The sequence below is a fragment of the Mastigoproctus giganteus genome, chromosome 8 (genome assembly GCF_048544385.1).
Source record: "Mastigoproctus giganteus isolate SK-2022 chromosome 8, ASM4854438v1, whole genome shotgun sequence".
Classification (NCBI taxonomy): domain Eukaryota; kingdom Metazoa; phylum Arthropoda; class Arachnida; order Uropygi; family Thelyphonidae; genus Mastigoproctus; species Mastigoproctus giganteus.
Genome location: NC_143582.1, coordinates 141256512 through 141544869, shown reverse-complemented (window position 1 = coordinate 141544869; position 288358 = coordinate 141256512). Strand labels below are relative to the sequence as shown.

Genomic DNA, 288358 nt, shown 5'->3' with positions numbered 1-288358 from the left:
TGCTCATTGTTAGGTGTGTTGCCCTGGTTGCAACATACTATTCGGTCATCTGGTCCTCAGCTCCTGAAACGTACGTTAAAACCATCTTAAAAATAGAATATTGGATACTTAGGTGGCTAAACAAGCTTTTCCGATTTCAGGAAGGAAATTACGACTGCTTAAGATGCTACATGGCCTCTGTTAACTGGGTAGATATCTCACAGAGAGCGAATATAATTGAACTATGGTATACCTTTAAAACATTGATCACAGAAGCCTTGATTGCTTATATACCATTAAAAAATACTCCACGAGGAGAATTCTAAGTTGGATGAATAATGAAGTTGCCAAATTACTTTAGCCGAAAAGGTGGCATGGAAAAGTTACAGAGCAATAAAAAGTACTGAAGTCTATAACAGCTACAAATTGATATGTAATAGTACCACAGAAAAGGTCAGGATTTTGAAGGCAGATATATAAATGCAAAGAAGAGAAGGACAAACCAGACCTCACCCTTATGTAATGGACGTGGGATAGTATTAGATACCCCAGCTGCAGTTGAACTCAACAGTTACTTTGCATCGATATTTACAGAAGAAAAACCTTTCACGTCAATGAGAAATTCTGGGCGCGAAGTTGGAAAAAATGTAATTATTGATGTTGAAATTTCGCCTGTTTATTTAATAAAAAAACATTCGACCCTACAGGCCAGTAAGGCTCCTGGAGTTGATAGAATATACCCTATAATCTTAAGGGAGGCTGCAAGTGAGTGCATTGAACTATTGAGGCTAATTATGAGAGCATCATTGGACTCTGGAGTGATTCCGTTGGATTGGAAAAGTGCCAGTGTATCTCTCATACATAAGGGCGGTTCTAAGAGTGAAGTGGGAAATTACCAGCCAGTTAGTCTAACTTCAACAGCGGGTAAAATCATGGAGACAATGATCAAGGATGGAATTCAGGATCATTTAGATAGAAATGGAATTCTGTAGGATACTCAGCATGGTTTTGTAAAAGGAAAATCATGTTTAACTAATCTGGTTAGCTATTTTGACATGGTCACTCAAGAGCTGGAATTAGGGAATAATTTCGTCGTTGTTTATTTGGATTTCAGCGAAGCATTTGACTCAGACCCATATGAACGGTTACTTTATAAGCTGGAACAGGTTGGAATCACATGGAAAATCCTTAGATGGATAGCTGTATGGCTTCAGGGCAGGAGGCAGATGGTTGTGATAAATGGTTATTTCTCAGATTGGGTTGATGTAAGAAGTGGGGTTCCCCAAGGACCAGTATTAGAACCACTGTTGTTTTTGATTTTCATAAATGACATCGAACAATGAAGCACCTCCAAGCAGAGCTTCTGCAGCATGACCTTGACAGACTTCAGCGATGGTCAGAAAAATGGCAACTATGCTTTAATCCATAAGGAAAGACTTCAAATATGTGGGTTGCAGAGCCTGGAAACAAACATCTTAGAGGAGACTTGATTGAGATGTTTGAAGCTCTGAGAGGAGTAAGCAGAATGAATGAGAACGAAATTTTCACCGTTATAAATGATTCTAGAACTAGGGTCCATAATTTCAAGCTACTGGGAGGAGATGTTTAGACTGGATTGCAGGAAATTTTATTTTAGCCAGCGAGTTATAAATTACTGGAATAAATTGCCTACATGGGTGATAGAGACTGACAGTTTGAGGAAATTCCAAGGTCAGCTGGATAACTGACAGTTGTCTGTTCTCTGCGTGGTAGCACAGTGGTATCGTCACCGTCCTCCGCACACCTGGTTCGAATCCCGTCGATGACGCGAGGAACTTTAATGGGCTTGCTTTTTTCGCTCCATGGCTGAGTTAGTCGATCTCAGACGTAGATAGCAAGGTTTCCCCCCAGAAATTGGGGGGTTTTCGTCCAGCAAAAAGGCAAATCGATCAGAGAACACACGCAATTTACAGACAAATAAATATATGGGTAGATGTAAGAAATTGCGGGGGACCCTAATATAATAATTTGAATTTGACAGTTGTCTGTTTCCTTTACTTATAAGTTGTCTATTTTCTCTTCTTTTCTTTTATTTTATTATTTTATTTTATTATTTTATTATCTTTTATTTTCTTTCTTTGGAAAATTACTAAAATATTCTGGGTAAAAGATCAGACACTGGTAGCTTCTTTATTATTGAATTGTAAGTTTTCTCTAGCCTTATTCTAAGTATACGTTGCCTTTATATTTATCATAACATTATGGAGGAGGGCCACTGTCTCTGATGTCTGACAAATGTACATCTGTAAAGCGTAATTCTAATACCACAGCTATAAAAAAGATCAAAATTTTCTTCTTATTATTATTATTTTATATTATTTTGTTTTATTAATATTATTATTTGATTGGCTGGTGCAGCATAAGCCACAGGCTTCTTTGCACCATGTGGCCATTACTAATACTAATTCCCTTACACTATCTCCGGAGGCATTTTGTATGCAAATATGGAGCGGACACCTTGGATGTTTATTGTCATTTGGACAAATATTCATATCCTGGCCAAGCTATTGACAGGAAGATACGATGCCCCAGTACTTACAGGCATCATCTGGCACCAATGAAGTCTGAGACAAATCATGCAGTCTGCAAATTAGGCCACTTCGCACCAATCTAATCTCCTCGAAAGGTTTAATCAGGATGTTCTCAGTTGAAGCATCTAGGATTTGGTAGTCGAATGCATATACGAAAACCATATCTTTAAAATATTTTCTGAAAATTTTCGATTTACACTTTTCTTACACGTGTGTTAGCGAAAAAGAATATCGTGAACCTAATGAAGCCATGCATCCAAACTGTCGCTCATGCGTCATAAAAACCAATCAGTCAATCAATGCGTATGTGTCGTGTCCACCACTCAAGCGACTAGAGGTACGGTTGCATCATGATATGGGGTACGTACTGGGTTCGTTCATACCGTTAAGATCGTCTTATCTCCAATGATTATCTTTCTGTCATATGGGACCATCTCCACCCCCTGCAGTACTTCGTTTTTACGCTAATTGCGATTGATCCTTTCAAGACGACAATTCAACTATCCATTGTGTAAAATTTGTATCTAAATTGTGGTGCGATGAACATTCCTAAGAATTCCATCTACCATAGCCAGATAATTCTCCAATTCCTGAATCGAATTGAGAATATCTAGGATATGTTGGAAAGGACAGTTCAGCTTCACAGTTCTCTACCGAACACAATGAACAATCCTGGTGGAAGAATGACTGAATATGGAGTAAGATTATAGCCCAGACACCTAATGTGGCTCTAGGTGTCAGTGGTGTAGAAGGTGGCCCTACTAGATAATGAATAAAAATCTTTTTTTGGCCGGTGATTATATGTGCATTATATTTATGGGGCGATAATTTTCAAAGATTCATTTATTAATAGAATATTTAATAACTTGTCGGTTCGTCTTTGTCCTTAGTTAGACACCGTGTCCACATCAACAGATTTAGATAAAGTCTATGTGTGTAATTCAGAACAAAGATTATTTATGTTTCAAAAAAACCAGTGATCTGTTCCCACCTTCAGCAGAGCGGTAAATTCTATATTTGATTGCGAGAGTGATTGCTGACCCAAGCTGACGTTCCAGTTCATCCCAAATGCTTTCGAAGAATTTAATGTATGTCAGTGAAACTTCTACACGCCTATATTGGCAACCGAAATCTCTGCAGACTATACAATACGACAGGGTGCACTGTCATGCTGAAAAAGGAAAAACCCCTCTTCCCCTAATGCTGTAGGAAGAGCAGAATTTTCCTGAATATCAATGTGATGTACCGCATTGCATTCATTGTTACACCAGAAAATATCAATGCTCCAAGCTCAAGCCTCGAGAAGCAACCCCAGAAGGTGACAGGACATCTTCCAAATAACATTCTCCAAGTACGCGCCAATTGCAAACACCGACATCAGATCGGCTCTGATTCTTAATTCCATAACACAGCTGTCCAACGTTGCAGGGACTGAAGAGGTTGCTGTTATGTAATATACTGTATTTGGTTTATGCGCACGACCTCTTCGGTAAAATCCGATGTTATGCAACTACTTACCATCATTGTGTACTAATATTTCCGGGTAACCGTCTATTTCTGGGGTTACCCGGAAAGTCAGCTGGCTCAATTACACCACGATGTCTTCGTTTGGGAATTACGTCAGCCCTTGGGCTAAGGTGCTGCAGATTTATTGCTAATAAGGCATCTCATGATGATGGAAATACGTCCTAAAGATCACCAAAGAAATAATTCAATTCTTAAATATATTAAAGAAGAAATTAGGTTCGATAAACGTAATATTTCCAATGCGCCATCTCAATGAAGGTTAGCACAAGCTCCATTGTTCTCCACGTTTAAAGAAATTAAAGCAGATTCCATTAGTTGTAATAAGAGCATTGTCTTGTTGATTGTATTGAGTCTGTGGGGAAAAAATCTTAGTTATTATACACTGAATATTAATATTAACAATACTTATTAAATTTTACTTCTTGTAGCTTGCATATTAGCTGCGTCTCTCAAATCAATCGATAATTTCCAAGCATAATTGTATTGTAAATAACAATCCGTTGAGGAACACGTTTATTACTGATATTTTATAGTTTATTTTAATGAACCATTGAAATATAACGGGGTCCATTAATTCATGCAGAATTAAAAGTATTTAAGACCAATTAGCTTTTACGAAAGTGGAAGTGATGATTTCGTTCCTTAGCCTCGATGATGTGAATAATCAGATATAAAAGATACGTTTTGAGATTTGCCAGGATTAACTCGATAATAACCGAAGGAATTGGCAGGTCATTATTAAAGAGATCACGCGAGTAGAGGTTTTTGCTAGTTGTAGAGGAACAATATTGAGTTGATATTCTGCCCAATTCATTATATTCAGGGATCTTCGTGAAGAAAAGATTCTTTTACTTTAGGGTTAAAGTCTGATAATTAGTATGTTTTTTTTTCCTGGATGGATGGCTAATTAACACTAATCTCTATTGTTATGTTCATCATGTATAGTATAATGATAGACAACCATTCTTTTAAGGACCTATTGCTTGAGTGGAATTTACCACATGTGCGTAAACAGAACTTTCAATACCTAAGTGGGTGACACCTTGTAATTCCGTTTATATTTATATAATCCTGGATAATTATTCATTAACAAGCTCTTGAAGTGAGACTGAGATTACATACTAACTTCGGTCTGAAACAAAATGAATGCTTCATATATGAATTTTAGTATTAACATTAAAATTAATAAAGGACGCAATCTCCCACAGCAAATTTTCGGAAGCGATATTGGTGTTAAATCCACATCGGAAAAAAGTGGTTTTCTTTGGTATCGTTTGAGACTTACGTTTCTTCAGAAAATTACTAAAATATTCTGGGTAAAAGATTAGACACTGGTAGCTTCTTTATTATTGAATTGTAAGTTTTCTCTAGCCTTATTCTAAGCATACGTTGCCTTTATATTTATCATAACATTATGGAGGGAGGGCCACTGTCTCTGCTGTCTGACAAATGTACATCTGTAAAGCGTAATTCTAATACCGCAGCTATAAAAAAGATCAAAGTTATTTTATTCGCTTTTTCACTCCGCAGCCTTCATTCGCATCATTATCGAGGAGATCGAAAATGATGATTTTGCTTTCGTCAAACTCTAATTGGATGAAATTAAAAACGAATCAGTGGGACGCAATCTACCTCTGTGCTACCTTGGAATATAAATACGAATCTACCTTGGAATATAAATACAAATGATTTTTTTAGAGGTTACCATAGTAACAATAAAGATGAGACACGTCAGCAACTGGTTATTTTAAAATAACGAATGTGTTGCAATTGATGATTGGTTCTTTGAAATAAGAACTGTAGCCATGCAGTGTTGCAGGGATGGACAAGACAAAAATCTTACAATTAGCATTCCAACCTTGTATGACATCCCATTTTCCCATTGTCTAAAGCATACCGCCTTGATATGCTTCTTGGGTAGTTTTTGATGACCACTAACTACATCCGCAACTGCTGCTCATTTGTGTATGCGACTCTTTAAACAACATATGCAAACACAACGAATGAATAACAGTTAAGTACATTCAGTGATCGCTGAATTATGAACCCTCATCTGTAATGGACTATGCCGCATAGCTCGCGGTATAAAATGCCTCAGCTTCGTACGCTGGAGCAGTGGCAATTTGCATCTAGTCATGCAAGTTGATAGTGATAAAGTAGCAGCTTTGGGACGTAGTAAAGATATCACGGAATTTCAACAGGGCATGATTGTGGGTGCTCGTGCTTCGGGTGCTTCCATATCGGAAACGGCATGTCTTGTTGATTTCTCACGGCTCACTGTGGTTAAGGTGTACAAAGAATGGTGTTGAACGAGTCAAACCACTTCCCAGCTACACAACTGTAAAGGATTACACAAAGTGGTGAGCAAGGGGTACGGCACATGTACGAGCTAAACGACAGGTCATTGTGCGACAGTTGACATCGCAATATATGGAGAATGCAAGAAAAATATCCCAAATGACGATGTGTCGCACACACAGATGTATAGTGTTCCACAGCAAATGACCCAAGTAACACCTTCTCCTCACAGTTGATCAACATCGACAGTGAATCCTGCGGTGTCAAAAGCACACGCTGGTTGGACATTTGAGGACTGAAAAACGAGTGTGTTGGTCTGATGACTCCAAATACCTGGTTCAACACGCCGACGGACGCCTTCATGTGTGACGCCTGCAACACGAGTCCTTTGGGCTTAACGTGCATGGTGGGCTATCCAGACGGGTAGCGATGGTTGCTTAATATGAGGCATGTCTTGCTGGTAGGATCTCTGGTGCGTATGAATCAAGGTTTCACTGCTGAGGTATACCGTCAGCTCTTAAACGACCATGTGCACCCTGCCATGTTTTTTTTTTTTCACAGACGGAAAGGGAACTTGGAAGACGATAACGCGTCGTGTCATTGGGCCCACTTTGCGCACGAGTGATTTGAGGAACACAGTAAAGATATAATCCATCTTATTTTCCAAATTCACCTGATCTCAATCCAATTGAACACTTTCGGGATGATTTGAAACGGGAAGTGAGGTGTATGGACACGCAACTGTCATCTATTCCAACACTGTGGAAAGCCTTGTAGGCAACATGGCTGCAAATTCCTGCTGACGTCTTCATGCATCTAGTGCATATAATGCCTAGGCGAATGGTGATCTGTGCAAATGGTAACCCAAGACGGCATTATGTAGTTGCTCATAATTCAATGATCAATCAGTGCACATCATGTCTGTAGTCTACCCACTAATCCCACACGAAGCTGAGAATTGCGCTTCAGCTTCTCACACAACAACAAAACTCATTTCACAAGAGAATTCTTGTTTTTCAAATGGGCTGTTAAGAATTTTGAGCTCCCCCCTCAACTCCGAACAAACTTTGGCTCACATTCTCTCCTTACAAGACTACCAGAATTTATTCAGGTTAATAAGCTTGCCATCAGTGTTAAGCTCCTCACCGGTCATATTTCTTCACCATCATTTTGGGATTCCTGCAGTCAGAGGATCATATCTGCTGCTCTCAGAGACGAATATACTCATGTGTTTGTGTGTATATATTCGTCTTGCGATTGCACGTTGTATTGGATGGTTAGCTGGGTTACTGTGCTGAGTCGGCGCTGTGTTACGAGACAAGACACACGACGCTCAACCTCAGGGCCGACCACATAGCTGTCAGATATGTCACCTGACTGGCTGTTCGATCGTTGTTGAGCCAGTTATGATAGACTCGTGGCAAAGAACAGGAGCACTTGACCACATTGGCTGTTATCGTGGTACTGGCACATGGTTTTTTCTGCCGGAAACTCCAGTCTTTCTTGCAGCACACAGTAAATCGACACACGCAATTTACAGGCATGTTATATATGGTGCAATAAGGCCGAAGTTGCTTAATTGCCTAAAACCTTACAACAGCAACTAACCTACACAAGGGAAGGTTGCTAATGCAATACCAACTCAATGTATATATTAAGTCCGTAAATTATGCATGTTGAATGGGCGATTTTCCTGTCTGATGGACGAAAAACCAGACTTTTGGTGATCAAAATCCATGTCATCCTTACCTGTATCATAATTTCATGATTTTTAAACCTGGAACCTTATTCATTGTTCGTATTGAAATGGTGCCATTTGCTCGGTTCAACCGCTGCTTTATATTTATCTATGCAAACAGAAATTAAAAATAAATCATTTTCTTTAGAACGTTCATAATGATTTCATCATTAGTAGAATAAAATCTGTAACCTCTGTGATCTCTTTATGGCACAAAATAAGCATCCTATTCTTTATCTGTCCATTTTACTCTTTGTCTTTTCTCTCAAAGCAGTCCATTTCAAATGAGTCTGGTTTTTGTGTATTGGTTCTTGAGCTTTCTCATAATGTACAATGTACTAATTACTAAGATAAGAACTTTATGGATCACATAATAAAACTATAGTTCTGCTTTCTCTAAACTTAGCCATTCAGTTTAATTACAACTGTATAGTATTTATTACTCTTCTCTCATATAGTTTATTCTTTAATTCTTTTCTCTCTATATATAGGTCCCCGGGTGCCATAAAAAATTTTAGTAAGAGAACGATACAAAGAGATTTATAGAGCTTTCCATTAAATATATCTTGCCGTTTATTAAGTGGCGTTTTACTTTCTTCCGAAAAGCATTTTTTATCCTACATGCAAGGAAAGGAACTGAACCTTACTTTTTATTTTTAAGAATTTATTGATTCCACTAATATAATAGCCGCTTAGCCAACCCAGTGGCAACGCTCCAGCCTCCATGTAGCGGGTCCAAAAAACTTGGCAGAAAAGTCCTCTCGACATCAGCCAAAAGGAAAACACATGAATTATACCAACAATCCACCTTATGGATCCTCGAATCCTTCTCACTTGACTAGACAACAGAATGATCAGAACCCTTCTTTTTTTAATAGCTAACCGTAAACCAGGAAAAGATAATTCGATTCCTAACAACTATAGACCAATTTTCGACCCAGCTGCTTAAATAAAACTATAAAAAAATATTTCGCCGTCGACTCAACTGATACTTTGAGTCCCGAAACGCAATCAGTGATGATCAGTTTAGCCGATTTGCAACCTTTCTCCATTTATAATCCAGAAATGCACGGGAAATATGTTAGGAACCGTGTTCTTTGAATTGTTTGTCTCAATTTCATATTAGCAATGATTTCAAAAACTTGAAGCTGAGAAATCCAAACTAAACTTTAAAGCTACCCGTCCTTTACCCTCTGACCAACCACTCACACTATCTGAATTGAAAGAATCCATAAATACTTCTAGAAACTGCCCCGCTGGTCCTGCCGGAATTTACTATGTAATGCTTAAACATCTAGACAAGAAATATTTATCCTCACTGCTGAACTTTTACAATCGGATCCTTTCCGAACATAGGTTCCCCAATTCCTGGGAACATTCCTACATTATAGCCATCCCTAAATCAGGATAAGATCATTCCATTCCTAACAACTATAGACCAATTTCTCTAAGCGGCTGCTTGAGTAAAAGTTTGGAAAAAATTGCACACCATCGACTCATCTGGTACCGTGAGCCCCGAAACGTAATCAGTTTGGCTTTCGGAAGGATAGATCTTTCTTAGATCTCATGGTAAAGGTCGAATGAAATATAAGAAATGCATTAATCAGAAATCAACATTTTGTCGTGGTATGTCTTGATATCGAGAAAGCTTTTGATACCTCATGGCACTTTGGCATCCTAAGGGATCCATCCTATGGCATCCTAACTCCAAAATGGCGTTTAAACATTGAAAACATATTCCAGAGCAATACAATTATAAGTCCACCATAGCAAACTTTTATATCAAATTGTGATAGTTATTTTCAGCAGTTGGGGGGAAAATATCTTGGAAAGTTTTACCTTAAACAGGTTCATGCATATAATACTCAGATGCCTCCAAAACAGATACTCTAGTGGATGCAGCAGTTTTCTTTCCATACATTACGAGTCCTCTCTCCCTATCACTCCCAGATGAACACAGAAGCTGCTCAGCTGAATTATATGACATATTAATAGCGTTGTTTTTATAAGAAATCCCTTTTAAGAAACATCTTGTATTTATTGACACACTTAATGTAATACATGCCCTTCAACGAAAGCACACGTCCATGCATTTGATATTAGGTAAACTTCAAGCTGAGATAACGAGACTGAAAGACAAAAATAAGTTAAATTCTTTGGATCCAAAGGCTTTCATGTGTCCTAGAAAATGAAACCGCTGATCGAGAAGCAAAACATCCAACTAGATCACATCTTCTACCTTATAAAATTCCATATACTGAACGTAAATTTATCATCAAACAGAGTTCCCAACAGGAGTACCGTAACTGTACAGAGAAGAGATTATCTAACCCAATGTACACTGGTGTGCAAAATTTAAGGACCACTCAAGTTTTCACCTGTAGCTTCTCATAGCAGTGGCCACCTGGATATGGGAAAAGCATACCAAAGGAACCTCGTGAAGAACAGAAATGATGAAGGAAACAACACCTACACAACAACTGAAACAAAACGGTACAGAGGGACTTGATTCAAAACTGGCAACATAGCACTGGCTGCCATGATACAGATGCATCACTGCCAAAGATGGAACAAAGGGAAGAGGTGGTCCTCAGTAGGAGATATGGCCACCCCTAATGTCGATGCGGGTTTTGCACTGCCTGTCCATACTTAGAACAATGTTGATTGATAAGTTCTTGCGGTAACATCGTCCATTCCTGTGTCAGCGCCATTTTCAGCTGGTGAACATTTTCTTGTGGGTGTGCACGTGCCGCTAGGCGTCTTTCCAGAGCGTCTCATATGTGTTTGATAGGATTTAGATCGGTGGAACGGGCGGGCCAATCCATACGAACAATGTCCTCACTTTCCAAAAGCATATCAATAGCTGCAGTGCGATTGGGTGCCGCGTTATCATCCATAAACACGAACTCGGGGCCAATGGCACCTCGGAACAGACGCACATGGGGAATAATTACCTCAATACAGTAGCATGCACCAGTTACAATACCGCCTTCCAGTATCTGGAGTTGTGTACGTCCATCCAAGATAACGCCTCCCCAGAAGAGAACACCTCGACCACCATATCCATCCCTTTCAGCGATATTTGTGCGGTGATACCGTGTGCCAACCTCTCGTCAGATCAGCTGACGTCCAGAATCGCTGCCGAGACTGAATCTACTCTCATCAGTAAAGAGTACCTTAAGTAAAGAGTTTGTGGTTGTAACCTTTATAAATAGCATTAGTCCTTAAGTTTTGCACACCCGTGTACGACTTTTCACGTTAACCCAATTTCTTTTGCATGTACAACAACGCCACTGCACATAGAGCTCACGTAGTTTGGGAATATCTTGAAACTGAAAGTCTCCTACAATTTCCGAGATTGAACATATGAGGGATACACTTGGGCGTTGCACTGCACACCAACAAGGTCTGAGCTGGTGGAAGAATGAGATTCGTTGCCACAAAATCTTATAAACACCTTTATATCGAATATAGTTCACCGCTGTCAAACCTGTTTAGCCGTTAAAGGGGATCATACGCTGTACTGATCTCGTGACCATATTTTTGAGTGCCTTGTATCGACTTCCGTAAGGTGACCTTTTTAGTAATTCTTATACAACCGCTATAAATGTCCGTTATACCGTCCGAAGTTTCTCGCCGTCTCTTCATTTCATCGTTATTCTGTCGTGCACCACCGTACCAAATTTTGTCTCGATTCATCGCAAGCTGCACGAATTACACTACGTTTTCTTCGTGTTCTCCGGCGCCTCCGTAGCCAGGTGGGAAGGAGCAGCAGTGCGTACCACACGCTTCTTGATTAGACCGGGGTTCGAGCCCGTCACCACCAAATACGGAGGATGCGGAAAGGTCAAGGAATGACCACCGCATATCCCCGGAGCAATATGGCCTTAGTTGCTAATGCTCCTAAAAACTAATTAACTAACTAACTAACTCTTCGTGTTCTGTTAATTTTGTCGAGCAGTGTACTAATGTCGTTGATGTTAAATTTGATATTATATTTCTGAAGTTTTCAGTTCCCATTTTTTTTAGTTTGTTAGCATTTTTTTCTCCTTTGATGAATAAATTAAGTTTCATAATTTTTAAAAAGACTATTTCCGTAAATATTTAAGTACTTCGAAACCTTTCAGAAATAAGAGAGAAATAATTGTCTTGTTTATGTTTTTATCTTTGCTTTGGATAGTGGTAATATACTACTGGCGTTTTTCTATCAATAGAAAAATATGCAAGTTTTGTTCAACTACATTCTTGACAGTTTACAAAAAAAAAAAAAAGACTTAAAAACCGCGTGGCCATACTTCAGAACACAACGATAGCAAATATCGAAGCTTAGGATAACCTAATGTCGTGCATCGGCACAGAAAGTTAGCCCATAGGGAATTCTGAGAGAGCTTCTGAGGGAACTTTTTATCCTCTCGCCGAATGACGTAGTAAACGTGTTGATTCCAAGTGTTCTTCCTGTTGCTTCTTCAGGGATAACAGGAAACATCGTACACACCTTTGGGATGGTGCTATAGACAGTTTAAAACTCCGTCACTTTTTTCATTTAGGTTTACAGCAGTTCCTGTCGGTTAGATTTTAGTTTCGAATCAGCTCTTTTGATATCTTTGGTCGCCGAAGCATAAAGAGACAGCAGGAGAGCTTATCTTCCGAAAAGTCCTTGTAGTACTTCCTCAAAAGAATCCCATAGGCAGTGTTCCCATTTCTATTATGCAAAAAAAAAAAAAGCAAAAACATTTAACAGCCACTGCTTCAAGTAGAATTTATTCTTAACAAATAAGTTGTTTATATTCGTATAACTCAGAACAGACAGTACTCTAAAACAGAAATGAATAATTTCTGTTTTAGATTGTAAAAAAAAATATATATATATATATATATATGTATATATATATGTATGTATGTAAATTTTTACTCTTTTTACACATATAAGTATATTGTCGCATATCGAACAATCCCAGCGTCTCCTCAAGTGTCAACCACCAGAATTGCACGTAAACGCGACAATGTAGTGTCCACTGTTTCTAACAAAAAGAACATGCCATAGCAAACTAAAATTAATAAGAGGAAATAAGGAAAGAGTAAATTTAAAGGAGAAAAAAAATCAAGATATGAGTAAAATGATGGGTATAAGGGAGGATTTATAAAGCATGCATGAAATTTACGTTTGACACGACAGAGGAACTAAAAATATATACATATAAACAGAAAATGCACAGACAGCTAAAGAACTAATTCAGTTTTTAGCGGATAACCACTAGGTGTCATCCAGCTTTACTCAAGTCACGGCACTTTTCTCCTGGTCAGTATTTTTATTTTAGATAGGCGACGTTCCTCAAAAACTTCCAGCACATATTCAGTCAGGACTTTGTAGTGATCTTTCTGTGTGACAAAAAGGTGCTCACGGCTCCAGGTAAGTAACTTATTTTAGAAATGAGGCGACATCTGTAGTCTTCGTAAATGGGGCAGTCATAAAAGCCGTGCTCTAATATTTCAATGTTACCATATGTACAGGTGGGGGTCGTCTCTGGCACCGAGATTAGTTAACTTGTCATTGAAAGAGCCATGGCCTGTAATGACAAATTTAGCGTACAGACGCGAGAAGAAGCATGGTGGCGCTTTTGGTCAGGTAAACGACACATCAGAAAAGAAATTAACCTAAAGGTTACAGCCCTTTTCGTGATTTGTTCCCGAGGTGCCTAATCTAGATATTCAGTTGCAATGGTCTTAAACGGTAGAGCAGTTCCCAGTGAATCACCATCAGGTCAAGCGTCGAAGTTCCAACCAACATCTGAAGAGCAGGCGTGCTCACCATGTGTCAGCCTCTTGTGATTTTTAGCATTATTATCCACTGAACTGTGTCCAGCTTGTCCTTACTCCAGACGCCAGCATCATAACAAATTACTACGAGGAATACATTCTTATTTCAATTACGAGGAAGAGTCTCGTGATGACTGTAGTACATTTCAAACCACGTGGTTTTTGTCTCTTTTCAAATATTGCTATTTTATGGACAATTGACCACAAACCTTGACCTTTGTAGAAGACAGTGTAGCTTTGCTCACTGTCTCGAGGCTAGCTCGGGTATTTGCTTTGACAGTAAGTGTAAGGTTACCTACAAATTCTACACTTCCAGAGAATCGATATCCATGGAAAGAAATTCGTCACAAACTATAGGCCAAAAGAATGGCTAAAGAAGAGAGTCCTAGGGTCTTTTCTGAAAACCTGACAGGAGAATTCCTGAAAGCGCGTCCTAACCATCACGACTCTGATATTCCGTGAGGGCCTGATCATCACATGGAAAAGTAGCTTTGTGGAGAAATTAATTTCCTCAACGAAGCTCTTTTCGTATCTCTAATAAGTTTGGTATAGGCATTTCTGAGGTTTATATATCTTAGAGCCTCCACCTCTGCCTGTAGCGAAAAGTGGAAGCAAATTGGAAATTTTTCTTTTCGGGCCCTATGGGCCTTTTTCTGAAGGCTTCTGGTTCCGCAATCTCAGGGAACAGAGTTTGTTGGGTGATATTTTCTTCATTGAAGCATTACAATTTCCTTTAATCGCATTGATGACATATTTAGCCGGGTTGTCTGAGTTGAGCTCCTCGGGCTAGACCCTCGAAGTTGGCAATTAATGCCTCAGGAAATGCCTCACACTTTAGCTCATGGTAGCATAACGGGTGACCCTCAGTATATATAAGGGACTGAGTCCCCTTGACGCAGGGAGAGTAAATGATAGCCCTGTAATCACAGGCGGTCCATGCCCCATTAGCAGTCTAGCTGGTAAACTCGGGCGCTATGCAACGAGTGGCCAGGTCACATCGATCGCGTTTTCAAACATAATTGAACTATAGATGAGTGAGTTATTAGCTTTGTTTAGAAACAAAAATGAAGGCATTACAATGTAGTCTTCCAGACTTCCCCATTATGAGTACCCAGCAACGTAGCTCTGCCAGAGCTGGGATATACAGTCCTCTATCACAAGTATTTTACCTGATACTGTCAGTTCGGTGACAGATTGTAGATATTGGTCATAACGAGCGGGCTATTTCCTGTCGCTGCCTACAAGACAATGAAATAACATGTAGTGACTCCTAAATCACTGAAAAAATAAGTGCACATATAAAATAAATGCAGTACATAGCGCATATACTTTAGTTATAGCGAGGATGGGATTACTCACTGTGATAGTTCTCCTGGACGTATCTGAAAAAGACTTTACAACTCGGTAGGATACAGGATAGCCTTGCACTCCTTCTCACATGAGTATAAAAGCTCTTGGAGAAGAATAACGTTTATGCCTTCAGCTTTGAGCCTGAGCTAGTCCGGCACAGCTTGAGCCCGTTGCGCATTTATCTGAAAACATTTAAGAACTGGGCTCTCATTCTGGTTATAAGGTTTGGCCATAACTGGTTCTCGTTTGCCTTTAAACTCACGCAGCACACTTCGGATCTGTTATGATTATATTCCAAGCGGACTAACTAATTCCAGCGCAGAGTGCGGGTGTGTATAATTGCGCTCCCGGAATATAAGCATTTATTCAGTGATTACAAAGTTAATAATAATGACTACGTGATATCAAAAGATTTCTTAAGACGAGTGCTATCGACTGATACTAAATGCATGCTTATATTGTCATCAGGTATATATATATATATATATATATATATCTTTCATAATTGACTATCCAGCAGGCTCTAAAATCTGTGAATGCGAAAAATGGCCGGCGTCCAAGATCAACGCGAGCTTTATTTAGTTGCCGTTTCCCACGTCCTCACTCCACATGGGAATTGATGTAGTTTGTTGATCGGAAACGGACGATATCCCCAGAGATTACCTTGCGCTTTTGAAAGTAGCGGCCTTATTGCAGATAGTGGCATTAACAGCAAACACGAAAACTGAATGTGAGAGGGCTCTAAAATATTTTACTTAATCTTGTTTCACTACGCACTTCGTTCGGCTGATGTTTATTCGGAAATAAGGTCACCGTCGTCTTCAAGTAACCTTCAAAAAGGATTTTACCCGGCAGAAAACCTTTTTACATCCGATCTCTTTCCTATTGCACCCCACCCCCATAGTGCTGCGTCCAGTTCTCGGATTCTCCTCGATGTATTTTCGTGATTTTGCTTGTCTCGAAGATCAGATTTTTGGACGTACATATATTTATCTGAATTGTGAACTTTCTGAATTTATTTGAATTGAATCGAGCTTTTTGCCCCAACATCGCTATAGTGCTGTTTGCTACTTTAACCAATGTCTGAAGAGGATATTGTTAACCAGAAGGTTATGCTTCGTTCACATTAACAGACTTGCCAGTTAACAGGCGACGAAGACTCAGAGGGGGATCTCACTTCTGTCTGATGCTGCATAAGCTCTTGCTTATGCAGCATCAGACAGAAGTGATAAAAAAATAAAAAAATCACACCATTCCCTCCAAATGCCTGTCCAGTTCCTCCTTAAATTTATTGAACCTATCAACTTCCACAACGACAGATGGAAGTTTGTTCCGGCAATTAACCACCCGCTGGCTAAAGGCAAATTTCCGCACATCTATTCTACATCTGTCTTTTCTTAATTTGAATTTATGCCCCCTTAGTTTCGTAATCTGAACAAGTGGAAGAATCTCATCAGAATTCAGCGTGCTCAACCCATTCAAGGCCTTATATACCTCAATAAGATCACCGCGCAAGTGCCTTGTCTCCAGCCACTGCAATTTGCAGAACTTAAGCCTCTCTTGGTAAGAGGATCCCTTCATACCCCTCACCAATCTTGTTGCCCTTCTCTGTACACGCTCAAGCAAATCTACATCGTTCCTAAAATGATACCTCCAGACCTGTGCGCAGTACTCAAGGCGTGGCCTGACCATTGCCTTATACAGAGGGACAATCACCACCTTTTCTCTGCTAGCAAAATTCCTATATATCATTGACAAAACCCCATGACCTACCCTGGAAGCCTATTCTGCAAAGAGTACTTTGCATTTGTCAAGGTTAAACTTCAGTTGCCACTTCTGTTTTGTTGGACGAAAAACCCAAGTTTCCAGAAGAAAAAACCAAGCTACCCTAGCCTGAAACGGACGAACTAATCCATCTTGTGGAAAAGACCCATAAAATTCCTCATGTCATCGACAGCACTCGAACTCGAACTTTCTCCACCAAATTACGTGTCAAATGTAATCTTATTTCGTTGGATATTTGGGTAAGAATTGTTTTTTTCCCCCAACATTTAAGGCGATCTCTTGGAGATTCCTTTCCGAAACCACCCCTACAAATTCTTCTTTTGTTAAAGTTCCGTCCCGATCATAGACCATGATCAGAGAGCTCTCAATCTTCAGGCCAAGGCTTAATATTCCTTTTCTATTTGGGCCGAAAACCCGAATAAAATAGCATCCACATATGCGTTAGATGCACTTTCGATTATGACGTTTGGGGATCTTTTGGATACTTTTCATCTTTAGAGATCCTCAGATCGGTCTTGAGATTCTTCGTAACAACATGCATCACAGCTTCGCTGGAAAGTATGAAGGATCATATCAAAATCCCTCTTCAATTGGTTTTATGTGATTAAAATTTACTGCTGAACTTTTTTCTTGAGTTATTTAGTCTAGGTTATTTCTATTCTTAGTCCTCGTTGGGATGAACATTTTTTCCAGTTGAATGATGTAATTAGTTTTTCACAATCAAGGAAAGTTGAGATTATTTGTATTTAAGTCAACGATCACGCCTTTGTCGTTTTTTGGCGTTAGAACCCTGCTTCCTGGCTTTTGCGTGTTTATCGCGATAACCAGAAAGCAGGAAAGGAAGCTACTAGATACCCGTCTAACGATGGATATCCAGCAGATTGTAGACCGGCCAATCAACGGCCGTCCTGCTACAACAACAGCAGCACCAAAGAAGAAGACAATATGCATGCTATGATTACTGGTGATGCCATTTCGAATAACCTTAAAATTCGGTAACTCGGAAAACAACCACCACACGCCAAATTTATTTCCAAAACGTTCCACTTCTAAATTCTCATGGAAAATAATTTCCATGAGAATTTAGAAACATTTGGAAATCGATGACTGCTGATTTTTGACCTATTTCCTGGAACTGTCTGTGGTCAGTTGACGTTGAGGTGGTCCCACATTCCAACATAAAATCGTCCATGTCGATAAACATACAGATTTTTGAAACATCACCGACAACACGTTCAATTGCCTTAAAAGAAAGAGGGTGGTTATTAAAACAATTGTAGATTTTTTTCAGTAATTTATTACAAACATAACCTAAAAGATAACGACACTGAATTCTTAAATTTCGCATGTGCAACTAAGAATATGAAAAAAAAAAAAAACAAACAAACACTGTCAAGAGACAGAAATATAAGAAAATTAAGTAAAAATATCTTAAATAATACAGCTTCAACATTTATTCAACCCTCAGACCCCAGCCACAATTTCACAGGTTATTAACAACCCCCCTCAAAACGATTATGGTGTTCTAAGGTTTAAAATATATAAACCGTTATCGTTGAAATAATTACATTTTAGATCTTTTGTGTTTCCGGGAATTCCATCATCCCTCAAAATTTCAGAAATTACACATTTGGAATCAAGGGAATATATTAGAATTAGTGAAAAATAAGAGGGTTTTTCAAATAAAAAAGCGTTTTTTTTTCTTATTTACAATCAAAAGTTGAAAATTTGCATGTGCGTGACATATAGACAAATAACTTTGCTGATTTTTACATAGCAAAATAGTAAAAAGATGATATTTTTAATAATAAAAAAACTTTCCAAAGTACTCCGAACATTTGAAATGTTGACAATTTTTGTATCTGTTGTTGCAGCAGAAACATGAAAATACACACGCACACCACTCTGAAAAATTAACAATGACAACGGAAACTATCCTTTTAGGAATCTATCTGAATAACAACTGAAGAATTTTCATATGTACACACACACAATCACACAAAAGATGAGCAACGGTAATTTGAGACAAAAACCTTGAGATTTAACAAAGCTAGACAAAAACAACATACTAGATGATGGTAAAACACCATACATCTCTTGAAACAATTCTAAACTGCCCTATTTAAAGTACGTGTTACAATAAGAAAAACCAGCAGTGTGTTACAATAGGAAAATTCACCACATAATATTCCAGAAACACACGTAATTTTGAATCTCAAAGCAAACAAGAGTTCTGAAACCATGGTAATAGCAGTAATAACCACCGCTGTTACAATCATTTCCTTATTGGCGTTGAGCTATTTGTGGTCCGGGTTTGTTGTAGTCCCACAGTGATCAGGGTTAAATGAAAATATAAAATATAAAGGGGTTCTAAAACACAAACACTTTGTAAAAGAAACCAGCGTTATAGCAAACACATAACATTCAACCTTCTGCGGTCATAATAAATGCAAAAGTGCGTTCTATCATCCACAGGAAACAAGATTCAGTAATAGACTGGTTGCGTAATCGACGAATATGCCAATGGGATAATGAAATTTCCATTAGTGAAGTTCTGCTGACCATTCAAAGAGAACAGTCGAATTTGAGAGGAAAATATTTTCGTGGTAAGACTATTGATGCACGTGCCGCTATAATACTTTGAAGCGAAACAGTGCATTAGAGACAATTAGACAGAAAGAGAACATTGGCTTGTAAATAGTAATTTTCCGTATGGAGATGAACATACCATTGCAAACTGAAATCAATGGCTGAATATAGACCATTATACACTTACGAATGGTGGAGAGCTTCGAGGCATTTCATTAATTTAACCAAATGCGTCTTTATTATTTATACGCTATTATCTTTGCCCTTAAGGAATAATAGCGAATAAATGAAGTACTTTGTCTGTTATAGGAAGAGGAACGCACTTCTGATACTATGAACCTGGTGTCACATTACTAATGGCATCCGAAAGGGGTGCAGCAGGCTCTAACGTAACTTCAGTCTTCTGTAAGTTAAGTGCATTTGTTGCACAATGCCTGCTATGTTGACACAAATGAATCTGTGACAAGACAGCAAGAAGTGCATATTGCAATGCCATTGTCGGCTGTGGTGCTGGATTATATGCGCCATAAGCTGCTATAAAAATTCGAACTAAAAGCCTTGGATTTGATGCACAAATCGAGAAAATTTCATTTCTGCGCATGTCCATTTATTTCTTCGATCAGTAAACTGTAACGTAATATCCAGTGCATCTCCTACAACAAACGATATATGAATAGCATGTGTGCTGTCGTGAAAAATAATAATAGAAATTGATGGATTTCTATTGGTCCAATTTTTTAAAAAAATATATTTGGAGAGCTTAATAAATCTTTCTAAAAAAACTAATGATAACCCATCATTGGAATTCAGGTTATTACATGTGGACGGATGGACGGACATGGTGAACACAGGAGGTGATTTATGCTTATATGTTAACGCGCGCTTAAAAATATATAGACAAAAAAATTAGCCATCTGTTTAATTTTTCAATAAATAATATGTACTCTTTTCCCCTTTAGCGCGATTCACGTCGTGCTCGAATCTATCAGCTGGATCCTCTGCATAGTTTTTATTAATATTAGGCTATTCTGAAAACAACTGAGCCCGCAACTCATTCCTGGTTGCTGTTGTGTTTTCACTTTCTGTCCAAGAGAGTCCCATGCGTTTTACAGAGAAATTATATCTGGTACTCCTACTATTCTCTCGTGTTTCTCGTGGCAATTTAAAAACCGCGGTGAACCTGTGAATTGTTGATATCCTGGAATGTACCAGTATTAATATCATGTGTTGTTCAGCAGAAAGCAGAGCCTGATCATCCAGAATATTGGTATAGACAGCCTGATTCATTCTGGTTTGTATTTCGAGTAGCAGTTCCATATACTTTTCAAAACGATCCCAAACATCGATGACCCCATCACCAACACTACGGCACATTTCACATAGTTTGGATGAAGTGCCTCATTGCTTCTTCTGTGAACTCGGTGCATGCCTTTACTTAGAGTATAGGCAACATTTGAATTCGTCAAACTACGTCAGAGTTTTCCAGTCATTAACACTCCGGTTTTATGCATTTTAGCCCAGATTAACCGTGTTTATTTTACGAGCAGCTCTGAACATTGGTCTTCTTCTGATGATCCTACTCCAGATATAGATTTTATGCAAATTTCTTTGTAATTTTCTCTCAGAGATTACTGATGAGATTCTTGGTTATCTGTTCGCAGCAGATCTTGTCTTCATTTAAGTCGTTTTTATTTTTGTTTTCTAAGACGCGATAATCATAGACAATTGCAATTATTAACACGAACTTTATACGACAGTTCTGCTGATGTTTTCTAGTTGATTTACTTTTCTGGTATTAAGAAAACTGCAAATCTTATGTGCTGTTCGCCGAATGCTATAATTAAGCTATTCCAAGTGTGGATGGAAAGTGGACACAGCAGAAGTCACTGGGCCAAAGAGGAGGGCTCAAGCCTCATCCCGCCTTGTGCGAGCGGATAAACAGAAAACGGTAGAACAGCCCACAATGGACTTTAACCAGGGGACAACCAGCTAAGACCACGATGCAACCGAAACCCTGTTCCGTGTTGGACTTCTGAGGGGTCCTCAGTCAAGGTACCCATAGTTACTATCATCTATCACCAACGGCGCCTTAAGTTCGCATTTGAGCAACGTAACTGCACTATTGACGACTAAAATAAAATAAAAAATTCATTTTCCTGTGAATGGTGGATGGCGGATGCAGCTACAAACTGCCGGAAGGAATCATATCGATGTTCTGATAGAACAGGTAAGTGCTTGAGCATATTGAGCTCTCGTGGTTGGTTGTAGCACAGTTGGTAGAATCGCCGTCCTCCGCACACCGGGTGGAAAAGACACACGTTCGTGACTTGAGGTTTTTTATTATTTTTTTTTTTTTTTACAACATGGCTGAGTTAGTCAGTTTCAGGCAAGTTTAGCATGATAGAGTTTTTCGTCCAGAAAACAGAATACTGACCAAAGAATACACTCAGTGGCTTCTGTAATTCCAGCTCTTTCTTCCAAACAGTCCGAACACGTGCCAAAACTAGTCAACGTCCTTTTACTCTCCAACTTCAAACTCATTGAAACAACTTTTCTTCTTTTCATTTATTCACTCAACTTTCGTTTTCAGATCCAACCTTCCATCATGCGTATTTCCTGAAAATTACACTCTACACAAGTCTAATGTCAACGGTTTTCTTTTGGCATCTTCCCAATCTTAAACCCACGCACGGTACTAAATACTATAGGTTCTAATACCTTCCGTTTTTGGGGTTTTCTTAAAGAAAAAGAAAACTGCCGCTGTTCCTCTAAACGCGTTTATTACAATGACCACCACAATATTTTGTCTATAACAAGCCGTTGAATATAACTGTTGGCTGATCTGTTTCCATTATCCAATGCCGTTCCGTCTGGAAAGGCACTAGATATTGCTAAAACAACACATATTTTTAATATATGGACAGGTGTCACCGAGCATTACCACAAGTTTTCTTCCAATTAGTAGTTCTCTAAAATACTTGAGCGTGTTCATGTGACTGCTGATTTTGAAAAGGCTTTCAAGAATTCCAAGCAGTTGATAAAGCGTCCATCATATGCTACGTTGATGTCCAGCAAGAGTATATAGTCGTATGTCCTCTGTTGTTCATGGACATTTGGATTCAACGTTCTATACAGAAGGTCTAAAGGAGGTTTGATTGTGGATCTGTTCTTTATAATAATAATAATTATTATTATTATTAGTGATAGTTACAAACGATGCAAGAAATGAAGCTTATACAGCATAGCCAAGAAAACACTTACTGCATTACCTGTCTATTCCCACAGTTAACTCTTCCTTGAATTTATTCAGACTACCCACTTCCACAACCTCAGATGGAGATTTCTTCCAGTAATAAACTACTCGCTGGCTAAATTCAAATTTTCGCGCGTCTACCCTGAAAACCCTTCCCCATTTTGAATTAATATCCCGCCATGCATGTATTCTTATCGAGGAAGGATTCCATTGGCTTAATTATTCCATTCAGATCCTCGAATACTTCAGTCAGGTCTTCTCGCAGATGCGTGGTCTCTAGACCAGTCACCAACGTTTTGTAGAATTGAAGCTTTTCCTTATATGAGCAATTCTTTTTTTTTTTTCACTTCCTAATCTCGCTGCTCTTCTCTACATCCGTTCTAAGAGATCCAAATCCTTCATAAAATGACGCTTCCAGACCTGTATTCCGAACTCAAGATATAGTCCTGACCATTGCCTTATATAACGGGATAATCACGCCCTTGCTCTTTAAAACTACAACAATCTTGGTGATAAATTCCTATAATATAATTGAGAAATAACTGACGTGGTTCCTGTCCATAAGGTAAAATTTATACTATTTATATTAATATACACTGCCCTACCATTAATATCCGGACACCTGCCTTTAGACAAAAAAGATATTTTATTGTGTCATTTAATATTTTGTGTTGAAACCTTTTGCTTTTATGACGGCCTTCAACCGGCATACTCTCAACCAGCTTTTTATAAATGTCAGGTGATATATTCCTCCACTCGGCCTTTAACGTAGCCACCAGTTCAGCCTTGTTCTTTGGGCGATCTTGACGTGCCCGTAACCGACGATCTAATACATCCCAAAGATGCTCGATAGGGTCCAGATCAGTTTCCACACCCATATCCTCAAACTACTCTGTTTCAATCCGAGCAGTATGGCATGGTGCGTTGTCTTGCTGATAGAGCCTTCCCTGAAGTATTGCCATAATGTTGGAAGTGCATAATTGTCCAGAATGTCTTGGTATTGCACAGCATTCATGATTTTGTCAATAACGACTAATGGGACCAAGCCACACTGAAAATCAGCATCCATACCATGACATTGCCTCCACTAAATTTCATTGTTGGGAGGATACAATCAGGAATCGCCACACCTCGGAACGGCCATCAGACTGGTAGAGTGCGAACCTCGACTTGTCTGTCCATAGGACTGTTTCCCACTGCTCTACAGTCCAAGATTGGCTCTCCTTACACCATTCTAATCGGCGTCTAGCATTTGTTCAGGTGATCAATTCTGTTGAACTGATCACTTCAACAGAATTGAGGTAATTCTGTTGAATGCGTCATCTTGCATACCCACTTTTGCAATTGTCTATTCGAAGCCCAGTGTGCATATTTATTGCACGTTCTGTGAGGTGTTGCATGCATAGGACCTGTTTCCCCATCCATGGAGGGGTGTTCCGATGTTAATGGTAGGGCAGTGAGTACATATATATGAATGTGTGTATGTATATATATATATATATATATATATATATATATATATATAATAAAATAACATTATTATACCACACGAAAATTCTTAACAAGTAGGTTTTATTCAGCTCATGTGCTGACCATAATACAGTCTCGGCACTACACTAATTTGTTAGCAGGTGACGTTTCAGGATTCCTGCCGAATCCTTTTCAGACCACAAATGCTACATACACTTTGTGGTTGCGTAACTTCCGTACCAACTTATAATATAATTGGAAAGGGACGTTATGTGGTTTCTATCAGTACGGTAAAATTTCCAAAATGTGTGTAGCATTTGTGGGCTGAAGATAGGGTTCTGCAACAATTCTGAAACGTCGCCTGTTAACAAATTAGTATATTGAGCTTGTATTATATGTGAGTTGAATAACCCTATTTTCACGTGGTATATTTGTTTTATTTCTTATCTCTTTGTCCAGTTACCGGCAGGTCTTTTATCATTCTTCCCTACCCTGAGAGGTGATACCTCACAATTGGTACCATACTCAGGGTAGGGTCTGGGACTGCTCCTCCCCATATAATGTACCTTGCATTTGTCAATGTCATATATTTAACTTGCTGCTTCTCAGCCAATCTGCTTAATTTTTCTAGCTTTTGTTTTAGGATCTTACCCTGATTACTGTCATTAACCACCCTACGAACAGATCAACCAACATCATCTGCAAACTTAGACATTAAGCCTGATATGCTGCATGATTGTCATTCATAAACATAAAACAACAATGAGCCCTGGGAGACTCCAATAAAAACATTTGTCCAAGAAGAGTAGGCCCCACTGATAACAATTCTTTGTCTTCTACTGAACCATTCCTTTATCCATAGCAGTAACTTTCCCATAATGCCACACTGCTGCCCATGAAGTATAAATAGACCTGCATAACTTCTTTAACCAGCATGTTTTTTTTCCCCTGGAACAAAATTCGAGATAAACAAGTCTCTAATTATTCATATAACCCATTGATCATTATGCGTATGAACTGGGGATACATTCGCTCATCTTCAGCCCATAAGGACCTCTTCTGAATCCAAGGATGCTAACATAATTATGTTAAATGTTTGCTCACCTGCTTTGCTCCCTTCCTTAATATAATTGGATAGATCGTATTCACATGAGGTTCTTTGTTTTTACGCTTATCTTGATAATTTCTCTTCCACGAATCGGATTCATCACAAAATCATTCAGCTCCCTGTTAGAAGTTGATAAACTTCTGGCATCCCCTTCCCTAAAGAAATACCTCAAGTGTGAATACAGATGCAAAATGCCTCTTCACTTTTGTCAGTAACCTGAATAGGATCATGAACAATTAAACCATTTATATCTAGTGAACCAATGCGATTCAATGCGAATGTAAATATGTCTTTGCTGCCTTTATTTGCATTCTTTGCCAGAAATTTATTGTATTCAGCTTTAGCTTGTCTAACCTCCTTTGTTACTGCAGGCTAATTAAGCTATCATCTAGGCTTCTCTATCGCCTGATAATTTATGTGAATAACATTCATTTTATTTCTTCTCTGCCACGAATCTTATCAGTTCATTTGACATGACATTCATTTAGGCCTAAACCTTTAACAGTATCTTTTAGTTGGTAAGTTGAAAAGCTACAATACATCTCAGAATGCTTCCCATTTAGAATTTGCTGATAGCAATATCATCGGTTAGTCCCACTGCACAGAAATTAAAAAAAAAAATGTCTGAGACCGTTGTATTCGCCTTCATGAGAGCAAAACGCCTTCCCTTTACCCTTGAGAGAGTAGTTATATCTTTAATTAAGACCCACATCGGTATACTATGAACGCTACCACCCAGTGGGTCTTTTACTTGCAGATTCTTAATGCATGAATAATCGCTGTTGAAAATCAGATCAAGACTATTGCGTTCTCTTGTTGCCTCTCTAACATGCTGGTCCAGAAAGCGGTCATCCATTAAATCCATCTTTCCAATGTGTGAGGACCAGCCCACAAGGTCTAGTCAATATTTCGATAACTGAAGACCGTAATTATAAGACATTCTGATTCCTGGCCTATTTTATATCTGAAAACAACTGAAACTAGCTCTGGCCTAGTAAAACTGTTTGTTTTTCTGAAATTCTATTAATCAGCGTATATATCTGTGTATATATTTTATATTTCTCTGCATGATACTGCATTTGGAATAAATAGCAATAATAATTCTGGAGAGGCAACGAAATCATAATTGAAATGATCAACGCTAGTTCACAAAGATTATTTGTCATTTCCGAAATTTTAAATTATACAAACCAGTATTAAAACAGCAAAATAAAAGCTGGTCTTCCAGCTTTTTATCAGATACAAATTGATAAAGAGTTTTCTATCAAACGTCGCTAACAGATGGCAGCACATCTCAAAACGGTTTTAAACGTGTAACCTTTCTTTAAGAGAACAATTAAATGCTTAAAAAATCCAAACGAAATATGCCTTTGGTTGTTAGAGGATTTTAGGCGCATCAGAAACTTACTCCATATTGCGCCGTATATTATATGTCTGAAAATTGTGTCCTGTGGTCAGTTTGCTATTTGCAATAGGAATAAACCACACTGTCCTCGCCCGAGACAGTCTGCCTCAGCCACGTTATGAAAACGACCCACAAAAATTCCTCGCGTCTTTGACGAGATTTGAAATCAGCTTCCAACTAATCCAGGTGCCTACGAAGCCGAGTGGTCAAGAGTGGGAGTGCAGTAGCGCACGCTCTTTGAGTTGACTGCTAAATACGGTCCATCTGCCAACCTGCACTGGACCAGCATGGCAGATTATGGTCCCTTGCCCTCAACATGAATCGTTGAGGAGGCTTCCATCCTGCAGTGGATCGATAATGGCCAACTAATCCAACTGCACTACACACGAGGGCACAATATGCTGTTACTTCGTCAAAAATAAGAGCCAGCGTACCAGTCCATCTAACCCGTATTGGCCATTGGAATAAGTTACCACCATAAGTAGTAGTTGAAACTGATAGCTTCGGGAAATTTAAAGATTATTCGGATAAAAACACCTACGTGAGGAGGAATAAACGCAAAGGGGAAATTAAATAAAAACAAAAGGTGTTTCTTCTTTTTTTTTTCACATTTTGCTATTATTTCAATTTTGTATTTTATTATTTATAACTGCATTTTTGTTATTTTTTATTTATTGATTATTATTCTTCTTTTGGCTAGTGCAACAGAAACTTAGCTTCTGTTCACTAGCCAAAAGAAAAGTTTTGTTTGTAGCTTCTTTACATTATATGGCTAATTCTGTATCGATAAATATGCAGTCAACGATCACTGAATTATAACTACCCCATCCATAATGGACTGTGCCGCATAGCTCGCAGTATAAAAAGCCTCACAGCTTCATACGCTAGATCAGTGGTTTCCATCTGGTCGTGCAAGTTAAAGTGAAAAAGTAGCATTTATGGAGCGTAGTAAAGATATCACGAAGTTCCAACAGTGCATGATTGTGGGTGGTCCTTCGTCTGGTGCTTCCATTTCGGAAACGGCACGTCTTGTCGGTTGCTGACAGCCCACTGTGGTGAAGGTGTGCAAAGAATGGTGTCGAACGGGCGAAACCACATCCCAACGACAGAAGTGTAGAGGATTACGCAAGGTGGATGTTGGTGGTGAGCAAGGGGTATGGCGCGATTTACTGGCTCAACGGCAGGTAACTGTGGAACAGCTGACATCGCAATGCAATATTGGGAATGCGAGAACAATATCCCAATTGATGATGCGCTGCACACTCAGACATACGGGATTCCATAACAACAAAAAAAAAAAAAAAAATCAATGAGACACCCTCTCCCTTACCGCTGATCATCGGCGAATAGTGTAGTGTCAACGGTATGCTGGTTGTACACTGGAGGACTGGAAACGAGTGTGCTGGTAAGTTGAATCCAAATGCTTCGTGCAACCCTACGACGGAAGCCTTCAAGTGTGGCGCAAGTAACGCGAGTCCTGAATCATTGTTCATGATGCGCACTATCCAGGAACGTGACAGGGGTTGCTTAATATGAGACATGTTTTGCTGGTAAGAACTAAGATCCCTGGTGCATATGGACCAACGTTTCACTGCTGACATCTACTGGCAGCTCTTAAAAGGCCATGCCATTTTGCATTTTTCCTGGACAGAAATGATATCTTCCAAGAGAATAATTCACCGTGGCATTGGGTCCGCTCTGTGCACGAGTGGTTCGAAGAACACAGTGAATATATCACCCATCTCGATTACCACCAAAATGTCTGACCTCAGTCCAATCGAATACCTGTGAGATGCTTTGTAATGGGAAATAAAGCGTGTAGTCATCTATTCCTACACTTTGGGAAGTCAGCCATTTAGTGGAGTCATTTCCAGTGGAACCCCACGCCATGGGGACCTGTACGTGATGAGGCGACCTCCCAATGATGGGCCTCCCGATTAGCATCACTGGGATCCATCGCCCACAGTTCAGGTTCCAGACTAGCATCAATGGAATCCAGCGTGTTCGCTGTGCGCTGTGAGTTGTGGAAATTCGGAAAGGGAAACTCTGGTGATTGAGGAGCCCAACTTCAATACAACACTTTGACCCCCGCTTCGACAAGACGGATGGTTCTGGATGGCCAGGCTAGGATCAATCGGCTAGTGGGTTCGCCTGCAAGGGTCAACCGTGTCAATGCCATGCTCCTACCCTCATGTTTCGAGGTTCAGGATTCAGGCTGGCGGCGATGCGGGTATGGTGTCTGAGTAGCCCTGGCGTCCCACTCCCCAGCGCATTTATTGCATGCCGGGTTGTAGGCGCCCATTTGGGCTCCGTGGTAGATGGGGAGCATGGGCACAGAAACACTTGAAATCTACTATGAATCCTGATAAACTTAATTCTTCAGGGGGCCGGAACCCGATCCCTATCTGCAAATTAAAGTGAAGAAAGAGAAACCACTATTGCGGAAAAACGACAACGTACTGAAATACCATCAGGGCCTGTTCCAAGATTCTTAATCATTCACTGGAACAGTGAAAAACCGATTGGAAAAACGTCAGCCATTTTTATACAGAAAAGGTTAAAGGGTTTACAGGTTCCCCCAAATCAGTTAAGAGGATCCATTCTGAGGACCTCTTAATTGAAACAAAAAATGACAAGCAGTCCGAGCAGCTACTCCGAGCAACATCAGTCGGAGGAATACCCATAACAGTGGCACCACATGGAACTCTCAATTCATCGAGAGGTGTCATTTCAGAGTGGAACCTTCTCAAGGTTACCGAGGAGGAAATCTGCTTTAAACTAAAACATGGGGTAATTGCCGTTAAGAGAATACAGTAATGTTCGTAGGGATGGGAAATTTGTTCCCACTAGAAACATAATCCTAACCTTTAGCTCACCGATGACTCCTAATGAGATTAAATCTGGCTACATCAACTGTCCAGTGCATCCATATGTTCCAAATCCTTCATGATGTTTTAGGTGCCAGAAATATGGGCATTCTCAAATGGCCGGCCGTGGAGTCCTTCATGCGCTCCAGGGCGCCTCCGTAACCAGGTGGAAAGGAGCAGCAGTGCGTAACACACGCTTCTTGATTAGACCGGGGTTCGAGCCCGTCACCACCAAATACGGAGGATGTGGAAAGGCCAGGGAATGACCACCGCATATTCCGGAGCAATATGGCCTTAGTTGCTAATGCTCCTAAAAACCAAATAACAAACAAACAAACAGCATGCGCTCTCCATGTGGTGCCAAGGACCACGAAACGACATCATGTTCAGCCACAAAACCCACCTGCACTAACTGCCAGGGAGAACACCCAGCTTACTCACCAGCATGCTAGAGGTGGAAAGAAGCAAAAGAAATCCAACGGCCGAAGGCAGAGCTGAACATATAAACAGCAGGCAAGGAAAACGGTTAAACCTATAAATATCAACAAACCCGCCTACGCCCAGAAGGTAGCAGGGAGATATTCCATCCGAACTCAGACGGGCATGACCATTCCTCCAAAAGAGTCATTCCCTCCCATTGCACGTTACCTCTTAAGCTCACAAAAACATGCACATAAAGATCAATCAGCTGCTACTCCCATATCGGTACCTCCTAATGCTCCACAAGTAACAAAACAATTGCCAAACAAAGGACCAAGAAAATTGAAGTACCCCTATTACCCAAGAACATGTGGATGTTGAGGAGAAGGAGGTACCATATGACTCAGTCCTAGAACTCTTTGCGGAGGAGGAAATGGACACGGTACAGCGTCCATACTTCCCCAAGAAAAGATAAATCAAGACTGAGGAAAGTAAGCGCTCAACACCTCAGAAGCCGCCTAATGGACTCACTGAGTCAAAATAATGGCTAAATTCCTATAGTGGAATTGCGGTGGATTCCGGCGAAATATTGACAACATCAAGGCACTCCTTCAAAATCATGAGCCAATTTGCTTCTGCTTGCAGGAAACATATTTAAAGGCAAATGAAACCCATCATTTAATAATATTACCATCATACGTAAGGACAGAACTGGGGATGGACCTGTCCATGGAGGAGTTGCAATCCTGGTGGGCAACCAGACCCCATTCCAACATGTGCAGCTTTCCACTAACTTAGAAGCGGTAGCAAGTCGCCTTACGGTTGGGTTTTTATTAATAGTCTGTTCAATTTGTTTTCCACCTGGAGTTGACATCTCTCAGAGAGACCGTGATGATCTCATTGAGCAGCAGCCTTTCCTTGTCCTAATTCTTGGGGACTTCAATGGACATAACACCCTGTGGGGTAGTGCTAGCATTAGTGGAAGATGCTAGCACTACCCCGATGGACGAGTCGGACAATGACCTCTCTCTTCTGAATGTGGAAACTAACACCTTCTTTCACATGCATGCCCGTACGTTTTCTGCCATTGATCTTTCTATCTGCTCCCCTTCTCTCCTCCCTTCACCACTTACCTGGGACGTAGAAGAAAACCCGTATGGAAGTGATCACCTCCCCGTGATAGGTCTTCTCTTTAGGTTTCTGCGGTGGAAGATTGATCAGGCGGACTGGAATGCCGTTCAAGATCTGGCAAATTTTGACATCACTACAGTCATTCTAATAATGATGCAGTCACGTACATTGCAGAAAGTACTGTGATGTGTTATTCCTCAGATAAAGTTCACCCAGTTATAAATGAAATTAGAAGATTATTACTGCGGATTGAACAACGCGATCAGCGGGGCACATTCTGATATTTTGGGCAATGAACTGGCCGATAAAGCGGCAAAAAATCCATCCACCCTTGATTTAATCAATATCCGTGTTCCAGCATCAGACTATACTTTGATCATTAATGCTGCGTGCCTATCAGAATAGACAGCCCTCTGGCACTCTCAGACTAATATTAAACTCTTTCAGTTCAAACAGGATCCAAAATTTTGGCGTTCCAGTGTCTGTACATCGAGACGAGAAGAAATGGTCCTTTCAAGGGTTGACTTTGCGCATTATAGCCTTAGACGTTAATGCGCCGTAAAATCCTTAACAACCAACCAACCAGGGCAAGAATAGGTCACACCCACCTACATTTGCTCACTGGATATGATCCACCACAGTATCCACATTGTTTATAACTGTGACTGTGAAACATATTCTCATTGACTGCCCCTGCTATAAACAAGACAGAGCCTTAGTTGGTTTACGAAGATTGATCTCACTGGTCAATCTTCGTAAACCAATAACTTTTGAAAATCTCATTGGTGATAAGGCAAATATTTCTGAATTTTTTAACTTTCCTCAGGAAAACCGGGCTTTTTAATAAGTTCTGATTTCAGAATGTCTTTTGACTTGATGGAAATTTCTCATCTTTTTATATAATAAATTAATAGGCAGCTTATGTGCCATTAAACCTCCATAATAACAACAACAACAATATGCCATCCAACTTGCATTAAGTGAAATAAGTCAACAATCATCACTTTCTGTTCCTAATATAGGGTGTTTAAAATGGCGGGAACACTTTCAGGGATTTATTGCACAAAGACTAGGACAGATATCAGTGTCATATACATACCTATTGAAAAAAAAAATGTCAAAGTTTTTTTTTTTTACATCACATCACTTCACAACGATTCCATGTGCGAACCACGTGTGACACGGCAGATGTCCACACGGTAATCCAACTCTTGGTATACCGTGTCCAGCATATCCTGTGTGACCGTGGTGGTAGCTTCTTGTGGAGCTGCATAAACACGATCCTTTATGTAGCCCCACAAGAAGAAATCACATGGAGTTAAATCCGGTGATCTCGTGGCCATTTCAAGAAACATTCGTCCCTTTCTCCAACATGTCCGATCCAGCGCTTGTGTAGCTCGGTGTTAAGGTTTGCCCGAACGTCATTATGGAAGTGGGGAGGGGCCCCGTCTTGCTGGTAAATGAAGTCATCATTTACATCGATGAACTTGAGGCATTAACCATTGAAGCATATAAAGGTAGGATTAACTGGTAACGTCAACTGGCGGTGAATGATGAAACTACACGCCTCGTGTAGTTTCATCATTAAATAAGTAAATGGTATCTCTCTCTCTTACTCCATGTGCAATAAATTATTGAAAGTGTTACCACTCGCACAGTGCTATATCAGCCGTACAGGATAAACATCATTTTTGTCATCCTGTCCTACTAGAAATTGACTCTCTAATCAACCTCTGTCAAAAAAAAAAAAAAAAAACACTCTAAAATAACTCTCTGCTGGATCCCAGGACACTCTCGAATAAAAGGCAATGAAAAAGCAGATAATGCAGCAAAGTCAGCTTCTGAACTGCCAAACAATACAAAGATAGTTCCATACTCTGATTTTAGACTAATGATTATTAGAGCATCTGAAGATGAATGGGCCCAGATATGGAGAAATCAAATCAACAATTAACTGCAGAAAATAAAACCAAATCCACAAACATGGGACTCAAGCATCAGGAAAAGTCGCGGAGAAGAAGTAAAAATGTTTGTCAGACTAAGAATTGGCCACACCCATCTTACACATTATCATTTACTAGCTAATAAAAATCCCCCTCTCTGTTTTCAATGCCAAGTTCAGCTTACAGTAAAACACATCCTTTTGTTATGCCCACGCTTCAGAAATTCCAGATTCCTTTGCTTCAAGAGTTTATACAATAATCAGAATCCACTTACCCTTCAACAGATATTAGCCAACTCTGCAAATCTTGAGGAACTGTTTAATTTTATTTGGCAAATCCAATTTGATAAACAAATCTGAAAAAAAAAATTGATTTACATTTAGAAAAAAAAAAAAAAAAAAAAACCTTGGAAAACACATCTTGGCCTTTGATGCCCTTGTGTCTTAAAACCCTTAAACAACAACAACAACTATTGTAATAATTGTCGTCTCGTTCCAATACGTACTTCACGTGGTAAGGTGTGTTTGGTAAACCTATTCCAGAATGCTGTTCTTGTTGAAAGACAGATCTGTATTAAAATTAATTCACTTTCAGGTACGCGATTTGCTTAGTTTAGATGTCCTGGTATAATATGTACCTCTGATTAAGAACCGGGATCTAGATGATGCGTTTCTCTTTCTTGTTTCAAAAAGCAAGCGATTTCTGAACTGTCGATAAAATATTTTAATATATCTTGGAAGTTGAAACCTTCTTTTCGATTTGCGTCTAAATGAAATTCTGTCAGCTTTCTATTTATGACCTTAATGAGAACATCTTCCTGTTTTAAATATTTTTCAACGAACTATATCGAAAGACGAACTATATATCTTTCATTTAGTTTTTCAACTTGACTATCTACTAATTTTGTATTTAATCCAGACATTTTGTATTTAAACCTCATTTTGACAATAAAATTAGTAGTTGCTCCATCTGTCGTCCGTCCCTTTGAACTTATCAGATAGGAAAACAATATAAATACCTAAAACTAGGTTTTTAAATATAAATACTCCTTAAATAGTTATTGAGTTCTCATAATAATATTTTGAGTACTGACCCCATTTTCGTTGTATTTGGCGCATTATAGCCTCAGTTGCTGATGCGCCAATAAAACCCAAACAAACAAACAAACCATTTTCGTTTCTACTTTCAAATTACTGTTATACAAATTTTCTTAAATTCAATTAATTTCCGATCCATCATACTAAATTTTTCTAAATACTCTCATAAAAAAAGACGTGTATTGTTAAATCTGGAGGGTATAATACGAGATTATCTTTATTTTATTTATTAATTATAATTTTTCAAAAATTTCTTCATATTTTTTATTTTATTTATTTATTATTATTATTTTTGGCTGGTGTAGCATAAGCCATAGGTTTCCTTGCACCATGCGGCCATTACTAATACTAATACAGCGTTTAAATTTGTAAACATTAAAAGTAAACACTCGCTGTTAAAATAATACTTTTACGATCTGTGATGAATACTGTATTTTATTATTTATTTTATTTTATTGTTTTCGTAAGAATGGGAAAAATTACATTTTCTTTAATAAAATGATGCTGCAATATAATTCTAGTTCACAGAGTGAGGTGAGTAGGAAGCAAAACACTAAATATAAATAAAATTAAATAAAATATATTAATATTGAAATTTCAGATTCATCGAGTATTCTGAAACGATACAGGGAAATAAATCGCGTATAGCTTTTACTTACAGCTCTTTATCAGAGATATTAATTTTAATTTAATTATTTTGGTAAAATTCATGTTTAAATTATAAAAAAATTATAGTATATTTAAAAATAAAACAAATTTAAATTATAATCGAATTTCCTAGTTAGAAAAAACAGTTCCATTAGTAATTAGTATCTTTCTTAATAGATGGCAGCACATATCGAAACGCCTTGACGACGTACTATGTAAAGTTATACAATAAATACAAACTTGAAAAAGCTTACGAAATTAATAGGACATTTTATTTACATAAATTTAGTATAATAAAATTATAATGTAGTTCAAAAATAAAATAAACGAGTTTTGCTCTTTTATGTTTTTCTTATATTTGCATACGAATTTTGTAACTAGGGACTTTCTTAATAGATGGCAGCACCATCTAAAATAGAATAAACTCCAGTATTTCATAAGGTACTTGGTGTTATTCATAGAATCAATATAGCACGTTGTCTTACCTCATAATCCCATCAGTAGCATTATTTATTTTTATTTAATCTGAACTTTAGATATATTACAGATTATGTACAATGCACGATTAACAAAGCTAGGAACTGCAATGGGCGGCCACTCAATTGTATGTACATATATAACTAAATCCAAATAGTTGATTTCTGTTAGATTTTGGCGAATATCATGGTAGAAAGCTCTTGGTAATGTCATAAAATAAATGAAATATTAAAATTAAACGAATGAAAATTCCCATAATCCTGGTAAATTAACAACATAAAAATATGATGTGAAAAGAGATGTTATAATGTGAACCCCACTAACACATTTCATTTTCCCGAGGTAAGGCCCCCGTGTCTCAAACTGAATAAAACGGTCCCTGAGGTTATTTGACATAGACATTCTCTGAGGTAGGACAAACTAGGACTTGCTACCTGGGAGTTTAAAACGCTGATATTCAAGTGAATATCAGTTCCATCAGCGTGTTCAACTGATATTCCACTTGTGAGTCAAGTGGATCAAATTTCTGTGAAGCCCAGTGGTTGTACGCCAAACAAATCCTCTGCTTGTACCTTACCAGTGGCGGGGCTATTAGTAAATCTGGGTATAACCCTGGTGTGGAACTCCTGAAATACTGCACCTAGTATATAACAGGTGACCAGCGAAGTATGAAACAACATAAGCAGGGATCGAGGTGTGGGTCTTCACCACACAGAAGAGTGCCGCAGGAATGTACCGCGTAAAACTGTGTGGTAGATGACTCTCATCAACCGGTGCAATACTACCACTCTGCTTATTCGAGGACCGAAGTTATGTTGAGCATCAAGGTAAGATCCTATTTTCCTTACATTTCGAGGATATAGCTCTCAAACAGTGTTGCAAGCCGGTCACTAGATAGCTCACCGCCAAACCTATTGGTAACTTACCAGGAGTAATCTATATCAACTAGTGTATAATTTCATTGCCTGTACTCTACCAGGCAATGAGTGGAGAGAGAGAGAGTCCGAGTAGTGTGTATGCTGGGGCATTGTCGAGGTCACGTTATATCAAGGAACTGGGTATATTCTTGCTCTGTGCACGCCATATCCAAAAATTTCATTACATCATATGACATGGCCTCCCCATCTTTTCTTTCCACTGAATACTTTATGAATAGTCAAACTAATAGAACAAACTTAACTATAAAAAGATATGAATCTCCCAAAAACTTTCTCATTCATTTCACAAATATTGATTGCTTCAATCACTAGACATCTCAGTCGTTGTATTCATTTCCTGTATGACTCCTTTTGCTTCAAAGGTGCTACTTGTGCATATGTTCGCTCTGATATTCTCTGTCAGAGACTTAGTAATTTGTAATCTCTTTTCAAACTTCTCTGACTTAAAATCTCTCTAGTTCATTCTATCAAATTCATCTATTGCTTCTATATGGCTCTCCCAAGTCCACTAATCACTTGAAACTCTTTGACTTCCTTTCTTTGAAACTCGAATTTCTCCAGTCAAAATTTCCTACCGGTGAGGTAATTTTCCTTTGCGGTTTTAACGTTCACTGGCTTCCTCTTTCCAGTTACACGGATCCAGCTGGTCTAGATGCCGAAGCTTTTGTAGTTACTAATCACTACGCACAGATTGTTCATGTACCTACTAGAATACCACACACCAACCCGCTTGATCTTTTTCTCAAGAACAAACCTTCAAAGTACAGGTTTAAGTTGTGGCCCTCTAGGCAGTGAGATCACAGCTTGGTGATAGTCTCTTCTCCATTGTAGCCTTTCTCTCGTGGCTATTTTCAGCCTTGTGTTGTTTGGCATTATATGAATGCAAAATGGGATAATCTGCGAGATTTCTATTATCATTTTCATTGGTTGGATTACTGTTTTAAATCTTCTGAAGTCGTTCAGGTCATGTCACTGAAATTATTCATGCAAGGATGAAATCCTTTATTTCTTTTTTTACTCCACCTAAAAATCTTATTCTTTATCTAAACCTTGGTTTTCTAATAAGTGTGCTAGAGCTGTTCAAGATAAGAATGTTGCATATCACAGTTGGCTTAAATTCAAATCTCCAGGTTCGTTTTCTGCCTACACTAAAGCTCGAAACGATCGCAAAAACAGTTATCAATCAGTCCGAATTTGATTTTGAAAAATCTAAAAGTAGAAATTTGCTTCTTGTCCAAATGGTATTCGACCATTCAGTTCTCTTGCCAAAGATATTGGCCGCAACTTTTGCCCACCTATATTCCTACCTCTGTTAAAACCTGGTGGTTCTATTGCTACCTCAGCTAAAGATAAAGCTGACTTAGTAGCATCTTACTTTTCTTCTAACCCTTGTATTGACGATCTTGGGAAGCCACCTCCTACCATTCCCAGGATGTCAGAAAATTTTTGAACAATCTTGATGCCAAGAAAGCTCCAGATCCTGATTGTATCCCCCATTGTTCTCAAAACATGTGCACCAGAGCTTACTCCTGTGTCACCTTTTTACACATTCTTATTCCATCGTTGTGTTTCCTTCTGCTTGGAAATTTACTCGTATCCAGCCACTTCCTAAAAAGGGCGGGGGCTGCTGTTTCCAAAGTAATGTAGAAATGCATTAATAGTAACTCCTAAACTATCTCGAAACTTTCCATCTGATCAATAATTGCCAGTATGGATTCTGTCAATTTCGATCCACTCGCAATATTTTCGCTTACGTTAGCCATCTGTGGACAAATTCAATGGAAAATTTTGATAAAACTCAAACACTTACTCTTGACATTTTTAAAGATTTGTTCGTGTTTGACATAAGATCTTAACAAGCTACCATCTTATGGATTACTAACTGTGGTTTGTAAATTGGTATCCAATTTTCCCTCTGACTGCTCTCAGCGACTTATGGTAGATGGCTCTCTGTCTTCTAATTTCTCCCCTAATACTTGCGTTCCCCAAGGTTCAGTTCTTTCTCCCACTCTTTTCCACTTCTATATTAATGACCTTTTCCCACTTGACTGGAAATCCTAACCATAGTTTTCTGATGATAGCATATTGAATTTCACCTTCCAGTTTTAAAATCCTTGTCATGCGCAAACATCTTCAACCTTTCGAATATCCACAACCAATTCTTTGAATGCTGATCCCCTGGTAATTCTCTAATGGGGCAAAGGTAACTTAGTTAATTTAAATCCTTCTCAAATTCATTTCTGTTCGCAAAAATGATTCTTCTGCTTCTTTAACGACACTGGAATTTCTAGAAAAGATCGCATATCTCTATTAGGGATTACCCTGACTTCTAATCTCTCTCTCTCTCTCTCTCTCTCTCTCTCTCTCTCTCTCTCTCTCTCTCTCTCTCTCTCTCTCTCTCTCTCTTTTAGAATTACATCACACATATTGCTGTGCTGGATTTTCTGTTTCGCTGTCGGTGTTACTTTTCTTTTTAACTCTGTGCAAATATCAAATCCACCCTACATTGGAATACTGTTCACACACTTGGAGTGGTACCCAAAACCTCTCTCTGGCTTCTAGGCTCCACTCAGCAGAGGGCAGTCAGATTAAATAATGATCCATCTCTTACAAGTTTCTGCACTCTTTGTCTTATACACGTTCTGTTTCTTCTGCATGCCTTTTCTATAGATACTTCCATTGGCAGTTCTTCTGAGTGGCTTCTGTGGCTCTTCCAAACCACTCCGAACACGTGCCACAACAATTCACCATCCATTTAATGTCCAACTTTAAATTAACAGGATCAACTTTTCTTCTTCCTCATTTATTCATTCAACTTCCGTTTTCTGGAACAATCATTTCCTCAAGGTATCTCCTTCTCTCTTCCTATCCTTCAACTTACGCCGGTACTTAGTATTATAGGTTATAACACCTTTGGGATTTCATTAAAAAATAAGATAAAACCGAATAAAATAAAATAAAGCATTGTTTTAATCTTGGCTTTAATACTTAGCATAAATAAATTTCATTTAATTAATTAAATAATCGTATAATTTTACGTAAAATAAATTAATGTTATATAAAGTGATACATTCCTCAGCTGTATTCTTGCTCATGGTATTCAGTCGCATCTTTTGCGTGGTGTTTTAAGGGAGATAAAATGGCGCAAGAAGTCAAATCTATGTAAAACTACCCTTAAAATAAAAAGGGTAGTGTTACATAGATTTAAAAACATAGAAATAGAAACTCGTTTACCTGTAACATTTAATTTACTATTCGTAATCTGCGAGGGCTGTTTGAAAAGTAAGGTTTAAAGTAAGACATCCTGCTGCATTACCTTTCGACATTGTAATCCATCACTTTCCATCGTGTCAAGGGAAAATCCAGGTTTTAGCGCACCGTTTAAATTTATCATCAAGGACGGCCTCTGTAGTCCGAGTGGGCAGGAGCGGGAGTGCAGTAGCACACGATCTTTGAGTAGACCATCCAGAAATGATCTCCAATCTGAAGAAAATTCTCTACCGTTTTGTCCTCTTGAAGTCTATATTTTCATCCATGATAGGCAACTGAGGAAATGCAGAGCTGTACATCTTGTAGAGAGAATATCAGACTCCTATTCTTTCAAATGTTCTTCTCATAAAGAGCCAGAGATAGAGAATTTTCTTCTGAATGTGAATATTTCTCGAATGGACTTTTCCGACAGTCTCCAAACTTGTCATATTATGTAATATTGACTTATCGATAATATGATCAATACTGATCGTGTATGAGCTATCCTGAAAGGGCAATTTCGAAACATCAATTACCTTCAAGGGTCTTTGGATGACTTTACGAACTGTCATCGTGGAAGAGTGCATTTCTGTACCACCTGGATTCTTACACAATCTCATTAATAGCGGAAGATCTCATTATGAGTATTACCTAGCTGTGGGGGGGATAATCATGATCCTTATTAAAATTTGTAACCTATTTTCTTGGATACTCATTTTCAGATAAGCATGAGATAATTATGCGCATATTTCAGAAATGATATGCTTTTCATAACAATATTTTTGTATCATAACAGGAGGTTTTAGATCAACCCAATAATCGGGGTTTCATTCCCTTTTTTGAAGATTCCCTTTGGTGAATACTTAGTCACAGCTCAACAATATTGCATTTTCTTTGTTTCGTCTCCCTTTCGGCTAGCGCCCTGCGTGACATTATGCTGTTTTCGCCAACTGTCACCCGTTTGGAGAAGTCTGGGTTTGAGTGTGGAGAAATTTCTAAAGGCCTCTTCAATCGAGGCTGTAGTTAATAGACCTCAGGCGGAGACAGTAAAGTTCCCCGTGAGTTAATTCTGGTTTTTAATCTTCACAACATGCAAATCGGCCCACGAACACACACTTCATCCTCATCATCAGCCATTTTCAATCCACTGCAGGATAAAGGCCTCTCCAGAAACTTTCCAGTTTCCTCTGTTCTTGTACAGACATAATACACAATGGTGCAGTATCATAAAAGTGTCGATCAGCCTAAAACTCAATAACAATTGATTAATAGTCACTCTTGAGATAGCGAGGCGAATTATAATTGCTTTTTGTTCTTTTATCGGGCGGAAAACGCCTGGATTCGAAACGAGGATTCCTTATTGGCTTATTTGTACAGTAGGCGTGTTAGAGGGGAGGAAGAAAGGGCATAAATATTAAATATATATATATATATATAAATGATTGTTATTCCTATAATTCGGGTTTTACATCTCATAAACAGGTAAATCTGCCATATAATACACGAAAATGTAGTTTCTAATCTAAATTTAGATTGTGCGCAGAGACTGTATAATTTTTATTATGCACAATTTTAAAATGATACTACTTTGCGTTATGTTTTCCTGTCGTGACTGTGCGGGGACTCTGTAGTCCATCCAGTAATAACGAGAGCAGGGACGACAGCGGGGTCTGCCGTAGTCCCTCTAGTGACAATGGCAGTGACAGTAGGGACTGCAATGTCCCCAGACAATCACGACAGGAAACACAACGCAGAGTTGCGCATCATTTTCTGAAACTATTTCACTTACCTGCGTAGAAAGAGTGCCCTACTTCCTTATTAAATCGTTGATTATCAGTAGTTCATTTCTGTTTATCTCATTGGCCTGCAAAGTTGTTCTGCCAGCGATTAGTGTAATTTTTTATTCTTGTTTGAAGATAATAAAGCACTCAAAACCGGATTGGAAATATGTACTTAATGGAGTAAAACGTTTCGTGGTATTTTCTTATCACTTCTTCAGTAGCAGCTGTCTTTGCAATATCACCGTCACAAAATATTTCTTCTTCACTTTTCACCACGGGTTACACTCCCATCAAATTAAAATCATGCCTTCTGTCTGCTACGCTCCCCTGACTATTCCATCAGACATATATCCCGTACCAGCAGTCTCAACTCTTTCATAAGTCGATTCAACCGTACTTAAACTTCCCAGAAGATTCTTCGCAACTCGCAGATCTTCTGCTTACTCTTTTGCACTTTATTTTTCCTCCCCCACCTCATACTCTCTTCTAGGGACATCCGCACTGTACACTAGACACTCTTACCGTCCTTCTTTTCGCCTTGGGAGTGCCTTCTCTCTGCTTCTTTCCTATACTGTAACTTCCTTCCCCGTCTTCATGTTTTCTGTAAAACTCTCCTTTCAGCTGGCCGCCTTCACTCTCGCTATTGCAAGAGTTCGGAGATCCCGACAGGCGTCCATCTACTGTCCCTGACCTGGTTCCCTGTGCCGATGGACGGATGCTGGGAGACTCGTTTCTTTGGTGATCGGACCTCTCAGTAACTAAGTGGTCAATTGAACAACAACACACTGTACGCGATGCCCAACACAACTCACACACCCATCTAGCCCTGGAAGCGATAGTTTACCACAGAAACACTAAACGCGGTTTTATGGGAAACCACAGATTACAATACAACACAGTTCCCCGTCATCAGTGTCTACACTTTTATCTTCAGTCTCATTTTAACTGAAGAAATCGAAATCCTTGTGAATGTCCATATATATATATTTCCCATTAGCATGCGTTCTATTCCAGAATGTTTCAAAATGAACAATCTTCTTCTTGAATTAAAATCTAAAGACCAGAATTAGATAGTTTCATCACAAGTACGGCCTCTAAAGATACTTCTTTGGTGTGGTCATGTCGATAAAAATTCCATTCAATAATCCTTTCATAGTTTTTTTTTTGTCTATCCTAAGATTGATTTGCAAACCTCTCGCTATATATTCTCTCCTTTAAAACCTAGGCAAAATTACAGATACTTTCATATTAATCTTCAGTTCAGTAACATTTGACTTCGTATCGTAATTTGGTGTTCAGTTCATTCATTCCAGCATAGAAACAATACAACTCTTTTTCTCCTTCAGAGGCATCACCTATGTGTGCGTAATAGTCTACAATCTAAATTAATTTATGTGACATAGGGGCAAAGGAGCGAGGCGAGTTAAAAGAATAAAAATTGTATCAGCAAACTTCGAAGTTACCGGAAGCAGAATACTCATCTTTCTCTTGAATTATTTTTGGCTCTTTTCTGTCATATAACAATCATTTATTATAGTACGTTTAAATTAATAATATATTTGTAATATGTCGTGCATTATAACACCGTTTATGTTAAGTTCTAAGGGCTCTTAGAAGTGATATTATAAACCAGTTGGAATACTAATTATACTTCTCAGAACCTGGAAAATACTAGTTCCACTATTCTTAGAATTGTCGGTGGGAGGGAAATTTCAGGATAAGAATATCCCGAGTATAAACTTCCACTACCGATAAATACAGTACTTAGTTCCTATAATTTACGAGCTGGACTTTGAACTACTAGTCGAATTCAAAATAGATGTGTGACTCTGCGATTCAAAAAAAATGTGCAATCATTTTTAAAAGTAGTACATCAGAAATTTACTAAAACTAAACTGAAAAACAGTTCTCACGTAGCAACCGAACAACAACAGAAAAGCGGTCACTCACTCCAGTTAGAGCATGCGCACTTTCTTTTCTTAACAACACGGATATATTTAACGCTATTCTAGTGTTTCTATTCGCAGAATAGCCTTAAAATTTCGTAGAATTTCTGTTTATTCCTACCAGAAAAAAAAAGGGAAAAAAAGACGCATTATTCAGCGTTCAAAAATAGCGCAAATTAAAAAGATAGGATTTATCGCTATTTTAGTTTAATTTATTAATTAGCAATTCGCTCTAAAATATTTTAAATTAAATAAAATGGTCTCAGTTTATATGCCTGCAGATATATGAACAGATAACAATAAAGCATTAAAAAAAAAGTGTTGCAGCCTAAGTTTCCCCAGTTTCTACTAGTTGGATTATTCTTCAACTAGTAGAAATCTATATAATATAGAGATACATAATAAGCCATTATAAATTCACCAAACATGCAGAATGTCTTGTCGTTTTACGTTGAGGGTAGTCACAGTTAACTCACTGTAATTATTAATTCACTGCCTCTTTGGAACTCCAGGATGCTCCTAGATGGCGTTAGTATATCTGGAAAAGGAATCGTACTTGGTAATTGCATTTCTCAGCCCCCCCCCATTTCTCTCACTCTCTGATTCAGACGATTTTACTTAATACGTTTTAATAGTAGGTAGTTATAAATTGAATTCTGTATTTTAAAATGATTTTCTTCAGTCATGTGACCACAGTCTTCTGTTCTTCGTTTTTCAACGCATTAATTCCTATCCTTCAGCGTATCTGATGGACATTACCCGTTGACAATGAATCAAACAACGTGCAAACGATTTCCGTTGGTCATTTGAGCAGTGGGATGAAAAACCCTTTTGCAGACAATGCATGCAAACTGCTTTCGGGTTTTGTAACTTTGCATAAGCAAAACAATGATGTCACGACTTTTAAAATGACCTTCCGTATTCGAACAGCATTTCTGTGCGGGTTTCTCTGTATTTCAAATGTCGACCGCGCGCACAATAAACGAAGTTCTCCTGCCGAGAAAGTGCTTCAGTACCCTAACGTGAGGTGTTGTTTAATGCATCTGTATAATATAGAGATATAGTTCTATACAGAAATATTGGAGAGAACGATAGTCAGGGGGAAGTAATATATTCCACTTGTAAACTCGTGCTTCTGTCTTCCCTACTGGGACACCATTTCCCATCCTGCATAAAACATCGTTATATGTCTATTGTGGCACTTTGAAAAAACAGTTTACTGGATAGTGGCCGAGCACTTTCTTCTGTATAAAGAGGGTTGTTTTCAGAAAGTAGACGCTATTTGGCCGAATGGCCAAAGAAAGTTTCTATTATTTTTGAATTTTTGGTCAGTGAAGAAGGTATAGATTTACAATCCACCAGGGCTTAGTGAGAGGCGAATAATGTAAACAAATATCTATCACTCTCTTGAACTTTAAAAGATTGCAGAAGACAGAAAGAATAGTTTCTTCGGAACAAAAATTTATGAAACTGTCAACGAGAGTAACATCAGTTTTATATCGTCTGCTTCTTTCAAAGAATTCTTGCGTGGAATTGAAGCATCATCGTAGAAGCTTAAAGCCTTATGTTTCCTTAGCACGAAATTCTCAAAAGAATCTCTAAATGTAACGGATAATAAAAAATAGTGATTTGTGGACAGTAAGAGATACGTATATATACGTATTTAAAATGTCTTTTCCATTTAAATTTTCATCTGTTAATTTTTTGACCATCGCAGTTGACAGCTTTGTATTTGTAAATCGATGATTTCATTACCTTATATATGGTATCTATGAAATCATAAATTTATGAATTCTTTTAAATATTCTTCTGATTTATCTTTAAAATTTTACAGTATTCGTCTCGAGAGAAAGCTTCTTAAATTCGTATGAAAAAGTCGGCCTTTTGTTACTATCTCAAAGTCGGTTGCTTTTGCTGATAGAAGTAATCAGCAGCCAGAATATTGTTGACGCATCTTGTAATGTTTGTCGAATGTCAGAGAAGCTGTAAATTATGACTCCTGGCAGATATTAACGTTGGAAACAAAAATAGATAACAGGGTGCCTCGCTACTAAACAGATAAATAAATTCCTCAAAGAATAACCGTTTAGTCGACTAAGGAATTGACATCCAATTTTAGAGCATTTTGAAGTCCACGAGAAGTGAAGTTGGTTTAAAAGACAATGGCTTAGACACCGGATAAGACTTTAAAACTAACGACACGTTGCACATTTCTTACTTATTGTAAACTTATTATGAAAAATCCATCAAATATCCTTCATTACAGTCTGCGCGGGTAGAACAGTAGTTATAATCACAGTCCTCCCCAACCCGGGTGAAAAAGACCAGGGTCCGAATCCTGTCAATGATGCGAGGAACTCTTATGGGTTTTTTTTCACCCCGTTACATATATTGTTCTCAGGCGTGGATGACAAAGTCTCCCTCCACGAAAATTAGGTTTTTCATCCAGCAAAACAAGCAAATTGATCAGAAGCACACGCAGTTATATAGGCAGATGAGATCTTTCTTGGGTGGCCTAATGTGACTTTTTTTTTTTTTTTCTTCATCACACCAGTCTTATTTGTGTTATTTGTATAAAAGCGTTAATAGTCTTATGAAGAAATCGCAGCTTTCTAGAATTAGAAATAATTTTTGATTCGTTTAGAGCCTTTAAGTTGTTTTTAAGAAATTCAAATTCTTTTTTTCTTTCATAAGGTGATGCTAAGGATTGTAATCAATCTCAAGTTATTATCACTGGATAATCCGGATTTCCCTGTCCAAACTAAAGATCAAAACCTTGATTCACCCGTAATTTTATATAAAAAGAAATAAATACCCTTTTATTGGATCAGTACTCCAATAAATTCGAGGCTGTGCAACCATCCAGATTCAAATCGTTATTTTCTGCTGGATTTATCAGCAAATGATTTCATTCAAGTTATTTTTCTGCGTGCATAGTATGGTACAAAAGGGGCTCTTTCATTTCTTTTATATTTGTGCAGAAGACTTAGGGAAGAAGCAACACCCTTAAGGGGGTTCTTGTTCCATAATTCGTATAAATTTATAAATCGTATGGAAGCAGCCCCCTTAAGGGGGTTTCCTTGTTCCATAACTCATATAAATTTATAAATCGTATAAAGCAGCCCCCTTAAGGGGTTTTGCTTCTTCCATTCCATTCGATACGAAGAAAAACTGTCATTAATCTAACACTTTACGTGCAGTGCTACGCCTACTGCTGTGTGCTTTGAGATTGCCACCTAAACGTAGTTCGTAATTGATGTAAAACCGCACAGCGAACAGACAGAAAGCTGACCTAAACACCGGACGCCTAACGTTGTGTGGAGCCGTTGACTGACATGTCTACTTGAAAAGCTGATTTAAAATTCGCACTAAAAACTGGCAGAGGAAATGAGGATCGTTCGACACTTTGTGAAAACATCTGCTTCTCGCACATGACCTCGTAACCTTTCTCCGTCAGTCAAGTAAATCTTTTAATTATAGAGACCTCTTCTAATGAACTTAATTAGGAGGTGCCACTAATGATAAGGAATCGTCTCCCACCTACCTAATCACTATCATTATTGTTCGATAACAAGTGCAGCACTTTTGCGAAATGTACGCTCGTCCTCGACTTCCTCGCCGGCTCCACCTTTCCGGGGCAGAGCGTGCCGCATGTCCGATTATCTCAGAGAGTGATTTTATTATTTCACCTGCTTCTGTTAATCCTTTCTTGCAATTCCGTATCTACTTGTGTCATCTAAGTGAAAGGTGACAGACGAGCATGTCAACACTTAGAGAGAAGTTTCCATCAAAATTACTCCATTGCCGCAGAAACGGACCAATTTACCTGGGGCAGATCGTAAAGTTGGTGGTGCTATTTTAATTTAAATCTTGATACGTTATCTCTCTCGCAGCGAGTTAAATAAAATATTATTCCCTCTGTCATGGCTATCTCGTGCGTTTGAAAAATCTCCAACTAATGCCCATCAAAAGAGAGAGGAATTATTTCTTAAAGAGTTACGGAAGGGGGAGGGGGGAAGAAGTCGATCGAAACGAAATGATCAAGGCATAAATTTAAACCGTGCATATTCAATATGGTAATGGAGATTTCAAGCGTTTGACATGGACAGGAACTAAATCAGATGTCTGTCTGTCTGTTAAAATATCTGCATTCATATAGTGTGTGGTCATTTTTGTTGGTTTTTTTTATCGTTTAATTAATAGGAATGCATTTCCCAACAGCAAAGTACCTCTGATACCTAGTTTTATTGATTTATGCATACTTCTTCAGATTCTGTAACTCTCGGACAGATCAGTTGGAAACTAAAATGAAAAACTAAACAAGATCAGTTCTACAGTTTAAGAAACTTTAAACTATACAAATGGCTTTAAAGTCACCACCGTTTTCAAAAAGATGTTCTCAGAGAACTAAAAAACATAACATATTTAACTACGCAGTTTTATCCAGGAACTCTTTAAAAGTATTCAAATTTCAACGCGAAAGAAATTCAGCAAGAAACATTACCAGTCACTAGACAGTTTCCTCCTTCATCAACAGTTCTTAGCTCTTTCTTCTAAAGTTCTTTATTTACAAGGATCCATCCCTTAAAACCCATCGCGCTCAAATAATGGCTCCTTACAGGCCAATCTGTTAATCCACATCTGCCAATTTATGTATTATAGAAATTTTCAAGTCGGTTTTTCACAGAAATGTTGAACTCTAATGGAATGAATTCGTGTCTTGTAAAATGCATTGGCTGTGGCGCGTCTCTGCTCTTTTCTAGACATCCTGTTGTCTCCGTAAAGGTTATTGTGTCTGTTGATAAAAGCTCCACCTTGAAAAATTACAAAAATCTAATATTCTTTGAGAGACCTTTTCCGGTCCTCTAGCAGTCCAAACATGATTTCGATTAACTCTATTCTTCAACCACAATCCTCAAGAACACTATGTGGCTTCCATGTTTTACAGTTTAATCCTGTTTTCAAAATTTTTTGCACAGACGGGTAAGCTAGCTCTGTCAGCCACAGACCTCTTTCTCGTTACTTTCTAGGGTAACCTTTAATGGGTTTAGGATGTTCTGTGTTTCATTCCTTCCTCATTGAATCCTCTTCCATCACTGAACAACTGTTACTTACTACCATGTTCCATATCTGATTGCAGTCTGTTTGGTCGCAGATAGGTCTTTGATGTCTTAGTTTCTCAGGCATTACATATGAAAAAAAGCAGTGAAAGATATTCATGGGTATCCAATTTTCTAATCAACAATTTAAATAAACGTACAAAGTGATTTTGCCTTCCGACTGCAGCATTTTTTTTAAAATTAGCAGCGACTTTCCAATTACCCTATAGTTAGGAAGCTTAATGAATCAATAAAAATGCAAGTAAATAATTAAAATAATATAAAATACTTGTGCTAAGATAAATAACCCAGGCACTATTTAATTTTATAAACTTACAAATTTTATAAAACTTTCAATGGAATAAAATCGAAAAAATTAAAGCTGTTTTACTAATTCGTAAATTAGTAAAACAGTTAAAAAATGGTTAATAAAATTAATGCATATTTATTACTAGTTTATTTATTAAAGAATACAAAATTTTATGCCAATAGCTTAATAAGGGCTTTCTTTGATTAAAAGGAACGGGACGCTTGCTTGATTTCATATCAGTTTCTGTCTGCATCATTATCATTGGAAAAATAGTATCACATCTAAACAAAAGAGCCTCTTGAAGGGGACATAGTATCTTATTATGACGTGTGCAGAAACGGTGCTCAGTCCGAATATATCACACAAAACACTGTCCATAATTTCAGCTGATGATGGATGTCTTTCTTTTGAGCAGAGGTTCTTTAACAGAAAGCTAAAAATGTACACCATTATGATCATTACTAATCCATTAAAGTTGTTCATATCATATTTCTTTTGGATTATATACCCCTTGGGCAGAATCAAAATCTTGTATAAAAATGTCTTTAAACAAAATCTATCAACCGTTATTCATTTATTGGAATCAATGTGAATAAATTAATAATTACTGCGGCATGGACATTGAGCCAACCAGCATGTTTATAGGCAAAACCAACTAACCGGTTGTATTTTCCGTTGAGGGATAGACTGGAGTACCCAGAGGCCATTTTGTTTTTATTGAAGATTCATAGTGCAGTGGATACATGCGGCAAACATTGCTCAAAATTCGATACCCAACTCAGCCTTCTCGTTGCTTATGAAGAAAAATCATCAGTTAAATGATATTATTTGTTATCAATAAATTGGCTAGCCAAATTACTTTGCTTAAAAATTAAATAATCATTTGAAAACGTACGGATGCAAAGTGGTAACGTACTATTTACCACTTTTCGAATACTACGAAAAAAAAGCACTACCAATAAAAGAAGATAATCAACAAAGAGTTCTACTAAAGAAATTGCACTCCAAGCATCTGAATATTTCGATATGGTTGGCAGCCTATAATTCGTCACTTACTTGGTGTCATCTCTCTTAGATTGTATTTGAGGCTGTCACTCTGAGTTACGATGAGAATCCATTCTACTTTAGTCATTGTTTAAGGTGCAATTTCCATAGATAAGAGCTGCATTACAAAGAAATGTCAGCCATCTCGTTACAAAAGTCAACTAATATTGCTGTTTGAAATTCAAAGGGAATTTCGCGAATTTAAAACAGATAAATGAAATGAAAAATATTTTATTTTCGCTAAAAAACAATTCCAGTCAGAGCAGTGCGTGCATTATTCAGCAATTTCAAATTTACATGTGTTCGTGAGTTGATCAGTAATTCCTTTGCGAAATTTCATTATCTTTCATTGCATCTCAGGAGGAATGAAGCTCCTCAGCCGGAATGTTTCTTTGCTTCCATGATTGTATCTTAACGAAAAAGAAGATAACGATTAATATAGTGGAGAACGTAACTAAAAAAGGATTTAAGATGAAGTCAAGAGCTGCTACATTTTCTTCTTGGGCGGTAGTGTTTATGATTGCTATAATTTCACATTGTGAGAAAGGTCTGAGTTCTTTGAATGAGTTCATTCAAAGAACTTGTATGAAGTAAACCCACAGAACTCCGGTTCTGTGAGGGATTTTTTCATACAGTGACCGAATCAGTCAATTTTATACAAGTTTTGCACATCCCCCACCGAAAACTCTGAAAAACAGTTTCCGGCGGGGAAGGAACTTTCTTCAAAAATAGGCAAAGCGACCTTAAAATCCACGCAGTGTAGAGAACAGTCGCAACACATGGCGTCCCATAATTTTAATTTCTTTGTCGCAGAACAGCATCTCCTAATGATAATTAGGAGATACTGTTCCTCTGCAGCCATCAGCAATTATGAAATTGCTGATGGCTGCAGAGGATTTTGCTATTATAATATTAATTAGTATTAATATTATAATAGCAAAATGATGGATAAGAGAATGGCTGTAACAATAATGTAGAGGATGATCACAAAATGGACATTCTTCAAGGTAGACTGGTAGGGTATTCTGCATATTCCAAAAAAATTAAAAATTGTCTTTCATAACTTCATTTTCATACCTTCATACTCATACTTATTTTATACCTTCATATTGTCTACGAAAAGTGGCTATCGAAATGTGTTTCATGAGATCCAGCCTCCTGTTACTTCCCAAAATTATATAATTATGGCCCTCTTGTTCATCTCATTTCTACAAATGAAAACATGCCTTCCTTCTTCATTTTACTTATTCCCTTCAGAGCCTAATGAATTTCTGCCCTCTAAGATATGTAGTTGCCAAGCTTTCCATTCTCGCTAAAAAATCGATGCCAATATGAAGACATCTAGAAGGTCTTCATATTGGCATCGATTTTTCAGTATGGCTGCCCTTCTCTCGACCCATGCTCGAAGTTCTAAGTTCATATTCTAAATGTGGTCTCACCATCGTCTTATATAAAAGGATAATGAGATCCTTTTCCTACCTGTAAATCCTGCATATCATAGGCAATACACTATGTCCCTTTCTAGTCACTTATTTATGCTGCATGGGAAATTTCTTATCTGATTGTATCACGCTTCCCAACTCCTTTTTCACCTCAACCAATTTCAACTTCCCTTCTTCCAGTTTATAAGCAAACAACACCTGGATTTCTCTTTCCTCAGGTGTAAAACCTTACATTTAGGTGCATTAAACTTTAGTTGTCACATTTTTAAATATCCTAGAAAATCACCTGTCAAGGTCATTTTTAAGCAAGATGACATGATTCTCGTTAACCCTTCCTACTTTCAAATCAGAAAACTTTGACAACTACTGTGCTCCTTCATCGATTTCATTAAAGGCATTGATGGAGCACAGTAATGTCATTAAAAAACATTAGAAACAGGAATAACGCTAGAGCTCATCCCTGAAAGACCCTACCAGTCTACCATGAAGAATGTCCATTTTGTGATCACCTCTACATTATTGTTACAGCCATTCTCTTATCCAACAAAGAATGTTACTAGTAGCTTTAATTTGCTCCAATTTCTATAACAACCTTTCATAGAAAATCTTATTAAAATCTTTAATGAAGTCTACTTAAATAATATAGAAGTGCTCACTGTTCAAAAACTTAGAAATTTTATTTAATATCTAGTGGGGGCCAACTTTTCCTGAATTACAGCCTCTGCACATTTGGCATGGATTTCACTAGGTATCTGAGGGAGTCTAGCGTCAGATTTGACCATTCGTTTTTCATGATATTTGTCATTAGCTGCTATATTGTGGTTGGTAGCATGGTGCAAAGCCGAACTACACTTTCCAACGTATCTCAGACATTCTCGGGGTAGATGTGAAAGTCTTGGGAATTTTTCTCGATGGGCAGATGTGAAGGCCTTGGGAATGTTTCTGAAGGGCAGATGTTTCTGCATGAATCGAATGATTCATGCAGAAACTACATCTGAATAGTTAGATAGTTGCATTGTCGTCTTGAAAGAATCCATCGTAATTACAACTCAGGTAAAAATGAAGCATTGAAGCTGAAGTTGTTCCGATACGACAGAAGACTAATCATTTGGAGGTAACACGACTTTCTGGTAGTATGAGCAAACGCTGTGCATGCCAACAAGAACATACCTCATACCATCTCCAGCTGCTTGAGGAGTGGACACGAGACAGTCTTGAATGCATGAGGTTCACGCTATGCTTCAATCAGACCGCATGATTTTTTCCACTAATCCGCAGTCCAATCTTGGCATTGGCGACTCCTGGTAAACGTACTCCAACAATAGCACCTTTCTGAATGTTATTGTATATATAATATTTCATGTTAATTAGGGAATGATTTTGATTATTTCTGTGATTTATTTCAAAGTTTTTAGGACCTGTTATTTTATGTCCATACTATATTTTTCATTTTTGTCGTGTTGTTAAGTTGGCCTTCTTATTATCATTTTAATTTTAATATAAAGTTAAAATTTACAATATTAACTTAATAGCAAAGTCCCACACTTCGCGCATTCATTTTCGTTCAAATGCATCCAATATTTATTTTAACTTTCAAATGTTCGGTGTTTGAACAGAGTTAAATGAAACAGAACTGGAGAAAAGGGAGACACAAATTGAATGAAAGAATGAAGAAGAACCCGATTTGCAAATTTTGTGCATCACTACTCTAGCAGCCGACCGGGCTAGCCAGGTGGGTAAAGTGCCTGCCTGGCAACCCAAAGGTCGCGGGTTCGATTCCCGCCTCGGGCTTGGATCAAAGTACTGCAAAAACCTTGGGAGGTGCACTATGGCCACAGAAGCCGATGCGCCAACAACTACCAAACCAAAAAAAAAAAAAAAAAAAAAAAACTACTCTAGCGCGTCTAGTTTATGTTCTATTATATTCGGTTGTGCTTTTTACGCAGTAGCTAGGGTTCTATCAGAGTAACTGATATTTGTGCATTATTACAAAAAGGATAAAAGTGTTATTCCTGTATAGCTGCGTAGAAATTAACGGGACCAGCAGCACCACAGATAAACTCCCACTCGACACGAAAATTTTAATAGGAAGGTAGCGAAGTAATGCAGTCGTTAAATTTCAAGTGTCCTTACTCCAGAAAGACGCCTGCTAGACGGAACTGTTAACCCCATCTCATTAACTAGACTCCATCTGGTTTTATAACTTCGATGAGAGCCTTAGACGCGTTTTATTACCTTTCACTACAGTTCATGCTGAACTGCACCCAGGGCTTCATCTGCGAGACATTTGCAGTCCCTTTCTGTACGATCTAATGCATCCCAAAATAGGATTTCGATAGATATACGGGTTGCTGTGCTATATACCGGTGAACTGTTTTCATTTATATATAAAATGAGGGACTGCAGTAGGGGGTTTTGATTCGACAGCATATTATGTTCATTTTGTTGTCATTATTATGGTGATCAGATAGGTCTACTATGTGTTCTTAATTGATCATTATTTATAAATGATTAAATACTTATAATGGATAACAGTGATGTACCAGATGAATTATTTTTGTTAAGTAAATAGGCTGCTGATAAAGGAAGAACTCTAAGAGCGATCTCTTGGTATCTCGCTCTCCACCCCTTATGCTCCACACAATAATAATGTTTGCATTCGAAACCGTGGAGATCAGACTCTCATCTATCAGACTCTCAAAAGAACTGATACGACCTGCAGTTTTTTTTTTGTCTGCTTTTGCTAGATGAAGACGTCACGTGTGGGAGGAACGCCCTATGCCTCATCATTATTTGGGATGGACTAGTCGGCTGGAAAACACGGGTACGTCTGCAGGCAATTAGGGGGTCTTTTAGAGAACTGACCTGGTACAAATGCAGATGGTTGGCCCTTATTTAATGAGCCGATGTCATCCCCGACCATAATCAATACGCATTACTGCCAGGTTATTGATTATTCAATATCATTACACTCTGCATGCCATTCAACCAACTACTAGTGATGTCACCCTTCTCGATCAATAAGCGACAGTTTTTTTACAGCCATTTGGCTTCCCCTCGCTGTTGCTACACACAGCCACAAGACCGACGTTCACACTACGACACCTCCCTCCATTAGGGTCGCTTTCGGGTGTCACAGATCTCTGACTTGTTTGTTCCATCTCAGTGAAATTCTCCCAAGCATCTGTCAGACTCTCAAGCTGCCCGAAAAACGGCCCACTTTAGGCATATAGGTAAGGGCAGATGCGCGTGGCTTGTCACATGCAAATAAAATGGCACCATCATGTGTGTGTGAGGTTTCCACAGTACCGCAGAAATGCTGACGGATACTTAAAGTAAAATTAAGCAACACGAGAAGTCGTTTTTAAAAGTTCGCCCGCCTTCCCTCATCCAAACATTCGAAATTGAAAAAGTTCTTTTCTTCATCGCTAAGTTTCAAATATTGCACCAGTGGGACTCTCCCTCCCCGAAGTATTAAGTAGATTTTACTGGAAATGAATGAAAACAGCCGTTATTTTCATTATCTGTTCCAAAAGCAGTTAACTATTGCTATTCTCTGCACACAATGATCATAATGGAGGTTAAAATCATTGATATTCGTATTATCCTCATTCAAAGATCACACAAAGGAAGATAGCGTCTATGCAAAATTGTTATGAAAAGTATATCAACCAAATAACAGCTTGAAATCAAGCATAGAGTTCATATTTGAATGTATGTTCACTCTTGCAGTACTGGATGTACTATACTGATTGGACAATTCATTAGAAACACCATTCTCCAAGCAAGGAGATCGAATTTATGGCTGTTTGAAATGTGTTCTCCAAGCAATCAAGGCTAATGCGTCAGTGTATTCCTTTACTTTTCGAATTTAATCAAGTTCTTCGAAATGCAATTCAAATGTCATCGTTTTCAATTACTAGTTAAAATACGTTAAGTTAAAGTTCATGCTCCAAATCTATCCATGCCTTTCCCAGACAAAAAAAGAAAGGATATTCTCCAGTAACTTATTCACACCAATTTATCTGCAAAAATTAGTTTGAAAAAAGAAACAGAAATTGATGGAATGATAGTTTTTCTTATTAGAAACTTATGGTTAAGGAAAAATGTCTAAAAGTAAAATATGCATTTTTAATGAGTGGTTATTAAAAACGCATATTTTAATTCAGTATTTTTATAGCTTTATCAGGTCCTTGCCTTTTATATTGTAGATGATGGCTCTCCTTTGTTTTGTTTTCTTTTAATACGACATACACCTTACCACAGCCAAAGCAGTTGGCTATTCTGGCAAGCTGCAGCCCCATTTATTTCTATATTTCGACCACAATTCCATCTTATCCATCTATTCTTACGTATTAGTGCGTAACAGACAGCGTTTATGCAGGTCTTCAGATGCCTGATAGCCCATTTGTCTCTCCAGTTCAGACTGGTCACGCCTATAAGACGTCAGTAATTTAGTTGCCACTTTCTGTATGTGTGGTGTTACATATATATATTTTTTTCACGATAGAAATGATAATAAACTATTTATGTGTATCTGGAATCTTTCTTGTAAAGTTACTAGATTGTGAAAAACAGAGACAGCTCACTGTTGGAAGCAGCGTTGGATATGCCTCAAGTTGCATATATAAGTACACTCTGTCTTGATTGTCAATTAGGTATTTTTCATTTCCTTGGGAAAAGCGAATTGTGAAAGATAAATACTGCTTGATATCGTGATAATTTGGCAGTCAAACAGAATATAATTCCAGTTTTCCACAGCGCCGGTGGAACAGTTAGAGGTACTAGGGAGATTAAACTGAAATTGGTGGGCATTAATGGACCAATAGCAAGTATGAATTATACTCGTACAGTCCCAAATAAAACTATCGTTGAGTTATCTTAGTGGTATTAAAGTTTATAAGCAGTTTATAAGCATCCAGTAGTGGTCCCTCTTGCAATATTGGATCATATGGCCTGCCGCTCTTTAAGTTCAGACCAACATTTAGATTTTTCTGTCTTGGGATTTACAGATTGTCATAAATGATGCCATAAAAGCTAAGAGGATGGCCTTTTCTGATATGGTGTGAACATTTTTGATAAGTTATAAGCAGGTGACCAGCAAGAACCTGAAGAGAGTAAAGGTGGAGAAAGTTCTGCACGTTCTTAATAGGGCAAGCAAAAAGAATCGTTGTACACTATCAAGTTTGAATGGTAAGAAGTTTTATTCTATAAAACCGGATATTGGCAGCTTGTTACTATAAGCAGTACTGGCCGTTTTCATCAATGATGATCCCTAGATGATGCTTAAAAAAAAACCAACTAAACTATTTTTAGGCCACCTGAATAATTAAATTCATCTGCCGTGCTGTGTCTCTTATGTCTGTTAATTGCGTGTGTTCTATTGTCGTTTTGTCTGTTGGTGGACGAAACACCCTAGTTTCTGGGGGGGGGGGGGACCTTGCTATCTACGCCTGAGACCGACTAACTCAGCCAGGGAGTGAAAAAAAGCACATTAAAGTTCCTCGCATCATCGATGGGATTCGAATCTGGGCCTTTTCCACCCGGTGTTGGGTGGGGACGGTGACGATACCACTCTGCTACCCGCGCAGACAGATAATGCTTAAAAGCAACAGCAAACGATATATTTGCCTTCGTGTTGAATTACTTGTGGTCTTTTGTAGTTCAATTTCCCATGGAAAATCATCATCACGGAATTTATATCTAAAATTTTGTTTTAGCTTTCCATTCAGAAAGTCTAGTAAGGATTAAATTGGCATGTTGCTCTAAAGCCTTGCTGGAATCCGTGCACTAAATAACAAATCATCGACATATGCAACCATTCGTATGTTGGCTAAATTGAAGTTGGAAAGCAACCATTCGTCAAAAATTAAGTTCCACACCAGAGGTGTAAGAATATACCCCCGAAGGTAACCTCTATAAACACTCCTAGAGACTAACTGATGACATGGTTAGAGAGTTACAGATCTATCTGCAAAATGACTTTTAAAAAGATGAAAAACGTTATAGGGACAGTGAATCCCTTTCGTAAAATAATAACTTAAAATGTAACTTTAAAACGATACATTAAAAGTAAAATAAAATAACTTATAAAAGCTGAGATATATGCACATAAACCTTTCGTAGACATTAAGGAACCCTTGGACATCATAGGTTGTCAAAGGCCTCTTAAAAGTCCGTAAACAACATCAAACAGTATTAAATGTTCATCCTCGTACCCTTAGTAGCCACATTTTAAGACTTTGAGGTGTTCAGGCACCTTTCCAAGCTGTCACAACATTGAAATCGGTCAAAAGGAGTTTGGATCTTTGAGAGGTTTGTCCAATTTTGGTATTAATATTAAGAGTGTGCTTTTTTTCCAAATTTGTGGAAAAAGCCTGACTCAAAACACTTGACTGTTGGAAAGTATTTTTAATAAAAATGCTTTCCAACAGTCAAACCCAGGGCATTTATTATTCTTAAGAGATGAAACAACTCTCTCTGCAAGTCCCCCATAATAAACGACGCTCTGCAATTCCTCCACAACGGTTGTAAAAATAAGAAAAGAATGGAATAACTGTACTGGTCATTTGGCAGGCTAATATTTAGATGGAAGAAAGAACCTTAATTATTATCGTCTTCAGGGAACAGCCTACTAAGATTTTATTTGCTGTATTAGCCTAATTGAAAGATTCCTCGTTGTTTGTAATTACCAAATTAAATATGGGGAGGGTAATAATGGAAACACATGTAATAAAAGTTAATAATGTGGTGCTGGGCCACCCTTTGCTTTTAAAACAACTTATATTCTACGTGGTATAGATTCAAATAAATCTTGACCTATCTTAAGAGGAATAGTGGCCCATTCTTCAAGGAGGAACGTTTCAAGACCCTGGAGTTATGAAGGTGGAGGAAATGTGCATCTCACTATCCTCTCCAAATACGCTCACAATGGCTCAATAATGTTTAAGTCTAGTAACTGTGCAGGTCGTGAGAGATGCTCAACCTCAGTTTCATGCTACTCAAACTTAGATTGGACACATCTGGTTGTGTGCATTGGAACATTATCTTCTTGAAATATGGCATCGTTTATGAGAAACGATGCCATGGAATGAACCTGATCACTTAGAATATCAAAGTAATCAGTGACAGTAATTTTACCCTTCAGGGTAATGATAGGAAAATAATACCAGATACTGCTGCCCAAAGAATTATTGATCCTCATTCATGTTCGAATGGTAGTACAGGACAGTTAGTATAATGCGCTTCCTTGGGCGTTCTCCGAATGTAAACTCAGACTGATGTTGTTAAAAGTGTCAATTGTGATTCGTGTGAAAATATGAAATGTTTCCATTCATCAAGTGGCCACTTTTTATGCCCCTTACACCATTGCCTCCTCCTTCTACCATTCCATCAGTAACGAAACGAGTGGCTTGACAGTAGCGGCTCTGCCATAAATTTCAGCTTTATGAAGTTCTTGAAGAATTGTTTTGCTATAAATTATATTGCGGAGACTCACATTAAGTTCTGTAACTATTTTGGGGCAGTAGTTTTATATTTTTTAGTCTACCATCCTTTTCAGTGCCCTCTCGGCTGTCTCTTCCAGTCAGCTTCGTCTATCGCATTTTTTTCCCCATAGTTGGTGAATGCAAACATCAATTTCGATACGGAGGATACAGCTAGAGGGCCAGTCTCGTTTCGATACAGTTGCTCTGGATACATAAAACAAATCAACAGTTTCAGTCGTGATATCTTTTCTAAACGTGCACCAACAGTTTGACTTCTTTGAAATTCAAACAGGACAATCATTTTCTTTAACGTAACTTTTGATTTCACCTTTAAATGAACATCAACTTTTATCATCTTTCCTTCAAAATACAAGAAACAAAAAAAAATCATCACTGCATAGTCATAATTAACTCATACATCCATTACAAGAACCACTACTTTCGTATTAGGTGTTCAATTATTTCTCCCACCCTCTTCATGTCTCCAGGAAAGAGCTTCTTCCTATTCTCATTTTATAAATTAAACCCCATGGATTGTCATTCTCTGCTGCTCAAACAAAATGTTTTCAGTATTTAAGCTTACTACTGTAGATTAGCTTAACGAATGTTCTTTTCATATTTTTATCTTCCTAATACTTTTAGTTATTGCGGTGTGGATGATATTTTGAATTCCTGTGATCAGTTGGCTTTCGTTGAGTGGTCTTAGCAAGTGCTTTCGTCCTAAGGAAAATCAGTATCACCGATGGGTCAAAGTTGTTCCATAAAATATTCTTAAATGACTACATAACTAATTCGCTTGGGGGAGAGTCCATGGTTCCAGTGAAATATATATTAAAAGAGATGGTTAAACAAAGAGAAAATAAATCATATTAGAGAAACCTGAGAAAGAACTCAACTGCCCATGTGTAATATGTCCATAAAGTTTTCTCTGGTTGATTTTGCTTGTTTGCTGTACGAAAAATCAGTTTCCGAAGGGAAAAAAAGAATTCACGCCCTACTTTGACTAACTCAGCCACGGAGTGAAAAGAGCCCATATTTTGTATCCCCTTCTTCCCATCCCTGATACATTCGAACGAGTTGTGAGGATGGTGGTTATAACCACTGTGATATTCGCACAGATAAAAACGAAAAGAGCAGCCCTTTCACACGTCAACTTCCATCCACTCCATCTGATGTGTAATAAGTTACACAGCTGAGTGGCGCTACCCGCAGTGAGCCCCGAAAGTTTCCTATACAACGTAAGTGGGATGGCAAGGCGGATACATTAATCCTGCGAATGAGCTATAGTCCTCTTGCAAGTCATTCCAAAGATATTAACTTGGGCCTCGGTTCCAGCCTCTGACTACAGTAACATCATACAAACAGCATGTCTCGCGCAGTGGAAAGAGCTAGAGCACACCCAAATCAATAATAAACTCTACCAGTTGAAACACGATCCAAAGTGTTGACACTCTAGCACCAAAACATTGAGAAGAGAAGAGGTGGTACTTGTACTGATAGGACATACATATCTGACTCACCTCCATCTACTCACAGGCGAAGATCCTCCTCAGTGTCCATGTTCAGAAAATTTAACAGTCAAACATATTGTGATTGACTGCCCTCACTATGATCAGGACAGAATATCCATCCTGTTTTCGTTTTTAGCATTTTCCTGTGAATAGGCGCATTATAGCCACAGCAGCTTATGCGCCGTTAAACCCCCATAACACGCACGCACGCACACACACTTGGGCCTCGATTAGATCTCCATGTTGGCAATTTCCAATGTTATTCTCTTCAAACTACAGGTGCAAACTCCTTTTTAAAAAAAAACTTTTAAGGATTGTAGCAAGATTCCAGTTTCCGTATATTAACAACTTGTATAAACATGTTTTAAACGTGCGATTCATTCATTCCTTAGTAACTTATGTAGAACTCTGGAATACTATACAATTTCCTTTTGTATCCCCTTCAGACATATTAAGTAATGTCTTGAAAGACGTTGAATGAGCTCGTGATACTAGCATCGATCTTAGCTGAAAATATCTTTAGATAATTATCTGTTGTTTCTGAAGAAGTGGTAACTTAGCAGTCCTTTGTGCAATGTGTATGTCCATCCTCTTTGTTTTAATTTTTGGCAATGAGGTTTCTATTTGAAATATAGATATTAGAGAGACAGAAGACATTCTTTCTTCTCAAACATGAATTATATATATATATATATATATATATATATATAAGTTTTTATGTAAAGAAAACGAAGAAAGGAAAATAGAAAAGATGTTTATGGACAAAGCCAGAGACAAACAAAATAACCAACTACCATAATGAATATGTGATAATAAAAAAATAAATAAATAAGACACCAAAGTGGTCAAGAGAATAGCGATCTGTATTCGTGTTCAAGCATCCTTCATAATTCATTCACAGGTACAAGCTTTCCACGCTGGACATGTTCACAAACACAGATTACATGTTCGGCAGCTGAAATAACTCATGGGGGAGGGGGATCCTTACGCCTGAGATTGGTAACTACAGCGTCGAATGAGGAGGATTTCATAAATTCCTCCAGAAGATTTCAGGCCTCCCCAAACGAGTGTGGCAGATGGCAATGTACCTGCCTGCCGAATCAGCTGCCAATTCAAGTAACTTCAGAACTCAAAATTTGGTCCGAAGATGGAATTCAATATGGAATTAGGAAACGTAACATCATACTGCATTTATCTCTTTGGGTGCTGTAGTACTGAAAATTAAAATGGCGATCTTTACAGGTGCTGGAAAGTCTCAATGGTCCTAATTTCGGAAACCTAAAATGTGTTTTTTTAAGAAACAAAATGTGCAACTGAAGTGCGGTGTAAATTTAGTCCATATTACGCTAAGGATCTTCCCACATGGTCTTGAGTGGCGCAAAATCTCTGTTGCGATAAGCTGATGTTCTACTAAAACAAAGATATGTGGCAAACTCAACGTTAATAATTAAGGCGTTCAAACTGTGATCGTGACATTTGTCCATCCTTAGGTCGAATGCTGTCAGTTCAGTTGATATCAGCTTTGTGATATTCATTGACTTAAAAGTGTAATGATTTGTCATTGGTCTGTTATTTTCCAGAAAGTTATGGTGGTCACTGTAAACTTTTAGCTAGTAATATAGTGTATTTGGGATCTACAAATGGAAAGAGATTTTTGATAATTACAATACTGCAGTTAGAAATAGCCGCTATGGCTGCCTATGATTAGTGGTGGGAAAACGCATAGTTCAACCTTCTTCTGAAATCAGTTTAAATATGAGAGCGTAACTATTTTAAATCTGTTGATTGGTGGACTAAATAAAAGAAAGAGTCTTTTAAAGAGTGGTTCTTTGACTGGATCACAAATAATTTGCTTTTTACATATATTTAATTAAAATTCAAGGTAAACTCATTAGACAATTTGCGAATTGATTCTCAGCCATGGAGGTTGCTCTGCGGTGTCACCTCATTGAATTCACACATAAATGTGTTCATTAAATGATCAGGACCTCTAGATCCTGAGTTGCTATAGAAATATACGTTTATAATTGATCGGTGTATGACATACACAGCAGGATATTAAGCACATAATTCAAGACAAATTGGGACATACACTGCTAGATAAAATTAACTGCAAGACAAAGTTTGGTATGATGGTGTACCATACAATAAATATGAAATGAGGAGACCGCAAGAAACTTCGGACAGGTATAAGGGACGTTTATAAGGGTTGTATAAGAATTACCAAAAAGGTCATTACAGAAGTCGATACAAGATACTCGAATATATGGTTTTTTTTTTTTTTTTTTTTGATAGTTGTTGGCGCATCGGCTTCTGTGGCCATATTGCACCTCCCAAGGTTTTTGCAGTACTTTGATCCAAGCCCGAGGCGGGAATCGAACCCGCGACCTTTGGGTTGCCGGGCAGGTACTTTACCCACTCGGCTAGCCCGGTCGGCCAAGAATATATGGTAATGTGACATTAGTACGGAGTATGATCCCCTCCAAAGGATAAACAGGTCTGACAGTGGGAACTATATTCGATATAAGGGTGTAGATTCTGTGGCAACAAATCTCATTCTTCCACCAGCGCAGACCTTAGCTCACCAAGTGACCGAGGAGTTGGCTGTCGAGTGCAATGCGACGTCCGAGGGCGTCCCACACATGTTCGATCGGATTTAAGTTTGCTGATCGTGCTGGCCACGGCAGTCTTAGATACCTTCAATTGCAAGATGTTCCTCCACCACTTGAGCTCTGTGTTCAGTGTCATCGTTGTGCATGGAAAGAAAATCTAGGCCATCGCACCCTTAAAGTGGCACATAGGGTTCGAGGATCTGTTGCTGTTTGTGGTTTTGTGACGAAAAAGCTGCTTTGGATGTATTGCGCCTGTTCAAATTTTGTTATTATTGGTTATGTTGTTACTGATGTTGGCTTATTAGATGCAGTTGGTAAGATTTATTAGACTGAAGTAGATAAAGAGTTGGCACGTCTGATTGGTCTCCCATAATAAGTTGAAGGGTTAATAGTTCATTTGCGTGTGATTTTAAATCTAATTGGCGGGCAGTTTAGAAACGTGGATAACTTATGGGGACGTTCTTTTCTGTTAGTATGGTCAGACACTGAGGGCATTGTTGAAGATAGTCTTTAATTAGGAGATGATGTTGTTGTTATTGTGGTTTTTAGGAGCATTAGCAACTAAGGCCATATTGCTCCGGGATATGTACACTGTACGTAAATATTTTGTGTTCTAAGAAATTTAATTCGTTCAAATAACGTCTTAAAACGATCAAGTGGGAGTGTAGACATCTCTGCGAAAGTAAAACGATTCCTCCGTCAAGAGCAGCATGTTTTTATCAGGTAGATACTGTAGTCTATTGGTTTCAGATCTTCTTCATGGCTATTGTGTGCATTTATACACACAATAAATGTATGGTAACCAGGAATTTGGCCAAAATACACACCCAATATTGTAGTAAAATTAATTTGATATGTGGAGTTATTAGTTACAATTACAAGTGTATCCCTAATACCGATGCTCCTGCGAATTGGCAAGGCAAAAATCCTTTTTTCACTCTGTCCTGAAAACAAGCGACAACTGTAATTTGTCAAAAATAAGACTAATAATGGCAGAATGTCTTATAAATGCAATATTCGAGTACTAAAAATCAATGTGCAGAGATCTAGTTTTGCGGCTGGAAGGTTAAAATCTGTGTACAAGGGAGATTATTGACGTAGTCTGTCTCGAAGGGCTGTATGCACATAATGGACGTGTGATAGGGGTATCATATAAACCGCTATTGTAGTAAGGTTTTAGGAATGTCAGAGACAAATACCATATTGCTATATGTATACTGTCTGTAAATTGCGTGTGTTCTATGGTCGATTTTCTGTTTGCTGAACGAAAAACTCGCGTTTCGGGGTTTTTAGTTCATGCTCCCCTCGCTTGAGACGGACTAACTCAGCGACGTTGTGAAAAAGTCCCATAAAACTTTGACTCGAGTCTTTTCTACCCGGTGTGGGGAGGACAGCGATCGTACAAACTGTGCTACCCACGAGGGCTCAGGGTAGTGGAGGATGAAAAATACCTGGGGGTAATTTTGCAGTCAGACATGAAATTCTATGAGCAACGTAGACCTGCTGTCAGAACAGCTCATTTGGGTTGTTGTTTATATACAAAAACCTTAGATTCGGTTGATGAGATTTATTAGACTGAAATAAGTGAAGGTAGAAGGAATCTGTTTTGCAAAGAAGGGATACCTTTTTAACAAAGGTTGTGCAAGAGTTTTTGCCAGTATTATTGAAGATACCTTAAAGGGGAGACAAGAGTTATATGATAGCATACCAAAGGAACCTCGTGAGGTACAGAAATGATGAAGGAAACAACACCAACACAACAACGGAAACAAAACGGTACAGACGGACTTTATTCAAAGATGGCAACATAGCACTGACTCCCATGATACAGATGCACCACTGCCAAAGATGGAACAAAGCGAAGAGGTGATCTTAAGTATGTCGATGCAGGCTTTGCAATGCCTGTTCATACTTAGAACAATTTTGTTGATAGGTTCTTGCGTTAACTTTGTCCATTCCTCTGTCAGCGCCATCTTCAGCTGGTGAACATTTTCTGGTGGGTGTGGACGTCCGCTAGACGTCTCCCCAGAGCTTCCCATATGTGTTCGATAGGATTTAGATCCATGGAACGGGCAGGCCAATCCATACGAACAATGTCCTCACTTTCCAAAAGCATATCAACAGCTGCAGTACAATGGGGTGTTGCGTTATCATCCATAAACACGAACTCGGGACCAATGGCACCTCGGAACAGACGCACATGGGGAAGGATTACCTCAGTACAGTAGCGTGCACCGGTTACAGTACCGCCTTCCAGTATCTGGAGTTGTGTACGTCCATTCAAGATAACGCCTTCCCAGACGAGAACACCTCGACCGCCATATCGATCCCTTTCAGTGATGTTTGCGGGGTGATACTGTGTGCCAACCTATCGCCAGATTAGCTGATGTCCAGAATCGCTGCTGAGACTGAATCTACTCTCATCAGGAAAGAACACCTTAAGTAAAGATTTTGTAGTTGTAACCTTTAGAAATAGTGTTTTGTTTCTTAAGTTTTGCACACCAATGTATTTAGGAAGGATAGGACAGAGAGGAGGAGTGATGGGAGTCATGCGTCTTATCAAAAGAAGCTTCAGCGCGACGATACTTTTCCGGATTCAGACGTTTCGCATGCTGTTATAGAATCTGTATGGTGTGAGATTGTTGGAAGCAAACGTATAATGAGAGTGTGAGCAATCTACAGGCCAGGTGATTGTGAAGATTATGATGAGAGTCTCTACATGCAAATGGAATGGCCATGTAAGCGTGAATGTCTTATTATGGGTGATTTTGATTGGAGCAAATAGGAAGGAAACTGCACATAGGGACAACATTTTAAAATCAACTACATGATTGTTATTTGTATCAACATGTCAGAGAAAAGAATACTCTAGACCTCATCATCACCCATGAACCAGATGACATAATAGAGCTGACAGTAGAGGAACCAGTAGCAAGAAGCGATCATGGAGTTCTACGGTGGATGATGAAGATAGAGGTAGTTAAAGGCAAACGAATAGGTTTTAATTTCAGAAAAGGAAATTACGACCGCTTAAGATGCTACATAGCCTCTATTAACTGGATAGATATCTTACAGAGAACGAATACAATTCAACTATGGTATAATTTTAAAACATTAATCACAGAAGCCTTGAATGCTTATATATCATTAAAAAAAAATACTCCACGAGGAGCATTCCAAGTTGGATGAATAATGAAGTTGCCAGATTACTTGAGTAGAAAAAGACGGCATGGAAACATTACAGAGCAATAAAAAGTACTGAAGTCTATAACAGCTATAAATTGATCTGTAATAATGCCAGTGAAAAGATTAGGCTGGGAAAAGTAGATTATGAGAAATCGTTGGCAAATATGGGGGGTGGAATAAGGAATCCTTCATATATATAAATGCAAAGAAGAGAAGGACAAACCAAATTGGACCCTTATGTAATGGACTGGAGTAATAATAGATACCCCCAGCTAAAGTTGCAGATGAATTCAACAGTTACTTTGTATTGATATTTACAAAAGAAAAACCCTTCACGTCAACGAGAAATTGTGAGAGTGAAGTTGAAAAAAATGTAATTAATGATATTGAAATTTTACACGTTTATTTAATGAAAAAACTTTCGAGCCTACAGGCCAGTAAGGCTCCTAGGGTTCATAGCATTTACCCTAGAATCTTAAGGGAGGCGGCAACTAAGTGCATTGAAAAACTGGGGCTAATTATGAGGGCATCATTAGACTCTCAGGAGTAATTCCGTTGGATTGTAAAAGTTGGATTGGGTATCTCCAATACACAAGGGCGATTCAAAGGTGAAGAAGTGGGAAATTACCGGCCTGTCAGTCTAACTTCAGTAGTAGGGAAAACCATGGAGACAATGATCAAGGGTGTAATTCGAGATCATTTAGATAAAAATGGAATTCTGAAGGATAATCAGCATAGTTTTATAAAGGAAAATCGTATTTACCTAATCTGGTCAGCTATTTTGACAGGGTCACTCAGATAATAATTTCGACATATTTTTTTTTGGATTTGGATTCAGACCCACATGAGCGGTTACTTTATAAGATGGAACAGGTTGTAATCACGGAAAATTCTTAGCCGGATAGCTGGATGGCTTCAGGGCAGGAGGCAGAGGGTTCTGATAAATGGTTATTCCTCAGATTGGGTTGATGTAAAGAAGTGAGGTTCCTCAAGGATCAGTATTAGGGCCATTGTTGGTTTTGATTTTCATATATGATATCGATGAAGGGATAGATGGCGTGATGTCTAAATTTGCAGATGATGTAAAGATTGGTAGAGTAATTAATGAATGCCGCCAAGCAGAGTTTCTTCAGAGTGAACTAGATAGACTTCAGAGATGGTCAAAAAAAATGGCAGCTATGCTTTAACACAGCAAGTTTAAGGTATTACACCTGGGGAACAGTCACCCCAAAATAACTTATACACTTGGTGGAGCTGAACTAAGGCCAGTAGTGGAGGATAGGGACTTGGGTATTACGATACGGTCAGCCATGAAGTTCTCCGAGCATTGCAGACTGGTTGCAAGGAAGACCCATGGTGTCCTATGAATGATTTATCGAACAATTGCGAGTAGAGATAAGGACATTATAGTTCCATTATATAAGGTCATACTTGGAATTCTGTGTTGTTGAAAAGGTCCAAAGACGGGTAACTCGCCTGGTGAGATCAGCAAAAGGGCGTCCATACGAGGAAAGACTTCGAATATGTGGGTTGCAGATTTTGGCAACTAGGGACCTTAGAGTAGACTTGATTGAGGTGTTTAAGGCTCTGAGAGGAATAAACAAAATGAATGAGGACGAAATTTTCACCGTTATAAATGCTTTTAGAACTAGGGGCCATAATTTCAAGTTACGGGGGTGATGTTTAGACTGGATTACTGGAAGTTTTATTTTAACCAGCGAGTTATAAATTACTGGACTGTTACCTACATGGGTGGTAGAGGCAGACAGTTTGGCGGAAATGCAATGGTCAGTTAGATAATTACCTACGGGAGGAGAGAAACGCATAAGTTACCTATATCCTTTTTTTTATTCGTTTCTTATTCTTATTATTTATTTTTATTATTATATATTTTTTTATTTTATTTATTTATTATTATTTGGCTGTTGCGACATAAGCCATAGGCTTCCTTGAACCTTGTGGCCATTGCTAATACTAATGCTTTGCTAGCACTGATAAGAAGGCGAATATTCATTTGTTAGGCCATATCCCATTTGAATATCCCATAGTTAGACCATATCTTGTGTACTATACAGGTCTGGAGATCTCATTTTAAGAAGGATGTAGAACTGCATGTAGACCAGACTGGTGAGGGAACAAAAGGGTTCTCCTTCCTAGGAATGGCTTGAGTTTTGCAAATATCAAAGTGTGGAAACTATGCACCTGATTGAGGTGTTTAGAGCCTTGAACGGATTGAGTAAGCTGAACGCTAATGACTTTCTTCCCTTTGCTAAGACTACACACATGAGCTGGTATAAATTCAAGTTGAGGAAGAATCGTTGCAGGCTAGATGTGCGGAAGGTTGCATTCAACCAACGGGTGGTTGATTGTCGGAACAGGTTGTTGTGGTACTGGAAAGCTTGAATAAATTCAAGAAAAAACTAGAAAAAATCTTGGAGGGTACAGATGGGTGAACTGTGAGGGGTTTTTTGACTGATGCTATATAAGCTTGCTTTCCTCATTTCCATTTGCTTTTGCTACTTCATTTGCCATTACTATTACTGCTATAGTCTTACGGGTTTTCCTTCATCACGCAAACAGTGTGATCAACAACCTTCGTTTATTTTTTCCAAAGTCTGTGGTCATTATGGACCGTATCGATGCCTCATTCACATTTAATTCACTTTTTTTTTTTTTTTTTTTTTTTTATGAAAACCCCAAACACAAAAGGTATCAAAACCTATAGTACTTAGTACCGTGCATGGGTTGAAGGAGAAGTATGGGGGGAGGGGGATGCCGGAAACTTTGCTCTAGAGACTAAACATGGGTTTCACCACTTCAAGCCTCCAATAAGCAAAGTGGTGGTATTTCACCGGTTGATGAAAGTCATTTTTTGCTAGAATTCTCAGTGTTAAATGGGCTGCAAGTCGTTTTCGGTTGTTGAGAATCGTCCACTTCGAGAATCGTCTGTTACACATCTCTGCTTTCTTTAAAACATTTAAACCATCAAAATGTTCGTTCTCGGGACAGATGTACGTCATGTGTAGAGAACATCTTTGGTAAACCCATTACTTCTTTTGGACTTCATTGAATTAGGTCAGCTAACGTGGATTCTTCTTTCTTGTGGCACCTTAGAAGCTTCTGCTCACTGAGAATATTGGAATAAAGAAAAGAGTACGATTGAAAGTGTTTATCTGGGTGGGGTGCTCTGGAATATGCGACAATAGAATCTGGCGCTCAGAATGGAGGTTTAAAAGAGAGGGTGTCCGACCTGGGAAAAGAGGGTCGCGTTCTATCAAGAACAAATAAATGATTCGCGGAAAATGACAGTAAATGTTTGATGTGGGCAAATTGGTTTGTGTACAGGACATAATTTATATATCGATATGGTAAAGAAGGCAGAGACAAACGTAGTTAGGGAAAATGAGCACGATGATAAGACAAGCAGGAAGGCATACACTGCAGAGGGTCATACCATTTGTAATTAGAGCTAATGATGATTCTTACCATGGTGCCGTTGGTAAGGAGATGAAAGGAAAGTTGAAATCAGTTATAGTTAGGCAGGTTCGACAAATAATGGAGAAAGGAATTGCTATGGAGGTAGAGAGGGAGGAGGATATTGATCACATAAAAAACGAACGACAGAATAAGATGTTTGAGTGTCTCATTCTCCAAGCTTACGAGACTGGGACCAAAGGTGATCATTTTCGACGTCAGGGAGGAGGTCTGCACGGATGAATTTATGGTGAGTTATACGACGGTGAGGTCTTCTTGCGTTTCGGGACTGTAAATAAGGCAAAAACTGGTATAAATTAAATAATGGAAGTATTGAGCAGTATTTACAGATATCTTATGGGTCAAGGTCGCATTTTTGTAGAAATGACTGAATTCATTCCATCTTGTGACCATCTGTTACAATTGCCAGACTTACTGACATACCTCGAAAAGTTGTAGGCGCCACGAGCCAATCTGTAGTCACTGTACTGGGAGACGTCGCACATATCGCAGTTGTCAACATACACATAAACCTGCGATATGTGCCCATTGAAGTCAAGGGGAAACAGATCTAACCATTCGGTAAGAGACAGGAAATGTCCGGAGTATGAACGTGCGCGGAAACTAATTATTTAACAGACTAATTACTTTTCAACCTGCAATGAAACACTGCAGTAGGTTCCGTAATATGCATCAGAACTGAACATAATGAAAGGATAGGTTATAATCAAAATTCTTTAAATATAGTCCAATTAAATCTTCAAGGATTGTGGCAGATGAAATCCGGATTTTGTGTAATCGTACATAGATCTTCCATGTATCCAAGAACTATATTGAAGTGGATGGTAAAGAGGTAGGATTATGGGATAATCCTTCTCTACTCGGATGGTTTCCAGTCAAGATCGTAATCTGCGAGTAGCTATTCTTATCTTTAAACACAGCATTACTGTTACTCTTTTATGTCCCTTCTGCACTTCGCATACTGTATGCATATCAATCGCTTCATTTAACCATACCTAAATTACTTGTACAATTAGCTAAGAACACGACACGTAAATATGCCCTGGAAGTCTTCATGGACTTTAGTGGCACATATGATTCAATTTGGTGGGGTAGCGTGTTGTTCAGATTGCATCTTGATGTTTCTAACAAGGCTTATCAGATTATTAGGAATTATTTTGAGAAAATATCTGCAACAGTGATGACAGAATTCGGCTCTATAACTCATATCGTCCTTAAAAGATGCCCTCTGTGAACGCTGTTTGGTACGATTGGTTACAAAGGCTGTATGAAAACGTTGAGATGGTAGCATATGTCAATGATTTATCTCTTCTCGTTACGGGTGAGAGAGCTTCGGAGGTAGTTATATTTGATCTTGTAAGATCTAGGTTATATCGCTTGATTGTCTCTAACACTAAAATGAAGACGGTGATTATCAAAAGAAGTTTGACTGATGTGGCGCTTTAATGCAATAATGGCTCTTAATGCAATATAAGCGTGTTTACGTGCTTTTTTTATTATAGGATGACCGGTTGACCTTTAATAGGCGAAAATATAGAGAAATTCCTTGCGATGATAATCAGGATAACTTGAGCTGAGTGAGGTTGAATAGAAGAGCCTTAGGTCTGTTATATAACTATATATCTGTGCTCATGGTATCCTACAGAGAGAGAGAGATAATCTTTATTGCCCTTCACGGCCATAAAGCCAGGGGTTTACAGCCTCCCGAAACCTCCAGGAAAATCGAACAATTATTTACAAAAAAAGAATTCTACAATTTATTTAATTACAAAAAAAGGTAATTTTACAAACTAAAACATATTTTAATACAAAGGAGAGAACTCCTTACGAGAGTTAAGTCTGATTGAGCTGACTTAACATCGAGATAAGAGCATCAGCTCAATCAGACAGGAACAGATGCAAGGTACACATCAGTCATTGCTGATTAGTCCTACTCGTCATAATTTTTTTCCGGTAAGTCCGGTCAACAGCGAATTTGTTCAGATCGGCGTCAAATGCCTGGGTTTGCTTGAGCATTCGCTGAGGGAGGAACCTGTCCGAGAGATGGAGTTGTGCTGAATGCGAGTAGAGCTCGGAATTGGCCCTAAGGGCAGCAGGGGGGGATCCTCCAGCCACAGGTATCCCAGAATGAAGGTGTTGCCATTATGCCTGTTATCATCTTGACTGTTGCTAGCAGGCGTTGGTCGTCGACTAAGGTGGGAAGCCGTAGAATCCCGAGAGAGTCGGCAAGCTGCGTGGCGCGAATCAGAGCTGGTAGGTTGTGCTGCCTGTTGGCCCACTTTACGAGCCAGAATTCTGTGGCAAAGAGTGGTTTCTTTATTGACGGTGCCGCTGACGCCCAAATTTCAGCAGCATAGAGTAAAGGTGGAAAGATAACTGTTCTTATGTACCTCACGGTTGTCTTTTTATCTGTGATATGATGGAGATGCTGTTTTGCTATCCACCGGTGTCTTGAAGCACGTGTGAGTCTCGAAGCATCCTTTGCTTCAGGTGCTTAGTATGAATGTCTAAAATTGGTGATGATGCTGTGCTATTTGCTACTACCAAGTCTTGTGATATAGCTTCCCACACCAGTATTTCTAGTTCTGGCAGGAAAGATTCCTGTCGACCTTCAGTATACCTTGAACTGACTTCCCGGCTTTGTCTTAGTTTGGCTGGTAGTTTCTTGAATATATTCTGCTATTGGTCTTCGCTGAACATGAAGTAGGAGACAATGTGCATTTCATGTATATTATTTCACAAACAAGAACGGTGGGATGGCACCAGCAAAGGTACGATTATTGAAGTGTGAATAAGTACTTTGCAACGATCATTACAATTGAAAGACCTCCGATTAATGAGAAATTAGTGATAATGAGTCATACTGTTCTAAATCAAATGAAATATCAATCTCGAAGAAGATTATATAGGAGAAAATACTGAAGCTGAACGAAGATAAAGCTCTAAGAATGAATGATACAACTTTACAAAAAAAAGTCTGCATGTGAGTGCCTTAGCTCCTTAAGTATGTTTAATGAAATTAAATCATCGTTACACTCCGGAACTGGACTAGATAAGCGTTATTGTTTCACTCCACAAAAGAAGTGCGAAAGATAACCAATGAATTTGACAAAATCATGGAGTCTCCGATTGAGGACAGAACATAGAACTATCTCGATAGGGATAGTATCCTCAATGGATCACAGTATTGGTTCTTGTAGGGGGAAGTCTTGCCTGACTTGTTAATTATTATGACGGAGTCATATATCAGTTAGATCCAGAAACTACTTTGACATATTTACTTCAACTTCAGTAAAGTTTTTGATACACTTCCTCACTAAAGGCTATTATCTAAACTGGAGAAAATTCTGGAAAATCGGGAAGACAGGTAATCTTCCCGATTTCCAGATAGGTTGGAGCAGGTTTAGCGGGAGCCATAATAGAGAAATCAAAACAAAGGGAATCACTGGTATGTCAAAGCAACCGTCTGAAAACCGTCCAATGAGATGAAAGGAGAATACGGCTCTCAAAGGAAGAAATACGTCAAAGAGTCTGTACTCCAAGAACAACACCGTAAGAATAGAAAGTTCAGTTAGCAGTGAATGACTGAAAAATTCAATTTCGATTTTCAATCGAATTATGCGGCGGGAATTAAACAATTTGTAGTCGTATGCTTATACGAAAGCCATTTCTTTCTTTTAAAAAATCAAAAGATTCGACTGAAAATTGCCGCCAACGCCAAGACTGGATTGACCAAGATTGTGTAGTCTGAAGAGTCCTAAGAGACGCTTATTTTGCACCAATGTTAGGTTGAAAGAGTACAGTGAACCTCATGAATCTATGCATCCAGACTGTTTTGTATCCACCCCTCAAGTGGCTAGAGGTGCTATTATGGAATGGATATGTGCTCTCTTGATACGAAGTCGGTCTACTGGTACCGTTAGAAGAAAAACTTCTTCACCCTGTAATGCTTAATGCAGTTTGCAATGTAAAGACGAGTACGCGTATTAATCTTTCTCCTGGTCAGTTATTCTCATTCAGATCCTAGTCGTCGAGCGCTGCACCGATTATCACGCGCAACAATTTATTAGTGCTATTTGTATAAATACATATTATTTTTAATTTTAGCGAATCAAGATGTGAAGGAAAAGAAAAATTGATTCCGAATGTCGTGTCTTCAACGAACTTTGATCGATTAATTATTTTTTATAAGGGACAATAACCGATGTGCCTGCCTTATATGTAAGGAAGCAGTTTCTGTGTTGAAAGAATATAATTTGAAACGGCATTATACGACAAAACATGCCTCAACTCAAGATTAACTTCAAGGAGAGTTGCGAAACAAGAAATTACAAGAGCTGAGCGCTGATTTCAAGAGGCAACAACAACAACAGATGAAACGTTTCACTAATCAGAATTTAAATTTAATTAGAGATAGTTTGCGAGCATCTTAAATCATTGCCGAAGAAGGAAGAGCTTTTACTGATGGCGAGTTTGTGAAAAGAGTGTGCCTATCAATTGCAGAAGAAATATGCCCTGGTCAAGCTAAGCGCTTCGCTGCTATAAGTTTATCAGCGTCAACTTTAGCGAGAAGAATCGAAGACTTGTCTGCTAATGTTAAAGATCAGCTGAAACAAAAAGTTACAGATTTTATAAATTTTTCGATCGCAATTGAGGAAAGTGAAGATATTTTACCAACACGGCACAGTTACTCATTTACATACGCGGTATAAATCAAAATTTTGAAGTAGTAGTAGTGGTGGCATGTGATGCAAGAAAGCAAGTGTTATAAGCTTATGCAGCATCAGCTAAAAAAAAAATCGCACCATTTCCTCCAAATGCCTGTCCAGTTCCTCCTTAAATTTATTTAACCTATCAACTTCCACAACGACAGATGGAAGTTTGTTCCAGCAATTAACCACCCGCTGGCTAAAGGCAAATTTCCGCACATCGATTCTATATCTGTCTTTTCTTAATTTTAATTTATGCCCCCTTAGGTTCGTAATCTGAACAAGTGGAAGGATCCCATCAGAATTCAGCGTGCTCAATCCATTCAAGGCCTTATACACCTCAATCAGATCACCGCGCAGGTGCCTAATCTCCAGCCACTGCAATTTGCAGAACTTAAGCCTCTCTTGATAAGAGGATCCGTTCATTCCCCTCACTAACCTTGTTGCCCTTCTCTGTACACGCTCAAGTAAATCTACATCCTTCCTAAAAGTCACAGAAGCATTTGAAAGCTTGAAGAATAGAACCTCTGGTGAAAACATATTTTATAACGTATCAAAAGTGTTTGAAGACCCGCAACTTAATTGGGAATTGTTGACAGCAATTACGACCGATGGTGCAAAGAATATGGCTGGAAAAAATATTGGTTTCATCGGCCATGTTAATAAATATTTTGATTCCAAAAACATCGAAAGACCTATGCAATTTCATTGTGTTATTCACCAGCAATCGTTGTGCGGTAAATTTTTGTCTTCGAACTCAATCGTGTCGACTATAATTTTGAATTTTATACGCAAAATTGGCCTGAACAATCATCAGTTTAAAATTTTCTTGGAGGAAATCGAAAGCGAATATGACGATTTGTTGTTATATTATCTCTCATATAAACAAGAAATTCGGTGGTTATGTGACAAAAATAAAATACTACTTCTCTTAGGTCTTCGCAAAAAGAAGAGATCGATTGAGGGCTGGAATATGGGTCTCTCCTTTAACTGCGCTTATAAAGGCAGACCAATAAATGATTAGCAGCAGAATTGATGGATTTTCAATTTTCCTCCCTTTTGCAAATATTTATTTCATTCTGTTCAGCCTATATTTTCAATCGACCGGATTATTCGGATCTCTGAAAAGAAATTGAAATTCCTATGTGAACGTAATCAAAGTTTGTTCCTTTAAAATAGTTTGATAGCGATGCAAGAGAAAGGCGTCGGCGAATTGTTGATATTCTATAGTTTCTTAAATCCCATTGAATTTCTTTGCAAGACTGACAACAATGCAGAGCAAATTTAATTTCTTCGAGAAAATCTCTCAAGAAATTAAAATAACCATTTTATGCATAGCCGAACGAAACCCACAGTGGAGAAGACTGTCTTGACTTCGACGCTTTTCACCCAGCAGCACCGGAGTCTTGAATGCACCGTGCAGAATAATAGCCATTCTCGTGTTGCCTATTCACACCTCCCTTTCATATAGAAAATGGTGAATGCAAATATATTTCGCAGACTTCCCGGTTTGCCACACTTTTCCCTCGTCAGCAATACTACTCAAGATTAAATAAAACATCTTTCTCACTACTTGAATCCATTGTTTTCAAGAAGGATGTAGGATGCTGTGCAGGGCGCGCAGTTATCCCGCTATCCAAGGAGCATTTCATCCTTGAGCCGTTTTGTGTGTGCCGCTGAGAAAGCGCCACTGCACAGACCCACTGCTGCTCCTGTTGCCCGTTATTTATGTAAAAACCTACGGTTTTATCCTAAATTAAACTGGAAATCTCCTTGAAGCCCTAGATTTGCGTACTGGGCAATATATTCATCGCACGAGGCCGGGCACAGCGACAAACCCAATACCTATACAGCAAATAGGAAACGCTCTCCCAATCTGGAGGCTTAAGTGACTGCGGTGGCGAGCTTTGCCGTGCCAACCATGAAGCCTGGGGCGGGCATTTCCTCATTCGTAGCGGCTCAAACGAAGGCCTGGGCTTTAGAAGTGCACCAGCTTCAAGGAAAGCCTCTTTCGTCTATTTAAAGTACCACACGTCCCGCCGCTAGTGACAAGGAGAACATATGCTATAAAAGCATCGGGAGGTACATCTCTCCGACACAACACACTCCCTCGCGTGTAGATCTAAAGAGCTACAACATTCTTTTGTACTCCATCTCATTTTTCTGTAGTACACCTGTTTTCCGTAAAGCGTTTGCTCTTTTCGCTGACAACCCGTAGCTTAAATATATATATGAACTGAGCAGGCAGTTTGCTGCTTCGTATTAAAGGGTTGTCGTCATCAACGCTCCTGCATGCGGCTATCTGCGTCTTCACTTTCCGTTTAGTCTTTCTTCGAAGCGCTGCCGACTCACAACAGTTTTGTTGAACTCTCAATAGCCGTGGTGTGTGGTAAAGGCCAAGTTGAAATGACTCTTTCCAGTTCCCTGTAAAGCCATTCCTGTTGGACTGCTTCACTACGTTTTTTTGCTCGTTTCCTTTAATTTTTTTTAAGGAACAAACGGACTTCGTTCGTCAATTTACTGTGCGCTTAAGAAGAATCATGTTGGGTAAGTGGATTCATGAAATTTCTGCGTTTTTGGATGCTGTTTTTTTTATTTGGTCTTAGCTTTTAGAATTTCTCTGTGGATTTAACGAAGCCTAACATTAAGAGTAATTAAGGACATTCGGTTATTAATGAAGTGTTTAATATCGGGACTGTTGTAATTGTCAGTTTGCAAAGTTCGGACTGCGATTAAACTGCAATTATTCATTGGTGGAATGGTGTTTTGCGCGCGATTGATTGGCGAAGGAATTTTTCGTTTGTCGTTAACTGTTTATACCTAGGGGTGGACTCGAAGCAATCGTACATTATGCTGTCGTACGATTTTTTCCCTTATATGAAAAAACATTAACGTTTTGGGCTTTTTTTTTTCTTATTAATACACGATTGCGTGTTGTTCAAGAGTTGTTTTGATGTGAATATTTTACAAATAGATTGAAGTTGTGGCGAATCTTTCGTGACGGTTATTTGGCGAAAGAGCACACGCTTGTGTATACGGATGCACACCGCTGGCAGCGGATTTGTTCCCTCGAGAGTCTAGATCAATGGCAGGAATGTCAGAGGGTTCGATAAATTTTATCGAACATTCGGAAGGCGGTGCTGCAAACAGCCTAGGTTGCAGATTATGACTGCTTATTTTCACTTCTGAAAAAAGTGAAGCCTACTTTGATTAAGAATGAAATAAATGGACATAAATTCTTGCACAGAGCATACTCTATTCACCTCTAATTTGCCTTCGAGGACTTCGAAAGTGGATGAGAGAGAGATGACACCACACACGCAATTTTTGTTTTTTTATTAAGCCAATAATAAATGTTAACGACTGAAAAGTGTGGCAGCGTGCATAAAGAATCATTTCTCCATCTTGTGTACGCACAACCTGCAGAAATAATTGTTCCAAAGAGGTAATTTTATGTCTATAATGCGCCATCGATTTTTAGTAATCAGATCAATGCGTGTCAGAATGATGTTTCAGACTTACGCAGACTGTACATCATCGGGTGTGTACAATACGTCACTTCAAGAGCAATATTAATAACTCTGCCTGTGTTGTTGATGGTGTTGGATAAGTGTATTTGTTCTCGGCCTCCCTCCACCCCCATCCGAAACTTATTTGAAGTAGAAAATCGCCGAGCAACAATAGCGAGATGTGATAAAGAAACCTCACCGCATTCGCTAATGTCACAGGGTCCAAACCTCGTGGGAGATGTCACGGTTCAATTAGAAGTTGTCGAGGCAGTCACCGATTGTTCCTTAGGTTATTTGGTCCCAACCGCCCGTGTAACCATTCATCACCTCCCAACTAGCATGTCAGCAAGGAAAGATGATACCTTCTACATAATGGGACACATCTGCTTTTGCTGTTTGGGCCATGATTGAAGTTCGCTTATCTGCACCCCTAATCTGTGTTCCTGTCTAACTGAACCCAGTCGCTGGCGGATGAGCCCGAGGAGGAAGGCAACGTCAATTTGTTTTCTCTTCCCCAAGCTGATAAATCACAGTGGCGACAAAGCAGTTAGTTTTTGTATTGTTCTGCAATCGGGATAGATTGTTTTATGGCATTTAAAGTATAATAGAACAAAAACCAAGACTGCCTTCTGGCCGGTACCTTGACCCTTCTTTCTGTTATTCTTTACTTCAAGATTTCAGTAAAATAAGTGATGGAAAATAATAAAAAAAACAGCGGTGTCTTAATAAGTAGTGACCTTTTCCGAAAAGGTCAATCATTTATTTTTCAAACTATTAGGAAGTATTCAGGAGTTTCGCGCAAGAGTATGATTTAATACCCGATATGTAAAGTTCGCTTAAATGAGTGGTTGGAAGTGAAACTGGATCGTTAATTCAAAATTGCTTTTTGTAGGTTATTTTCTTACATTGGTAAAGGACAATTCACTTTACACTCAAACTGTTCACTCGCTGAAATTAGCGTGATTCGTCATTCAAGCTTTACCAATGCTATACACTCAGGAGAATACGATCATCTTTCTTATCATTGGTCATCCTGTTGAGTTCAATTCCACAAGTGCGCCTGTTATTGTTGAAAATATTTGATTTGGAAATATTTGGTAAGATGGATGCAGTAACACGGTTTCAGATGACTGCACTTCAGAATAAATATAGGGTTTGATCTTTAAGATAATGGAGGTTTCTGCTACTGGCAGATATCCCAAATACTGGACCCTTCTAGATTGGTTTTTGACGTAAAGAAGAAGCGGGGCCTCAAATTTTAATGGTATAGAAAATTGCGTAATCTCTTGTGGAGATATTCTATACAATCGTTTAATCTCAGCTTCTGATCAAAATAGACTTCGTGATCTATAGGGTGTTAAGAACTAGGACGGGACTTACACGTATTGAAGGTTGCATCACTGTTGGTAGCTGCTTGAGTGAATATGTATATTATTGTTTGCAGATTTATTTGGTTATAAGGTTTAACCCAGAGCGCTATACCTGTGTGACAGCTGCAGTCACCTTGTCACTAATTGTAGACGCTGTTATCGTTGGATTTCATTTAGCTGGGATTAAAGTTAATAACTTTATCTGCATATATTATTGCGCCATTACGCCGGCATAAATTGGAATAAGTATGGCTGAGAATAGGAGGCCAGTAAAAACTGTCCATTATTGATACTCTAGTGATTTTCACAATATAATGGAATTTCTGAACAGCGTTATCACCAGTTATCCTGAAGGACTCTTGTGTTCAGACTCTCAAAAGCAGTTCAACATCAGCATATACAATAACTAATTCAGATTTAGCTTCAAAGTTTCAATAATGCATGTTGGTTCCGCCAAGAGGTTTGTTTTGGTTGATCTGTCTGGAACTGCTCAGGTTTCCGAGACACTAGACGTTGGTTTAATATTGGAAGAGTAACTCCTAGAAGCGTTTCTGAGAGGGGAAGGGGGATTGAAAACAGCAGAAATAGCTCTGACGTCTGTCGGTGGGATCATATCAGAAATTACAGACCTATTTAATGCGACGTCATACTTATATGGAGAGGAATGAATTGGATATGGTGGATAGTCATCTAGGATATAAGTACTTATGGTACTTAATGATATAAGGAAGTATAAAGTCCTTTCCTGCAGCGTTAGATTAAAGGGAAATTATTGCATTTGTAAACTGCCCGATGTTGGTATGCAATCTGGCAATGTGGTCTACCCAGTTATTCGAAGGAAAAGTAAATTGTGACTGGTAGAACACAGTAATTTTCCTGCATATAAAGCACTTCAGCTTAGCTCTTTATTACTGTTGTATTGCATTGGTTTGAGATGCAATATCATTGCGATGTTGAAGAGAAAATTCAATATCAATATATCCCTTGGAGAGTGAAGCAATTGTTTTTATATTCATAGACATTATTTTCTTATTTATTTGCAACACGTTAAGTATTTGACCTAAAATTTTAGAAAGGGATATTCGAAGACAAAAAGGAAGAATTATAATATGTGATTGGGATATTAAGTGAAGAAATACGATTTATGATTGTGTTTTGAATTCCTGGATTTCAAAACAAATGGTAATAAAGACGGAATGCGATTACTATCCGGGGATCCACCTTGCATTCAATAACAAGAGCTTGGCGAACAGCTTTGATTAAAACTCAGATACCCTAGAGAATTATGCCATTAAGTATTTAAGAATAGAGAAATAAAGAGCTAAGGGTGAAATTAAGAGATGGAAAAATGCCGAAGTACGTATAAATCATAGGCCTCCGTAGCCGAGTGGTCAAGGGCGGAGTGCAGTAGCGCACGCTCTTTGAGTAGACCGGGGTTCAAGCCCCTGATTGCTAAATACGGTCGATCTACCAACCACGCACTGGACCAGCGTGGCAGATTATGGTCCAGTTCCCTCAATATGAATTGTTGAGGAGGCTTCCATCCTACAGTGGGTTGATAATAGCTGCAGTTTACCTTTTTTTTTACCTTTACATATAAATGTATTCCTAATGTGTATTTTATTAATAATAAAGCTGAAGAACATAATATGTGGCATACTTTGTTATGGATCGGGAACTATAAAAGTCAAATTAAAAATTTAAGAGTTAGGGCTGTCTGATAATGAGTTTTGTCAATGTCCTACATGGCCTCATATATTGGTTGACACAATACATCGCCATCTTCCATCCACGAAGAGGTCAGTCAAGGTTCGATTCCCATATAACTGAATTCATAAAGTTCTCCTCATACATCTGATATCAGTGGAGGGAGTAAGATCCCCGTGAATTATTTCGAGTTTTTCAGACCGTGAACGCACACTTATAAATATACTACAAATGCATATAAGTTAGGGGTGCCAAAACAATTAATTTGATTGTTTTTATGTTTGCAATGTGGTAAGAGTGAGAGGGGTGTACCTACTCTGTGGTGTTATTAGTATCAGTTAATGTTAATAAATACTAATATATTAACGTTTTAATTTAAATCTTGTCATTGAAAAGTACTTCTGCATTTTCCTACAACAACCTATATCGTTTACAGATTTTTTAACGAAAAAAAGGTTGTTGGGAAGGGAACATTTTAGTTTAAAATTAGTACTTAAGTCAGAATTATTTTATCTTGAATTAGGTTAATAACTCACCTGAACTGTAAAAAAAAATCTGCAACTCATCATTTTATAAGTATAATTTAAGACAGAACGATTCATCTTTATATTATATCGTCATATATGAATTGTTTTATATATTTTGGAAAATAAAGGCGGCTGATTAAGACATTAACAGTTGCATCTTTGTGTATTGCATCACGTGAAACCTCTTCACTCTTTTGCGTGCGATTAGATGGGTCGAAAATTTGAAGAGCGTAGTAAATCTACTGAGCAATCTGAACGAATGAATTCTCGTTGGTACAGCAAGACGATTCTTGAGCTGACTCTCCCTTACAAGCTAATATGAGAACTCTGAATGAACCCTACCAGTCTTCTGATTCTACCACATTTTATATTTATTTAATGAACTTAAAATTACCGTGGCTGCCCTGATAAAAGATAAATGCTTTGAGCTTGACTTATTCGAATGCACTTTTACCAAAAACTTTCAATTCTATTTAAAATGATTGGAGGATCATGTCTAAGCATTTTATGTGCTCCCCTAATCGTCAACTTACCCCGACATCAGTCCCATCGAACATTTATGGGATGCAGTGAAACACAACATTCGCCAGCCCACGCCAGTGCCTCTATTCGTTACCGAACTCCTGGACTTCCTTCTGTCCATCCGGTCCAGGATACCTTCCACGGTCTCGTGAAGTCGATACTAAGCTGGATGCAAGTGATTATCACGAGAAAACAATGGCCCAACACGCTCTTACATAGGTGGTCATAATGTTGGCTCATGAGTGTATTTATAATATGATTTATGAACAGTAGTTCTTTAACCATTTCATTTAGATACAGCCAATAATGTGTATAATATCAATAATAATGAGTAACTATTAGTTTATTATAAGTTATAAGTAATTAATAGCTTAATGAGGTTAACTAGTTTCTTTATATTTGTGTAAAGTTCCTGGAAAACATGACGAATAAACAGATATGAAACAAGCTGAGCGTCTTTATCTGCTTGCCATCCCTCTGAAATATCTTCTTTCGAGCAGAAATGTAGTTTCTGAAAGAAAAAAAGAAAGAGCTTAAAATAGTTCTAAGGGATCATAAGAGGTGAAGTATAGAATTTGTGTTATTAACTTTGTATCCGTTTCGGAGTAGATTATATCATGACCGTTTGAGATGCTCCGTTAATAGGATTCAGTGCAAAGAATGGTTCTGTAATCATTTTTCAACATTTTTGAACCTTCTCCATACTTTCTGGTTTTAAAGCTCGTATGTCCGAGGGAGAATTTACCGCCTTTAATGTAGCTTCGCATAACGAATATCTATATTTAGGCAGTTGATAAATCGGAGAACAAGCTAAAATAACGAAGTGCATGTATCACATTTACTGAAGTCGAAAAATGTCAAAATGCTTTGATCTACGTGTCTGTCATTTTCGAGATGCCCAGCTGAGTCTAAAGCAGAAGCGCCTCCAGACATTTCCATCGGTGTTTGAGGAAGGGATCGATAACATTTAAAATTTGTTTATTGGTTGGCAAACACATCGTGCTTATGGAAATTTAAAATAAGAACAATTATATATGAAAACACTGACGACAAATTTAGCACTTCAGATTGCATTAAAAAATCCTGATTACTGCGCCAAACAAAATTAACAGTGGCAATCAATAAACGGAATAGAATTATTAATAATTAAAATTAACAATAAAAAAGATTATTAAAAATCGTTGTAAATTTAGTAGCGATATCTGGTGAACGTGAATCAGTTGCTACTATTAACTGTGGTTAGCAGATGATAATAATAAAAATATACATTTAATTAGATGTTAAGAATTAAGAGTAAAAACTTAAAACTAATAGCATTAATAGTTCGCCGCAATTTCCCCTTAATATTTACTAATATCACTGTGTTGAGGGAAAGAATTTGTAAGCCAAGCTAAGCAGCAAACTAAGAATCAGTGGGAACCATCCAAACAGTCACAACGCAACGCCAATAGCTCTAAGGGTCGAACAATCTATCCCTTCGTGGCTCGTAGTCCATCCCTCATCAAGAGTAGTATAAATGCTAGAAAGCTTAAAGTGATTCAAATAAAGCAATACAATTACAGAATTAAATTCGTGTCATCAGCTAACTCGATAATTTAATGTTATTGTTCAGCAGGAAATTATTGCGAGATCTAAATTTGTGGGGGGGGGGGGATCATAAAGAAAAGAATATTAAATCGCTGTATATCTCTTGTACAAGAATCTGCAATTCTTGTATTGAAATAAACTTAACTAAATTTTCGAAAGCGAAACGGTCCCTTTATGTTTATGATTGTAAGAAGAAGAAGAAACCAGTAAATTCCTCCAAAAATCAATCAAAGGAATCTAAGATTCTAGATCCACAAACTGAATCCCCAAACTCAAACACACGCAAATGACCGCAGGTTAGAAATAGCTTCCAGAATGGATGAAATGGTCTGGTCGACAATCTGGAATTTATCTCGTCTCTATCCATTAGAAAATAAGTATTCATACTCTAGATAAAGGCTCCCGAAGGAGAAAATAATGATGGTCTCCCAATAGCTAGTAGAGAAAACGACAACTTAAGGCCCCCCCCTCGCCGAAAAACTTTCAGCGGCATTATAAAACATCGTGAAGACTGTGAAATAAAATCTAGCTTTGTTGGTCAAAAGCCAAATACCTAAGACCCAAAATACAGAAAGTTCTTAAGAGCTGTTCATACTCATGTAGTTTGTCATGTATTAGAATCTACCAGGACACACGCTGAGACTGTAAAACTGCCATTACAAACAACTTGATAACTGTCAAGATTCAGATGCAATCGCAATAGAGAGCAACAGGCAGCACGTGGTAAAATTTCTGTACCCATGTGCAGCATTCAGTTCCAAGAAATTATGTCAATCGGCAAGTGAAGACGTATAGGCTGCCCTACGAGCTCAACCAGGGCGGAGCGGGGAGGGAGGCTTAATCGCAACAATTCAAACTTGCAATTAAGAGTTAATTCGTCCCAGTTAAGGTGCGCATACCATGAAGCAATTAAATCACCTTGTTGGTTGGTCGGTCGGTCAAAGACTTCAAACAACATAAAAATGTTTCGATATATGTTAACTATTGCCATATTGTTTCGATATATCGCAACAACCAATGAGGTTATTTCACTCCAAGTATAAAAATGGTAGTGTGAAAATATCAGACAGGGTCTGATAACTTCATGCTTCCATTTTTCACAACTTGCAGTAATATTTTATTACCAGTCCTTAAAACAACACTAGCACAAAACACCAGAAAAACTTTTGCAGATTTATTGGAACATGCCGCTGAAGAAAACAGCAGAATGTTCGAGATGCAATCAGAGGGAGTAATAGTCTTGATCTTGAGGAGAAACTGTTGAAGGTGGACATAAAAAAGATATCTGGAGTGGATGGGATCAATCCAATTATATTAAGGGAGGCAGCAAAGGAGGTAAGCAAACCTTAGCCATAATTATTAGAGCATTCTTGGATCCATGGGAGATCCGTATGGACTGGAGATGTGCGAATGTATCCCCAAATCATAAAGGAGAATCAAAAGGCGATGTGAGTAATTACAGACCTGTTAGATTTTAATGAATCTTCTAGGGAAAAGAAAATAATGGAATCGCTGGTTAAAAAAAGTAATGCAGGACCATTTGGACAAGCATTCAATTTTATTGCAATCACAGTATGGATTTGTTAAGGGGAAGTCTTGTCTGACAAATTTGATTGGTTACTATGATGTGGCTACAAGGGAATTGGATGCAAAAAATAATTTTGACATCATATATTATGATTTCAGGAAGGCTTTTGATACTGTTGCACATAAAAGACTGCTGTACAAATTGGAGCAGTATGTTATTAAGGGCAAGTTACTGCAATGGATAAAGGGATGATTAAGTGGAAGAAGACAGAGAGTGGTTATCAATGGACACTTCTCTTCATGGATTAATATTATTAGTGGATTTCCCCAGGGTTCTGTGCTCGGCTCATTGCTGTTTTCAATATTTATTAATGATATTGATGAAGGTATGTCAGGTTTAATATCTAAGTTTGTAGATTATACAAAGGTTGGCAGGGTGGTTAACGACAGTCGTCAGGGTGAGCTACTGCAAGAAGATCTAGAAAAATTGGGTGAATGGGCTGACAAATGGCAGTTAAGGTTTAACATTGAAAAATGCAAGGCGACGTGAATAATTACAGACCTGTTAGGTTAATATCTCTTCCAGAAAAAAGAAAATAATGGAATCGCTGGTAAAAAAAGTAATGCAGGACCATATGGGTAGCAGTAACCCCAGAGTAACTTATGAACTGCGTGGTATTACACTTAGGGTAGTGGAGAATGAAAAATACTTGGTGGTATTTGTGCAGACTGATATGAAATTCTCTGAGTAGCGCAGACATGCTGCCAGGACGACAGTTCAATGGGTTTTTCAATAATACACAGAATCTTTGCTAGCAGGGATAGGAAGGTGATTATCCTCTTTAATCTAGAAAAGTGCAAGGTATTACACTTGGTAAACAGTAACCCCAAAATAATTTATACATTTGGTGGAGTTGAACTAAAATCAGTAGTGGAAGAAAGGGACTTGATAGTGACGATACGGTCAGGCATGAAGTTCTCAAAGCATTGTAGGCAGGTTGAAAAGAAGGCCCATGATGTCCTATCGATGATTTATCGAACATTTGCTAGTAGAGATAAGGAGGACGTCATAATCCCATTATACAAGGCCACACAGACCACACTTGGAATACTGTGTTCAAGTGTGGAGACCGCACCTAAAAAAGACATCGAGCTTCTTGAAGTGGTCCAGATAACTCGCCTGGTGAGATCGGCAAAAGGACGTTCTTATAAGGAAATACTTCGAATATGTGGGTTGCGTAGCTTGTAAACTAGGCATCTTAGAGGCGACTTGATTGAGGCATTTAAGGCTCTGAGAGGTAATAGTAATTAAATAGAATATTAATGATTCTAGAACTAGTGGCCATAAATTCAAGTTACGAGGTGGGGGGAGATGTTTAGACTTCCACAAGTTTTATTTAGCCAACGAGTTATAAATTACTGGAATAAGTTACCTACACAGGTGGTACAGGCTGACAGTTTAGGGAAATTCAAAGGTCAGCTGGATAGTTACCTACGGGAGGAGGGAAATGCATAGACTATCTGTTTCCTTCTCTCTTATTATTATTTATTTATTTTATTTTATTATTTGTCTAGAAAGGTTTCAGTTTTGCAAATTGAGGCATCTCGAGACTAGGCAGGTTTAGATGGGATTTGGAAGGACGATTTCTTTTAAACAGCGATTTGTTAATTACGGGAAGTATGTTGCCTCCATGGGTGGTTGAGGCCGCCAGCTTGTGGATATTCAGAAGTCAGTTGGATAGTCTTACGTGAGGAGGGACTCAAATAGCCAATTTATATACATTTATTTATTCATTATTATTTTTAATCAATTTATTTATTTTTTTGTCAGGTGTAGAAAAAGCCTTGGACTTCTTTGTACCGTTTAACTAATGCTAATTACCATCGGTGGAGGAATAAGACTAATTAATTGTGATAAAATCCAATAACATTTTCTCTCATTGAGTCAAGATTCGAACCTAGGTCTTTTCCACGCTGTGTGGAAGGAAAGAATGTGCTACAGCTTTTTTTTTTTTTTTATTAACAAAACAACAAGCGGCCCCTAGCCAGAAACTGGCAAATCCGCTATGTACATACATAGATATATATACAATGATACATATAATGATACAATATATAATGATACATACATATAATCGTGTTAATTACAATGTTATAAGTGTAATGAAAATGTAACATGTTCACACAGCAAACCACATCACGCAACTAATCAGAAGTATTACTTGTGGTCCAGGAACCACAAGACAGCAGTTTTTTTCTGTCCTAGGAAGAACGAAAACCGCACCCACTGAAGGTAGTGCTATACCAGTGGGTGTTAGCTAATCCTGTATCCACAGCTGCCCAAACTGGGGTACCAGCTTAAAAAAAGTAGATGGCAGGCGATATCAGTTTTAAGAAATATCGATAGACATTGCAGGTGTTGGGTTGGTTCCTTGTTCTTGATATGTTGATAAACTTGAGAAGAGTTGCTTTCTTTTGGTGAAAACAGCAGAGCAGAATTGTTGTAGAGCTGAGAACGATTGAGAATTTTCAGTCAGTGCCACTTCATTTCCTTCAGAGAAGTTGCTGACAGCAGCTTGTAGTGTAGATCTGTCATCGTGGTACAGACTGCAGCGATACAGAATGTGCGTTCAGGTTTCCTCAGCACCACACAAGCAGAGACTGGTGTCAGACAAGCCAAATTGACATAGTTTGGAGTTGATGGAGCCGTGCCCAGTAAGTATATACGATGTTGTTAGGCTGGGAGAAAACCATTGGCGGACGTTCTTGTTGAGAGGGAAGGTAACTGCAGGAACAAAAGAGCGGGTGACTTGACCAGTAATACTGGATTCCCATCGTGATTGCCACACACTGATAAGTTCATTCCAGATTCTCCGTTTCTCGTCTTTGATGTTAGCAGTTAAGTTGCATGAGATGCCGAGAATCTCGCCGGGAACTCCCTGCTTTAGACGATAGCATAGTCCTTTGAAGATGACATGCAGGTCTAGTTGTAAGACTCCAGCAAGGACGTGCAGAGCAGCAGAGGACACTGTCCTGCAGGCCCGGAGTATGGCAAGCAGCATAATCCGTTGAATAGAGATGAGCTTGGAACGGAGTTTAACATTGACGGCTCTATGAAACCAGACTCCCGAAGCACATGTTGTTATTGGTACGAATACTGCTGTATAATATAGTAAGAGAGTCTTCCTGTTTAGTCCCCAGTCCGATTTGGAAATTCGGATAACTGCTGCAGTGAACTTCTTAATCTTCGAGGCGAGGTGATTAATATGAGAGGAGAAGGTTAACCTGTCATCTAAAATTACGCCAAGATGTTTTAATTCAGGAACAAAAGGGATTTGCTTTCCGTCTATTTTTATATTTGGAGGTCTTCTGTAATCTAACTTGCCCTTAAAAACCATCAGTTTTGTTTTTGTGGCAGATATTCGCAGTTTATGTATGCTTGACCACTTGATTAGCTCAGAAAGAGTTATATTGGCTGATTGTTCTAGTTGAAGACGCGATCGACCTGGAATTAGAAGAACCAAATCGTAGGCAAAGGCAGAGGTATTGTCAGGTGTTTGCGTGAGGCAGCTGTCCAAAACTGTTCCAGAAGAGGGGTCCCAGAACTGATCCCTGGGGACATCCTCTTGAGATGGTCCTTGAGAGAGACTGCTGTTTCGAGATTACTTGGATGAGTTCTATTTTGGAAGTAGCTTCTAATAACTTAGAATAGTTTCTGAGAGCACTTGGCTTTGGTAAGACGATTGAGAGCGCTCTCCAACTAGAGGGAATCGAAAGCTCCCTCGAAGTCAACGAATATGGCCATTTAATATTTAATGCATAAATATTTCAACATTTCATATTTAGCCGTCGAAGCTGATATATGTCTTCACAGGATTTTCCCTTCTTGAAGCCAAATTGGGATGGAGACATTAAGTTTTTACCTTCAATTAAATCTGCTACTCTGGGCGCTAACAATCTTTCAAATAGTTTGCCAAAAGAGAGATGGGTCTGTATGCTTTGGGATCTGATTTATTTTTCTCCGGCTTGTGAATAATTTTGATCAGAGCTACCTTCCAGAGATTAGGAAATATCCCCTCAGTAAGACATTTGTTGTACGTAGAAGTATTTCTGGAAAGATTTCGGCAAATTTGATAATTACAGCATTTTCCACAATATCTAAACCCGGATATTTATGGATATTTATTTTGCTTAGGGCCAGCTTTAGCTCGGGAAGAGTTAAGAGATCCGTTTCATATGAGGAGTGGTAGGTTGAGTTGCTGTTCCTGATAGATATTTGTTCTGGAGTTTCTGTGGTGAGATCGTCCAGGGGAAGCAAGCGATCCAGGATGGCGTTAACTGAGTCATTCCAGTTAGTGGTTTCTGTGTTTTTGTTCACTACAGTGTTGTACACTTCATGAAAGTGATACTTGTTTTTACTAATTTTATATAATAGACCACAGGGATCAGAATTTCCTGTGGAGTGAACTAAGTGTTACCAGGAGGCAAGTTTTTGTTTTGCAATTCTATTTATGTATTCGTTCCGCTGGCCTTTATAGATATTTTTTAGTCTGGTGACTTCTGGTTCAGGCCAGTAGTATGGCCTGAACCAGAAGTAGCATGGAAACTGTAGTATGGAAACTATAGTATGCTTGCTAATTTTCTTCTTAGCGGAGCGTTCTGTAGCACGAAGTAAGGCAGCCTGTACATAGAATGCATATTCTGAGGCATTGAACTGGTTCAAAGACCGGCGAGTGTCAACGTTAAAATCCTGGTGAATTGAAGACATAAATAAAGGCCAATTGATGGTTTTGATAGAAAATCTTCTAACATCTTTTGGAGGAGGAGAAGGAGGTGGGGGGGGACCTGTAGTATTTGGAAGGAGAGATACCTTAAAAGTGATTGCTCGGTGGTCACTGTTATGGTCCAATCAGAGATCCTCGAGGACATGGCGGACGTTGAAATGGTTAAATCAATGTTTGATTCTCCGTGGACGTTTGAGAAGGTGTGCGGTTGGTTGGGTAAGTTGTGCAGATTTAAATTGTAGGTGAATAAAAATTCCTCGAAAATCCTACCTCTGTTGTCCAAGACACTGCTGAACCATAAGAAAGATTTTGCGGTTGAATCAGTTGTAATTATTAAATATGTGGGATTTAAAATAGCAAACACCTGTTCTAGATATCTTTGTGATAAATTAATATCTGCTGATAGTGGACAATATAGTGACAGTAAGTAGAACGAGAAAGTTGATGTAGAGACTAAAATACAGGTAGAATTTTGATTACACAAGCCAGAGATAACAGTGATGTCCAGCTTGTTGTTGAATATGACGATGGCAGATTTAGGATCTGTTGCAGAGGATGTGCTGCAGCTTGTGAGTCTAATAAATTACGAATAACCAATCTGTGTCTCCGAGCCATCAAACTGGCGTAGATGTGACTGATGTCCTTCCACACACCGCAGCTGATGACACGATAGCTCAGTTGATTTTTTCGGCAGAGAATTGCTGGGTTTTCATCTGGTAAGGAGGATCGATTCCTAAAATAAACTTTATTTTAGGAATCGAGTTTAATTTTATTTGGTTTTAAACGAGAACACGCTCCGCATAAAAGTGAAAAAGTAATATTTAGAGATTGTGCTATGAATTCCAGCAACAGCTGTTATCAAAGTTTTTAAACCTGTTGATAGACAAGAGTCTATCAACAGGTTTAAAAATAGACAACGATCTGTCATTGAGAAATCAATCCCTTTAAGCGCGGATTTCTTCTTTTAAAGCGATACGATAAACCAGATGTTATATATATATTTTTATATCTACTTGTGATATCATAGTAGACTGAATTCGTTTATCATGCGCTTGAAGTGTCTTAAAACTGTGTTATATGCATACGTGTGAGGTGCATTATAGCCAAAGTAGCTTATGCGCCATGAAACCCCCACAACAACAACAACAGCAGCATACGTGTGAAAATAAAACGTGTAGTTATTGGATTTATACCAGTTAATACCAACTGGTGGCAACAAATGTTTGTTTGTTTCAGCCTAAATCCCTTGTGGTCCACAATGCGGCCAAATCGCCTAACTACTAACTTCTTTACGTTCGCTGGAATAAACTTTAATGTGGCCATCATGTAACTGGAACCTGTAAAGAAACAGCCAAAATCATTGGTAGGTCGGCTTCCTGGGACATTAAATTGGACGAGATATATGTCCTCCGTGAAACACAGTATATACAACCACGGGTTTCACATTCTCTGTTTCATAAACATCAAAGTAAAATAATTTGGAGATAGAAACAGTGACTGCAAAGGTACCAAACTAAAATGACTAATCGGAGGCCACTTGGAATCTACACAGAAGGAATATGGACATTTTCAGCAGCGGTATAATTAAAAAAAAATTCTAAACTTAATTGTTATCTACACTGTAAGTAATTAAATTGAATCATTTCATGTTCATTTATTTGGTCCACAGAAAACGAGTTCCTTTCGAATTTATTGTTTATGAATTCTAGAATTGTGCGCACGCATTGGATTTCTTATTAAACTGATATTAAGTTCATTAAACTGGGAATTAGGTTTTGGTGAGATACATTAGTTCCGCTTTATCGACCTCAAACCGCATTTAAAATCGCGCTCTGGATTATGGTGCCGTTTATATCCTGTGCTTTCGACACTTCGATTCCTTTATCGCGCTGAGAAAAAGCTAAAACTAAATCTTTATCGCGTTCAAGAGTCCTTGAATTTTCCCGATTCGGCGATTCAAAAGGAATGTATTTTTGCCTTTTCCGCATTACACGTCAAATTGACGCCAAGACAGCCCCATCACATCGAAGATTATAACGCTCATCGCATGCAGTATCGTTCATTGACTCCTATTTGGTCCCTCCAATTTGCAAGACTACTTCATTTGGAAACATATACGCACTACTTTGAGTAAGACACGAGCTTATGACAACGCGAAAAGCTGTTCAACAGGTCCCCGATGTCCTATCCAGTGGCAGAGTGAGGTCTCGTCTACACACTCACTAGAAGCAAATCACAAGATCGCTGAGCTAAATGAAGCTGGTGATATACGCGAATATACGAAACTGTGTGGATGACAGAAGCCGCTGAGGAAAGACGAATAATTCGACAGTTGGACTAAAAACATTATGTGGCTCTCGATTGTCATTTAAAGTTAAGTACGAACACGCATTTTCTTGAAATAGTGGAATATGAATTGCGATATTATCGCCATCTTATTCTCATGTTTTGTTTTTATAAGGATATTGTGATACTAGAAACTGCAGTCAGCAAATTAAAAATAATTGTGATGATTATAAATGCTTAAGGAGATGCATGCTTGGTACAGCGATATCGCAGCTGTTCTCAGCGTCTGGAATAATTTACTTCAATTCTTGCATTTGTGGTTTACATCATTTTGATTTTGATGCTAGCGAATGCAGAAAATGTCTGCCAATAGCTGGGAACAAACTTAAAGTAATACGTGACATCTGCTATCCACAAAGTAGCCAATTGTTAATCAGTTAGTTCATGTTTAGGTGGAAAAATTGAAGAACACAATACGATTGCAGTGGGATATTTCAACGAGTGTTTCAAATCAAACAGCATTCATAGGCTTTACTGCGTTCAATTTTAGATCATGGGGAACTTTCATTCATTTTATTATTATTAATAAAAATAATAAAATAACACATTTCTTCCATTAATCGTTGCCGAGAACTGAGATTTTATTCTTCCTAAGGTTTTTTAATTGTATGGCATCACCTAAAAAGGTGAATCTGATGAATCGGGCTACCCGTCAGCTGATGAGAAGTCAGTAACATCGAAGCTGCTGCCCTGATGATGTCTGAGGTTTTCAAATGTGCACGTATAATATTTTCAGGTGGTGAAGTACAATTTAAAATTATATTACCAACTTAAGCAAAGCCGTGGATAATGGTATTTGTCCAAGTTGAACAACATAAGCCCAAGTACTCGCCCTTAACAGGTAGCAGAATTATCCCCAAGCACAATGAGAATTTGCGATTGAAAATCGAGCATATTTAGTCGAAGGATTATACAGGTTATCCAATTAAAATGCATTGCATCTTGCAATAATCAAAATGAATCATTCGCCCTTTTTAGTGTGGTTGAAGCAAATCTAAGAAAAATATTTCATCAATGGTGCGAGTGAAGTAAATGAATCTAGAGTATACAATATAATAATCTAGAGTATATACTTTGAATCTAGAGTTGATAGAGCGAGCAGAAACGTTGTACTGCAGAAGCAATCTCTAGCATGTAATATTTCAGATGTTTTCACAACACACCTCTCAGTGTGCTCGGTCTGTTGAGGAAATGCTGATTGGACCTTTGGCTCAATGGAACATATTATTGGCTTGTGATCCCGTGGGTTTCAAAAACAGGATGAACTTTATCTCGTCATTCGAGCGGACCTGCCTGGCCTCCTTGCTAGAACGTGCGCATGAATTTTTGGATCTCCAGACTCTCACCGTATTCTTGAGATTTCGCAACCTGTGATTTCTTCTTGTTCTCAACACTAAAATTTGCGCTAAAATTCCTGAGAGTTCATGGTATTTCGAAGATTCAGGAAAAATCGAACGAGTACTGAAAGAATAAAAAAATCAGAAAAAAAATATTTTAATAGTGGAAGAATCGCAGTATCAATATCATGGAAAAAATGTGTGGTTGAGAGCTTGAGTAAAGTATAATACCAAGATATTTGGTTGTAGTAACAAATGGAATTTTCTTACGGTTCATATGGATTAAAAATCATAATTTTAGTTTTGCTTGAAGAAATTTTTAGCTTATTAGTTCAGGCCCAAGTAGTTAATTTATTTAGGATTATTTCACCTCTTTCCTCCAAGACCTTTCGGAATATTCCAGAAATTCAGATAACTGAGTCGTCTGCGTAAGCAGTGTTCAAACTACCTGGAAAACCATTGGTCCAAGACAATCGATATTCCAGAAGTGAGGCCTGACAAACCGCTGAAGACCTCCTATGGAAACACAATTACTATATGAATTACGTTGAGCAATTACTCTAACTGAACGTTAGAAAGCTCTGACGTTCTGAAAGTAATTTCTTATGGCTTTATACAGTTGTTCATTACATATTTTTCCTGAAGTAGAGACCTGTGGGCGCTCTCCCACCAAAGTCAGTCGAAAGCGCCCTCAAAATCAATAAAGGCGACAAGCTCGTACACTGCGGAGGAATTTTGAAACCAAATTGGTTATTTTTGAGCATAAACTCAGCGTCGGAAATAGGTCCAGTACGCGAAATGAAATAATCACTCAAAGAGTTTGCCAAAAGAGATATTTATCGATATATTCTGGGATCAGTTAATGGCTTACCGGGTTTGTGCAGTATTCTGAGTAAAGCTGTTTCCCAGAAAGTTGGGAAGATACCCTCTATACGACATTTACTATTCATAAGGAGAAGAATCTGAAGGAAAAATTCATGAAATTTGACTATGACGGCATTTTCCACAAGATCAATTCCAGGAATTTTTTTTAGAATTGTTTGGAGACATCCATTTGAAGTTCTGTAGGGGTAAAAAGATCTGTGGCTGTCTGAGCAATGTAGGTCTCGTTTGCTGATCTGATTTGTGCTTGAGCTGGTGTATCAAGTAGTGGATTGTCTTCAGGAAAAAGTGTTGAACTATCTTAGAGACCATGGAGTTCCAATCTTTAATTTCAAGATCATTTTTTTTTAAATTTATATTTTCAGTTTATTGCAAGTTACGGCGTGCAAGCCAGAGGGGCTTGTACGCCGTCCATTTGATTCAACCGTGTTATACATGCCATGGCTTTTTAATTTTTTTCTGGAAATTTTGAAAACAAGACCCCCCCCATGGGTCTTCATTCATTCCATTTGTGATACTAATTTTTGTCAGAATTGTAAGTTATGATCAGTGATCATCTTATGATATTATCTGTGAATGTTCTTATAGGTGCTTTTTAATATCTCAACTTCATTTTCGGGCTACGAACGATGCCTTTTGAAAGTTTTTTCTGGCGGTATTAACTTCACTTTGTAGATTAGTTAGTTCCAAAACATTGGTCGCTCATTTGGTTTTCCTTCTACTCTAGCTGCATATTTAATAGCTCTAAAAAGAAAGAATATCCAGAAGAATTGAGAGAATTCAAATTAACAGTAGACTCAGTTGTAAAGTCCAAGTTTAAGGATTCCCTGAATGTAATCAACTTTATGTTTTTGATTGAATCTACTTAGATCCACTGGAGGAGTATCATTGTCTGATGGTGATGAAAATAAAATCTTTACTGATCTTTACTTGACAGATTTTATTAATAAGGAAAAGCGGTTTCGCTTTTCACTATTAATGTGAAAAGCGAAATAAGAGGAATAAGAGAAATTTACTTCAATATAGTACGTAGAACACTATGTTGTATTGAAATACAACGTAGAACGTATTCAGCATTGTCTTATACAATCAAATTCTTCTAGTAGACGACCTCTAGCGTCTGCGTATTTACTGTGCCATAATACATATTTTGAATTAGCATCTGTTGTGACAAGGAAGTTTAAAGAACTTAGGACTTTAAAAACAGTTTCAAAGTAGTTAAGTGAGTTGTTTAGTTGTTATGTTTAGATCGTCCAATGGAGAACAGTATAATGATATCAAGTAAAATGAAAGAGATAGCATAGAGACTAATATTCATGTAGACGAAGGAGCACAAAATCTGGATATAACTGTGATTTTAAAGATTATTATTAAAAATAACAATAGCTGATTTTTATTTTATTATTATTTTTTTAAGAAGAGTGAATAACTCGCATTTAATGGATAATCCATGACTTCAGACTTTGAAACTCCAACCGGATTCGAATACTAAGTTTCCTGGAGGCATATGATGTCGCATCGTTGTTCCTCGGCTGCAGTTCGAGCTTCATCTGCTACCAGACGAGAATGTTGAGCGTTAAGTTGAATTACTTTTTTCTTTGGAAGATCTGGGGAACTAGGAACACGGTTGGAAGGATCAAAAGAGATGTCACTAATCACGAATATCTTCATTCTAGCGAATTCCACAGCACAAATTTATTCGGGGCAGTTCGAATCCCTTACGGAATGACACTGGTCTCTGCTCCTACGTTACAATTAATTCATTTTGCAGGTTCTTTGAATTGACAGTCTGCATATGAGTGCCCACTATTTTCACAATGGCCACAAGACAGTTTTGTGCGAAATCACATTCAGCCACACAGCGACTAGGGTTTTTTTGGTGAAGTTCCCTCCTATTGAACCCAAATGTTGCATAATTGGAGTAAGCGAACCACATCGATTGCACACAGATGTAAATATTGATTCTGTTGAGCGTCGAATTGAAGTGAGAAACAATAAGCTCATTTTGCCCATTACACCAAATTAAACATTTGGTCTGTTTCTGATAGCAGCTTATTTCCGATTTCGATAGTTGCTGCTTTCAACGTTGATGACGACTTTTCCTTTGCCCACTGATTTAGGTTTTGTCCGTTAATAGTTTCATCCTGGTTAACCAAAATGGTCTTGGCTTCGTCAGTCCATAAAACTTCCGAAAGAAAATCGGTTTTTCGAATAGGTCGTCCAAAAAATTCAGTTTGTGAAATGTATCTGGGAATAGTGATGAAGATGGAAGATATTCAGATCAGCTGTGTAATACACGCAACTCAGTTGGCTGACATCTTGTGATAACGGGATAAGCAATAACATACGCTAAAATATCAAATTCATCGGTTCTTGGTTTTCTTCGTTGAAACTAAGCTACAAACTAGCAATTTCACTTAGACGTCATACGTATTATCAATCAATGTCAATTTATGTATTGTTGTTATAGTAGAGTGGCCGATTTTCTGTTTGCTGGACGATAAATCAGAGTTTCAGGAGAAAAAAACCATACTACCCTCGTCTGGGACGACTAACCCAGCCACGTTGTGAAAAAGACCCATAAAATCTCTTTCATCAGCGATGACTCGAACCCAGGTCATTTCCACCCCGTATGGAGAGGACGGCGATTTTACCAACTGTGCTACCCTCGAGGGCAATTATGTATTATGTACGAGTATGTAACTACCTAATACATAATTGTATGGCATTGGTTGATTTCCCGCGTCTTATTATTGAACATACAAGCGTGCTGTTGCCATGGCATTTCTGTTGCACCCGTGTGTATAAGATCAGCATTTCCACACACCAATACGCGGCCACGTTATTTTGCTTAGAAATGCCAATGGCGGTTCTTTGGTTAAATACTGTTTTACGAGTATGTTTTCCCTGTAAAAGAAACAGTTTATCACATGACAATAAATAGCCAATAACACGTTATCCGAAAATCATTTAAGGAGCTCACTGATACTCTCCAGACATTTATACTCATCACTTCTATGATCAGCTATTGGATCTTCCAGATCTAATAGCCAATCGTCCGTTATTTTTCGCTAAATTGTGCTTTTCATCCACCGATTCATTCGTTTCCACTTGTGCATGGGTTTTCGGAACGATCATTGCTCTCCTTGACTTTCGTACCACCTTAAAACGACCAAACCACTCAAAAACTAGCACGCGGGTCGCTGTTTCATCTCTAAATGTTGTTAGCTGAATCATTGTCAAGTTTTGGTCTCCGTTGTTTCCCTTTTTGTGCAAAATTTAAGGCACAGGCTTTGTTCTCCATTCTCAGGCACGGTTCAACATCACTCATCGCAATTTCAAAAGCTCACTACAAACGAGAATAACCAATGGTTAGAAGTCTGCGTTAAGCGCCAAAGCAAATAAGGCTATGAGGCAACAGTACAGTTCAGTACAGTATATTTTAACTGTATTTGAGTGCATCTTAGGTCGAACGAAGGATCCAAGCTTCTGGAAGATGAAAATATGCAACTCTCGCCTGAGACAGACCAATCAGCCACGTTGTGTGAAATGCTCATAAAAATTCCTAACATCACAATAATACAAATATGCACCCAGCAATAAAAAAGTAATAATAATGTAAATAAGTAACGCGAACTTCACATTTTGCTGGCAAAAATTATAGTTTATTTGTTCCTAAGTAAATTGCATTACAAAACTCTCATCCCAGTTGTCGTTATTATACAAGGAAGGACCATCTTGCGATGTGTGATGTCAAATCTCTCATCAAATTAAACTGTTGTACTTATATCACGTGATTTTCTTAATCTCGCCTTCGAATGATGCACCTACGTCATTAGCTGCCAGAGTTGTCAAGCAGTCATCGAAGTCAGGTTTTATAATCGATCCCAAAGAGAGTTCAACAAATCATCTTAAATAGATGGACATTAATCAATTGTTAGTCGGTTTAATAGTGTAATATACTTGCAAACATTAAACTCGAAAAAGTTTTGTCTGCTACCGAAAGAGGTCTGAGCTTCGATTCCTATCGCTGACTGGAAGATTTCGCTATAAAAGCATTTCTTATTTCAGGCTGTAGTTAGTCGATCTGAGGCAGAAATGTGGAATTCTCCTTCCACGTAGTTGTAGACATGCTTAGAACATATGTTGGTCAATGATTTGTATGGTAGAATAAGCTGGGTGATCCAAAGTGAGGGTGATCAAACGTGTTTCAGTTGACTGTCGTTCTAGGAACCATCTATATACGATATTGTTTGTCTATTTTGCACAACTCCTTTGACCCTATTTGGCAAGCAATTCGTATGAACTTGCCAAAGCGACTAGATCACAGCAATTGATCAGAAATTATGAGCTGTGTGTAGTAATTTAGTAATATCTAAGGGAGATAAATTAGAAGTTTTCCATGTGTCTTTTGATCGACTTAAAGTCAGTTCGTGTACACTACCCTCCAAAAACGTATCCGGACATGCGTCGCTTTCACACAAATATCCCTACGACTCATTTGAAATACGTGCGGACGGGTTGGTGTGGCCCCTAACCGGCATCCCAGTTCATTCCATAAGTATGCCGTAGGATTAAAATCTGCACTCTGCGCCGGCCATTCCAACTTGTATACATTCATTTCCATGAACCATTCTCGAAGTGCACCGGCGGCATTGCATGGGACATTATTCGGTTGAAAGAATCACGAATCTGTTTTAAAGAAGTGCATCGTCGTAAGGAGCATGGAATTGTCTAAAATGTTAAAGTATGCATCAAGGTTCGTGGTTTCCTGCACAACCACCAAAGTTCTAAGGCCACACTAAACAGAAACTGCTCCACACCATAAAACCCAAATCCTCCGAAGTTCATTGTTGGCACATTCGCTGCAGGAGTAATGGTGGACTGACTCGCTACAGTTTGTGGCATCCTCATACCAGTGTCGACCCTTCTGATCAGAGTAGAGTGTAACGAGATTCGTCATTCCACACAACCTATTTCCACTGCTCTAGGAACCAATTAGAATGCTTGTTGCATTATGCAATGCGAGACCGTTGGTTGCGGTTGGTGATGGTTGACTTATACCTCGCCGTTCTCCCATGAAAACCAGTCTGTACTAACACACCTGTACGTAGTATGTTCCTACAGACTTCAACCACTTAACGCTTAAAAGTCTTGTTAGATGCTTTGCAGGGATGTTTAACGAGATTGGCATATCATCCATCCTTCAGAGAGTACATTTTGAATCACATGGAATGAACTTTCGTGGCTTTCCTGTACGTTGCTAGACGGTGATGGTACTGCCACGTTTCCGTTTATTTTTATTAACATTAACTCGGGAAGAAGTGTAGACCGAGACAGCAGAGTGTACCATGAGAGTAAACAAGTTAGACACAAGTATTTGAGGGGATAATTTACAACAGTGATAATAACATTTAGTAATATGATTACAGTAGTAAGTTATTGATCGCTTATTGGATAGCATGAAAAAAAAATAAAGGTTATTTAAAACATATGAGTCTGCATCTGGAATTCCCCATGGGTTGAGAGCTAAAGCACACCACTTTAATGTTGAGTTTGGTTTGAAGTGGATATCTGTTAATTCACATTATGCTGTCTGAACATGAGGAGGTGGATTGAAGAATTGTTTTCCGGTAAGCTTTTCCCACAAATATCCTTTCGAAGTCAACACGTATTTGTTTGAAGGAGTCTAGCATATTGTATGAAAACAGCTTCTGGAGGGACGCCACTCGGGTTTCAAATAGGAAGGATCGTGAATCTTTGCTCCATAGGGATCTGCTCAGAGTAGATAGTCGTGTGAGCATTTACACTATGGAGTCTACCTCCATCTTGTGTGTGAAAGTTTCGCTAGAATGAGGATATTGGTCTTAATAAGTAGAATTTGCCAAGGGATACATCCTATGGAAGTGTATACCATGCTTTTGAGATGGTGAATGGCATTTCTATGGAGCGGTTTAGCCAACGGATGATCCATCCAGTAGGTGTCGAGTCCTTATAGGAGGTATTTAAGCTGAGCCGTAACAGAACAGAAGTCCATGTCACAGAGCCATATAGGGCTTCTGGGATCACACACCTCACACGTACTAGGTGATGAGTGAAGAATGAAAGATTCCCGTAAGCTCCTATTTGGCTCTCCATATGCTGTCTCTTGGTATATGGAGAGATAAACTTGCCAATGCCAAGAAATAAACTTGCGGTGCAAAGGTCAACTGTTCATCCCAAACGATGCCCCTCTAGTGAGACCGTGATTTTGTTCTTCAACCTTTTCTTTGTGAATGTGATTTGTGCTGCCTTTGTTGGGTTAAGGACCGATCCAATTGTTTTGAGGAATTGGACCAGTGTACAGATCTGCATGATGAGTTCTTAGAGAGATTACGTACACTTGCAGAGTCCAAGTTCACGTAATGATAAACATCTCTAAAATAAACATTTGGAGGTCATCTGCATAGGATATAAGTATATTCTATATAAGATATAGGATATACAGGGACATGAAGGGATGGGATTAAATGCTGCAGCGAAGTGAAAGGAGGATAGTAGTCCACTCTGGGGAATACCCATGTTTATGGTAATTCTGTACGAGGTCTTGCCATCTGTAACCCTAATTTGCCTGTTGGTCAGTAATATCCTAAGGGCACGATAAGTGGGGAAGTTAGGTGGTAATAATTTTGGAGGATTTTGAGAAAGCCATTGGCAGAGCTTATATCATATACAGCCTGGATGTCAGGAAGGACGAAGTCCAACTGTTTTCTACATGTCCCAAAATCTCGAGCAGGCTAGTGATGGTTGATCTCCCTTTTAGAGCTGAATGAAGGTAACAGTGGGTGAGAAGATAATCAAGTATAGCTTTCTCAGAGAGCTTTAACAGATGACACCAATGGAGATAGGACTTATGATAACTTCACCGATTGTCGAATTTAAAAGCATAGGTTGTCAGCCATTACACGAATCGAGAAGACAGCAGTATGAGATCTAACAATAACACTCCTTTCGAAACAGTCAGCTCGGCTCTACGTGCCATGAAGAGACCAATTAACTTGTGGTAGCATATATGTACGTAGTTTTAATAGCTCTGTTAGTGTTTCCTTGAAACTCTTATTACAGAATAACAAGGCAAAATCGGTATAAATAGTTTATTACTGTTTTCATTTAGGTGTGGAAATGCATATCGGAAATTTTCTCTACCGTGCTGTGTCATCAGGCAATGGCAGTCTCATTGTAGTTCTGTACTGATGTGGTTGTAGTTGCACAATTAGTTGTTTTACAGACGGTGCTGATTCAACATCTCTTGGATCAAAGTTGGATCACTGGTGAAAAAAAGTGAGGGAATGAATAAGATAGATTTTAAAATAATTGAGAGAAGGCAATTAAATTTGATGTGGCAGTACGTTATGTTATATTACGTTTCAGGACACTGAACATGCCCTTATGCCATTTCTGAAATATTAGATTAGTTTATGCTTATCCGAAAGTGAGTATCCAACAGAGGAAGAGGTGAATTCTATTATGGGATATGATTATCCAAAATAGAAAAGCGGCACACCAATTAGTAAAGGTATTCAAGAGTCCTAGTGGTTTCGAAACGTACTCAGTTTTCAACTCATATGAGGTTCTGGTGGGGAGGGGGCTGACGACGCCTTTTTCTTCTCTGTATCGCCATCATACATGCTCAATGGAATTCAGGTAAAGAGGTGTACTGCACACCCTATAACCTCTGACATATGATCCAAGGATTTCATCCCTATAACTCCCAGCAGTCCTAGTTCATCTCTCAATATGGGACTACATATGTGAGTTGGAAATGTGAATATACAGGGATGAAATCAGCGAACCCTGCCAGACATTAGACACGTAACTCCTTATAATGATTTATAACATTTTTTCTTGGTAGAGAGCCACTAGTGGAGGACATGCTTCAGAGTTTTTTAAAATTTCCTAAATGGAGAGCCATCGAAGCCTCAATCACACAGAGTATGTATGAAAGCTCAAGAGAGATAAATTTGGAGAGTTCGTTTGTCCTGGATAACTTAACTTTGGTTTCGAACTTCTTGGGTTGACTTCCATACCACCACGCCTCTTAAAGGCTCTCTTCAAGTCCGTTGTGGGTATTTTTGGATGTTGGGGATCAGATAAGTATGAACTAATATACATATTTAAGGAACAGAATATTTTACCCAGAAGTTCATACGAAATACTGTTGTGGCACAACATGATGTGTATACATTACAAATTTAATTGTTTTCTGTCATTTTATCCAGAATTCCTGTGCCATACCTTACTGTTGTCTGTCACTACAGTTATGAATTGGAAAAAATTGGCATTTCTAGACAACGTATTGTCTCGTGGCGTTAATTCTTTTGTGAAGAATAAAGGCTATCGATGATAGAATGGTACATTCATTCATGATCGATTCCAAAAACGAAATATGTAAATAAATCAAGGTGATCTTGAAGGTCAGGTATATCAATTCTCACATCACGGTTTGTGTTCAGAGATCACCTTGTGCTTCACTTATGTGATTGTGTCTGTGAGGTAAGAGGTAGGTATACTGTTATACCCGAAAAATGACTCCACCTGTCTTAATCCATCATTATAGTGTTGTTCCGCAATGATTACGTTACGATGTACAATTCTTCTTCTTCGTGTGATGAGGCAATGAAGTATTCACCCAACGGGAAAGTATTTACACGTGCCATTTTTCCTCTTACTTATTTTTACAAGATTATGATTTTGTTCCCATCACTGAAGCAGATCGAACTGGATCGATTCAATGGATTAGTTGTAGTAATTTACTGTATACATCCAGGAACATTCTGAAATGGTTTTCGTATATAGCACGCAATTTACAGATACAAGGTGCTGACACTACATACAGGAGTCGTAGAATGTTCCTGGGTTTACACAATAAATCCCATGGATGTTTGTGTGGGATATTTTTCACACTATGGCTCAATTAGGCAGTCTATGAGAAGGTCTCACATCTCCTCTTCCCCCGCCAGAAACGTGAGATATTCATCCAGCAAACCAACAATAGAATATAGGCAGTTTATGCAAACCTCCACTGACGCCCCACAACTTAGTTGCTTTGGGGAAGAGCGATAGCATTAGCACATAAATCAATTCATTGAGTCGAACTTCCATCCATAACGGACGGTGGAAAAAAAATTGACCAAGTTTTAAAATGGGTTTCATATTTCACATTTTTAATTTATTATTGACGACTGGTGGATTTGATGCGAAGAAGAAGAGTCCTATGCCTACAAGAGACTAGGTGGAGGGGAAATAAAGCAAAAGAGCTCGGTGAAGCGTATAAGTTGTTCTTTAGAGCAGCGGATGAGGGAGGAAGAAATGGAGCATTATGCCGACCCCATATGAACGTGGGAAGAAGGCGAGGACAAAGAAGAAGAAGAATTTATTATTGACGACTGGTGGATATCTGATAACCTCAAGGAAATTTGCAGTGTTCAAACAAGCACCAAAATTTGACGAATACTTCTTGCCACTTGAAAGCTGGTGGCCAAAATTTCCCATGGATATTTTACGAGCTGTCTACATTCCTACTTTTTATCTATGTTAGCTGGAAAGTCTCTCAACCTTTTCAAAGGTAGATGAACTGGGATCAAGATGGCTGCCTTCTAGCAAAATACCAGCCCGCCTTTAACCGACATTAACAGTGCTCTCATATTTTGTTGCCCAAGCCTTAAATTTTGTTGCCCAAGCCTTAAATAGTACGAATATTAGATTTATTGTTGATATGGATTGGTAGTTTTTCTAATAAGCAAAAATGGGAATGTTAAAATTTAACTTTGAAATCAGATACAGGCTTTAAATTAATGGAAATGGCTCTCTAGAGAAGAGGTATGAAACTTATTTCGGCATCCAGGCCAAATTCTCAATACTCGAACTATGGCAGGGGTCGGAAAAGATAAAGATAAAACGAAAAAGTGCGGTCATTATTTATTTTATTTGAACAATAGTCGAAAAATGTAGATATACTCTAATGCAATTTTCAAAATTCTATTATAATATAAATAATGTAAAGTACCCGAAATACGAATGTAAAACATTATAAATAATTAATTTGCGATTTGCCCCGGAAACGTGTTTTTCCCTCAACCAATCTATGAGTATTTGGTACCAATTATTCTTTTTTATAGTATTATTGTATAGTATACTACTTTTTTGACGGCCTTCGTAGCCGAGTGGTCAGAGCGGAAGCGCAGGAGCACTCTTTGAGTAGACTGGGGTTCAAGCCCCTGAGTGCTAAATACGGTCGATCTACCAACCCGCGCTGGACCAGCGTGGCAGATTATGGTCCATTTCCCTCAGCATGAATTGTTGAGGAGGCTTCCATCCTGCAGTGGGTTGATAATGGCTGCACTTTACCTTTTATGGTATTTATACTTTAATTTTAAAACTATACGAGTATTTTTACAATCTTGAATCTTATGCGGGCCAGATTTATTGATTACACAAGTCGGATCCTACCCGATCCGGCTTGTCTAAGATCTAACCTAAACATCTTAGAGGAATTGGTAAAATTAGGTAGCTATTATGAATTGGATCCTATTTGCCAAAATAGGATCCTATTTTGTTCTTCAAACTCAAAGGGACAAACTCCTGTGAAATTTAGAAACCAATTATCTAATCGAAAAACCCAGTGAATTTCAGGATAACCTGCCTCCTTCTTCGTACAAGAAGGAGGCAGGTTATCTGTTTGTTTTTTTACGTACTTATTTAAACAGAATTAATTTTGTATTTAAATTATTGCTTTGGGAATATTGTCTTGTTTTTTTTTTTTTTTTTTTTTTTTTTTTTTTTTTTTTTGGCAAACTCTGTACACTACGTCACTTATTTCTCAAATGAAATGTATATTCGTTTCATTTTTAAGTAATTATTGATTAGATTATTTTAATTTATACTTGTGTGGGAATTTAATTATAGATTAATCGCATTGCATCTTAAACCTCGACTGAATCACTTAAGTTAATTTTGAATCTGAAATGTATAAGATTACATTTTATACATTTCGGATTCAAAATTAGCTGTCTTCATTTCTTTTATTTATATTATTTATGCAGATGGTATTTCATTAACACTGATCATCTTTTAAGAGGAAACCTTTAAAATATCTTTCTCTGTTCGACATGGCTTTTTCATCACTTACTGATCAAAACTCTAGGTATGAGTTAACCTTTGCAGTTTCTGTAGGACTATTTGTATCTTGAATTTAACTGTGATGCTATGACGAGCACACGTGCTCTAAATAAAACACGTGTTTAGTTTACAACTAACGAAGTACACTGAGTGGATAGAAATTATGGCATACCAACCTAGTAACGGGTAAGCCCACCTTTCTCCCGGATAAGGGCAGTCACACGGCGAGGCATCGAGTCCAACTAGTTCACGAAAGCGTTCCACAGGTATTTCCATCCATGCTTGCTGCACCACTGTACATAATTTCGTCGCATTCCTGGGTGGAGGACCGAAAGCTCTAACAGACCTTTCCACGGCATTCCAACGATGCTCCACATGATTCATCTCCGGTGAACGGGGGAGGCCATTCCATGGTGGTAAAACCTGCAGAATGCTCTTCGAACCATGTTCTAGTCACCACGGCTCTATGGGGAGGCGCATTTTCCTGCTGGAGGAGTCCACTGCCTTGTGGGGGCATGATGACTATAAAGGGATGCAGATGGTCAGCAAGGATGGACACATAATCTGGACCGTTCAGAGATGCGTCTGGAAGTACCAAGGTCCCAATGTGCCAGTTGAACACGCCCGAGACCATTACTGACAGTTTACCTGCATGAACAATTCCTTGTTGACATGACGGGTGCATAGCTTCGTACGGTTTCCGTCAGATACGCGCCCTTCCGTCCGCTTGAAATAACCAGAAACGGGACTCATCGGACCAGGAGACCCGTCTGCAATCATCCAAGGTCCATTGCCGATGTTCTTTCTCCCAGCTGAGGCATAGAGTCCTGTGTCGCGGTGTTAGCAATAGGACTCTGGTGGGTCGGCGGCTCCCATAACCTATTGCGGCTAATGATCCCCTGATGGTCTTCGTGGAGACGTTTCTGGCAACTCTCTCGTTAAAGTCGGCGGTGATTTGTGCCACTGTCACTCTCCGGTTGGCTGAAACAATGCAAGACAGATGTCGACGGCCACGTTCATCCACCACCTTTCTCCGCCCACAGCGCTGTCCACGATGACATGTTATTCTGGAAATGGCGTATTCCCGATACACTCTTGATACTATCGAACGGGGATAGTGCAATTTCTGTACCACCTCCGCGATAGAGTGACCCATGCGTGGGGCAACCGCTGTCATCCTTCTTTCAAAGTCGGTTTACTCACGGTGTTTATCCATAATGACATCGAATTACCGTCTACATGAATGTAGTGATGCAGTGATGCGCCACTAGCGAGAGGAGTAACAGCGTCGCGTTGCCCAGGAACAAAGTATCCCATGAATTCTGTCCTTTCAGTGTACGTATCTGTACCGTTTTAACTAAACCGTTTGTTATTATAGAGTTCGTTAGCAATGTTTTGTCAACCCTGTGGCCATGACTTTATTGCATACACAATGGTATTTGAACTTTTCTTGCGATGGCCACGTTCATCATCACTACACCAGTGGAATGCAGATTTTTCTGGTTTTTCTTCTGCGTTCACAAGAAATCGTGCATCCATCTATTTACATCCGAAAACTCTTTAAGCCAACTTAAGGAAAGGAATTTTAAGTAAAAGATATCTTCTATATCCTGGTACGTATTTTAGTTCCTGGTTTGCCCTGACCGAACAGAAAAACATAATTTACAAAATTCGACCCAAGCTTCAAATCTGTGTCAAATAATTCAAGTCCATATGGATTTAATGTTGCATTCTCAAAACCGAACTGAGATTTACGTCAGAGTTGTTACACCATGTGACAGAATGCAAGATTTCGCATGTAGCGAATTGATTTGTCGTTAGTCTCATATACTTCTGAACACTCATCATATTATATATCTTCAATAAGCAGAATTCATTTCATTTTGTAATTATTATTAATACTGTACGTGGTTTAGTTGTCGCAGAGCTTGGATCTAATTTGGGACTTCGTCAGCCCAGAGCACATTTTTAACGTCTTCCAAGCAGCAACTTTTATCTTAGAAGTTCAGCGAGGTACTTTAGTAGGCTTATTAGATGCACGCGCTTGCACTGTTAGGAGTCCTTGAAAATTATACGATAATTCAGCGTTTAGTAGATCATCTAATAAAGTCCTTTGTCTTAAATAAATCTACTGTGAATTATTATTATTATTTTATTATAAATAGTCTACATCTATGGTTTAATTTTCATCCGCTTATTTCAAGATGTCACCGTCTAGTCTGTAAATAGTGTGTCGGTACAACCGTAGACTAGTGGTCAAACTACGGTACTCTTCTTGTGGTACCGTACAAATTCAAATATTTTGAATTTAGTCATCTGTTTCTTTAAGCAGTTTCATTATTTCAGTACTTTACTTGGAGGTGAACACTTCTTATTTATTCATTATTTATTTTGTATTTATCGTTATCTGAAATGTGGTAGGACTTTGCAGATGATTCTAGAAAGTGGGAGTTTTGTTTCAATATTATAGAATATTTGTAGATTATTCCAGAGTGTTTTGTTATAATATAAATTGAGGTGTGAAAGCTGTAATTTATAAAATCGAACGCCCCTCCATCAGAGAGAGTGTTTGGTGTAAGTTTTGAGTGTTTCATGATAAACATGGCAAAAAATAAGGAAATGAGTGTTGAAAAAAAGGACTGCTATTATAATTCTGTATAAAGTAAGTTATTCTATTAGAAGTATTGGGGCGCCTCCGTAGCCAGGTGGGCAGGAGCAGCAGTGCGTAGCACACGGTTCTTGATTACACCGGGATTCGAGCCCGTGACCACCAAATACGGGGGATGCGGAAAGGTCAGGGAATGACCACCGCATATCCCCGGAGCAATATGGCCTTAGTTGCTAATGCTACTAAAAACCAAATAACAAACAAACATAACAGAAGTATTCGCAAAAAGTAGGTATTTCATTTAAAAGAGTGCAAACTACCATTCGACGATTCAATGGGAATGGCAGTTTAAAGGACAAACCACGATCAGGATGACCACGCGTAACAGTGGAAGCGCAAAATAAGACCATAACACGGATTTCTAAAGGCAATCGACGAATCACTGCATCTCAAATTCGAGCTGAGTTCAGTAGGAAGAGAGAAACTCCAGTGTCTACATCCACTGTGAAACCTCGTCTTAAACAAGGAAGACTTCATAGTCATGTAGCGGTCCGAAAGGCTTGGGCTAAGAACCACTAACATTGGACAATTGAAGAATGAAACAGAGAAATTCAAATTTGAAATTTTTGGATCCTAGAGTAGAGTTTATGTAAGATAGTTAACTGAAGAAAAATTGCTGTCACATTGTTTAGTGCTTACAGGCAAGCATGGTGGTTTGGTGTATCATGATCTGTGGTTGCTTCTGTTTTCTAGGAGTGGGTGACATTGTCAGAATTAAAGGAAGTTTAAGAAAAGAAGAATAATAAAAGAATGTTGCCTGTAGTCAACGGGTGTGTTAGTTCATGCAAAGATCGCTTCTCTGTAGAGTTCACAGGTGTCATGAGTAAACAATTCTACAGGGGATTTGAAAATTAACTTCACCAGCGGTTACGTGCAGAGCACTACAACGTGCCTTTACAATCCAATTCGTATATTTAAATAAAAGTGAAATGCCACACACGAAAAACTGGTAGTCTATTTAAAGGGGAAATAAACTATTAGAACTCACGAATTCAATTCAGTATCCTCCCAGTCTCGCCATTTCTGTTCTATTCTTGGGAGTGGTTGCAAGTTTAGATGGGGATCATGGAATTCATCTTTGTGAACTAATCCATTCTTTATCGAAACATTTCAGTGTTCCTTCTTTTTATCTAAATGTAACAGTGTTGATAAAATACCCCATTTCTTAGAGAGTTGAAGTGGTCGATAAGCTCTGTTAGTTTATATATATTTAATGGAACATATCAAACCTAATGTTTACTATCGTATAACGATATGTGTTTGTTATGCAGTGGTAATATTCTCAATGTATAAATGTATTTTTAATGGCCTTTTAAGGCCAGACTTACATTCATTTCATTATTCTTCATATCATCTCTAGCTTTATCTTGAGTAAATATTTTTTGTGGGTTATGCTAGTTTAATTTTTGTTCTTTATTCCTTGGCCAAAAATAGATACAATACACGGCTGGATGTATGCATGATGAGTCTCTAATCCAAAGCATATGAAAATATCTAAAAATATGTACTCATAGGTTATATTCAAAAGGTAACCTGAGGCTCCCCTTGGATAGCGAGATTCCAAAAAATAGCTTATTTGGACTGTGACTGAATCTGATACAAAAGCAATACCGCTAATGTTATCGTTCGGCCCATTCTTCCTTATTTTATCGAAGGTGTTGGACTCCTTGTTTTGTCCAAAAACAAATTAGACATTTTTTCTTTTGGGAAAAAAAAGGGAATGGGAGTTTGGATAAAGACTGAGTTGAATCACAAATTCAGGCGCGTGTTAAATGGTTAACTGTTCTGCTGCAAGGCATTAAAGGGACATCCTTTACTCTTTTTGAAGGCAGTTCTTCGGGATATTTTACTGGATGAAAAGGACTTTGATCATCTTCGCTTCACGTTTATGAGAAGCATAATGTACTGAAATTGCTTTTGGCTATCATTTTAACAAAAATAACGCTGGAAATATTGTACATAAATTTCTGTGTTAATGGATATACTGCATCAGATGATACAAACACTGCTTGTTCCTTCCAATAATACATTTTCCTGAAACGTTTGTTTACAACGGATATTTTTACAAATCTAATCGTAAAACACATTATCAATATTTTAAATTTGCATATGACATCCTCTTATCCTGACGAGGGCAGCACGTACCTAATCGGGGTGGAAATTGCATAACAAAAATTTCCGCATTCTGAGTTGGTAGGATGAAGCAGCATTTTCCGTTTCCTGTTAATTTTTATTAATCCATCTTCTAAGAACAGCCTCTAATTGACGGAGTAAATGGTGTCCAACTTAAATCCTTCGGAATGCAGAAGCAGTAACAATGGAGTATCGCAAAGAGTGAATTCAGCACACACACTAGCAGCAGTCCTCGAAAGCTGTTCTGCAGCACGTACTTAGTCCTCGGCTGTCTGCAGTAACACCCAACAGTTTGTCTTGGTGTAAACTGGGGAGTGTAATAAGAACATTTCACCTTACAAAGCCAGTCCACCTGTTTACGTCTGTCTGGACTAAACTACCTTTCCGCGTTCCATCATTTCGGCACGGGTACGTGAATTTGTGAATGACGGAACTGGAGAGGAGGGGGGAGAAAAGACTTGGAGGGGTGCAGGTTGATCGATTACTTTGTTACATTTCAACGGCTCATTAAAATGTAAATACGGAGGGGAGGCTTGACAGAGAATAAAATAAGGGCGACGTCTCCGCACCTGCTCTAATCCCACGTTTCGCGTTGATATGTAGGTGGCCTTTCTCCCAACGATAATTTATGGTTCGGAGGAGATTATTACCTTCATCGGTCCGGAGGGGCTTGGGCTACGCAATGGACCCCTGGTAGCTCAGCCGCTAGCGGCAACCAGCGTTCTGCGTGTTGCACGCGGACAAGAACAGTCGGCTGTCGCCTGTTGGAGCATTTCAGGCATACATGAATAAGCAATGAATGTTTAGAGCCCTCTGCTTAGCCCTAAAGAAAGAGAGGGATAGAGTAAGATCTGCAGTATCGTGCCCATCTATCCACCCTTATACAAGAATGCAGGATAGGGAGGAAAAAATAAATGCCGCTGCATTCGATATTTCTACATTGGCATGCAGAGCTTTTAAAGTTTCTCAGATATCTACTTTAGATATCATTTGTCATTCCTGTTGAAAGAAGCCTTGTCGTGTGAGCTGCTCACTTTCGCTGGACCCGGAATTATTCTCAATCTTCCGAGGTAGTTAAGCTGATCCGTTGAAAAATAATGGATGTTAATGGCTTGGTTTTTATTTACTGCGGACAGTCAACTACAATTGATGCTTCATCATTCAAAAGCGCACCAGACAACTCTATGAGAAGGATTTTTTCTATTTTTTTATTATTTCTTCGCGCTACGAAAATTTATAAAGATTTTATTATAAGTACTGAAATAGGGTCAACTGAAAAACGGTGTCTAAAATGTGTTTAAAATATGATAGATCATTTGGCCTTAGCGCCATTATCCAGTGCCAATAGGCATTCCATTACGGACATGATGAATATGTTTTTTTTTTTTTTCAGGTAACCCATTCAAATGTGTAGGTAATTACCAACAATTTTCTTCTCATGAATCACCCGCAGAATTGTGTTTTTAGACCATGGCTACGAAAATTTATTTCGTATTTCTTTTCAGAAATATAAACCTAATATAAATTTAATTCTCGTTTATTTTTTTCAATTAAAAAGTGATATTTTGTTACATGGCACTCTTTCAACTATGATGCAAATATTGACATGTACTTAGCACATGTCGGGACTCTTCTGTATCCGTCTTCACCAATAATTGGCGCACTACGGCCACAGATACCGATGCGCCTAATAAATCCCCAAACTAACAATCAGCAAAAATAAGTATGTGAGTTACTTGTATTTTTGTTTAACATGAAGCATATTAGCTGAAGACTGGTCCTCAGTAAGAGTTGAAGCATACTGAGTGAATGGAAGTAGTTTTCCTGTCAAATAAAACATTGCAGGATAGGATAGTATCGATTCCTCTTCATCTTCATTTCAGTTACAGTCAGAAGCTGCAACTGAGGGGCGAGAGGGGGGACTTCGGGCTACCCTGTGTCTCCTAAATTGGATCACAGCAATTTTTCAAATCCAAATTAGGTCTGTATGCGGTACCCTTACTCTTATAATTACGATATACCCCCAGTAATAATATTATTACCCCCAAGTGTTCAGTTTTTTCTTTGTCTGGTCTGATCCGGCATTTTATTTAAACATACACCTCCTTCTTCATTAATTAGAAATATTATGAAGAATTATTTGCTTACTTACCTCATTATGTTGGATGAATTATTAATAATTTACATTCAGTTTGGAGAAAACGTATGCGGATACACTTGTTCAGCCATTCCAAATTTAAAATCAACACGATGACAAGATCTGTTTCGTTTCTTCTTCTTCTTTATAAGTATTAGGTCTCGGGAGTCTGTCACAGTCTCATTCCATCTCCGCTTAGGTCTCCCGATAGATCTTCTCCCATTTGGTTTATAATGTAGTATCTATTTTGGGACTGCTCATTTATCCATTATCTGTTACATGATCTCTCCATCTTCTTTTAGAACTAGTGTGTTCAATTATTATGTGCATAAGCATATATGCGTGAAGTGCCTATTTGTATCCACGATGTCTGTCCATCAGTCTATTCGTTTGTAATACCTCGACTCCAGTGGGTGGATTTTCATAAAATTTTATATTTGGCTCTTTCATAAAGACTTTAACCAAATTTCATTAATATTGAACCAATAGAAATCCTCCAGTTATTATTTCTTTGCCCGTTCGTCCTCATCTAATAATTTTCGTGATATTACGTTGGGAGATACGTGCAGTAAAATGAAAACAGTTTCGTTTATATTTATTATTTAATCAGTTAGTAATTATTTGGTAGTAAGATAATTGGCTGTTTACTTTTCACTCATATTAATTACAGAAAAATTTAAAGTTGAATTAATTTAAGAAAAAAAATGTAAAGCGCCTGAAAATAAGCACTAGGTACATAAACTAACTTTTTTAGTTTTTCCTTTAATTCCTCCATTATATCTGTTTTCGTTTTTGCTTCGTTTGTCTTGACATTGTAAATAGATATAATTCCAAAGAGAGTTCGCATGAATTAATTGATTTATCTGCTGAAGGTCAAGAACCACAAGAAATTCATAAGGAATGCTTGCTGTGATGATTGCTATTCAAAAATACTGCTGTCGTAGATCATAGAGTGGTCAAGAAAGCAGTGCAATGGAAGCATCCTCGATCTCCCAGGTTGCCACACTAAACGTTATGCTAACCATTTTCTTCGCACACCGTGATGTTTTGCTGTTATACTTTAAAGAACCTCACTATCATTATCAAACTCAAGCGAGCATGAAAACTGACACACAGAATACTTCATCATAAGGTATGCTCCACCTCGTACTCAGTTCAGACCTTCCGTCAAAAGGCTCACTGCTAGACAATCAAACATCCTGCATAAAAAAGATAAACTGCAGCCATTATCAATCCACTACAGGATGGAAGCCTCCTCAACGATTCATACTGAGGGAGATGGACCATAATCTGTCACGCTGGTCCAGTGCGGGTTGACAGAATGGCAGTATTTAGCAGTCAAGGGCTTGAACTACTCAAAGAGCGTGTGCTACTGCACTCCCGCCTCTGACCACTGTGCTACGGAGGCCGCTGCCTAAATTCTGCATACTGGCCACATTTTTCATGTGAATTTCTTGTGTTTGGTCAGTTGAAAACGCTTAAAGTTGCATCGTTTCAATTCGGACGCCGAAATTAAAATAGCCACCGAATAATGATTCCATTGAGACCCGAAAGGATTTATTAAAGAATAAATTTTACATTCCTTCTTCAATTAGCGAAGCAATAATTCACATGTCCAAGTGCTAAAGGTGACTTTAAATATTTTTAAAAGCCTTAAACGTGGCTTAGTTTCAACAACCCTCGCAATATATTTTACGAATACACAACAGCCACATGTGATTCTATTTATTATTGTCAGACTATGGTTGCAGAATTAAAATTAAAACCATTTTTTTGTAGCCCGCGATACCTTTCTCTGAAAAAACTAAATGTTATGAAACTGATTTTATCTTGATCTTACAGTCTTAAGAATAATTTAAAGTCTGAAATAACTTCATTTTGATAACCTTAAAATGAAGGCTTCGAACAGATGCCTCTTTTAACAACACAGTTGAAATTAAATAAGTTTAAAAACTCCACCCAGATAAAATTTTATTATAACTAAAATATAGTACATCAGCATTCAAAAATTCAATTACATTCGTTTATGGTGTATTCTTAATCTCATATTTCAAAGTGATCATAAAATTATATATTCATAATAATTCGAGTAATATGAAGAGTTCTTAATCTTATACATACGTCTTGGCTCTTCTTAAAAAGTTTGCTTCTACCAGTTTTTTTACTAGATATCTTTAGATTTATCATCTAATTCACTCCACGTTCGTTCAGCCAGTATAACCATCGAATATCCAATAATAATCGCTTCAAGAGAGACGACGAAAACTCCATTGCATATTGCTATCTTAGATAGAAAAAAAATCAGCATCTTCGATACTCACACGCGCAACAGATCAGCTAGCGGTGTAGCTATTTTAGTTTCTACACTTCAGGCCTTCCACCATTCCTCTAAGGAGCTGCAGCCATCGCGACAGCGCTCTTGAACTCAAAACTTCAAAATTGAATCAGACTGCTCGTCTGGAAGTTTACAGATAAAATAATTCAACAGAAATAACTTATAAACATATTTAAAAGTGATATATTTTGATTAGTGTCTCCTGATAAGGTTATCTTAGTTGACAAGTTAATGAAAGTCTTTTGATATTGATATGAAAGGTAAAGGTTTTGTTTGAAATTATTATCACCACTTAAATATTTTAATAACCTCGCCCCAAAATGTCTTGGAACATACTGGAGAAGTCAGAAACTGAAAATAAACATAATTCACTATTTTCTGTGGTATTTTACTTTGTTAGACATCGCTCACAAACAACCAGTTACTAAAAAAAATATTTCATTGCCTTTTTATTGATGCAAGTTTGGGCTTTAATACTCTGCTGCGATTGCCAAGATTCCAAAAAAAAAAAAAAAAAACAGGGTTCATTGACACATGTAAGGGACTTGTCGATAATTAATCTCGGCGACTCCAAATTAAAGGTGTGGCCAGTTTCTGAATGCACATTAAAATGCAATAGTGGCTTGCGTAGCCCCGCAGGCTTTCATAATTAACGTTTACAACTGTTGTGTAATTGTAATGATCTTAACGTAATTGGATGCAATATTAGCCGAGGTAATGCGAAATAGAATGCATAATCGACATTCGCTTCGTTGTCATTGAATTAGAGATTTGCCGCATTATGGTTTGTTATTATGGTAAACAGATTTCTTTTGGAATTGCCTTAAGACGAAAGCATTGCAGCAAATAAACGAAAAGGATTCTCATCGAAATGCAATTTATATTGTTTTTTTTAACCCCTAGAGGTTAACCTAGAAACTCGTTTATCTAAATGAAACCGCTTTTCACATTCTGTTTGTGAAAAAGAAAAAAAAACATGAAAGTAAGTTAAAATGCAGTCAGAGAAAAGGATCAGTGTTTGTACTTTTTATAAAGCTGTCCATTTCGGTATTTATTACCATCATAATTAAATCCCATATGATTTGGTTCAGTAAAAAGATCGAAAAGACATTTATGCATAAATAAAATACATTAAAAAATATGTATAAATTCCAGGTTGTTACTTTTTTGTACGTTACAGCAGTTAAGGTCAAGAATGGGAGGTATAGCATTCTGTCTGTCAACTGCGTGTGTCTGGATGAAAAACCTGGACTTCCGTGTGAAAAGAAACAGATATCATTAATATCGGCATAAAAATAACAAAAATGATGGGAGAAGACGTTTGTGCATGAATACTCAAAGCAATAAAACTGCATTTTTAATTCTAAAATGGCATTAAATCATTCTCGCGGACACTGCAATATTTCGCATCTTTTCATTTATTGTCATTGTCTTTAGGGCTTATGCAGCGTCGCAAGCAGCTCCATCAGCTGATATGCCCGTTCCTTATTATAAAGTGAGAAGCATTGTTATAGAGTGGAAGGTAGTGAAGACAGTGCTCGCCTCGAGAGTGAATCCATTTAACCAAACGTGATCCTTATGAAACATCTGTGGCACGAGAGTGAATTCTGCAGAGATTCGCCAGGAAGCTGCGAGTCTTGTGCGTTTCCTTTGCTGTAATTTATCCTTTAATTAGCTTCTGGATGCCGTAGCGCCAATACAATTAAGTCGTTTTATGCGAAGGCATTAGGAAGGCGTTTTCTGAACTGATTACTGGGCTAGGGATTGTACAGCCTTCCCAGCGTTATAGCCGTCCTTCTGTCGTGCACACTTAAATCCCCCAATGGCTTCGAGAGATCTGTAGGCTCCGACAAGCGCTTGCCTTCAGCGAGGACTGCGAACGACCGACTTGGTCCTGTCTCCTAATGCCTTCTGTGGTTATTTGTCACTAGCTGGAAACCCTTTAGGCTTTCGGGGTAATGCGCCGTGCAACTAAACAAAAGGGGCTTCTAAGACGGAATGATAGACGGTCTCTCTGTATGCAGAAGGCTTGAGCCCCGTTAATTATTCGACCTCTTGTTTTCTAGGGTTAGAGATGCGAGTTTGGTCATTTTCTGCGTGTACCGAATGAGGAGAAAAATGAAGTGGTGAGCTGGCAATCTCATATGATATCTTTACGTCGTTCTTTCTATCTCTGTATTGAGTATTTCGGTCTCTCTTAGACTACATTGGTCTTTAAAGAAAAGCAACGATGCTAGACCATTTATGTGGGGGAGGGGGTCAGTGTATTACAAGTGGACATTAAGGTTTTTTTTTTTTTCAAACTGGTTAACTGGATTTCGTATTGTGTGAGATAGCTTTGACCTTCTAAAAAATGGTGCAGGCATGCGAAATTTGCAAAATATATTTTTTTGAGGAACGCAAATATCAATAATTATATTAAATAATTTAAAAATACATTGTCTGTAGTTTCGGCTGAGTTTTATCTTAATTACTCTCCGATTTTAATACTGATTTTTACAATGATAAGTACAAGTTTTTTACTTATCACAATTATTGTTTCTTGCTGAAAGGAAGTTAAAATTTCTTGAAACGGCCTTTAATTGGTGACACTTTCTTTTGCCTGTTCCAAAAGGACAGGCAAAATAAAGGCGATAACTTGTCCTTTTGAATATAAATGAAAGCAACGCAAATAAATCAAGGCGTGTGGATATTTGCCTATTTTAGCTGTCCTTTGTTTTCATTTATTAGTCGATTTTTTTCTGAATATGATATCTTTGTGATTTTGACGACCTGGTCTCAATTCACTGATAACAAACTCCTCTCCCTAAAGATAAATGAGCTTCATAAAAAAAAGGCATATTGCTTTTGTTAGTAAAAGATAAAAATATAAAAAAAAGAAAAGAAATACTTATTGTTACCCTCCTCACGAGGTTAACTATCCAGCTGACAGTTGAATTTCCCCCGGTTAGCGTCCAACACCCACAGGGAGACTCATATCGGTAATTAATAACCTCCTGGCTAAACAAAAACACTCTGAAAGTCTAAATCTCCTCCCTGTAAATTGCCTTTAGGGCTTCTTCATTCGTTTGACTATCCTCTCTCAGCAACTTGTAGATCTTAATGAGTCCCTTCTAAGGTGCAGGCGCCTGGTTGCCCAGCTCTATAGCACACACATTCGAAGATTTCCTTACTCAAACGCAATGCTAGTGTTTCCATATAGATTGGGTATTATTCTGATCACTTTCAATGTGCAAACTTTCTCCATATATAAGAGAGATCTAATGTTTTGTTCATATAAATACAAACCAACGACAACACTTTTGTATTCGTTGGTCAAAATTCTCGATTTCAAAATTCAAAGATGTGGAGATATTGGGGATTTGCGTCCTCTTCACTGATGGTGAGGGCTCATTGGATGTCATTTTATATCGAACTGTCCAGAGAAATCTTTTTATAAATCATTGATTGCCGTTAGATAAGCTGACTGTGGGGGGGAAGAGTTTGTATTATAGAATATGCTGCGGTTGGGTTTTAACGCCTGCATTAATTTCAAGTTTAAAATTTCGAAAGACGCTACACTGTTATTTAAGACATATTCAACTCACGGTTGCATCTGTAATTGGACTTTTGTGCGGGTTTCGCAGTCCCTTACACATTGCACTATTTTATCAGTAGGTGGAGTGATCAAGACTTTTATAAAGCTACTTACGCCAATTGTAAATTGACTTACCTTATGATCGATACTTCTTTCTTTTTGTAAAATCAACGAAAGTCACTTTGCACATTAGTTATGAATTTGTCTTTGAAAATTGGATGAATCAAAATGCTATTTTCCCCTGGAGGAGTTATTTTAATAAGATGCTCCCAGGCGGACGTGAAGTTTCTATTCTAGCGAAATTAAAAAAATCAAGAGTTTGACAACCTTTCGTATTTGAAATTCAGAAATACTTCCTATTAGGACGGAAGAGTTTTTCTGATTAGTCTCTTTCTGAACATACCCTATCAGGAGGGACGGAAAGCAGCGAAGCCAATAATTCCGTCCCAATAATTCCATTGGGAGAAAACTGATATGACTATTCTACCAAGAGAGTTGTTCACTCCCATTGCATGGCTATTTACTGAGCTCTCAATCCTCCCCCTCCCAAAAAAAAAACACAGTGGGAAAGAAAAACCAAAAATACCGAAGAGTCACGCGCAATAAAAAAAACAAATGGAAGTTGAAATCAAGGAAGTATCAAATGACTCAGTCCTTGAACTCTTCGCAGAAGAGGAAGAAAGGAACACAGACCAGCATCCTTTATTTCAAGAAAAGGATAAACCCAGCACTGAAGAGAAAAAAAAAAAAGACCACAGTCCTCTGTAAGCCGATATACAGACCCAACAAATCTAAATTCAAATATTTACAGTGGAATTGCCGTGTATTCCGTCGAAATAGAGAAGGCCCTCATGGTAAGTATGATCACCCTGCGCTTGCTTACAGTAACGTATTTAAAGAGAGCTGGCTATTGACCCACGGAGGACTCATCTGTTGGCATGTCCACTGCTTTTACTTACAAGAGTGGCGACCCTTTTGAGTGCCCTCCTTTTGCTCACAAGAGACGTACATATTTAAAGAGAGCTGGGTACTCAAAAAGGGTCACTGTTCTTGGGGATAATGTATTATACACAGAAGATTGGAGTCACCTGCTCCTTAACTGTGCAATCTATGACGATCTTAGGATGAAGATCCGAACTGACGTTCCAGATCTCTCTCTCTCCAGGGCGGGAGGAAATGCTTCTGCAGAATAAGAATCATCTCTCAGCTCTTCAGAACTTTGCCTCCGAGATGTTTGCTCACAGAAAGAGAATCAACGCCGTAGTAGCGCACCAAAACAATCCACCAAATACACCTGCGTAAGCGGGACAATAGTTTGCTTCTCTGCTATCCTGAATGAAAAAACATGTACTTTCAGGAAACACTCAGATATTTCTGCGCAGTGATGGGCTGCTCATGAATTCAGCATAATTGCATCAAAATTCGATATATTTTCTTCTATGGTTCATGTATACAAGAATTGTCACTGCACTGATCCTAAAGTTCCACATCTGAATTATCCTGGAAACAGAGTACTTATTGAAGACTTCTTTTTTTTTCACCAGCACCAGCATCTTTTCTTTTTTTTAAACTATTTGTTTATTATTATTATTCCTTTTTTTATTTTATTCTTTTTTATTTATTTATTATTATTATTATTATTATTTTATCCCGTGTCTTTTTTTTTCTTTTTTTTATATATATATATATTTTTTTTTTATTTTATTTCAACCAGTAGCACAGGTTGTGTTTTTTTTTTTTTTTCCCTCTCTCGCTCCTTTCTTTTCCTCTGGAATGGGCCCTCCCCCCGGAGGAATATGGCCCACCTTTTGGCAACATAAGGTGGGTCAGAGTCTCTTTTGAGACATTACGTGCTCTACTGGAACTGGCCTACCTTCCCGTGGTGTGGACGAGTACCCAGAATCATCTGTCCAGGTGACTGATGCTTCTGGGTAGCCAAGCAGCCAGAACAGAACACAGAAAAAACACAAAACCTACGTCACACACATATCTAGCCCATTTTCAGTGATTCTGTTCTTCACAGAGACACGAGACGAAGTTCTAGGTGCCGCCATATACATATACACACGTCCACCCACAAGAACAGCAACCCTTTTGATGCTACGCCACTTACTGCCAACTTAGAAGCGGTAGCAGTTCGTCTAACAGTAGGTATTCTCTTAATTGTACTCTCTCTATTTGCCACCTGAGTACCACATCCCCAGGCGGATCTTAATGATCTCATTAAGCAGTTGTCGTCCCCTTTTCTATTACCAGGGAATTCAGTGGACATAGCACTCTGTGGGATAGTGCTTACATCAGTGAAATGGACCGGACTATGGAAGTTATGCTCTAAAATAATGATCTAGACCTTCTTAATGTGGGCTAGGTTATGTAGAAGAAGATTCACCTTCTGCCACATGCCTACACGTAAATCTATTACGATTTATCTCTCTCTATATATATGTATTGGTCCCATTCCTGTGTGTAAATGGGAAGTTGAAGACAATTTCAAGGTAGTGATAGCTTCCCCGTAGTATTCACTCTTTGTAATGGGAAACCATACCACCCATCCAGGATACCACAGTAGAAGGTCAATCACACTGACTGGAATGCCTTCAAAACATCTGGCAACGTTTAATACCACCACATTCGGAAGAGAGCCAATTAATGACGCAGTTAAGTACATCAGACAACATTGTCCAAGCAGTGGCAATTGCAATTCTAAAGACATCGACTCTGTTTCCGCCATTTTCTAAACCATAGTGGAATGCAAGATGCATAGTAGCAAGAAAGAGTCAAAACAAGGCGTAGTGATATTTCGTCGTTATTCCACCACAGATAATTTAAGAACCTTCAAACTTGTACACTTCAAAGAAAAGATAATATTGCTTTAGCGTCAGAAGGAATATCGGATCTTCTTTACATCTTCCATCAACCTGGCAGCGACATATAAGCTCGTCTGGGATAAAGTCCCGAAAATTAAGGGTAGATACATTTCGCATCCTTCAATGTTTCTATATCATAATGGATATGCAATTACAGACCAAACTGTAATTGCGAACACTCTAGGAGAGACATTTTCTAAAGTGTCTGCTGAAACATATTGCTCTTCCCCTCCCTCGAAGTATCTGGCCCTCAGACAAAAAAGCTAAAAAACAGCATTTGAAGTAGTCATCAAATAACTGTAAGGACCACCACAATCAGAATGTGAAATAAAAGCAGTATTATCTCTATCCCAGACGAATGCCGTCGTGCTAGATGACATCCATCATGAAATGTTCAAACACCTTTCATCTGAATCTGTGGATCCATTGCTCTGTCTATACAGCATTAGTTGTATAGACAGAGAAATCGATCAACAAAAGTCGATACAACAGAATCTATCTTGAAGACCAGTTTCCGGACTCCCGTCATAAGGCAGTCGCTTGCTTTCCCCAATCCAGGAAAGGACCCAGAAATTCCGAAACAGTTATTGCCCAATTTCTCTGACAAGTTGTTGTGCAAAATCCTGGAAAGACTGGTCAATGCGCCCTCCTCGTATGGTGTTAGAAGCAAATGACCTACTTTCCAGAAAACAGTGTGGTTTCCAAAGGAACAGATCAACACTCGACCATTTAATAAGACTGGAAACGTGTGTTCGAGATGCTTTCCTCAATCGTGAGCACTAGGTCGATTTTCTTTGATATGGTAAGAAGGGTATGACACGGCTTGGAGAGTTGGAATTTTAAAACATATCTATACTCTTGGTGTTAGTGGTTTTCCGGCTTTTTTATTAAATATTTATTTTGTTAAACCGCTGATTCCACATTCGTATGGAGTTCGTTCTCTCTCGATCTTTTTTCCAAGGACTTTCCAATGGGTCAGTACCGAATAATATCTCACTGAGCGTATGCATTCATTCAAATATTAATTCATAATGACCATGTATCGGATCCGTTTAATTGTTTAAAATTGATAAATTTCTTTAGGTCTATTTAAAATATTCTTTTTAATGCTTATTTATATAACGTTAACGATGTTTTAATCTTATACAGCGTATATTTGCTTTTCTGATGTTTTTCAAATATGAAATCTGAATATCTCGTGATGTTGAACACATTTAACGATTGGATTTGTTGTAAAATTATGAGGCTTACAGAGGTTTTAGTTTGTTTTCTTTCGGCATTTATATTTTTTCCCCGTGCATCTTGGCTAAAGACAACTCTGGGCGAGTTGTCTTTATGCAGGATGAAAAACCCGACTTTTTCCATGTACGAGATGTAAGAGAAGAAAATAAGATTCCTCATCACACCTCTTTAAGTTTCTTTATATTAGCTGTTCTTCCAACATCAGAGGGAATAGGTTCTTTAATCCGTGAGTTGTTATGGGTTGTACAGATGCAACTTACTGGGATCGTACAGTTTAAGATGCCGATGCACTTAACAACAATATCCTTGAAGTTGCCCAAAGGCTTGTCCAGGATTATTTATTAGTGATCAATATTTGCTTAATTTTTAACTTTAAACAACTCGTGTGAATAATTTATTGTTATGAATGTACTGCATTTTCGGTTTTTATGTTATGATTGTTGGGATTGGAATAAATAAGTAGAAATACGTGTTCCATGTCCTTAAATCGATACGAATTACAAAAAATGGTCACAAATTCGAGGCTTCTCGTCATGCTGATCTACATCAAGAGATAAAGTACACATAAAAAGTCAGATTTCTTTTTTTAATACGAAATGATCAGATGAACAAATCTGTTTTTCCCTCTAAATTAAACTTCATTAAAATTACAGGAATCGAAAAAGAATAGTTTAAAACAAGAAGCTAATGAAGCGTCCTGTGTTAAACTTTAGGACTTGGCCTGGAACCTGCTGGTAGAAATTAATGTTTGGTTGTCATGTGTGCCTGCAGTTTCTTTTTATTCTTTATCAAAATCCGTCTTGTCATAACGGACCCTTGTAAGCCGTTGCCACCAAAACAATGAGACCAGGGGGTAAGGAAGAATTCTCCGGCTCGTATGTTTCCATCGCAGTTGTCACAAACATTACTTTTGCTTGTTTTTACTGCATATCCGAGCCACACGAAGAAACGTGGGGCCTAAGCCCGGGTGATTCTCTGCTCCAGCAGACACACCCTACGCCCTTCGTGTCTGCCCTTCTAAGGTGGATGGATGTGTTCTGGCAGCTAGCGGTACACTGGACCTCGACTGACAAAGCAGCTGAGCGCCGTCACTTCGTCCGCAGCTGCACCCGACCTCGCCGGGGGAGCCAGTGGTCAGGACTGACGGACAACTTTTACGGCTGCTGCCGTGATACGGCGTGCCATCTCTTGCTGGCCGCTGGCATACGTCACCAGCGGGCTGGAATCCTCGGGCTTAGCTTAATGCAACGTGAATGATTCAGACTGATGCCGGATTGGAGCGCGGGCGATCGGCCGGCAAAAGTGTGCTCGGCGCCGTTGTCTTCCCACAATGGCAACCCACTTCGTCTCCATCATAACGAGAAGGCCGCGTATGTGTCGTGTGGTGTTGGTTAGATATTTTAGACGTCCGCTAAGCATTTGCCATATTCTCTGCATTCACCTCTTAAGTCCGACCGGGTTCTGTTGGTGGAGCCAGCGATATATTTGAGTCATTTTGCGGACTCGATGCGCTCTCTCACTTCTAAACCCACACTGGAAATCATTCCCGTTTTATAAGACACAACCGCACACCGCGCTACTCTTAGAAAAGAGATTTTGCGTGGACATTGGCTATAATAAAAAGTGCTGGGCATTTTCTTTACTTTTCAAAGAGTGGAAATAAACTTCGAAATTCAGAGCGCCGGACTCTTACAGAAAGTACATCGGAAATCTGGGACTTCTTCTTTTGCTGACTGCGTGTTTCTGGTGGCAGTAACTTTGACGATTTCTGTCGTTATGTTGGAACGCGAATTTTTTGTGTACTTCAATTGAATATTCAGATTAACTGATTGGTGTAAAGTACATGCTGTACGTGAAAGGCATAATTTAGAGAATGTGGATAGCAGAGATGCATTACAAGGTGAACATTAAAAGTCGTTTGAACAGTAGAATTGAGATATATAATTATTTATTTTGGGGAAATTTGTGTGATGTATCAAGTTCTTTTCTCCAGGAGTCAGGGGCTGGAATTACAGAGGAACGAATGTTAACAAAAATAATATGATAAATGATAACTTTATTAATAAAGTAAGGCAGGAGAGAGAGAGAGAGAGAGAGAGAGAGAGAGAGAGAGAGAGAGAGGAATTACCTCTGCTTTTCCAATTTTTGACTACTACCTGATCGCTGCCTTTGTACTTCAAAGCCTGGGTTCGAATTCTGTCTAGGTCGGTTGAATTGTGAAGGCTTTACAGGTGGTTGCCGAGTTAATCTGTCTGTGGCGTGGGTTGCATAACCCTCTTCTGAAACTCTGGTTTTTAAAAACGGATAATCTGACCATAGAATACAAGTAATTTACAGACACAATATACAAAACGCAACAACAACAGTCTATGATTAATTGCAGGTTGTAGTGGAAATAATAGGGTACTTTACATTCCAATTTACTAATCGAGGCACTCAAATGAAATTCACACCCGCTTCTTTCATTTACAAGTATTCTGTAAAGATTTTGTTTTCAGTAATGTTGTCTGAAAGCCGAAGTGTTTTGTTTATCAACATTGGAATGATATAAATGAGTTAATGAAGTAGAGTTTCAACCTATAAACTATAAACAGAGATAACTAGAGTTCTGCTTCATCGATTTATCAAACTTGTCCAATCACTTTGAATCTAGAATTCACCGTTAAAATTTTATGAAAACGTTTTGGACTTAATGGCATCAATATTGTAATTCTCCCGGCCTTGTCGCCGTGGTGAGCAAAACTGGTCATATTTTGTGAACATTTATAAGCACATTTTCAGTAATAAAGAATATTATTTATTTATTTTTGTAAAATTTTCTCGATATATTAATTATTAAATACAGGCAAGCTCCATGATCAGAATTCAGGCACGTTCTGGAATTTCAGAAAATGTATACAAACGTATTATGATATTTATAATTCGAGGGTTACCATTTTATATGCTCTCATTACTATTAGCAGTACTTGTAATGAAATATTTATCACCAAAGAATGCCATTTTCCGTTTATTACAATATAATACATAACATTAATCCTTAAGTAAAATATGACCATCAGTAAATATCGCTCTTTTATTTCTGAAATTATTCCCTATTTATATGTGTATTCAGTATTACTGCAATTATATTTGTGCTAATTTTTTTTTACATTAATTCGAAGATTTCTCTAATTTAAATAGCTTTCTAAAATTTTAAAAACCTGTTGGTTCGATCGTGTAATTTTTATTTATCCGGTTTTTATTTGAATATATAAAGACCTTGAGGTCATCCGCATTGCTAATATTCAAAAGGCTTGAAAGCAGCTCCAAAGAAGAACCCAGAGTGGATTCCTTCTCGAGATAAACTGTAGTTAGTTTTAATGTTAGCCTCCATTACACGGTTGGTTATTAGGAGTTTTGTGGTGCATCAGCATCTAAGGCTATTGTGCGCCAAGTCTAAAGGTATAAAGCATAAAAATACCATTACACGGTGCTCTTCTAGTAATTTCTTTCTTGAGCATCTCCAAATATCTTCCTTGTACATTGAAGTACTTTGAAATTTTTCTAGTTTATTAATATCTGCTTATGCTTATAAAAGTTGATTATCCATATGTGCTTCATGTGAGAATTTAAATATTTGTAACAGTAATTAATTAGTAAGAGAGAGGAGAGGAGAAAGGGACTTCTATTTTGCAGTGTATTTAGAATTGGAATGGAGTTTGATGGCATTTTTGAATCACCCAGTACCACTTCGGAACTGTCCGCCATTTTGGTGCTAAGCTATCGAAGACTCAGAATTAGACCTTTGTTTAGAATTACGGATGGACTTCTTCATTCTCTCTCTGAAGTGTTTGGTTGGATTTCAGAATATTTTTTCTGGTCCCATGCGAACTCGAATATTTCATCGTGAATTAATAAGGATTTAGAAAAGCTAAGCAACCGAAACATATCACTCTTAACTTGTCGAGGAATAAGAAAGTATAAACTGTCAGTACTGTATGTAAGAAGTTAATGCCACTGATATGATTTCATCTGATTTTAAGATAAAAAAAAAAACTCAGTTACACAAAGCGATTCTAAAAAAGAACTGAAACATTCAACGCAAGTTCCTCTCAATACACAATTCCGTGTTTAAAATATAAATAAACAAATGAAGACGATCCTCATCAGTATATTGAAATTGCAGAACCCTAAAATTTAGCTAATTTCTTCTCGATCAAATAAACTAACACAAACCGTTGTCCAATCTGAAAGAACACGTGCGCATTTTTCCCTGAGAATCGACGCATTTGTATTTATGACACTCCAGCACGCGGTGTTTAACGCGAGAAGCTCTCGAGATCCACTAACAACAAGAGAAACGTGACATCAGGTTCACGAGGGCGATTTTCTTATGCCGTTTTATATGTCCAGATGAGAAGCGTGTAAAAAAAGGAACACATATGATAACGAGATCATCCCCTGTTAGTTGCCAGCATCTGTATCGGTACATTCACCTTCCCCCAACCCCCGGTACCCTCTCAGCTTCTTGTTTCTGCGTTTATTCATTTCTCTTCTGTGTCTATGAGCGAGGATAGGAAACGATTAGGGGCAATCATGTAATGCAAACAACCGTGCCAAAGTGTGTTTTCTTTGGCTAACATGTTCGCCGTTGTCTACTAACTCTGCCTAGCACTTCGGCCCCGACAGGTCGCTCTAAAGAACGCATAGCCGCGCATTTCGTGCGCGACGGTGGGCGATTCACGTAATGGCGGTGGGGCTTAACGAGGGATTTCAAGGAGGAGCGAGTCATACGACTTGGATGGCGAACAAACTACAGCCGAGATGAGACTGTGATGCAGCTGCCTCCGAATCGACCGAAGCGTTCCGTGTTGATGAGGGTCGTCAGTTATAGAGGGCGTGGGTTTTTTTAAAGTCTGTCTTTGATACCGTAGAAGTGGCTTGAAAACGGGTGATATCTTGAAAATTCATTTCAGATAGTTAGTGTAGAGCCCAAGCGCTATCTACAAATGGTCATGAATGCTTCTAACTGCTGCCGATGTATTGAAGGCAGATATGATGGAAGTAACACCCTCGAGTCACAACTGGCACGTTAGGAAGTAAGACCTTGGTAGCACGAAGGAGAAAATATGTAATATTCGAAGGTTGCCTTTCGCTCAAATCAAATGGAGCATTCACAGCTAAGCGTTTAGCGTTTTAAAATATAAGAGGAGTAAAAAAGCGAAATTGCCCCCGAGAGACATTTTCTCTAATGGACAGTATAGGAAATGACGTACTATAAATAAACACATACACCTCTTACTAATGGACTAGCGGGCGAATGCGCGCTTCCTCGCTATACAAATTTGCGTGGCATACTGGGAAATACAGGTATAAAATGCAAATCTTTCATTTATCTTTATTTATAAGACGTCTTACATTTTTCCGAGATGATATTTCACTCAATAAATGTCGTAGACACTCAAAAGAAATTATAAATACTATAATCTTTTAATTCAGAAAGATAGAGTGGATAATAAATTACCACAAATGAGCTGTTATGTTTCCGAACAAATATACGCTTTTGTTTATTTTTTTCATTGAATCTTAAGGCTAGCTGTGCGTTTTTATGGATGTGTTAATTTTTATTAAAAGCGTTTTCTAAATTCATTGACTCTTTTATGCGATTTTCCATCGAAAATGCAATACTCATATGTATCAACATTTGGCGAGTTAAACAAAGCAAATATCCAACTACCAAAACTACGCATTATTAGCTGTCAATGCAGTGAAAAGGCTTTGGATGTTATGGTTGTAGAAACAGAAATAAAATACTCCCCACGACACAAACATCTTGCAGTTTAAGATTCATTCATTTCCCTTCCCTTCCCCTCCACTACATTTGGTAAGTAAATATAAAATCTCTGGCAAAGAGAGCAGTTAAGAAGTTCCAAATTAACTACTTTGCATTAAGATAGCAGACGAGATTCAGTTTTCGATTTGTACAGATGTGTTTGCGTCTAGTCGATTAGTCTACTATTTTTTTCCTTCCACCATTACATTTTTTTTTTATCTTCCTCTTGATTAATTTGTTAGCCGCTTGCGAAAGAAAAAAAAAAAAAGAAAGAGTGTTCCCTTTGCGGTATCTCTAGTATACACCCAAGTGTGAATAACGTTCCCTATTTCGGCCATTATTACAACACCATCAACAAAATGGCGCCTCACTACCGTTCACTTTGGACGAGCGGGGATTAAGTGGCTTTCCTCTGGGACCCATCGTGGCAGCCATGAGTGTGTGGTCGTGAGGCATTATTAAGGGGAAAGCGACAGAAATGGTGGCAACCCAAATTTCAAATGTACATGTTTTCGATTAGAGGAAACAATCGCGAGTAGCACTGCGCTGCAGTTACTGAATTATTGAAAAGACAAAATGCGTATATATACTGATTCGTAAAACATTTTATAAAACGTCAAATTAATTAAAAGTTAATTTTTGTTTTTACAGTACTTTTAAAATTGTTTCCAATGGTATTTATAACCAGCGCCATTTTATTCGTTTTGTTTAATTATTGAATCATCAGAAATAATGCTTTCCACCTTTGATTTATTATTTTTTGTAATTAATTTTTAATTTGGTGTACTTTATTTATACCATATATTCGTGAAATTAATAAGATAACAAAGGAAGCTTTATCTGTCTGAGTGTTTATTTAATTTTCCTGATTGTTGTATACAGTGCTAATATAGCAGAACAGTATAAAGAAATTTAATTCCAGTATAATGACAACTAAGAAATCCGCTATGGATGAGGATTTGAAGCAAAATGGAAGCCGTGAGCCCTGAGAAGAAAATAAAACATGTTCATACACAAGTACAATAAAATGTGGCTGGAAAGGGAATCCATTAAAGGGCTGCACCGCAATTACCCCCTATATATGCAGTACATCTTAGCCAGCACCTCGCAGAAGGTGTGTAACTCTAGAGAGGAGGCAAGTTCAGGCTCACGCCCATTAAAACCGCCTCGAGCCGTCTCTGCTAAATGACGCGTATTCACCGTACGACTATTTGTCAAGTCTTCACCTTCCTACTTTCTTTCTCTTATTTTCTGAGGAGATAAATTATTTTTATGACTGTTGGAAAGATCTCGTCAACGCAAGAGGCAACAAGAATTGACAAATGAAGATTTCTTTTAAAAAGCTTTGTGAATTTTGGACGACGAAAACTGGTGAGCATTAAGTGCCGTAATATTTCAACAGAAATTAGCGCCCGACGTGTCATTGTCACCACACTACGATAAACGGTTTCTCTACTGAACGAAATTCGCTTCTTCGATATAACTGCCGAAATTGTAACTGGAATATCTGCGTGACCTCCTCCAAGAGGCTTCGTATTATTTATTCCTGATAAAGTCTCATTGAACGAGGAATCAATGGCCGGTTTCCTCGCTCCAGATCTGATTACAACTTCAATAAACTGATCCGTTATAGCTTCTGAGAGATAGGTTGAAGACTACATTCCCATTTCAAACAGACATTGTTGTCTGATGCATTTTTGTACATCTCCATCTGCTTGAGCTTCTTTTACTGCGATCAGCAACTTTATTATTATGATTTTCTATTAGCCTCTTAACAGATCTCTCACGAGACTCGCACGGGGTTAAAATTCTGAATTTAGAAAAGCGATATTTCCCGAGGCAGAGTCTCCTTGCCTCTAAATTATCGTTGATTGCGTAGTCTCTCATCTTTATGCAATCAATTACAGCTACCGGGTAAAAATAACGCATTTATTTAATCAGCACGTGCTCCTTAACAGTGTCCCCCCCCTCTTTTAGTTAAACAGCCGGCGTGCTTCGTTTCTTCCCGGTTGCGGCCACAGTTACCTTCCGATCTCCGTAATATTCCCAGAGTTGTGTAAGATGCTAAGTGCGTTTACTCCATAATTGAGTTGCTTGCATGCCGTGCCTTTTGCTGTTCTCCCAGAGTAACTAAGCCTTTTAGGTTCCAAAGGATTTAACAGAATATCTTTGACTTTGGTGGCAAATCACGGTAATCCTTTCCTAAGCCGCGGTCTCCTTTTTCCGGCAGAAGGAAGGCTGGAATCCATCGTAAGCCCTTCAAGACTCACGTAAGCTTGATATAATCACGTTAGGCCTACGCATCAGCTTTACTCTAGTTACACGGTAAAGACGGAACAACTACTGCAGATGTCTCTGTCATAATTCAGACCTAAGTGACAGACGACTATGGCGTTCCGGTCACACCTGCCGCAGACAAGTCGCTCGTGCTGCCGAGAACAGCGACCAATCACAATCCGCCTTGCGTCGCAGACACTTGGTACATGCAAAGGGTGTGAGAGAGCGAGGGAAAGAGAAAAAAAGGTAGCTGCACTTCAGGTGAAACGACGATTGCCTTAGGAAGTGGCTGAGTCAAAAAAAAAAAGGTTAAATTTTTGCTGCATTCGTTGTTGTGTTGAAAGCTGGAGTTTTTAATAGCTGGAAATGTGTAATTTCTTGCTAGCGAGTACTGTTTAAGAAGCTGAACGCATCTCTCCAACCACACGCACTTAAACTGTCTCGGTCCCTTGACTGTTAGCAAATTCGTACCGAATTCTTTAAACGATAAGCTTTCCATGGTATTCGATGCCTTGTCGCTTGCGTTTTAAGTTGCAAATGTGGGAGAAAGAACCCACCAGGAGTTAGAGAGAGAGTTGCTAATTCAAGTTTTACGATGGAACAAAAAACGTGAAAAAAAGCTAATCTGCTGCTGCCCTGATCTGCTATCCATTCTGTTGATGGTTTGCCATTAATCTTCCGCGTGGCTGAAGACAAGAAATAAAACCAATAAAGAAAAACTTTGACTCAGAAAAAAAAAAATAGAAAATACGACCATGGAAGGTAGTTGCAGATTTATCAAGAATAAACTGTGTTGCAGCGATAAGATGCTTGGCGCATAATTATTTAAGAAACAAGTTTTAAATTCCAAACCGTCTTCGTATTAAGCCCTCATTGATACTTGTTTTGTTTTAATATTGTCCGATGACTTAATTCCATTTTTAAAAACATGCAGTTCTTAGAATTAGGGGTACTACACGAATCTTTAGTACTCGTATCTCCTGCATCCCCCCTCACATTCTTCATAACTTTACCGAGGTTCTATTCCGCATGCGTTGCCTAAAGCTGTATTGCTTAGGCTTAGTAATATTCAGTTCTGATAAGCTTCTGTGAGTTTGTTTTTTTATGAGCGAGTGCCAGGATAATTTTATCTCGTTCTGCGCGTGTTGTGATGTTCAAAACACTTGGTGGTATTGTGACAGAATGGAATTTTCGACATTAGAAAATTTGGAAAGAATATGCAGGTATGTTTTGAATTATCGTCTCTGATAAAGCCTGTAAAATTGTATCAATATTTGCCCGATTAAAATAATGTTTGAGATGATACTAAGGGTGGTGGTGTGTGAACCGTGGGTGGTAACATAAATGGGGGGGGGAGGAGTTTCGATTTATAAAGTATATAAACTTTTTCAGCCAAAAGGAAACAAAATAATAATGATACACTTCTGTAGATCGTCCCCTTGCCAAACCTTAAATAAATGTAAATGATAGGGCAGTGTATTGCGAGTGGGGGGTTGCTAGTCACTGAGTGAAGCCCCTCAAGTGGGTAGAATGTCTGCTTTTGATTACTTTTTTCTGATTTATAAATTAAAATCAATTTTATTGATGTCATGCAGTTCGGTGTTCAAATTTACATTTTTGCATTTTTCTAATCTCGTGTTCCAAGTTTTAAAAAAAATATTTTAAAATAGATAACTTTGTAGTATATTTTTATACAGAGTGGTTTATAGTGACAGAGCTACAGGGCAACAAAGACGAGCTCGAAGTCAAAGAACTATTATCTGGCCTTAGCAGGCCGCATTAAGAGAGAGCAGCGCGCTTTCATTTAATGCTTGGCCTGAACACTACGAAAAAGACTCCATCCTGTAAGCATTTATATACGATGATCCACCGTTTGTATTCGCTTGACCTCTGACACAAAAGAAAGAGCGTGCGCATTTTCTCACTATGATAAAGGCGTCATTAGACGCTAGCAAGGAGACCCTAGTAAGGAGAAACTGCCGGTTGGCCATAGCTCATCAACTTTCAATAGTTGCAGCAATACTTTCGGAAATGAGAAGCATGGCGCTCGTTTTCGACATACATGACAGCATCTTTTGTTCCATTACATTTTTCATCTATCTGAGTTATTTGTATAGTGAAATGTGCTACACTTATTCTTTCGCAATATAGGAAAACCCAGGAAGAGTTGGTTTAGTGATGTTTAGTTGAAGATACAAAAGATGCACCTGTTCTGTATTCTTCTTAACCATCTGTCTGTCAGATTAGAATTTCCCTAGTTTAAATACTATTCCACAACGGCTTCCTGCAATGACTATTATACCTCTCTTTCAGATCCTGTACTGATTATCAAACTAAAAAAGTTTTCTTTTAAGCTTTTATTTGCTGAAATTCCGATTTCTGAATATGCTTGTGATTTATTTTCTCGAATGATCTAATATTAAGTGATTTTATCTGTAATCGAAGGAATTCTTAGCGTATTATGGTAAGTTCGTTCATTGAGTTTAAAACTGTGGTCGTGGGGTGTTTCCTCATGAAAATCTAGTTATGATTACATTATATTTTTATCAGAACTTAGACCTATCAGTACTCCAAATTGCTGACCGACTCTTACCACAACAGATGCTCCAGAATGTGCAAGGACTCGATGCTGACCTCGTCAAATTTGTCAGTTACTGGGCATACAGAAAGGGTATTCTAGGCCAACGTTTCCCCACCTTAGATCTCCGTTAGCACTGATCCTTCAGCTCACTTGGTTTTCCCTGCAGTTCCCTCTTCTCTGTCAGTGGTAATAAATGAATTGAGCTTGACCAAGCATGCGTAACTCCAAAGGAAAATATCCTTGCCTGTCCATCTAGGAAGTGCGGCGGTGAATAACTTTTTAAAACTAAATAAAGAAATTCTCCCAACTTTTCAAATAGTTTTATAAGAAAATATTATATCAATATTAGGTTCTCCAAAGGTTAACAAAACTAAATTTAAGAAATAAAACAAACTAAAATACAAAAGAGAGATTTTCTGGCTCACGCAGTTTAGAAATTGCTTTTATACACTGCGTTTCTGTACAAACCCACAAATAAGAATCCGACTATAAGCAGTAAGCATAAAACACAAATTTTTAGAAGTAAGACGATTACTGAAAATGTCTCAGCTTTGCCACTCTCTTAGTGGACGTGTGATAGTTGCCTCCACTTTCTCCACCACCACGAAAACGAATAGCAATCTATAATTTTGAACAAAAGGTATTGTTCGATAAACGAACACGTGCTCAAAGACGAAATGTGTCATGGTGGCTTCAAACCATTGTGGATGAGTTTGTGAGGGTAACCTTACACCTACTGTTCTGCAACGACGGTATACACAGTCAACAGCAATGTGATTTCGCACGAATTGAGTTCAAATTAATTAAAAATACTTTTGAACAAAGTGATTTATAAGTTTCCTGGATACTGATTTACGTTATGATACAAGTGGCCGTGAAATAATTCCTCTAATAATTCCACTTTTCTGGTAGCTTTGATTGTATAACTTAAATTTACTGACGGCTGAAGAAATAGGAGTGTTGGTTTTGTCAGAGAACATGTCAGTGTGTGCATTGATATCACTATAACAAGCCCTTGTGGGTATGATTACCGTTTATGTTAATGAACTGATAGACATTGCATTATAATATCAAGTGGAGTCCTTGGTCCGGTTGGGGAAGACTGGGTGCCCCAACTGGACCAAGAGACTCCATTCCCGGATCACGTTAATAGGCCTGAAGACTGGAAAGAGTGAATTCCCTAAATGTAGCCATAAATAGCTTGTTTAGCATTCAGGTGGTTCAATCCTTTTTTTAAATTGTTGCCTGGTGACAGGTTCTTTCCTTTTTTAATAACAACTGGTTGCAGTCTTGAAGAAAAGAAAATATAATTTCAGCTGTCAGAGTTTAATTGGACGAATTTGAAACCACAAGTTTCTGTATGATTTTTCAGCCACCTTATAAATACTTTGAGTTGTTTTTAATTAACCCGAGAAAACACAACAATTAAATTCTCTTTAAGATGTATGTGTTACAACGGTGTCCAGGATATCACCATATTTATTAGCGAACGATCTCTTATCCAGAACTGGTGAAAAACTACTGGACTTTCTTGTACCGCCCAGGTCTCACAAGACAATAGTAAACTCTTCCGATGACCTACAAAACGAACCCTTCTATGTTGACTACTGGGAGCAATTTAACTCGTAATAGACCCTGTGGACGGTACAAAGAATGCTTCATCGTGGCCCCAGACATTTCACTAGAGGAAATGAATCCATTACCGTTTGTTTATCTTACTTAATGTCTCATTTATGGTGGCATAGCAGGTGCACAGTTCTATTTCTCGAATGTGTCCAGCATTTATCGAGATAAGTGTTGCTTGGTCTGTTTTTCCTTCTAAATATCGATGGCCTGTTATTCGTGATCTTGGTCCTCTCTTGGCAGTCTTCTCTTAAACATCGGGATTACATTACGTTCTTGTTATTAATGCCCTCACGGTTAACCCAGTGGTCATAATCGCCGAACTTCTACACCGGGTGGAAAAGGTTCGAATTCGGATATCGTCAATGACGCGAGGAATTTATGGGATTTTTTTTTTTCATAACGTGGGTGGCTTAGTTGATCTTGAAGCGAGTGGATTGCATAGCCATCCCAGAAACTCTGGTTTTTTTGCCCAATACACAAAAAATTGGCTGAAGAATAGACGCAGTGCATACGCTATTGCCTCGTAGCTTTATTATTATTGGCACTTAAAACGCACATCTAACCTAACCGATTGTCTTTAATCATATAAAGTGAAGGTGAACTTAAAAATAACAAAAACGGGATATCTTGTTGTTATTTTGATTAACGACACAAGGGCTACTGAAGCCAAATTTGTTTGGTTGGGCTAGTTTCCTGTTTTTCTAGTTTTCCTGTATACATTAATGGCAGTGAGGCGGGTAGTATTGCTGTATTCTGTGATGGGTTTGCTAGTTTACTGGATGAAAAAATTCTTACACCTTCGCCCGAGACAGAACAAACTCGACCGTCATAAGGCCTTTCATACTGTGAAAAAATATGAGAAAAGGCGTATACATGCATGTTGCCATCAAGAACAAAAATGCCCAATTCTTTTCTTGCGAGGAACAGAATTCAAATCTTTCGACATAAGTGGCGTAACAACTGAACCACCGGGAGGATTCATAGAAGGTGACTGCGAGTTTCGTATCCTTCAAGATTGTGCCGTTGCGTTTACTATTATTATTTTTTAATATGCGCTAAGGCAACCGAGGAACATCATTACGGTGTCTATAAACTGTGGGTCGGTTTACCGCTATAGGGATGATAAACAAGAGCTTCTGGAGTTTTCCCATTGAGTCTTATTACATCGAATCTAGATCTCTTCCACAATATGAAAGAATAGAGGTCGCATTCACTCTGCTAGTCGTGGAGTATCCATCAAGAAAATTCGAAGTGTTGGCTAAATCAGCTACTTTCTGAGAAATAAATTATGGAAGATCACCTGTCCAAATAAGCAATAACGACAATAAAAAAATTGGCCTCTAAATGATGCCATTGATGTCCGTGTTCGACGGAGTTCCCAATGGTTTTCGGCTTAGTTACCACAAGTGCAAAATATGGATTTCTATCTTAAGTGGTCATCACTCCCCGTACACCTTCCAGTGACTTCATGCAATTGGAGACTGTTCGCTATAATGTACACCACAAGCACAAATATGCTTTTAGCATTACCATCGAGTTAATTAAGGATTTTTATCTTCTTTTTGAAACACTCGAAATATTGCAGCGACGAATGTCAGATAAGATATAAACATGAGTGAGCTGGCATGAATTATTTTGGCCAATGCTTTGAAATATAGGTCGTGTCGTTCTTGTAATATAATATTAATAATGAACATAAACTTTTTTTTCTTCAGTTACTCGAAAACGATGTCAGTTCTTGAAGTCCACGATCTCGGCAAAATATCAATTCCATTACGTACATGCATATAAGTCGAAGAAAAAAGTGAAGCGCCGCATAAATGAATTTATGAAACAGGAATAAAAAAAAATAAGATGCTTTATAAATACACGAAGGGTATTTACTCTGATTCCTTACGGAAAAAAAAATCATAAGAACGAAAATCGCGTTTCTTTTGATCACTGCAGGCCTGTCACTGTGACCTAAGAAGCAGATCTTCATCCTTCGTGGGGAAGAACCTCGCCAATTTCTTTTATTCATGATGTACGTCAAAAATTAGCGTTTTTACTGCACCTTACTCTCAGCCATCTAATACCTGCTATTTTAGGAGATCAGTTTTTTTATCAAAAGGACAATTTTATTAAGTGACGAACTAAGATTATGAGCTAACGCCTATTGAGAAACTTAAATTATATGTAAATCTTTCTGCTTCTGAGAGCAGACTTTATTAAAAAACTGTAGCGCGAATTTTTTCATCAAATATAAAATTTCAAGTTTTTCTCTTTATTTTTTTCTTTCCGCTGTATTGAAAAATTATCCGTGACAAACCTCACCTCGGCTCTCCTCTCGCCGTTCACAATGCGCCGTCGTAAATGATAAAAAGCGGCTCCTTAGCCGCCCATGTATCGCAATTACTGATATTCAGATCTGATGCAGATTTATAGCCACTAAAAGCAGGCGCGTCTCTTGTGTTCGTTGTGATGTATTTTGGTGCTCGAAAGCGTGGGTGCATGCAGTGAGAGTAAGCCCCCGTGGCTTCTGTACTTCGCAAGTGGAGCGGAAAAAATGCTGATTAACTTAGTTCCCCGAAAGATAGGTAAAGATGGATAATCATCTAATGAACTTTGTACGATACAGCTTCCTATTTATATTTCTGCGCATATCTCGGCGTTTATGTCGATAACATTTAGAAGCGATCGCAGAAATATGTTCATTTACGAGGTTCATTTTTTTAATGAGAGTTCGTTACCGCTTTCCATTTTGTGATCATTTTTACAAAAACAAATCTTGTATACTTTAAGATGATTTATATTAAGATTAATTACAGTTAACGTTCTTAATGTCTGACAACTGTATTCGAAGTTATTCAGACACCTTTTCGTGGTACCAAGACCACTCATATAACTGTACAACGTTAGATACATAAATATAAAAGAATAGCCTTATCAATGTGAGAAATTTTGTGACAAACGGTTATTTTGGAACACGTGTTTTGGGGTGGAGGGTGTAAATATAATTTCTCTCTCTCTCTGTCTCTGAAAGCTCACTTTAAAAATTTGTTCTTGCGTTGAGTAAATGTTTAAAGTATGAGCATTTTGTGCAGCCTGAGAAATAAATGTTGGTAGAAACTTAATTGCTTCAAAAGTCAATTAGAATAACTTCTTTTTGTACAGCAGCTTTTCTCAAACCATTTTCGGCCCCCAGGCCACTTTGTCTAGCAGAAGACTCCGTGGATTAGCTACCTATTCTGTCCCCCCCCCAAAAAAAAGACAACTCGTCGCTGTTTATCCATAACTTTCATTTTAGACCTCAACACTTCAGAAGCACTGCTTTTGAACAGGAATTTTCAATATTTTGTTACTAGAATGGAGTTTTCATAACTTCCGTTCTATATATAATAAAATCGATCTGTAAAAAGGTTAAGTGAAAGAATTTATTACAGTTTTACATTAATTCTTGGCATTGTTAATTCTCACTATGTCCACCATCATTACGTATACGATTCTGAAGTTCTACAAATACGTTTTACAGGTGATTTTCAGTAATACCTTGAATCACATTAGCTATCCTAGTCTGAAGATCGTCTAAAGAGCGAAGTTTTGTTGAATAAGCAATAGTCTTAACATGTTCCCATAGAAAAAAATCCAACGGGCTCAAATCTGTGGATGTGGTGGCCAAGGGGGATCGGTCCACCTCTTTCAATCCATCTGTTAGGAAATTTTTCATTCAAAAACTGCCTAACACTGAGAGCAAAGTGACAGGGTTCACCATCTTGCTGAAACACTGTATCACCCATAAGTCCTAAACGAGTTAGTTCAGGAATGAAGTAATTCTGCAGCATTTCCGATCTCTTTTGTACTGCGATTACAGACTCTAAATCGGTCAACCACAGCACACAAGTTACTCCCTCTCTCTTTTATTGAAACCATTTGGTCAAGCCTAATTCTGAAAGAAAGAAAATAATAAAAATTTTGCTAAACTACCAATAAAATTAATGAATCACTTAGCGCATACTAAACTTCACTAAATTACATTTCTAACGTTTTTTACAGATTAATTTTATCACGCATAGAACGGAAGTTACGAAAATATAAAACTGCACAATAACTTTATGACCTTGTATATATATATTTTTTTAAATATCAGCAATTATAAATATTCGCTTATTATAAGAAGATCGATAACATAAATAAATACTAACTTTCTCGTTCTATACGTTACGTAGTCTATTTAAACAAACTTACTGAGGTGCCATTTTTAAATAAATAATAAACTCCAGATGTCATCATTTTTAATCTGCGCCACAGTTCTTCGATGGAACACTATTTTTCTCTGCTATGTGCTGTGTAGGACTTTGCTGCGAAAAGTTATTTATTTACAATTGATATTTGAATTCCATCTAACAGTGGTCGACAAACTACGTCTTGTAAGGTCGGCGAACAATTTTATCAGGCCCTTGGCTGAATGGTTATCAATAACATGACTCTTCAAGAATTTCTAAGGTGGTGATTGTCAACATTTCCTTACGAAATATCAACATCTGCGGTGCTTTTCGCCCCTTGCCCATTTCGAAGTCTTTAAATCTATCTCCTCCCCTCGTAAGAACAAATACCCACGCTGATTTACAACCAACCGCGGCTATGAGGCATGCGCGTACTCAACAACGATGACCTTAGTGGAATCGTATTTTATATGATTTATCTTTTTATATATCGCGAGATACATCAATGAATATCTGCTGGATTCTTTAAAAATCCCATGAAAAATTCATTCTCGTGAAAGGGGAAAAATACAAATAAAATTTATTTAATTCCAGGGCAGTCTCGTAATGCCTTCGATTAGATTTTCCATAAACGCCAAGCAAAACCCGAAGAAAATCTAACGATGAAGGAAATAAAATCTACGAAGTATAAAACACAGCGAAGATATTTTGTCGGCGAAATGTTTCGCCCTTAGTACGAAAACAACCCTGCGCTGCTATCCAGTAACCAGTAAGCGTCTGTTGAGACAGGCGAGATTCCCTTCCGCCCGTCTAAGAGACTTAAGACATATTGGACCAACTATTGGCGCACGGTGCACAGCAAATGTCACATCCATCCCCCTCTTCCACTAGGGAAAAGACACGTTCAGGTTGCAGTTGCTGTTCTTTGCCACTTTAGCCGTGACAAACATGTCGCTGTGTGCCCTCTGCCGTTATTACTTTGTTTCTACCAACGGTTCTGCTTGTAAAACTAAACATCTTTTTTCTTCTTCTTCTTCTTTTGCTTTTTTTGTTGCTATTTACTTTTGTTTACCTCAGAATATTTGGCTTCTCCTGAAATATCTTGTATATATATCATTTTATACATTTGTCCTAAATTTTTACCATTATTGAAAAAAAAAATAGAGCTCGGCGCATGTTCATTAATAACGCTTAAATAATTAATATTTACTAACTTTTATTCTGGTTAACTATAAATACCTTCAGTTTATATTATCAGACAGAAGGGCTAAAGACACTAGCATGTTTTAAAATGAAAATTAAATGGAAATTAAAATCGAAAGTGTATCAGAGCTCGAGTGATCCATTCTTCAAGATGGCTCCATTATTTGCATTACAAATAGCGATTTTACTTAACGTGGGATCATGAAATTACTGATGCATAAGAAGCACATAGACGAAGCGCTTGTATGGCACCCTTGGAATCGATGCACACACCTGGTGAGACTGAGACTTCCTCTACTGTCAAATTGATACGGATGCTGTATCGAAGATGCAGCTATTGAAGGAGTTTGATACATTCGTTGTTAGTCTTCTGCGTGGAAAATATGATCATCTGCTTTGAAGATGGCTTTGTGTTTCAATAGGCAACTCCGCCTGTAGCGTAGAAAATTACGTGCCAAAATATGTTACTGTTAGGCTTTTACTCTATGAATTCTTCCAAAAGATTTAATTTATTCTTTGAATGTGAATTCTATATTATATATAACCGTTAGGCCTAACTGTTTTGTTTGCTTAGTTGCGTGGCAATTTCTGGCTTTGGTCTCACTGCTTGTTGAGTGACGTGACAATGTCTTGGTGGATTGTTTTTATTTCAACGTGGCTTCCAGAACTGTTAGAATGCAGGGAAGACAGGAAGAATCTTGCACTGGCAAGATGCTGTTAGGTCTTCACATCAACTTCTAAGACTTTTTATTCGATGGAAAGTCAGCGCTACAAGTACTTAATGTAAGCAGACCTCTCTACACATTTCTTGGAATATGCTTCAATTTTGTGCTTCAGAATCGCATAAATGCAGTTATAGAAAAAATTCAGTCAACTGCAAAATAAATGCTGGGAATAAATGGCGAAATCAGTTTATCTTAAGAGATATAATCTCCTCCTGCTACAAGAATAGAGACATTGCAGATTTAAATTCTTTAGCAGAGCCTTACTCAATCTCCTAATGTCGGTTTATCAAAAGCGCACTTCCAAATTCCAATGAGAGAAACACAACAATGATGTTGTTCAAGATTATTTTTTAAAAGTGGTGACAGTAGATTCGGCCCATTATCGCGAATAGTTACGATAGAAGTTAAAAACAAACACCATGCATTGGACTTTTTATATTGTCATCAGACAAAATTACATTTTCTCCACCTCTAAATATACTTCCGTAGGCCAGTTTTGTAGAAGTCATGTGACTGTCCTTCAAACCACGCCTTAGCTGCAGAAATCACCTCATCATCAGCAACAAAGTGTTTTCTATGAAGAAAGGACTACGGGGCAGGAAAGAGGAACAAATCGGAGGGTGCAAGGTCGAGGTAATAAGCAGGGTGCGGCAATATTTCAGTTTTTCCTCGCACATCGACATTTCTTGTGCACATTGTACCCTTTCCTTCTTCTGGAAAGGAGTTAGAAGTCTAGGAACCATCTAGCAGACACCTTACTCATATGCGACTGTTGATGGATGTTCTCCACAAACCCTTCACTAATTTGGGGCTCTGCACCTTCTTCTTTGACGCTAATACGGCGACCTTCCAGGATTAATGACTCAATTTTTGCAACACTCGCTTCTATCACAGCAGATGCTGGGCGTCCTGGGATTTCTTCACCATGCACTGAGATTTTTCCACATTTGAAATTTTTATACCAATGTGCAATAACACTCTAAATGGGCAGTCTTCTCTATAAACAGCGACTTCGTGGATTGTTTTGGAGGAACCGAATCAGTTGTCTGTAATCCACCTTATCCATTGTGACACTTCACTTCATTCAGAGCGGCCATGAATTGTCAGGTCGAAACCAAAATTTGTATGGTTGCTATAAAGATTTGAACGTATCAAACAAAAAAATCCATCCTTTTTCTATCGCAACAACGTCTTGTTGAATACAATTCGTGTTTTGGCCATTCCTCCCGTATGTACTAGCGGGGTTGTGTATTCCATCTTGTTTCAATTCAGCTTAATGTGTCTATAAAGGTAATTTAGATTCTATATTTTTATTTCACTTAAATATAAAAAGTTTTTTTTAATCAACTGGAATATTAATTTACAGATTTTAATTTTCATACATTTTATATAGGAATTATTCCTTGATTGTTCAAAGTTTGTTAATATTTATTCCTAAAATTTTTCACCAAAGTTTGTTAATAGAAATTGAATTTTTACATTTTCCTTCCTCTCTGGCGACCACATACCTGGATTGGGGTTCTCTGTTAACTTCCTATGAGCAATAAATGATAAACGTTAACAAGATAACTATTGTTTTTATTATTGGTTCAACCTTTAATCTTCAAACGAATAACAAAATGCAATTAAACTGATGGGATCAGATGATGCATTTATGAATAAATGTAATCTTTGGGCTCTAAATCGGAATAATTGATTTTCAATAGAGAGAGAAAGAAGACCGAGTGCGAGCTTAAGTGTATTCGCTTTTCTTTTTGTGAATTCTCTGCACACATAATTTAAATTTTTGACCCAAAACCTAAAAAGGCTATAAAAACACAGTTGAAACCACTTTAAAACTAGCATACAGTGTACTTCATGCATTAAGCGTCACGCAGTGAGATCACTGGAATATCATTGCGATATTTGTAGAAAATCTAATCCTGCAATATATTAAAATCGTGCAGCCGAGTACTTCACCACAATTCCATTGCGTGAGAGTTTAATAATGTAATCCGTTGCAATAAAATTCACTGGATAACAATTTTGGTGGTCTAATTAAAGTTCACGCTGAAATGATTATCCCCTACTATATAACAAATTTATTACAAAAACGCAGAATTTTTTAATACTATAACTTTCATATTTCATCAAAGATGATACTTCAACATCTTCAAGTGTTTTTTGAAGATGTTGATGATACTTCAACATCTTCAAAAAACTTCCTCCCACCCTTAAGAATGATGGGAATAATTATGGGTAGGACTGCATATGCTTGCAGCAAGCAAGGTACCCGGACGTGGAGGTGAGTGAGTATGATGGGTCTAGCAACGCTTTCTAACCCTTCCCACACTGTACAGGAAAAGGCATCCGTTCAAATCCTGTACGATACATGAAATTTACAGACAACAGACTGACCCTTAATGATCTTAATTTCCTTGGCGCGAATTCAAAAATAATCCCATCCAGACTTCATTGCAATAGTAATTAGGTAGTTCACTACCTTCCAGTGTGTTGAAGCATCAAGATTGCTAAACAAACTCACTCCTTAGCTATTACGAGTTCTCTGTTGTGCATGCAGGATCCATTTATTAATGTTGTACCACTGCAGGCATAACATACTGTCCGTATGGCACTTAAACGTAGTGCGATTCAACAGACCAGCAAATCTTTTGCCAATCATCCACCCTCTCACAATGTTCAAGCAGCATGTGAGCAGCTGTTTCCTGTAACGTTAAATCGGGTAAGTGCGTGTCGTTAGGTTCGTCTGTATTTATACCCCTGTTAGAGGATTCTACCCATTATACTGCTGGAAACGAGCAAACGGTAGCGACACATTATTGCGAGGCGAGTTAATCCAAGGCACTCATCTGCTGACGAAATCGTACTTTCCACCCTTCTCATATGCCCTCGCAGTTTGCACAGTGATTACGATTGCCTGTCTACCATGATGTGTGTCAGGTGTTTGCCGCATATCATGGAAGGGTCCTCATCGAGAATGGCGGGATGTTTTAAGGCCACTTTTTCCCCGATTTGATCGAGTTAGTCGTTCTCAGTACAGTTGCTTTGTTTTATCTCCAAAACTCAATATTTTAATAAAAACAATAACCCATCTCTCACCTATGATACCATCTTCCATTTTATACCTTATTGCTTGTCACATTTGCATTTTTTTTTCAATCCTTGGAAAAACGTGAAGAAACAACTTGCTGTCCATGCTGTTTAGATTAAATCCCCCCATAAATAAAAGATCGTGGCTCGTTTCAATTTCGTAAAATCACAGCGATTATCTACAGTTGCCACGTTTACACTAAGAATTTAATAGTTGACAAGCTTGCTAACTATTAAATTCCATCCAAATTGGACATAGCTCCTTATTTACAGAGTATGGGGTGGTCGCATTTTGATCGAGCCTGTACATAGTTATTTCGTTCCGATAAACGCTTTAAAGTCGTCACTCTAACATCGTTAGTCTTGTGTCATGTTATCACTTCATTCAAATGGACAGACAGTAACTGAATTGTCAGCTACAGTTGCTCACTTCACATCGGATCCAATGACATCGCAAAATATGATACTCTGCTTTGTAAAGCCATCTGACCTTGTATGGCTATCTGGAGGTTTATTTGCTTATTCATCAGCATGTCAGAGTGATTCTGAAATTTCTGTCTATGATTTTTTTCCACAATTTTAACGATAACTCTGTTAAACTCACTTTGGATCACATACTGGACTTTGGGTATTGTACAAAACTTTACTCCACTTGCTTATTGGTTTATTTAATCGTAAAATTCTGTTTAACTGTGCAGAACCATAGGTAGTATCTTAGATCATACCACAAACACAGGTTGAAAGTTACTATATTAAACCATTAAATTAATATAATGGGTGTACACCTGTTCTGTTATTTTATAAACTATTTAAAATAGTTTATAATATCATATAATTCGGTCGCTCTTGTAACTGCAATTTTCTTCCACAGAAAGTACGTTTCCAGCCCGGCATTATCAATGCAAAAATAAAACTCTTGGGATGTTCAGCGCCCAAGTTTTCATGGTTCAACATCTAAACCTGCACAAATGAATTAATTGGATACTGTTTGTTTCCTAAATGCCCTCTTTCTTCAAATGTTTTCGAATCAGTTATTTTACTTTAAACATAAGATCCAATTTAACATTAAAATATGAGCATACCAGTATGTTTATCTTATTAGGCCTAATATAAGAGGTTAGCAATCTACTTGCTGATTGGTTTACATCAGTATATTTTGATTTATAGATACATTTAATTTAAAAACAATGTCCTACGCTTATTCTTATTTCGTTTATGCAAAAATGAATAAAAAAATCAATGAGATTAGCAAGCTAATCTTATTCTTATTAAATAATAATATATTAAATTAAAATAGTAAGCAATTTACACTTTTTTATTTATTAGATCTGCTTGGCATTCTTCTCCCATCAGATCATAAATATATTGTAAAATCTGTATTACTGACAATTAAAAAGTCGTTTATTTTCATTTAATCACTTCTTCTTGCTTGGAAAGATGAATTATACACATCGAACAGCAAAAAATCGAAATCTGATATTAAAAAAAATTAATAAATAATTTTATATAAATTTAACTTCTAAGATATACAATTATTGGATATTGTTAATTTCTCTTTCTCTGCCAGGGGTCGCATTGTTGAGCAAATGCTAATTATCGAATTTTATCTTAAAAAATATATAAATAAATGAAAACAGAATTAACTTTCACCAGGAAAACCCAACAGCGTGACTGCCTATTTAAAATACGATATTTAAGTCAGCCATCAGAAAATAAACAATAAAAAAAAATGTGCAGGAGTTCTAAAGATGGCCATTATATTTTCTAATCCGTTTAATTGAAAACCTACCCGTCTTGCAACGAATCTCCTGTTAACAACCCATTAAAAATGCTGAAAAATCCACAGAATCCTTTAAAGGAAAGAAAGTAAAACATTGTCTAATTAACAGCTTAGTGTTTAAGATGCATACAGAGAAAGTTAATCTTGTTATTTATTATTAAATACGAAAGATCTGTCTTTAGTTAAAAGCGAATAAGTAAACCTAATCTACTCGGGAATTACTCACACAGATAAATGTCGCAGATGTATTTGAGAAGACGGAAACGCACGCACGCACTTCCTGCCATTCACAATAGAAACATTTGGGTACTACGCGCTAATGTCACTCTATTTGTGTGATGCGGCAATCGATACTTATAATAAAAATAAGGTGGAAGTAAAAGAGGAACCGTTCATTATGGCGAAACTGCACATTTTCCTGGCAAGCGTGATAACAACGGGAACATGTCGGTCTGTTTATGTAAACACGAACGATATTATGAATGGATGGCCATTTACCTGCTGTTCTTCCATTCCACCGAACATCTTCTATATAAACATACACATATCAGAGACCTCGCGATGGATTTTCAATATGATCATGGCAATCTAGCGACAGCAACCCTGACCATCTTCCCGCGAGGGACGGAGGATACGACGGCAAAGGCCGCCCCCCAGCTGCCATACCTCGTCGCTGATAAGCCGCAGCTCCACTACGCACGGTACGGTGGGATGGTCCGTTGACCACGGAGGCGGGTGACGTCAGAGGATTCACTGGGAAGGTGGAGTCAAGGGAACAAACTGAAGCTCGTTGCCTGCCTAGCTAACGAACTGCAAACTAAAGAGACTGTACAGCCAAATAGGGCTACATCGGAGGATTTAGACAAAGCGCGTGACTGTACAACACACTGCTACAACGTGAGACCGGCCATTGCACGTATGTTATTATCTTTCTCGTGCTTGCCAGCCACGGCAGTGATTGTGACCATAGTTACGGGCGGGAGCGGGCTGAGAAAGCCGAGGACTTGAGACCGATTTTCACAAGCCTCCCTCGCTCCTCAGATCTCTTTTCCCCCTAAGATAGCCGGTCTCAGCCTCCCTAACACCGCGGAACTAACACTGATGTATCCCGGCTGTCTCTGATTCAAATCCCGACTGATCGGCAGGCGAGATTACGTAGAGCGCTCGCCCGTAAGCCCCAGCCGACATCACGGGCTTAGGTGGGAGCCACTCATTCCGACGACTTCTAATCCAACGTAATTGATAGATGGACTCATTAAACGAATCCCTCTGTCTTCAAGACCTGGTAGCCGGGGTCGGCTCACCGCACCACATTACTGTCGATGCCGCTATGACCGTGGCTGCTGCGTCCCACGTCCCGATGGGACCACTTGGGCCAGTACCTGTGTCGGTGCAACCACCTCCTGTACCCCTGCACGGTCCTGTGCACCACACGGGTTTAAATCAGAGGTCAATTGTGGAAACCTCTAATGCAAGTTCGACCGCCATCCAAGGCCTACCCGACCAGAAGAAGAGAGGTAAGTAATTACCATAGCAACGCTTTCTATTTACGCGTTTTGTTACTAGTTGTTATTGGCGTTATTTATACTTGATTTTGTTGTTCGCGATTAGTTCATTTTTTTTTTCTGCCTCGTGCTTGAGATTTAAGCGGTTTAGTGGGATCTGTTTCCCCACTGTGTTCGGCAAAAGCAGAAGGCGGTACACAGTCTGACATTAGCGACGGTGTTTGCTTCATTCTCCCAGTGCATAAATATACACTCAATGGAAGGAAGAAGATTGAGTTCTGTCATTTTTTATCTTCAATTAATGTTTCTATTTCTTTCGCTTTCACGCGAATCTTTAGTAAAGCCAACGCATGTTAAACCCGTGATGACACGAAACTGGGACATTGAAAGCTGTGCCAATGATTATAGCCAAATGTAGTTACTAAAACAACCTGGAGCGTGGTTAAACATAATAACCACTGATGTTTCCCTATTGTTTTTCCAGCAGACATCATAAAGAGTGTTTTTAATCTGTTAATGCGAAAAAAACTTGTCATTTCTTTGGAATGTTTTAAATCACCTACGCCTTCGCAATTATTCGAACCCCTATGTCCACAGATCCGCATATGTGGGTATAGTCCTCATGAATCTACAGCTTGTAGCAAAAGCAGCATTCTTCTGACTTCGTTTGACATATTCTGGATTCAATATAAATTAACCCTCAATGTGCATCCGATGCCAGTTGATTTAAGGCTTCATAAATGGTCGGTGCTTAGTTGTAAGCTATAATGCGTTTATCGTACTGCAATGAATTTTAAGTTGATACGATTAATTGAAAATATTTTCAAAACATTTCCAGTTTCATTGTAAGTGAAACGTATTGAGAATTCTGAGTTTAAAAACTCCTCTTGTACCTAAAACACTTCCCCGATATTTAAGACTAAATTTCTACAGACGCACATAAATATTCAGCGAGATAATAATCTTCTTGGTCCTATAGGCTACAATTATTTTACATTTTATGAAGATACTTTGGAAAAGAAAGTTAGTGAAAACCGAGAAGGGTAATTTCATGTATTATGAAATAGATAGATGATAAGAGTGTATGGCTTTATGTCGCATTACATCGAAGATTTTTTAGAATAAGTAGTACTATCTGTTACCGGAAGGTCAACCATATCGATTATGTCATTAAGACATGAAGGGTATAAGAAAGTCGTAAGGAAATCAATGTCACATAACTGTTTTTGTTTTCGTCCTTCTCTTATGTGTGAATAACTAAGAACGTGGTATGATAACTGCAGTAATGATCCGAGAGAGTTTTAGAAAAATCCGTCACTCATTTATCTTTGAGTGGCGTATTTAGTAGAGATGAAACCCTTGTTCTGGCAACGTCCATGAGATAGGGAAATTTTCAAAAAACGAGAAATCCTCGAAGTCTCCGTGTGCTTAGATCACGATGAAAATATGAAGTGGTTGCATTTGTTGGTACTTTGCCAATGAGTTACATTACAATATTTGTTCTCAATAAAGCGGAAAGTTTCTTGGAAATTGAGAAAGAATAAGAAGGATTACCAGAGCAGTTAGGTTTCAGAAAGAATGGTTAAGATTCAGCAACAGTTTCTGTTGCTACTATTTTAGGATATTTTTGCCTTTAGTTTTTAACTCTTGAATAGATAGAAAGATGGCGTCTTAAACACCTACGTCTTATCCCGCCCCCTTCGCCACCGCCACTACGAACAACATTAAGAGTTTGTAGGCATCTATAAGCATATGCTAATATAAATAATTATTTTATATAGTTCTGCTTAACCACTTCTGCAGGCTCTGATTATATTTAAATTTTTTAGACAAATTACGCTCTTTTGCAAGCTTTCTTTTCTTAAAGAAAATATTTGCTTACCTCTTTGTGATTTAAAATTTTCTAAATTAATTAATCTCTAAACGTGAGCTTTAAATTCGAAAGACGATGTTAATAATAAAACACAAATTCCGATAAATCCAAACACCTCAGTATTATAGTTTGTGAACCCTCATGCAAATATAATATTTTATGGAAATTTTTACCAAATGAATTCCATTAATTGTTCATAAGATGCTTTGTACGTTAACCTAAGGTAGCTTAAGGGAACTTCTTTTCGAAAATATATAATCGTATATTAATGCCAGCCTCCATTTCCCCATAAACTTTACATAGAACTTTATTAGTTAGACATGCACTTCTATCTGCATTGGTCAAACATGTGTATTTAAAAAATAAATAAATATTGCACTTAAACTAAATCAATATGAGTTCTTTTAGTTAGCAAAGTTAGTCCTAATTACTAGTAGTACCACGTTACATCTGTGCATACAATATACATTGCCACATGAATCTTATTTATGTAAATATAATTAGTATATTCAATAAATCACTGATGGGATGTACAGCAGACGAACAATTGAATATTATCGTTCCCTAAATAGTGCATGAGTATCACTATAATTAATTATAGTATTTAGGGGCATAATTCTGATTTATCTTTATTATTACATTATTTTAAAATTATTTCAGTAATTTTACTTTCTTTAAAAGAATAAGATAACTGTATTCTTTCTTAGTTATGAAAGTTCGAATATTATTTAATGAATATGCAAGAAAATAGTCTGACTGTTGTGAAATCTGTTTTTATTCACATTCCCATGCTCAGAATATTCATTTTTGCCTTATCACATGACACCTAATTGCCTATTTTTGTACTTGTACGTGGCTGTCTTGAATATGATAATAAATTAGTGTTGTTAACATTTATATGGCTAATACAGAAGTATTTATTCATGGAATAATAATAAACTGATAGTCCAGGAGATAAGGCAAACTATTTTTTCATAATTATTTTAAAGTATACTTTGAGCAACCAAATTGTGAAGAAGTGCTGAGTTTTTTTGTGAATATTTTGGCCAAACTACTTAGAGCAGATAGTTTTTCAAAATCTGATAATCTATGCGATTATTTTTTTCTTATAATTCTGAGTATTTTTTTTTTCATCAAGCCAAGTGAAATCACAGTTTCGGGTAGGATAGGTTAGCAGTCTTTTAGGATGATTGCTGATTCCTCGCGGAATGTCAACCTTTTAGGATGATTGCTGATTCCTCGCGGAATGTCAACCTTTTAGGATGATTGCTGATTCCTCGCGGAATGTCAACAGTTTCAAAGGATTATCGATTTTCCATATAAGAATCTACGTATAAATTTCACATATCTCACGGATGTGGTCATTCCGGTTGAATTCATAGTTGATGCTGTCAAAAGAGTGTCCACAGTGACGAAACTCTCAATCAGATGGATAGTTTCAGTAGTGAAAATTGACTTTCTAACGCTATGATTAAGTGCTCAGATGGTGAGTTATCTGGATTTTTGTCGACTACTTGAAGGCATCAGTTCTTACACATCAAACCAAAGGCATTACCAAATACAGAAAAGGAGCCAGTTTCCTTCGGAACAGAAGGAAGCAGGAGAAATAGAAAGAAGATATAAGAAGTAAGTTTAATCAAAGTATTACAGAAGGGTACCTTTGACCCAATGTTGGAATAAACACTGTTGTCCGACGGAGTTGAAATCTGGCCATGTTCTTGCTTTATTTGTGCAACTTCGTCTTTTATATAGAATCAGCTTTTGTCTTGATAAAGAGACTCTAATCGATGATCACATGGCCTCATAAACAGCGAAAACCAACAGTAACTTAGTAGATAACATCTCAGGCTTTCGGAGGATCTCTATTTCGAGCCACCATTACGTTACCGAATTTTTCGGTCTCCATACTCAGTCGGTAGAGTTCCATTCCTTTGTAGCCGGTTGTTGTAATCATTCCTTGTAACTCTTTGTTCCAATTACAAAGGGTGTACAACAACAGTAGTTTCTGACCTGTTTTGTTGCTGCATTTAGCTTTCTAAAAGTGGATACATGTCGTTCCTCATGCTTGGTTGAATTTTAAACAAGTACAAGGAAATAATGTTTAAGAAATTTACGAATAAAATTAATACACTCCACTAATGTGTTCTCTTCTTGTCTGAATTTCTATTTTGGTAGTAGCTTAATTCAGTAATCTTTGGTGTCAACATCAGAGGCCATTAATGGCTAACGTTTCTGTACATGACTGCCCATTGTGATGATGCCTCAACTTGGCGCTGTACTAATACGACGAGCGGATTGTGCTCGCCGTATATTATAGCGATGAGATTTTCTACTTCGCCAGTCACTCAGATGTGGGCTACACAAATGTCTTCGTTGTTGATAAAGGAAATTTAGAGGCGGATACACCGGTAGCAGGAATGCCAGGCAGGTATATGAGATGTATAAATCTCTTCTCTGATAATGAGGTAATTGCCAGTGATGTCACAGCCGTCACTGCCACGCAAGATTATAAATTTAACTTACTGTGGCTCTCTGCACGATGCTATAATCTCTGTGACGTCGGATAGTGTGAAGTATTCTTCTCTCCCGCTGGTCTGCAGGTTTCCGGCTGTGATAATAAACTCGAGGAGAGATGTTCCCAGGCCACCTATCATTTTGCACTTCTATTCTTCACCCCAAAGTATTTTGTGGGTGGTGATGTAACCCCTCTTTCTGTCCACACTTTAAACTATACAAATTACCACCATCTCGTGAAATTGAGATGGTAGTAAGACATGTACTAATGAGCCGTTGACGTGCATTTCGATGCGGGAGCGAAATGCGATCCTCGTTAGTGCTGTTTCGCAGTAAACAGGACTCTTTCTCGGCGAGGTTGTTGAGCACGTGTTAGGCGACACGTTCAGTTTAGTTCACACAAACATGAAGTGGCGGCTCAGAGACTAACAGACGTGACCGCGTTCTTAAACTTCAAGAAACGACAGGGTCAGTTAAAATGTTGAATTTGATATATTCTAACACTGTTGTTAGTCTGATCTCACTCGCTTGGAGCGTTTTAACGATCCACTGATCTAAGCTAAAGTTAATTAATATCAATTCGGTTGAGATTTTCTACTTTGGGAGAGGATCTGAGTACAAAAGGCCAAAATCCGAAAATATAGTACGAGGAATGATCAAAAAACATTGAAAAAATTCAAATAACAATATAAAACGAGTTTTTATTGTGTGTCTGATGGTTATTTCTTTTCGGCATAACACCATCCAGTTCAATACACGTGTTACATCCCTCCACCTATTTTCTAAATACTTCAGAGAAGCCTTTATTTGAAGGACAATTTAAGATACCCGGAGTGACGTCTAAGTTAGTGTCTGATGGAAAATGGCGACCTCTCAGCTTTTAGAGGCTTGAGCTTGTAACCTTTTTCTATTTTCTAGGGAGCAAGATCTAAACTATGGGGGAGTGGGGGATTATTTTCATATTTAATATAGTTTCCTAAAGAATGATTGCGTCTATTCTTACATTGCAATGCCAGACAATTTCAAATAAGCTCTTTTCTGGCCCACTTTCGGATTTAATTTCTTTATACCTTCACTGTAATATTATCCAGACACAGCAAACGCTTTACCACAATATCACTGTAAATAATGGCTTTCATATCGAAAAGGGTTATCATAAGCTTGCGAACAGACTTCACTAACCGTGCCTTCTTTGGAGGTGGTGTCTTACTGTTCCACTTTGTTGTTTTGATTCAGAATCATAGTGGCGGAGCGAAGATTCATATCCAGTAATTATTCCCTGAAGTGGTTAAATGTTCTTGAGATGAACACATATGTCTCCTCTAACCGGCCTTTGTTCGTGAGTCAAGAGATTTGACGTAAACAAAGAGTTGCCATTCCTAAATGTTCATTCAAAATGCCCAATACCTTTTGTAAGGTTAATTCGTCTGAATTCATGGACGATGACAGATGCTGTGCCAATAATCACATTAGTTACAGATGTTGATCAATGTCTTGGGATAGGGTAATGATCCGCCCTAGTTCTTCCATCTTTGAACCACTTACTCCATCTAAATAATGGTTTCCGTCTCTGAACATTGTCTTGGAATTGTCTGATAATCAATTGTGATTGGGCAACTCCATTTATTTCCTTTGTGATAATTTCATTCTTCTTTCTCTTGCAAGAAAGTGCCGCCTTGGCATAGTTTCATTTCTAATATCATTACTATTTCTAATATAGTACTTAATATTTATACACTTTCCTTTTCACAAAACAAAGAAACCCTTTAGAACACACTCAGTTTAGAGACGCAACTGACTGATTATGTCCTTAGTTCCTTCACTCTGAAGCAAAATACTTGCCTCATACAGTACAACAGTTCACTTTCAACTTGAGTCCGGTTTTCCATCTACAAATACATCAGTACTCGCTTCCTTGAATTCTAAACTAGCTCGTGTTATTATTAAAAGTTGTTTTTTCGTCATCTTTCAATACGACGTATCTACATGAACTGTTTGAGATTTTGCTCCAAAAATTACTGGTTTAATATTTGAAAAACAATTTGTTAACAGACGAATTTTCAGGTAGAAATAAAGAAATTGGGCGATGTTGAATCTGGTTTAATTGGATGGGTTTGGAACTTAACTGTGGCTGGACCTTAGCTGGTTGATGGATGTGTCTAATCGGTTTTAAGAAATGGCTGGATTATAGACCACTTTTCAGGAGTTGGAGTGAGTTTATGGGGGGGGGGGAGGTGGAAATCACTAGTTAAACTTTTCATATAGCACTAATTAACATTTTTACAAGAAAGTAGTATTAATGTAGACTATCTTAAACATCCTGTCTACCTTAAACATCCTATCTGTATTCGTTTCGATCGTTAATCGAATTAGTTAACACTTCTGTTTTTAACTTCATATTTAACTTTTGCAACTTGAATACAAAATTTTCACGAATCTGATAAACGGACTTTATAGATATATTAGAATATATCCATTATTCCTTAATATTTTCCATTACATACTTAGAATCAAGTACTCATATTTCAACTTTCCTAAGAAGATGCTTGAATTTTCTAATATTAGAAAAATGAGACAGCATAAAACAGAATTATCTCTTTCATCTTTGCAATGAACATGAGAACGAGCGAAAGAGCTGTGATGGATTACTGAATAAATAAATACCAGCCTTGGTTCCTTCCACAAGTATATTTTCTGTGTGTGTGTGTGTGTGTGTGTGTGTGTGTGTGTGTGTGTGTGTGTGTGTGTGTTTGCTGCGTCTTGGCGACACTATGGAAAAATGGTTGATATTCGAATCTTCTTGGTTCTTGTATGCAAGAGACTTTTTATAGATATTGGGGATGGATAAACATAATTCATCCTTGGATTCTCATCTGCAGGATCAGCACGTACGTGCATAACTGTTTCTTTGTTTTGGAACGTTCCGAATGTGCAACGGCTGATGTATTTCCACGCAACTAGGACCCTCGTGACTGCAAGTTCTATAAGAATGCAAATTGAGCTAAGGAACTGATGCCCAAAAACCCATGCGCATTAATTTCGCGTTAAATTATCTCTGAAGACTGCTAAACTGATATAGTTATTCTATAGAATGTAAACTACTTCATTGAGAGGTGCTATTTTCTCGTTCACGGTGAATTATATTTAAGCATGGAGAAAACCAAACATTATTGTGAATGTGGATTAGCTGCTGTTAGATTTTTGCATCAAGTCAACGAAGGACATTCAAGATAGAGTACTATCTTGTAAATTTTCATGTATTCTATAATGGGTTTCCCTAATTGTGGACAGAAAAACCTGACTTTATGGAATAAAAAAAAGAAAAAGGTCCTCCCGTCATTTGAAACGGTATTCGCACTGAGGCCTTTTCTACCCGATGCGGGTGGGTGGTGATTGTAATATAAATATTTTGCAGAACCACTGCTATTCCTTTGAAAATGCTCCGAGTTCTTCGAAAAAAACTTTGAAAAGTAAACATTTCTGAAATTGGACATTTCAAGATTCGTATTAAATATTTATTTATTTCAAATCGCTTAATTTCGGACTACTTCTTTCTACGTGTCCTGTCCCTCTTTTATTAAAAGAAGAAATCAAACATAAGACAGAGCTTAGCTCATCTCTTACATCAAAAATTATCAAGAAACAGGTTTGGAAACTTAAGAACTAATCAGGTAACAAAGTACTTTGGACCAACTTAGTGTATGGTTGGTAGGCACGTATTCTGTAGAAATCTTATATACTGTAGAATGGAATGCACCATTTGAATGTTTGGAAAACAGACTTCCTTGTTGAAAGATAGGTTTCACATTGGAAACCTTAGTCACTACCAACTGGTTTTTGGGGAAAAACTAGAATTTAACATTGCTGTTTGGGGTATTTTCTTTGTGCATCTATTACCCAAATAACGTTGCACGTTTTCTGTAAAACCATACGGCATTTTTTTTATCAGAAATGTTTTAAATTATAAAAAATTAACATTGTATTCATTTCCATGTTTCTGATTAGCATATTCACGATTGATTTGCATTTTGCTGGATGAAAGCCCAGAAACACTTAATGGGGTCCTGCTCCCTTCGCTAGAAATCGGTCAACTGCAGCTCCGATTGAAGAAGTCTTTTTAAGAATTCGGTCACTCATTTCATATCGAGAAATGGTTTCAAAAATGTCTGTCCATGAAACATTTAGTTAAGTTTCAAGGGCATATGTATATACTGTAGTTTTGAAAGGGTCAGCTTGGGAATGTACAGATGGAGGAGGTTATAGCCATTAACATATCACTTCATTGAACTTCGGTTTTAGTTCTGCGTTACATGGAACTTAATGTTTTTCGTGTCCGTAGGTACATTGTTTTATTGGGTCACATATATACTTCTTTACTGATTGTTTCCATCTGCTGGTGGTTGAGCAGAAATGGATCGTGTGATTCTGTTATTAATTAAGGAATTGGAAATACCGGTGAAGTAAAATGGTTGGTGAACCAATGCGAACGTCGTTCTTGGTATTTTCCTGTTTCATATTCAAACTTCATAAATGAAATTATACGTTTCTGGTTATTTTTCAACCTGTGAAGTTGCTTTGGCAGGCCTCTGTTGCTGCGTGTTTTGACGGCAATGTTTGGCATTAAGTGATAGAAATTTATTGCATTGCCTTCGTGAACACGCAATACAGATTTGTCAAGGTTATGATAATCGAGAGTTTTTATTTTTATTCTTTAATTATAAAGCTACGTGCAGTTTTTCTTTCCCTTTATCAGAGGATTAACCGCTTTACAGATTGTTCTCTACTCGATCCTTAACTGCATTAATCACACTGTCTTGGTGATGCTTTATATTTAATTACCTAATCCGTATGATCCATTTTGTTTTCGTTTTGCCTTCAGTTACTTAATCAAATGTCATTTAAGCAGTTGTCTATTCCTTACATAATACTTTATTTCATTCCCATTTCGTCAATGAGATGTAACGCTAGATGCAAACTAATCCCACTCTTCTGCCTTTTTTTTTTATAAGGAAGATGAGAGAGGATCTTTTACATCTTTCTGGTCAAGAAAAGCAAGCAACATCAGTTTATGCCGAATCAGTTGAAAGTGGTCTTGTATTGACACATCCGTAGACTACTTTTTGTATGCTGCTAAAACTGTTCTGGGGATAGTCTGTGCTAGTTGTAGCCATTTAAAGGTGGTTATTAATCCCTGAAAAGTTGAGGAAAACTTTGTCTGACCAACACAATTCAGGAACTTGCGTTTCCATGTGGAGAAAATTTCTGCGCTTTTTATGTTACTTAGTGCTTTATACCAATATAGGGCAGTAGTTTTTCATCCAATAATAATTAGAATATAGAATACTAAAGCTACTACAATCTAATCAATTTTTGTGATGCTAGATGCAGACAGGAGTAAATTATGGGAACCACGAGGATATTTATTTGGCCCATTTATTTGAAACTAGCTGGGTTACCCATCCTTTCTCTGTTTCTTAAATATTTACATAAAATTACATGCCATATCTCCTTAATATAACTAATAAAATTCATTCCAAACATGATTCCTATAGCTGTTGTTATAGGAATCCAGGTTTCCATCATTTGCTCAATAAATGCTTAGTTCTAGTAAAGGAAAAAAAAGATACAAAAGGAGATGAGCTTTTCCATCAACACAAAACGTCTGTACAAACCAATATATTTCTTATTATACTTCCATCGCCAAGAGGTACCGATCCTCTGCCTCTTAAATTTCGCCAGACTCTTAATCATCATAAAAACCCAGATAAGCATTTATTCCAAGAGTGGACAACACGCTGACTAAACATAGCTTTCTGATCTCCAGTCTATTAGCTTTCTCCAATACTTTATGTACTCTGGTTCTTGTTTCTTATTTCAAAGTGAAAATTCCACCATCATTCGTTTATCTTCCCCCCCCCCTCGAAATGCTACTCTATAAGCTCGTATTCTTCCTGATATATCAATGCATATAACAGATACCGAGTTGATTCGAAAAAAACTTAAGTACACAAATTGAAATGCCAGTCCACAATTTCCAGTCAAATGAATGGTAAGTTTATATCCCATAACAAGACACTAAAACTTTCTTGCCCAATCAAATTATATATAGAAACTATTATCATAATCATCGGTATCATTGGTACATAGAACATTATCATTCTCAGTATTCCTTTACTATTAACTATCTTTTACCGCACAAACCTTTTGCTCTCTTGAGACTGTTATGGGTCAGTATACGATGTTACCGCACGCAGACAGCTTTTTATCAGAAGTACAACCCTCCCCTTTCCTTTGTTCCTGATTATCCTTTCTATACACATTGTACGTTCAAAAATGAAACGCATCATCCCGTATATCAGGATAACAGTTAACCCAATTACAATCAGTATCTGATTACCAAAACAGTAGCTCAAATAAATCATCCCCTTCAATGTCAGTACGCCTAATATATTACTAAAACTGAAAACTAAAACTAAAAACTGCCTAAACAATTCAATTAAATCCCCCCCCCGGGCCGAAATAACCCTTGTAATTACATGTTAACCTGACATATTTAGCTTCCCAAACATTCTTTCACATGGCTGGTCATTTGTAGATCCTTTGAGACCAATTCAACCTTGGACTCTGGAAACCTCGAGAAGAGTACAAATGTGACTTTGACCGATGCCAATAACCAATAATGTATCTTCCACCTTGCATTCCTACGAGACGTTTCTCTGTACCCTTATAGACCCTTCATTGACATTGGTAAAGGCCTTAAAACAAGTTAGTATTAGCCGCAAGGTGTCCTGGTGTTGGCTGTACCGGCCAGTCTGATTAAGTATGCGTGTGTTCCTTTATGTCAAATACAATTTGGCAGTCACCCATTAATTATTTATCCAATAATGCTTGTCTACTTAAGAAAATAATGTATTTCGACGACAAATATAAACGTATGTTGCTTCATTATTCCCAACATGCATGACAGCCATTGAACGGGATTCACGATGTCCTTTCCATCTTGTGATCTTGTTGGATGTGAGTAGTTTGAATAAGTTTAAGGAAGAATTAGACAAATCGTTAGAGAGGATAGAAAGATGAGGTGGTGTGTGGTTCCTGTTTTGGCAGACTGGCGAAATAATTCCCCGCGTTATTTATTTTTAAGATACATATAAAACGCAATAGAACAACGAAAAATTCAAATAAATCTTTTGTCTGTAGGTTTATGGGAATTTTAATCCCTTTATGTTATTTCTGGGAACCACAGAAGTCGCCGTGCCAAGTTTGGTGAAAATTCGTCAAATATTCGGAGGATTTATCTGGCAGACAAACATACAACTGATCTTTATTAATCCATACGCGGTCCTTCAGTATAAATAGAAATATAGGGTTTTCACTATTTTCTTCCCAGTTGTATCATCATAGATAATTTACTTACCAAGGATAATTAATAATAGTTACCGTTGTCCGATGGCATATGACCACGAGCTTGGGCCATGAACTTAAAAGAAATAAACAGTTTATTTCTTTTATTTTTTCGAATATATTTCTTTTTCAGATCCATGTAGCTCCACAGATCCCGAATTCAGACCTTGTGCATTTGAATTCCTGTGCTAAGAAATAATATAACTGTGTCCTTGATATCCTATGGAACTTACCACTTCATCTCATTCATAGTTTTGAACTGATTCTTATCATGGTGGCAGTAAATGGCTGTCTTAGTCCACACAGCAAGACTTCAACCCAAAGAAAGCGCCTAAAGGATTAAGTATTACATATCAATCTGTAATGAATATTGTAAGAATTAAGGCTGTAGTTATTAAATTCGTATTAAAATCTTGCTTTCGAAAGCTCTGTATATGAGTATAAGCATTCTGTATTAGCAGAAATTAATCCGCTTTTAAATTTGCTATCAGTTAATAGCGCTAATTAACTATTAATGTTAAAGTCATAACATTAATATAATTAATGTTATGTTGGACCTAAATTCATTAATGAATTTAGGTCCAACCTATTGGAATCGCGAATGCGTCAATAAATGTGGCACAATAGTTTTACACTAACAGAAGCCTTTATCATCATGTCTGATTTGGTGCTAACTCCAAGAATCTTCCATAGTTTGAAATTTAAGAAGTTCTAAAGTTTTGCAACCTCATTTGTATTCATCCACGCTTGTCACTACAGCAACGGTTAAAGAAATATTCGATGACCAGTCTCCTCTCTACAGTTGCCAATCTCGTTTCCATGGCTTTCTCTCGCGTGCTATAAAGCCTATACCAGCTCGTCTCGTACTCTGTCTGAGAAGGATAAACACCCCTTCTGGGACCATTTCTTATCGGTACCCTCTACACCTAAATGGATTTATTTCCTATGAGGTATTTCCCGTCTTTCCCACCCTATGGATTTTTTCTCTCTCTGTTAAGTGCTCCCTGAGCACTACGCTGTCTGTCACCACCTCTCTCACCCCTTCAGACATGTCATCTGTCAACACTACACCATTTCGGGCCTTCCTCCAACAACCTCTTCGAGTTTATCATTTTATTTTATCCATATTTGCTCTATTTTCTCAATTTCTTTACTGGATTGTTCTCTTGTTTACGTTACTTTACCGGATGTGCTTTCTCAAATTGTTTGTAATACGTATGGGAATAGACCTTTCGATTAACAAAAATAGATCCTTCAGTAATATATACATAACTATATATTAATACGAAGCTATTTGTATATTAATAATATATAACAATGCTCCAGCCAGATTAGATGAGATCCCCGGCGTTTCCCATCTAAAACCATTTTACCTTGGTATGTAACTTTTTACCATGGAAAACATTCATCAATTCGCATTAGTAGTTTATGTCAAATCCCATTGTAATTTGGGTAACGAAGAATAGCAGTTTCACTGCCATCTTCTTTGACAAGTAGATGGAAGTGCAACTGGTCAGTGACAGAGTACATATAGCTTATATTTTACGCCTGAGAAGTATTTAACCAAACAGAACAGAATTTAGGAAAATCAAGTAGTGCAAACTGATGAATAATGCGCAAAAATCTCTTTTATGAAACTAAACTTTAAGGATACGTCATTGCTAATTAATCTGCTTTCATTTAATAACCTAATGTATTGTTTTTCTTTAACACATACTTAAAAACGTTATAATCTATACACGTAGTCCTCAACAGTCTTGCTTGGGCCCTTTTATTACAGTGGATTCTGCTTATTACAACCATGGATAATACCATTATTCGGATAACGTTATCAATTTATGAAATCGGGATCAGACGAATTCGTAGGAAAAACTCAGTTTATTGTAATCAGCGCTTCGGTTTATATTGTCACTTTTTTGCTTTATCGTGATATACGCATGTGCATTGGAAATGATTACGTAACATCCTGAATCCTGCTTTAACTGCGATAGATTGTATGGCTAGTTAGTGATTTTTTTTTTCTTCATACAGTTCGTTTGGCTGTTTTACATCACAGCATTAACCCTTTTCTAATTCATGATTATAATATTTTCTTCTTTCTTTTAATAGTTTGCATGGATTTCCAGAAACATTGCGAAAGTTTTAATTTTATTGATTGACCTCTTTCGAAGAAATAGTGTCCAGTCAAATTAAAGTGTTCTACGGTTGATTTCTGTTTTCTTTCTGTCCATTTCCCCTTTTTGGGAACACATTTCCACTCTGCAAAGGAGTTTGAACAGCTGAATTTTAGTTCCATCGGTTATTGTTATCACTTTAGAAAAATTCCTCTTCGTCCAAAGTGCTGACAGCGATATTTTTCACCTTGTCATAAATTTTTGAACCTTAAAATGCAGCAGAGATCCACTTCCGTCCACCCTAAGTAGTCAAAATGGGTTGAGGAGGCAATCCTAGTATGGTGTAATTGTTGTGAACACGTGAAGGAGCTTTCATTAAAATCCTTTCGCCATTAGACTCGGTCAACATTCAGGATGCAAACTATGAACCTCATCTAAAACTTTGTTGGACTCTTGCGCTTAATAAGTCATATATGAAGCAATGAATGGAAATGAGTTTCAAGGGCTCTTGATGCTTTTTCCATGGAAGCAGCTTTTATTGGTCATGAACATTTTCATTTTTAATTCCAAGCGCCAAAAAAAATTGAAAAAGCTGAGCGACTGTTTGCCTTTTCAAGTACTTCAGGTGATGGATTTTGAAGGCTTGTTGGTCCCCGTGGTTCCAATGTTTACGTCGATTACATTGCTTTCCACGGCATCGGTTTCTTGGAAATGAAAATCCGAATACTGCAATTATTCGAGGTTTGGAAATAAATTTCCCGGATAATCTTAAAATAAAAGAAAAACGTAAATTTGAGAAGGAAACAGCGCTCCGCTAATTTATTAATCAAGCAAAGCTCATAAATCTTTATCGTATATATCGTTCTAGTCAGAGCACGAGTTGTGAGTATTTGATTTATATGTATAGAACAACAGATGCCTTTTTCTTTTTCAAAAAATAATAAAAAAAGCATTTATGGTATTTTGCGTGAATATCCGGGCTTCAGTCATTACATTTTAATTTCGAGAAGTTTGTAGAATAACTTGTTAGAATTAAATATAATTAATTTAAAAGAATAAAATTAAAGAGATCAATAGCTCTGTGCAGATAATCTTAAAAAATGCACTAAAATTTCACGAGAAAGACTACATCTCTGGGTGTTATTTAAAATCATTAAAAGGCACACATCTAATGCTGGATAGTTGCGCAGAATATCTGCTGATGAAATGTATATTTTCAAAAAAAACGAAATAAATTCCAGAAAGCGTAAATTTCTCGTATTATTGTAGCTGACTTAAAACCGATAACACAACTGGCATCGTGCGAATCTTCATGGAAGTTGAGGACTGTCTCAGTGAACTCGTATATGCACAAATTCCAACCTGAACTTCTCCCTTTCCTTGGTTCTTACAACTTCCTTCCCTTCTCCTCCTGGGAACTCTTCTTGCGTACGTGCATCTTCTGTGTACGATTGTTATCCTTAGAGACACCACTGTCCAGAAGCAAGTTCTGTGTAGTAAGGTGTTGGAAATGTTAAAAGGTTTTGTCGTCAGTTTTCTTTTCTTTTTTCCCCCTCAAAGGAAATCTGTGCAGCCAGTCAGTTCTGTGGACAAAAACATCTTCTTCCCTAAAGACACTAAAGACGCTGTACTCTTAAACTTCTCATACAAGGAGCTGAGCCAGTTATGAAGCAAGGCGTCTGTAATATCTGCTTACATTAGGAGTATCAGCGTTTAATGGCGGAACCGAGTCTCGTGCTGAGAAATCGTGTATCGGCCAGCTCAACACAATGCCTCAGACACTAGTCTAAGCGGCAGCTGCCAAAAGACTTAATATCAGCACGCAGCGTGTGTTCGCCAACCTTTAGACCTACATATGGCGCGCGGCTGGTAGCATATTCAAATGGAAATTGACACGAGAATGGCTGCACGCCTACCTGGCGGTAAGGGAACGCAGCGAAGCGAGTCTACGAACTTCTTGAATCATGTAGAATAGAGGGAATGGCTGTTTATTTATTTTTTTTTTTTTTTTGCCTCTCTTCTCCTCTTCTTCTTAGCCAGAGAAGGAACGGATCTGTTATTCCCCAGTTACACGATCATAGAGCTTGGTGAAATGCACACAAGATGATAACTCTATATCCGAGGGTATCTGCGTATCCATCTATCCTCTCCTCCCTCTATCTGCCCGCCGTCTTCTGTGTGGCACATAGAAAAGTCAGTGTTGTGTGAGAGAGATAAAAGCGCGTGGATATTAAACTTGGGAAGCAGATGAAAAGAACAATGACTCTTCTTCAGAACTCAACCAGCCACTGTATTAATACTTATTGCTCGTGTAAACTGGCAGCCATTTCTGCCAGGGTGAACATATTCGGATGAATGAGTGAAGTGAGTTAAAATTAAGTGTGGACGGATCTTTTCACTATTTCCTGTTTTATTTATTTATTTATTTTTTTTTTTTTTGGCTGAGGTTAGCTTCACGTCGACTCTGTAGCCAGAGTTCTTAAGCAAGCAAATGCAATAAACCTGGAGGATTTGCTGGAAGATTAGAATCTTATCAATTAGCCAGCAGACTAAAAAACTCGTTGGCAGTGAAATGTTTCCTTCATTTTCGCGCTAATGTTGTTTAAATCGACAAGTCCCTCGATCAATCGCCTAATTAAACACTTACGACTCGTGTCACACCCAAAATATTTTTTTCTGTGGTAAGTCCTACGCAAAGTGATATGTGTACACAACAAAATGGTCATGGCCATTCAGAAAAACATGGATATCGCGAGAAATGGTCCTCTTGTATCGCCGAATTGACAAGCAATATCAAATATAAACACTGTTGCTTATATCAGCAATCCTCCAAATGCTATCTTAAGTGATTATCAATTGATTAATAATAAGTAAATTAAGAGCACAACGTGGTAAGATTGTATCTTCGTCGATTAACCCCAGGGGCTCACATCTGGTGAGTATGGGCTTGGCACACCCAGGGTCCTCAGCTGGATATCATCATTCTTCTCTTTCTTGGTGATTTCCTTCTACTTCTCTCTCTCTCTCTCTCTCTCTCTCTCTCTCTCTCTCTCTCTCTCTCTCTCTCACACACACACAGGGTAACTAAAAATTTTTTTTTGGCTGGTGCAGCATAAGCCTCAGGCTTCCTTGCACAATATGGCTAATAATAATAATAATAATCTTTGGAAATTTCTAACCTCCAAAGCGGGCCATACAGCTCAAGGAAATCTACCAACTTTTTTTTGAACATGTTTTTCAATTTTATTTGAGCGTATAGGTCTGTTTAAGAATCGTAATGTAGTCCATCTTATCTCTGTGCCCAAAAAGACAAGGGTGAGAGAAATTGGGCTGTAACTTCATAAGCACCCAACATATCGCTAAATAAAGATTAGATATAAAAAATATATGACGTTCTTCCCACTTCTGAAGTATTTCTTTTCATATTTTGTTACACGGGGAACTTCTAAATGGGGTGATGAAAAGGGGAGGGGGAATAATAATTCTGATCAAATGTTTGTGTTTATTCCACACTTGAAGAGACGTGAGAATAATGCCCGCTTACTTGCCTGCCTAGATGACAATCGAAACTAATTTTCTCTATTTTGCCAGTTTAATACTTCAAACTTTATGGCTGTGAAACTTTCTCTCTCTCTTTTCTCTTGGAAAGCATCAGTCAGACCTGGCGTGACAAGCAGGAGCACGTGGACCGGAACCGTTACACTCTTGTCAAGTAATTGATGTGCTGATGAACAACCGAAGTTTAAACTTTCTTCGGCACCTGCTCGTAAATATAACAGAGTAATTCGAAGATAAAAGAATACTACTTAGCGAAGCACGTGGTGTTTAAATGTTTGCCTGCTGCATGAACTGAGACAAGCACTTAGTAAACAAGTTGCGGAATTGTTTTCTGCTCTGATCACGGAAAAACATGTTACCATTTGCTGGGGGAAGCGAAAATAATATTCTGAGATGGAACCGATCTCCTGTGAGGTACGCCTTTGGCTAAAAAAGACCCATTTGTCTACGTGGAGGGTGGGTTGGGCCTTTGTGGCTTAGTTGGTAGCGCTTTCGCCTACAATACTGGTCTGGATTCGAATCCCTTGGTGAAACTTTTTCAGGGGATTTTCGTAAAGTGTTAATTTATTCAGTTTAAAGCGGACAAACCGACCTTTTAAATAACGTGCAGTTTATAGACATAATATATCTATGTTCTTTGTGATAGCGAGTTATGCGGACTTATTTTTTTATGGCCGCACGCCGGGGTACTCGTTTTAGTGTCATCCATAAAGAGAAAACGAAGTCATCCTCTCCATCCAGTAGGCACCTTGAGAAAAGATTCACTTCACCCGCTAACGTATCTGTGTTCGTGCAAAGCGTGATAAGCTCTGGTGACACAGCAGCCATCTAATAAAGTGGGTTGAATATTAACTGGACACTGAGAAATCGATTTCGATCCAAAACTCTGCTCCCATCTTGCTTCAATTACTGCGGTTCCTAAAGCGAACCGGGTCATTAAGTATAAAACATCTTAGATTGAGCTCCGTATTGTTGATACTATCTCTAATGGTTCCCCTTTAGCCAGCGCGTTATCCCGAAAGCACAGACCTCGGCAACACCACAACAGTCCTCCTGTGGGCTATACAGACAATGACTGTTTATGTGCGTGTGTTGGGAAGGGACTGTTGAGGCACAACGGCTTATGCTCAGGAACATGAGGGTTCGAGATGCTGATCGAAGACACTTTACCTTAATGTTATGTACGTTCGGGGAGCTTTTATTGCGGTTGTTGGTCAGCATTTCACGGATAACAGCAAATCACAATCGTGGCAAGACACGATGAACATAAAAACAAAAAAGGAAACGCCGGAAAATACAAAAATTCATTTTCACCTGCCTTAGTAGGTTAAAGCTGTAGCTGCAGAAATATTCAATGAATATTAGTGCTGGCCTGAGATGATAAGGATAAAAGGGATAATCGTCCATCTGCAGTTAACACGTTTATTCCCAGTTAAAATAAGCAAGGTTGAAGAAATACTGGCAGATCTTGAAGAATAACAAACTGTTTCTACTCCCATTTTCACTTTCACATAAGGCACCTAATAATGCGCATGAAGGGATAGCACAGACGCAGTATTATATGCGTAGTTCGTGTATATACATACTACACATATAATAATGTGGAAGAGAGACAGAATAGACAATGTAGGTGAGCGAGCTCTGCCTTCATACTAGTGCCTTTTTAAGTTCCACTTAGTGATGAATGGCTCGATTTAAGCTCAGAAAACTAAACGCGTTGATCAAGGAATTGAATAGAATTTTTTGTAATTAGTATTACCTTGCGAGTGTTTTTAGAAGGAACACGAATTAAAGCAAGGATGAATTCAAATTTCAATTTAAAAAACTCAGAGCTCTTAAACACGTAATAATAGCCTCTTGGCTTAATGTAAGAAAAGTATAAACAGCTGACAACTTTCCCCATTGATATTATTCGAAATCTCAATAGGACACTGTTTAAAGAATTGAGAAGAAGAATAATAAAAAAAATGAAATTAGGACAAAATTATTCGTCCTAATTCCATTCTGCTAATCATGTTTGTCTATTCAAAAACACACAGACATAATTAGGTGTTATTTTTCTTTTAATTTATTATGTCTGTGTCTGTTTATTAAATCTAGGTAGTTCCTGGATTTACCCCATATTCGCTGGTGTTTATTGAGTGTTGCATGGAGGAGGGATGTTTCTGCATCATCACTGACGGACTATCTTCAGTCTGACCCTGGCCTAGGAGCGTCCAACCTCTTTTGGCTAAGGTTCAAAGCAAATAAAATGCCAAAGGTCACGGGGCTATTTGGATTCTAGAGAAGAGGGTTGCAAGAACATTCCTTACCACTAATTACGCAGTTTTCGAAATAGAATTTAATTTTCAACCAAATAAATGGTTCAATTAAATAATCTTTTAAATCACGTATAATAGTAGTAGTGCTGCTACTCCAGCATATTACATATTAGGTAATTACTTCCTTTACCATAAGAAAAAAACTATTTAATGAACTAATTAATTAAAGAAAATCTACCTAGGCACTGGGAAGAATTCCATCAGCCCCTCGCTGGTTGGGCGATGCTGCACACAAAAAGACTGAAGAATCCAACCCCAATACAGAAGCAGACTCCACTTAAGAGAAACTGAAAGCATAAAATAAAATAAGAGAGAATAGGAATATCACGAGAATGATTTCTTCGGGGAGCACCCACATCATCGACACCCAAAAGGTTGTATATCCATAGTGATCTATTGAAACATAGCCAAACGTTCACTGGTGCCCCTGTACGGCCTATGGAAAACCAAAAACGAAAGGACTAACTAACCCACAGAAACTCGAACTCATTTACGACTAGTCCTCTTTAAGCTTACTTAAAAACCAAACAAACGAAATACAAGTTTCAGTCGCCTATAGACGAGTTGAAACACTAATAACGTTCTTACTACAATAACATTAATAGCATTATTATTATAATAATGTTAAATGTTGAGGAATACACATAAAACATAAGAAAAAAAAGTGCAAAAAACCCAGAATATCACTAAAAATGGATATTTTCAAAAGTTTTGAAACTATATTTTTGACATGCTAGTTTTAAACGGGAATGGAGGAGGGAGCAATAATACTTATGGCTGTCTACATGGTGGTCATGGACCGTACAATGTTAAGGAGTGGGCTAGGGCAGAGTGTTCAACTGAACACTCTGCCCTAGCCCATGAGAATTTTATGAGAAAGAAGAGGAGCGAAGACTCCCAGGAATCCAATATTTCTGTCCGGTTGAAATATTGAATAGATAGTACATGACCTAGCAGAAATATTGTTGGATTGCAGTCAGGCTAGGGTGAAAGTAAAAGAAGACAATGATTGCTGGTTGTAGTGGGTATGGTAGACTATCAAATAGCGATGGAATGGAGCAGTAAGAAAAAAGGCAGCTGCAGTAGAGATCCCACGCTTCCAAGAAGCTTTTTAAAGCACAACAATACAATAGAGAACAGAAAATGTGTCATTACGACCAATTAAGTCATTTTGTGGTCATTTTGTCAGAGGACAATCGATAGATAGTCCCATGTTAAAAGAAGCAATAGGAAACAGCACGCAACATCTTGGGTTGGAATTTTCTGCTGCTACAGAAAGGAGAGGTCATTATTCAAGATGGTGCATAATCCTTAAAATTCCCAGCACGAAGTCGACTCCGCTTACGATAGAATCCACCTTGTTTGGCAACACTTGGTGCCCGTGCTTCTGAACTTACAACTTTCATCTAAGAAGAACGAAGAGCGAGCTAAACCTATTTGGTGACGATAGTTTGATCATGTGAGTAAGTAGCATCATCGAGGGTTCGGCAGACCTCCATGTTCATGAATTTTTTTAAAATGGTTCGTTGTGTCTGAATGAGGTCCACGAACCTTGCGTTTTTACTTTTGTTGACGCTAATAATGAAACATTTATTTTTGAATACATTAATCCAGCCTCTGACTCTCGCCTAGGAGATGGAAAATCCAGCATCTAGACATCTTAAAAATAAGCACACACGGATATGCCTGCACGACTTCATGTTCATTCCATAGAGCACACCTAACTATATTAGAGCTTCTTAGCAGAATGGCCCCCTCCCTAACTCACACTTCAAGATCACAGGAGATCATAAGCAGGAGTTCGGAATTACAGTCATTATCATTAGAATAATTAATATCCATGTTCTTAATTTCCGAAAAGGTTACACGGAATGTTCCGATTTGAAGAGATAATAATCTTTAAAGATACTTATGGAGTATCTTTAAAGATTGATACAGATGTTTTATTGAAGCTAATTTTCGACCAATTACAATGCACAAAGTTTTTTAATCTACCATTTGGGAAATACTTAAGATTTGAATTCTCCAAGTTTCTTAAGGATGAAAACTGGCGTGGCGTAATAATATAATATAGTAAAATAATAAGCATAATACAATATGGTTTCTATCAGAGTTTTAAGAACATTGTACAATGATTTCTCCCCTCTAATTAATATTTGACCTGTTGCTCCCTCTTGAATTTGCGTGTGTCCAGTGCAATCCATGGTTCGCGTTTCCCCAGATCTACTACCACGTATATAGTGTAAGCAGTGTATACTTTTAGTTTGTTGGGTTGCTCAGGTTAAGCGCCGAGCCAGCTAAGGTCATACCACATTAGTGAATTGTCTGTAAGTTACGTATATTCTGTGGTCGGCTAGCCAATCTGCATGAGGAAAGTCCATTCAACCTCAGCTCGTCACTAACTTAGTTTTACATCATACCATTTACATGCTTTCACATAAGGTGTTCAGAAGACAAGAATTCTTAAGCTGTATACGAAGTTAATCAAAGTCCAAACGTAAGGAACGTGTGAAGGAGGGGGAAGAGAGAAGCAGTAAAACCACCTTTATCACGTTTCTTGTAAGACCTTTTCAGCAGCACTCTTAATACTCAAAGGTAACTCTTTCTGAGCGCTTTACTCTAAACGAAGATACTGAAAAGTCCCGAAGGAGAGTCACAAAATAAGATATTTGTGTTATAGAAGCAATATTACGAGCCACACTCAAAATTATGCAGACATATGTAACTCTTTCAAGATTACTAAAGAATTGCTCAGCATTCCTCGAAGATGTCCACTTAAATGCGTCTCAGTCTGGTTCCATAATTGCTCTCTTTTTTCTGTAGGGTTTTGGTGCATCAGCGACTTACACCATATTGCACTGTGACTCCTGATTACTCAACCATCCATCCAAAGTTTAGCTAAGTACGGGCGATATTTGTATTGCCCATAACCCGCGTGGTGTGGAGCCAACTCTGTACAGCTCGACTTCTTCGAAAATAACTCCTATTGTCTGTGACTCCTCCTGAAAGACGACTGCAAATATAGCATTGCAGTTCTGTACAACTGTCGATCAAGAACTGTTCATCACTGCTGTAATATTTCAAGTTATAAATTATTTCTAAACTGTGTCACTTTGCGCGTGCATTTGTATCGATAAGCTGCATGATTAGATTGTGCTGCTGATCAGGATAATTTCTCTATTTATTTATGGACTGCGTTGCAGATATTTTTGTATATATCTGTCTGTACATGCGTAAATAAGTTTGGTGGATGATTATTAAGGTTCCTCTGTATATCACCATGTACATAATGAATAAACTTTTTGAGGTGTCCCCTACAAATAAAATTTGACGTTTTAGAGGTAGGAGGGGCAATGTAAATGCTGCTTGAAAGTGAATTGAGGTGCTGAAAGTGAATATGATATCTGTGAAAATATAACGATTTCATCACGCACCACTCATTTTGAAAGAGCTCGAATCCAACCTGTTTGGAGTCTAGAGGAATTCTTAAAGGTTCCTGAAGTCAGAGCTGTATTTCTCCGTGAGATGGACAACGTTGATCTGTCCTCCTTCCACTCTCCCATCCTGCCCCGATTGCCAAGACCTACTGCTGCTACATTAAAAGTGAATCTCGGTACACCATCAAGAAAGAAATAATTTTGTCATTATGATTAGATGACTGCAATATGTTATGAATCGAAATTCCGGAAGGACAGTTGAATAACGCCTCATGAGACATTCCCAGTAAACACCCTTTGTTCAGTGCTGCAGTTTTACTTTGAAGAAAACTTGATTTGTACTCTACGCGATCTCAACGAATATTAAGGATATTCTGCATAGTTCTCTCATTAATACTTGTATCGCTATTCAGTGATATAAATTTCTGAGAGTGCCTGATTCAAACCGACAGGACCGAAACACCGAATGTTAAAATGCTGAAATCTTGGATTTCTCACCAACTGAATGTTATTAATACCTCCTTATTTCAATTTCCCGTTAGATCATGAGCAACATGCAAAGGGAGAAGCACTTGAAGTACACCAGCTTAGGAGTATGAGAGGAGAACTCATAAGGGACACCTTATTTCCTTCCTCTGAGATCAGCTGACTGAAGCACCAATTTGATTGATTTAAGAATTCCACTGACTGCATTCGAACCTGGACTCCAAACGATGATGGCATTGTTTCATGCGGTGCTCTGCGTGACAGTATAGCGATTTCGTCATGTGCTCCTCGTTTAGAGAGGTCTAGGTTCGATTTCCATCAATGACTTGAAGAATTTCTAAAGTCCTCTTCACTTGAGGTTGTAGTAGTTAGCTGATCTTGGGTGGGTGGGCGGACGGAAGTATGGTTTTCCACTTGAGTTATTCAGGATTTTTCAGCCCGCACAACGTGCAAATCGGCCCGTGAGCACAATACTTCTACAAACACTTATATGGATATAAGTTATTCTTGGAGTACCTTTAACATAATAATTATTGTTTCATAAGATTATAATGTCAAGATATAGTAGCGGAGAAAGACTTTTACTTTTTTAAAGGCTCGTAAATGTAGAGGTGTATATCCCCTTGGTAAGATTTTGTCTGCGAGCTGCACTATTTGCGATAGGTGTTCTCTGACAGCTTCTCTAAAATAATAAATTAATTTCCGTTTATTCTCGAGATGGTAAGGACAGAAGGTAAAGCTGTTATATTAGGGCCATTCAAGAACTAACTTTTTTTTTCATATTTATTTATTAAAGAAGGCGGTCTTAGCCAGTCTTCCTGGCAACCCCTCTACCAATTACAATATTGTACAGGTGATTTCTAACATAACATATATAACCATTCGTTGGTTATCATTCCTGTCATATGAACATTGCCAGGGATCATCTGCCGGCGTACGGATGATGTCAATATAGCATCAATCGTCTGCCAGCGTATTGATGATATCATATACAGTATCAATACAATACTCCCAATTTGGAGGGTCACTTCATTAGTTCATATTTCAACGAAACAACTATTTCGCACTAAAGCTGGTCTTGGTTAGAGGATACTATGTGATTTACCCATCACATAGCAAGGTTGAAGCCCAAAGAAGAATAGCACTGATCAGGAAGTGGAACGAAATCCATATACAAGTCCATGCAGTAACGGAATGAAGAGAGAATGTAGCATCCTTTCATTAACTACTAAGGAATACGCAGCTCAGAAGCAGACCAGTCCGAATCGTCAAGAAGCAAAGCAACGAATCCTCCACCGGAGCTCCCAGTTTCCCTGACACAAACCCAGACACGACAGGTGTGCTTCAAGTGTGGTAGTCACAAACTCAAGTCGAGTCCAAAAATGGTGCCCTACCTCAAGATCAATTTCGTAGTTTGCTCATTAGTTCATATAGGTCGCATACCACTGTACAAGGTATTCTGTATTGCCACAAGACAGCTTCCACTGATTTGTTCGAATGAAGTGCTGTTCATGTTTTACGCTAACCAGAATATTTTAAATATTCTTTGTGATCTGTATACATTTTGAATTAAGGGCAGCCAGAATTTTTGACGTCACAATTTACAATGTGCCTCGCATTTTCCTTATAAGTTCAGCCACATCCACCTACGGAGTTGACATCTGGACATATCTCTTAAACTCAGTGGGTAAACATACACAGAAATAAACCCAATGAAAACAAACCTGCTGGTATCGGATTGCAAGAGCTAATACAACACTGGAACATCCGTCTTAGAAATATCTCTCAAGCCGTAGACGCAATACAACCATCGTGGTCAATGTTACCTCCTTGCGATAACTGCTTTCGTCAATGGGGAAACATTCCCTATCGATCCACAATCTTAGACATTTATATGCGGCTCACGCCTTGGCCAATGTACACTCTTCGACTCAAAAACTGATATATCCCTGGGAGCAGCAGTAACCCTTCTTACATCTACTGTCTGTCCAGTTGCAGCTTTAATGCAGTGTTTTTTTTACGGCTTGAACATTATGCACTCAAAAGGGCTTCGAATCTCCTTACTGATCTTGAAAATACGAAGGTCAATATACACAGACTCTAAGAGCAGTGATAGTCCTGCAGAACTAATCAAGGTTCCCATCCACTTCTGGCACAAATCAGATCTCGGTTATGGCGCCTCAGTGAAAGTAAACTGAAGTTTTTGCTGGATACCGACCCTCGTTGGAATACAAGGAAACGCGTGTGCAGACCAAGCAACAAAGCACCCCGCTGACTTTGATTCCATCCCAGTTCTTTATTCTGGTTAGAAACCAATCATACGACGGATATACCGAGATGTGGTCTGAAATGTAACATACCCACACAGGTAATAAGCTTCTTGAAATAAGTCTCCAATTTCCGATTTAATAGGGAAGAAGGGGTCGTGCTTGCGAGAGCGTGAATTGGCCATACGCATATAATGCACCTCTTTTTTATGATGCGAATTTATCAGAACTTTTTACTTATCTAAAAATGATTAACGTTTTCACTCACTTCTAGACCTACTCCCTTTCATCTACTGATCAATACTCCCAAGTAACAGGCGCAATTTGCCCATAGTGGCCATTGCGCCATTAAATCCCACGCCAACAACAACAACGTACGGGGGTTAGCGGGGTTGATAGACCTTATCAAAGTGTTCGAGTCTTAAAGTGCACGCGTTTGAGTGGACAGTGGTTCAAGCCCTCGTGATTGGTAAATGCGATGAACAATTCGTTTTTCCATTGTGAAACTCTGTGACCCTGTTAGTACCAGAATATAAACAGAACATTTTATTTCTATTTAAATACACTGAAAACATGGCGGATATCGATAACATTGCAACAACATGGAATGATCTATTAATTGTAATTCAATCTGAGGCCTTTCTTTGGCTTTTCTGGTTAAAAATATTCCGCAACGGATCTTAATAGATTCAATTCGTGTCTCGTATAAACAAAAATTAATAATACATAAAAAGGAACGCTTTTTAACGAATTTAAAGATACATTCCGCTAAACATTAGTTGGAATCAATATTAGTCACAGTCCCCCTGTTTTAAATATCTTGAACCCTTAAAAAGAGATGTGCTCTGCTGAAAATCCACTGCTTAGAACACAGCGCTCCTGTAGCGGTTTCCGCAGCTAATAAGCTCTTTTTTCTCCTTCTTGAAGGAAAATTAATTCCTTCGGTTAAGCATCTGTAATCAGCTAATATTAACAACATGGGAATATAGATCAGTGGGTTGTGTGCAGAATACAAAGCTCCCTAAATCAGTTTGTATTTCGTTAAAGAGAGAGTGTAGCACTCGAGAGAGAAGCGTTAAATTTTAAGAAAACGACTTCCTGAAGACACTCGCCAAAGTATATAATTTTAAAATAGGCTGAAAACTTAAGTGTATTAGATTTCGATTTGAAAAACGTATTCAATTATAATCACGAATGAGAATAATCTTGGGTGATGCAAACTATAAGTGAGTATTCCCAGAGCCCTTGAAATATTTATTTGTTGAATCTAGAATAAACTTTTTTTTTTATTCTAGATTCAACAAATGTTTGAATCTAGAATAAAGTAGTTAAACATTTTCTTGGTGGGAGCAAGGAACTACCCTCTCCCGGGCGGGGGTAGTTCCCGTAGGAGGATCTTGAAAGTTCAACACCCCTTAAAAGGGGCATTGAAATTTCAAGAAACGCGAAGTGTCGTGGTCTGTAACTGCGTGTGTGACCGATTGTCGATTTTAGGTGTGTGAGGGGAAACCGGAGTACCCGGAGGAAACCTCACTCCACGGCCCGAGATCGACTAACTCGGCGCCGAGTGGAAGAAGGCAAGAAAACTTCCTGAATACCTTCTGCTGGATTCGAACCCAGGCCCTTCCACTCGGCGAACAAGCGCGCTACAACTGCGCTACCGTGGACCGTGCGAACAGCGCGTGTGAGTCAACTTATACGCTTTACACTTTCCCCGCAATAGTGAGAGACTCGATTGTTGTTAATTCTTTTACTTTTAGATCGTTTAATTATAAAAATTTATAATAAACGTTGAAAATGTCAAACTTCTTGAATAAATGCCCGGAATCTTTTCATCATATTCGATGATTATTTTTTATAAATTCCGCTTTTGATATTCGCATTTTTATTTATGCGATTGGATGAGTTTAACTTCTGCTATGCATGTGGAGATTCACGAATGCCCTTAATGTCTTTTTTTTTTTTTTTTTTTTTATATGAAATTGTTGCATTATCACAGATTTCTGCAAGATTGCATATCGGACTTCAAACAACGTATGCCGGTTCAGCTGAAATATGCTTTACATATTTCGGCTCATTATGATAAGTAATTGGGGAAAAAAAAAAAGAGACTGAAAATAAAATAACTTCTCAAGCTGAAAAAAATGTCACCACACCTTTTGTGCGGTAGGGGATGTATTCTAAACATGTCCTTGTTAATAAGAAACATTTTCTAAAATACAAAAATTTACTTTCCTTTTCAGGGTGGTGTGAGTAGTGGCAAATGATGCAGGGAAGCTTACACTCATGAGCCAAAATATATTTACCACCTGTTAGGCCATCTTTCCCCGTGATAACAGCTTGCACCGGGCGTGGCGTGACTCCACGAGAACGCAGGTGTTCTCAGCTATTCTGGACCAGCTGGACAGAAGGACTTCCCGAAGTTGGGCAACGGAGCGAGGCACTAGCGAATGCTGCGTTCCACCGCATCCCACGAATGTTCGATTGGATTATGTTGGATGAATTTGGCGGCCAAGGGAGCACACAGAATGCTTGTACGTGAGCCTAGAACCATTCCTGCACAATGCTGGCCTTGTGATACGTTGCCTTGTTTAAAGTGTCCAGTACCATCTACATACACGGTCATCACGTAGGGCGGGACTTGGTCCGAAACAATGCGGAGGTAGAATCGGGAGTTGAAAGTTCTGCAGTGGAGATGGGGGGGGGGGGGTTTCCAGTGATGTCCATGAAAACATTCCTCAAGCCATGATACATCTACGCCGGCCAACTGTGCAGTTTGGTTGCATAGTTGGATGATGTTCAAGTATTATCATTAAAGAAAGCTGTTGACTACATTTCAGAACAGCCTAGCAAGATAACATTCCTGCATGAAAATTAACTGCAAACTCCTGAAAACTTAAACAGTGAAAGATATATAAATAATATTAAATGAAATATTTATAATTCCAAGAGAAAAACTTCAGTAAGTTTTGCCAGTTTTCCTGCAAGGAACAGTCGATGCTTTATCATCAACGGAGAACTACATGTTTAGAAATTTATTTATATATATATATATATATATATACAGTGACTATTACTAATATAAAATAATACTAATAATAGGTAGCAGATGACCCTCATCAACAGGTGCATCAACCACCACTTTGCTTATTGGAGACTTGAAGTGGTGAAACCCATGTTTTGTCTCTAGAGCAAAGGTTCCGGCATCCCCCCCCCCCTTCTCCCTCAACCCATGCACGGTAGCACTAATAATACAACACTATAATATAATACTAATATGTACTAATACTAGGTGGTAGATGGCTCTCATCAACCGGTGCAATGCCACCACTTTGCTTACCTCCTCCCTTCCTCCCCATCTCCTGCAACCCATGCACGGTACTAAGTACTATAGGTTAAGAAACCCCCAAACACCTTTCGTCTTTGGGGGTTTCTTAAAAAAAAAAACACAAGAAGGGACAGAGATCATAACCACCGTGATGTCCTCAAGGATTAGCTGGGGCTTACTTTGGAAGAATAAAACAAATGCGATCAGATTCCACCGAAATTCCCAAAGAAAGTATTTATAATTTTTTCAAACTTTTCCAGAGAGTTTGTCGATAAGTGAGTACTGCATGGCAGATTCCCCAATCACTGAGGAAGACACATCCATATTCGCCTAAAAATTTACATTATATTACACGATGAAAAGAAAAATATGAATTATTAATTGAATTCTTCATAAAATTATGAAAGCGGTATGTCGATAACTAAATTGCAAGCATCTGTTATAATGCTATAACAAGTTGGATTTGGGATACATATAATATCCCAAATTCAACCTAATTATATATAAAATAAGGTTAGATTTGGGAAACTTTCATGCTTCTAGAGAAAAATACCAGTATAATAAGATAACGTGAAAAGGTAACAGAAAGGAAGTAGAGTAGCTGTATAGTGCAGATTTAAGACTCCTAAAATACTACCAAAGAAATTAGATGAGTTTTAGTAAAGGCATCTGTGAATGTTATCTGAATGAGAAGGATAGTTTTGCAAACCGCTACTTATAAAGCGGGGTATTATATGAAATTATTTATTATATTTGCTTCATAAAAACGGCTGCTCAGGAACTGATACGTAGAAAATTTAACAGTTGGCAGTAAATGGTTGATGAACCTACTGTCCAGTTAACTCCTTTCTTCGATTTCGACTGACTGTAGTTCGTATTTTTCATTTTGATGTTGAAATGAATGACCCTGCAACTGACTAACCAATGGCTGCATCTTTCCGATATCATTGTCAATTGGCTTCAGGATGAAGGCCTTCTCAACAAGTTTCCAACTGCGGTCCTGTGCTCTCTGTTGCCATTGTATACCAGCCAATGTCACAATTTCATCGATCCACCTCATATTTGGTCTTTTTCTTGAGCGTTTAGAGTCAAGCGGTATCCATTTAATATGGTCCATCACTTGTCGGTTCTTCTTGATACGTGACCTGGCCATTTCCATTTTAAGCGCTTTCTTCGTTCAATGATGTCACAGACCTTAGTCTGTTGGCAAATTCGTACACATGTTTTTCGGTCAAGTTCAAAATTGGGCGCCCCATACTGCTCTGTGTGACTCTCAGTCTCTGTAAAAGCCTTGGAATTCAATGTCCATGTTTCAAAACCAGACGTTAGGACAGGGAGGATACACTGATCAAAAACTTTTCGTTTGAGATAGCTTGCATGTTTGTCTTGAAGACTATATTAAGCTTACCAAATGCTTGCCATCACAATTTTATGCACCATTCCATTTCCATTTGTTGAAATTGACCAAGATTCTTGTCCATCGGCCATGATTTTTCTTTGTTCTGGTAAATTTATTGGCAGTAACCTGTTTTTTGGTATTCACCTTCAAACCAAACTTCTTGCTTTCATGCTGCAGTCCTTCCAGTTCATTGGAGAAAGAGAACGATATCATCTGCAAACCATGACTCAGGTAATTTCCATTTATCTTTATCCCAATTTAGCTGTAAAAAAATATTTTCTAAACATGTAGAAAATAGTTTTGTGCAGACTGTCTCCTTGTCGCACTGCTTTTTCTACGTTGACCTGAACTTTATCATTGTTAACCCATATTGATGCAATCGGCTTTTCATATATTGATGGGAAAGAATTGACGTAAGCTCAATCTACACCTTGGTTGATTAGGGCGTTTAATTATTGCTTGTTTTGTAACTGAGTCGAATGCTTCTTCATAGTCGATGAAGGCTACATAATGGAAGGTTGTATTCATTGTGCCTCTCTACAACTTGCTGCACTGTTTGGATGTGATCCGTTCTAACGAAGCCGTTCTTTGGTTGTGCTACATCAAGTATTGTGCCTATTCTTCTTGAAAGTATCTTTGTGAACAACTGGCAATAGGCTTATTGGTTACTTGTCACCTTTTTTGTGCAATATTATAGCTTCCACATTTTACCTCGCAAGGACTTTAAGTATAAGGCATTATGAAAATAGTTTGGGTAGAGCTTTACAAACCAGCTTTCAATAGTGACTTTATCGGGTCCTGCTGCTTTGCCATTTTTCATTGATTTTATAGCATCTTTCACTTCTTCCAATATACTACAGATTATTTGTCTGGTTGTTTCACATTTAGACCAAAAAGAAATTAGGGATATGAATCGTCTGTGTATTTGTGCCATGTATTCTGTGCGCAACTTCCTGTTTGCTGGATGAAAACCCCGAGTTTCTTGGCGGGGAAAATCAGGAGCCCCTCGACTAACTCGTCCACTGTGGAAGAAGGAAAAAAAAAGCTCTTGAAATTCCTTCCCTGTTGCCGGGATGGATTCGAACTCAATAATCCCGTTCTGCAAGGTGATCGCTGTCATACCCACTCTGCAATCCGTGAGGGTAAACTGCTGCTATCGGAGCTTAATATAGAGAAGGACTACCTCATGTCACAATAGTTTTATAGTTTCCTAATTCTGTACCTTATTTAGAGTATCACATTGGTGATATTCCAGATAAAGTATAGATATCTTCCTCTGAGAAAGATACCTGCCGTGTTTCCATCAATCTGATAAAGCAATAACACCATGGACAGTGTAAAACTTTATTGAATATTGTCTCCTCTGAGTATCTTTTGTATTCTTCTCTTAAGATGTAATGGCGTTCTTTTTGCGTCACATTTTGGAAAACAAAGATAGAAGCATTTCACGCGGGATTTTGTAACTGTGTTCTTATTTTATTTATTTATTTTTTTGTAAATGACAGCCCAATTTTAGTTTGATCTTGGTTGGGTTGCTTTCCCATGCTAGCACTCCTGTTGTTATCCATTTATGTTACCGACTTCTTCCATCCTACCATTATATCCACTTAGGTTCGAACTCCCTTATGTTAAGCCTCCGTATGTCATTCACAATGCTTGTTCTCCCGACTAATCTTTCCTTCTTTTAGGAACAGAGATAAAACATTAGTCCAAAGGAGAAAAGCGCATGAGAATCTGCTTCAGCGCCCTGAATACAACCATAGTTTTGTAGTCTATGTATTTTTTATTTGATCCTATTATTCGTCTTAGCTGCTCTGTAACTTGGATTCAATATCTGAACGTTCCTTTCACCCCAAAGAAAAGAATTAATATCCGGATATTAACTGACATCACAAAAAAACTTCATAAGTTATAATTCTGACCTTTTGAATCTCTTTATGTTGTTTGTATTTTTTAATCTTTTTGAGCTGCAGTTTGTAAAATTCGCCATTTGATTTCTGTTGGATCGCTTCTCTGACTTCTTTGAATGAGTGTCGATAAAGGGTGTCCCGTGCAATTAAATCGCTTGTGTTCTCTGTAAATAGGTTCAGCATTAGAATTGATACTTTAATTAGATTATAATATAAATGAATTTAATGTTAAGCAAAGCTTTTCTGAGCAACAGTAACTGTAGAGAGGACCATACTTTTATATACTTTTGTCTAAATAAGGATTATTATTAATTAAAAAAAGGGTTCCAAAAATAAAATTAAATAAGTAGACTGTGCTTATTTTAAGGACTCGACCAATAGCAAAGTATTATTTTAAATGAGCATTCTCGGTTGTTTATCGCTCAAAGTTAAACGATTGATGAAATGTGTACTAAATAAAATAGAGCATGACCTTACGTTATGAGGGAGATATTTTTAGACTGGTGGCATAAAGCAGTTTCATTGTGACAGCAGTCGTATTAGTTAGCATTAATTATAGCAGGCAGTTCAAGGTCACGCGCAACGCGTTCTGTTTCACAGCCTTAGGGAGCAGCATGAAGCGAAGTGACTGACCTTGAGCCGCCTGTTGTTGCCTTCTCTACTTTAGTTCAAGGCATTGTGTGTGTGTATTTACTTCTGGAATAGTTCCTTGCTTCCAAATCATTTTTGCAATGCTAAGAACCATTCAGTAATAAATATCCAGATAGGCCTGCACCGAATAAGACCACCAGTTCGTATTCGTGCCACTGATGAGCGTATTAGAAATCTTTATTGCAATATTCTTTGTAGAGTCATGTTCGACACAAATCGAGTTAATGAATGTCTTAACGAACAAAGTGGACACGTCTTTTTTGAAACATTTGGTGGTTCAGTTCACATTTGGAGTTATTCTTTCATTGAACAATATGAGTGAGAGGAGGACTACTTAGGTACCAGCAGGATTTCTACAGATTGCGAGATACCGGACGCCTTGGTAAAATTAGTGGTTGTGGAAAACGCTGGTGCTGCAACAGCTGTAGATTAATCTTATGTACGGTCGTGGTTCCCTCTTGCTGAAACATCGCTGTCCCTCCTTAAAGCTAGAAACGATGGAACGTTTTTTTCGATACGGATCCTGGAGACACTTTTGACTAACGTGGTGGATACAACCGCCTTTATTCAATGACTGTCTCCTTCACGTGAATTTGACGCTACATCAAAGACAAAATAATGTATTTAAACGTATTAACAGTTCAGAAGCACAGTCCATTTCAAAAGCAATATTTCCTTGGTCTACTCTTTAATTCTGTCGATAATTAATGAAAAAGACCCACAAATGCTGTCGATAAGTCAGCGAATAAACGAGTTCGTATTTGACATAACTTTTTTATGAAGTTCTGTTAACTAGTAATAACTACGATAATAAAGGCTTAGACAGTTGCATTCACCCATCTTTCCGTAACTCTTTATAAATGAACTTTACTCCCATTTTCGATCGCACATTATTAAGAAAGAATGAAAAACTTAAGAGGATAAGTATGTCATAAGAATGGTATTATTTATATTAACAGCGATATTGATCTTTAGCATATTTATGTTATCCCTGTTTGGTTCTTGAGTTCATTAAATTTGCATTCTCTGCAGACTCAACCAGTGACAAACAATCGTCGAATGCAGTTGCTGAGAGTCCTGACAACTCCGGTGACGACGACCCAAAAAAGAAGAAACGCCAACGGAGACAGAGAACGCATTTCACGAGCCAGCAATTGCAGGAGCTCGAGGCCACTTTCGCCAGGAACAGGTATCCCGATATGTCAACAAGGGAGGAAATCGCCATGTGGACTAACCTCACGGAAGCACGAGTTCGAGTAAGTTGTTTATCCTGCTTTTCCTCACAAGTAATTCTATGTTTGTCTTTTGTTGCATGTCGCCGATGGAGCACACGGCGAATCCACCTGTTTGGAGTATCGTTCAACCTCTTACCAACAAGTAATTAAATGTTTTTAACTTTTTGACTGAAGCCACTCACCTATAGATACAGTTAGCCAGCCCCATTTAGTGTTGTTCAACTCGTGTAATTTATCGCCATCTTCCTTCATATCACTTGGTGAACAACGTCGCAGAAGTCATATATGCCTGACTTAGATCTGTATTACGGTTTATGCTTACTAACCCATTCTTTCTTTGGAGATATTTCATCTCATTTTAAAGATGTCGCGGTCTGTTGCTGACTTTCATATTTTTGATATTTAAAACCCGTGGGGTAATTAGATGGTATAAATGAACTAAAAATTATAACCTCATTAGCAATGAGATCACTTAAGATAACGGTTGTCCCAGAAATAAATAAAATTTTAATTTTGTACTAAAAAGAGCCAACAGTGTCTCCCCTAAGCGCAATTAATAACAGATCTCACAGGACCCACTCTCTGACGATCAACTAGTTGTACATCCGTTTTCATGAATTTCTTTACCAATCACAAAATAGTGCTTCTTGCATAAGGAACTCGTAGGAATGCTATTCGTAAGATACATTCTGCTCACAATAAGGGCGTGTCGTACAGTGAGCACAATTGCACTGCAGGTCCTGGCAGGGATCTTACCTCTGGACTTGGAAGTTGCTGCGGGCTTGTGTATCATCTATCCAAGGGAACGCCGACAACGATAAATGACTTTATCATCGACATTACCAAAAATCGGAAGAGAGAAAAACAAAGAATAGTTGATCACTTGACACAGGTATGGCAAAACCAGTAAGGGAGTAATAACAAGCAAATTCATCACGTACGTCACCAAACTATACCCAAAGGTCCCAGCGTGGCTATACCCGGGATTAAACACAACCTTCCTACTCATGGGCCATTCAAAGCCAAACTGAACACATCATAGATTCTGGCTGTACTTGCGGAGAATAGGAAACATGGCAGTATATTATGCATGGGTGTGAGCTGTATGAAGACCTTAGAAGCCTCCTAATCACAAGGATCCAATACGTAACGAACATGAGGAACACCACCTATTAGACACTTCACAGCCCTCAGTCGCTATGCACAAGAACTCTTCTCCAGAAGGAAGACAGATAGCGGAGGCATATCCAGCCAAGTGCAACACGAAAACTCAACGACCAAAGATGGGACAAACACCCCACAAGAAACGGACACCGGACTGACACCATAAAGCCATGTTACGAAGGAAGAAGAAAGAGACAAAATCACATTTGGAGGGGACCTAGACCTGTGCGTGTTGTGGTTAGTCGGACCCAACAAGTCAGCAGAAACACTGCCGTCACGTAACAAGAGTTGTCACACCCACTGGACTGAGCTATACTCCAGGAATGAAGCCATCAAGAAAAAGACAACTACACCGGACTAGACAATGCTGCAAAGGCGCCATATGACGACCTGTAGTGCGCCCTAGCGCGGTGCCTTTCCTTCCACACTCCCTGGAAGGAAAGACTTCCCCCCCCTCTCGCCGCCCTCTTTTCCTTCTGGTGGGGCATGCCCCACTGGGGTCGCCTTTCCTATTGACCCCCAGCCTTCAGTCTCTCTCCCTACTCTGTCTTAACAGCGTACGCCCCCACAGAGTTATCAAAATTCATAAGTGCAAATCTAACTGCGTTGATATTAACCTTTCGGCTTTCATCTTATCCAGCGATTGCCCAATTTTTTTATTATTATTTTTTATAGGTCCTAGACACTGAAATCACAGGAAATTAGATGGCAGGACCTGCTAGAATAAATATTTAAAACTACTGGGTACCTGGGCTGCTTCCACGGGGCTGAGTGCGGGCAATGTTGAGCCTCAGCAGGGGTCCAGCAGCGAAATGGCCAGATGAACAACGATACCCAACACTATACTTACAAGATCCACACACTTTTCAATCTCTGACCTTTCCAGTGAACTGGTACAATTACAAAGAAAACAACGCGGAGATGGGGGTAAACCCCCTAGTGCCGTTTGACGCGAACAGGCGTTAACACTTATTCGTAAGATAATCTGTGCTGCACACTTTATCAAGTCGAATGTACCAAGCAAGGGAACAAGTATTCGCCAGATATTTGTCCCCTTACAGTTATTTCTGCAATCCCCCAAAGCACATCGTTCCAGAATTCTTCTGCCGAGAAATGGAAAGTACAATTGTCAGTCTACAACGAATAATAATCTGCGTCTCTGAAGTTCGCTGATGTTTTCAATGGGCAGACTGAATCCAGCTAACTCGTGACTGATCAGAATAAACCCGAAGTAAGTACTCTGTGGATGATAATACCTCTGATTAGCATACTTTCTGTTGTGTACAGCTCACCATCTGTTGCACATACCGCAATAAAAGCGAAAATAGTCGCTACTAGGGAGTGTAAAGACGACCATAATTCAACTCTTTCCTACTCCGTAGGTTATACTACCGCCGAACGAACCACTATCTCAGAATAAATTTGATAACTGCTGATTAGATATTTTCAACTCAAATTTGCCCTCTGGAGTTATTTACCAGGAGAATGTAATAAATAAATTCTATTTATTGTCATACAAGAGTGGGAGTCAGTTATAGTAAAACTGAATGAAGACAAAAAAAAATTTCATATTAAAATATTCGCAGTTCATAATCAGATTTGGGTACACGTGGTAATATTTAATAAACAATAGACTGCGGATTATCCGATCTGATTAAGGAAGTGGTCAATAATACCAGTGACATCAGTTTATTGTAAATTAATTGAAATGTTTTAAAAATTAAACAAACTGAGCATGTGGAACAAATATGGTGAGTTATTCATTCTCACAAGGAATGTGTGAGATGGCGTATGAGAGTTAGAGCAGTTGTCTTCCCAGAGGTGAATTATGGGGGACTCCGGGAAGACCCGCACGTTAAGTGACCTCCCCCGTAATATCTCTGCTGTCTGTACTTTTTTCCCCAAGTGAACCATAACGCGAAGCATAGTCCATCGTGTTGCAGAGATGTTCCTATTCGAGGTATAACTGAGAAGTCGATTTTGGAATCAGTCAGTGATTTAAAATAACAGACTCATTCACTTAATCTGAACAGATGTGTTGAGCGAGTTAATTGTTAAGCAGTCTCCAATACCTCAAATAATGGACGAATACGCTATATTTTATCTCCGTCAGAAGAGTTTAACCATCATATATCAGTGGACTGTTTTAAATGAATTTCAAATCTGTTCTTTTTTTTTTTCTTTTTTTTACAGAACAGCTTGGACTTTTAACACTCTCTAATTCTTGCAATGAGAGTTCGAGTCTTTGACTAGTTATTGCAAAGACCAAGATCTTTGCAATAACTAGTCATGCTCTTTTCTAGGCACGTTAGGATATACGTGCGCAATATCCCTATGGTCCTCACCATGCCCATCTGCATGTAACAACTCTGCTCCCAGTGAGCGGATTTTCATGAAATTTACATTTTGGCCTTCTAAGAAGATTGGTAGAACAATTTCAAATTTAATTGAAATCTACCCAATAGAAATCCGACAATTGTTGTTTTATTTGTCCGGTAGTCCGCTGCAATAACATGACTCCCAGTAGATGTATTTTCATAATTTTTAAAATCGACTCAGCGTACAGTGGAAACCCCACTTTTGCAGTGGGGGTTTCATTTATGCTACGTTGATTTCTCTCTGGTTCAAAGAGAATAATCTTTATCCCATTGCAGGCACTCGAAGCTCTTGAGGGCTTTTTCCCCCTCTTCGCCAATTAATATTTATAGCTTCGTTTGTAAAGAGGTCTCAACAGCTAGATTTCTTCTTCTTTTTTTTGTTTCCAAGAAAGTGTTATTTCTAAACAGTACAATGCCAAAGAGACAAACAACTCGTTAAGGATAACAACCTGATTAATACTTTGGGTTATTGTTACAATTAAAATAAATAAAAAATAAGTAGCAAATGATATATATTTTTTAAAAAAGTAGCAAAGAACCCCATAAGAAAATAAAGGAAACTACCACATTGAGAGGAAAATATAAGCGCGCACAAAACATATAATAATGGGTATTCAAGGTAAATAAATAAGGCACTTTCTCAATAAGAATTTTATCTTTTGAGACTGCCAACTGTTTCCTTATTTTAAAATCAATTTAATCTAATATATTATTAGTAATTTAAAAAGTTGATTCCTTCCTTTTCGTACTGTTTTAAGCGCAACAAATATACAGTTCCATTCACAAACGTTTTTGTCCATCGTTCAGACACTTGAAAACCCAATCTCACGAACTTGGGCCGTACTGTGTCATGGACCACCATCGCAAGCAAACCCACGACTGTTTTAAGACATTTATAACTTTGGGCTTGAGGGACACCTTGAAATTTTAATTGAAAACTTCCTGTCAAACCAGTTCATGTAGGATTGTGTCACGGCCCTTTTACTTAGTACAAAATACCATGGCAGCTCCTCAAAAATCAGTACTAGCTTTTGCGCTTTCTGCTATCAAAGTTTATTCTATTATTAAACACTTCTTCCAGTCATGATCAACATTCTCTTTGTTGATGGCTTCATCACATTTCTGCAGGCATGCAATTTCAACACATCATTGACCATCCTAATTCCTGGGCAGTGGGTAAGTGTTCATGTTTCATCCAACTAAACGCCGACCGGGCTAGCCGAGTGGGTAAAGTACCTGCCCGGCAACCCAAAGGTCGCGGGTTCGATTCCCGCCTCGGGCTTGGATCAAAGTACTGCAAAAAACCTTGGGAGGTGCAATATGGCCACAGAAGCCGATGCGCCAACAACTACCAAATCAAAAATCCAACTAAACTGTTTTTGTACACATTTTTTTTTGGAAGTGGACCCTTCACCATCAGAACTTTTTTTCAGAACTAAAGCTCTGAGAAAACGTCATTCAAAAATCCAGAGACTAAATATTCGATAATATGATGACATTTCTTCAACACATCCGTAAATTCGAAATTTACGGATGTGTTGTGCACGAGCACGAAGGGTCTGAATATTTTAACGATCTCGTCCCCAGTTGCCTAACAACTGATGCTAGATCAATGTTTACTTAAACTTTGCCATGGAATTCTGCGTTCTAAACTAGAGTATGGTCCTAGACGTATGCTTCAGTTGGAAACAGCGTACTCCGATGGCTAGATCCGGTCCACCATCCGTATTGCTACTGAAACATTCTGGACATCTGCCGTTTAGATTTTATACATTGAAGCAGCTGAACTGCCATTGTTGCTTCGACGAAAGCAGATGTTGTTACAGTAAACCTCTAAGCTAAATTCCTTGCCAGACCACTTCCATTTGGGTGATCGTTTCTGAGCCACTGGGAAAATCTCTATAATAGCCATCGGACTGTCAAGCAGATCTTTTGGTATTCAAGCCCAAGAGCTGCTTAGAACTCTTTAATCACTATACACAATGTTGCTCAGTCATGAAGGCAACCCCTTCTACCTGGAAAATCTATCAACCATCATGTAACTTCATTACAACACTATGCTGCCCATCTAGCTAAAAAATTATGCTTTGCCTGTCTTCACTGATGGCTCGAAGTCAGAATCATGTATGAGATCTGCTGCAGTCTTCCCAGATAGCACGGCATTTGAGAAGATTCCCCAAGAATCCATATATACAGCAGCGTCCTATGCTTTTGAGTTAGCTTGGACCGCATTAAAACTTACAAATATAAAAAGGTATATAGCCTTAAGTGTTTTCTAGACTTTAGCTACGATGAGATAATCTTTATCCGTCCTGTCTATGGTCCAGCAGAATTCATATATTCCATTTATGAATCCACTTTCGAAATCATCACTATACATCCCAGAATATACTGTACTACACGCAGGTAATACGTAATAGATTACCCTTCCAGTGGCAGTAATTATGGCATGGGCGTCCGAACACACCCGAAGTACAAAAACTGCGATTGCATTATTCGTTATAAGAAATTTAATTTGCCTCACCTAAGCCATGGCAAGGATTTGGAACAGAGAGGATGGAGTTACAATCCGTTATTTCCGGAAAAATTTATATTTAATTAAGTAAATAACAAATATTGTATTACTTAAAGATGCCTGTAGGGAAAGGTCATTTGCAGGTACACAGTTATGCAAGGAGTTTGAATCCAAGAGATGCTCCAAAAATACAATATTGCTGTGTTCTCTCCACTTGCCTTTCCAGAGTACAAATAGAAAATATATTTTATTTATAACTGCAACAGTTTAAGGATGGGGTTAATGAACCGTTCAGCTGACTACGCCACTTTTTCTCTTACATCACGAAGCCCTTTGCATATTCCTTGTTTAATAACGAAACGTTGAGTAATTACCCATATTTTTTTCTTTCGTTATTGCAAGTTTCTGCTCCTGGATTTCAAACCAGTTGTACATCCACCTCAGATCTTCCTGTTCAGCTGATCAATTATAGTGATAATGACCATGATTATTATTGATCATGACAATTATCATAATTCCCTATATATTATCGTCGAGTAAACTTTTACACCAGAAGTGTCGAAGTGAGAAGAGGCTCATGGGCACACCGCCATTGCTGAAAGAAATTTATTCACTCAGATTCCCTTTGAATAAAACTGCGCGATCTCACGACCAGCAAAATTTATGAAAGCTCGTGTAATTATGAATTTTATTTAAATTTTATATCACAGTATTCGCGTTCAAATGGTTCAATGCTTTTCAACCTGTTAAAAAAGAATCTTTGCGTACCTCTTTTATACTATCACAGCATGTTGTTTTAATTATAAATTAGCGTTTGTAATTAAATTAATGCTTCGTAATCGCTAATGCCATTTTATAGTATTTAGTGCGTACATAAAATAAACATTACAAAATACTCCCAAAGAGTTTGTGTTCTTCTGATCCTCCTCGAAGTGTTAACGCTTGTCCATTATATCAAACACTTCTGACACTTAGTAACTTCAGATAGTCGCAGGATTTGAACTGGCACGACAAAACGATTATGTAGCCATAGCAACTATTACGGATTCTCATATTGCAGTTGGCTTATCTAGTCAGAATGCCAGATTACAGAATAATAGTGATAATCGATATTTTTAAAACTCCACGCCACTAGAAGCCATTGCAGGTTTGAAGGTCAAGGAATCTATTCGTCGTGTTCGTCATATGAGGACAGTGATTTGAGTATTTCACAAGGTGAAAATACACCAGAAATTTTGTTCATTTGCAGCTGTTAAAATAATTACTACTTAATAGTATGTACTAAATTGAAATATTAAGGATTCTTACATAATCTTAAGAAATCTATTCTGGCGTCAATCTGATTGGGTTGTAGAGTTCATTCTAAGCGTTTCAATAAAGAATCTTCTTCGTTTCGCCTGTCATTGATTTCACTCTTAGCTGTGAGATGTCATAATTTTTCTGATGATAATTAGTATGACCAAACGTTGCTATAACTAATGAAAAGATAGTTTATTTCAAAAAATCATCTTTTGCGAGCCATTATAACTTTGTAAATCATAATGGGTTCGATTCCTGTTCATGACTGGAGGTATTTTTAAAATCCTCTTCAATTGAATCTGTAGTTAGCCTCAACTGAAGTGGTTATTTCGGGCGGTGGGAGTTGTGTTTTTCGCATGAAATGGAAAATGCCCACGAACAGACAGATACGAATATGAGCAACAAGCTGCCATTAAAAAAAATGAATTTATTATGAATATATAACGTAAACTATTGTGGAAATTGTAGTGGCTGCCAATTACGCGGACAACCCATAAAATTCGTGATGGGGCACGAAGAATGCCAGCTCTCCAATCAACCAGACTGATGACCGCTGAGACTGAAACAGATGCTCCTGTTAATAGAACAGATTGTGATTTCGGCCTCTGTTCCTTGCATACCATGCCAAAGTGCCACGATCAGCATTAACTTTTCATTTTGCATTTGTCTAAGGGACTGCTTTTCTGATTTAGTAATTGATCTGAAGAATCCAATATAAAAGCAATTTTATGAGAACGAAAATAAACTTCTGCTGTATAACAAATGTAGTTAAGAAGTTCAACCTTGTGTAATTTATTTTTGTTTTGAAACTTGAAAAACCGAATGAGGTCACGAGGAGAGAAAACTTCTCTAGCCTTAACAACCCGGAAACTATAAAAAAAAAAAGGTACAGTGCATTTAACTACCGATTTAATTCCCGGATGAAACCAAATCTGATGTACCTCTGCACTGATCAACGGTGGGGACGGGGGAGGTAACCTTGAGGTGTGGTGGTGTGAATTATCTCCTGATATGAATGTCGCATCTAAACTATACTAACATTTTTAAAAAATCTGTAAGAAAATAGGGTTTTACCTGCTCATTTGCGTCTTCTACTAGAACTTCTTCCAGGAACCTGCCAGGATAAGCTATCTGACGTTAATAAATACGACTGGTTTAATATTGGCATTTCATTTCCAACTTCCTCCGATTTCCCAGTAATAAAGAATATCCAGAATAAAGTTGAATGCATTGAAAAAGATTTAACTGCAAAAAGAAATTTAGATGTTAGTGAACTGAACTGCCGAAGCTGACAAATGTTGTTAACATTGAAATCCCCTTTTTCATTCCAGTTGCAACTCTAAGGCACATCGTTAAACATTTATTTTAAAATCAGGCATTTTAAATGTTGCGCTTGATCCGAGTATACCCGATTCTAAGCAATATTACACTTTAGTTAGAATCAAGAGTGGATTAATGGCTAACACAGAAGGGGATGTAAGAATCCAGAAAATAGGCCCAATTATCACACTTCACGGCTGCCCTTTTTATTTGATGCTCTCGCTCCTGACCTGGTTGTTATCTTTATCAGATTAGAACCCGATGCTAATCTACACGAGTAGTTTGCAACTTACTGAGAATTGTTTGAGTGTATACACCGGAACCTGTACATTGTGGACTTCTGTTCCTACTCGAGTTGAAAATTCCTTCCGGTGTTTCTCTTATATAAAGTTGAATTTCCTTTATTCTTTAAAAATATGTTTTAATTGACGTCAAACAAAACTAATATGCAGGAACACTCACCTGAGTAAACGTGGCCACCCACCTGAATCCCTTCGAAATGGGCACCTGTACATGGTGATGGGACCTCCCAGTGACACTCCTGTCCTGCGGATTAGCATCACTGGGATTCAGTGATGCTATTCCAGCGTTCGATCCCAGTGATGCTAATCTTGAGGCGTGACTGGGATCCAATACCGAAGGAATGCGGCCTATTTAGCGTGCGCTGCGACCTGGAAATTCGGAAAGAGGTTGAGGAACCCAGTTTCGACGCGCACCACTTTTGCCCCTGCTTCGACAAGACGGGTGGGCCCGGATGGCTCGACCAAGATCAATCGGATAGTGTTTTCGCCTGAAAGGGTTAACCGTGTCGATGCCATGGCCCGAGAGACAGGATTCAGTCTGGCGGAGGTGAGGGTATAGTGTCTGGGTAGCCCAGGGGTCCAACTCCCGAGCGCATTTATTTATGCTTGCCGGGTAGCGGGCGCCCCGTTTTTTATTTTATTTTATAAATAATTTAATCTTTATTGTACGTAAAGACATGATACAATGCACTCATCACGGCACACTGCCAGGGGTTTCAAATGTATAGTAAAATAACAAAATTAATAAATGAAAATAGAATCCATGAACAGACCATGTGAACCAGTCCTCCATACATCACGATTATAGGATTTGTGGTTCACCGAATACAGTGGCACAGATATGTTTTTTTCAGAGTTCACTGATAGATTCTTACAGTTGAGATTTCTTCACCCTACTGGGTTGGGAGAAAATCATGTGCTTTCGTTAGGATTCTTCTCCTGTACTGCTGGTCACAGGCAAACCGGTTCAGATCCATGTCCACAGATTGCGTCGTCGTTAACATTTGTGTTGGAAAGAACCTTTCAGACATGTGCAGTCTCGCATGAGTCGAGCACAACTGTGGTTTTGCTCTCAGCACAGGGGGAGAAACTCTCCAGCGGATCACGTCCCAGATGTAAGGGACAGAGATCTTTCTCGTGAGCACCATCACAGTGAAAGTTAAGCGTATCTGTTCCATCTTCGTTGGCAATCGTTCCAGATCGAGAGCCGTGGCCATCGCTGTGGAGTAACCGTGACTTCCATGTGGCCCATTTAAGTAACCAAAACTTATCTGAATATAGTGGCTTTAGTGTATTTTTGGTCGTAGAACCCCAAATTTCTGCTCCATAGAGGCCGCGTTGAAAGATGGCAGTCTGGTGTATCTATTGGCAGTGCCTGAGCTCCGTGATGGATGGAGCGTCTGGGCGCTGAACACAAACAACTATGAATTCTGATACTTTAAATTCTCCTTCTGGGACCCCCAACAAAGTCATTATATCTAACACTGAAAATGCTACCTCAGCTAAAAATCCAGAACGGAACATTCATGACGCCCAACACCTCATTACCTGATTGTACATTCCACAAGTGAAAATCCTTAGGCAAAATGTTGCATTCTTTCATCCAGAAGAGTTTGGAAGGATTAGCAGGCTCACTCGAATTAGTTGAACGGCTTCGTTCTGGCGAAATCTTTGTTGAGACGAAAACCGATAGGCACTCTGAACAGCGCCTTTCAGCAACGTCTCCTGGGGAATACCAATTGTAGTATCCCCACACAAGACATTTAACTCGTCCCGAGGTATTGTAAATCCCTCGGAACGGGATCTGCTCGAAGGGTCAGAAGAGGAAATCTGTTTAGAAGTAAAAAGCCAAGGAACATTGAAATGGTCCATTTTATTCTAGTTGCAACTGTAAGGAATATCATCACACATATTAATTTTAAAATCAAAGCAAATGACAGCAGCAAAGCGAATGTTCGTACGTATAGATGGGAATGTAGTCCCGACTAGAAACATCATCCTTAATTTTAATACGCCAGTATCTCCCAACGAGATTAAAGCTCGATACTTGAACTGCACAGTATGTCCATACGTTCCAAATCTATAAAGGTGCTTCAAGTGGCAGAAATATGGACATTCACAAATGACATGCCGTGGTGCAAAGGACCGCGAGATAACATCAAGTAAAGCTACAAAACCCACCTTCATTACATGCCAATGTATCCTTCCTACTCTGAGCATTGTAAACAGGTTGCAAGGAAGGCCCATGGTGTCCTATCGATGATCTATCGAACTTTTGCAAGTAGAGATAGGGACGTGATAATCCCATTATATAAGGCTTATGTTAGACCACACTTGGAATACTGTGTTCAAGTATGGAGACCGCACCTAAAGAAAGACATCGAGCTTCTTGAAAGGGTGCAAAGAAGGGTAACTCGCCTGGTGAGATCGGCAAAAGGGCGTCCTTATGAAGAAAGACTTCGAATATGTGGGTTGCAGAGTTTGGAAACTAGACACCTTAGAGGAGATTTGATTGAGGTGTTTAAGGCTCTGAGAGGCATCAGTAAAATGAATGAGGACGAAATTTTCAAGATTATAAATTATGCTAGAACTAGGGGACATAAATTCAAGTTACGAAGTGAGATGTTTAGATTGGACTGCAGGAAGTTTTATTTTAGCCAGCGAGTTATAAATTACTGGAATAAGTTGCCTTCATGGGTGGTAGAGGCCGACAGTGTGGGGAAATTCAAAGGTCATCTGGATAGTACTTTCGGGTAAGGGAAGCGCATAGGATGATAGGTTTAATTTCCTTTTTATTTATATTTTATTTTTTGTTTTTATCATTGTTTTGTTCGGATTTTTTTTTTTGGCTGGTGCAGCATAAGCCATAGGCTTTCTTGCACCATGCGGCCGTTACTAATACTCATGAGCATGCCAGAGGTGGAAGGAAGAATAGGAAATGCAGCGAATAAAGGCAGAGCTGAACATCTCGTACCAGGCTAGAAAAGCAGTTAGAGCAATAAGGCAACATATGCTGAAAAGGTTTCGAAGAAATGTTTGATTCGGACCCAAACGGAAATGACTATACCACGGAAAGAGTCATTCACGTCCATCGCCGGCTACTCACTGAGCTTATTAAAACCAGCACAGAAATATGTCAGCTGCCACTCCATTATCGTTATATCCTGGTGTTCCAGCATTATAAAAATCTAGCATTAAAGTAACAGTACGAAAAACACAACCACCAACAGCTCTAAAAGATAAAAATGGATGTCGAAACGAAGTATATGATGACTTAGTCTTGGAACTCTTTGCGAAGAAGAAACTGGACACAAGACAGCGTCCATGCTTCCCCAGAAATGATAAATCCAAGATTGAGAAAGCTGTGCCCTCAGCACTTTGGAAACCGATCGACAGATCCACCAGGCCCGTGTAATAGCCAAATTACTACAGTGGAATTGCCGTGGATTCCGGCGAAATGCAGAAGACATCAAGACACTCCTGCAAAAGCATGAACCGGCCTGCTTTTGCGTACAGGAGACTTTTCTAAAGGCAAATGATTACCCCGCCATGCATAACATCACTATCATTCCTAAGGGTAGCACAGTTGGTAGAAGACTTTGAGTTGGGGTTTATTTTCCTGAAAAACTCGGGTTTTTCGTCCAGCAAACTGAAAATCGACCAAAGAATACATTATGACATGACATATTTGGTTTTTAGGAGCATTAGCAACTAAGGCCGTATTGCTCCGGGGATATGCGGTGGTCATTCCCTGACTTTTCCGCATCCTCCGTATTTGGTGGTCACGGGCTTGAACCCCGGTCTATTCAAGAAGCGTGTGCTACGCACTGCTGCTCCTGCCCACCTGGCTACGGATGCTCCTTCCAAAGAATACACACAATATATATGGAGCAATATGACCTTAGTCGCTGATGCTCCTAAAAACCCTATTACAACTTACTTAACTCCACAACAATGCCCTCTATGTTGATGATTTTACAATATTTTTCCATTCAAGAAATGGAAATATGAGGGTCATTGAAAGGCAACTGCAAAAAAGCCATTGATCACCTTACATCTTGGTCTTTGGCTAATGGGTTCAGATTTTCGTCACAGAAGACAGTTTGTGTACACTTTTGTCGCAAACGTAATCTTCATATATATGAAGAACCCCCGGTGCCGCCAGACAAAAATGCTATATTACTGCAGAGTTGCATGCAATTGAAATAGCCCTTGATCACATCAAAAATAGCAATTATCAAAAACATATATACTGATTCAACAAGCGTATTACAGGCTCTGTTATCAGCAGTGTTGCCATTTTAGCGGTTTTCCCGCTAGATTTAGCGGAATTGCTCAAGGTTTAGCGGATAAAAATATGAAATAGCGGATAGCGGATTTTTTAGCGGGAAGAGTATAAATGTTTAGCATTTTATGTATTTTGGCAATGTAACATTTATATTAAGAAATATTAAATTAATTGTTCAATTAATTAACAATAAAAATAATTCATAATTGAAATAGTAGGGATATCATATTTCATAGTTTTTTTTTTTTTATAAGGCGAAGAATCGGTTTTATATTATTCTGGATTTCCCTGAGGAGAACCCCAACAATTTTACGTAGTTACGCTCGCGGTCAAACGACCTGATCATTGGGTCATGGCTTTAAATTGTTGAATCAAATCTAAAAATGTGGAAAAAAAATTCTAATGACGCCTTTTTTTGAAACAGCGAAGGAATGGCATTGGATAATTTTTCTTCGTCGTATTTGTTTGGCTTCCAAGAAATGCGATCCGAATTACCGACATCTCTTTCAACGTTTCTAATAACCACAGAGCAATAAGTAATAAGAGTAATAAGTAATAATTATTTCTAATAACCACTGTGTAATAATATCTTAGTATAGTCAGTCCACGTATAGCACGATAGTTGTATTCCTAGAAACCCTCGTGCAATGCAAAATCGTGCGTTTAGTAAATCCACCAGCCGACAAAATCAATTCAAATATTTATAGTGCCATAAACGATGGTGCAGATCCGAAAAAGATAGTGCATTCGTGTCAAACAAGGTGGTTATCCATTGAAGTTGCTATAACAAGAATTTTAGAACAGTATATTGAATTAAAAGCCCATTTTGAAATAACTCGTTTGACCGACAAATGTTATACTGCAGAACTTCTTTATTCAATGTTCAAAGATGAAAGTAATTTAGCATATCTTTTATTTTAAAACCTATCCTATCTGAAGTACAAAGAGTAAACAAATCTTTTGAATCAAATACTGCCGATCCTACATTATTACTACATCAAATTGGTCTTGCCTGACCAATTTGATTGGATACTATGATGTAGTCACAAAAGAACTGGATGCAGGGAATAACTTTGATATTATATATTTGGATCTTAGAAAGGCTTTTGATACTGTTGCACATGGAAGACTGCTGCACAAATTGGAGCAGTGTGGCATTGGAGGCAAATTGCTGCTATGGATAAGGGGATGGTTGAGTGACAGAAGACAGAGAGTGGTAATCAATGGACACTGCTCAACGTGGACTAATGTTATTAGTGGAGTTCCTCAAGGTTCAGTGTTGGGTCCGTTGTTGTTTTCGGTGTTTATGAATGATATTGATGATGGGATATCAAGTTTAATGTCCAAGTTTGCAGATGATACAAAGGTTGGCAGGGTCGTTAAGGACAATACTGACGCTATGCTGCTGCAACAGGATCTGGACAGGTTGAACAGATGGGCTGAGAGGTGGCAAATGAGGTTTAACATCGACAAATGTAAAGTGCTGCATATGGGAAACAGTAACCCCAGAGCAACGTATCAACTCTGCGGTACTACACTGACAGTGGTGGAGAATGAAAAGGACCTGGGGGTAATTGTGCAGGCAGATATGAAGTTCTCTGAGCAGTGCAGACGAGCTGCAAGAGTAGCTCATGGTGTCTTATCAATGATATACAGGAATTTTTCTAGCAGGGATAAGGAGGTGATTATTCCCTTGTATAAGGCAATGGTAAGGCCACATCTTGAGTACTGTATACAGGTCTGGAGGCCTCATTTCAAGAAGGATGTAGAGCTGCTGGAACGGGTACAGAGAAGGGCAACAAGATTAGTAAATGGAACAAAGGGTTGCTCTTACGAAGAAAGGCTTAAGTTTTGCAAATTACAGAGTCTGGAGACTAGGCACCGGCGAGGTGATCTGATAGAGGTGTATAAGGCTTTGAATGGTTTGAGCATGCTCAATGCCAATGGGATTCTTCATCTTTCTCAGAATAATCACCTCAGAGGGCATAAATTCAAATTGAGGAAGGACGGATGTCGGATAGATGTGCGGAAATTTGCCTTTGGCCAGCGGGTGGTTGGTTGGTGGAACCGACTTCCATCACTGGTTGTTGAAGTTGATAGCCTAAACAAATTTAAAGCTCAACTGGACAGGTATTTCGAACGAACGGAGGGGTGAAATGGGAGTGGGTTTTTTTTTTTTTTTTGTTTTTTTTGGCTGATGCTGAATAAGCTTGCTTTCTTGCATCATATGCCTCTGCTAATGCTAATGCTAATGCTAATACTACATGATTTAAACATGCTATTGTCGATGATTGCCAATCAAATGTTTTTACCAAATACACATATTGAAAAGATAGAAGAGGACATTAATAATTATTTAGACCCTAAGCCATATTTAGGTTACCAATTTGAAATAAAAATAAATGAATTAATAATGAATAAACTTATCACAACAACAGATGAAATGGCAATAAGAGAGAGATGCCGTAATTTCTTGATTGATTTGTATCAACAATTAAAACAACGCCTTCCGGACAACATAAAAGAATTAGAAAAAATGTCATTAATCTCAGTTAACAATATGTTAAAGCAACAAAAAGAAACACTGATAAATTTATTACAAAATTTAAAATTGTCTGAAGTAGAAATTGAAAAAAAATGAGCAACAGTATATAAACATTACTCTCGTTAAATGGGAAAACATCAACAATACAATGAAGTTTTGGTCAGAAGTTTCGAAATATCGAGATGCAAGCGGTAAAAATCCATTTAAAGAAATTAGCGAATTTGCATTGGGTATTTTAATTTTGCCATTATCCAATGCAGATGTGGAAAGAATATTCAGCAACTTAAATCTAGTAAAAAACAAAACACGCAACAGAATGAGTGTTGGCACGGTTAATGCAATCTTATCAGTACGATACGGGCTCAAAAGAGTTGAAAAGTGTTGTAAAAATTATGTTTTACCTGAAGAAGTGCTTCGCAAAATAGGTACACAAGAAGCATATGATGAGGAGGTATTGAATTTCGAAATTAATTTAGATGTTTAGATATTGATTTTATATTAAAAACAGAAAAATAAATAACTATTTATATATACTATTTGTTTGTTTGTTTTTATTCACTACAAAGTACAAACAAATGAAAATTTAAAAAATTTGGCGGGTCAAGTGCTAAAAATAGCGGATTTTGAGTATGCGGCTAGCGGGAAATATTATTAAGAGTTGGCAACACTGGTTATCAGTGAGGTATAACGCTCATCCAGTCCTGTCTTGGGTTCAGTAGATGCTTTTATGTCTAGCGGAATCAGATTTTGACATCCGCTTCCGCTGGATCCCATTGGGATCAGGGAAAATGAATTAGCAGATACAGCCGCAAAGTTAGCCATTGCCTGTCAGTCCGCTATACAGACTACAGGCAAATAATAAGCACCAAATTATACTACCAATGGCAAAATTCTTGGCATGGATTACAAATGAACTACACCATATTAATCCTGTAATCAAGCAATGGCAGTCTAGTTTATACCGGAGAGAGGGAGTTGTTCTTGCTGGGCTCCGCATAGGTTAGAGTCATCTGATACATTCTGTTTTTGCTGACGGCAGATGACCCACCTATGTGTGCAAATTGCAAAAGTTTATTTTAACCTTTTACCATGTTTTTATTCAATGTCCTGTGTTTAGAAATGCACAACGTTTATGCTTTACCGCTTTTAATAATTTAAACACAAAGATTTAAATTGATACTTTTATATTTTTTCTTTAATTATACTTTTACCATAGTACACTATATCTTAGGATATCATATTTACCTCTTGACGTGGTATCCTGTTTATAGATTACCAAATATAGTAGGTACTCTTTTTTTTAATTTTTTTGCTTGAGGCTTTATGGCCTAAGCTGCGAATGCGATATAAAAAATTAAACCAACCAAGCAACCCACCTGAATCACTAGACATCTATTTGGCCTCCTATACGCAGATAATGACGTAAACACAGGGCAACATGGACCACAAAATAGTACAAAACACATCCCTCACGTGACGGATCATATTTCCGGATGAGTTTTGTAATGATCAGTTCTGCCAGTGATAGAAATCTGGTATAATTCTCTATCACCAGCTCCTGTGGTAGATTCACAGGCCGCAGAACCATTTGATCAGATCCCATATGCTTGAATGGGAGGGGATGGATCTGAGAGTGTGGCTGGGCAGAGAGAAGGAATATCCTCCAAGCTAAATTTTCACCTTATGACTGATGCATTATCCTGTTCAAAGAATATCACTGTTGAGGTGCAACAGGAACATTGAAGAGACATTGCACTGGTACTGCAATTCGACGAGCAATCCATTTTAAGCAATTCTTGACCTCGAACAAATCTTCTTTGCATGCTTCAAGTGGCAACAGAATGTTAATATAATGAATAATTGTTGAAAACAGTCTACTCTTTTTAACATGACATGACATTTACAGAGCTGTCTTGAAAAATCATGGTTCTTAAGTTTCATGGAAGTAATCCCCTTACAGCTGGGAGCAAACATATCACAAAACCTTGGATATTTAGCATCAGCATTCATTGTGATTGTCGTCACAGAGTGAAGCACTCTTCCCGCATCCTTGCTACAAATGCATTCTCGTGGCTTTAAGGGAACTCCACTTTTTTTGCTGTCTGACGTACTGTTTGATATCAGAGCCATGGGGGTTACATTTCTACTCGTCTCAAAAAATAACACAATCCCACTGATTGCCAGTCCAGCTGACATGTTCTTCAGCCTATTTCAACGGAGCAGCAGTAGCTATTATTTTTTTTTTATAAGAATGAAATACAGTGTGAGGGGGGAAAAAAAAAAAAAAAGAAATCACTGAGCAGATGTTCAAATTTTATGGAAAATTGGAAATCAAACTGTAAACAACTTTTTTTTTAAATTAATTTAAAACTTTAAATTTACAAAGCGACGATTTTCTCAGTTCTTTAAATGTGTATCTGATATTGACTTCACGTCTGTGACTATTAAGCTAAACAGAGTTGTCTAACACAATCGTACTATAATGAGAAAAAATTTGTTCATATGCAGTTTATTAATTTATTCTGCTAATTATTCTTTTACCTGCGTATCAATTTAATGACCCTTATGGTAAACTAGATGTGCTCTTTATTATTTTTTTATGTTCATTAACAAATATAGATTGCAAATCTGTGCATACAGGGGGTCTACTCAGCTGTTCAATTGTTATATACACTCGGTGATCATTGAATTATGACTCCCCCATCCTAAATGGACTACGCTACATAGCTTGCAGTATAAAAAACCAAACAGTTTCGTACGCTGGAGCGGTGGTAATTTGCATCTGGCGGTTAAGTCAAAATGATAAAGTATCAACAATTATGGGAAGTAGTAAAGATATCACTGAGTTTCAAAAGGGCGTGATTGTGGGAGATCTTGCTTCGAGTGCTTCCATATCGGAAACGGCAGGTCTTTCTGTTGTTTACGGCCCACTGTGGTTAAGGTGTACAAAGAACGGTGTCGAACGGGTCAAACCACCTCCCGCCTAAAGAACTGTAAAGGATTACGCAAGGTGAATATTCGTCAACTGTGCGACAGCTGGCATCGCAATACAATATGGAGAAGGAAGAACAATGTCCCAAATGACGATACGCCGCACATTCAGACGTATGGCGTTCCACAGCAGACGACCCAAGAGACATCCTCTCCTTACCGCTGATGAATGTCGACGGCTGTGGTGTCAACAACACATTACTTGAACACTGGAGGACTGGAAAAGAGTGTGCTGGTCGGATGAGTCCAAATACCTGGTGTAACACCGACGGACGCCTTCTTGTGTAGCGAAAGCAATTCGAGTCCATGGACCCATAGTGCATGGTGTCCACTATCCAGGCAGGTGGCGATAGTTGCTTAATATGGAGCGTGTCTGGCAAGAACTACGACCCCTGGTGCGTATGGACCAGCGTTTCACTGGTGAGGTCTACCAGCAGCTCTTAAAAAAAACCATGCTCTGATGCATTTTTTCCGGACAGAAAACAGGATCTTCCAAGACAGTAATGCGCCATGTCATCGGACCGCTCGCACTGTGCGCGAGCGGTTCGAGGAACACAGCTTGTCTTCCAAATTTGCTTGACCTCAATTCATTTGAACACCTGTGGGAGGTATTGGAACGTAAAACGAGCCGTATGGACACACAAGCATCATCTGTTCCGACACCGTGGATATCCTTTCAGGCAGCATGGCTACAGACAACTAGTTGAGTCAACGCCTAAGGGAACTGCAGCTGTTATCTGTGCAAACGGTGGCCTAACACGGTATTAGGTAGGTGGTAATAATTCAGTGATCACTGAATGTATATAATCTGTAAGAAAACTATTGTGTGATTGGTTAATACTGCCAAATGAAAAGGTTTGAATAATAACATGAGGATCAATTTTCAACCTACAGAAGGATCTCCGTTACCCACCCAAAAATATGGAGGGAACTCAAGAAATCCCGCCAGAAGGCCCAAATTGACATTCTTCGAAATTTATTTTTGAAAATCCACCATCTCAAATCTGATCGTCTCCAAAATTAAGTTGAAAAATTGTTGGGCATCCCTTTTTTTCAACGCATTTTTGAAATAGCCAGTCTTGTAACAGACGCAATTTGGAGGGATAAACACGGACCAAAAGTACAAAAATTTCGGCGATTATGATCCCAAATGGCAGTGCAAAGCGTTTAACTTAATTCAGAAACAAAGTCGCCAGAATTCCCCTACATTTTTTCTCTCTTTGTATTTGGAAATACCTCGAAAATGTTCCCATCTATTGAAGCGCTTTAAACAAGAATATTCGATTGTAAGTGCGCTTCTCAAACCACACAATTGTTCATTTTACAGAGGACTTTTATCATCTAAATTAAAAGTAGACACTGTCGCCAACAATTTATCGCTTACTCATTTTGTATTCGAATCTCTTTCGGCGTAGTTGATTAATTGTTTTCTTAAACCACCAGCTGTAGACAGATATTTTTTAATTATGAAATAATATGGTTTCATTTTCTCTTTCCGAAATCCCTGTGAAATAATATCTTAATTGAATATTCTCGATTCATTGTTATTTGTACGCAGTAAAAGATGTGTTTAAAAAACTCGGGAACAGATTTTGCGATCAGCTAATTCTAGTCCATTCGTAATTAATTTATTCTTCTGTACCGCCTTTAATTGTTCTTGTCTCAGTTTTTCTGTTTTAATTTGTAACTCCGAAAAAGGTTCCTCGAAAAATGTTCTCCTTTTATCTGCGAGTAATTTGAATTGTTTTTTTCGAGTAGCAATACTCGTGACTAGAATAAATTAAATGTGCCAAGAAAATTAATCTTTTCCTGCCTTTATTTATTTCTCTCTCTCTCATAGTTTTTCTTATGTTCCCTAATTACAAAAAAAAAAAAAGAAATCAAATGAGCAACGGAACATTGAAAATTAACATAAAAACGGGCTTAACTGATTCTGTTGGCAGTTCTAAACCTGCTACCAGGTGTCCCTGTGAACTGTTTTACATTAGAAATATAAACCGCTATTTTTTTTTTTTTTTTTTTTTGAGTCGAAAAATGAACGCGCGTTCATGAATATTTTAAAAAGAATTAACAAAGATATACAGTGGGTTTGCTAATTTCTATCACGCCACTCACAATGTTTTTATCAGCGTGCATTTTGAACAAAATTTTCCTTTCAAATTTAAAATACAAATGTCGAAAAATTCCTAATTAAATCCATACGTTTTGTTTATTAAGTTCCAAAAGCCCGGATGAGAACAAAAACTGAATATCAATACCGTGAGGAGATCGATAATACCAGTTTCTTGCCTTGATTCGCAGTACAATCGTTTTATATGTTTTTCTGGTTACTTTCACATTTATCCGAAACCATTCTTTCATTAAAATACAGATTTAACTACTAGATAGTTTATCTAGTAATTATTAATTTAAACCCTATATCCCGTGGACCAATGAAACTAGACCTCACAAAACGTCGGCTTAGATCTGACCTCATACAACGTGCAAAGAATTATTTCTTTTATAAAAATGAGTTTTACAAAAAAGAGGGTTGGGTCTTCAGAAGAAATGTTGATTTAAGCAGGTTCTTCAAAGAACATTCTTAATTCCCAACGAGGTGTTCCAGATGATAATGCAGTTTTATTTGGAATCAAAGTCGGATAGCAACATCTGAAGAATAAGGGCAAAGAAAGGAATTCGGAATCAGTTCTTCTGCACGTGGCTGACTAGAATGATGGTAACTTACTTACAAACAAAGTATTTATGTCGCATTCCATTTGTCTTGGATAATATCTTGTTGACAGAGCTTCAGTGCAAATGCTGTTGCGTAATTAGCCATTTGGGGCCAATGATGTGGATAAAAAAGAAAAAGAACAACTTAGCATATTCCTGTGAAAACTTCCAGTGTTAAAGACATTTTGAAACATTCATTGCATCTTCAGAAGAAATGTTAGTGAATATGCCGTATAGTCAGTCTGTAGAGCTACACTGCTCTACCATTAATACCCAGACATCTGCATATTAACAGGAAACTAATAACACATGCTAATATCCTTTATTCTAGGCCAAACCATGAAAAACTAAACCATCACACAACCTCCTGAAACTTCATTGTCCGGACGATACACTCTGGCAGGTAGCTTTCTCCGCGCATCCCCCCCCCCACCCATGCACGACCATCAGACTCTTAGTCCATGTACCATGACTCGTCAACTCCAAAGCACAACTTTAAATCGTTCTACGGTCCAAAAACGGAGGTCCTACACCAAACTGGACCAGGTGATTAGTAGCTTATGGACAGCTGCACGACTGTGGTAACCCATATCATGCAGCGTCCTGCAATATAGTGGTTCTAACATGTATCCCAATCGTCCCACTGCGGGCCTGTATGTGCTGCGAAATATGACTTGCATTCCAATCAGATAATTCTCTACAGGGCTTTCCTGTCACGTTCCTTCAGCTATGGAGGCTTTTTGAGTTACTTCCTTTTGTTCTCAGCACCAGTCCTCTTCCAATTACAAACCATCTCACCAATCATCGACCTAGGGATCCACAGTGCCGTTGAAATTTACATAAAAGCTGATTGCTTGTGTGGCGCCCTATTATCATTACCCGCTGGAAGTTGGTTGACTCCCTCGATCGCGTCATGTTGCATTCACACTCGTACTGCTGTCTCCTCGAATGCCTACGAACACCAAGCTAATTCTGAAAACCCTACTAAGAACCCAGAATGTCCATCATCATACAAGACCCATCGCGCTGCTCTCAGTAGTCAGTAAATTATACGAGAGGCTGCTCCACATGCGGATACAGAACCACTACGAAAGGGCAGGCCTGGCAGCTAAAAATCAGTTTGGCTTTAAGCCAGGATCCTCTACAGTGGATGCCCTTGGAGATCTGCTTAGGAAAGCACAAGAGTGCAGGAAAAAATATCTATTGGTCATTTCAGTCGATTTTGCCGGGGCGTTCGACTCACTTTGGTGGCCGAGCATCCTGAACAGACTGAGAGAAGCTTCAGTACCAATCAACTTATACAAAGCAATGGAAGACTACCTTTCAGACAGAAGAGTGGAAATAAATACAAATTATCAAAAAATCACAAGAAACATACATAGGGGATGTCCGTAGGGGTCTGTCTTGGGTCCTCTCATTTGGAACATGGCCTTGGACGATTTCCTGTGCCAGGACTTGGGGCTGGCTGAGGCCCAGGGCTTTGCGGACGATCTCATTGTTACTATTGAGGCAGATTCCAGAGTCCAACTGGAAAACATCGGTAATCAGATCAGGCAATGCAGAAATTACAATACTGGGCCACAAAAAACCAGCTAAAAATTGCACCGACGAAAACCATATCCATCTTGCTGAAAAGAACTCTTCAGGTACAGCGTCCGCCCCAAATAAAAATAAATGGCCTGACCATCAAACTCACCAAGCAAATGAAGTACTTAGGAGTTATCTTAGATAATAACCTATCCTTCATACCTCACCTGAAACACATAAGAATGAAAATAAGAAGATACTCAGCCCTAGTGGCTAGGATTACGAGGAAGGATTGGGGACTGAAAAAACGAACCCTAATGCTATATTATAACTCAACCTTCATCCCAGCAATCGACGCAGCTGCAGTATGGTACACCAAAACATCACAGCAGCAGTATGGTACACCAAAACCAACAAGAAAATCCTGGATATGACACATAGGACCATCCTATTGACAACTACACGAGCTTGCCGCACGGTAAGCACACCTGCATTGCAGGTGCTTGCTGGAGCGCTACCCCTGGATTTAGAAGCTGTGAAAGCAGGCCTGCTCTACCTGCACTCAAAGGGAGTGGCCGCAAATCATCAGGACTTCACAATCAACCCAGCAAGTAGTCAAAAAACGGAAAGAGCACGGCTACAGACATACCTCCTTCAGGAGTGGCAACAAAGATGGATAGAGACGACAAAGGGCGAGATCACTCGTAAATTCTTTCCAGAACTGAACAAAATATACCCAAGGCAACCGGGCTGGTTCTTCCCGGGCTTGCACCTGACCTCGTTACTCACAGGACATGGACCCTTCAACCAGAAACTGTTCAGCTTCTGCCTCGTCGATGACCCAAATTGCACGTGCGGGGAGGTCGAAAGCTGGGACCACCTGCTTTACGACTGCCCACAATACGAAGACCTCAGATGCACCCTCATCACGAAAATCCATTACCTCCCCAAAGGACTTGAACATCATTTCATTGACACGGAAGAGGAGTACTGCGCGCTCTCCCAGTATGCACAGGACCTCTTGACAAGGAGAAGGGTGTTAATTGCCATACACCGAGACTGATAGTACAGTAACATAAATCGCATAAGACAGAGACAACTCCTGGAAAAGAAAACTGTGGAAGAAAAGAAAGGAATAAAGAAAAGAAGAAGAAAAGAGAATCAACGGAAAAAAAAAAAAAAAAAAGGACAGGGATTGCCTCATGAGTGTCCCAATCTGAATCAAGTGGACAAGATAGAGACAACAAACTGCAGCCTAGCTCCCAAAGCCTCACGGCAGCCTGAAGAGGGCACCCTAGCCCCCCCTTCACCTTTAAACCCTACTCCCCCGGGGAGACGATTCTCTCGTCGCCCCCCCCATTTCTACTCTGGTGGGGCATGGGCATGCCACACTGAAACTTGGGGCTGTCTTCCCTATTGGCTCCATACTTCTTTCTCCCCCAGTCTTCAGCCTCCCCCCCTCTCTATCTTAACGCTAGCGAAGTCCCACACACCTAAATTTAAATACATCCAAAATATCTTCACACACGTTCTGGCCCAACTCAAGCGACGTCAACCCCACGATTGACGTTGGCACATGTATGATGTACATATGTGCATGTGTGTGTATATATGTGCTTGTATGCACGCATAATATGCATGCAATAAAAGTACAATATTTTTTTTTTTTTTTTAGGTCCTAGCCACTGAAATCTTAGGAAATTAGGTGGCAGGACCTGCCAGAGTAAGCCTACTGGGTTCCTGGTCTGGCTCCACGGGGCAAAGGTGGGGCAACGTTGGGCCTCAGCAGGGGTCCAGCGGCTAAACGACCAGATGAACAACGGTACACGGCACTACACATATACAATATCCATACACTTTTAAATCTCTGGCATTTCCAGTGAACTGGTACACCCACAATGAAAACTACGCGGAGATGGGGGAAACCCCTGGTGCCGTCTGAATACACCTTACACCTTAAATGCCTACGAACATATTTATAGTTTTTTGGCACGTGGTTGTTAGGTAGGATGTGACCAACTAAAAATGGAGGGGTGTCTCTATATTAGTGGTAGGGCAGTGTATACGTAATCCTAACCTGCAGTTCTAAATAAGTATAGATGTTATTCAGGTGACAGTCATTCTAACATGAATGCATAAGTGAATCTCGCAGAGATAAATGTGTTTTAATGTCGATGTGTTCTCCTTGGCAGGGAATGTAGGGACAAAACCTTAATGTTAAATAAACGGATCATAATAATATTTTTTTTTCTCTCTGATGATGTAGATTTCGCCATGACAGAAACGTGGACCTTATGGGTTGAGACCAAAATATTTGAATATTTGTCCCTGGGCCTTGTTGATGTTTTTAGCAGAATGTTAGCAAACAGACAGCTGGATCCACTTAAATTTCAACTTCAGGTCGGAGGGAATGAACGGAATACACGCATCCTAACTTTATGTATATCCAATCTTCAGTGACATGAGCCCCTTGATACATAATCATGTTCCAGAGTTTTGTTAGTACATATGAAACGTGATGAAAGCATCAACCTTGTACTTCAATTTATGACACAGCACGTCTCATACTTCCAGAGAATAGGGAAATACTGTTGGGTAGTTGACTGCTCCAATGGTGTTTGGTATATTGTCAACAGACATGTAGTTTTGCAGTGCAACACAACTGAGAAAGCTCTTTGTGATATTTGCTAATTTTTTTATGTCTCAGAATATTTTTTTAACAAAGCACTTCTCGTCAGGGAAATGAAGCACTTGGGAGTACAGCTTCTTTCAGTGAAGTCAATTGAAATAGTTCAGTTTTTGTTATTAGATGCATGGTTCCATAAAGTGTGAGCAAGCTTTCAGCAAACTCTCCATCAAACTCCATCAGGTACATGAATTCACAAGTTTGTTGTTAGGCTGAATTGCAGAATCTTCCAAATGTATGAAACTTTGAGCAACCCCGAGAATTCATCGAATTTGGTTCTCCAGGGAGTGACTAAAAATGTTTGGCGAAAGTCAACAGAAATACCCCTTCCATTCTTTTGTTATTGTGTTGAAGGTGTTGCACGGTGCGATCAAGAGCCTCTAAGGCAGCTTTAAGAGATACTACTAACTCCTTCCAGACAGTAAGTTATTCTTTGCTTTGTGTTTTTATAGTGCCGTGCAAACGCCACATTTAAGGCAACTTGAAGATGGTGTGGAGTACTGTTTGTTGTTTGGTTTTTAGGAGCATTAGCAACTAAGGCCATATTGCTCCGGGATATGCGGTGGTCATTCCCTGACCTTTCCGCATCCTCCATATTTGGTGGTGACGGGCTCGAACCCCGGTCTAATCAAGAAGCGTGTGCTATGCACTGCTGCTCCTTCCCACCTGGCTACGGAGGCGCCTAGGTGTGGAGTACTATTCTTCCATTTAACAGTATGGTACCGCTGCTTGATGATGCCACTGCAGGGACAGTCAGTTTTCCATGAACATTGATTTGCAGATTTTTTTTTTTTTCAATTTACCTTAGAATATTTCATTTAGAAATTGCTAGAACTGGTTTTCCCATTCGATTACGTAATGCGAGTAATCAATAGAATTACGGCTTTGTTTAAATTAAAATGTGGCGTATCTTTCATTTATAGTATGGAGTTAACTAACGGCGCAAATCGGTGCAAAGATTTTTCATTTACCTTCTTAAGTTGATCAGGTGACATTCATGACGCCTTCTTTTATATGAGAGCATCTAATTAATACTGGAAATTGATAGTACCGGCAATTACAAATGAAAACTTTAATAATCCATCGAAAGAATTGAATACTTCAAGATCTAACACCGAGGTGCACACAATCGTGGACCTGCATGAAATGTTTCAGGTTTATATCATGGTCTTTGATTATGGCGCTCACACAAACATTCTTTTATTACAGATAACATTAGAAAAAGAAACAAGAAGAAATCCGGGTTTTTGCCAGTTAAATTATTTCGATCGTGCTTTTCTAATAGCACATTTTCTTCTTTGTTTAATGCTAACCTTGTTTTCAATAATACGATTAGTATCATTATGGTTAGCAGTTATTGAAACTTCCTTTGCAGACGTATTTCCATTTATCGCTCGACTTTCATACGTGTTTTTGTTGTACAATAGCGTTAAGTCTGTTTGCCAAAGCCTAATTATGTGATCCTCTATTTTGAGGCCCAATTCCACATTTTGGACATCTTCAAATTCAATTCTTTTATCGATAAGATTTTTATTGTTAGATAATGATCTTTATCAGTATGTGCAGAGTAGTTTTTTAATGCAAGTTCCTTGTAGTTATAAAAGCGCATTGCGTCGTACATCTGAAGATGCCTACGCCTCATAATTTTAATAAATAAATATTAGTTTTGTAGATAATGACTTAAGTCTCGTGAATTAAGGAACAGAATGGCAAATCTTCTGTATTTCGAGATTCGCCTCTTTAATCTGTATAGTTTGAACCATTTTTAATCTGTATTGTTATAATGAAATTGAAATCGAAGTTAATAAGGTTGATCGATTGATTTATTTGTGTTTTATTGCGCGTGGGTGACTAAGGCCATGATACACCAAGTCCAGTTAATAAGGTACCCTTTGGGAATAGTCTGAATAAGAAAGATTGAAGACTCAATGATGCATTGGTGTGATTGGCTCACGTGTCATCGGAAATTTTGACTACTGGCAGGTCAAGATCAAGAACAAGGGAAAGAGGGCTTGACTGAACTGTTTCAAGTGTATAATAATAAAAACTTGCTTGAATTTAGGTTTATTAAGATCTGGGCTTGATTTACTTGTGGAGAATGTGGAATGCACTGCATGTGTTGCAGAGTAATTTCTGTTAAAACTTAAATGGCGATAGTGTGCTCTGGTATCTGTACCCAGTTAGGGCCGATATGCTTCAAACATAGCCACGGCAATATTTATGGCATTGAGTAAACTAAACGATTTCGTTGATAATCTGAATGCTATGGTGACAACTGTTTCGGTAGTTATTCAGAAAGGATTGTTAACAAACCGTGGGGTACAGCGTCCCAATAGGTCTGCCAGATGGGACGGGGAATCATCGTTTCTATTCGCCTGCCGAAATATACTTTCTGCAGCTTCTTGAAATCAGATGATTATGGCAGTGATTATCAATATTGTTGAACACCCTAGTAACTGTTGACTTGACGTAAACTTTATTCCAGGAATTATTATTAACTTAAAGAATTTTGCTGTAACAAAAATCACAACGAAAATGTAGCGATATAAGCTATTAGAAATGAACTTTGCACTCCCATGCCAACGGCAAAAATCTCTCTTCGTCTACAATAACAGAAGTGTTTCTTCTGTTGTCTCCTTGAGACTAATTTTGTCACACGTTATGTGTTCTTCTTCGGGGGCGCAAGTTCGAGAAATGTAGAAATATTCGTCCACCAGGAGCAGACAATTACGAATATCGAGCCTATAAGATGATGCATGCATATGTTTCTAAAATAAACCAATCTAATATTATACCGATATTCACTCTATTGACAGTACAAGTAATTTAACTCAAGGCGCCTACAGTTCGTTACGGATCCATAGTAAAAATCCCTTGTCATCATTGAACACGAGTTGAGATATTATTGCATTGCAAGCTGCATATAGACAAAGTAGTCCTTGACTAGTCGACGTTTGTCATCAATCCACTATAACGGACGTGTCATATTTGTGCCGAATAGTAAAAGTAAAGTCATTTCCACGTAAATTAAGAGTTAAGCTTTAGCAAATACAATCTTAATTTTTTTTTATCTCCTGGATGGTTTTAAAATATTTTTAAAAACCATTCTATGAACGAGGGTGGGGGAAAAGGGTAGAATGGCTGGGGTTATATATGGATGCGTACTACAGTATGCTGGTTAAAACATTTAACTCCTGTTTAATACAATGTAATTTAGCACCCGATATAAGTTCATCAGCAGTCATATATTTCTTGTTAAACTTGGATGGCATTTTCAAATGCCTTTGTTTAACAAGATCCTATCCATCCGTGGAAGGCATCTGCCAGGGCGTTTTGCATACGATCACAGCGTCTTTCTACGCTTACCGTCCATACACTGAACGTATTGGGATGCATCTAAGAAAATAAGGCGTCATGAACTAAATCAAAAGTCGATACGTAACCGCGTTTTAGGCACAAAAGTGCATTTATACACATCTCAGAATTATACCAATGGTTAGCTCTCTTGTTGACTGCTGGAAGAATTTGAACTCTTGTTTTCTTTAACCGGCAAATTCTTCGTGTGAGCGAGAATTACTCTTCTTTCTGTCATCGGCACGTGTGGCTTTAGGGAGACTTTTGTCGCACTCCTTCCCAGCTAATAAACAAGAACACGCACATCGGGGATGGAAGGTCACAGGTTTAATAATAAATCTCTCGTTGGTGTACTAAGACTGTTGTAGCCGCTCAATGACGCGCAAAAAGCGATCATGAAGTACTAGGAGAGGGTGGTAGGAGGAAGTAGCGTAAACCCCTTTGAATACCCTCGATCCTCCTTACCACCTGCTGCGTTCGAAATAGCAGAACTGACCGTAGTAATGGAAACTACCTTCCGGCCATCCCCAAGGGGATTTGGATAAGCGTATTTGTAAATGGGATGGAAGGCTTGCCGCATAAAATATATGCAGCAGAGCTAATCTTGAGTGAAGATGAGTAAGCGGCAATCCTACCGCTTGGGGATTAAACGGAGAGAGCGAAGGAGGAGGAGGAGGAACAGTGGAATAACCACAGGTCAGTCTCGGGCAGGAACAAAAGAAATCTGCATTGGTTGTGTTACTCAGTCCAAACTAATTATGCCTGCTGATAGAACTCCTCTTGTATTTCTTATGTCTTTAGTGAATGATAATACTTTAAAAGTGTTTGAGTTGTGCATATAACAGGCGTAATGGCTTCTGGGTACATTTAAACGTGCGATTTACTAAAGGAATACTCAATGTACATATTGGATACACATTTTCATGGTTCCAGTACGGGTGAAAAGAAGTTTAATTCACTACTTTGAATCAGTCACAGAAGGCTAAGATATCTCGACCTGATGACTTCCAGTGGAAATCTGACTCACCAAAAGATTTTGATTTCACCATCTGGTAATAACGATGACATATTCTGAGAGAACGTAGTTTCTGTCAAATGAAGTTATCCATTAAGTTACTTTGTTAGTTATTCATGATTCCATATAATACATACGTTAGGCATATCAGGTCTATATGTGGTGTGGTTTATAACTGAAGATAATATTCTTAACGCTAATAGCCTTAATGTTTTCAAAATTGTCATTTCCTTTTCTTGTACCATATAATCTAAGGTAGTGGTTATTTTGAACTGTTTCGTCTCAGGAGCAAAGTTAATTCACTCAAATTTCGTGTGCAAGAAGGAAAATCTGAAGTTCTGTTTTCTGCTGTGTTCACTGATCCACGGCTCCAGTAGAGCCTCGATGATGAACATAAAATATGGTGGGAAACATAGTTTATGAGAAACAGTGTTCTAAGAAATAGGACATGACTTATTTGGCATAATGCAAATTATCACATGATTTAAAAAAAGGAACAACGGTTGTAGCATTGCATTTTTTGCTGTTTTTGTTTATCATTGTAACGATTTAATAGAACATTAGATATAAAATCGGAAAAAAATATTGGTTTAACACTCCCTTTATTTGGTATGGAACACCGGTATAATTCAGACAGATAATAGGGATCCGTAGGATCAGGATGAATTATCTTGATCCTTCAGAAAACAGTAGCTTTCGATTGCATGTTTCTGCACTGAAACCAAAGAGCTTGGGGTTTATTAGAAATCAGAACCTGTTTTCCAAGAATTTTTTTGTTTTTATTTGAGACTTAAAATGTATTTAGATTTTGAAAATTGGATGATAGATGAACTATAGGATTGGCATTTATTTAGCACAAACATCGTTGATTTGCAGTTTTAATTGCTATCACAAACTAGACTGGTTCGGATTAACACAAATTTAATGAACACTTGTTTCAAAAAGCCATGAAACGCTTGTGCTTGTAATAAAATAAAAAAAAAGAAAGCGGTTTCCGTCAGCAGAGGTTGACGTTACGAACTCAGTCAACTTCCTGACCGAGGATGTTGGTCACTCGCCTGTGTGCTTTCGTCCTACGCTGTCAAGAAAGGGACGCCATTGGTGCCTTGCAACAGAAGCGCATGAACGCTAAACTACCACCATTTCGTGTTCTCGGTGGCGATGGCTGGCTGCATTAATTACTTCACTCATCTTCCCAGCCGCTGAGGAGCATCGGCTCCGTAATGTTTTCGTACCAGCTGATGAACTAAAACAGTTCGATCGGCGCGAATATATACAGAACGCATCTCCATCCTCTGATCAACTGTTATGATGGAAGACATTAACTTAATACGCGTACGGTGAATTCTGTATTCGATACATATTTCGGCTTAAATTACCCTCCAGATAGGTGGTTTGATAGGCAGTGACGGAAATCATCCCTCAAGATATCCCCCGCTTTGATTCCATATTTAGGGGGCTTATCTAGACTGCAGATGCAATAGAAAACAGACCTTTTTATCCAAATAGAGTCGTATAGGCGCCCATGTGGCTCTGCGAGTAGCCGTTATAGAGGAGACTCTGTCAGTGCGCATCGCAACATATATCTCCATGATATACGGCCTTGTCTTGCTTGTATTCCTCAATTAGGTTCTTCTTATCTGAGATTTATGACTTTATAGCGGTCCGGAGTTTCTACCGTTTCTCAATAGATGACAGCCATAAATCTGCCTACACCTCCCGTGACAACTACAGCAACGTCGCACGAATTTCCGCACACAAAACGCAAGCCATCCCTTGGTCGCCGGACATCAAAACCTGCTCATCGAACCGAACCTCAGGAGGGTTGCGCCGCCACTGCCAAATCCATTATTTCAGCACCGGTGTAATAGGAATCGAAATTTCTCTTAACCTTGCCTACTTCCGATCGGATGTCACCCAGGGGACCGCGGACTTCTAATAGTTCACAAAACTCCGTGATGGCCACCGACAGCTGAATACTACCGAATAAATAAAAACCGGCATCGATACACCTTTCGCCGGCTACGAAGGACGATGACAAATATGCACACCCACCTCGGAGGCGCTCTCGGTGTAGATTGAATGGAGAGGAAAGTATCGGCTGGCGCGGCTCCGTGTGTCTGAGACAGAGTGACATGTCGCCGCAGACAAGGCTCGCCATGTATCATTAGAATAGACCGCTGTCGGGCAGGAAAATGTCCTTCTCTGACGCATTTTCTCGCAATTATTCCCTCCCGCAGACCACACACCCGCTCATCATGCTACCAGTGGAGCATGACCGATGATTGCTCGCTTCACTACGTCCTCCCGCCTATCATCTCTCCATTAGGATGCAGTAATAGGCCGTCACTCTCTGCGGAAATTTTCACAACTCAGCCCGCTTATGATAGCTACCCCCGATCTCCCCCCATAAGCACTAAGTGTCACGAGCGACAAGTACATCCCCTCCAACACATCTTGTCATTCTGCGCATGAAATTGTTGCTTACGGGGAGTTTTGTTTGCAAAGTGCGCGCGATCTTTCTTCTCCTCTGCTAAGGGGCTAATAAGACATTACACAATAGCATTAAACTGTTCGTCACACCCTCCCAAACCATCGGCATTCTTTAGGTTTTCTTCGCCTTCCAAAGAACTCTTAATGATTTACAGCGCGCATCTTTACACTGCGACTGGAAGCTCTTTCATACATCATCTCCGAATAAGCCTTGACTGTGTTAGTCACTTCGTTTTTATGGGGATGGGACTTTCTTCAGGAACAGCACGCAATAATAATTTCTTCTAAATATCAGCACTGAGGCAGATAAGACACTGATTCTTTCAATGCTCTTCCATATTTCACAGAAGTGCCTTTGCTTGACACCTCGTCGGTCTTGGAGAGCAGCAGCTGCGGATCAATATTTAGCAAATAAATCAGTACATTCTGGCCTCATAACGTACGAGATGATGACACCCAAACGCGGAGTAACGGACAGATCTCGAAGGTGATTTAACTCCAATAGATAGCGAGGATGGTCAACGTTAAATGAGCAAATCAATCACCCATATTTGTTCGTCGTTTATATTTAATCTGTTTTTGTCCAGTATTGGTGCTTATATTATTGATATGTCTACAGCTACCAAATTATCTAAAAGGATTGCGAATAAATCAAATGGTAAATTCAATTCGCGCTTAATCAGAAATATGAAGCAACATAATCATTTGAATTAAGGAAGACGACTAGTCAATCCCTTTTGATCTCCCAGAGGATTTCAATTTAAGCACGGCACCAGACTGCTTAGTGCTTGGAACAGTTTTGGTCAAAAAAGAAACATAAAGAGGAAAGAGATGGTGATGATGTCCGTGGGTAAGCGAAGGTAAAAACTCCAGTCTGTGGAAATTCCAAAAAAAATGCTTCGGATTTCTGGAGAAGGGGTGAACTCAGCCATTACGAAACTGATAATGGAAACTTCATAGAAGGCATGTAGGTATACATTCCAATATCCATCTGTAATTGTATAGAAATACACGAGGTGGGACCGAAATGTCTTGATGGAAACAGCGCCATTCAGCACACCTTTTATTGTGAAATTCTTGTCTGTGTTGGGTGTTGCATTGTAGATTTGACTGTGCGAATAACTTGAAAAAATTACACGTGTACAACCTTGAGGACAACCAATTGAGCGTAATAGAAGACTCTTCCCCCCCTTCCCTTTATCTGAAGTAAATAATAATAATCCCTCTGAGAAGGCGTTAAGAGTGAATTCAAATTCGGTTAAGTCCAGTTTAAGATATAATCATGCCCAAGCTGTCCATATTAGGCAAGAGATATCTTTCGATGCTTGACATTTCATTGCTATACAAATTTAAAAAAAAAAAAAGATTTGATTTGTTTCACTGAGTAATTAAATTGAGAAGTATGCTGATTTGCAGTCTTAGAGTGGACGCATCAGGAGACTTATAAATTCATCATTCCAGCGAAATATTTGAGTATATGTTGCTTGAAATGCAATATTACAATTCTGTATTGAAATAAATTACAGGATTTATACTAATTTTTAGTCCAGACGAAACTGCGTAGTACAAATATTCAGTATAAAAACGATGCAAGTTCCTTTGATCTCTCAAGTAATAATATTACCAATCAATGAGTTCCGATAGTTCTAAACTACCAATACCTGATACTTTTTTTACAGAATAAAGCGAGATGAGATTCTGTTTGTTTTCATTATGTACCACAACCTGCGTTCTGTAATTAATGCTACTTAATCTCTGGCTGATCAGGTATCCCATCAATGCCCAACCAGCCCATTGAATACAGATCCCAGAATGAGACCTCATTTGACGATAGAGATCCCAAATAAGAGTTGCCGAAAAGTGTAGAAGCTGTGTATTAAAAATATAAAATATAATCTATTTTATATCATATGTAGCTTCAAGTGCTTTTATTGCCATTTCATGTGTAATGTTATGGATGATGTATAATCGGGAAGATAGACCACTCTGTTCCAAACTATCCAACATCTCCAACAATTATCAGCGTTAATAATGCACTCATCCCCCAAGAAGATTGCCTGGGTGTCTAAAATATACAGAAAAGCAATATCCACGCCACCTATTTGGCTGGAATTATTTTCAGTGGAAATAATACCACAGAAACTTGCAACTTCAGTATAAGCAGTTACTATAAAGGGCAATGTTCTAAAAGCTAGCCAGGTCTAATTGATGAATATCTGTTTGTTGCAAAGCTAACATTTTTAATAAAAATTCAAAGGATCAAAGGATCAAGGGTAGCGTGATAGAAAATAAACGATGTACAGTATAAAAAAAAAAAAAGTAAAGTGCAGCCATTATCAACCCACTGCAGGGTGGAAGCCTCCTCAACAATTCATGCTGAGGGAAATGGACCATAATCTGCCACGCTGGTCCAGTGCGGGTTGGCAGATCGACCGTATTCAGCAGTCAGGGGCTTGAACCCCGGTCTACTCGAAGAGCGTGTGCTACTGCACTCCCGCTCCTGCCCACTCGGCTACGGAGGCAGTATAAAGCGACCTGTCTTTAAAATGCCATATTTTAACTGAGAGTTTGTATATCTTAACATTCACAATCTGACAAGAGCTTGTTAATGTAAGGGAAACTAGTCTGGAAGACCTTCGGGGATTCAATAATTTTATTTGATGTGGGTACACTTCAATTGTTAATACATCTTGTAGTAGATGCGTAACTATTAATGCATATAGTTGAATATACGATAACTTCATCCAGTATACCCTCCATAGTTGCTTGATGATAGAAAGAATTGTAAGTATCGTTCGAAGTATTTGCTGACATACATATAAGGAATCTTCCTACTGTTACTGTATTTTGTTTCTCTCAAGATCATAAGTGTGAGAATGCGCCTAAGAAAAAGCTTCCATGTTTACTGGTGGAAAATATCCGGATCCAGGGATTTGGCGCAAGAATGTATCTTGATGCATAAAAAGGCGTGTGAGATAACCAGTGCTATAAGCGGCCATCAAAGTAAACGAAGCCAGAACCAGCTAAACTCTGGTTCTGGCTTCGTTTAAAAGATTTTAAAAATATATAAAAAAAAGGGGAAAAAATTAAGATTTGTTTGAAATAATAATTACAGTAATTCTTAACTAAATGCCCGCCCACCCTTCCTCTATCTTAAAAACTTTAATCTGAATCAAAGATGGCTTCATTTTGTGAAAATACTCAGTAACCGACTAACATCGAGCAAAATTAAAGTAAGGTTTTGTGCCGGAAAGCAAAGCTGGCTACGCCCGTGATCTCATTTATAGAAACTATGTAGCGTAAGTCTTTATGCAACAGAAGTAGTTGTTGCTGTCATTCAGTCCTTATTTGGTGCGTTCATTACACGATGCAGACACGAACAGAAAGAGAAAATAAAAATGCAAGCTAATGGCATGCCTGGCGAAGACGCTTACAGTGTGTCGTGCAGTGAATGCGAATCTTCAGACGGGACTTAGCAGACTCTTCACTGGTGAAGAGCTTGCGATCCGCCGGGATATGATTTTGCCGTAAAATCTGTGCGTTCCTGCTTTAACCGATTGATTGTAGATTCTGGCCCGTCTTAACACATAACAGTTCCTTGCTTACTGTAAGAGATATTGGTGAATGCCAGTCGAACTTCTAACTACTTTGAGGAGGAAATAGTTTCCGTGTATGTGCCCTCACCGGATCATTCGACGCCGCAGTTCACAAAGAGGGGGGAGCTAGGGGAAGGGGAGGAAGAGCGGTTTGAGAAACACTGTCGAATCCTCATTATCCTGTGGCTTGAAGCGGAACACAGATACTGTTTTGGATTTTCTGCAGGAATACACCTGTCTCTTACCTGACACTTCAAGGAAGTTTTAAGATCCTACTTGACTAAATTTTAGAGGAGTTTCTAAAGTTTAGTGGACTAACTTTCTGCATAAGCAGATGTCCTTCTGTAACTGGCACAGTGTCTTCGAGGAATGACTCTTCCAATCAAGCCACTTAGTGAGTGACAGCTCCGTAATTGTGTAGAATAATGCTTATCTGCATGTGCCAACTTCATGCGCATCTCAGTATTGTATCACGTGGAATATGAACTGCGTGTACACATTTCAAGTAAACTTCTTAGGCCTTTGGAAATTCTTTTCTCGAAGCTCGAAATTTTACTGATGTTTCGAAGTTAATTAAAGCCTCACGAAGTACTTAATGGAGATATTTGTAAAATTATAGGCGGTATTTTCTTTAAATGACTTCGGTGTGTACGATAAAAGGCAACAAAACTCATAATTGGGAGCAGTCCAAATCCTGATTTCCAAGTGTGGTGAATCTCAGTTTTTGAGGCATAACCACTCCTCTGTTCAACGAATCTACCATTTCAGCGTGTAAATAAATTTCAGTCACTTCATTTCGTCCGAAAACACCAATATATAACTACAACGACGTCTTTTTTCATTAGGTATGGTATCCGCCTGATTTACTTGTGGAAAATGTAAACTAGATTGAGTTCCGTTTTAGAGGAATTGCTGTCAAAGCTTAACTGGCGATAATATGTTCTTTATCTGACATTGCGGTTTACCCAGATAGGGGCCCGATATGCTTCGAACATATCAAGAACACGGAAAAGGAATAAAGCTTACCTGTTCCCGATAAGTTTTATTTCTTCACGCTTATTAAAACTTTGAAGGGCATCATCAACAGAGTCCTTTGAACTATGATTTAGAGAACTCTGCTGATGTTTAAAGTCTATCGAGATAAATCACTGGAAATATCCCAACCTCCTTGCAAAGCGCAATATTTTCTAGTCGAAAACACGCACTTCTAAACCAGAATGACCATACATCGATTAAGTTGGATGGATAGATGTTCAGGGGTTGGTTACTTGGGGCATCAAATAGCAGTCGTAGTGCGCTGGACTCGAATTTGTATTATTAAAATCAATTTATCAACGAAATATCCTTATTTAGATAGCGGAATTATAGTTATATTCTGTATACAAAACGATAATAAATACTTATATTTTTTTTATTTGTGGTGCGTGTCGAATACGTCAACATATTCTACATACACCATAATTTCATTTATTCATTTTGTTTTTATATACTATTTTAAATTGTAATTATATACAACCTGCCAAATTCGCTTCATCTGCATCGCTCATGGCACTTTATCTGTGGCTACAATGGTACTAGCAAGAAGTTCCTCGATATTTTACGATTTACAAGCAGCAGCTACCTATAACTGGATCATTAAGTATGTACTGTAGAATGCAAATTACCCGGGACTCCGTTATTCGCGAGATTGGATTAACTGTACTTCCAGATATTATGGATTTTTCAGCAATTATTATAAAGCCATAATTAAGAGTATTACAGACTTTGTGACAACGTGTCATTTTTTGAAAAATATTTATTTCGTTTTTTTAGGTGTTTTGGAATGGGGGCGTGTTCTCCGTTATTTTCTTTTTATATGACAACCCAAATAAAATAATATTATTTGGATTAAACGTGTTTTTCAATTACCTGCGTTCTATCCCCCTCCCCCAATTACCAATACTTGGTGCTCTACCGCATTTCCTAGGATCTGCCTCAGGTGAAACTCAAGAATCAAGTCGGGCAATTGTTTGTAAAATACGGAGTGTATTTTACAAATGTCAAACTCGATTACTTCTTATGAGTATTCTTGACTTCAAAAAAAAAAATAATAATAATAATAATAACTGAGTTGGCGTGTTTCTCTGAAACTACAAATTCTAGAAAGCTGGAATCGACCAGTTTTAGCATCCCTAAATTAAACTTTAATATCGCGTGTAAACTATCAAATTAACTTAGTGCGATACGTAAAAAACAATTTCATTCCTCTGACAGAATGCCAATATCGTTTATCAAGGAGCAGAGTGTCATCAACTTGCAATCATTTTGGTATACAGACATTGTCTGACAGAAGAATTATTTCAGATATAAAATTATCCAACAGAATCTTTGTCAATCACGTACACTGTATTCACCCCAGTTTTTAGATCTAAGAAGATTTGGTATTGTCTCATAAGAAAAACAATGGATCCTGATGCTTTAAGAATCGAGCACATATAGAGTGGTAAACAAACATTACTGAGACAGTTGTACCTTTGCAATATTTCGCGGCTGAGGAGGATTTCTATTTGGACCTTTGGCATCATAAGTTTCTAATTTTTAAAGAAAGAAAATCTCGTGATTAATCTTGTATTTTAACAATGTCCAAAAAGAATATTGTAACCCCGAGATGCTGCAACTTGTGTAGTTTATACATACACAAGCATTCATGGAGAGGGTTATAGGCGGATTGTTATTAGGATATTCCTTCAGAGAATATATCAAGGATTGCAGGAGAGGAGAATTTTTTTAAAGCATTTCGTCCAGAATTTTCTTAATTTGATTTAATTAAAGCAGATAAAGATACGGTAGACTCCCGATTATCCGGTGTAGTCGTGAAATAAATGTTTGCGGATAAATTTTTTAGTAGATCCCAGATAACTTGCAAAATGAAAAGAAAACTCGTAGATGTTCCAAAAGCGTAAATTCCGTTAAAAGCCACAGCCAAGTGGTCAAACCCGAGAGTACAATACGTTTAAGTTTGCCGTGGTTCTACACTGCTCGAAAAAATGAACAGAACAAGTAGTGTAGTTCACGTGGCTACTAAATACGGTGATGTTATTCGTATTCACTCTCTACTAAACCCCTCTGAACATGTGTGGCCTTTCCGAGGTATAATCAAAATTTATTAATTAATTATTCATATTTAAAAAAAAAATAATTAAAGGTATACTAACGAAACTCCGACAAATTCAGTTAATGTGTCCGTATTTTTAACACAACGCGTATAGTTCGTTCATCAGCGTTGTAATGTATTCCAGCATTACGGTTCATACCTTTTTTTGTGTTTATTGATGAGTTTAAGAGAAAGAACAGCTGTTTTTTTTTAACATGGATTTTAATAAAATCTCAAAGAAGAATTTTAAAAATGACCGGAAAAAACTGAAGGATTACTGAAATATCATCAGATTGAGATGACTATTCTGAAATAAATCGAATCATAGCTGGTACTTGTCATGGAACACGAACGAGTAATTAGATTTTGTCGGAGTCCTGAGAAATGATAAGGCAGGTAGAGTAGCCAGAAATCCACGGACTCCCTTTGCTCGTCTGCTTAGTCCTGAACGTGGACTACAAACCCATTACACGGAAAGAATGTGCTGGCCAATATCCAACACCAAACCTCTGGCATTCCAGTTTCTGGTTGCACTGATGAAGTTTCCTTTACGAAGGTACGTGTTGGTGTGTTCACCCATTTCAGATACGTTTGGCAAGTGAGGGCCCACCTTGCACTGCTTTTATTCACTATACTCACTGTGCAACAATCCTCAGACAGAATTCCCCAGTCAGGCTACTCGACTCAATTTTTACATCCCTATTAATACAGCATAATTCACTGGAAGTGAACATTTTCTGGGAATGCAGCTAATCTTGTTTAGTTTTTTAAAGCAAATTCACTTATATGAACAAATCCAATAGTTCTCAAGCTTTGAATTAATGTTAGACACAAATTTGACCCCGGTTGCCTATTCCTTGTGAGAACCTTCAATCCAACCAACCAATTCATGGGAGGGACCACCTCCTCCTGAGATCGGCTATCTGTAGTCCCGAATGAAGATGCCTTTAAGAAATCCTCAATGGCAGCTGGACCCACACCTTTCCAAATGAGTGGCAAATGGAGAACGCCCCCCCCCCCCGTACTGTCCGGAAGCTTCCAGTGAATATAAGGTCAATTTTACAAATAGAAGGAGAATTGGTTATTAAATTAGGTGCTGGATGTTAAAGCGTGATCCTCCTCTCGTACTATAAATGGGTTTTCAAGAAGAAATGAACCATTTGGTCAACTGATTTTGCTTGATAGCCATTCGAAAATATCTCGATAATGAGTTAAAAGGTAAAAATTTGTTTATCATAACTGGATTCATCACAAAACAACGTTTTGTTTTTTCTCAAGTTCACCAAATTTCATAACATCTCCAAAACTAACTTTCTGTTTTATATTTTTCTCTAAATCACCAGTGCTCGGTAGCCGCGTTTTATCTGATGGCAAATGTGTTTTAAATTGTAAAATAAAATGCATATTCGAATAAATTAAGAACGACCACTTTTGAAATATATTTATTTCTTAAAAATAGCTTTATATCGAGAGCATTTATACGTAAGCGTTACGCTCCAAAAAAAGGGGGAATTTTTAAAAATTATAACTTATTTTCTTCAAAAAATGTACAGCGAGAAGTTTCAATGCGCTACTGTAACTTAAAACAATTTCGTTGTTGGAAACAAAATATCATTAGCGTTGAACCTTGATATTTATTTATGGGACGTTTATTAAAGAAGCGCGTTGCAAAATATTCCTGAAATTGTGTTGTTCCAAGACACTTTTCGGCATTTCGAAATTACTGATTCGATCGATAAAGAACTTAAATTCGTTTCGAATTAGTAAAACAAAAGAACTTTTCATCTCTGTGGCGCCCTCTCTCGCACGCGAGGTAAAGTATATAAAGTGCTATGAAAAACATTGTTGAATATTAGTGTATTGGAAAGAACTTTCTCTTGCAGTTAACCCATCTTATTCTTTAAAAATGAATATATCCACAAGCAGAAAGAAGCAGCCAAGCTGACATAATAGCTCTTATATTCTTACAAATTACAGGGCCGATAATTAAACTAACTTTTATAGCATTGTCTGTTTACTTACAAAATAATCTCTTACGCTGTATTTAACATTTCTCTCCTGTCTGTAGTGGATTAATTGTACAAATTTCATCGGTTTTCTTTCCATTATGTGGACGCTGCAATTCAGAAAACAGGAAAGAAGTCTCGGCGAAAAATAAAGTGGTAAACAAAAAGTGCCACATATAACGCACCTAATTATAATTGTGTTGTTATTCCAGATGTTGTTATTCATCTTCTCCACAGTAGTTCCTTCGTGCTTCATTGCACCTAGAAAGGGTTGAACTGAATGTTCAAGAAACGTCTGCTTTCTGTATTCTGAGGTCTGAGAAAACTAAGGTATCTGTAGAGAAAAACTTAATATCCGAAGTCGCTCTGCCCTTCTTTGTACGCTGCTCACCAAGAAGCGAAAGCTGCATCTCGGAAGAATATGGGTCCTTCTACTGTGCGAGAGAACGCTATGCACTTCCTGCCATGGACGGCAGTTGCATCTACTAGAAAGGACGTCTCATGTTTACTCTCCCTGTAACGTCACCATCAGATAATGCGTGATCGCAAACTGCAAGAAGTTAAAATACAGTTCGTTCTGGTTTGTTATGCAAGATCTGGTTCCTTTGTTGGCCACTTGCTGTTCTTTTCTAATTCGACCTGTATGACATTCTACAAGGGTCTAATATGAACGTGTCCTGGATTGTAATGAAGGTACTTTTAACTAATGTTGTGCTTTCTTTCTCCCCTCTTTCTATTGGTTCATCTTTCTTTCTATTAATATTGTGGTCAGTTTAGGCCACTTTCCACCAAAAAAAAAGTGTATCCGGACACCCATGTTTTCATAATCTATCGGACCTTAGCCCGGTATATAAGGATGGAGTTAGGATCCATACATAAGTTGTTCTTGTCATGGCACGTACAGCCCAGCTGACTGTCAGTTGTCACACTGCTGATGGCCTGTAATTGTACCACCAATATCCAGCAATGCACAGTAAGACCACAAAAGCTCACTTGTTATGACCAGAGGGAATGCAAGGGATAGTACAACAACCTCATTAGACAAACCTGGAAAATACCAATGAAGAGTGTTTAAAGCGTGAATATCGGTTTGGGAGTTGAGGTCCCTATGACCACACTTTGTACGAAGCTTCACAACTGATTTTCATGGGATAACGGCAGCCCATAAGCTACACATCACCACCGGCAATCAATAGTTTCCCTTTTCGTTGCGCAAGGCTCAAAAAGCAAATGGAATTCGAGATTCCTTACTGAAGTTTTGAAGTGGATAAAGGTTACCTGATTACTGTCACCCCGAAGTCTCTTCAGGGCGCGAAAAAATTTAGGAGCTACGGCAATCACGCAGGAAGCTTACAATTAACAGCTGCCATAGCTGAGCAGTCAAAAGGCGAGGGACACTTTTGTATGCGTGTTTTAGCTGACAATAATTCAGAACTGCGTGACTGCTAAATCCTTGCATTCTCTCCATCTTCTGAACTCTGAATTTATGGTCATTCAGCAGTATAAAGAGAATTTTTTTTTTTTTTTTTTATTTAATTTTAGCGCAAACCGGCAGTCAGGAAGGCACATGGCGTCCCATCCACCAGTGATTTATCAGACTTTTAACGAATAGAGAGATCAATGTAGTCATTATTTATCTGTACAACCCGATGATGAGTTTGCATTTCGGATATTGTTTCTAGGTCTGGGGGCCGCAGTTAAAAGAAATATTAATAAACTCCTGGGAATGGTTCAGAGGACAACCAGATTGCTGAGGAGTGGTAATTCTAACGGCTTAGAATGTTATGGCCTACAACTAGGCAAATGGCCACACTATTGACGTTTATAAATCTCTGAAGAGAATCAGTTACTTTAACTGATGTGTTTTCTGTGATGAGAGAGAGAATATATAAGAAATCTTAGGCAGTAAAATAGGTTGGATCTCATTAAGATAATTTGTACATTTACATCCCAACGTTGCCGGGCGGAATGTTTGGTACAAAGCCGAACTTTGCGCTTTTTGGCAATGAGGAAAGTACGTGGTTGGGACAGTTTCAAAATTTTGCACCATTTAATCCTTGCACTTGAAATAAACAAAATGCAACTTATACTTCGAAAATGCTAACAGACAAACACTGAATATTTCTCATGTTGTCTACATTATTAGAACAAGAAATGCATCCGCTTTTTCTGGAATCCATGGATACACTTGTCCCTCCCCTCCACACACATTATTACAGTTCTGGCCATGCAAACTGGACTCGTCATCTGTCAGTTTCTAAGATGTGGTCTTTGAGGGTGTCCATTCATATCAAAATCACAGAAACTGTTTTGCGCCAGAGTTCATTGACATTTTCTATGTTTAATGAAAGATATCTGGTTGCGTTTCTTACTCACTTCTGCCATCTGAAGGCCCATATAAAATGTCTTGGTTTGGTGATATTGCTATATGAAATGCACAGCTATCAAAAGGACATACTGAAGTCTTATTGCACGATTTCTGCGTTAAGAATAGTTCTACCTAGAACACTTATGTACACTACAGGTTTCTCGTCTTAGTATAGAAGTTTATTAAAGCAGTTTTAACTGTTCTAAATATGCTTTTATCTGTCTGTCTTGTGAATTCTTCTGACTTCATGTGTCCGCCCCGGAGTATCAAAAGAAAATTTATTTTCGGCTCGATATAATCGAGTGGTCAACGCGAGAGAGTAGTAATGCCGTCCGTTTCAGTGGGCCATTGTTCAAGTTCACGTGACTGCTAATTATGATTAACGATTATATTCAATTGCTGAAAAAAAATTAATTGTAAACTCCTCTGATTTCATGGTTATGAAGGCGTATAAAGAAACAAGTTCCCTTCGAAATTGATTAAAGGACCATCTTAAATAAATCTCTGTGGAAGTCCTCATTTTAATTCCATAAAAACTTCGCTTAGTTGAAACAAAATTCATGTAACTGTACCGCAATCTTGAATGAATGGGTTTTCCTTTAACGACTCTTTCCTGAAAAGAGAAAACTTTGTTTTCTCTTCTTCATTTGTCCCTCACCAGATCTTAAAGACCGCGCTTTGTTTTGCGGTGTGAAAATAAAATATTTATACTCTGAACACATGATCAAAAAAGTTCACAAGGTAGAGAGGTACAAGAACGATACCGTATTTAATAGTCATGTAGGCTTGAACCATGGTCACTCAAAGCGATTAAGCACATGACTAATTTGCGGCTACTTAGTCAATCTCAGGAAGAAGATTTATGGGTCCGACCCCCGTGAATTATTCCGGAATAATTCACTCGGAATAATCAATCCGAGGTGGTTGATTTTGAGGAAATGCCATTATCAGTTCATTATGAGATTGGACTGTGGGGCCTCTATCACAGAAAATTAACTTAAAAGGAGAGCACATAATCGCTAATTTATATAACCTGAGTGAGAATCATTGTCAGGAGAGCTGTTAAAGTTGGAGGTGTATTGCATCTGATGTTGAACGGCTCGCTCCTCATCTACAGCTCAACTGCACAAGCACAATTCCGCCGTTAGTTTGTTCAGCGTGCGTGTGTATTGTTTAGAGTTGTTTCTGGCCTGCTTGCAACTTGAAAGGCTGATTCCCAGTAGCCATCCCTGCCTGTGAGGAGACGAGCAGAAACTGTGTGGATAGGATGAATAAGCTCCTATGGTCAAATAGATGGGAGGAGCTCCCTGAGGCACGGGATTGTTGGTAGTCACAGATCTTGTTCCGCCTATCCATTACCAAGTAGACAGGATGAATAAAGTCCCAAACTCACAAGAAAGTGTAGACTAAATCTGTGAGTGCCAGATCCCGTAACTAAGGAGGTTACAAAAATCCCACCTCGAAGGGGCCAGCATTATCAGGAAGAGTCTTCACTGAGAAGGCAAGGAAATACCTCTTAGTTGAGAGAGAGAGGGCATCTCCAATGAGCAAATTCTTGCAGAAACTGAAAATAATCTCTGTAACTCAGGAAGTCCACTCAGTTCCAGGGAGAGAGAGAGGACAAGAAATAGATCTATGTATAGTACAGAATGCCTTGCCAGTCTTTTGGGGAACTGCAAGTGACGATTCAACAAGGTTGATTAGTACCCATCCGTTGTTGCAGGAAAATCTGTTATCTCTATTCGTCTTTTACTGATTTATCTCTGCGTTAGCACCCATCCCTTGTATTTCTTTTTAATACGTAGCACATGAATGACACCTCAAAGTGCCCTGTCTTATGTATTTTTCAAGTGTAAGTATATGTGGTATTCTAATCTTCTCACATCTGCATCAGAAGCACTGTCTCAGTGTCCCTTCAAATATTCTATCAACTTAAACTTCCGTAAAGAGATAGAATACTTGAATATTTACATAACGCATTACAGAATTTCGGTAGAAATCTGTAATGAGTTAGGTAAATAAATAAATACAAGGATTCTTAAAGGTTGCTTCAATTAGTAGAACAATACAACCTTCATCTTTTTAACCGTTACGAGATGTTTAAGCATTTGGCACTGAGAAACCCTGTGTACTTCTTGGAATTCAGTAAACCAAGTTGACCGAACCCGGCGAACAGCTGGGTAAAATTTAAAGTGCTCCCTTGTATATATGTTTTTTTTTTAAATAAAGATTACTAAACTTATAACTGTGGCAGTAACTCCTAGCATTCACCAGCACACATTTTAAAAAATAAAGTTCCAATTTAATGTTCAGTGGTTACTTCATTTGATCGCTGAATTTCCAGTGGCATTCTTCTTATTTATATCGTTTCATTCAAATTATATGTCAATAGGTTCAAAGTAAAATTAGAGGGTGGGGGGGTGGAAGAAACGTGTACGTCCTTATGTCATCACGTATACCGGGAGTAGAGAAAACACGCATGAAATCTGTTTTTTCAAGATATACAATACTCGAAAAAATTAACAGAACAAAATGTTTTCATGAACGTTGGATATAATACGCATGCAAATTCCGATTATCTAATAGAAATCGATCTAAAACCTTTCAGAGCCGCAAATTATTCATACCTATAAAAATACAGATTGCGGCAACATCACTACATTCAAGTTTTTTGGCATGCTCAGTGGGATAGCCAAATCTCCAGGATGGCAAGTCGTCGTCGTTTTGATAATTCTTTGAGATGGCGACTGTTGAACGACTTGAAGCGGAGCAGTCCAAGAGATGGCGGCACGTTGGCTTTCTGTCACACAGTGTCGTCTCAGCACTATGGGGGCTGAGACAGGAACAGTGTTGCCAACTCTTAATAATATTTCCCGCTAGCCGCATACTCAAAATCCGCTATTTTTAGCACTTGACCCGCCAAATTTTTTAAATTTTCATTTGTTTGTACTTTGTAGTGAATAAAAACAAACAAACAAATAGTATATATAAATAGTTATTTATTTTTCTGTTTTTAATATAAAATCAATATCTAAAAATCTAAATTTCGAAATTCAAACAGCCTCATCATATGCTTCTTGTGGACCTATTTTGCGAAGCACTTCTTCAGGTAAAACATAATTTTTACAACACTTTTCAACTCTTTTGAGCCCGTATCGTACTGATAAGATTGCATTAACCGTGCCAACACTCATTCTGTTGCGTGTTTTGTTTTTTACTAGATTTAAGTTGCTGAATATTCTTTCCACATCTGCATTGGATAATGGCAAAATTAAAATACCCAATGCAAATTCGCTAATTTCTTTAAATGGATTTTTACCGCTTGCATCTCGATATTTCGAAACTTCTGACCAAAACTTCATTGTATTGTTGATGTTTTCCCATTTAACGAGAGTAATGTTTATATACTGTTGCTCATTTTTTTTCAATTTCTACTTCAGACAATTTTAAATTTTGTAATAAATTTATCAGTGTTTCTTTTTGTTGCTTTAACATATTGTTAACTGAGATTAATGACATTTTTTCTAATTCTTTTATGTTGTCCGGAAGGCGTTGTTTTAATTGTTGATACAAATCAATCAAGAAATTACGGCATCTCTCTCTTATTGCCATTTCATCTGTTGTTGTGATAAGTTTATTCATTATTAATTCATTTATTTTTATTTCAAATTGGTAACCTAAATATGGCTTAGGGTCTAAATAATTATTAATGTCCTCTTCTATCTTTTCAATATGTGTATTTGGTAAAAACATTTGATTGGCAATCATCGACAATAGCATGTTTAAATCATGTAGTATTAGCATTAGCATTAGCATTAGCAGAGGCATATGATGCAAGAAAGCAAGCTTATTCAGCATCAGCCAAAAAAAACAAAAAAAAAAAAAAAACCCACTCCCATTTCACCCCTCCGTTCGTTCGAAATACCTGTCCAGTTGAGCTTTAAATTTGTTTAGGCTATCAACTTCAACAACCAGTGATGGAAGTCGGTTCCACCAACCAACCACCCGCTGGCCAAAGGCAAATTTCCGCACATCTATCCGACATCCGTCCTTCCTCAATTTGAATTTATGCCCTCTGAGGTGATTATTCTGAGAAAGATGAAGAATCCCATTGGCATTGAGCATGCTCAAACCATTCAAAGCCTTATACACCTCTATCAGATCACCTCGCCGGTGCCTAGTCTCCAGACTCTGTAATTTGCAAAACTTAAGCCTTTCTTCGTAAGAGCAACCCTTTGTTCCATTTACTAATCTTGTTGCCCTTCTCTGTACCCGTTCCAGCAGCTCTACATCCTTCTTGAAATGAGGCCTCCAGACCTGTATACAGTACTCAAGATGTGGCCTTACCATTGCCTTATACAAGGGAATAATCACCTCCTTATCCCTGCTAGAAAAATTCCTGTATATCATTGATAAGACACCATGAGCTACTCTTGCAGCTCGTCTGCACTGCTCAGAGAACTTCATATCTGCCTGCACAATTACCCCCAGGTCCTTTTCATTCTCCACCACTGTCAGTGTAGTACCGCAGAGTTGATACGTTGCTCTGGGGTTACTGTTTCCCATATGCAGCACTTTACATTTGTCGATGTTAAACCTCATTTGCCACCTCTCAGCCCATCTGTTCAACCTGTCCAGATCCTGTTGCAGCAGCATAGCGTCAGTATTGTCCTTAACGACCCTGCCAACCTTTGTATCATCTGCAAACTTGGACATTAAACTTGATATCCCATCATCAATATCATTCATAAACACCGAAAACAACAACGGACCCAACACTGAACCTTGAGGAACTCCACTAATAACATTAGTCCACGTTGAGCAGTGTCCATTGATTACCACTCTCTGTCTTCTGTCACTCAACCATCCCCTTATCCATAGCAGCAATTTGCCTCCAATGCCACACTGCTCCAATTTGTGCAGCAGTCTTCCATGTGCAACAGTATCAAAAGCCTTTCTAAGATCCAAATATATAATATCAAAGTTATTCCCTGCATCCAGTTCTTTTGTGACTACATCATAGTATCCAATCAAATTGGTCAGGCAAGACCAATTTGATGTAGTAATAATGTAGGATCGGCAGTATTTGATTCAAAAGATTTGTTTACTCTTTGTACTTCAGATAGGATAGGTTTTAAAATAAAAGATATGCTAAATTACTTTCATCTTTGAACATTGAATAAAGAAGTTCTGCAGTATAACATTTGTCGGTCAAACGAGTTATTTCAAAATGGGCTTTTAATTCAATATACTGTTCTAAAATTCTTGTTATAGCAACTTCAATGGATAACCACCTTGTTTGACACGAATGCACTATCTTTTTCGGATCTGCACCATCGTTTATGGCACTATAAATATTTGAATTGATTTTGTCGGCTGGTGGATTTACTAAACGCACGATTTTGCATTGCACGAGGGTTTCTAGGAATACAACTATCGTGCTATACGTGGACTGACTATACTAAGATATTATTACACAGTGGTTATTAGAAATAATTATTACTTATTACTCTTATTACTTATTGCTCTGTGGTTATTAGAAACGTTGAAAGAGATGTCGGTAATTCGGATCGCATTTCTTGGAAGCCAAACAAATACGACGAAGAAAAATTATCCAATGCCATTCCTTCGCTGTTTCAAAAAAAGGCGTCATTAGAATTTTTTTTCCACATTTTTAGATTTGATTCAACAATTTAAAGCCATGACCCAATGATCAGGTCGTTTGACCGCGAGCGTAACTACGTAAAATTGTTGGGGTTCTCCTCAGGGAAATCCAGAATAATATAAAACCGATTCTTCGCCTTATAAAAAAAAAAAAACTATGAAATATGATATCCCTACTATTTCAATTATGAATTATTTTTATTGTTAATTAATTGAACAATTAATTTAATATTTCTTAATATAAATGTTACATTGCCAAAATACATAAAATGCTAAACATTTATACTCTTCCCGCTAAAAAATCCGCTATCCGCTATTTCATATTTTTATCCGCTAAACCTTGAGCAATTCCGCTAAATCTAGCGGGAAAACCGCTAAAATGGCAACACTGGACAGGAAACAGGAACCATTACAAGAAGAGCTAGCTATATCGGAGCCCTACGATGTCCTGTCATCAGCTGTCTCTTGGAATTGCTGCGGTTACAGGCGAAAATATTTGAAACAGGACTTTGTTAATAACGCTCAGTTCAAGTGGACTCTACGCAAGGAAGGCAGTGGTTTGTATCCCATTGACCCAAACCACTGCAGTCGTCGAAACTGGTGCCATGAACAGGTTACTTGGAACCCTGACAAATGGAGAACAATTCTGTTCTCTGCTGAGTCCCGTTTTAGCCTACAAACTGATTCTAGACGTTCGAGGTCAATATCGATCTCGAGAAAACGGCTTGATAATAGATTATGCCTTGGAGTCGCGTCTACTATTTAATTTTGAGGATTCATTCAGCGTAATACATTTCCCGCAATACAATTTGTATATATTGTTTCTCTTGTTTACTAGCAATTAAATTGTTTCCCTCTTATAACGTCTTTGTTATCTTCCATTAGAAACAATCACTGTCATAAGGGGGGGGGGTAGAAGACGTCCACTCTAGTCCCATAAAGATGGAACTAGATCCACATAATCTAGAAACAGCCATAACTATCCTGCTGCTAATGCTCAGCCAAAGACAGGTCCCAAGAAGATTAACAAACTAGGTGTCATACTAGGCTGAGCATCAGCAGCGATTACTCATTATTGATTTAAATAAATAATGATAGAAGTCATCGTCGTGGCACTCTACATTCTTCAAATAGTGCTATCTTGAATATCACTGCTTGCTTGTCTTTAATCCTGGCGATGTTCATTCTGTTGTTCCGAGGAAACCCATCCATCCAACGCCATATCCAAAATTTTATTACTTCATACAGCATGTCCTCCCCACTTTTTCTTACTACTGAATACATCATGAATTGTCAGATTAATAGAACAACCTTATCTGCGAAAATATCTGAAGTCCCAAACTGAACTGTAGTACCAGTTCAAATTGTTTGAAATATATTGTGTTTATTATTCCTTCCGCGAATAATTTCAGCTTCAAAGTACGAGGGGTTTAAGAATTCCTCCTGACGAAATTGAAGCTCGCTCCAAGTGAGTTACAGCTAGAATTTCGTCTTACTTTTATACTGAAGCCTACACACCAGTGTTACATTATAACTTTAAATTTAAGCAGTCGGCCCAACATGGGTCATAAAATTATTATTGAGGTGTGACTCATTACAAACGAAATGCTTCTGATCCGCGCTCGTAGATCACAACTGTGATCACGTTCAGCATTAGGTAAGAGGAAACCATAAAGACGTATACAGTTTCACATGGCCCGAACACACAATATCAACTTGGCCCACACTGGTAACCTTTCATACATTTGGAAAGGCGTTGGATATTGGGACTTCCATGTAGTCTTTTACTTCTATAACCAAAATTCAACTGTGAAAATTAATTTTAGTCACAGAAAACCACATACTGTTGCGAAAATTTGGTTTGTATATCATGATTTCTTAGGCCTAATTATGGTCGGCCTTTGGGCGTTTTGAAGGTGCCGTTTTACTATACATCGTTTCTTACTTATTTTCAAGTGCAGTTCTGTGGAGATTGGCATTATATACCACCGGGGTAAAAAAACTGGCTTTGCAGCATTTGGAGTCATTTTCCCATCACGCATAAGTGGACTGATTAGGGTTAATATGCAGTAATAGAAATGTTTTCCAATTCCTGCAAGGCTGATGTTGATTTCATGGTCGTTGGTATTTTTTTTTCATTCTCAGGACCCAATAAGCAGCCTCTCTGCACTGCCAACTTCGACAAGCCGAAGTTGAATTGAGAAGCAGGCTGCTAGGACCGTTCATGGGTGGAGTTGTAATATAAAGGACATTTTCCATCAAGAACAAGGAAGTGCTGTATATCATGTAAACCACCTTTTTCCAATAAAAAAAAAAACAGATTGCAGGATTGAGTAAACTAAATGCCGATGGCATCCTTACCCTTGCGTGGACAACACGCATAAGAGGACAAATTTAAATTAGAAAAAGTTGATTGTTGGAACAGATTTCCATCTGATGTGCAGAACTAGATAGTTTGAATAAATTTAAAGGACTGGACAATTTTTTTTTATTAACATCATTTCACTAATATTAAACGTCCACGTTCAATACTGTGCCGGTCCTATCATTTGTAAATAGGTTGTCTGATAGTACACCTTGCGTAAATCCAGCATTAATGTGTTGACAGCTCTGTTCTTGAGTGGCAGCGTTCGGAACTTTGGAGTTTACCTTTTAGAAGTTTTAACGTGTATTATAGGATGGAGTGTTTCAGCCTTTGACAATGTTTGCATTATGATACTCTCTAAGCTATTTCCAAATCCAGATGCTTTTCTTTGAGGGTTGGTATGATATTAGTTAGTTGTTATTAGCAGGTTTTTGATTATCGATCTGTCGGGATAGATGGAATCAAGTTCGGTTCAGCAAACAAATATGCACATATTTTTTTTCACTAGACATAAAGAACAAAATCGGCCTGTGATTTTTGGTCATCATATCTGTATTGGTCCTTAGCATGTTATTAGTGTAGATCAGTGGTCTCAACGTGTAGTGGATGGTATACGCCATATATCCTCTGATTTTTTTTTTTTTTAGGTGAATAGCATATACCTTCTGGTTTTTGAAAAAACAAATATTTTAATAATAATTACTGAAAATAAATTTATTAGAATTTGATTCTTAGGCAATACTTATAGTTTTTAATATATATTGAGTATATCCTCTGGAATTCGATTAATAAACACAATTTAATTAAGGCATTAAATATTATGAACATTTATAATAAGTTACAAACCGAAACCATAGTGATGTCATAATTTCAGTTATCTTCTATTACTAGGAAATAATTAAAGAGTTCGTTATCCACTCATCCTTTTCAACTTACGGAAACAGTATTGAGGTTTTCTTTCGATGGTACCACAACTTATTTGATATGAAATGCCTGTCTGTACATGGATCGATTTTTTTTATCATTAAAAGCTTATTTTAATGCTACACCGAAGTATTTGACGCGCTGTTTTTCAATACAGGATAGGACAGCTATTTCGATCACATAAATCAAAACATTTTTTCCGAATATTTTATTTAACCAATAGGATTTAAGAAAAACTAGTTTAAATGTGTAAAGGGTGACCATAAACAAAACGTAAATTGTGTTTTTGTCCTTGCACATTTCGTTGTACTACATTCCACAAGGAAATTTCCATCCCAATCTCATCACTTGAGTTCGTTGTCATAAAACTACAATGAGTCTTCGAAAATCTCATAGTTTGCTTCCTTCTTGGGGAGCAGGTTGACTCTGTTTGGTTTCTTCTCTCCTTTTTAATAAACTAAAAAAAAAATCCAAATTTTAAACTGATCAGAATTGTCTTTATTAATATGCCTACAAAAAAAAATTCTATTATTTTATTGGTCAATTAATTCAAAATGTATAAAGTTAACATTATTCAAAGTCTTCAAGTTACCCTCATTTAATGAATTAATTCTTATCTTCCTTCATAAAATCGCTGAAATGCTGCGCACATATAAACAGAAAAGCTTCCCAACTTAATTCGAAACAAAAGGGGCTACATCAGTGCAAGTAAAGATATTTTTTTTACTCTGAACGGGATAGGCTGCCTAACTTAGTTCAGAATTTGAAGTAACTCTGAAGTCGTGGTCAAAACCAAAGCTTCTCAGCGAACCATTCAATTTCTAGATGAACACTTCTTAAATGGAAAAAATTATTTTAAGATACTGTGGATTTTAGTGTTTTGCACCAACCTTGCGTAGGAACACGTGAGAATGAAACACGTGATGAGTACCATAAACCTGCTGATATTTAAAGATGTACTGCAGAATAAGAAAATACTGCTGAAGAAGAAGGCTGGAGCCTTTGAAAGCTATGTTTTTTTATCGCTTTTAACTTAGTATATTTTAATGCATTTTATTGTTCATAATGTAGCAGATTTTAATATTTTATATGTATAGTTTATCGTAAAGTTAAATTTATTGTAAATACAGGTTATTATAATTTATTATAAACACAGTTATTAAAAGTCCAGTTTCCTTTGTGTTTTTATTTCTACGCAAGGTTGGTGCAAAACACTAAAATCCACAGTATGAATATACCCAACCTCAGAGGCCTATTTGAAGAATTATTTTAAGATGCCAGCAGCTCGATCTGTAAAGATACTTTTACTCCCACGCCCTTAAGTTTGAGTAAAATGCCTTCCAACTTAATATTTGTGCCTCATTTCAGATGTCGGTACTTTCATCCAGTTTCGAACATCAAATAAACATGTGTGTTCTATGCCTTTGGCGGCCCTTCCCTACTTGGTACGTGAGCTCAAGGTTTTTTCAGTGCAGTTCAAGAAAATCAAGAAGTCTGAGCTAAAGCTTGACCTCGTGTCCAACTTAAAGACAAGTACCATTATCCGCCTCAGTTTTTAATCTTTTCAAATTGTACAGCATCACCTAAACAGGCGACTCTGCCATGCATCCAAAAATCGTAGACACCATAGAGGCAGCCCTTTCGAAGCTTACTGGCTTCTCATTAGCAAACGCTTGCCGAACTGAGTAAATAATGCATTATGTATATCTAAGTGAACAACCAAGCAGTCAATGGAAGGAAATTTCCATGCAAACATGTAACAACCGTATTGTGTATGTGCATTCCCTTTAGAAATGGGCTAAGCTAACCCTATTGCAATAAAACGATATAGGATTGCTGGGATACCTTAACGCAGAAAACAAATTCCGACAGATCTGAGACATATTACTGCGTTAGGTACACGATTACGGGACCGTTTTGTTCCCTTAAAAAATCGATAATGTGCCAATAGCATTTTAAATATCCCGTTACTTCTCTTTGTAGCAGGAGAAGCCCTATGCTCTTATTCGAATACGTTAGATCGCGAACTTCGTATACAGTTTATGACGAGACACCCTTATCTCAGTGAATTGAATTTGATGCATCATTTTGATACCGGCAGTGGGAAATCTATGAAATGTGCTATTATGTAGAATAACAGAAGCAAAGGCATCATGAACTGGATTGCAAAAGATTACCGTGTAATACATACACCTGAAATGACCACAAAAACATTAAGATAAGGCTTACTCAACGTTTCCCGAATATTCCTTCCTCCTTGTTAGAACTCACCCACAGAGAGAATACGAAACGAAAGTTTGAAGTCGAAGATGGGAGATTCAAAATTGTGGCACCCCCCTTCAGTTTATTGCTTCGCTAAATCCATTACTTATGTATTCTACATATCATTCGCGTGGAAATAAAAGTTGGCAAGAGCGGAACTCTAATAGCATTACTTTATTTTGTATTTAACGAATATTTACAGCGCCATATGCTCGTTTCTTGCTTGCTGTTATGTTTTGCAGATGCTTAAGAAATATACGTTTCTTTAAAAGCCTTTCAAGGGTACAGTTTTAAAAAAAAAAGATGATTGTTCAATCGTATAAAATACGTTTCCTCGATGGAACACATGATGTTCAAACTTTTCTATTTAAGGATTTCCTTTAAAAAGAAGAGAGGAAAATAAAAATTCATTTTGTTGTTATTTGAAGGGGACTTACCAGTTTCCCCATGGGGTTTCTTGAAAATCCATACACACAAAGAAAAACATGCATTGAACTTCAGAAGTGTGCTCTTAGGTCTGTTTGTCTGTGAGAAGGAAAATCGGAATCGTTGGAAATAAACGCACGACTTCAGCATGGAGTGGAAGAAATATCTGAAAAAATCTTTTCAGGTGGATTGGAACGACCGTCCTTCCATTCCTCAGGTATATTTAGTAAAAGGAAGTATTCATATTTATTTTACTCTATGGCTTTTCAGAATTATCAATCTACAGTACTTTTTCTTTGAGTGACAAACATCGAGAGGTAGGAACCTTTCGTGTTTAACAGTAAACAATTAAATAAGGATACTAAACGTTTTTATAGAGTTTCAGCCCATACTATTTTTTAATAATTATTAAGAAAAGCTAAAAGTTCTGAAGTGATGTTCATAATCAAGTAAAGTTGTAGGTATGATGCTCAACGAGCTGCTGGGACATTTGCAAGTGCTGAGCCATTCTTATTCCAACAACATCCGCAGTAGTAAACCGTATCCTGTGAGCACGTGATCCAGTACACGAAACTATTAATAATCAAATATAAAAGGCATTAATATCGTGCTGTGACTGCCTGCTCCTAACACGCCCTGTCGCCTCTTTTAGTTGAGCAGGAAGACGCTCTTTCTACCGGACTTCGTAATGTATACTCCGCACTGATCTCGTAAATGTTTATTTTCACGAAAAAACGAAAAAAAACTTTAATCGCCCCGAGTCTCATTACTTTGCTATCCTTTCACTCGTTCATTCTCCTCTCCTTCGCACACGTCTTAAGGTAGGAGTTGTGAACAATATTGGGTGAGTGTCACGAGCAGCATAATTACCTCACTTTGTTTAACTTGAGCATGTTGGAAGGGAAGACTAGTAAGCCCATTACTGTCAGGGTAGCAAATTATGACGCCTTAATCAGGAACGCGAAAGGGAGAAACAAATTCACGGATTATTTAAACGTATCACAGTCAAATTATCTATACTTATGGTATTTGTAGAGACTTTACTAACTTTTAATTTTCTTCAACTATTCGCACGAGGATTTCCTTGGCGATTTTTTTTTTTTTTTTCGCGCGAATAAATTTGGAACGATGAAACTCGAAATATCTTACTTCAAACTGGTACAATTCCATCATTTGTTTCTTTGCATGGCCTATAACGTTCGCTTTACTTTCATTTATTTTACCACCTCAAGCGAGACACTAAAAAAAAATAAAGATGTAAAGCATTCTTATAATAACCTCAGGTTTTGAGGTTATTTACAGCTATAAACTGTAGATAATCACCCCCATCAACGTGTTTTAAGGATTGTTTGTGAAAAACACAAGGAGTTGATATACCAACTCCTTTTGGAGGACAGACTGGAAAGGAAACTCCTCTAGGGTGTTCTCGATCAACAGACGCGTTGGTTTCCCGATTTAAAGCTACAAAAGAATCTGAGGCTTTCGCTGAGTTTGTTGGAATGACAATAAATATGATTCCAAACCAGGAGACCAAAAAGTGAATCCGATCTGCGACACTATTCTTGTTGTTTCCCAATGCATCAGTAGGCCTTATCGCGCCAGTACATTATGTGCATTCACAGGCTGGAAAAACCCAGGCCTGAAAACTATCAATCCACCAGAGAAGAGATGATTACAGCCCTCTTCAAGAATTCCTCTAGTCCGTCCGTTGGATTCGTCGAACCCATACCTTTCCAAATGAGTGACAAGTGGCGAAACCATTAGACCAGTGCTTTCCAATTTTTTTTTTTTTTTTTAACTTTGACACACTGTGCACGTGCCAAAAGTAATTTTACGTCCTGCCCGTCTTGTTCCTTATCTTTAAGCATATGATAAATGCAACTTCCTCTGTTTCTGGCAAAATACAAGTAAAGAAAAATAACGCATTTGCAGTATTGCAATATTAATAACTGAATTTTAATCGATCAGCTACATAAATATCTGCTGTGAAAGGAAATCAGAGTGAGGACACTTCGATATAATAACACGATTTGGCGATACTCACTTCGGAAAGTTCTACACTAAACTCTCATGAAGGATTCAGCGACGCTGTCACGTAGTGAATCTGATGGGCCATTCGCTGTCCGACGCTCTCTTCGCTTGCACAATAAACAGCTCATCGCCTTCACGCTGTATCAACGTTCGATGTTACTTAACTGTATTTATTATTGTAGTCGACATTTGATGTGCAGTTTTTAAGACAATTTTGTGAGATTCCTCTGTACATCTGTGTTTAGAATCCGTCGTGCCGCTGTAATTCTTGCAGAGCTAATAAAGAAGCCATCAATACTTTTATTGGCAGCTTTAACTGTCAGCTCTGCTGCCATGTTTTCATTTTAGTTAATTTTACAGTAATCGAGTATAGTTTTGTGTGTCCACTCAAATATTGTCTGATTGCACCGAACGTTGTCGGCCTACTCAGTAAACCGAAAGATCTTGTTTTCTTCACCTGACATTTCAAGGATCCGGTGCAGAAGACAGTTGTAAATTCAGTTTAAGTCTTCCGGTTCCAGCTTTGTTCTCCAAACTGCATCTTCTTTAAATGTCAAAAATATCTTGTTAAACCATGATTTTTTTTATTACATATCCGGTCTTCCATAGTAAGCCTTCTAACTTCTATGTTATTTGACTTTAAATTAATATAGCCTGTTAATTCAGTAGTTGTGGTGGTGTCGAGTTCATAATATCATTCACGTTGGAGTTCCACTGTCGGTGTGCCCTTTAGAAGATAACTGGCAAAGAGCGAATTGCGCTGCCTCCTTAAAAGCGATAACATCAAGTCTCCGGCAAATGGGTGCCCCCTTTAATTCTTTGGCAGTGGTGATTGAGAATGTTACACTGTTTGGAGCATTCCTTCTTTTCAAGATAAAGATAGTGATTCTCTCTCATCTGTACTCTAGTCACACTTTCCTCTGCTTTAAGCTAAATAACACGACAACTTGCCAGACTACTATATAGATTATGAGCTAACTGGAAAAACAATACATTCTTTTTTTATAAGTGAATATATGTCTCGCAGATGGTAAGCAAATTACATGGCAGGAACTTGGTCATCGTTGTAATGGCGGCCACCCTGGAATCTTTTAAATTCGCGTCTCTCTGATAATGACTTCTAGTGATTATACAGAACCCTTTGATACATTCACTGTTTCGATCTCTACCCCTCCACTTACGAGTATCTGATAAAAACAGATTTAAAATAAAAGGTTATACATTTAACCTCGAAAATTAAATATCCAATTGCTCTGGTTCTGATAAGCAGCAGTGCCATCGTTTTGGATCTAACAATGATTTAAGATTTTACCATGTCCATATTTTTTTTACAAAAAAAGAAAAAGAGGGGGGTAAATAAGGACACACAGATTGTACAAAACTATGCCAGAGAAGTTTCCTAGATTTTACTAATATTTTGAATTATTAACACTTTTCGGAACCCTTATTATGGAAATATTTTAACTGTCACGTCCTCTACTGATAATATCTGGTTAGCCATCGATGAAGACACTGTCTGGGTAATGGCGCACAGAACCAAGGCAACTGATGGTTAGTTGGTTCACAATTGAGATTGATGCAGTCCACAACAGACTTACTTTGCCTTTAAATATGTGTATAAGTGACTTTTTTTTGCCAACTCATGTACATATAAACTTGAAGTTCATGAACATTGCTTCTTCCTCCCCACTTGTTACCCGGGTTCGGTCTTTCTGTTATCGTCGACGGTTCTTACGTCTTTCCTACCTATTTCCATTTTCTCTTCATTACCTCCTTTATCAATAGTTTAATTTAAAAATCATTATATTTTACGGATGACTTAATCTTCAGTAATATTTCTTCGTCTTCTGCCTGCACATACTATACCTAACCCACTACTATATAGATTAATTATAATTAGCCCCTAATATCAATTTATCTGTTTGCTCTTCCAGTTCTGCAATCAGTTATTCGTATTTCGATATGGTCTCTAATAATTTATCTCACCCAAGTGACCAAGAAAGTTGTAAAATTTTCGAGCTTAGTTAAATGCTGTTCTTTCTCTTTTCAAGTAATGATGTCAGTGTGAAGCTCTACAGATAGTTTGCTGACAACGGCTCACCTTCTTCCAATCAACGTTTGTAGACTCTACCCATTGGTATTGGCTTTTCTATCTAAGATTGATTCACCGGTGATGCTTTTGTCTGTGATTAACAGAATCCCTACACATCAGCAGCATTTTAACTTTCACCTTCAGGCTAGTCAATAAGTCGCATACATTTAACTGTTCTCTAAATCCAAAAAGGAAACGTTTGCTTGTTTCCTGTTCCTTCAGAATCGTTTGACACAGTCTGTATATTGTGTTAACGTATCATGTTCGGGGAATGCATATTTTCACAAACGAGTAAATGGGCCGCATCTCCAGGGACCCGCTTGCCAAAACTGAAAGATCTAACCGAGTGGCACGCTAACTTTTTCAGTGAACAAGCCTGTGGGGGTCCAGCGCAACAAATGAGTTACACAGCAAGAAAAATAGAAGCTCACCCCTCATTAATTCTGAGAGGTTAATGCATTCATGCCCATGCCACCTGAGCCTTTATTAGCTAATTACAATGCCCTAATCGGCTCCCCATAAACTGTTGATTAGAAGAAAAAAAATTCTGCTTGTACTCGTATCACATGGATTCGAGCGCACGGACTGATTACCTCAGTACTTTAATGCTGACCACTCAGCTACTGTCGTGTTAAACAAGTAAGTGTTATTTTGCCTTCCATAGTTTCATACTTAACGAGAGAGATCGGATAACCACAGCCCCAAGAGAAGGCCTTCCAAGAAATTCCCTTAATAGACCACTCGGCAAAATTCATGAAGGACAGAGATCAAATACAGTGACTGTAAGTTATACATATTCTATGGTTGTCTAATTCGCAAGATGGATAACCCAATTATTAGTAAAGATAAAAATAAAACAAAATATTCGCTATTCTCATTCCCGCAAGGAAATTCCCTGAACTTAGCCATACTCCCTACCTCCGCCACGTGAGGAGACAACTTGTTACAGTGTTCGACAATTCGCTGCTCATAGTAGGTAAACTTCATGAGATCCGATCTGAAATTTTATATTTGTGTTCCCCTGGTTTTTCTCTCCCCTTAAGAAGAAAATACCCTCCTCATTTATTTTGCTCATCTCTTTCAGTGCGCTACCTCAGTCAGATGTCCCGTTGTTAAACTGCAATAGACATTTTTCATATTTATATCGACTTGTATTCATCACTAATCCTGTCGAGTCGCCTTCTTTGAACCCTATTTACAAGTTCTGCCTTTTTTTTAGGTGCGGGCTCCAGAACTGAATACAAGTTTAATCATTGTCTTGCATAGAGAAAGAATAATGTCCTTCTTCCTACTAGGTCACTGCATGCCAGATTGAATCGTAACACCCAAGCCTTTCGTTAGGAACCACTTTTAGTTCTTCTCTTCTTAGCTTTTATATATATATATAACTTCAGGATTTCCGTACCTTATATTTAGAGGCATTAAACTTCATTTGCCATTTTGCGGATCATATTTACAACCGATCCAAGTCTGTTTGATGCAACATGGTCTGGCTCGAAGTATTAACCACAGATTCATTGGCAGACTTTGGCAGCTCCCTCTGATATCCTCCTAAATATAATTTATGAATATTAGAAATAGAAGGGAACTCAACACCAAGCCCTGAGGGACTCTGAAGACGGCTATTTATGACAACTCTCAATGCAGCGTGAATCTTGACAATAATTCTGTACATAAAAGTTTAGAAAACAAGAGAAAATTTGGCGATTTAGAAAATAATGTATTTTGTATAAGAGGATTCACTCCGATCCTTCACATAGGCAGGTTGGAAAGCGAGCACGTGCCTATTTCAACATGACTTCGCCCATATTGTAACACCTTTAATCCAGATAACATTTTTATTTATTTTAACAAAGGGGACTGGGAATCCAATTCCAATCCCTACACAATCTCCAGGGAAGAGCTTACCCTTAACCCATCTACGATAGTAGTCTGCTGGTTGCAAACCAAACGTTAAAAGTTGCATGTTACCCAGCCAGCATCCGTTAATGATCTCTACTTTTGTTCTTTCGAACACTCCCCTCCAATGTGTATTTGCTAAAAAAATGCAACTTACAGAAGCGAAGGTAAAGTGCGAACAAGGTTCTCTTATATCTCAACCTTCGGTGACAACTTTTTTTTTAAAATAGAATCTCCTAAAAGAAGTTGCAGGGCCATCAAGAATGGCATAATGATTATTAAATTCACCATTTGCCGCATGTTAAAAGTTTGCGTTTTCTGTCTTGCTTTGCCATACAAAGAATTCACTAAATTGTCTTGTAATGAATTGACGTGATCCCCTTCTATTTCTCAGGCCAGTACAGTTTAATGTTGGTGGCCATCGTTCTGTGGAGATTATAGGGATCAGAGCTAATGTATTACCTAATAAAAAACCGATTATCCCTGAATACCTAAGGTATTTGCCCATCATTTAAAAATGCAGGATTTATGAGTTTCTTTGTATTGCAAAGTATAGACCTGAAGTTGCCGAGTGGTCAGGACCGAGAATGCACTAGCACACGCTACTGCTGAATATGATTATTCATTGTAAACTACTGACCCGGTGATTTGTTCGGAGCATAACAAACAAGAAAGATACAATCAGTAGTTGATTACATTCCTGTTCTATCATCATTGCTTGCTGCATAAGTTTTACCCAAACCTGTAGTACCCGAGAAATTCAACCGCAAGAGATCTCTGGTCCGCGGACAACTCCGTGGGGGTTCTCTAGAAAGTGAACTTCTCATTATGAGCTACATAACAGAAAAACTCACCCGCCACACTAATTCTCAGAGGTAAGTTCTTCAGACTTATTCCCCCCTCAGAATAGAAGAGAATGCGTATTTTGAAGGTGGGTTAGGGATATTTCGTTGATGACCACAGTGTTTTATTATCGAAAACAAAATTTTATTTTGTTCTGTGCGATATGGGTCTTGCAGTTAATCCAGACATCAATTAGATACTTCGTCACGGGGTAGCACCTCTCAAGCGTCTTCTGAACCGATGGAGTTGGGAAACGCGAGAGCGCCCATCAAAAGGAACTAGTTAAAACCCAATTTTACCAACACGGCCCACGTATTAGTAGGCAATTTCATTTCGTTGATACACCTTTGTCCATTCTCTGATGAGAACATAAGTGCAGTGCAGCGTTTCCACCGAACAGAAGTCTAATGTCTAGCAGTAGACTTCTGTTAGCAAACTTTCCACTTATAAATGACCTTATGGATTAAAATAAAGATTGTATTTTAACCTAACGCGCTCATACACTAATGACAAGTTTCTTCTGGCATCCTGCTCTGCACTCATCGTCGGTACTCTGGGGTTTCGAAAACGTATCGTATATAAAGGTTGATTAAGATCTGTGAAAACGTGTGCTCAGCTGATCTCTGTTACTGATTTGGACGAGTTATAAAAAAAAAAAAAGCATTCATAACTTTCGTAGCCAAATTTTTATATGAACACCGTGAATTTCATTCAAAATAAGTTGCATGGTTTGCGTATGCGTACCAAAATGATAATAGCTTCTCCTCCCCCAATAAATATAAATCGGACATAGTTTTTTCTATGCATTATTCAACATTAACGTCAGTCAAATTATTGGCCCATAGTTTTAAACGCAGGCCACCAACATTATCATTTGTCCTAAATAATCTTCAATCTTTGAAATACTTGTATTGCCAAATATAATTCCAGCTCCCACCGGATAAATCATTTACGAGGGGCATGAAAGCCTGTACTTGACCCTTCCTCTGTTATATTCATAGACCTGCTGGCCTCCTTTTAGGAAAACACTGCAAAAATATTTCTTCAACGTAATTTCCTTCTTCCTCCATATTACACTGCATAACGGCTTAGATTTTACGTTACGCGTGGAGTCAATAAACAGTACCAGGGCTCAGCTAGACTAGGTCGAAAAAATAATTCAATTATGAGCCACTCTGAGATGAGATAGGAAAATTCGTGTTGTTTGATATAGAACGATAGTGACAGTTTGCGTCACGTACAGGAAGCTGGAGTAAGGTTGAACTTTCCAGCATCGTCAGATATCGAATGCAAAACAGAAGTAAATTTCTCCATTCCTTAATTCATAAAATCGGATTTGAAACAGTACATCAAATCGTGATCTTAAAAGCGAAGGTTTTTTACCGATGTAAAATGTGGACTTGTTCGATACTGCAAATTGTCATTAAATGATTGAGTGCAAAAGAAAATTGTTACTGAGCATTACAATCTCCAGCAAATGATGTTCTATAAGATATAGAGCTGTGAAAAGGTTGATCAATCCATTAAACATGTTAATTTGGATAGCAGAACAAAGCAGGCACCGCCTTTTAGATGCTCTGATGGATAATCCTCCTATTGTAATCATAAACCAGCTTTTAATTATGTTCTGAAATTAGATATTTTCTCAGGGATTGATATCCATCATGAATAAGCGATTGAAAAGATTTTTGCTTTAATGAATGGCTTTATAATGAGGACCTGATATTGCGTTCGAGTGGACTGCAGTTTGTCCTAATTATTGTATCCTTGTCAGAATGATTAGTTTAAACTGAACAGTTCAGCTTTTAAATATTTTATAGGCTAAACTGTTACCAGTGTACTAATTGTCTTAATTATAACTGATTTCGTCACTCTCCAACCATTTTGGGGCGATCCAAGTCTAGTTCACGCAGGGTTTGCTTCCATTACCAAACAGACATGGCGCCTCGGTGGGCAGGAGCAGCAGTGCGTAGCACACGCTTCTTGATTAGACTGGGGTTCGAGCCCGTGAGCCAACAAATACGGAGGATGCGGAAAGGTCAGGGAATGACTACCGCATATCCACAGAGCAATATGGCCTTAGTTGTTAATGCTCCTAAAAACCAAATAATAACAATACCATGAGATATTCACGGCTTCAGTTGTCTTGGAGCTAAACCATCAACCCATTCATTAGATTTTGTGTTTATCTATTATGCATCTAATGCAAGCAAAGAGATAAAAATAAGTTTCTTCATTTATCGACAAGTTAAATTAACAGCAATAATCCAAACTCTCACTGCCTTTCAGAAAACCACAGCTCGCGCATGTTTTCTTTATGGTTTATAGCTGCGATAATGACTTCAGTTCCTAACTCCCATCCACTGATTCGGCTGTCGACTCTTGTTTACCAGTTATAAATACAACTTCCATCCTTTCTCGGCGTGTTCCGGGAAGGGATGGAAGTTGTTTGTATTCATGGACATCAAATGCCTCAGTAGTTTCTGTTGTGGCCACTTCAGGATCCCGTTCATTTCATCGAACAAACTAACTTTCTGACCCATTTATACAAGAAACCTTTCGTTGACAGAATGAGTGTTGTCATCTTTGATGGTTGAACAAAAGTTCTACTCCGCTGGATGGCAATCAGCAAGTAAAGAGTGCCACAAGATAGTTTAAACTACAGGCACCTCAGTTATAATGACCTTTATTTTTACCGAAGTAAAGCGGATTGATTGGCAGAAACAACCTGCTCTGCGCAGCGAGTTGAGGCCTTGTTCCGCGAAAACAATGTTGTTTCTTTACACATATTAAATGAAGGTGAAGCCAACCTTATCTGTAAATACTTTGATGCTCGGGTCGTTTTCAAATTCTGGGATTTACTAAACTTTTCCAATTTTCTCTCCGCTTTACTTTCAGATTCACTGAACAGGCCGTAATAAAAGGGAAGTTTTTACTGCACGAGCAAGGCCTCCTTCCTTCATAGTCGGGAATCCGACACCACAGGTTGTTCGGTAATCGACCTTACTCGACCACCTTGCCATCGGTCGTTATCGGTGTTGACACGTCTGTTGCCTTCGTGCCCCGAGAGATACCCCCCTCCCCTCTCCAACACACTACAGAAGGGGCCTCTGATAACGTCGGTTCTGCAGGTTTACGCACATCTGATGCTGGTCCTGATAAGGCGATGATTTTATTGCCATATTTATCTGGCCGGCCGATTCGGGTGTCGGCGTTTCAATAACATCCTCGGCAGGAGCGCTCGACAGTATGGGGGACAGTTTGCAGAGCAAAGCCGTCTTCACAGACGGTTCCGTAACGAGCAAGGCGCCATAGTAGAGCTATTATGTCGAGGACGCCAAATGAGAAAGACGTTACGATGTCGCGGAGTGGGCAGTGAGTTTGTCTCCGCAAGCTCCCCCGCGGCCCACGGCACGTGGTACGTTACTAGTGCACGGCATCTGCCTAGATCAGGCGGGAATCACCAGGCGCAAGACAATAACGCGGGCTGCCGAGGCTACATTTATCACACATACATGTCAGCTCCAATCAAAAGTTAATATTTTCTCACAAGGTTCGCTACTCTGAAGGCTCGCATCAACAGCCAACCCTACGGCGCACGCCCTGGCTGCTGCACTCCACCCGTATGACGCCTACGGTGCCGGGATCACGGTCGGCGAACACACAGTTCTCGACAGGGGATAATTACAACTCGTCCCCGGCGGTGGGCCGTAAGTTGGCGCAGTAGGATTATCGGAAACTTTAGGACGGCGAGGAGTTATATTCAAGAGGTCAGGGTCTGACGTAATCTGGTCGTAATGTCCTCTGGGATCCAGCCGAAGATTTGGACACTAGGCGCAGTGACAAAGTTCTGGAGATGATAAAATACCCCTGAAATATTTGAGATAGTTACCGACATTTGGCATCATTGTGCTGTCGGTGAAATATTACGCAAGACGTTTGCATCAACCCAACGTTGAGCCTGCCTCTTCCACTTTCGGTGTGCATAGTTCACGGGTAGTCTCCCCATGCAAAAAAATAATAATAACGAGGTTCCAGAAATAGTAGGAAATCTCTCGCGATGCTCCTTTCATTGGGTACAGCGGATTAGACAAGCATCTGCGTCAAATTGGCTTACAAAGTGCAGATGTCGCGAGAGGACCAAATAATTAGGTGGTTAGATCAATGTTTTTCTTTTTTTTGGGCGTATAAATTTTAACTGATAATAAAGTAGGTACTTTCAGTTTAAAAGTACTACATCCTCTATAGACGACTGACCGGATGTCTCTATATGGGGCAGTCGACAAAGGCAATCTTCTCAGGGGCCCATTTGCTCCTTCGAATAAAGGTAATTACAGCGACAAAGCCTCCAGCGCGAGACTTTAGTCGATATCTAAAGATAAAAGTGCGACTCCTCTGACCGCATTGAGTCAGAGGAGTCGCGCTTAAAAGAATAAAATCGAGTTCCAACCTAAAATACAAATTCAAAACTGAAGCTGGAAAGATCTAGAGTTCGCGTCCATCGTTTCAGTTAGCCGATTTCCAGCGGCTAACTCAACTAAAGACCTACGTTTTAGCATATCGGCCATCATCATTAGAATTCCGTTTCTTAAATAAAATATCTAAAGGGGGGGGTTCGAAAAGAGACCCCGCTGATATCATTTTTCATGAATCCCCCGGCGTTAATTATATCACCTGAGTGATTACATAAAATTGTTGGCTGACTGTTTCAATCAAAACAAAGGACCTCTGGTGGTATCGCCACCTTCCCAAATGGCGGTGATATATTGTGCGAAGGGACTGGGGTCACAGCCGGAGGAGGAGGAAGAGCTAACGGCATCGCAGCCCAGCGGGTAAGGAACAATAAATAATGGACTCCCGCCAGTAAATCACGACCATGCGGCACTTCGACTCTGACCGCTAACGGCGGACGAAATCATTAGCTTGACTCCTACGGTGGGGAGGATGGTTCATTTCGGAATGTCTGGACTTTTGCTTGCAGGTAGCACGTGCGATGACAGAGCTACTGGGGTTGGACCCGATATCATTTGGTAAAATAGCCAGTGCTTGGGGGAGGGTGGGGGACTTTGACGTGTTGGGTATGTGCGGATGAATACGCGTACACCAATGCTGTGTGGGGTCGAAAATGCATGCTTGCATTTATAAGAGAGAGAGAGAGATTAGGATTAACTGAACACAAAGGTTTCCAATGGATTAGGCCTAACTTTCACAGTAGATCTTACAAGGAATTTTCTTCAAACTATAAATGAGAATTAATTTTAATACAAATAAAACCACTGCGTTCAGATTTTGAGTCGAACGTTGAATTCTTCTTCCTCACACTCTGGATACGGATCATTATTGTGTATCGACGTATAGTTGTTTGTAATAACACCACTACTTTTTTTTTCTCTTATAATGAATATTCTTATTTAAAGATACGTTTAGTGGTTCGAAAAAAGAGATATTTGCCAATTCTCACAACCGTTTTAGCCGATTGTGAAAAATATGATCGGGCAACTTAAATAGATGGTAATCAACAATGAGAACCTTTCGCATTCACAGGATTGATCTTAACTACCAAAAAATATTCGTGCTACAGAACGAACCTCTTAACACAATACAATCTGATTTAAAATGGGTTATACTCGTGATTGAGGATTCACTTTGGGGATGGAAGTGAATTTATCCGACTGCGAACTGAGGTATCAACAATAAAGCGAGCGTATATTAATTTTAATGTTCTGCAACTATAAATTATGTTTTCTTTTTTGTGTCTGGCACACCTTTTTTCACCAATAGTTATCGCAGACATTTATACATACCCGTTTATTGATATGTTGCGCCACCTTCCAGCAATTTTTTTCCTGCATCGACACAAGTGTCAAGCGTTTAGAAATAATTATCTCGCAGTAATTTGTTTTACATTCAGCCATCCGAGTACTGCAGGTGGTGTAAATCTGTCTGCGGACTATAAACTCTGCCCTTTTCTCAGTCATAAATATCCCGGTTGCAAAGAAACAAAACAGAAGCTTATAAATAAAAAAAAAAAAAACAAGGGAGGTTCGTAAATTAGCGCTGCCTCCTTATCGCTTCTAAGTAGAGTAACCTCATCAAGGGATAAAAAAGAAATGTGAGTTCATCTAACTGCGAAAATATTTTGTTTGTGGATTGGAAGTCCAACCACCGCGGTCAACACGAGATTTATAACCACCCCTACGTAGAGAGAAACTGCGAGTTTACGCTGTCTATCGAAAATGCTGTAAATCATTGATCTTCAGAACCTGCAAGGTATCGCAGATAAAGTGACATCCGGGATCCTCCGGGGTTGGCTCATTCGGAGCGAGAAGGGAGACGGAAACTTCCATTTTGGGCAAAGGCTCGTTCCACTCTTTTTTTTTTGCCGAAACATATGCAGATGAGACAATGCCCGTATCGATATCTGCTTTGGTGTGTCAAGTACTCGGATGTTTGTGTGGCGTTATAAAATAAAAGATAACGAGAAAAGATTCGCTCCATTAAGCGGGGAAATAATAAATGAAAAGTTTAAATCAGCCAGCGGACCCTATAAGAAACGCAAAATCTGCGTTCGCTACAATTTATTTTCGCTCAGCCTCAACTGAATACCCAAACGCGTCTAAAATGCTAATTAGCGCGGGGAAAACGTGCTCATCCTAATTGGTGTGTATTTGATAAGATTATTTGCTGTTTAAAGAGCGAAATCGAATTATTTTTAAAAGTATTGTATTGCTTCGCAGCGGGAGATGTTTTATGTCTTTTGTAGGTTTTCCACAAAAAAAAAATATTTTTACACCACACTTGCTTAGTCTATTTGTTCTTTCAGATGTAATTTTCATTGATTCCTCCTCATTCAGTTTACTTATATGTGCTTTATGTATACATAACCAAAATCGTCAATTATTGATATGGAAGTAAAAGAACTTCAGCAGTGTTTATGCCATATCATTTTAACTATTAGAGGAAACAACCTTATTTGCTTTTATGTGACTCAATTGTTACTCGGCTGTGTGGACAAACTGGTTTACAGATAGTGGCCCAGTCGGACATGATTCTCCAATCAATTAATCGCCCTGAGTGGATAATTTTATTCGTTGAAGGTAATGTGAACTCTTGGAAATAGCTTAATCTAACTTCGTTTCATCAGCAGTGATTTGTAAATAAATTCGACCCTAAAACCGATATTTAGGAGATGGATAGAATGCAATCGTCTCGAGCTTAATTGCTAACAACAGCATCGGGATAAATACAGGTCAGTGAGTAAATTTATTTTACTCTTTGATACGGGTCAAGAATGGCTAAAAAAATGTATGGTATGTTTCCGTGGTTCACGAATAATTTTATTCAGCTGCCTTCATCATCTTAATTTGGTTAGAAGTGACTGTTGGTCACATCATTTAGTGCAGAATTAGCTGAGGTTTTGAAATTCCAGTAATTTCTTGCTTGATGGCCCACCGGGCTTTATACAATAGTCTTGAATGTGAGGTTACTGTCCAACATGAGACCCAGATCCTTGTGGTGTTCAGCTCTCTTCATCTGTTGGCTATTAATTACTGCGTTTCTTTTATTTGCCCCGATTTTGGAACATTAATAAGCAGGGTTTATCTGATTTCGGTCTACTTTGTTGGGTGTTTCAAATGTGGTATCTTGTCGGGTCCTACGTTTGGTTGTTTATTTATGGCTTTTGTAAGATAATTCTTGTTCTTCGATATAAGTGAGATATTTCACCATTTTCACACCCTGTTTTGTTTTTTTCCCGTTGGCTTTTACTAAAGCGTTCTGTATGAGCCTATTATTAATTGCCCGTAATGCTGTTCCCATCTTCAAAAAATTATCTTTGCGTTCTGTTCTCAACTACGACGCCTATTTCTTTCACAAGAGTGAAAAGTGTTTTAGCTTTATATAGTTTTCACTATTTGGGATGCGTCATTTATTCGACAGTGCAAGGTAAGATAACTCGTGGAGGATTTCGCAATATCAGGTGATGGTGTTTACAAACTTCGTTTGTTCTCCAGGATTAATTCATATTCGTGTTTTCACAAGTATAAACTACTACTCTTCCTCCCCGCTCGAGATTAGCTAACTACAGACTTTAGAAATTCCTCTCCAAACGGTGGCAACTGGTGAAGGCACCCAATATGTATTAGTAAATTCCCGTGGTCAGAAGCCTTAAAATTTCATAAATGCGTCGCGTTGAACGATAAAATGCGCATATTGCACAGATGAGGTAAATTTTTCTGTCTAAAAAACTCACGTGGTATACAATTAGGTAACCCATCATCAGAGCATACTTGGCTGTATACCAAAGGACAGAGAACAAGTTGTAACTATTAATGTGTTAATACAAAAGATCCAATTATCTATTACTAGTACGTTTTTTTACACATACAAATGAAAGATAAAATAGATAATTAGATGTTTTGTATTAACAGTTACAATCTGTTTCCCTCTCCTTTAGTATACAACCAAGTATGGTCTGATGATGGGTTACCTAATTGTATAGTACATTTAGATTATGGGCTAATAGAAGCTATTTAGAGTGAAAAATCACCACGTAACTATATTGAGCTGTATTGTTTTAATTTGATATTCAAATACACTCATGTCTAAAGCTATAAAATAGTCTTTAGTTTGGATCATGACTTCTTGTAAACTCTTCTGGCCGTCACGGAGTATCAACAGGAAATTTATTTATTTTTGTTGGACGGGTTTTAGGTTTTCTCATTTGTTTTCCTTCCAGAAGTAATCAATCCATTAATCATCGGTGAGGAGCATAATACGATTAGAAATTCCGACCCCATATGTGATCAGCCAAAGCAACCCCTGGAGATGGAAACTGTACACATTTTGCGAGGGTTCACAGATCAATTACTGAATTCGCACAGACGCTGCAATCTACATAGCTAAAATGTATTTCCCTGTAGATGATTCTCTGGACTACTGTAACTCATTGAGATGTTGTTCTCAAGACTTAAACAACGCGCTTAATATTGTCTATCGCCAGATTCTGGCCACAAAATATTCGAAAGGAAGGCAGGGAGAACAGACATAGAACTAAAGGAAAAGTTTCCTCATTTTGGACCGCCCTTGCGTTGAGAAGTTGGTAAGGACGAGAGATAATTAATATCGCTTTGTAGAGTGATTAAACAAAAGATTCTTGGTGATCAGCTCGATGCTATTCTTTTTCACTGGCGCTGCTCAGTAAACTGCGCCCCGCTGAGTGAAATCCATTTGTCACCGGCAGATGGCATTGTTGCTACACGATTTATCCGTGTTTAATATTTATGTCTCGGGAGAGTGATAATTTCTTTCCAGGACATTTTTTCCCAACTTCCGCCATCGAGCCGGGATCACAAATACTTTAAATCCTCTCTAAAAACGTGTTTTCCTTTAGCCACAACAGTATAAATGACAGACAGGAGAGTGAAGAAAAAGGTCTTAAAACCTCATTAAACTGGAAGACGCCTGGTCTTTATGACGATTATTACCCAATCCGGAAGCCAAGAGTCCCGTCAGAGAAAGATTTAACACGAAAAGCCGTCTCGACACATCTCAGGCATGACATCGTCCCCATCATGATAAATAGGTCTCCTTCTCTTAGTATTCGTGCCTGCGTTTATACAGCACTTGCATCGTCGGCGTCTCTGAGCATTAGTTACTTTTATCTCTGGGCTTGGCCGTTTCTTCGTCTTCCTATATGTCATACTAAAGTAAGCATGTGTGGCTCCGTCAATAACCGGCATCCTCACCCCTTTTATCTACATTAGGAGTACGGAATCAGAAGGAAAAATGATAAAAGCATCGACTTACGGCGCGCGCTTATAAAGCACCCCGGATCAATAATTTCTCCCAAATTTAGTTTCTATAATTACGGATTTCGGTTTTCTTTTATCTGGACGAACGCAGTCACCGGCGTGTTTTCTAAGATTCTCGTTTTTAGAGTATTATTACAGGGTGTAAGCATCGCGCAAAACTAATACGTAATCATCCCGGGATGCGATTAATTAGAGAGAAAAGAGCTGCCATTATTGGCCACCTCTTCTCGGATTCATGGACTGCGCAGACATTTAAGTTTGTGCCTGCGATTCTGCAAGGGCCACGCTATCATAATTCTTTTTGTAAGAATCTGGCATGTGCCAAAAAAAAAAAAGTACGGATTAATTTCTAAATACAACTTGTAATACGCACCACTAGCCGATGGTGGAGTAATTTCCAATAAATTACAATTTAGGTTCAAATATGCATTCAAGTGGACTAATATTTTTTGATTCTTTGGTAGCATTTAAGCCACAGCGCAGAGTTATTTTATCTTTGCTTCAATTAACTGCTCTTGTTCGTCTACATACATTTTCCAGTATATGCGGACGAGCCTGAAATATTAAATAAATTCTTCTCAAGACTTGAGAGTGAGACAGACGTATTTCAAAAGTCGCGCAATCCCTTCTTTCTTCTCTGCGATGGGAGCCGACTGTATTTTCTCGCAAACATTTGAACTGAGTTCTAAATTACAAATTAGTCTTGGAATACCGCGATGCAGTTTTGTCCCGAAGTGTAATTCTCTAGACGATCCTGCGCGTTTCGTTTCCTCTTAACGAAACTCGAGAAATAAAACGCCGCATTGTTTCCAATGGTGTATTCTCACAAGCTGAGCTGCGGATAAAAGGAATATTCATTTTTCCAGAGTACTTAGAAGTCTGTCATGGAACGACGGGGAGAAGGAAAGAAAGAGGGATTATGTTACACCGTATTGGTGTCAATGTGCGTGTCATGAACCATAAGATCGCCGACAAATTGATTAATGTAACCTTTGCATGAATATGCAGCTGGAGGCCAGCGCAGTCTTGTGCCTGTAGAAGACTGCGCTTCGGCACTGCCAGTGCAAATGAGACAGAAACGATCTGGGGCTGTCTCACTGGGACTAAATATAGTTAATTCTGACGAAAAGAAATCCTTTGTATCGGGAAGTCCGTCAGTCCTCATTGTGTTAAGCAGTTTGCATTTCCCGTGCGAGTTCCAATCTATTGCAGGCTGACAGACTCCGTGAAAGGAACACTCGCAGTGCGAAAAGGGTTTCCGAACAACATCACTCGGTGATAGTAAACAAGCAAAACTGAAAAAGGTAAGACTTTTGCGAGTGTAACGCTCAACACGATTCCAGTCGTTAAGTTACTATCTAAAGCAGCGGTAGCGCACCTTTTCTGGACTGACTGCTTGCCCAAAAAGGAAATTGGTAAAATGGCCTTTCAAGTATTGTTACCTTTTCATAATGAGAAGTTTGTTTTCATCGCTAGATGTGACTAACAGACCTTAAAACACTTATTTCAGGATGGTAAGATGCACATTTACAGGCATGGACTGTACGAAGGAAATTTCTTTTATTTCAAACCCAACAATCCCTCTGTTTAATCAGTGGGGTGGGGGAGAAGGTATACAAATATGGCAGATTCGCTCAGCCACTGAATGCGCCTACCAGACGTACTATTTTTAATGGTCGATAGATTTAATAATGGAGGGGGAGGGGCTTAGTTGAAAACTGTGGCTTAATAGAAGAAAATCCCTTGCACGTGATACCAGCAGTGGGCTCGTTACTTTTTTATGCAACAATCTTATCTCTTGGTCAGAAAAGTCAATGTGACACACTAGTTTTAAACTCAGCCAAATCATTATGAACACCCCTGCTCCATAAGTAAGTTCTCTTTAGACGATAGCATCGCGCAAAGGCAGGTGACCATAGTCCTTGGAGAACGTGCAGGTTACACAAAATTTTCTGACTTCATAGTCGCCCCACATTACAAACATAAATTTTATTTTGCTGTACACGTGAAAAAGTGATGCTTAGCTGCGTGAAGGGCAGACAATGAGCGTAAACCACCATTGGTGTTTGAAAGGGTTCGGTGCAAAAAATATAAGTTAACTACAACAAAACATTCTCATAGCGCAGGTTTAACGTGCTTGCTCACAGATGAGAAGGATGTGGGTTCAAATCCCACAGGCAGCATTCAGAAAGTTTTTCTTTCAAACCAAATGTACATTTTAATTATAGCATTTATCTTATTGAAATACTTCAGTAAAAAACGTCATGTTCGTGATTTACAGCGAGAGGGTATCAAGGAAACTGCAGCCCGGCGAGTGGTTTCACATACGACCGGTCCATTGAACGAGTTATTCTACACTATTAAAATAATAACAACCTTATTCTTGAACGACGAGACCACAAGTTTGATATGGGCACAACAATTTAGCAACTACCGGAATCGTACCTGTTGTCTCCCACAGGCCATGAAAGAAATCACCATTACTAAGGAACAGGTGTATGTGTTATCAACGGCTTCCCCCTATTTGCGATTAAAATGTCCTCAATTTATATTGTTCAACCCCTTTAACATATTTTCCAAAGGAAACTGGGACTCAAAAAAAAAGCGATTGATTTCCGTCCTATATCCATTGGATGCCCGCTACAACAACATATTGATAATCCCGTAGTAGATGGCAGGCCTCTACCTAAATCAGAAAAAGTTTTATCTCACCTGGGCAATACGTCATTAATATGCAAATATATTGAAAGGTGTCAGCCCCATCAAGCATTGTAAAAAAATACCTGGCAATTGAACAGGATCCATGGGAATCCGTTCACCATCTCTAGGTCTAACTATTAACTAACAGGATTGATTCTCCTAACGTGCAAGAAATAATCTTAGCCTCAAGCACTTATCCAAGAGAGCGACATAAACAACAGTACAAGTCGACTCTCACCAACCTTGTCCGCCTTAGAGATATGTTTCCAGCAAATTAACCCCAACAGATTATTAAAGACTTTATGCACCGACATACGTATACAATTCTCTGAAGTTCACTACTTTGTCTTTTAAGAGACAAAATTCAAATCTAAGTTTTCTCCCTCTTGTAAATATGTATACATATGCTAGCCAACCAGCTGTATAGAGGGTCCAACAATACAAACAGGTTACCACCTCGGGCTCGTTCAGTGCTAAAGATCTAGAAACAAATTCTTGGATAGAGAGATATAATGGAATTGTCGAGGCTTCCGCAATGACTGCTTTTGGACAGAAAAGAATGATGCTTGTGTTATGTGGGAAATATCTTTCAGTTCCGACACCGTAAACATTCTGGCTACTTTTGCATATATACAAACCTTTCCCGATGCAGGCATACGATAGAGTATTAACTCTATTGGGTGTCTCAGCCCATATCTAATTGAATCACTGCAAGCTATTTATAACTCTATCCTTGCTAATAGAATTTTCGCGGAATAAGTAAGCCAAAAATTACTAACCAGAATCTCATAGCACACTATAGTAGGAGAAAGCGTTCCTGCCAAATCAACAATTACGAATCTCCTTACTGTGCAAACCGGGATACTGAAAGCTTTCCATTAAAATGAAGTTGCAATAATATATGCTGATATAAAGGCCGCCTTCGATGGCGTGAATGTATATACCCTGTAACACGCCTTCCGAATAAAAGGAGTTCCACAGAGTGGCGTCTTATCCGGACTCCTCTTAACTGCAGGGATGATGTATACACTTATGCAGATGACATTAAAATCTTAACAACTGTTCTTGTCGAATAGTGCAGCTATTCATATATTTAGATAAATTTGGCCCTAAATCTGCAAAAGACTGTAATGATGGTATACGCTCGTACATCCAGAAATAAATGGAATGCATGTCACAACACACAGAGACCTGGGGATAATATTTGACACCTAACTTACGTTCACGTCATCACATATTCATTTACTTGTAAAGTATTTTATGTTTCCGGAGATTTCAATGGCTGGGACATCGCTTTACTAGAACTACACTAATGGGTTAAAAGATTAAGTTACAGTTGGGATAGGGTGTTCGTCTTTTGTCAGTTTTCATAGTTACCTATTACTGTCGGTGCGTGTACAGGTCTTCAGCAAACTTCGTGAATGCTATATATTCCTGCCTTCCATCTCTGGGCAAGAAGGTGAGCTGGCAATCATACATAAGGTTGGGTCGTCGTGAAGGCACAGTCGATTCCCGGCGCAAACCATGTCGGTTTCGTTGGGTATAGTTTGTCGACATTTGGGAAGAATCGCCTAAAGAGTTCCCCCATCTGGTCTGCATAAGATGAGTGGTGAGTCTCGTTAGCGTCAAAGCCCATGAAGGACTCGAGGTCCGGGTTATGACGAGCAGTATAGCTCTGTGAATGGAATCGAGAATTCTGCGGTTTACAGCCATGGTCACCTAGCCGTACCATGCTCGTCATGTAGACATGTATAGTATCTTATGTAGGACGGCACCTGAACGAAAGTTCAACTCCGTCTTTGTACATGGTTACAGAGCACTGTAACAGGCCAGAAATGTGTGTTTGTTGTTGTGTCACCTGGAAAGCCTGCCCAGTGTCCGCATGAACCATGGCCAACCTCAACAGTCACGCACTGAATGTCCAAAGAGGGTTCGGAGCCATTCAAAAGAATAGCATAAAGTAAAATAATTAATTGAAAAAAAAAGCTATCATATTGGACATCCAAGCGGCACCTGGAACATTCGTTCAACTCCGCCTCGTATCTCTGTGAAGAACGGTATCACTACAAACTGGCCAGATATGTGTGTGTTCTGTTTTGGCCTCTTAGCTACCTGGACAGATGATTCTGGGTACTCGTCCACACCACGGGAAGGTGGGCCAGCGTCTCAAAAGAGACTTGACTCCTCTGGGGGGCCCATTCCAGAGGGACTTCAGCAAAAAAAAATATATATATATATTAAAAGAAGGGAAGATGGAAAAAAAAGAGAGGTGAGAAAAGGAAAAATTATAAATAATAATATGCCTGAGAAAGGTCAATAGGTTGAGGTTATGTTGCTACCGCATTAGTTGTAAGCATATATTTCCTTCTGGCAAAGGCAGCAGCTGCAAAAGCCTGTAGTGCAGACAAGTGATGTGGGGGTCAGAAAAAGTTGGTCAACTTGATTTATGCTGAAGGATGGTACTTCATTTCGCGGCACATTCGTGGAGAAGATGTTGCCAATTTTCTTTTGCTCCACAGAAGCAGAGGTCATTGTTTAACAGGCCTAGCTGGTAGAGTTTTTCGTTAAGGGATCCATGCCCAGTAATAAGATACGATGTTTCCAGACTAATTGTAAACCATGAGCTAACCTTCTTCGACATCACAAAGGAAATTTCTGGTTACAGTGCCAACAGTTGAATTGTCAGAAATTTATTAGCTCTTTAAAGCATCGAGCTTTTTACCTTTTATTGTCATCATTCAGCGATAGGTCTATATCCATGATGGAAGTAGGTATTCCTTTTTTGAGCCTGAAGCATAATCCTCTAAATATTACATATAGGTCTAAAGGCAGAGTCCCAGCAATAACCTGAATTGCCGCAGTGGACACCATTCGGCAGATGCGATGTGTTGCTAGTAGCATAGCTTCATTTTGACGATTACCACTCTGTGGAACCAAGCTCTGGCCACGAATGAGACTATGGGAAGGAATACCACTTTACTGTAAAGTAGCAGGGTCCTCCTAGACAGGCCCACTCATTTCTTGAAATTCTAATGATGGAGGCTGTAACTTCCTGGTTTTTTCATGAAGGTAAGGTAGGAATGAAAGCCTGTGGTCTATGATCACGACCGGGGGGGGGGGCCTTATGTCAATTTTGGTTTTGAAAATCATCATCTTTGTTGGTTGCCACCATCAAAGACTTTCTGCGCTCTCAGTTCACCAAATCCCTAAGGATGAAAGCAAACAGACTAAAGATCCGAAGTACAAAAAAAAAAAACCGCGGTGTGGTTCGCTGAGGCTACTGTCGGAGTGATATGTTTCATTTTCTTGTAAATAGAGAAAATTACACGGCCTTAGTGGAGTTTGCTGATAAAACATTCAGCAAAAAGCGTATTATGCATGGCGATCTCAATGACCATGGTTAATTTCTGTCTACTTGAGTAAATGTATCTGATAAAATGTTTAACATGTGTAAATATTCATACTGTTGGAATCCTTGATAGGGTTTTATTGTTTGTGATCTGAATTTAGACCCGATTGTAAATAGGTTAAATAATAGACTTCACCTAGTTGATCGTTCCTGACTGGGGTTGGATGAAATTAAGTCTTCGGATAATAAATATCAAAGTTGCAGAATCTGCAACTTGTATACATGATCATCGGCAATAAAAACCTAGTTGTGCTTAAAAGAACTGTTTTTTGGTGAATTTTATTTATTAGGATGGAAATGTCTGTTAGCCAAGGACTTTTGGTTTAATAGCATATGCTGTAATGTTTTCACATTTCGTTATTGGTGTACTGTTACTGTATGTCTGATTTTTTCCTTCATAATCCAGGCATTTGTGATACAATTACTGTCTCTATGACTTGTTGAATTACGTGCTGGAGTTGTGTTTCTCCTAAAAGATTATTAATTGTCTAACAAAGTAATGTTTTGAAAGTGGACTCACTTGTTGAACTTCGCAGGATAATCTCCTGAAATGTAGAGTTGGTGATTGACTGAAAAGTGTATGTACATATGTTCTAGAAGTTATTGTAGAGTTGATATGTCATTGTTGTTTTTTTTTGTGTGTGTGATTTTTAGTTGTATTAATTAGGTATATATTGTTTTCTGGATATTTATTATAAATAACTGATTTTTTTTGTCCTGTTTAGGCCAATGTGTTATGTAAATGGGAGATTTGCTTTTGTGGAGAGACTATAAATTGTCCTTGTTTCTTCTCCTGTGTTGGGAGGGCTGGAATGATTTTGGTTGCAGAAATGTTTTATTGTTTCTCACTGTACTTGTGGATGGGAATTGCTAGTATTGAATTGTAATGGACTTAAAACTTAACTTAGCTTTTGTCTAGATATGATTTTCTTTGTTTCCTGTTCACCTAATGTTAGGATTCAGGAAAGAGAATTGGTTTGTTAATGTCTCCCCACTTGTATTGGGGGATGGTCTAAAGCTAGAGCCAATGTACATATGGTTGACTGATGTTTAGATTAAGTATCTGTTGTACTTTCTTACGCAATGTTACTCGTTCTTCTAGGGAATGCCTTTTTCTTCTTCCCCTTATTTTATATCCACTTCGTTTCCCTAAACACCTTGGGGCTCCCAGTAAGAGTTTCAGCTTAAAAGCAGTCCCTGGCGCTCCTCCTCGTGGCCAAAGTTGAGAGTCAGAGGGCAGGGAACCAGGTGCCGGCCTTAGCCTTTTGAGATGCTACTGCGGTATATAGGGGAAACCCTGGAGACCGCAATTAAAACAAACACACCTTGTGTCTGTAGTGTTTTATGCTGAGCAACTTACACGTTAACTGTCAGGACTCTAGTCAGAAACGAAGTGTAAATTTAATGAATCTATGTAAATTCCCTGGCATTTATTGCCGTAAAGGGAATTTGTCACTTTAGTATGGTAGGACAAATAAAGATTATTTATAACTAAACTTTAATACCAGTCGAGGAGGAATGCAGCAGGACCTGATGGAATTCATTGTCAAAAATCACTAAATAACCTCCATATAAATTCTATTGGCCAAACTCAAGGCTAATAGAATTTATATGGAGGTTACTCTAATGTAATTGCTTTTCCCAAACCTGGAAAAGATCATACAAAAGCTCTAACCAGCTACTTCTGTTGAATAATCGCTTAACCTGGTTCTTGGAAACCCATAATGTACTAAAAATAGATCATCGCTGGACCCCATGATAAAAGCAGAGACAAATATTGGAAATTCTTTTCTGTGAAAAGATCAGTCTTGATATAGAAAAGGCTTTCGACACTACCTGGCATTCTGAATGACCATCATAACTATCGAGAACACCTTTCAAGTGAAATTCCAAATATATATTCAAGGAAAGGCTGTTCTGTACTACTTAGTTGGCAATTCCACTCCTTAACCAAATTTTTTTTTTTAAATTAAAGAAAAAAAAACTCAAAAGCCTGGTTGCGGTTGCCATGTCCCCCTATGATGATACAGGGAATTTACATATAATACAATAGATTCATTAAATTTACACTTTAGTCAGAAACAAAGTCCTGACAGTCAACGTGCAAGTTGCCCAGCATAAAACACTACAGACAGAAGGTGTGTTTGTTTTAATTGCGGTCTCCAGGGTTTCCCCTATATAAACCACTGATTTGGTAATCAAATTCAATTCTATTAGAAAAAGACTTGCCACATGCAGATGAAGTTACTATTTCATGCCATTCACAAAAGACATTGTTGTTATGGAGGGTAATACTGCGCCTTCACAAGACGCAATTTAAAAAAAAAATTGTGGATAAAAACAAAGCCATACATTTTTGTAGAAAGCGAAAAATATACCCAGATCCAGTAATAAGACTAGCAAATATCATATGTTTCCTTGGCCTGATTCTTGATACATATCAAATGCCTCCGAACAACCTGTCTTAAAAAACTAAATAGATTTCTTTCTGCAAAGACATGGTGAGCTGATCGGCACACATTGCTTCACATATACCGTGCCTTAGGCAGATGAAGACTAGCGAGCCCTCGTGTGGACCAAGTATTAAATGGCTTGGACTCCAAACATCGCAGTGCCTTACGAATTTCTCTAGGCGTATACAAAGACTCATGAGCCTCCACTATATCTCTAGAGACAAACACTGCCATCAAAATCCTTTTCTTTTCAATCCTCAGTGGTAGAACATTTACAGAAATGAACTAGCTTCAAAATGGGACTAAGTTTTAACAACATTAACGCGAATCCATCAGGAAAACTTTCATTCCTAATTGTAACACTTATTTTCAACAGTGGGATAAAAGTGCTCTGGCAAACATCAACATAAAACAGATGCAGGCAGCCTAACCGTCACAGTTCTCCGAATATTTTCAATTTATACAATTGACTCTAAAACAGAGATCCAAGTGGGTGCTGCAGTAGCTATTTTCATACTAATAGCCTTGAAATATATTGAAACACCACATATGCGCAGACTCATCCTGTGCTTCACGTGAATTTCTGTTGGGCATTGCTGGCAGCAAAGAATCCTACAAATTTACTGCTCCATAAAGTTCCACATTCTGAATACAGGCTTTCAATGCTCAGTGGTAACAAAACTGGAAAAATGAACTTCAGCCATGGAAGTCGAGTTTCCGTAGAGATCGGCACGAAGAAGTCATTCTAACAAGACTGCGCATTGAACATTCGTTTCACGAAAGCAAGCCCTCCACTACACTACAGGGCTCGACAAACAGCCTTCCCATCACCGTGACCTTATCGTAAATCATAGGCGATAATTCTAACATTGAAAATGTATTCACTTTCTAAAAACTAATACAACATTTCAGCCATATATAAATCGTAATTAAGCGATAATAGCTCAGTATCGCCAAAAAAAAATCCAACCAGCACAATTTCCGAGGCAGGTAACATTAACGCAATACTAGAAAGAAGACACACTAAGTGGCCACTTTATTAGGTGCACCTATCTAATAGCGAGCAAATCCCCTTTTATTCTAGAATCATCATGGCATCTTACAGGTACTCAAATGGATTGAGATTTGTTAGCCGAATTCACTCACTCTCATGTGAAGGGGATAAGCATTAAAATTCTGCTGTTTGCTCCTTTTTATATTAGAAAAGTAGCAATTTTTTATTTACTGAAATATTGCCTAAAGTACAATGGCTTAAACGTTTACGCACCGCAATTATGGAAGATTTAAATTGAACACCACTGAACTCAAGAAGTTGCTTCAGATTACATCATTAGATACAATATCTAAACCCTTCTCGAATGCTTGGCTGGCATTCGAGAGCCCAGATATACCCGACAGAAACCTTCATTAATTTCTCTCACTACTAAGCTATTTCCTTATCTGTTTGTTCATGCTGATTCAGCAGCTCAACCTAGATATATCCTAATTTTGAGAAGACCACTGCTGGTTGAAATTTATTTAAGTCTAGTTGGCCTGCCTCCCTAAAATCCACTCATGCACACCTTCTCGTTGGTAAGCCCTGTTACGTCACTTTGGCAACGGGCGTGAAGAGGAAAAGACCAAACTCTCCAGCACTTTATGGCAACACGACGAAAAGCTGAAACTACATAGCGATGAATGGAACAAATTACATTAGGGATTAGGCAGCAAACACAAGTAAAGGACATTCTTATCAAAAGTAAGGAATTCAAATGGACTTGGCCAGGACACGATAACAGAATGGTACTGAAGAGGAGATGGATAGATGAAATTCATGAGTTTGTGAGTAGTAAATGGATTGCCATTGCAAAAACAGAAGGAGCTGGAGAGGCCTTCATCCTGGTGGGTTGATGATGATAGTAGTTTAGGCGAATAGCTTAATAAACTATAGTAATAATCTTAATGAAAAACAACCACTACTGATGTCATTCTGTCTCCTAGCTTGTATCTGTTTTATATAATATTACGTGTTAAATAAGCTTTTCTGATGCAAACACGAGATAATAGACAACAGTCCTGTAATTCACAACAAATAAACTGGCTTTTATTTAAATGCGCGCTACAAACGTAAAAAATCTGGTGGAAAGAAATACAGCAGGACAAAGATAGAAATTAATACGTAGGTTTTTTTTTTTTTATGCGAGTTTAGATTGCACTGAGTTGGATGATTCCAGAGCGAGAGGTGTTAAAACAAGAGTCCTTTTTTTGACTCTAGAGGAAATTTAATAGTGTAATTACACAGTTCTTTCCCATACGCGCATTGTGGGATTGGATTTGAGCAGAATCATTCAATTTTATTTTTACACACAATACCCTACATAAGTTTCTCATTCGTTCAAAGGAGACGTACAAAATATTTTCGTTAAAGCAGCGTTAGTTGTGAGGATACTGAGCATGCGACAGTTCGTCAACATAATCATAGCAGCCGAGTGGTTCAAGCTCGCTTGACAAGATATGGTCATGTTTCTTGTGGTCGTCAAGAAGTATAAAAAGATATTTTATTTTTTAAACTACTTTCTTTCATAAAATGTAATCCAACCATGTAAAAGTTATTCTGTCCGTTATGTAATTACTTTATATCGCCATCATACCTCGTCCAAAATAAAATCTCTTCAACCATCTTGCTGTAAAGATGCACACGTTTTTACCATTCTCTCACTATGTGCAGGTAGGAACTATATGAGTTTATAATTAATTTTACTACATTTGAAATGCAATACAAGATATATTTGCATCAATTCATGACCAATACTGTTGCGTCTCCAAAATAGAGAGAGAGTCAAGTAGATAAGACTCAAAAGAGCATTAAGATGACTGTCGGAATGCTTGCTTGATACCACAAATACAAACGGGTTGAAGCAAATCACTAGCCTTTGTCGAACGACCAAGCTATTTTTCCATAATAAATCTTTGTTGTCCAAATATGAAGACTTCGGAAAATACTTTAAGAAATCAAGTAGTTAATATGAACCTTGATGGTGAATGATTTTAATATCACAATACAAATCATCCAGTTTGTTGCCAAGGAAAGATGCTGCGTAATCTAGAAGACAGATCTTGTAAACAATTTAAATGCCAGTTGGTTATTAGTAAAACTGAAAGGAGAGAGATGACTTTGCCCTAACAAAGGATACATGTGTATAAAGGTTTTAATTAACTTTGATGCTCAAAGAATCGGGGTGAATTTGGCGTTGAGAATAAATTAATGGAAAACTTAATTAGTGTAAGTATTTCTGAAATAATGAATAATTCGATTGTTCTTTTTACGCATTGAGGAACTGGATGACTTGGCCAGTTTATTTACGAGTTGATGCAAGTTCAATATTGGAGAAATAAGTTGTTTGCAATTGAAAGATGCTCTAACCATACCACCTGTGTGTGTATATATACAAATATTTACAGTCCATCAGACCCCTATATTTAATTATTCAAATAACGCTTAATGGTAATACACTACTTGTTTAATCGAAGCTTCTTACATAGTACTAACACGATAGCTCTGCCTCAACTCAACTGACAATGAATTTCACCATTCCATTCAGCTCAGCTCAAAATATATTTAATTCTTGTGTATTTTAAGCATTCCCGAGTAAAATGTAATATAATTACTCAATTTTCTGTAAAACAGGTTAATAAAATGTACAGCTATCATGTTTCCTGGAAGTTCTCATTCCTCCTACATACAATTTATGAATTGGACTGATAAACATGATGTTTCTACATCCAGATATCGTCTACCTACCGTTATTTCATTTACTTTACTCATTAAGATGGACTTTTTATTATATTATTCTGGGTCGGCCACAGAGTTTGTAGAAACCATAAGGATATCACTAGAACTACTATGTAGTTTGTGTGTAGTATACAATAACTGGTGTTAATATTGTAGATACACAGAATTACATCTGTGTCAAGTACTGTTCACTAATTTTGTTAGAATCGAATTCAATTCAAATAGTTGCGCAAATTGCACGACCAACTAATATTTCTTTTATTCTACCATTTGTACAATTCACTATTCGCTTTGTTAAGCTCTCACTAAAACAGATATTTTGATAATCAGTAACAAAGAGCTATAAAAATACTACTTTTATGGCCCTTCAGAGCAAAAGTTGGCCAATGTGAACGAACCTAGCAATCGTTTCCCGAGAAATTCCAATTTATTTCAATAGTAACCCGACATTGGGAAAGATGAACAGCAAACTCTAATTATAAAACATTTCCATCTAAAGCAAGGAATTTTGTTACCGTAGATTGAACTTTTATCGCAAATTTTTTGAAAGGAACAGTATGCTAAAATAGCTGTGCTCGATCCTTTAAAGATATACTGTACTCTTATATTTATTCCGATTTTAAAATTACAATCAAAGTCGAAAGTATTGGCGTTGTGGAATGCCCCGTTGCATGTGGTTCTATTTCGGGCTTATAAATGGGAATTTTTTTAAGTGCTCCTATGAGTATCCATTCGACAACCATTGTACTAAAATATGTCGCCCACTAGCCCTTCGACAGGACAATATACAGACTCACAGCTTCATTTAACAAGGGGATATTTGGCTGCGAACAAAGACGCCAGCCATTACTCTCAACCTTATCAAGATGTGTTGTTATCGGGGATGTGGGAGTTCTTCTTCCAAAACAATAACGAAAGCATCAGCTTAAAGCCATGTACCGGAATACAAGATGACCACAATTAAAGCTTTTTATTCTGTATAACATATGAACATTACGTCAAGATAAAATACCCTGGGAGGCAGAAATCAACAGGTTTCTCAAACTCAGTATGTTTAAAGCTACCTTACCCAATAGTTCTCTGTGCTTCTGGTCATCTGGAGCCCCAACATTCAATTTTACAACCCAATGACAGAAGAAACACCAAAAGCAAATGTCATCAGTCTTGATTGTATATGGTGCAACGGTCCTTAAGTACATCTCAAAAACCCCAGTGACGAATCTACAATTCCATTTTGTTGTTCCATAATATTATTTTCACTTAAAGAACTGTAATCAGGTTTATATAACAGAAGCCTCTGATCGACCAGCATGTTCGGAAATCAATTTTAAACCGAACTAAGTTTTTTGCCATTAGGATATAACGAATCTTGTAAATAGAATTAGCCAATAAAAATCATTAAATTTGTCCTTTCCTGGAGCTTCTGGCAGTATAGTTGACTTTTTTTTTCTGTCTTTGTGTATCCGGATAATTACACCCCGATTGAAAAGGAAAAGTGGCACAACAGACGTTAATATAACTCTCAATTAAACAATTGATAGCTATAATAGCATTGCTGATGACTATGCGAAGTGTGCCACATCACCTCTTAAAATGTTATGACTTAGAAACTGCTACAATCTGAACAATGGCTGGGAATCAGTAATAAAGAGGCAATTCGGAGTGCTTCGTTTTTATGTAAAATAACGCATGGAAGATTTCGACTAGTTCGGCTTTGGAAATTTCTGAACTGAAACCCGTGTGATGAATTTACTTATTAAAGAATACTTCCAGGGAAATATTTTAATATATTTTCTTTCTTGGAGGATGATGACCGCATGAAGTTATTTTCTGTTCACTGCCTGTCAAAGGTTTATTTCATTTACATCGATTCATGTTTAAAACAGAACTTTCTTTAGATCGTTCGGTTCAAAAACTCTTCAAAATGGTTTCTTTCGCAGTTTATTCGAACTGCCTCACAGTTAAATAAAAAAAAGACAATAATTTAAATCTTCTGGCACCTACAAAACCAGATTATCACTACTACTGGACCAAAAGCCACACTTGCAAAGCAGTAGTAATTTAGAAATGATCCTTTCCTTCCCCCCTCCCCTTACTCCTGGTATTCATTATGAGAACTCTGTTTCCTGCACTCCAATTCATTAAGTCAGCCGTACTAGGCTTTAATGACTTTAAATTAGGCTTAAAGATTTATCGTCTAATACCAGCTTTCTTACCTCTCACCAACTTCTCCTCCACCCTTATTATGTAGCACTCTTTCGAGAATCAATAAAGTAGGAAGAGGAATTTGTTTGTTTAATGGCTTAAATCAGCCTCCAGTTCGCGAGGTACCATACTCAAATCGAACTACCTTTCTTTTAAAATGAAATGCGAATAAAATAATCCGATGGAATCTTCGAAATGATTTTATGGTAAAGCGAGATGATTTTTTTTTATGGCGCAGGTAACACTGTACGTTTGCTTTTTTTATTGCAAATTAATTTTTTGTGGAAAAAACCCTTCGGTCATTGCTCACATTATAAAACGTGATTTAATTTGACAAGCCACGTTGGTATAAATGCCAGTGAAGAAATACATATTACGCTTATTTACTTTTTCGTCATATCAGTTATCTATAGTGCCAATTAGTCAGAAAAATCAAACGGAGGAGCATTTGTTTTCGTTGGGAACCAAAACAAATAAAATGGTGAGAGTTAGGAGAACAATTTCTTGCCATTAATTATGCACCTTGCGAAACAACATGTAATGATTTAAATGCAAAGATAGATATTACCACTTCTATAAAAATAGACATCTTACACAAATCCATATTCTAATAATATAACAATGTCCAGCATATGCATCCAATTTCTAAGAAACGAAATCTGTAAAACGTTAATTGGAGTGCAATTTACAAAAAAAAATGACATCCATTAACGCGTACCTGAAGGAGAAGATAAAGTCCCCAAGGCATTTTGTTTTATATTATACGTACTGTCATGTGTTTGCAAGCGAACCTCTCTTCAAACAAAAAGTCCGAGTGCGTCGAGATAAACCAAAACATGTGGTTTAAATTCAATGAGGACGAACGAATATAGCAGAGGCTTCACGGCGTGCAGAAAGATTGATTATTTATCTACCTAATGAAAGCGACAGTGGGCATATTAATGAGCTCTATTGACAGCGCATCTCCTTTTTATCCTAATTACTGTTATTGCTACAGAAATCAAGAAAATAAATATTGATGCTATTCTGCGTCAGGAAGGTCTTTAAAAGAAACCTTTTTAGTTTGTCCTATCCAACAAACACACAGTCAGATCTCGATTTAGCTACCACTCATCACTTCTGTTTAGTTGACGAATTTCAAGGGGTCCTAAGAAAGCATGATGTTAACAATCCCGTTTTGCATCTGTTCATGTTTACTTTCAGTAATTGCTGCTTGACTGCGCGCAAGTTCCAGTCTTATCCTGTGACAATAATGCGAGCAGTCCCAACAGAAGAAGATCTTACACTTTTTTCTTTTCAGCTTTAAGGTGTGACTACCAATGAGGAAAAAAAAAAGGATAAATATTTAAGTTGAAGCTATTGGCTCCCTACACGCGAATGTGTCTCATTTATTGCCAAACCACACTGTTTGGTGATGAATCAAAGATTGGTAAAACGCGAAATGTTCCTCGCTGATGAATTTTTTCCTTCGTTAATCTAAAAAACGAAATTAAACGCATCATTTTTATTACCTGTATTGGAAAACACGGACTGAGCTTGCCTTAATCATAATTTAGTAGAGGAAAACAGAGACACGAGGTATTATCCGTGTTAAACCTGCCTTGTCACGAAATTACGGCATAAATTCATTAGCATTGCCTCGCATGTGGGCGATAATATCATATGGAAACAATGTGGCCCCTTCCATTTGCCCGTGCCTGCGTTCACAGGTGAAATATAGCATAGTTCGAGCGCAGCTAGAAGTCGGGAGGAGAAATAATAAAAAAAAATACAGATCGAGCGGCCCACATCTGTTAAATCATTCACAAAGCGAATATTAATCACGCACTAATAATATTTTATCGAACACTCGAGGTGAGCGCTCAGTGTGGTTCCGTTTTTTTCTCGCTCTCCTCCTCAACGACTATGTCCGCTGTAAAATTTTAAACAGTAATAAAAGTGAACGTTGAGAAATGGGCTGCTTCCCCGGTGGCTGTGTAATGCATAATAAGATAGCAATATGGTGTTTGGGCGACACAAAACCCGATAGTTTAACCAGCTGTGATGCATTGTACTCGTTTACTTTTATCCCTCTCGGTTGTAATGCATACTTAAAGATGCCATTTCACTAACATATTGTTATTCACGAGAACGCTGCAAAAGTGCACTACAAAGAGCTTCCCCTAAATGATTTATTTTCGCACGCGCACCAAACCGCTGCATGAGCTACCGCAAGAGATAAACAACGAGCTGAAATTTCGTAGTTTTCTCATTAAGACTCGTCTCTTTCTTATTCGAACTGACACACAAAACAAACTTCGCTTTTTCTTTTATGCGAGAGTTTGGCAATTTTTTTTTTCTTTCTTTCTTTCTCCCCATATAATAAGTTTCCCCTTATTTGCAATAAATAACTATCAAGAAGGAATTCCTCCGGCGAAATAACAGTTACCTTCCTCATTGCCTACTGTTTGCTAAACAGATCAAAAATAAATCAATGCAGTTGAGAAGCTAATATATCGGTGCATTTGCTCAGTTATCTTTCGATCTCCAGCATTTTCCTATTGTTTGAGGAAGGTTTCTTTTAATGATATTAAACACACTGATGGTTATTATTCGAGATCATTGTAAAAAGGTTAACGTTCAAAAATTGGTGATCCCTAGTCAAATTCCAATTCTGTTTTACTATTTCCCAGGTTGGCTATCCTAGACATAAATACAATAGAAAAATTGGCGTTTTCAGGTGCTACAAAAATCAATAATGCTCTTTTTCCGTCCTTACAGGTCTGGTTCAAGAACCGCAGGGCCAAGTGGAGGAAGCGAGAACGCAACGCCGCAGCGGAACTGAAGAATGGTTTCAGCACTCAGTTCAATGGACTGATGCAGCCCTTCGACGACAGTCTTTATTCCGGCTATTCCTCGTACAACAACTGGGCCTCCAAAGTCCCTAGTCCCCTCGGAGCAAAGAGCTTCCCGTGGCCAGGTCTCAACTCAGTGAATGTGAATCCCTTGACGTCGGTGGTTCCCAGCCAAGGAATGAGCTGTTTTAACGCCTCGTCTCCCGGTATCACCAGTTCGAGTATCATGCCAAACGTCAACATGCCCGTAAACACCCTGAGCAACCCGGCACCACCATGCCCATATGCAACGCCGACCCCGCCCTACGTGTACCGAGAGCAGTGTTCCACAATGACGTCAAGCATCGCTTCTCTCCGACTGAAGGCGAAGCAGCACACCGCAGCCAGCTTCGGAACGTATGCTCCGATGTCACCTCGACAGACGCCGACACTTTCTCCCTGTCAGTACGCTACCGTCGACAGGCCGACAGTCTAGAAGTGGTTCCTAAGGAAACCATACAACCCCGACGTCGAAGGTTGTTTAAAGAAAAAAACCAAACAAAAAAAAGTTATTAAAAATGCTGATGAGCAAACCGTAACCTTTTATGTGTGTAGAAACCACGTGACTTTGTATTTAGTAAGCTGAGATGACGAAAGGGACCATTTCAAGTATCCTAACATTGCTCGGTAGCAAGCTACCACTTAAGGGCAATAATTGGAGTATGCGATCCTAAAGAACTCTTGTGTACAGAGTGTTTCATATAATCAGCATAAGTTCGTTAATTCCTCTCCCCATTCCCTGCTAGCGGAACACACACATACACAGAAACTGCAGGATTGAAATAATCTGGAAAAACAAACTGAACCACTCGATAGTCATGTACAAAGTTAAAAAAGGTGCCATATATACATAAAAATATAGATTATATATATTCTACTTTACGATCCAAATGTAACCCGAAAATGCAAGCAATACAGTCTAGTCAGGATGGCTACCAATCCATTGGAATAAAGAACTCTCAACAAACAGAGGAGGACAAGAGCGTCATGGTATTCACATTGTCCACTGTGCATGTAAAGCGCACAGAAACACATTAGTGATGATCGAGAGACTTTATCCTTAAAGAAGAAAGAGGACGACGCTACAGTGAACTGAAACCGGACTGTCCTCGGTGTTACGGGACATTTACGCTTATAAGTGTATGAACGCCTGTGGCATAACTTCAATCGAAGCAGATAGACAACTACCGTGGTCAATTATATCGTTCCTAAATGGCATTCAATGGTTGTAGGTGATTCGGTGTATTTATATGTCAAATGGATGGGAAAGTCCTCTCCAAATGTTTAACCCGAAATTTTATTATGTAATATATTCCGTAAGTGTGCATATATGGTGCGTATACACTCATACGCACCATGTATGTGTATATCTGAACGAACGATGAAATGTTTAGTTTTTTCTGCAATTTTTTTTCTGGTGAAAGATATCTGAGTTATTACAGTGTTATGTTTGTCGGCACTGATCTCTTGTCACAATGCAATGTTTACAGTGTACATGTGTGTAATATATTAAGACAATAGAATCGATCCTGGCTATTTATCTAAGAAATAATTTATACTTAACTACACCAGTTTCCTTAACACAACACATTCAGATTTTTGGTTCAATTTATTGTTTTCAGTAATAAGCGTTGTTATGAACATCGACTTTTCATCCAGACACTTTGTGAATCACAACGGATGGGCATAATAAAAGGGTGTTATCGGTGACACTGGCCTAAACGTATTGATTGATGGTAACGCCGACCCTTTAAGGCAGCGGACTGCAACTACTGTATATTAAGTCTTTAAACATGGAGCAGAATGAATCGAAGTTCCCCAAAGACTAAACCGCGTGACAGTTGCTAATAATTTTAGCGACAGTCATGCAGTATATTGATCAAAATTTGTATAATAAAATATCCCAATTTATATTAAAACTATCTGTTGAAACGCCCGTAAGAGTTTTCAAAATGAATTCTTCTCTAAGTATGCGCCGATCGTCCAACTCAATTGCCTTGCCACGCAATTTTTTTTTTTGTACAGTCCATTTGAAATATAAAAGGGGAATCGACAACGGATAGATTTTCCATCTATGGAAGATTCAAAATTGTATTCTGCTTGCATCAACTAATGTGAACCCCATAATTTACTCCTACTTTTGCCTGTTCATCTACGATAGCACGTTTCTGTAAATAGCACTAGATCGAGGAGTTCTAAAACTAAGGCCACTGATACAAATTTTATGGCATTTAGACACTTACATAATAATGTGGAGCCAATTTTACATGGTTTATTGAGTCCAGAAATCAGACAAAAAAAACTTAAATGGCATGCCCAATATACAAAGGGTACTAGGAAAGTTTTGCAATATGACGCAACAATGAATCGCAGGAAGCTGCTTGTTGCTGCATGTTGAGACATGTTCATACGTGCATAGTAGCCACCGCGCCAAGTCGATGGGCTCAGTTATTCATTAGTAGTGAGAGTGTAAAGTGCTTGCGATGGCATCGGGTCACGAAATGAGATAAGGACAGTTTTGCAGTATAATTTCGTGCGTGGTTTAACCATAGACCAGTGATTAGAAGAAATGACTCTTGCACTAGATGATGATTGTCCACATCGTACAACGATATTCAGGTGGTATAGAAAATTCCAAAGGGGAAATTTCACTCTGGAGGATTCTGAGAGGCCGGGAAGGCCACGAACGTCAGTTACGGAGGAAAACGTTACTGCTGTGAGGAAAATGCTTGACGAAAACAGGCGAGTGACCTACCAACAGATAGAGGATACTTTGGGCCTAAATGCACCAGCAATTCGTTCGATTCTGCAAGATCATTTGCACGTGAAGAAACTTTGTTCTCTCTGGGTGCCGCATCAACTGACTGAAGAGCAGATGACACGACGTGTGACTTGGTGCCGGGAGATGTTAAAAAAGTTTGATAAGGGACAATCTTGGTATGTGAACAACATCGTGACAAGTGACGAGACTTGGCTGTACTATTACGATCTGCCGACCAAGGCTCAAAACAAAGTTTGGGTCTTTGATGATGACGACACACCCGTAATTGTCAGAAAATCCCGATCTGTAAAGAAGAAAATGATAGCTGTATTTTTCAAATCGAGTGGAATTGTGGAACGTGTCGTTTTGGACACGCAGAAGACAGTCACAGCTAAGTGGTATACTGAACAATGCCTGCCTAAAGTCATTGGATCTATGAAGAACCTGCGGCCAAAGTCAAGAATGGACACCTGGTACCTCCATCACGATAATGCTCCAGCTCACAGCGACAAAGCCTGCACCGAATATTTGACCACGACAGGACTGAAACTTCTCGAGCACCCTCCCTACAGTCCAGACCTTGCTCCCTGCGACTTTGCACTGTACCCGCATGTGAAAATGAAGCTAAAAGGGAGGCGGTTTTCCAGTGATGAGGACCTTCTACGGGCTTGGGACAACGAGTGTGCTTTACTCCCTAGTGAAACTTGGCAGAACTGGTTTAAAGATTGGTTTCAGAGGATGGAGAGGTGTATTGAATGTAGAGGAAATTACTTTGAAAAAATTAAATAAACAAAGCTGTATTGCAAAACTTTCCTAGTACCCTTTGTACTTAATAATATTTCGGATTCAACTATTTTGATAATGGCTGGCAGCACAAAGTTGGATTTGAAACGTCAGTATTATTTAATATACTGGGCTTGATTTTTACTATTTAAAATTGCATAATTAAATGTTACAGCCCTTAGGATGTTAATTATTATTTTATGTATATGAAATTGGAAAAAATTGCGGAATTTGTTTTTTTTCATGCATGATAAAGACATCGTACGAGGTCTTTATATGTCCAAGTTTCAGGTGGACAGAAATGTGACAAAATGAATCACATAGTCACTTAACAGCCTGTTACTTTCAAAATGGTGGCTTTTCATCGTGAAAAAAACCGCATGACATACTAATTCCGGGCAGCAAATAGAAACTCCTTTCAGTTTGATTTTTCCCGTATCATTGCTGGAAATTTCTTTATTATAATAATGGTGATACGTTTAATAGATAAAACGAGAATGAATGAATTTTGATTTGCTAGCTTACTGTGGAACACAAACTAAATGGAAAAGCTTAGAACATGGGGGGGGGGGTGGTTATAAACTACACTGCTCGACAAAATTAACAGAAAACATGGTTTAACTCTTGTGATGAAGCGGGACAAAATTTGGTATGGTGGTGTACCACAGAATAACGATGAAGAGACAGCGAGAAACTTCGAACTGGTATATGGGACATTTATAAAAGGGCGTGTAACCCTCTCCAACGACTAAACAGGTCTGACAAGGGGTGTGTATAAGATTCTGTGGCAACAAATCCCATTCTTTCACCAAGTGACCTAGGAATTCGATGTCGGTGTGCAAAGCGACGCCCAAGGGCGTCGCATGTTCAATCGGATTCAAGTCTGTTGGTCGTGCTGGCCACGGCATTCGATGGATATCTTCACTTTCAAGATATTCCTCCGCCACTTGAGCTCTACGTATAGTGGCGTTGTCGTGCGTGAAAATAAAATCTAGGCCAACTGCACCCCTAAAATGTCGCACATTGGTTTGCGCAATCCCTATCAAACACATGGAGGGTTACGGCCGTTGATCATTATTCCACCTCCATCGTAATTGTCTTTTTCTCTGATGTTGGAGGGGTGGTACCGCATTCCTCGTCTCTAAATAAAATAACGTCTAGAAGCTGCTGTAGGTTAAACGGGACTCAGAGAACAGAACTATACTCCATTTGTCAGGGCTTCGAGTCCCATGTTCATGGCACCAGCTTCGACGAGCTCTGCAATGGTTTCAGGTTAATGGGATACAAACCACTGGCTCTGCGATGGTTTCAGGTTAATGGGATACAAACCACTGGCTTCCTTACGTAAAGTCCGGTAGGAAAATTTTTTCACCTGTGGCCGCAGCAAATTCAAGAGACAGTTGATTACAGGACATCGTAAGGTGCGGTCTGTTTTAGTTGATGTAGCCCTCCCGCGACCTTGCCAGCTCTTCTTGTAATGGTTCCTGTTTCCATAGTGCCGAGACGACACATTAAGCCAACGTGCTGCCTTCTCAAAGAATCATCTAAACGACGACTTTCCTTCTCGAGTACTGAAGATGTGGCTATTCCACTGTGCAAGCCAAAAAACGGGAATCGAGTGATGTGGTCGCAACCCCTGTTTTCATAGGCATGAATAATTTGCATAATGTGCGGCTCTGTAAGGTGGTAGATCGATTTCTATTGGATAGTCGGAATTTGCATGCCAGGTTGCCTATTATATCAAATATTCATCTTCGGCGACACTGTCCACAATAAAATATTCATGAAAAACATTTTGTTCTGTGAGTTTTGTCCAGCAGTGTAATAGTACAAAAGAAATCTTTACAAAGCACTTGATAATTGCAAAAAAACTCTTATGCTTTTGACAAATGTTCATCTACTTTATTTTAAAACATGATAAAACTGCACGCACTATGACTATTGATCAATTCCGAAGCAACAAAATATGTAATGTCATTTTTGACAGGTTGCAGTAAATACAAGATTTATTAGTGCAGTGCGCAAATGGGTTTTCCTGATAAGCACACAGAAAAACCTCTCTTGAGGTAAATCGACCGATAATGTTCAATTTTTAAAAGATGTACTGCATATCATCATAGTGAAAGTAAAAATATAAACACCCTATATTTTTACGAATTGAAAAAAAAAAGAAGGCTATTCCAGTCCATTATTTTTTTTAACTGGAGCTGAAAATTCGTTGTCATATTCAGCCCAAACAGCAACTTCGTAGAGCATAATTAACTTGACTGACTTTTGATTAAAATAAATTTGAATTTGTCAACTCTTGGAGCCATTTTTTAATATAAATAGTGATGGTAAAAATAAAAACGCTCATTGCTATTCACCTTTAGCATAGACCCTATGACGGAACTTCAAAATCATAACATTAATACGTAGTTTAGTTTTAAATATCAAAATAGGGTTATTAAATTTTGTTATAATTACAGAAATTGAGCTAAAAAAAACAACTACTTGTGAAATACCTAACTTACTGAATACAGGTTTGATAATCGTTGATCCCGAGAATGTCATAACAAAAAACTTAAAAGGCGGAACCGCTGTATGAAATAGTGATCTTTCAGCAAATTGCCATAGCTCTGTTCAATATATGTATAGGAGGAGAAAGGATTACTCATTTTGTTGTGAATTCTTCACAACAAAAGAGAAGAGGCCATTGATAGTCTGCTAATAAATAATGGGAAAAGTCATCAGCAAATTAGATTTTTGATGGATAAGACAGATTTCAGGAGAAAAGTTGGTTTCTTTGGAGCTAAGATGATCGAGTTCGGTTTGTCATTGAACTTTCCATGACGAAGAAGTCCTTTCTTTAATCAAGACAATTGAATCGGTCTATAAATGAATAGCTATTGACAAGAAAGGAAAAGGATGGGGTTGCCCTGAAAGATCTCGCTCTCCTTTATAAAAAACAGCGCTAAATATCGTTGCATTTTTGTCAAATCCAAGCTATGGGCTAATTTTGAAAAAAAGTTGGACAGAAACTCTGGTTACTCTCTCTCTCTCTATATATATATATATATACATACACCATTTTCTTGGTGTTTCAACTAAAACAAAAAAAAAAGTTAAAAACCAATAAAATGCATTTATTTTTCAACATGTTTGCGAGCTCTATCACTATACTATGGTTCAGACCAGCGTTTCTGCAAATTAAAATAGTTCATAAACCACTGGTACCGAGAAATTACGGTACTTTCGTATGCATGGTAAAATTACTAGTTGGCATAAGTTAGTCAATACGGCCAGCAGTGGTTAATTATGGAGTGCATATAGCACTGAAGGTTGTGCCCTCGTGTGGGGGGGGGGGGGTAGCTAGCACAGTTAGTAGAATCGCCGTCCTCCCCACAAAAGGTGGGAAAGACCTGAGTTCGAGTTCCGTCGACGACGTGAAGAATTTTTGTGGGCCTTTTTCACAAAGTGGCTGAATTAGTCTGTCTCAGCAGAGGGTAGAATGGTTTTTCGTCCAGTAAACAGAAAATCGACAATATACACGCAGCTTTAGTCGCTGATGCTCCTAAAACCCTACCACAGCAGCTGAAGTTTGTTAATCTATACATGTGCACAGAAAAATATAATCCTGTTCCAGTATACATATATAAGTAACGTACTTGAAAAGGGGATTACAAGAGATGGATGTATTAATATGAAAAGTGATAGACAATTAAATCAGAACGTATATTTAAGAAACGCCACGAATCATTTCGAGCAAATGGAGTCATAAGATACGCTTGGTCTATATATCCTAATTGAATGAAGTGTTCCCCAGAATAGTCGAAGAAGAAGCACTGCACCAAGTGTTCTTAATCACCGATAAGGACAGCAATCCTACCAAAGTACATCATTGCACTGTGCTGTTATTAATAACCTCATGTATTTACGTTCTGCAATATTGAAAAACACTTGCAGATAAATTCATATGACCGGTTAAAATTAAAATGCTACATGTCGAAGATAAACTAAAGACTTTCAAATAAAAAAAAAAAAAATTCCAAACAGGTAGTTCAGTGGTTATGTGATCTAAAAAAAAATTTATATGATGATGGATTCATTGCTGACTGACTGACATACAGCCACTTCGTGTGTTTTTAGAGCTAGTAGTAAAATATCAATAAAATGAAGGTTTTATGTATAACGGCATTATTAAAGAACTATATACAGGTTTTATTTATTTATATTTCGAATCACAACAGGTGCTCCAACATTTATCCTTCCACGTTCTCAAAATTACTGGAAGTAATATTATCTACTGCAATGTCTTCAAATGAACCGGAGACAAAAGTAGATTGGTCCACTGTAAAACACAGTACACTCGAACATCTTGCCCTGTCCACCGCCGAGGATTCTTGAACAAAATTGCTAACGATGCATTCAGAAGTGGAAGAAGCCGTTGGCCGATTAGATGAACTCTCGTTCCACAACACACGTTATTGAGAAGTGCTGCTGGCGTCGCATAGCTTGTACAGAAAGTGGATTCTCCTCTGTTCCTGGTGTTTGTGATGGATATTCAGGATTCCACTTCTAAACGAAGCTTTTTGTTTTATGCTCTTTCTTCCATACCTGTCTTAGTAGTACTCTAATCGCAAATTAAAACATTAAATTCAAACCAGTATCCGCTAAAAACTGATCTGAGAAATTTCCAAGCAAAAGAGAATAAAACCTTGAAATGCCTTTGATCATCACCAGCAATGATTAGCATGATCTTTTTAATAAAAGTGCATTTTAAAAAAAACGAAGAAAGAAACATAAATAAATTGTACAGGATGATTTTTTTGTTCATCATACTATTTGTTTACTTTAGCAAGCTTCGAATTTTTCGTACAACTTCATTACTCCGTAGGCAACGGTTCGTCGACATGGTTGACAACAGGGCGGTTTTTAACTGATGCCCTGAGGTATAATGGTAAAGGACTACTGTGTCAGGTGATTTTTGTCGCCAGAGTTATTTCAAAGATAGTGTTTCAGAAGAATCCACGAACTACTCCTGAGATTGAAGAGGAAACGTTGGAACATGTTCTTCACACTCTGACAGATTAATGCCACAACATTTTTAAAGTACCATATTTGTGATTTAAAATGCAACACTGCTTAATTTCTGTTTCCAATTCAATAATGTTCTTCAGATGAATAAAAGAAATCATCACGCTATATTTAAAAATTAAAACAGAACAGAATATTTGCCATTTAAGAAACAAATTAATACGTTTGATGGTGTAAATAAAGTTGCAGATAACAGTAAAAGCGCCTCTATTCGGAACCTCTGTGTTTAATTTTTGCAATGAATCGGGGAGCAATAGTAGAATGGAGGCAGGACTAAAAGAAGCTGAATATGACTAGTGGCAAAATAGACTGCCCTCGTGTGGTATCCATCAGCAATAGGCCATGGTGCTCTTTGATGATGAGTTGCACCACTCTGCATAGCTCTTTCGATGTTTTTTAAGCTGATTTCCAAAATGTTATTCGTTTTTTTTTTTCACAAATCACTTGATGTCGTGAATTGTATTAAGTTAGGAGTAAATGCTGGGAATTTGTAAACTAAAAACTGCCTTCTGTCGTTTCTTGACCTTCAGAGCTACGTACGGCAGTTCATTTTTGAGGTTATCAAAGTTGTGCTGAAAAGTAAGTTGAACAGTCAGAACTTATTTTTTTTTATATTTGCGAAAGTCATGTAGTCCTCACGATATTACAGAATTTATAAAATATGTGCATTGCGCTTATTTCGGAGTGAAACTCAAGACCAAAATAAACAATGGACTCCACAAAGTTTGCCGAGCCTATGTTATCGCATTGAGATTGTGGAAAAATGGTAAAAGAAGGCTGTGTCAATTGCAATTCACCTGATTTGACAGGCAAGGAGTAAGCACTTGAATGTCAAGGTCTGCCCAAAAAGAAAGAACATAGTTCATAAACCACCGGCAGACTCCAAAACTGTCCTTCCACATTAAATTGGGTTTATGGAAGCTTCAACAACTACCTTTGTACTAAATTCCCATCGATCACCCAAACAAAGCTAAAACAAGGTATTTTTGATGGAACGATGAATAAAAGAGAAAAGCAGGTTGTTGAGAACTTCTTAGGAAACAACAAGGATCCAGACTACAAAAATATAGTTGGAAAACTTCAAGAAGCTGGGCTGCATCATGGGTCAAGATAAAATGCCATTAATAACAGTTGCCCCTTATATATATGCCTCCCGATTCCCGATCTATTTCCTATTACTAGAATTATCATTCGACCACGGTATGGCGGCTCTTGCTTCAATTTTTATTTTTTTTTTTTATGATACGATCGTTATCCATTCATGCTGTGTGGAAAATCCCATCATGACAGAATTAGTCAGTCTCGGGCGTTGCGTGGCTTATTTCCATCTAAAAAAAAAAATCTATCAGGGAATATTCGCAAATTTTAGATACTGAGGCCTCAAGGCCTTAGTTTGCGGAAACTAGTCCTTCGTGACAGCATAATGTGGGTTCGGAGACTGGAGGGATTCATCAATCGAGCTGTATTTAACCGATGTCAGCCGGAAGTAGTATGGTTCCTCCCCAATGAATTTTTCGGATTTTTAGCGCACATATTGTACAAACGAAACACAATACGCCCTAAGATGTCAATGTGCCCCAAAAACCTATAAGGAAAGCCATCATCAAAACAACAGTTCTTGATAATGCTTCTGTTTTCATCAGTACAAAATGTGATTAAAATGCTGTCGGATTAGCCGGAAGATAACAGCCGGTCCGATAAGATTTTATCGGACCGGCTGTTCAATTTTAGAACAGAAAATGACCAACTTTAAAGAGCATTCTTGTGCAACAAGCACTATCTCAACTAGTCAAATGTAGTATGTAGGCGTGCGAGACGTTAAAACTTTTTTGGAGAGAAAGAATACGCTTCACTGAAATAAGGACCACATCTAAGTTCAAAAGTGAAATACTTCTGTTGCTGATAATCCATTCTCAAGTGAAATATAATAAAAATTAAAGAACTCGTTGGCAAAAATAGACATCTTACTATTAGTGATCTGTCCAATGAAGTGGATAATGAAAAAAAAATCACAAGAAGGCCAGATAAGTTCATTTCAGTGTGAAGAGCATTCTTTATAGCCATTAAAATGTTTTGTAAAATCCAAATAAAGTTTCCTCTTCAATAGTAATATGGGATATCTATTTTCGTGAACGAATTCTTTAATTTGCACATATCATTTTGCTGCACGATAAAACGTGCTGAATTCAGCAGAAGTCACTCCACTTTTGAACTTGGAAAACCACTAAAATGTTTGATTTCTTCTCAAATGCTGATTTTACAATTTACATTTCTGCATCAGTTTATTTTACACTAAAAAAAGAGTTTGACGCAATAAAATAACACACGGTGCTAAACAGTAATGGCATTCCATAGTTTTGAAATTAAGGGCAAATCATTGACTTTCTTATTTCTCTATTCCTACGATTAAACAATATTTCACTCACACGTGGATAACTAAGGTTTAGCGTCCAGAGAATACACGCAATTTATGGACGTATAAGTTAGTTCTTGGGTAGCCCTAATAGACAGTTGCACCATTATAAGATGATGTTTAACATCTCCTTCCCGATCACTTACTTTGATCACTCTCCTTTTATCTTTCCACATAGTAGCCCTTTCTTTGTTGTCTCATACTAGCAGTTTTCGTTACGCAATTAGGTTTCACTCTCGAATTGCTCAACCCCATTCATTCAATTATCTTTGAAGCCGATACAGTTCTCAAGATAAACTTCTTAGGATGCGACAGTCTCTTGATAAAATTTAACACGGATAAACTTCAACACTTCAAATGCTGTTGAATAGCTCCTGCTCTGCTCTACTCTACTCTACTCTCCTTGGAAAACAAAAATAAGATATACGCCTACCTGTTGATACTGAAAACATCAGCAGTAGGCGTGTATTTACCCAACCCCTTAGAGATTCATTTATTATTTTACTATCCAGGCTTCTGAACAATCGGCATCCTCAATTAATGTTGGGTGGAGAGAAAGCAAGTTTCCCTCTAATCTATTCTAGCCCACAAGCTTGTAAATTAGAAGATAAAAACCAATAATTCCTTTCTTTAGTGTTTACCCTAAATTCAAAGTTACTTTTAATGCCCTTGCAAATTGTGGAAAGTTTCAGCCGCTTTTCAAGAACATCATCATCAAGATTTCGTTAATTAACAGAGGGGGGGAAAAGCACAGGCATAAATTCATATTAGTGAAAACAATACAGCTATCCCTAGATATACACTGTCCTCCAATACGTTTGGGATATCCCTCCCGGAAGTGATAATTTATTCCAGAAGTCGCAGACGGTTGGATAACGATAACAGGTAGGTGAAGGGTCTGATTTCCTTCAGGCCCTTCACCTATTGTTAGCAGAATGAGTTGGATACCCAAAATCAATTGTTGGAACATATATCGTATGTTAATGCATGAATTGTTGAGGAGGCTTCCATCCTGCAGTGGGTTGATAATGGCTGCACTTTACTTTACTTTATATCGTATGTTAATGGAAGACAGAAGACATCGCTACCCTTCAGCTAAAACCTGGGTGGATCACCATTAATGCCAGCAGTTAAATCGGATAGTGAGAATAAATCTACATAGCATCCTCAATGAGATGACTCGAGAAATCGGTAAAATTGGAATAAATGCACAATCAACGATCACCAGAAAACCTTTCATAGAATAGACCAGGGTTGTACAGTACAGCTTATCCAAATGAATGGAAGCATTGGACATAACGTCAGTGGTAGAATGTGATATGAAATGATAAATCACGGTTTAGGGTGTGGCAAGTGCCCAAAAGACAGTTTCACCCGGTGCCTCTTTCTGTTATGAAACACTGAGGGTGGGAGCGTATTTGTATCAGTATGTCCGTCATTTCCAGCCCAGATCTGGGCTGGAAATCACGGACTCACTGCAAAAGAAATGCGATACTTTTGATAGGGAACCAGCACACAACGTTCAAGTAGAGAACTAAATGCAGCCTTATGAGGAGCAGAGCAGGAATCTAGTCTTCACATACCAATCGTGTAGAAAATGTTGATTTTAATACGAAGTCACAGATCATATTAAAATTTCCTTTTTTTTTCCCTTCAACTCCTCGAATGTTGCAGAAAAAACTAATTGAAGTGCTCATTCTGAGTACACACGCGAATTATTAAAAACTGATGTCACCACTAGAAGAGTGTAGGGTCAGGATAACAACACAGAGAGACCGACCTACAAGGGTTAAGAACGAAATTTGTCCTTCGTGGTACTTGTGCAACCATATACGTGTAGTTATATTTTCAACCAAAGCAAGCAAGGCATCAGGTGAATGTGGCATGTGGTGGTTTCTTTGATATACTAAGGTGCTAATGCTTCCATCGGAAGTTAAGTCTCTACAGATTATTAGTCAAATTTCCCCAAGCTGTAGGGGAAACAGCGACGAATAGTTTGTTTTATTAGAGGAAGAACAAATGGAATAAATAATATTCTAGAAATGCAAAAAGATGTGGAAGGTTTGCTTCCTAAAGGTCACTGGAATTCCATGCGGCCGTAGGAAAACTCTTCATGCATTTTATTTATTATTTTTAAGAAGTTACCAGAGTTTACAAATCAAAGAAACCGAATATCCTTTAACAGAGTTGTTGGGCGCAGAGAGATTGGTTTGCTAATAAGGCAATTTGAATATTATTGGTATTTATTTTCTGGTATGTATCGTAATAATTCCTGAGTTTGTAAAGAAGTTTTAATTTGTATTGAATGGCAATCATGGAGATGTATATTTCCAGCCATTTGTTTGGTAAAGATTAACAACTATTTGGTTCATTTAGGGCCAAATAATCGTCCGTCATGCTGTAGCATGTGTGCGAATCCCACTCAAATTAATTTTATTGAATTGTAATAAAATATCGAACATTTAACATTCTCTCGATATTACTTCCCAAAATCCACTGTGGAGTGATCAGAAGGTGTCAGACTCCAACTGGCAAACGTTTTACAAACAAAAGTGGTGAACGAAAAATTGAATACCGAATCGGAGATAAAGAAACAAAAGTAGTTTAGGCAATGATTCGTGGGGTGCGAGGTGATTTGTTAGGTTTTGGCGTTATTAGCGCAATATATTTTAAGTCTCTAGTTGAAGCAAGCAGAAAAGACTTTCATCACACAAAATTCGTCATAAATAACTCAAATTAGTATCTGCAGATGCAAAATATAATGAAAACCAATCCACATTTTTATGATATCCTCAAATACAAAAAGTTAATGGAAACCATACCTTAACTACGGAGGGAGGGAGGGGGTTGAGGATAAAAAATAAACTGAAATTTTCTGTTGTTGGACTTCAATTTTCAGAAATGTATCGGAAGGAAGGTTGAAACAAGAACAGACGAGATAAGTGAGTAGCAAAAAACTTAATTGGAATTAAGTTGACTAGTGATACTCGAGTTCGGACAGATGCCAATTTGGCGTATCCCTGGAAAAGACATTGAGATTCTGTGACAGGATGTGGAATGAGTTTGTAAGCGAAGAGTCGTTAATTATCTTGGCCGTTCTATTTCGGACAGCAGTCTGCACCTGACACTATGTGACGAATGATACCACAATTATCCCAGCAAGGCACAGAACATCCGTACCCCAAAGTAATTTCAATGTGAACTCAATCAAAGATGTGTCCATTTCTCCAAAATAATAGCAACCAGTCTCCTTACGAATAATCCTGCACATTTTGTGCTTTCTTTTCCAGTTCATTACTGGCCCAAAGACTATACTAGAGGAACTCGGCGCGATCTGGAACCACTATTAATTCATTAAAATAAATCTGACATTCCAACTCTGGTCTAGGAAGTTTCTGGGGGAGGGGGGTAAATAAAGTGTTTTCGTGTCTAACGGCACCAGAGGTTTCCCCCATCTCCGCGTTTTATACACTGTTCTGTGTCACAGTTCACTGTTGAGGCCAGAGATTTAAAAGTGTGTGGGCTATGTATGTGTAGTGTTATATACTGTTGCCAACACTTGGCCCCATGGAGGCAGACCAGGTACCCTGTACCTCTATATTTTACTCTGGCAGGCCCTGTCACCTAGTTTCTTGAGATTTCAGTGAGGAGTACCTTTTTAGGTGCGAAAATAGTATTTCATGGTATGGCATATTTGTGATTTTTATAGAGTTAACTGCTGGTTAGAATAAAAGTAACCGAGAGTTAGAAAGCTAAATTTCCCGATGCAGATAAAGAAATCTTTGTGACATGCTTACCTCAAGAAAAGTTACAAATGACACAAGAACAAGGTATGTGTTCTTGTCAAAGACCTGCATACTGAGGAAGATGAGAGTAGACAGCAAACTCTCTTTTGCGAAAAATGACAGGACTGGATTTGAATTTAATTTTATAAAACTGAAGTTTGTGAATAGGAATTTAAGTCAATGGAAGAAGGGAATTAGTATACGGCGTAAGAACAGAACCTTCAGGAACTCTGACATTAGAAGAGAGCGCCATCTCACGAATGAGTAATCTGAAAGAAAAACAGTCGGATATATAACATAGGATTGCTTATGCCAAATACCGTCAAGGGCAACTGATTGAGTCTCTCCCGTTAGTTTCATGGAATTTGGACAAATATGAATAAGATCAGATGGTTTTCTGGAAAAAATTAAAAAGGCTACCTACTTGGTCAAAGTATTCACAGAAATCCTAAGAAAAGTGGCAGGCAAATTGAACATATACTTTGCAACGAACTTTACAATTAAAACCAACAGTAATGACAAGCTGTCGGATCGCTGTAACTAAAATATCCCTTAGAGCAGTCCGTTTATACTCCAAGACGAGCACATAAGGTCAAAGGAATTCTCTGACCTTATGTGCGCGACCCCACCGAAACTATGGAACTCCGCTATGTGAAATACCGTGATAAAGGACAGTCAATGAAGTGATTTCGATCTATCATAGTGCAGTGCTGGGTTATTTTGTTAATGATGAGTAATTAGCCACTTAGCCCAGATGACAGCAAGAACTACAACCGCCACCTGTTTAAGTCATTATATTTAGCAGTCACGCGGTTGGAACCACGGTCGCTCAAGTGCGTGCACGTCTATATTCTGCGCTACTACGACGGCCACTGAAGGTAAGGGAAGGCAAGGATCCAAGAGTGGACAGTATATATCCTGTTATACAAAACATAGGCTGTACTGAACGCACTATCTCTTTCGGTGAAATCATTAAACTCCGGACAATCCCCCTGGACTGGAAAAACGCTAATGTCTCCACAAAGATGATGGGCAGCTATCCACCAGTGAGTTTGACTTCAGTTGTGGGAATGATAGTGGAGTCCCTGATTAAGAATACAATATAGGATTATCTCGTTAGGAATAGTATTATCCTTAATAGATCTCAGCATGGACTCATGAAGGAGAAGTTAAAATCTGATCAATGTACTTAATTATTATGACGATGTCATAAAACAGAAACAGCTTTCACTGCAGTCGAGCTTTTGACACGTTTCCTCATGAAACGCTATTACGCAAATTGGGATTACTGGTAAAATTCTTCTTGAATTAAAAGCTGGCTAAAAGATAATAGACAGAGAATAGATATTCGTTAGTGTGGGTCAGTACAGCGAGCAGAGTCCCTCAAGGATTAGTATTGGGACCACTTCTGTTTTCACCTTCACGCTGGTGATTTAAAGGTAGTAATGTTGGTTACCAACCAGAAAAATGACCATTTTGCTTCAAAATTATTTAGATCTATCCCACAGTTGATCTTAAAACGACAAATGAAAAGTTTAATGGTTTTAAATGTAAAGTTCTGCACCTAGGGAGAGAAATCCAGGAGTTACGATTCAGTCAGACATGATATTTCCATGCAGTGTAAACAAGTGGCTGAGAAGGCAGATATAATGTCTTGTGTATGATATATAGGACCTTCACAAGTAAAGAAAAAGATGGCACTGTCCATTTTCATAAAACGATGGTTGGACTGCATTTAGAATTTCTGTTCAGATTTGGCTGCCACACCTGGAGGAAGTCGGCTTTCGGGGAGGGTGCTAATTGATGTCCGCACGAAGAAGATACGGACTACAAAGCTTGGCAACTAGACGTCTTTAATCTGTATATAGATTCCTGAAAGAAATCGGTAAAATGAATGAGGGTGTTATATTTTCGTTGGTAGAAGACAGAAGAACTAGCGGTCAAAAATACATAACTCTAACGAGTAACAGAAGGCTGGATCTAACGGAGTTTACCTTCAGGCACAGTGTTGCAGATCACTGGAATGAAGTGCCTGCATGGTGGTATAGAGACAGAGTTTGGTAATTGGATGGCTACTTTCTGGTGACGAGGATGATATTAGTGAAATAAATTTTATCCCCTTTTTAAAAAAACGTCGCTTCCTTGAGTCATTTAGCTATTATAATACCCATAGTACAAAACAGAATGAATTCGACCCTCGAGTCTTCAACAGACTGTCACATACATTACATCACAACAAAATTCCATTGATCGCAAGCGCCGCTTTACCTAATCGGGCGGCAAGCATGCTTGCTCGCGGATTAGAAGGATCAGAAATCAAATCCA

The 288358-nt window shown here is 38.3% G+C and overlaps 1 protein-coding gene across 2 annotated transcripts; it reads left to right on the top strand.

Moving 5' to 3' along the window:
* Positions 1 to 76623: 76623 nt before the first annotated feature.
* On the top strand, positions 76624 to 272014 carry LOC150081862 (pituitary homeobox x-like). Of its 2 annotated transcripts, none has more exons than XM_090379772.1 (3): positions 76624 to 76828; positions 181591 to 181814; positions 271103 to 272014. In XM_090379772.1, exons 1-3 carry the CDS (start codon positions 76822 to 76824, stop codon positions 271649 to 271651), a joined length of 780 nt encoding a protein of 259 aa, XP_090235898.1. In that variant the 5' UTR covers positions 76624 to 76821; the 3' UTR covers positions 271652 to 272014. The 2 variants fall into 2 exon arrangements, with proteins under 2 accessions (XP_090235898.1, XP_090235897.1); XM_090379771.1 differs by lacking the exon at positions 76624 to 76828 and adding an exon at positions 146644 to 147308.
* Positions 272015 to 288358: the final 16344 nt, after the last annotated feature.

Coding starts and splice junctions, on each gene's coding strand:
- LOC150081862 (XM_090379771.1), top strand. CDS start 147,038: ATGGACTCATTAAACGAATCCCTCTGTCTTCAAGACCTGGTAGCCGGG. Junction 147,309..181,590: donor ACCCGACCAGAAGAAGAGAG/GTAAGTAATTAC, acceptor CATTCTCTGCAG/ACTCAACCAGTGACAAACAA. Junction 181,815..271,102: donor TCACGGAAGCACGAGTTCGA/GTAAGTTGTTTA, acceptor CCGTCCTTACAG/GTCTGGTTCAAGAACCGCAG.